Source organism: Chrysemys picta, chromosome 18 (genome assembly GCF_011386835.1).
Source record: "Chrysemys picta bellii isolate R12L10 chromosome 18, ASM1138683v2, whole genome shotgun sequence".
In the NCBI taxonomy this organism is placed as follows: Eukaryota; Metazoa; Chordata; order Testudines; family Emydidae; genus Chrysemys; species Chrysemys picta.
Genome location: NC_088808.1, coordinates 5,293,366 through 5,540,389, shown reverse-complemented (window position 1 = coordinate 5,540,389; position 247,024 = coordinate 5,293,366). Strand labels below are relative to the sequence as shown.

The window sequence follows — 247,024 nt, the reverse complement described above, 5'->3', positions numbered from 1 at the left end:
CACTGCTATTTTTAGCACACAAGCTTAATCCAGGCTAGCGTGGGTATAGCTACCCAAACTGGGATTACACCTCCAGCGCCAAGGTAACGGGCTGATGAATTGATGAACCCACTCTTGCTGGGCCTGGGTCAGAGCTGGCCTGTGAGCTCGTCTTAGTGCATAAAACAGGGACTGCAAGTGACCTACGGTAAGTGCTGTTAAATGTACCGAGTAAATACAGGGAAAGAACTAGAGAAAATACTAACATTCCCCAACGTCTGTCAGTTGCAGTGATCACAGGGATTACTTGTCACAAAAGTGGTTACACCATTGTTGAGAGCAGTGTTATTGTTCCGGCTGATTGTGTCCCTCTGATGGCTCTGTGCATCTATTTCCACACCTACAGTGAGGCTAATCTTAGGTCTGTCAATCAGATAAACCCTGGGCTCCGTTTGCAGGTAAAAAGGTATTTTTCCTGATCCTGCAAACTCAGCCTGGGATCTGAGAGCCAAGCTGGGGGTCTTGACATCTCACGCAGCAACTCCGTAATAGAGGATCTACACATTAGGTTATTCCCTTTGCAACACCTGACACCGAGGTGTCAGTGCATTTTCACAAGTGCAGCTGATTGGGCCTCGGCAAATCCCTGTCTTGGAGCTGTGTTGGCTCTGCAGGGAGAAGAGAAGTAAAAAGGAGCAGTGTAGCAACCTTGCGGGGTGCATTTCCCTTCATCACCCCACAGCGAGGACAATAAACTCCTCTCCCTTCTGGTGTCTCACGGCGCGTCTGACAACACAAGCAAGTGGCAAATTTAGACAATGAGGAAGAATCCTGAAAACCTGGGGGAGTGATGTGAAGATGCAGAGAATGGCAAAGTTCAAAGCTCCAGTGACACCAGATGGTGCAGTCCCTATCGCAATAACAGGCCAACAACGAGGCTGCACGTTTCATCCAGAGGTCTTCAGATGCACTTCAGCATCTCCCCATCCACAGCTTATAGGGGGAAACTGAGTCACAGAGCATTGAAGCCAATTTCCCCAAAGTTAGGCAGTGAGTAAGTGCCAAGAACAGAACCCAGGCATCCTGACACCCATGCCGCTGCTCCACCCACGGGACCACACCACCTCTCTCAAGGTTCCTGATGCTTCAAGTCCAAGAGAAGTGGAGCACTATTAAATACTGAGCAAATCAACGAAACGTTTTGGATACAGATTTGGTTAACTACAAAGTGGAAAGGGGCAGGAGGCAACGGAACTGCAAAGCAACCACCTGCTAACAAAATAATTGAGCGAAGTTCGACAATCCACCAGTAGAGGACAGCAGCTGCCGGAATATATTTGATTCCTCTCTTGCCAAGCCCCTGTAATGTGCCCCAGTCTCTCTCAGTGTGTGCACACAGGACTCTCCCAGATCAGACTGGCTTCTCCGCACGGTTTATCCTGTTTCTGATCACAGGAAATCACCATGTTACAATCGCAGATATGCCAGATACAAACCCGACAAGAGCTACCACAGCACATGGCTGAGTGACGGGTTTCAGCCCCAGGGCCAGAGTCTGGATTGCCTCCGCAGGGAGCGAGAGCAGGAGTCAGCCCCTAACCCACAATATCCCCCTGGAACAAAAGACAAAGCAGCTGAGCTCTGTTCGAAGGAGGAAGCACAGGAGAATTAGACCGGGAGCCCGAAGATTCCAGCGGGATCGGCCCGACAGCAGGATCCCTCTCACTGGCAGATCATGAAGACAGACTGAACACTATAGGACTGGAAGGGATCTCGAGAGCTCATCTAGTCCAGTCCCTGCACTCGTGCGAGGACCATCCCTGACAGGGGTTTGTCCAACTCTTCTTAAAAATCTCCAATGATGGAAATTCTACAACCTCCCTGCGCAATTTATTCCAGTGCTTAACCACCCTGACAGTTAGGTAGTTTTTTCTAATGTCCAACCTACACCTTCCTTCCTGCAATTTAAGCCCATTGCTTCTTGTCCCATTCTCAGAGGTTAAGGAGAACCATTTACCTCCCTCCTCCTTGTAACAACCTTTTATATAGCTATTCGCGTAGCTGAAGTTGCATAGCTTAGGTCAAACCCCCAGCTAGTGTAGACCTGAGCTTAGTTATTCTTGTTTCCATATTGGATGCTGGGTTTACCATAGGGCAGGACCCAGCACCAGTCACTCCACCTTGATTAGTGTGTTTCCACTAATCTGGGGTTCACTAGTCTGGATTTGTGAGTCTGGATCCCTGGCTTGCCAAAGGGAAGAGTGGCACAGAGAGGAAAAGGGAAACTACCTGGCAAGAAATGAATTTACATAGTGATTTTTAAAAAAAATATGCTGATGAAACTTTGAAAAAAGTACCCTCTCCATTCCCTCCTAGAACCAGGACGTCAGCTGAGATAGAAGAATACATTCAAAATGTGAACCAGTCTCTTGTTCTTCTGCACTGACCCACCAGCCTATCAGCCACGCGAGCACACTCCTCGGGGCTCTGCCAGCCCTAACTTTGCCTGGCAGGTTCACAATAGGTGCACCCCCATCCCTGAGTCCCTTTGAAGCATTGCCCTGTGATATCCAGCCCTTCCTCCATTGAGCACTCACAGAAATACCAGCTCTGCTGTCCAGTTTGTATGAGTCAACGCAGGATCAGCACCTTCCTTAATATCGCAACACTGAGATATATTGATAGTGAACGCAAGGATAAGTGAGCATGAGTAAGGAAATTGGAAACAATAGGTTCCTTTTAAAACAAAATCACCACACATTTTCTAGAGACGGAATTTAGCAAGTTAGTCTCTTGTCTAAAGACTCTAATCTCACTCAGAGCCACTTCGGCACTTGGTCTTCAACCAAGGTTGGCTAAGATCCTGTCTTCATGAATGTAAACACACTACCCATGATTTCCTAGGTGCAGACTAAGGGGGGGGAGGGGTTCTTTGCCTCCTGCTTATATCCCTAAAGTTAATTGGCTGTATCCAGAGGCAATATAACCCCTCCCCCCAGCTGGTTTTCCTGTGGGCCGCTGCCATGTTGACTTCACATCTCGTTGATGACTTCATACGTAAATGAGCATCCACATGACCCCCGCTTTCATTTAAGGCCTCACATGACATTCCTTGGTGAACCAGAATGTACCAGACCAAAAATCCAAACACTGTACTCCCCTTGCCCCATGGCATTAAAGGGCTCTTGTGGGAATTTCTGATTGTGACCCTTCAGAGAGGATGCTGTTCCCATCCAAGGTGCAGCCCTGCTCTGCCATTCCACTTATTTCCAACCTGCCAGGATAACTGGGTCTGCCCAGCTCATTAAAGTAAAACACTGCAGGTTTCTTAGGGTGGCTGGAATGATGTTGCCCAGGTTAAAGATGGATTCCAGTTCAGGTGACATGATCACATGTCACTGCAAGACAGCATTACCCACTTGCCAGCACACACAAATAGAGGAAGACTCACAGGTATAAGATTTCAGAGTAGCAGCCATGTTAGTCTGTATCTGCAAAAAGAACAGGAGTACTTGTGGCCCCACGGAGAGACAGCTGGTCAGTCTCGGATCACGTAAGGTTCCCCTTAACACCCTGCGTGCCCCCCTTTTACTCTGGGGCTGCACTGACCAGGGACAGAGACTTTGGGGGTTGTTGAACCCAAGAGACTTTGGGGACTCTGGGAGATTTTTGGGTTGCTGGATTCAAGAACCAAAGGGAAAGGACACAGCCCAATTTGCTGGGGTGGGTCTCTTGCTCATGGTTTGTGTTATGAATCCTGGTTGTGGTGTTTTTTTTCCAATTTAATGCTGATGTCGTTTACCTCATGTTATTAAAGATTTTCTGCTACACTCAGACTCCGTGCTTGCGAGAGGGGAAGTATTGCCCAGGGGGTGGTATGTAATTGTCCCAGGTCACTGGGTGGGGGCTTGAGCCGGTTTTGCATTGCGTTATTGAAACCTGGCCCTTGTTGCTGCCAACTTAGATGGGCAGAAGGGTTACATATGTATTTGTTTTAAAATTGCACAGGTTTTTTAGCACTGATTTGTTACAGAATAAATTCTATTATTCAGAACATAATTCATCTATATTAGTTCACAACTTACGTTTAGCAGTTCTGAAAGCAAGTTGCACGGTGGGGTACCTACCAATGGTGCACTGCACTTCGACACGAGCTGTCTTAGTGAGTACGTGCACTGCCAACACAAGGAGCCAAGCATGCACGTGCACAAGCAATGTACGAACTGCAGCAGCTGCAAGCCAATGTAACTTGATTTGACATGTCTGTTGCAGACCTGAGGAAGAGCTCTGTGTAAGCATGAAAGCTTGTCTCTCTCCCCAACAGAAATTGGTCAATAAAAGATATGACCTCACCCAGCTTGTCTCTCATATCTTGGAACCAACAGGGCTACAAGAACACTAGACCTCCCCCATTGCAACTTGAGACCATTACTCCTTGTTCTGTCATCTGCTACCACTGAGAACAGTCTAGATCCAACCTCTTTGAACTCCCCTTTCAGACAGTTGAAAGCAGCTATCAAACCCCCCTCATTCTTCTCTTCTGGAGACTAAACAATCCCAGTTCCCTCAGCCTCTCCTCATAAATCATGTGCTCCAGACCCCTCATTATTTTTGTTGCCCTCTGCTGGACTCTTTCCAATTTTTCCACATCCTTCTTGTAGTGTGGGGCCCAAAACTGGACACAGTATTCCAGATGAGGCCTCACCAATATCGAATAGAGGGGAATGATCATGTCCCTCGATCTGCTGGCAATGCCCCTACTTATACAGCCCAAAATGCCGTTAGCCTTCTTGGCAACAAGAGCACACTGTTGACTCATATCCAGCCTCTCGTCCACTGTAACTCCTAGGTGCTTTTCTGCAGAACTGCTGCCTAGCCACTCGGTCCCTAGTCTGTAGCAGTGCATGGGATTCTTCCATCCTAAGTGCAGGACTCTGCACTTGTCCTTGTTGAACCTCATCAGATTTCTTTTGGCCCAATCCTCTAATTTGTCTAGGTCCCTCTGTATCCTATCCCTACCCTCCAGAGTATATACCACTCCTCCCAATTTAGTGTCATCTGCAAACTTGCTGAGGGTGCAATCCACGCCATGCTCCAGATCAGGCCTGCACAACATGCGGCCCGCGTGGGTTCACTGTGTGGCTCGCGTGGGTTGAGTAGGTGGGCTCACTGTGTGGCCCGTGGGGGGGTGAGTAGGCAAATGGGCAGGCAGTCGCAGGGAGTGAGTCGGCGAGCCGGGGGAGGGGGGCTGAGGAGGCAAGCGGCAAGTCGGTGGCTGACCTGTTCTACTGATCTGGTCTGGCTCCCATCCCCTTTCCCAGGGCCAGCTCCAGGCACCAGCAAAACAAGCAGGTGCTTGGGGCGGCACATTTCTAGGGGCGGCATTCTGGCGCCGGCCATCATAGGCGCCGACTCTGGGGCATGGGGAAATAGTGCCCCCGCCGCCCCAGCTTGCCTCCGCTCCGCCTGCTCCCCTGAGAGCGCCACCGCCACTCCGCTTCTCCCACCTCCCTCCCAGGCTTGCCGCGTGCGAAACAGCTGTTTCATGCAGCAAGGCTGGGAGGGAGGACAAACCGAGCGGCAGGGCACTCGGGGGAGGCGGCGGTGGTGGAGCGGAGGTGAGCTGGAGCGGGGAGTGGTTCCTCTACCCTCCCCCCCCCGTTACTTCCTGCACCCTCCCACCCTAGCTCACCTCCGCTCCGCCTGCTCCCCTGAACGCACCACTGTTCCACTTCTCCGCCCTCCCTCGCCTGAAGCGGAACAGCAGCACACCAGGGGGAGCAGGCAGAGCGTAGATGAGCTAGGGCGGGAGGTCACGGGGGGCCCGCAGGAAGCAATGGTGGGGGGGAAATGCGGCACACAGGGGGAGGAGGCAGGACTGGGGATTTGGGGAAGGGGTTCAGAAGGGGTGGAGTTGCAGCGGGGCCGGGGGCAGAGGGGCACGAAAAAAAAAGGGGGGAGCGGCCAAAAATTTTTTAGCTTGGGGCGGCAAAAATCCTAGAGCCGGCCCTGCCCTCTCCAAGTGTTGCAGCTGTCTGGAGGTGCTGCCTTCCATACCTTCCTCATTCACACCTCATTCATTCAACAGGGCAATTGATTACAAAGTGGGGGGGGGGGGGGGGGCGGGGGAGATCTTATTCTACTTCTAGCAAAAAGACATTTTTCTTTTACCTTAATTATACTAGCTTTGGGGCCCGCTATAACAAATTACCGAGGTTCAATACTGCTGTTTCGGTGGGGTGACGCTGGGGAAGGAGGGTTTGTTTCCGCGGGGGAGGTGGCGCTGGGGGGTGTGTGTTTCAGCAGCGCTGGGGGCGGTGTTTTTGTGGGGCGGGTGGCGCGGTGTTGTGTTTTGGGTGGCGCTGGGGCAGGGTTGGCAGCTCTCGGGGGGTTTCGGCCCTCAGCTGTTTTCTTTGGAGTAATATGGCCCTCGCCGCTTTATGAGTTGTGCAGGCCTGCTCCAGATCATTGATACCGTCTGGCAACTAGACATGGAGCCATTGATCACTACCCGTTGAGCCCGACGATCTAGCCAGCTTTCTATCCACCTTATAGTCCATTCATCCAGCCCATACTTCTTTAACTTGCTGGCAAGAATACTATGGGAGACCGTATCAAAAGCTTTGCTAAAGTCAAGGAATAACATGTCCACTGCTTTCTCCTCATCCATAGACCCAATTACCTCCTCATAGAAGGCAATTAGGTTAGTCAGGCATGGCTTGCCCTTCGTGAATCCATGCTGGTGGGCCTTGAGTGGGCCTGACTGGTATATAAGGGCAGTCAACAGCGAACCGGCTGAGCGGCGAACAGCAGAGGCTAACAGAGGGAGTTTGCCTGGGGAGAACTCACTGAGGCTTTCATCTGCAGGTTTCTTTGAGTAGTTCCTGCAACAGCTGAGGAAGCTCTTAAGAGGAAGGTGATATGGAAGGTGAGCGATCAGCTGTTGTAACCTGCACAGGTTGTGCCATGTTTGTCTTTCTTCCACAGGACAGAAGCGACTTTGTCTGTAAAAAGTGCAAGCTGGTCTCCATATTGGAAGAGAAGGTTCGAGGGCTGGAGAAACGAGTATCGACTCTGCGTTGCATAAGGGAAAATGAAGATTTCCTGGACAGACGTCAGGAGATGCTTCTACGGCCACAATGTTCTGAAGATTCAGAGCAGGCGCAGCAGGGACAGAAGGATGGTGAAGAAGTTTGGCAGCACGTGACCGCCAGAAGGAGAAAGAGGAGCGTCCATGCACCAGCAATGGAGATACAGGTGAGCAATCGTTTCCATGTTCTCTCTACAGGTACTAATGCGGAGAGTGGACTAGATGACCCATCTGAGGGAAGGGAGCAGAAGGAGACTCCACCGATTGGAAGGCAAAAGATGCACTGTCCTAGGGATGGGGGTTCCACGACCACCACTCCCAAGAGGAGGAGGAGGGTGGTGGTGGTCGGGAACTCCCTCCTCAGGGGGACTGAGTCATTTATCTGCCGCCCTGACCGGGAAAACCGAGAGGTCTGCTGCTTGCCAGGAGCTAGGATACACGATGTGACGGAGAGACTGCCAAGACTCATCAAGCCCTCGGATCGCTACCCCTTCCTGCTTCTCCACGTGGGCACCAATGATACTGCCAAGAATGACCTTGAGCGGGTCACTGCAGACTACACGGCTCTGGGAAGAAGGATAAAGGAGTTTGAGGCGCAAGTGGTGTTCTCGTCCATCCTCCCTGTGCAGGGAAAACACCTGGGTAGAGACCGTCGAATCATGGAAGTCATCGAATGGCTACGCAGGTGATGTCGGAGAGAAGGCTTTGGATTCTTCGACCATGGGATGGTGTTCCAAGAAGGAGGAGTGCTAGGCAGAGACGGGCTCCACCTAACGAAGAGAGGGAAGAGCATCTTCGCAAGCAGGCTGGCTAACCTAGTGAGGAGGGCTTTAAACTAGGTTCACCGGGGGAAAGAGACCAAAGCCCTGAGGTAAGTGGGGAAATGGGATCCTGGGAGGAAGCACAAGCAAGAGAGCGCAAGAGGGGAGGACTCCTGTCTCATACTGAGAAAGAGGGACGATCGATGAGTTATCTTAAGTGCCTATACACAAATGCAAGAAGCCTTGGAAACAAGCAGGGAGAACTGGAAGTCCTGGCACAGTCAGGGAACTATGATGTGATTGGAATAACAGAGACTTGGTGGGATAACTCACATGACTGGAGCACTGTTATGGATGGATATAAACTGTTCAGGAAGGGCAGGCAGGGCAGAAAAGGTGGGGGAGTTGCGTTGTATGTAAGAGAGCAGTATGACTGCTCAGAGCTCCAGTATGAAACTGCAGAAAAACCTGAGAGTCTCTGGATAAAGTTTAGAAGTGTGAGCAACAAGGGTGATGTCGTGGTCAGAGTCTGCTATAGACCACCAGACCAGGGGGATGAGGTGGACGAGGCTTTCTTCTGGCAACTAGCAGAAGTTGCTAGATCGCAGACCCTGGTTCTCATGGGAGACTTTAATCACCCTGATATCTGCTGGGAGAGCAATACAGCGGTGCACAGACAATCCAGGAAGTTTTTCGAAAGTGTAGGGGACAATTTCCTGGTGCAAGTGCTGGAGGAACCAACTAGGGGCAGAGCTTTTCTTGACCTGCTGCTCACAAACAGGGAAGAATTAGTAAGGGAAGCAAAAGTGGATGGGAACCTGGGAGGCAGTGACCATGAGATGGTCGAGTTCAGGATCCTGACACAAGGAAGAAAGGAGAGCAGCAGAATACGGACCCTGGACTTCAGAAAAGCAGACTTTGTCTCCCTCAGGGAACAGATGGGCAGGATCCCCTGGGAGAATAACATGAAGGGCAAAGGGGTCCAGGAGAGCTGGCTGTATTTTAAAGAATCTTTATTGCGGTTGCAGGAACAAACCATCACGATGTGTAGAAAAAATAGTAAATATGGCAGGCGACCAGCTTGGCTAAACAGTGAAATCCTTGCTGATCTTAAACACGAAAAAGAAGCTTACAAGAAGTGGAAGATTGGACAAATGATCAGGGAGGAGTATAAAAATATTGCTCAGGCATGCAGGAGTGAAATCAGGAAGGCCAAATCACACTTGGAGTTGCAGCTAGCAAGAGATGTTAAGAGTAACAAGAAGAGTTTCTTCAGGTATGTTAGCAACGAGAAGAAAGTCAAGGAAAGTGTGGGCCCCTTACTGAATGAGGGAGGCAACCTAGTGACCGAGGATGTGGAAAAAGCTAATGTACTCAATGATTTTTTTGCCTCTGTCTTCACAAACAAGGTCAGCTCCCAGACTGCTGCACTGGGCAGCACAGTATGGGGAGAAGATGACCAGCCCTCTGTGGAGAAAGAAGTGGTTCGGGACTATTTAGAAAAACTGGATGTACACAAATCCATGGGGCCGGATGCGCTGCATCCGAGGGTGCTAAAGGAGTTGGCAGGTGAGATTGCAGAGCCATTAGCCATTATTTTTGAAAACTCATGGCAATCGGGGGAGGTCCCGGATGACTGGAAAAAGGCTAATGTAGTGCCCATCTTTAAAAAAGGGAAGGAGGAGGATCCGGGGAACTACAGGCCAGTCAGCCTCACCTCAGTCCCTGGAAAAATCATGGAGCAGGTCCTCAAGGAATCAATTATGAAACACTTAGAGGAGAGGAAAGTGATCAGGAACAGTCAGCATGGATTCACCAAGGGGAAGTCATGCCTGACTAACCTAATTGCCTTCTATGATGAGATAACTGGCTCTGTGGATGAGGGGAAAACAGTGGATGTGTTATTCCTTGACTTTAGCAAAGCTTTTGATACCGTCTCCCACAGTATTCTTGCCGCCAAGTTAAAGAAGTATGGGCTGGATGAATGGACTGTAAGGTGGATAGAAAGCTGGCTAGATCGTCGGGCTCAACGGGTGGTGATCAATGGCTCCATGTCTAGTTGGCAGCCGGTTTCGAGCAGAGTGCCCCAGGGGTCGGTCTTGTTTAATGTCTTTATTATTGATCTGGAGGATGGTGTGGACTGCACTCTCAGCAAGTTTGCAGATGACACTAAACTAGGAGGTGTGGTAGATACACTAGAGGGTAGGGATCAGATACAGAGGGACCTAGACAAATTAGAGGATTGGGCCAAAAAAAACCTGATGAGGTTCAACAAGGACAAGTGCAGAGTCCTGCACTTAGGACGGAAGAATCCCATGCACTGCTACAGACTAGGGACCGAATGGCTGGGTAGCAGTTCTGCAGAAAAGGACCTAGGGGTCACAGTGGACGAAAAGCTGTATTGCTCTCCCTGCAGATAACAGGGTGATTGAAGTCTCCCATGAGAACCAGGGCCTGTGATCTAGTAACTTCTGTTAGTTGCCAGAAGAAAGCCTTGTCCACCTTGTTGGGATATGTATGGGTTAATGGTCCTGCTATCGTGGGGAACTTTCCTGGCTTCTGCACTACCCCGGTGAAGCGGGCTGGCGAAAGGATCTGAGTCCTTGCTCCCACTTCCTTTACCCAGAGGCCTCCCTGCCCTTGAGGACTCCCCTTCCACTCTCCTGTCTGGCAGAGTCCTCGTAAACCCCGACAAGGCTGGGCCCACCCAGGATTCCTGGGGGGCTCAACCCCCAACCCTGCTGTGGTCACCCAGGACAGGGGCTAGGGTGTCCCCACTCCGGGGTATTCTCTTGCACTGGGCACCTCCCTGACCCACTGATCATTCCATACAATTTAAAGCAAATACAAGTTGTTTAATTAACAATTAAATTAAAAAAAGAATAAGGAAAAATGGGAAAGGTTAAAGGAAACACATCACCCCGCTCTGTGGCCGGGAACATCACAAACTGTCTCTGGAACGTCAGGGCAGGTCACAGTCTGTTCCTTGTAGGTCCCAGGCTCCTTCTCAGGCCCTGTCTGTGCTGCAGAGACGCTGCGGGTCGGACACTTGCTCTGGCGGTGGCCACACGCTCTCAGGCTCTAGGTGGCAGGACCCTTCTTCCCAGCGTCGCCCCGCCCGGTCGGGGTTACGATCCCCCTCCAAGTCTGGCCTGCAGAGCCTCTTGGCTGAGGTGTCTCCCTGCGCTGGGCCCACTGCCCAGGGTCCCCCTCCTCTCCCCAGCTGCTCCCCGCACCCAGCTCCCGACGGCTCCAGCCCCAGCTCCGGCTCCACTCGGCCTCAGCACGGCTGCTGCTGCTCTGCCTCCAGCTCCCTGGGCTGCTTCTCTGGCCCCTCTGGCTCTGGTTGCTGCAGCTCTGCCCCCAGGGCAGCTCTGCTCTCTCTGGGCCGTGCTCTGGCTTTGGGGCTGCAGCTCTGCCCCCAGCTTAGCTCGGGCCCCTGCTCTCTCCTTAGCTCGGCCCCACTCTGTCTGACCCAGGCCATTCCAGTTCACACAGAGGACGGGACCCCCCGGCCTCCTGACTCTCTGATTAGCTGCCCGCCTTGTCAATCAGGCTGATCTGGCGCATTGGCCTCTCCCCATTGTTCCTGGTGACTGTCAGTCTCAGGCTCCTGATTTCCCATCGACCCCTCCCCTTTTAGTGCTGGGAGCTAGCAACCAAAACACCCCCCTGAATGCTAGTTAGGGGGCAACAGTCCCCTTACATTAAGTAAAGCCCTGGGAAGCTGCTAATGTGCTGACATGGCATTAGGGAACACAGGCATAAGAAGGCTGTAGTTCTTTGGTTAATAAATAAGTTGCCGTATTTTGCCCTTCCCTGTTGCTGGTAAGAACTCATAAGTTTTGCAGCTGCATAAGAAATGTGGGGATCTAAAGGATACCTTTTGGGTAAAGCAGTGTTAGCTCCTCCTCCCTTCCTTTCCCAGCTACATAAACAAGCCCTGGCTCATGGCTCCTTCCTCTCTCCCCTGAGAATTGCTGACCAGGGAGATTTGTGGCAACAAATTGTTGCAAAAAAATATATTTTCAAAGTAAAATGCCAGTGTAATGTGTGTAATGCTGTGTACAATAGATAGGGTGGGTTTGCTAACAAAATGGGTGTTTTTATTACTTAATAAGGGGTTTTGGGGTGTTGTAACGGATGTAGGCGTGTACATACTAACCTAAACACAAAGAGTGTGATGTGACTAATTCGGGGCTTACTGGACAATTGGGTCCAGGGGAACAAGTACCGCAATAAATAACCCCATCTACTCAAATCTGCCTCTGGGTCAGCCTGCTTTTTCTTCTAACACACCTCATCCCCCTGGCCTGGTGGTCTATAGCAGACGCCCACCACGACATCCCCCTTGTTGCTCACACTTCTCAACTTAATCCAGAGACTCTCAGGTTTTTCTGCAGTTTCATACTGGAGCTCTGAGCAGTCATACTCCTCTCTTACATACAACGCAACTCCCCCACCTTTTCTGCCCTGCCTGCCCTTCCTGAACAGTTTATATCCATCCATGACAGTACTCCAGTCATGTGAGTTATTCACCAAGTCTCTGTTATTCCAATCACATCATAGTTCATTGACTGTGCCAGGACTTCCAGTTCTCCCTGCTTGTTTCCCAGGCTTCTTGCATTTGTGTATAGGCACTTAAGATAACTCGCTGATCGTCCTCCTCAGGGCCAGCTCTGGCTTTTTTGCCGCCCCAAGCAAAAAATGCCAGGCGGCTGGAGCAGCAAAGGTCGGCAAAGGTCGCGGGGGGGGAGAGAGGGGAGGAGGAAAACAAACCTGCCCCCCCTTCCCCCCCCCGCCCCCCCCCCCCGGCCGGAGCTGCGAAGGGAGGAGGGAAACAAACCTGCCCCCGGCCGGAGCGGCGAAGGGGCGGGAAACAAACTGGCCGGCCAGAGCGGCAAAGGGAAGGAGGATGGGAAACAAACCTGCCCCCGGCCGGAGCGGCGAAGGGGCGGGAAACAAACTGGCCGGCCAGAGTGGTGAAGGACGGAAAAAACAAAAAACCTGCGGGGCGGCGGGAGCGTGGGTGCAGGGGGACTCCCGGCCCTGCAGACCCCGGGCAGCAGAGTGCGCACCCCAGCTAGCAGGGGAGAGAGAGAAGGGGGGCCCCCAGGGTTTCCTTAAGCAGGGCGCTGCCATGCGGCCCCTCCATGCGTGCCGCCTGCCGGGAGGGCTCCACGCCACTCCAGTCGGCAGGCAGGGAAGGACGCGGGCTGCCCTGCTGGACTTGCTGCAGGGCGCTCCCGTCCTCCACGACGCCGCCCCCTACAGGGCAGCGGGAGCAGCAAACCAAAAAGAAAAAATCTGCAGGGGCGGCCAAAGCGGTGAAGCGCAAAAAGAAAAAGAAAAGAATGAGATGATTAGATGGAACGCCGCCCCTTGGAATCTGCCGCCCCAAGCACAAGCTTGCTCCGCTGGTGCCGGGAGCCGGCCCTGGTCCTGCTTTCTCAGTATGAGGCAGGAGTCCTCCCCTCTTGGGCTCTCCTGCTCGTGCTTCCTCCACGTATCCCACTTCCCCACTTACCTCAGGGCTTTGGTCTTCTTCTCCTGGTGAGCCTAGTTTAAAGCCCTCCTCACGACGTTAGCCAGCCTGCTTGTGAAGATGCTCTTCCCTCTCTTCGTTAGGTGGAGCCCGTCTCTGCCTAGCACTCCTCCTTCGTGGAACTCATCCCATGGTCGAAGAATCCAAAGCCTTCTCTCCGACACCACCTGTGTAGCCATTCGTTGACTTCCACGATTCGACGGTCAGAGAACTCGCTGTGGGGCTGACTTGGCCAATAAGAACAGGAGTTCTTGTGGCACCTTAGAGACTAACACATTTATTTGAGCATAAGCTTTCGTGGGCTACAGCCCACTTCTTCGGATGCATCCGAAAGCTCTAATAAATTTGTTAGTCTCTAAGGTGCCACAAGTACTCCTGTTCTTTTTGCAGATACAGACTGACACGGCTGCTACTCTGAAACTTGGCCAATAAGATCTTTCTCACTGAAGGTTGAGTTGTAAAGAGCTCAGCCCAGCTCTCTGATCGCAGCATGAGCTCCCACAGAGCGAGGGTGGGGAGAGGGTGAGACCTGCCAAGGCGGGCTCCAGGGGGCTGTTTGCACAGATCCCAGCCCCCACTCTCAGGGGGACCCCTCTCTAGGAGGACATGGCACAGTGGAGTGACAGCACCTCAAGGAGCTGAATATCTGTCCTCACTCCCTAACAGTGCAATAGAAAGAGGTGGCTTTGCCCCAGGTGAAGTTTTCTATTGGGGTGAACTGGCCTCCCGCATTCCACTGTCTCTACCGGGTGTAATCAAAAAACCCTCAGCTGTGTGTCATAGACCCTGTGCCACCATGGACCAATGGAGATTCTCCTTTAGCAGCTGGGTGTTTGGGGCAGGAGTGGTGTTGAAGTTTAGAGTGCCTGCTGCATGCAGCCCAGTGACACAGGGCCCTAGGCAGCCGCAGGCTTCTTGTGGTCTGGCCTTCACAGCAGGGATGTTCTCACGCACACTGCCCGTGCCCTTGGGCACTCCATGGCCTCCTCCCTTTTCTCTCGGGTGTGGGTTACAGAGTTTGTTCTCAGAAGATCGGCATAGGATGATTAAACCCCAGCGAGGCGGAATTTAGGTTGCAAGCCACCTGGTATCTGGCTTACAATCAGTGAGGGGGGGGCTGTGTGCAGATAACAGGAAATAGGACACACATTTGGGTAGGAAAAAACACCCAACTCAGAGCTGTAGCTGGTCTCAGAGGGTGCCGGGGGCGTTGCCTGAACCACATGGCACTTTCTACTCCTGGCATCAGTGAGACACTGAAACCGTCAGCTGAGGGCAAGTAGCTGCTGGAGCCCCGTGGAGCTCCTCAGGGCTCTTCCCATTGGTTTGCCTAGGGACCCCCAGTCCCCAGAGGGCTGGGGAGGGGATAGAAGGGGGATTAGCCTGCAGCCTTGAGGAAAAACCCCTTGTGTTGGATTTAGCACGGGGGAAGGGACCCAGGGTTACTCATTTGCAGCTGCGGCCCTGACCTGGCAGAATGCCCTCTAGCGGCGACAGGGGAGGTTGGCATTTTGTCTCCGCAAGGAGTCGAGGGTCTAGAGCAGGCCTGCACAACATGCGGCCCGTGGGCAAGCGGCAGCGTGGGGCTGCTGGGTTCGCCCCCCGCCCAGGGGGGGCCCCTCCTCACAGCCGTGCTCCAAGCGCCCCAATGGTCAGAACCACACGTGTCTCCGTCTCCCGCTCCCCCCGCCTGGCGTACAGAGGGGGAGTCACTTCCGGGGCCCACTGAGGCGGGAAGCACTGGGCACGAGGCAGAGCCAGTAAGTGCCGAGCGAGGGGAGGGGCGCCCAGCCTGGGCTCAAGCTGCAGCTGGCGGGGGGGGGAACTGGGCCAAGACCCCCCCAACCCCCTCCTTCGGTTGGGGGTGGGGCGGCTACTGCACTGGTTGGTCCCATGGTGGCCTCTGTAGTGATTCGGGAGGGGGGGGTGTTGAACTGTCTGTGGGCAGCCAGGAAATCCCCAGCCCCCTTCCCTGGTCCAGGGACCTTCCCCCTCCCCAGCCCCTATCACACTGCCCCGCCCCCACCCCCGGGCTCCCTGCGGACCCTGTGTTTGTGTGTTGGACAGTCACATCCAATCCCTTCACACTGCCCCCCTTTCCCCTCCCCTTAGTTCATAGCCCCAGAAAATCCCTTCAAACTGTCCCCCTTTTCCCCTCCCCTTTTTTCATGGGGGGAATCTCTCATTAAATTTGCAAGGTAACTATGAAAAGTACAAATGTTTTCTTTCAACGGAACAGATGTTTTTCATTTTTCCATGATTCATAAAAATAATTTTAAAAATTATTGTTTGCTTTAATTGAAAAATTCTTAATAAGGTATCACCTCCTTCCCCCCCCCTCCAATCTTCCTTTTCGGCCCACAGCTCTTTCGGCGGGGCGGCGCTGGGGAAGGAGAGTTTGTTTCAGCGGGGCAGGCGGTGCTGGGAGGGGTTGTGTTTTGGTGGGCTGGGCGGTGCTGGGAGGGTGGTGTTTCGGTGGGATCGGGTGGTTTCGGCCCACAGCTGTTCGGCGGGGCGGCGCTGGGGAAGGAGAGTTTGTTTCAGCAGGGCTGGGCGGGGAGGGTGGTGTTTCGGTGGGATCGGGTGGTTTCGGCCCACAGCTGTTTTGGCGGGGCGGCGCTGGGGAAGGAGAGTTTGTTTCAGCAGGGCAGGCGGTGCTGGGAGGGGTTGTGGTTTGGTGGGCTGGGCAGGGAGGGTGGTGTTTCGGTGGGATCGGGTGGTTTCGGCCCATAGCTGTTTCGGCGGGGCGGCGCTGGGGAAGGAGAGTTTGTTTCAGCAGGGCTGGGCGGGGAGGGTGGTGTTTCGGTGGGATCGGGTGGTTTCGGCCCTCAGCTGTTTTCTTTGGAGTAATATGGCCCTCGCCGCTTTACGAGTTGTGCAGGCCTGGTCTAGAGGAAGGGAAAGGGCATTGTCCTCTTGTGCCACACAGAAACTAAGGAATCTGGCCAGCAAGGCCTGGGGAATTCTAGGGTCTCCTCTGTTGAAGAGATTTCAACCTACACAGCAGGGCCAGGTCCTGCCTCGGTTGCCCCAAGCAGTGGAGGGAGCTCAATGGCTGGTGACTGGTTTGGGAGGAGGGAGTCCAGTGTTCAGATTTGCCCACCCATGGCACTGTCCCTGGATGACCAGAGCCACGAAGTTCCCAGCAGGCTGTGCCCATGTGGCCGCCAGCAGCCAAGGGCAGCATGGTTCAGGGGCCAGAGCAATGAACCGGGACTCAGGAGACTTGGGTTCTATCTTTGCCTCTGCTGTGTGACCTTGGGGAAGTCACATCCCTGCTCTGTGCCTCAGTTTCCCCTTCCACCCTTTGTCTGTGGAGACTGCCCCTTGCTATGTGTTTGTACAGCATCTAGCACAATGGGGCCCTGATCTACTGTGATACAGATAATGACATGGAGCCTTGATGAGTGGCATGATTGGGAACAGGAACTGGGACCGTCAGGGGGCTGACCGACGGGGGAACAGAGATCCGACCTGCCCCTATATATGGCACACACCTGCTCTCCTTCCCTTTTCTGTGGCAGCAGCATGCCAGTGGGGGCAGCAGGGGCGGGCAGAGTTCAGGGAGAGCAAAAAGGCTGCCAGTACCAATGTGAGCGGGTGGCAGTTTCAGGATGAGTCACTGGGGTCTAGAATGAGCCTGGCATCCTGTTTGCAGTCACATTGTGACAGGACACAGACGGTGGCACCAAGTACCACATTGAGTCAGTGGCCTGCCAGCCTGCACCCGCACAGACCTGTCGGGTCTGGGGCGGGGGCTTTGGGCAAGGACGTAGGGGGCTGGCTGGAGCCCACCGGCTTGCGCCCACACAGAATTGGTGTGGCTGGGCAGGTGCCCTGGGCAAGGCCATGCAGGGGTGGACCCAGATTTCTTATGAATCCCCTTGCAGGGAACCGCTGCTGAAAGCGGCAGAAGGATCTACCATCCCCCGGGAGTAGCCACGGTAATAAGACAGCGTTTAACGTGTGCCCCTCAGCCCCCCGGCTCAGTTTTTACATTTTTTTTGGCTTGGTTTGTGACCCCTTGTGACCCCCACCCCTTAAGCCAGGGGCTCTCAAACTGGGGGTCAGGACAAAGTTCTGACATGGGGGGTCGCGAGCTGTCAGCCTCCACCCTAAACCCCGCTTGCCTCCAGCATTTACAATGGTGGTAAATATATTCAAAGTGTGTTTAATTGAGAAGAAGGCTTGCTGTGTGAAAGGGATTGCCAGTACAAACGTTTGAGACCCACTGCCTTACGCGCTGCAGGAGCCACGTGAATCAGGCAGAAAACCCACATTGCTCGCAACATTTTTATCCCCCCCAAAATCTTCATTCCAGATGAGAAACATCCGCTGCCCTGTGGGACGTTTCACACCTAGTGTATCCCACTGCTAATCTTTAGACCTGACACTTCTACACAACCCCCGCTTCCTGGTTCGCTCACACCCTGTCTCATTCACAACCTCCTTCGCTCTGGGGGTTGTTTTTTGTTGTTGTTTGGACGTTGGAAGTTGAAACAAAATTTGTTTGTGTCATTTGTAAACGTTCTTTTGAAATCTCCTCCAGGATAATTGAAACGTGAGATCAGGGTTGACAGGTCCATGTTTTTAAATTAAGATCAGCTGGTTTTCTAAAAGCTCTGCTCTAGGGATGATTGTGGGGCAGGTCTCTGACCCGTGTTATACAGGGGGGCAGACAAGACGTTCCCAGGCCTAAGCAATCCCCATGACCATCAGGCAATCCCCGTCACTGCCATACAGAGGGCAGGGAGAGATCATGTATCAGCTTTAGCGGCATTGTGGCCTAGTGGACCGAGCACTGGACTGGGAATCAGGAGATCTGGAGTCACCTGTCAGCTCTGCTGGGTGACCTTGGGCAGGTCACTTCCCTTTCCTGGGTCTCAGTTTCCCCATCTGTGAAATGGAGATAAGGATATCACCCTCATTCGTAACGTGCTTTGAGCCCTACAGATGAAAAATACTCTGTAAGTGCTAGGTACCAGCTTTTAGTATTTATCACCACCCCAGAGCCTCCACTACTCCGAGCACAGGACAGCAGAGATCAGACCCAAATATCTCTGGGAACAACACGGCTGCCCAGCACTGCGGGCCAAGGCAGCAACACGAATGTCACACCCTTCTGATGCAGTGACCCGACCTGACAGGATCAAGGCTGACAACATTACAGACATTGCACGAAGGGCACAATGCAGCCGTGGTGCGCGTACCCCGTGGAAACCCGGCCCAACCCACAGAGCACACAGCCCCGTGGGACATGCACCTCCCTGCTAAAGGTCTTTCTCTGATGTGTGCACCCTGCAGATAAAGACAGTGCCTGACTGATAGTCACTGGGAGCTCACAGAGGGTCCTGTGGCACCTTTAAGACTAACAGAAGTATTGGGAGCATAAGCTTTCGTGGGTAAGAACCTCACTTCTTCAGATGCAAGTAATGGAAATCTCCAGAGGCAGGTATAAATCAGTATCGAGATAATGAGGGTGAGGTGAGGTGCTCTGCTAGCAGTTGAGGTGTGAACACCAAGGGAGGAGAAGCTGCTTCTGTAGTTGGATAGCCATTCACAGTCTTTGTTTAATCCTGATCTGATGGTGTCAAATTTGCAAATGAACTGGAGCTCAGCAGTTTCTCTTTGGAGTCTGGTCCTGAAGTTTTTTCTGGACCATGGGAAGGAGACCCTGGAAGAACTCCACCATGATTTCAACAGCTTCCACCCCACCATCAACCTCAGCCTGGACCAATCTACACGGGAGGTCCACTTCCTAGACACCACTGTACAAATAAGCGATGGCCACATTAACACCATCCTATACCAAAAACCCACCGACCGCTACGCCTACCTTCATGCCTCCAGCTTCCACCCCGGTCACACCACACGATCCATCGTCTACAGCTAAGCACTGAGGTACAATCGCATCTGCTCCAACCCCTCAGACAGAGACCAACACCTACAAGATTTTCACCAAGCATTCTAAAAACTACGATACCCACACAAGGAAATAAAGAAACAAATCAACAGAGCCAGACGTGTACCCAGAAGCCTCCTGCTACAAGACAGGCCCAAAAAAGAAACCAACAGAACTCCATTGGCCATCACCTACAGTCCTCAGCTTAAACCTCTCCAACGCATCATCAGTGATCTACAACCCATCCTGGACAATGATCCCTCACTTTCACAGACCTTGGGAGGCAGGCCAGTCCTCGCCCACAGACAACCTGCCAACCTTAAGCATATTCTCACCAGCAACCACGCACCGCACCAAAACAACTCTAACTCAGGAACCAACCCATGCAACAAACCTCGATGCCAACTCTGCCCACATATCTACACCAGCAACACCATCACAGGACCTAACCAGATCAGCTACAACATCACCGGCTCATTCACCTGCACGTCCACCAATGTTATATATGCCATCATATGCCAGCAATGCCCCTCTGCTATGTACATTGGCCAAACTGGACAGTCACTACGCAAGAGGATAAATGGACACAAGTCAGATATCAGGAATGGTAACATACAAAAACCTGTAGGAGAACACTTCAAGCTCCCTGGCCACACAATAGCAGATGTAAAGGTAGCCATCTTACAGCAAAAAAATTTCAGGACCAGACTCCAAAGAGAAACTGCTGAGCTCCAGTTCATTTGCAAATTTGACACCATCAGATCAGGATTAAACAAAGACTATGAATGGCTATCCAACTACAGAAGCAGTTTCTCCTCCCTTGGCGTTCACACCTCAATTGCTAGCAGAGCACCTCACCCTCCCTGATTGAACTAACCTCGTTATCTCGATACTGATTTATACCTGCCTCTGGAGATTTCCATTACTTGCATCTGAAGAAGTGAGGTTCCTACCCACGAAAGCTTATGCTCCCAATACTTCTGTTAGTCTTAAAGGTGCCACAGGACCCTCTGTTGCTTTTTACAGATTCAGACTAACACGGCTACCCCTCTGCTACTGGGAGCTCAGTGGTCTGTAGTCTGCATTCTATTAATGATGGGGCAGGTTAAAATATGCAATGAATCTCCCAGGACTCAGAGAGCGTGGGGGAGCTGGGTGGAGGATCAGAGCTGAAAGGGAAGAGTTTGTTCCCCACAATCTCTCATTGGTTTCCCCACCCAGGATCCCCACGGGTGTCTGCTGTTGTAACTAGCCCACCTGCAGGAGATGCAGTTAACTCTGCCACTGCTGCATAAAGTAACATATTGTGCAGAGCACCGCCGAAGAAGCATGGCAGAGAACACAACCCTCCAAAGCTTGGTTCTTTTGTAGCCCATTTTGTTGCTAGTAGTGTATGTCCCCCCGCCCCCCCCTCGGGCACTTGTATTTTAATGAGCAATCCAGCCTGGCAGACTCTCTGGCTGACCGGAAAACTAGCAGGAGTCTGATACCAAGAAAGAGGAACGTGATTAGCGGAGAGAGGAAGGGATTTTTGGGGGGGGGGGGGGGGGGGTGGTTTTGCGAACTTTCATTTAACTCAAATGCTGGGGAGAAAAACTTCTTTCTTGGCAACACGAACCCCGAATGCCTTGATTAGGGCTGGGAAAGTGGCCAATATCCCCCGCAAGCCAGGGAAGGCAGGAGGTGACAGGCTGGAGAAAACAAATGGGGAAAACCCGGAAAAAAAATAACCACAACTTTTTTTATTGAGCAGGGGTGTGGCCCCAAGGGGAGGGGGGAAGAGAGAGAGCACAAGCAAGCAAGCTCAGGTCATTATGTAAGGAAAGCAAGAAAGGGTTTTCCTTCACAGGCTACCTCATGGAGGGCTGGAGATGGAGGAACATCTGCTGTCCTCTCCAGCCTCACTTGAAAGCCCAGCACTGCTTCTTGGAGCGGGCACCTAAGAGTGAAAGCAGAGCCTGGTGGGGAGCGGCTGGGTACATTGAGAAAACCTTTTCTAGAAACAGCTGAACAAGCAACAGGAAAGGTTGTGGAGGAAGAGGAGATGGTGACACCACAGAAAAGCAGAAGTTATCGAGTGACCACAGCCTGCACGGAGCCCTCAGCTGGATGGATTCCTTCAGCATTGCCCAGCAGACATGAGGGGAGAAGGAAGAACCAGCCAGAACACACTACAATGCTTCTGATACTAACGGAGGGTAAGTCTCTGAGCTCATGCCGCTGCCTGAAATCAATGTTAGCATAGCAGCCAGGAACGCAGCAGTCAGATGGGTAGAAGCTGGTGCATTTTGGACCAGGATGAGCCAATCCTCAATGCTGGGCTTTTTTTAAAATAGGCAGAAAGATTAGTGACTAGAGCTCTGCGACAGCAACGCCTCTAGAAAGTGTCAGGAAAACGCTGTCTGATGCTCCATGAAACAAAATAAAATGAAAATGCAAGAAAACCAAACCTCGCTGTTTCACGGGGGTGACATGACTTCATTCCACTTAAAAACAAAAGTGTTCTTCTGCGAATGTGTTAGTGAGGAACATTTGAAATAGACGTCTCAGCCCCACGCCCATGAGGCGGCTCCAGAATCAAGGGCTAACCTTCCTTCCTCTCAAACCAAGTACAATTTAAATCTCGCTGGGCCAAAATGTGACCCCCAGGTCAGACTCCCAGTTCCTCTCTGCCGGAGTAAGTAGTGTGCTGAGTAAGGGTTTGCTCCGATAACAGAGGGGTGAAAATAGCCGAGCAGTGCGATCCATTCTACTGCGGAATAGTCTCCCACAGGGAATGATGGATGCACCGGTGCTTTTTATTGAAACTGTAACTTAAAACAGCTCTGGAGACTGGACTGTAGGGAACAGTGCTGCACTGAGTGGGGCATGGATTAGTTGTCACCTGACAGTCGCTCTCTGTATATTCCAAAACGAGGATTCAAGGAAGCAGAGCTTTCCCGTCTCGTCAGGTATGTGAGTGTTTCTGTCACTAAATCCCAGCTGCTATATTGTCTAGAGGTAGGAGAGGAAGAAAAGGGGGGACGTGTCAATGAAAAGTGACTCAGAAGCAGCGTTTCTCTGGAGGTCGGGGGAAGAACATGAAACTGACGATAGGATTATTTTTTAAATCCGTGTTTAAGCAGATCAGCTAGGCAACAAAGGTACAAAATTCATAAGCCCCGAAGTGATTTAGGAGCCTAAGTTTCATTGACAGTCAATGAAATTAGGTTTCTAAGTCACCTAGGGACTTTGGAAAATGTTACCCACAGAAGCCAGATTCTCCAAGGCACGCTGCACGTTGGGTGCACATTGGGTGCTGAGCTGTCTTTTTAAAATTGGGCTCTTTGTAAAAACTCAATCCTTCACATGTGCAAAATGTCAAACGATTGAAGAGGCTGGCAGCTGCAGCTGGGGGGGGATTGAAGTATCTTCCGGGCATTGTTACACTAAACGTTGGTACAAACACGGAAACCCACACGGGCACTGCCGACCTGCGGGCAATCGCAGCACGGTCACTGACGGCCGCTGCCTTTACTTCTAGTCCAGCTTTTGTTGCCTTTAGTGCTGTTATTCCAGGAGGCTTGGAGCGTGTGTTTTTCATGGCATGGACCCTGGAGCTCAGGATGGGAGCCCAGAGGGGGCTCTGAAGCTCAATAAATCAAAGCTACGCTTAATTTTCTCAGATTCTGAATTCTAAGGGCTTGTCTACACACAGAAATTGTGTCACTTTAGCTACACCAATGTAGGAAAATGCTCTCCAGGAAGGAGAACATGCTAGACTGTATAAAGACCCCTTTATACCAGTGTCGCGTACCACCACAGTAGCGGCTGTGCTGGTATAATTGTATCAGGACAGCTCAGTGTAGATCAGACCTCGGGCAGTTCTCCGTTGCACTGCTGCGTGTGTTGTCAGTTACACCCGTGCAAAGTGTTCCCATTCTGAGCTGGTAGCATTTGCCACCCACTTTGTATTGATGTACGTGACCACACAAGGTGTGGGGGCAACACAATTGGGCCCTACATGTCTGCGTTCACCTGCCTCTTCCCCTAGGTTTTACCCCTTGTCTATATGCAAAAACGACAGTAAAAGAATGTTACTAAGGTTGCAAAGTCAAGTCCTCTCAAGTTAATAAATGCCTGAATTAAGGTTGTGTGTTCAGCCTTCATTTGTCCCGTCCCCGTGTGCATATGTGTTATGAGACAGTCTTTAATTACATGATCAAATGCTATTTTTTCCACAAGCCCCTGGCCTCTTTCAGTGCACAGGACGTATGGCACTCAATAAACGAGTCTGTATTTTGTTTTCTCCGCATTGTTCAACATGTGGCACAGAGCTTAGTTATTTCACACTATTCAAACCTTGCTCTGAAACCACAATTATTAATTTCCTCCTGGGCTCTCCTATGGCGCTTCTCATGGGAGTCTCTGGCTACTTTACAAACATCTGTCAATTTATTTTCACCACCTCACTGCGAGAGGAGGGGCAGTATTTGCCCCAGGTTATAGATGGGGAGCTAAGACCCAGCGAGATTAAAGGTTAAAAGTAGTCACTACTTTTGGGTGCCTCATTTGAGATGTCGTGCTCCTTATTCTTCAGCGTACTTAGCCCTCTGGAGCACTTTATGTGCAGCTCCCAGTGCTCACCAAGTCTGCAAATCAGCCCTGAGGGTCTCACATTGGACACTCCGCAAATGAGCAAACACATAGTTAGTGACCACCTGGGTCATCCGAAGAAGTGGGCTGTAGTCCACGAAAGCTTATGCTCTAATAAATTTGTTAGTCTCTAAGGTGCCACAAGTCCTCCTGTTCTTCTCTTTTCACCTGGGAAGAGTTCCATGGAAGTGATTTGCCCATCCTCACACAGGAGCTCTGTAGCACAGGGTTGGATAGAATCCAGCTCTCTGGGGCAGCATTCAACTGCCTTAGCCGTCAGACTGTCCTTTCTCTTCCTGCAGTCCCTTGCCTTATCCAGGACCCACCTTCCAACTCCTGCAACGAGCAACGCACAGGGATCCTACAGACAACGTTCTCTATGACACAACACAAATTCAGCCCCGGTGCAGGTTCATTGGAGGCTGGGGTCTGGTGGAAGAAATAGTATGTAATTAAAGACTGTCTCATAACGCACACACACAAAGGGGATGAATTAAGGTTGTACAGGCAATTTCACTCCACAATAGGTCAAAGCGCACTATGGACCTTTTAGTGCGCTGTGGCAGGGTCCACATGGACAATGCGTGGCAAGCTGGTGCACCGTAGCTGTACACCCCAGTTTGCCACATATTAAGCCTCCATACAGACAAGCCCTCAGTGAATTGATCTTGTTGCCTGAAAAGTATTTATTTGTATTTAAAGTAGTGCAGGAATGAGTATTCTTTGGTAATGGCCTCAAAAGGCCGCAGGAGACCCAGGTTCTGTTCCCAGCTCTTCTAATGACTCTCTGCATGACGGTGGAAAAATTGCTTCCTCTGCCTCAGTTTCCCCCTCTATAATACTGGGATAACAGCACTTCCCCCTCCACCCTTTGTAAAGTGCTTAGAGATAGACAGTGGGATCTGCATGCTCCTACGGGACTGTATGTGAATGGGGTAGACAGTATTACTCGCCAATGCAGCCTGGTCAGTGCTGGGGCTGGTGTGTATTGAATGAACCAGAGATGAGGTTAAATAATCAGAATCACAGCTCCAAACACATAAGAACGGCCAGACTGGGTCAGACCAATCATCCATCTAGCCCAGTGTCCTGTCCTCTGACAGTCGCCACTGCCAGATGCTTCAGAGAGAATGAACAGAACAGGACAATTATCGAGTGATCCATCCCGTCGCCCATTCCCAGCTTCCGGCAGTCAGGGTAGGGACACCCAGAGCATTGGGTAGCCAAGCTGGTCAGGGATGCACGTAGCTGTTGCTGGACCTATCCGCCACGAACTTATCTACTTCTTTTTTGAAACCTGTTATATTTTTGGTCTTCACAACATACCCTGGCAACAGGGTGACTGTGCGTTGTATGAAGAAATACTTCCTTTTGTTTGTTTTAAACCGGCTGCCTGTTCATTTCATTGAGTGCCCCTGGTTCTCGTGTTATGTGGAGGGGTAAATAACATTTATCTAGTCCCTTTTTCTACACCGCTCATGACTTTATAGACCTCTCAGAGCCCCCCTTGCGTTTTCACAAGTGTTCTCTGATTTTGGATTTTCATCTTGACACACCATGGCTTGATTTTTAGCGGCGCAGAGTGCCCTCAGCTCCCACTGACAAGCAGCCCTGGCGCTCCGCCTGGGTGAGCCAGGGCTCAAGATGGACTCCCAAGCTCTGGGGCCACTTGTGATAGAGTCATAGATTCAACAGGCAGAAGGGTTGGCTGTGATCATCCAGACTGACCTTCTGTCGAACACCGGCCAGAGAGCCTCCCCAGCACAACTCCTTTGGAACGAACACAGAGCCTTACAAAAACAAATCTAGTCTTGATTAGAGATGGAGAATCCCCCCCAACCCTGAATACATTGTTCCAATGGTTAATTACCCACACTGTTAAAAATGTATACCTCATTTCCCACCTGACTGTGTCTCGCCTTGGCCATTGTGTTTTCTGGCAGGTGGGTGACCAGACGTCCTGTTTTTAAAGGGACAGTCCCATATCTAAGCCCTCCTGCAAATGGCCCGACTTTTTCTTAAAGACTGGCAAATTGTCCCGTATTTTCTGTCTGGCGGGTCCTGCTGCTGGCCGGATCCCTGCTCGCCAGCCGTCTGCCCACCAGCAGTGAGTTGGGGGGGCCAGTGGCTGATGATGGGATGGGTGTGCAAGGCTGGAGGCGGGATAAAGATGCAGTGTGTGGGGCCGGCCACTCCCCTGTGCTGATCTGTCAGTGCAGCCCCCGCTGCAGGCTGGCTCTCGGCCACCAGGGCCCCGTCCCCCGTCCAGATGGCAGTGGCTGGTGCGTGCGGGCAGGTGCCAGGCAGAGGCAGGTTACGTGTCGCCTCTGCTGCCCACCCATTGGTGCTTTACGTGCTCCCCCTCTCACTGTCATCTCCCTGCTTTGCCCCTTCGCCACAACCCCCAGCCCCGCTGTTCCTCCATATCCCTCCAGCTGGGGCGTGTCCCGCTCCCAGGGCCGTGGGGAGAACCGGCCCCTGGTCGGAGCGCTCAGCTCACCACCAGCCTGGCTGGCAGGTTCCTTCCTTCCCCCGCTGTCTCCGGCTTGGCCGGCACCCTGGGAAAGCCCAATAGTCTCCGGCCTCGGGCGCTGTCCAGGAGGAGCCAAGCCCTGCATGTGCCGAAGCCCCACACAGCGCGGGCATGAGGAGCCTCTCTGCCCCTCAGCTACGCTCCTGAGTGGTGGGGGGCAGCGATTTCCAGCCTGTTCATACCCCGAACCTGTAGGCTCCACAGCAGCACCCGCCCCACCCACCCCGGGCAGGGGCTTAGCACCTTCTTCACCTGTCTCTCACCCCCCCACTCCCGCCCTGGGTCCTACCCCCCAGGGATCGTGGGGCTGCTCCGTCCCCTAGGCACCTCTCTGGCTGGGTTCGCTGAGGGCCCTGCAGTCAGGTTCCCTGGGCCCTGGTGTATCCTTCGGGCTTAACCCCTTCCTGCCTGCAGTGTAGCTGGGGGACAGGAAGCGTCCGGTAATGTCTGAGGCCAGCAGCAGCCTGGAGGTGTTAGCTGCCTTTCAACACTGTGTGGGCAGGAAGGGACCAGCTGTTTCCACTTCCAGCCCTGGTGCTGAACGCTGCAAAGACACAGGCCAGGGCATTCCTACCCCTCCCCACTCCCCACGGCTGGAAGCAGCTCCCGGCCCTTCCCTCCCGCACAGTGCCGAAAGGCTGCTGCTGGCCACGTTCTGGTGGGAACCCTGGCAGAAATCTGGGGGGGAGGGCAAGTGACCCTGCATCCCCATCCCCAACCCACACACACGCATGTTGCCTTGGGAAGATGCAGCACCAGGTACCAGGAGCGGTTTGTCTGTCCTGGGGGCCCAGCCAGGCATGGAGGGTGGAGAGCGCCAAGCAGAGAGGGGAGGGGAGGGTTGGTCGGTCACCCCCCATGTGAGAGAGGTATACAGGAGTGTATGTGTGTCACCTCTTCCCATATGGGGGGAGTGGTAGGGGTGTGTGTCACCTCTCTCCCTGTGAACCCTAAAGCCTTAAAGATAAGAAGGGAAATAAGAATCCCACTACCCAGTATTTCTTTTTACTGGGGGCTCAGGCAACTTGACGTTAATTTGAACGTTTGTACTGCACAGTTCTGACCGAGTGCCGTTGAACTCGCTTGAATACGAGTCATTTTACCGGGTGTCCCGTATTCAGTACAGGGAACTCTGGTCCCCCAGGCGGGTCGATCTCTGCAGACTCTGGAATCGGACCAGCTGGTGTGTTTGCGAGCAGCCAGCTGCTAGGGGCTCTCAAGCCAGGGCTGCTGGGGCAGGGCTCTGAGCTTTGCAGCTGGAAATAAACTGCAGAGGCCCCGCTTCTGCAAAAACACACCTCTCAGGGGTATCACGCTTATAACCACCATAAATAAGTACAAACCTTCCAGCATGTGACCACATCCCCTTCAGGCTGTTCAAACCCTTAAGCAGAATGAAAATAGAGCCAGCGATATACACACTGCAGCTCTCCTACGGCTCCAACTTCTCATCCCGGCTGCTAAATAGCAACCCCTCCCCCCCCCGGGCATGGCCCAGGCTCTTCCTAAGGGTCCGAGACTGGCTAGTCGCAACTGCACCAGATTCCGCTCCAGCTAGGAAGTGCTTCCCTCATCCAACCCTGCAGCCCTCCCCAAAACCTCAGACAAGGCATCCCCTCTGGAGAGCACTGGGCTGGGACATCCAAGGGGCAGCAAGAGTCCGGTAACCCCAGTCACACAGCTCCGTGACCACGTTCTGTAAAGAGCACGGACCTGAGCTATGCTAGTGAGATCAGCTCTTCTCCTTTCCTTCCACCTGCTAGTTCCCTGCGTCCCCTTCCATTTCCTCCCAACCCACCAAGATGCTCACACACCTGCGCCCTGAAAAGAGGAGGCTGCAGAAAGTGCATTGTTATATGCTGAAGGCTGATTTTTACCATCTTTCTTCTCCATTCCAGGGGCTGGACTCAACTCTGTTCATGAAGCAGAAATTCTGCCAAGAACCCAACCCACCCAGCAGCTCGGCACTGCAGGTCCAACGTAAGCTACTGCTGAAGATGCAAACTTGCTCCTTGCCTATGCTGAAGGCCTTGGCCAGTGCAATAATATTTGCAGTCATTCTCTGGAACCTGAATTTCTTTGGCTACCAATCTGAGGTCCCTGGCCCAGCCCTGAGGCACAGCGAACCCCTGACAGTCCTGATCTGGCAGTGGCCCTTCCGCCACACCCCGAACCTCAGCACTGATGTTTGCGCAGACCGCTACAAGATCAAGGGCTGCCAGCTGACGGGGGACCGCAGGTTCTTTAACCAGGCAGATGTTGTGGTGTTCCATCACTGGGAGCTGTGGCAGGGCAAGGTAAGACTCCCAACAGAAAGGAGGCCTGGACAAAACTGGGTGTGGGTTACCCTGGAATCCCCCACCAACACTAAGGCACTGAGTGGCTGGAACCGAACCTTCAACTGGGTCATGACATACAGACAAGACTCAGACATCTTCATGCCATATGGGGAGCTTGTGCGCCATCCATCAGCCAGTGTGGACATTCCAACCAAAACCGGCTTGGTGTCCTGGGTCATCAGTAACTACCACCGGACTCAGAAGAGAGCGCAGGTCTACAGAGAGCTGTCCAGGCACCTCCAAGTGAATGTGTATGGGAAATCAAACAAGAAGCCACTGTGCCCAGACTGCCTCTTGCCGACCACTTCCAAGTACAAGTTTTACCTGGCCTTCGAGAACTCCATCCACCAGGACTACATCACCGAGAAGCTGTGGAGGAACGCGCTGCTGGCTGGCACCGTGCCGGTGGTGCTGGGCCCCCCCCGAGCCAACTACGAGAAGTTCATCCCTGCAGATTCATTCATCCACATTGAGGACTTTGGCTCCATGAAGGAGCTGGCCAGCTTCTTGAAGACCATGAACTCCAGCCGCTACAGGGCATTCTTCGAGTGGAGGAAGAGGTATGGGGTGAAGCTCTACACAGACTGGCACGAACGGTTCTGCACCATCTGCGCCAGATACCCCCGCCTGGCCCAGGGGCAAATCTACCCTGACCTGGAGAGCTGGTTCAGTGTTTGAGAAGATGGGGCTGGGCAACGCTGAAGCTTTTCAGAGATGTGTGACTTGTACAGAGAAGCCAGGCTGTCTGCGTTAGTGGAAAAGGACGTCTGCGTGGGCTGGCTCATTTTGAGTCAAGTGGCTGGTGGGGTGACTGAGGGCACTGAGCAGAACCTGGGTCTGGGAGCCAGGAGCTCTGAGTCCCAGCTCTGACACAGACTTGTACTGGGACTCGGCTTCCCCATCTATAAAAGGCTCGTACACTTACCTACCTCACAGGGGTGTTGTGAGGACTAACCGGTGCTACGTGAGGAGCGTTGAGTCTGCAGCTCAGCAGGTGGGCGGGTTCTGCACTGGCTAGGACAGGACAGTGAGCCTTTGCCAGGCTGGGAAGTTTGGCATTTCCTAGACAGGGGCTGGCACATCCTAAGAAATGGCTAGTTGCTCCCCTTAGGAATAAATGGGGCAAAGGAGCGAGGTCGGGGGGGAGGGGAGGGGACCACTGCTCTGCATTACTGTATTTCAGTGCAAGGGTGGGGCAGATGGGGAGGATAGTGAGATCAGTGAACTCTCCCTGGGGTTCAAAACCCCTTCAGATGCCAGCCAGACCTCGAGCTGCAGCAGGAAGGCTGGTCTCTTCCTTGCACTCTCCTCTCTGGGAGGTGCTCAGATGCCCCCCGGTGACAGGCGCCCATGTAAGAAACTGGGTCGATAGAGGAGGGAGGGGCTCCAATTTGTCTGTCCCTGCTGTGTGGTCCGTTTCCTCCCAGCGCCGGAGCCCCTGCCATTCTGGCGGTGGTGAGAGCAGAAGCGCCAGTCCCAAAGAGATTTCCTGTCTTGCTTCTGCTTAGTCAGTCCCGGGTGCACTGCTTGGGGGGCGCCGGCTGAGCTGGTGTGGTGGGCACTGGCAAGGCACAGCGCTTTCTCAAGAACAATCACAGCCTGTTCAGTGCTGGGACAAGTCATAGGGGGATGGCTGTGGTTTCTCACTCCTGTCTTGTATTCTTCATATCTCTGGCAGGAAGCCGTTGAGTCTGGTTTCGCTCTGATGCGAGACTCCCTGCAGCGGGTACGGCCTGCCCAAACCCTGAATGCACCCAGGGAAGGAGTCACTCTATGGGCGGTAACAACAGTGAGGAGTACTTGTGGCACCTTAGAGACTTCATGATGAAGTGGGTTCTAGCCCACGAAAGCTTATGCCCAAAGAAATGTGTTAGTCTCTGAGGTGCCACAAGGACTCCTCGTTGTTTTTGCTGATACAGACTAACACGGTTGCTACTCTGAAACTTTTACGGGAGGTGTCATGCAAAGGAGCTGCAAACAGGAGATACCCCCAGGCAATGAGTAGTGCCCCCCCCCCGCGGGAGTCAGTGTTGGTTAGTTTAGCACAACAGGAAAATAAGGCTGAGATTTTTCAAAGCCGCCTGATTTGAATGCTCAGTTCCCGTTATGTTTCCACATGTCCCCTGCACAGGGCGGATGGTGCTCAGCAAACGAGCAGCTACTCATTTTACCCTCATTCGGCATGTGATACTTTCAATGGAATAAAAAGGCCCAGAGAGGCAAAGGTGTCAACCAGCCCCTGTCACTGCACAACACTAGACCGTTAAACACAGTTTGGGTTTGAGTACACGGACGCATGGCAACAGCCACCACTACAAGCACCTTCTATGAAAGATACCGAAAAAGGAAAAACAGTTAAAGCCTTGGAAACGTAAAGTATTCAGTAAGGTTTTCATTGTAAGAGTAGCCAGAAGGTTCTCAACGTTTTTCTTGCTGTGACCCCTTTGAAAATATTTCAGGCTGTGACAACCCTCCACCCCCAAAAGTGATGCGCCCCCCACCATACCATGCCACCCTTATCTCTGCACTGCTGCCTTCAGAGCTGGGTGTGGGGCCAACTGCTGCCATCTCACGACCCCTCTACAACAGTCTTGCAACCCCCTTTTGGGTCAGGCCCCCCAATTGGAGAAACGCTGCGTGTGGAACGTTTTCATCAGGAAACTCCCTCCCCCCGGCTGACGGTTTTGCAGACTGGATTAAAGATGGTAATTCACGCTCCTTTTTGGGGAAAAAAAGAAGTTAGTGGAGATTGGCCGGCGCTGCTGGTGGTAAAGTTTGATCCTGCCGCCTTTAAGGAGAAACAAAACAAACACACACAGCAAAGGGACAGGGCAGAAAAGAACAGCAAAGATAGAAAACGCAGCTTCTCTGGTGCCAACTTTCACTTGCAAACTCACTGCTGGAGAAACACCGGCCCAGCACTGTCTTTTCTGCCACCCCAACACCCAGCCCGCTGGTACCAGGGGCAGGCTGTTTAGGGCAGTGCTTTCAGCTGCCTCTCAGGTCACAGGCTCACAGCAGTTTGCAAAAGAGACAGCCTCAGCCCATCCAAGTCGGACTTACTAAACAGCAGGCAACCAGGAGAGCGCTAGGAAAGAGAGGCAATAAGGTGGGGAAGGAAAGGGACAGGCTGCTAACAGGAACCCAAGTCTTAACTTTTAGGTGGCATTTGTCAGAACAGCCCTGGGGCTGGCTGGGGCAGTCTGGTGGAACTGGCTGGCAGCTGGGAAGGTACCAATATGGATTAGGAGCCTATACACCTGCTTTGCGGTCACCTGGTTAGGCCCTCGCTTGTGGATTGACTGGGACCTGGTTGATTGGCATGGGTCTATGATAGGACTTGCTGGTAACAGATGATTCACCAGCTCTAGCTCCGGGATGACTCATCACAGAGCCAGAGGAGGTGGTGATGTCGTCGGTCCCGCTCTCTGGCTGGGTCTGCTCAGGATAGCAAAAGCCAAGTGGTGTCACGGTGGATCCTGGGGTCCCAGGGGACCATGCAAGTGGTAGCTGTGATGGTGAAACTTGCTCCTTTCAGTCCACCCATCTCTCAGCCATTTGATCCTTTCCCCAGGGCTGACGAGAGTGGGGGGAGCCAGTACAAATTACTGGGGCTCGGCGATCCAGAAGGGGGCCTGGGGCCCGACTATGGTGCATATGTTTTTGTCTTTCTCGGTAGTATCATTATTTGTCAATTGTTTTTGAGATCCATTGTAAAATCGGTGAACTTCAAAGAAAATAATAATGCTAATACAAAATTCTGTCAGTTATCGGCCAATATAGACTCTAATCAACCAAAGAACTACTAATTACATATTAAGAACAGAATATAATTATATTTTAATGTAATTCTTAACAAAATATATATTTTATGTTCAATGCACGCACAATTCTGAATAACGGCTTGCGAACGTGTGCCGTGAACTGAGCATTTCCGACTCTATACGAACATTCGCTTCTGCGCTTTGACAGTATGACAGTGCAGTCTCACCTTATTATGTGCGGTCGCATTTGTATGTTTTCGTAAGTGTACACCGTGCGAATACAACAAAGTTGTTGTGTGATACACATTGTGTTGTCTTACACCTACAAGTTTAACATTTAAAGTGTATGGTTAGTTCAGCAACGATCATGTGGGTGCTTATATTATTGATATTAGTCATTAGGATCTTAATATTCTCAACAGGTACGAATATTATCATATTTATTATTAACATAAAAATGAGATCAGACATTTATTTTATATTGCAGTACTAGAATACCTTTCATTTGTTTTTTGTAAATCAATACAAATCCCGTGTAAAGATTTGTAGGTGGTCCGCCCTTGCTGGGGGGCCCAAAAAAATTTTTTCACCGGGGCCTGAATTTTTTCTCGGCGGCCCTGCCTTTCCCCTGCCTTTTTTTAAAGCACCTCAAAAGGGGGTGATGGGCAACATGTCCCTTTCCCTCATTATTTTGTCCACCAATTAGGCACCAGCTTTCACCCATTAATTTCTGGTTCAATTCTTACCAGGCATGGCTTCAACACAGTCTGCAAGTGGGATCAGGGGAGCTTTTTGTTTGGATTAAACCACTATTCGTCTTAACTTCTGCTGCCTTTTATATGCGATTTTGTGTAACAGGCTGAGTTGGACTTTTGCTGGCTTAGAGCAGGGTGTGTGTGGGGGGGGGGGGGGCGTGTGGAGGGCTTCACAACAGGCCACAGGCCTTATTTCCTGCACATCTGACCCTGCTCTGAAGGCAGAATTCTTACATTTCCTCAGGGGCTTTTCTAAGGCTCTCATGGCAACAGCCCAGTGCTTCACAAACATTAGTGCGTTTCCCTTCCCAACGCTCCTGGGAGGGGAGGGAGCTGGTACCTGAGCTGAGGCACAATGAGAGATGATGGTCAGAAGTTTCTACTAATTTGGGTGCCCAAGCTGAGACACCTAGGGCCTGGCTTCTCAGCGTATTTAGCACGTCAGATGGCCAAAGCACAGCTCCCGGCGACTTCGGCTGCCGCTGAGCGGGGTCAGGAGCTCGGGGCAGACAACACACAATTAGTCACCACCTGTGAAAAGTTGTGTGGCACTGACTGGCTCAGCATCACACAGAGCCTTTGTGGCAGAGAAAGGGCTGGAATCCAGTTCTCCAGGGCAGCGGGCAGCTGCCTTATGCGTGAGACCGTCCTTTCTCTCCCGGCAATGCCCTGTGAGTCTCTACATGCCATCCAATTTCTGCAACAAATGAGAAAGGGCTCCTAGGTCCAACAGTCTCCTTCACTACACGCCCTGGGTCATCCCCAGAGGAGCACCCATCCTGGGCACTGCAGGAGGCAGAGGAAAAACAGTGTGTGAGGAAGTCATTCGGGACTGTCTCAGAAGGCCTGTGCACAAGGGAAATGAAGGAAGGTTGCACAAGTTAATCTTCACTCTGGCATGTCCTAACTGTCGAGTGCCTGATTTATTTATATTTTTTTAATTGGCAAAGCCATGTATTTTTGTCCTTAATCTCATTCTCAGGCACGGCTGAAACCCTTTTTAGCTGACAGTTTCCAAAAATATTCATGCTGAGCCCGACACCTGGTAAATGTCAGCGCAGTTGGGCAGTTATAAGCAATGAAAACTGGGCCTTAGAATGGAAAGTGGTAGGCACCCTAGAGACGCTAGGCAGTGCTACCAGCTCCTCTTAGACTATTGCAAAATTGTTGAGGGATCCCTCAAACAAATACAGTTCAGTACAGGGACACTGTGATCAAACATGGAGACACACTCCTTGGATTTACTCTTGTCTGGGAGGGAGTGGGATCTAGTGGTTACAGCAAGAGGCTTGGAATCAAAACATGCAGGCTTGACTTCTGGCACAGGCAGGAAATGTGATCCACTTATAGGCTCCGTGCCTCAGTTTCCCTTTGTGTAAAACAGGGACAGCACCAACCCTACGTCCCCAAGTGCTGGGAGGCTGGACTCATTAATGCTTGTAAATGCTCCAAAATGCTCAGATGAAAGTTATATAAACTGGGTAGGTCTATATTACCGTGACTGTGCTGGTGGAGGGTTTGTTCTGTCAGTGGAGTTAGTCCACCCCTCGGAGATGACATCACTGGGTCAATGGAAGAATTCTTCCGTCGACCTAGCCGGGGCTACAGTGGAGGGTAGGTCGCCCTAACAGCGTCATACAGGGCGTGACATTTTTCACAGCCCCGAGCAATGCAGCGAGGTGGATCTAATTTTTAGGTGTAGTCCACACCAGGAATTTGCCCTTTTAAATCATACCTAAGAAAATGGGGCAGGGGCGGGGGTTTTAGGCACCGTCTGAAGCTCCCCCATAGACCAGCAAACAGCATATTCCACTGCGATGTTCCACACCCCCTCACTCTAACCAGCTCATGGGCTGCTCTAGCCCCTTCGAATCCGTCTTCACTGCAGCTGGGAGGTGCAAGTCCCAGTACGAGTGGGCAGACTGGTGAGATTCTGCTCCAGCTAGTGTGCTCAAGATAGCAGGGTGGGTGGCAGCTTGGGCTAGCCCCCCAAGTACAGACGCTGGAGGCCAAGGGGACTTGGATCTGGGCAGCTGACTTGAGTAGCCACCGGTGAAGTCACACTGCTAGTTATAGGACCCTAGTGCAAGCTACAGCGTGTCTGGCCACCTGTGCTGGGAATCACCACGCCCAGCTGCAGTGTGGGGGCTATAACGGCCTCTGAGCCTGAGGGGACATGTCACATCACAGGTAAATATACAGGTGACAAATGTCTCGAGGGAGGCTGTTGTTTTTATCACAGGAGAGGAGTTTTATTTTTTATCGTCTTCTGCTGGGTTTCTCCACTTTCAGGTCACACACAAGACGTCAGGTGAGAATAAATCAGCCGCCTTTCTTATCACAACCGAGACTCACCCAGTCAGGGACAGGAATCGCAGCCTCCACCCCACAGTACCGTTAGGCCGAGCGCTCCCCTCATGGCCCCATCGAATGGCCCTTAGGCTGTCGTTGTCACCACCACCGCTGGGGTTGTCTCACACACCCAGTCAGACTCAGACCCTGGGGTCAGCAGGCAGGCTGTTTTTGCCTTGAAAGGAAATAGTGACTCACGCAGAAGGCATTCTCGGGGAGTGTAAGTCACTGCTATATTCACAACCAACCCCAGCACGCATCAGGAACTGAAACCAACACCACTCACACCCAAGCCAGGTAGACCTAGCCCAACATGGCATGGGGGGGAGACAGGGAATCTGAAACTCTGTCCACATATCTATTCAAGTGACATCATCATAGGACCCAATCACATCAGCCATACCATCAGGGGCTCGTTCACCTGCACATCTACCAATGTGATATATGCCATCATGTGCCAGCAATGCCCCTCTGCCATGTACATTGACCAAACCGGTCAGTCTCTACGCATAAGAATTAATGGACACAAATCTGACATCAGGAATCATAATACTCAAAAACCAGTGGGAGAATACTTTAACCTGTCTGGTCATTCAATGACAGACCGGCGGGTGGCTATATTACAACAGAAAAACTTCAAAAACAGACTCCAACGAGAGACTGCTGAGCTGGAATTGATATGCAAACTAGACACAATCAACTCAGGATTAAATAAGGACTGGGAATGGCTGAGCCATTACAAACATTGAATCTATCTCCCCTTGTAAGTACTCTCACACTTCTTATCAAACTGTCTGTACTGGGCTAGCTTGATTATCACTTCAAAAGTTTTTTTTCTCTTACTTAATTGGCCTCTCAGAGGTGGTAAGACAACTCCCACCTGTTTATGCTCTCTGTATGTGTGTATATATATCTCCTCAATATATGTTCCATTCTATATGCATCCGAAGAAGTGGGCTGTAGTCCACGAAAGCTTATGCTCTAATAAATTTGTTAGTCTCTAAGGTGCCACAAGTACTCCTGTTCTTTTTGCGGATACAGACTAACACGGCTGCTACTCTGGAATCTGAAAGGTATTCAGTCATTGCACCTCCCGGCTTTAGCTCAGAGCATCCATGCTACCATCAGGAACAAGCCATACAAGCGCTTGCTAGGAAGGGAACCCAAGCCAGACCCACAGTGGGGTGATACATCAGGGATTGAATTGGTCTGGGGCCCTCCCGAGCTAAATGTACACGCTACCACAGCTCGATCTAACACTCCCTAGGTATAGCTGTGCCAGCCTCGGTCCTCTGTGCATGAAGCACAGGAGAGCTGTCACGCTCTCCAGCAAGCTATGCACGCGCCAACGTGCCCTTCACAGTCATCCATCTCTGGAAAGGACTTTGTCAATGAGGCACGAAGGGGTCGATTTTCAAACAAGTTCAAAGGACCCTGAGCATTCCCATTAGCCACCAGGGCTCAGGGCCTCTGGAAGGGAATTGGAAGTCACACCCAAGGCACAGAACCTGCAGCTTCCAGCATGCAAAGCCAGGAGCAAACGTCAGGCGAGATCTGGTGCCCTAAGGCGCATTGGATGATGGTCAGTGCATGGCAAGCCCAGCCCTTGTGAGGCAGAATCAGGCCCCCTCGTATTTTACCAGCCCACGGTGGCTTTTCTCTAGCAACACCAGCATCTCTTCTTCAGCTCAGGATGAGGCATATTCCCCCCCACCACCACCACCACTCTGAGCTGCCGCCAGACTGCAGTGGGGCGAATCAACCTTCCTCTGTTAATCTCAGAGCAGCCCAGCTTTGTCCTTCCTGTTTATGCAACGTGAGCTGGCACACGGCAGCCTCTGCCAGCCAGGCCCTGCTGAGTGTCTCCCTGGTGGGGCTGCCAGCTCCCGGGAGAGGCCAGCAGCCCAGCCACCGCCGGGTCATCAGCCCCTACAGCCTCTTCTTCTCCCCGGCGACGGGGTCGGACTGGGGTGACGCTGCTGCGCGCTGGCTAAGGGGACTGAATCCCACCCCAAAGGTGCTACACATAGTTCAGAAGGCAAAGCAGCGCCCTCTGCCCCTGCCAGCTGCAAACACCTACAGGCTGCCAGACCCTGAAGGGCTCCCGGCACCACACACCAGGTGGGATTCACACACACATGCAGCCGATGGGGAGCAGGGGTTTGAGCCACCGTGGCACCCTATTGCCAACCTCAAGCGACCAGAAATCATGACTCTGCCCCCAAAACACCATGAGGGTTTTTTGAAAGGGTTATGTTGCCTTTTGCCGGGGGGAGGCGGTCTTTTGAGTTCTGAACTTCCCCACTCATCCCCAGTGCGTGTGAATATGGGGGGCTTAGTCTACAAAAGCCCCCTCCTCCCAGCCAACAGAGCTCATAGACTCAGAGTCTAAGGTCAGAAGGAACCATTATGATCATCTAGTCTGACCTCCTGCACAACACAGGCCACAGAATCTCACCCACCCACTCCTGTATCAACCCCCTAACCTATGTCTGAGTTATTGAAATCCTCAAATCATGGTTTAAAGACCTCAAGGTGCAGAGAATCCTCCAGCAAGTGACCCGTGCCCCACGCTGCAGAGGAAGATGTAAAACCTCCAGGGCCTCTGCCAATCTGCCCTGGAGGAAAATTCCTTTCCGACCCCAAATATAGCGATCAGCTAAACCCTGAGCATGTGGGCAAGACTCACCAGCCAGACACCCAGGAAAGAATTCTCTGTAGTAACTCAGATCCCACCCCATCTAACATCCCATCACAGACCATTGGGCATAGTTACCTGCTAATAATCAAAGATCAATTAATTGCCAAAATGAGGCTATCCCATCATACCATCCCCTCCATAAACTTATCAAGCTTAGTCTTGAAGCCCGATAGGTCTTTTGCCCCCACTGCTCCCCTTGGAAGGCTGTTCCAGAACTTCACTCCTCTGATTGCTCTCTCTAAATATATCAGAGGGATAAATATCAGGGAGGGAGAGGAATTATTCAAGCTTAGTACCAATGTGGACACAAGAACAAATGGATATAAACTGGACATTAGGAAGTTTAGACTTGAAATTAGACGAAGGTTTCTAACCATTAGAGCTACACCAGCGAAAGCCCTTGTGTAACTGCAGTTGCATCAGCAAGGGGCCTTTTGCCGGCGTACTTTATGGCGTCCAGGAAAGGGGTGTAGCTATTCTGGCAAGAGAACTTGGTTTGTCGGTGTAAGGGGCGTCTCCACTAGGGGGCTCTGCCGGCACAGTGCTAGCAGAGGAGCGTTTGTAGTGTAGACAAGCCCCGTGTCACACTCCCAGCTGGATTGGCTAGGGGGCTGCTGGTTCTCTGCTCCTTTGGCCCCCCTCCCCTCCTGTGAGAATGGGGTCGGCTCCTGAGGCAGGAGAGGGAGAGAGTGCTGGTTGGTTGCTCTGCCCCAGGAGGCGGGTAAGGGGGTCAGCAGCCAGTCAGAGGGGTTTGCCCCGGCCAAGCCCGACGCGGCACAGGCATGGTCACAGCTGGGGGGGGCCTGTCCTTGTGTCTAGGCCTGCCCTGAGCGCCAGGTGGCCCCAGGTTATCGCTAGCCCCGGGGAGCCACGCCGGCGGGGGCTGGGAGATTGCGCCAGAGTAGCCTTGCACAGCATTTCGTTCTGACGAGGGGAGCTGGGGGAGGGGGTGTCCCGTTTCTTCCCATTTCCCCACCCACCTCTTTCACCCCTCCCCCAAGCCCTCGTGCTGGAAAGCTGATCAACATGCTGGGGGGCGGGGGGGTAGGGGCAGCATGAGGGATCCTGCTGAAGCCGCAGCATCAGGCGTCCTAGGATCAGACAGTGACTCACACGGGGGTGGGTATGGAAATTGTATGGCGGGCCATGAATGGCGGGTGGGGGAGGGGGACGCTATGGGGTGTAGCATGGAGGGGCTCTAGAAGGGATGTTACCAAGGTGGGGGGGTCAGGAGGACTCATGGGGTGTGGCACGGATGGGGGGCTCTATAGGGCGGTACCGGGGACTCCTAGGGGCCCTGTCGGCAGTGACACCAAGGCGGCCGTACCAGGCACCACTGTGGGCAGAGGCACCTAGCTGGGACAGGTGCAGCCCCGGGCAGTTTCGAGGCTCTCAAGGGTGGGGCCATAGGAGACCCGGAGGGGATTGGGTGCACTGCCACATGGGGGGCAGGGGCTGCCACGTAGGGGCGGGGTTCCAATCCCGGAAACAGCACGGTGAACTCGCACCTGTGCAGCGTGGCTCTGCATGCCGGAAGATGATGCTCATCAAGGGAATTGTGAGTCAGGGGCTGGGAAGCACCGGAGTGGGGCAAGCCCCAGAACCCGAGGACCAGATAAAAACGCCTGATGGGCTGGAAGCAGCCTGCAGGCCATAGTTTGCCCACCCCAGCTTGTCCCTTCTCTGTGCCTCAGTTTCCCCATCTCTGAAGTGGGGAGAATATTCCCCGGGGGAAGGAATCAAGAGACTGACTGTGAGGCACTTGAATTAAGGTGGTAAGCCCTGTGACAAAGTTCCTCCTCTATCTTGGTGGGTCCTGCGCTTATTGGCGGATTTTCTTGCCTCAGAGATTCACCATGTGGGCTGGGGAACAACCCAGAGACCTTCCCCTCTGGAAGAACCCACAGTCCAGATCAATTGGGAGGTTTGGGGGGCACCCAGGCCCGCCCTCTACTCCGGGTTCCAGCCCAGGGCCCTGTGGACTGCAGCTGTCTATAGTGCCTCCTGTAACAGCTGCATGACAGCTACAACTCCCTGGGCTACTTCCCCATGGCCTCCTCCAAACACCTTCCTTATTCTCACCACAGGACCTTCCTCCTGGTGTCTGATAACACTTGTGCTCCTCAGTCCTCCAGCAGCACACCCTCAGCTCCTTGCGCCTCTTGCTCCCAGCTCCTCACACTCTCACACTACAAACTGAAGTGAGCTCCTTTTTAAAACCCAGGTGCCCTGATTAACCTGCCTTAATTGATTCTAGCAGCTTCTTCTTAATTGGCTCCAGGTGTCCTAATTAGCCTGTCTGCCTTAACTGGTTCTAGCAGGTTCCTGATTACTCTAGTGCAGCCCCTGCTCTGGTCACTCAGGGAACAGAAAACTACTCATCCAGTGACCAGTATATTTACCCTCTACCAGACTCCTGTACCCCACTGGTCTGGGTCTGTCACATATCCCTCCCCCCCTGCTCAACACCAAGGGGTTGGGCAGCTTGGGACGCCAGACAGTGCACACGTGACAAGCCATTGGCGTTGCCATGACGGCTCCCTGCTCTGTGTTGCACATGGAACTGGAAAGGTTGGAGGGATAAGAACCATCTGGTCACCCTTGTGTTCTTCTCCTTGCTCCGCTGCATCCATTGAAGAGGGGCATGGTCGGTCACAAGGACAAATCTGCGCCTGAACAGGTAGTAGCGCAATGTTTCCATGGCCCGTTTTACAGCGAGGCATTCTCTCTCCACCACTGCATATTTTTGTTCCCTTGGAAGGAGTTTCCGACTGAGGTATAGGATTGGGTGTTCCTCCTCCCCGACCATCTGTGATAGAACGGCCCCCAACCCTACTTCCGATGCATCCGTCTGCAGGATAAACTCCTTGGTGAAATCAGGGGCTATCAGTACGGGGTTACTGCAGAGGACAGTCCGTAGGTCTGTGAATGCTTCCTCTGCTGCATCAAACCATCTCACCAGATCAGGTCCACGGGCTTTCACTAAGTCTGTCAGGGGGCTTGCCCTTGTGGCAAAGTGGGGGATAAATCCTAGGTGTGGTGGGGTATTACCGACGAACGCCCGGACTTGTTTCTTGCGACTTGGTCGGGGCCAATTTTGGATGGCCTCTAACTCGTTCACTTGGGGTTTTACCAAACCTTTTCCCACAATGTAGCCAAGTTATTTGGCCTCTGTAAACCCTACAGCGCACTTGGCAGGGTTTGCTATAAGGCCAGCTCGCCTGAAGGTATCGAGGACTGCCTCCACCTTCTCCAGGTGGGTTTCCGAGTCTGGGGTATGAATGACCACATTGTCCAAGTAGGCAGCAGCATAACTGTTATGTGGGCGTAATAGCTTGTCCATGAGGCGCTGGAAGGTAGCTGGGGCCCCATGTAGTCCAAAAGGGAGGACAGTATATTGAAAAAGACCCTCTGGTGTAGAGAACGCAGTCTTTTCCTTTGCGTCTTCCGCAAGGGGAATCTGCCAGTACCCCTTTGTCAAGTCTAGAGTAGTCAAGTACCGGGCATTACCCAGACGGTCCACTAGCTCATCTATGCGAGGTATGGGGATCATCATCGTCAAACTGGGATACTTCGTTTAGTCGCCGGAAGTCGTTGCAAAATCTTGTGGTGCCATCAGGTTTGGGCACCAGCACGATTGGGCTGGACCATTGACTGTGGGATTCTTCGATGATTCCCAACGCCAGCATTTTTTTTTACTTCTGCTTTTATTTCCTCCCTTTTTGCCGCTGGCATCCGATAGGGCCTCATTGTTACTCTGGCCCCAGGGTTCGTGACGATGTGGTGATATGTCTCGGTTGTTCGACCCAGTTTTGTCGAGAACGCATCTTGGTTCCGGAAGATCATCTCAGACACCTCATTCTTCTGGTCTGGTGTTAAATCAGGAGACACTCTCACCTGTTTGGAAGGCTTGTTTTCCTGGGTTAGGTCTTTTTGGACCGTTGTGCATGTATCTTGGGCATGCCAGGGTTTCAGAAGGTTAACGTGATAAATCTGTTCTTGTTTTCTGCATCCTGGCTGCCGCACCTTGTAGGTTACTTCCCCCATGGGTTCAACCACCTCATAGGGCCCCTGCCATTGGGCCAGAAGCTTGCTTTCTGCCGTGGGTACCAACACCATCACCCGATCCCCTCGTTGGAACTGTCGCACTTTTGCCTGGTGATTGTAATGGGTTCGCTAGGCCTCCTGTGCCTTCTCCAAATGTTCCCGTACAACAGGGGTAACCCGGGCTATCTGGTCTCGCATCTGCATTACATGCTCTATTATATTTCTCCCCTCATTGGATTCCTCTTCCCAGATCTCTTTGGTGACATCTAGTATGCCATGGGGGTGACACCCGTATAATAACTCGAAGGGGGAAAACCCAGTTGAGGCCTGAGGTAATTCCCGGATAGCGAACATAAGGTAGGGTAGTAGGGTGTCCCAATCCTTCCCGTCCCGACTTACCACCTTCCTTATCATAGCCTTGAGGGTTCGGTTAAACCTTTCTACCAACCCATCAGTCTGCGGATGGTAGACCGAAGTTCTCAGGGTATGTATATGGAGCAGTGTACAGAGGTCCTTCATTAGCTTCGACATAAATGGGGTTCCTTGGTCGGTTAATATCTCCTTCGGTAGCCCCATTCGGGCAAAGATCCCCACCAGCTCTTTGGCTATAGTTTTAGAGGCCGTGTTCCGCAGGGGGACGGCTTCTGGGTAGCGAGTAGCATAGTCCAAAACAACAAGTATATATTGGTGGCCCCGAGCCATCTTCTCCAGGGGTCCCACTAGGTCCATGGCTATTCGCTCGAAGGGGACCTCTATGATGGGAAGGGGTACTAAAGGTGCCCTCAAGTGGGGACGGGGACTGTGCAGCTGACACTCAGGGCAGGAGGCACAGTACCTCCGCACTTCTTCATGTACTCCGGGCCAGAAGAACCGTCGTAGGACTCATGCCAGGGTCTTCTCTACCCTCAAATGCCCCCCAAAAAGATGACTATGGGCAAGACTTAATACAGCGTTCTTGTGTTTTTGAGGTACTAGGATCTGCTGTACCTTCTGCCCCTGTACTGGTGCAACCTGGTATAAGAGATCCTTCTTCATTATGAAGTACGGTCCTGGTCCCTGGGTTTTCCCTTCCACGGGGACCCCATCTATTTCAGTCACCTCCTTCCTAATGTTGTCATACCTTGGGTCTTCTGCCTGGTCCCGTCCAAAATTTCCTCTCCCAGGGCTAATCTGCCCAAGATCTAGGGGCCCAGTCTCTGTTGCCTCTACTGGTTCAGAAGTGTTAGGGTGGGGGTCAGACTCAGGTGCTTCTCCCTCCTGCGTGGCCTCCTTTTCAGCTGCACGGGTCCGCCTACCTACAAGAGCGACCCTCTGGCTTTTGGTCAGTATTCGGGTTCCCAAGGCCTTAGCTGCCCTTCTTTCTCTTTTTGTCTTTCTACCCTGTCTGGGAGTGGAGAACAAATCTGGGGATATTTCAGAGAAGATTGGGGGTTGACAGTCTGCTGTGGATGCCTCACCAATTTTAGGGTCCCCATCTTTCTCCCATCCCCCTACTGGGAGTAAGTTTCCAAACCCTGGGAAGTCCCTCCCTCTGAGCACCGGGTATGGGAGTTTAGGGACTACACCTGCTGCTACCTCAGTAGTGTTCCCTAGGATCTCGATTTTTACTGGGATGGTGGGGGAGTAACTAACTGTCCCATGGACACACGTTATCCCCGTACATTTAGCCTGCAGCAGCTGACTACGCTTCACGAACTTCCCTGAGATAAGGGTGATAGCCCTCCCCGAATCAACCAGTGCCGTGGTCCCTACCCCATTTAGTTTCACTGGTCTGGTATACATATGTGGGGTTAGTAAGACCCCCACAAGGTGGATTAGGGAGCATGGATCTGCCCAGTTCCCCAGGTTACACTGCATAGGCTCCTCAGCATTGGGACACTGCAGCTATGTGTCCCCACTCCCCGCAGGCATAACATCTGTATGGAGCCCTAGGCGTTCCCCGGTCTCTTGGTTTGGGCAGTCTAACATCATGATCCTCTTCTCCCTCAGTGCTCCGACTCTTTGTGGCCTCTGATGGGCCTTCAGCCTCTCTCTTTTTCCACCTGGGCCCTTCTGGTGGCCCAATCACCCGAACTTGAGGGCTTGGTGCTGCTAGTTTAACCCGGGGTTCCTCTTCCTTAACTGGTCGGGTCAGCTCCCTCGCTGTCCTTTGCCTCTCTACCAGGGCGACAACCTCGTCATAGGTGGAGGGTTCGTTCTGGCTTACCCAGGCACGAAGGTCTGGTGGTAGTCCCCTCATGTATCGGTCGATGACCAGAACCGCTAGTATCTCTTCCGGACTCTGGGACTCTGTTTGCAACCACTTTCGTGCGAGATGGATGAGGTCATACAATTGGGACCGCGGGGTTTTGTCTTCCTGGTACCTCCAACCGTGATACTGCTGGGCCCGCACTGCTGTCATTACCCCAGATCTGGCCAGGATCTCTGCTTTCAGCAAGGGGTAGTCTGCCGCAGCCTCTTCAGGCAGATCATGGTAGGCCTTCTGGGACTCCCCACACAGGAATGGGGCTTTACCTGGCTTACCAGTTCCCGCAACATAGCTCGGTCTTGAGCAGTCTGGTCCATCAGCAGGCGATTAGTCTCTTGCTGCAGCCGCATTGCCTCCTCTTGGGCGGCTGCCTGGACACGGGTAGCCTCCTGCTGGGCCGCTGTAGCTTGTATCAGTGCCCACACTGCGTCATCCATTGTGGTGAAAAAAATAAACCCTCTCCTTTTTTTTTTTTTTTTAAATCACCCTCCTTCCGCCGCGCTGTGCACCCCAAGATCCCACTCCTGACACCAGTGTGACAAAGTTCCTCCTCTATCTTGGTGGGTCCTGCACTTATTGGCGGATTTTCTTGCCTCAGAGATTCACCATGTGGGTTGGGAAACAGCCCAGAGACCCTCCCCTCTGGAAGAACCCACAGTCCAGGTCAATTGGGAGGTTTGGGGGGGCACCCAGGCCCGCCCTCTACTCCGGGTTCCAGCCCAGGGCTCTGTGGACTGCAGCTGTCTATAGTGCCTCCTGTAACAGCTGCATGACAGCTACAACTCCCTGGACTATTTTCCCATGGCCTCCTCCAAACACCTTCCTTATTCTCACCACAGGACCTTCCTCCTGGTGTCTGATAACGCTTGTGCTCCTCAGTCCTCCAGCAGCACACCCACCCTCCCTCCGTCCCTCCCTCTCTCTCTCTCTCTCTCTCTCTGGCTCCAGGTGTCCTAATTAGCCTGTCTGCCTTAACTGGTTCTAGCAGGTTCCTGATTACTCTAGTGCAGCCCCTGCTCTGGTCACTCAGGGAACAGAAAACTACTCATCCAGTGACCAGTATATTTGCCCTCTACCAGACTCCAGTACCCCACTGGTCTGGTCTGTCACAACCCTTAGAAATGCCTACAGGTAAAAAAAATTCCAACCATCCACCCTTATTACTGTTATTAATAAGGGTAATTAACCACTGGACCAACTCACCAAGGAGCATGATGGGTTCTCCATCACTGGCAATTTTTAAATCTAGACTGGATGATCTACAAAAAGCTCTGCTCTGGGAATGACTTCAGGGCAGGTCTCTGCCCTGTTACACGGGGGAAGGGGGGGGGCAGACTAGATGAACACAATGGTCCCTTCTGGCCTTAGCAGCTATGAATTATGATGCTTAGCATACAGCAGGCTTGTTCCCACTCAGCAACGCCGGGGTGCCAGTGTCCAGGATTACGCTCCCGGTGCAGCCCAGCCTCCAGGATAACGGACCAGCAGGAATCAGTCAGTTGCTTGTAAATAGGCCGCACCAGTCTGGAGTATGTGAAAAACCCTGTGATCTGTGGGGTCTGTGCTCCCTTCCCATCACCAAGCGGCGAAGGTAAAATAGCCGGACCCCAGTGCCCTGCTACCAGCTCACTCAGGTGCTGTAGTACAGAACAGTGACACCCAATGGCCGGTTTGCGTAACGCAGCAAGGTTGCTCCTTAGCAGTTCAGCCAGAAAATCAGAGTCCAGCTGAAAGACGGAAGCCAGGTCTGCAAAACCACTTACTTCGATATAACTGACGTTGCTCAAGGGTGTGACTAAGCCACCCCCCCCTCCCCCCGAGTGACGCACGTTGCACTGACCTAAGCGTCGGTGTGGGCAGCGCTAGGTCAGTGGGGGAGTGTCTCTCGCCGACACAGCTACCCCTGCTCAGAGGTGGATGTATTATGCCGACGGGAGAGCACAGACCCCACTACAGTGGCCCAGCTGCGTCGGTGTAGACTAGCCCAGAGAGAGGCAAAGCCCCTGGAATTCGCAGCCTCACACACTGGCTTCAAAGAAAAGCCATTTTCAGACAGTCAAAAATAATGAGCTGAAGAATAGCAGCAAAACAAATATTGGCTGCCCCCACGCCCGGCACACCTCCCCCCAAACATACGCCTTGTAGCTCGGCGGTGGGGCAAAGATTAATTACACCAAGCAGTCGGACTGGGGGTGGGGGGCTGCAGAGCAGTGCAGTCTTTGTATCAAAAGCCAGCGGCCAGGGGGCACTTCAGTCCTACAGTCCTCTGTGCTAATGCCTCCGGCCAGATCCACTTGGACATGGCTTTTTTTTTCTTTTCCTTTTCCCCTGGACAATTGGGCAGTGTTGCTGTGTGCTGTTCAAATGCCTGCCGGGCTGCACCCCAGAGATGAAGCCTACGTGCAAACGTTACATCCTGCTGTAAAGCCCATGCAGATGAGAGTCGCTGCATGCGAATGTGGCGGCCAGCCTGTGGTGAGCCATGGGGGATGCTAGCTGATCTGCTGCACCCGGGGATCTGGAGCGAGGAGGAACTCCAGCTGATCACCCAAGTGTCGGGGAGGCAGAGCAGTCTAGTGGATAGAGCACTGGCACGCTGGGGTTTAATCTTGGCTCTGCCAGTGACTTTCTGGGGGACCTTGGGCAAGTTGCTTCATCCCCCTGTGCCACCGTTTCCCCTCTCACCCTTTATCTGCTGTGGCTATTTTGGCATTAGCTCTTCAGGGCAAGGGCTGTGTTTGTGCAGTGTGCCTGGCACAATGGCGCCCTGATCTCAGTTGGGTCTCTCGGGTCTATCATAATACTGTTCTAGATTAAGTGCTATGAAGTGTCATTGAATCACAGAAATGTAGGAGTGGAAGGGACCTAAGTGGTCATCTAGTCCAGTCCCCTGCACTGAGGGAGGACTAAGAATTATCTAGACCAGGGATAGGCAACCTCTGACACGCATGCCAAAGGCGGCACGTGAGCTAATTTACTGTGGCACGCTGCTGCCGGCCTGGGGTCCCCGCCGCCAGCCCCGCTCAGCCCGCTGCTGGCCTGGGATCCCCGCCACCAGCCCTGCTCAGCCCGCTGCTGGCCTGGGATCCCCGTCACCAGCCCTGCTCAGCCCGCTGCTGGCCTGGGGTTCCAGCCGCCGGCCCCTGTAAATGTAAAATGTATTACTGGCACGTGAAAACTTAAATTACCGCAAATAAATGAAGACTCGGCACACCACTTCTGAAAGGTTGCCGACCCCTGATCTAGACTATCACTGAAAGGTGTTTGCCTAACCTGTTCTTTAAAACCATCAATGACGGAGAATCCACAACCTCCCTCGGTGATTTGTTCCAGGTTAACTACTTTTATAGTTAGGAATTTTTCTAATGACGGTTTTATGGCCTGCAGCATGCAGGGGGTCAGACCAGATGATCATAATGGGCCCTTCTGACCTTAAAGTCTATGAGTCTATGAGTAATGTCTAACCTAAATCTCCCTTACTGCACTTTAATCTCATTACTCCTTGTCCTGTCCTCAGAGGATGAGAACAATTTATCACTCTCCTCTTTAGAACAACCATACTTGAAGACTGTTACGTCCCCTTCAGTCTTCTCTTCTCCAGAAGAAACAAACCCAATTTTTAAAATCTTTCCTTGCAGGTCATATTTTAATCATTTTTATTGCGCTCCTCTGGACTTTCTCCAGTTTGTCCCTGCCTCTCCCAAAGTGTGGGGCCCAGAACTGGACACCGTACTTCAGTTGACACCTGATCAGTTCTGGATAGAGCAGAAGAATTACTTCTTGTGGCTTGTTCACAATGATGTGATCATGACCGAGAAGACAGAGGAGGCTGGGAGCCTGAGCACTTCAATATGCCAAAACATCAATGATGGGAACAGAAACCGTTTCAGAAATAATTTCCCTGATGTCTGGAAACACCAATGACACAATGGGGCTTCCCTGGAAAGTGGAGAGGTAACCACCAACCAGAGGTGCTTGTGGGCTCCTTCACTCAAGGAGCCATTACAGACAAAGGAAACTGCAACAATGTGTTACAATATCTTAGGTGCTACTTCTGCAACACTCAGAGCTTGGCTATACTTGCGAGTTCAGCGCATTAAAAGAGCCCCGGGCGCACTAGCTCACTCCCCGTCCACACTGGCAAGGCACGTAGAGCGCTCTGACTCCACAGCTACAGCGCTGCTGGTTCTCCAACTCGGCAAGAGGAATAACGATTGCTGCGCCCCCGCTGGAGCGCTCCAGCATCAGTGTGGATGAGGTGTTGCATTACTGCGCTCTGATTGGCCTCCGGAAATGTCCCATAATCCTCTTAAATCAAGTGGCCACTCCTGTCATTGTTTTGGATATGCCCTTTGAAAACTCCGTTTCTGACAGCCGGCTGCTTATCTGCTCCGAGACAAAGCAACCATTACTGTGCAATGCTGCGTGCGAGAGAGAGAGAGAGGGGTGGGGGAGGTGGAGGGGATCTGCTGCTGTCTGACCTCACAAGACAGCATGCTGACATGCTCTCAGCTCCCCAAAACCCACTCTCTCCCCCCCCACATACACACAACACACTCCCTGTCACACTCCATCCCACCCCACCCCCATTTGAAAAGCACGTTGCAGCCACTTGCATGCTGGGATAGCTACCACAATGCACTGCTCTCTGTGGCCGTTGCAAGAGCTGCTAATGTGGCCACGCCAGTGCGCTGGCAGGTGTCAGTGTGGACAGACAGCGCTTTCCCTACTGCGCTCTCCGAAGGCGGGTTTAACTCACAGCGCTCGACAACTGCCAGTGTAGCCAGGCCCTGAGTCACATGCAGAGTAGTGTTAACAATCCCCTGTTGGTTTCCAGGGGGCTCGTTGCAGGAGTACTCAACAGGAATACCGCTTCCAAAATCCAGCCCCCGCAGAACCAAACAAACATTTACTAATTAATGGTGATATCCCATCTCCTAAAACTGGAAGGGACCTTGAAAGGTCATCGAGTCCAGTCCCCTGCCTTCGCTAGCAGGACCAAGTACTGATTTTGCCCCAGATCCCCAAGTGGCCCCCTCAAGGATTGAACTCACAACCCTGGGTTTAGCAGGCCAATGCTCAAACCACTGAGTTATCCCTCCCCCCCAGCTCAAAAGGAGTTTCCGAAGCCCGTTTCAGAAAGAGATGCCGTGATTTCCCAACCTCCATTCAGGGCCGGAGCCACGTATCCAGCCTCCCACCTAAGAGCACCGCGCTCGGTTGGTTCCTTCGATTTCCACGGCTCTGCTCAGGAGTCGGGGTTCACAATCTAGCCCCTGGGGAATGGGCTGTTGTCTTGCACAGTTCACGGATACCTCTTAGCAGGAGCCCACTTTGCTGATGACAAGCAGGGCTGAAAGGAAATCAGGGAGTGGCCGAAGTGCAAGTCTGACAAAGGACAAATGGACACCTAGTTTAACTGTAGTCACCTTTCCACTGTGAGAATGACACGCCCAGCACCAACAACAGGAAAATAAAATCTAAAACTAAAACCCCTGACCTTGCTGAGATTTCTAACCCCCAAAAGGGAGACATGTCAGGGACTCCATTGCCATTATATATATACACACAGTATGAGGCCAGAAGGGAGCACTGTGATTGTCTAATCTGGCATCCTGTAAGATACAGGTCACGGGACTTCCCTTGACCTAGAAGCTAGCATGTAGAAAGACATCCAGTCTTGATTTTAAAGTGTCCCATGATGGTGAAGCCACCACAGCCCTTGTAGGTTGTTTCAATGGTTCATTACCCTTGCTGTTAAAAATATGCACCTCATTTCTAGCCCAAGTTTGTCTGGCTTCAATTTCCAGCCACTGAATCTTGTTAGACCTTTGTCTGCTGGGTTTAAGAGGCCTCTATTAACAAATCTGTTCCCTGCGTAGGTACTTAGAGACAGACCAAGTCACCCCTTGACCTTTCCACAACACATCCTGCTTGTGCATCGAACTGGCTCCTCCAGTTTTTATTGGAAGTTTTCTCACGTCCATTTTTCTTTTTTTGTTAACTTTGCTGTTAAACCACATGATAGTCATTTAGAAATGTAGATCCTGGAATCCAGTGTCCTGTACAAACGCCACCGCTGATTTCCTAGGGGAAAGCTGCTCCTTTGAAACCTAGCTTTGCACCGTTGAATTGCTGGGATAGCAGCTTGATGTTTGCTGATCATTGCTCTTGGGGCAGGGACTTTTGGTTTGTCTGTACAGCTCCCAGCACAGTGGGGTCTGCATCCAGGACGCACAATGCACATACATTAACAGAACATTTTATGAGTGGGTTACTCTCCTCTGGCAGGAGAATCTCCTGCTTCACACAGGAGTTTGCCTTGGAGAAACACGAGGGTTTCCAGCCCATTTATCCCCCAAGCTAAAGCCAAGAGGACATTTGCCCATTGCATGGTCCTATGCTGGATTGAAAGGCCCATGTTGCTCGCTACTGGCTGACAGCCCTGGAGACTGAAGTCTTCTGGTATCCCCAGAGCAAAGCCAAGCAGAGAGAGGCAAGCGTCTGGTCTGTCCATCATGCCCATTGTCAGATCAGGGCAGCAGGGGACTGAGACCAAGTCATTCATTTCTATCACGGGGGAACAACTGTCATTCACACCAGCATGGGTGAAACCCTCCTCCTATAACCCACTTCCCCACCAGCTCCTCCGCGTTCCTCGCAGAGCAGGGCGTTTATGACTCTCTGGCTTCCTTCTACAGCAGCCGCACTGCTCTGGGAATGAATATTTCACACATACACACACGGCGGTGGTGCCTAGAGCTCTCAGCCAGTCCAGAGCCTCACTGGGCGAGGTGCTGTGCAGACAGAGTTAGAGACGGTGCCTGCCCCAAAGAGAATCACGTGACTGCTGTAGGGGCTGCACAAGGACACAAGTGATTTTGTGTAGGTCCTACAGAAAATGGCTTGAAATAATCTCGTGCTACAGGGAGCAGGGGCAGGAACAGAAGCCAGGTCTCCCAGGGACTTAGTTTTCTATCCAGCATTTTAATACAAGGTGAGAAGAGGGAGAGGTCAAAGTGAGTGAGGGGATTAAACGGGCACCATCTCCAATGTTCTTCCCGAGGGTGAACAGCAGGAGTCCTCCCCTCTCCCCAGAGGGGACATGCTGACAGAGTAGCCCGGGGAGGGGGTGCGGAGATGGACGCTACTTTGAAATGTTGAGACCTGAGTCCTGCTGCACCCTCAGGTGACAGGCAAGGGCTGGGTATGTCCCACACAGAGGTCTCAATAGAGGTGGTTTTGGAACACAGGTTGATAAATAAGTCACCACTCACCAGGACCAGGTGAGATTCACCCAATTCACCCATCTCTGAAGGAACTCAAATATGAAATTGCAGAACTACTAACTGTGGTATGTAACCTATCACTTAAATCAGCCTCTATGCCAGATGGCTGGAGGATACCTAATAGAACACCAATTTTTAAAAAAGGTTCCAGATCCCAGCAATTACAGGGCCTTTCATGGGTCAGGAACCAGTTAAAAGACAGGAAACAAAGGGTAGGAATAAATCGTCAGTTTTCACAGTGGAAATAAGTAAATAGTGGGGTCCCCCAAGGATCTGCATGGGACCAGTGCTGTTCAACATAAAAAAAAAAAGAGGTAAACAGTGAGATGTCAGTCTGCAGATGATATAAAATTACTCAGTATAGTCCAATCAGACTGCAAAGAATTACAAAAGGATCTCACAAAACTGGGTGACTAGGCAACAAAATGGCAGATGAAATTCACTGTTAATATATGCAAAGTAATGCATATTGGAAAACATAATCCCACCTGTACATACAAAATGATGGGGTCTACATTGCCTGTTACCACTTAAGATCTTGGAGTCATGGTGGATAGTTCTCTGAAAACATCCACTCAATGTGCAGCGGCTGTCAAAAAGCGAACAGAATGTTGGGAATTACTAGGAAAGGGATAGATAAGAAGACAGTAAATATCATATTGCCTGTATCTAAATCCATGGTACATCCACACCTGGAATACTGTGTGGAGTTCTGGTTGCCCCATCACAAAAAAGATATATTAGAAATGGAAAAGGTACAGAGAAGGGCAACAAAAATGATTAAGCACCGTATGGAGCAGCTTCCAGATGAAGAGAGATTAATAAGACAGACTATTCAGTGTGGAAAAGAGACGACTAAGGTGGGATATGATAGAGGTCTATAAAATCATGGTGTGGAGAAAGTGAATAAGGAAGTCACATAACACAAGTACCAGGGGTCACCAGGTTTAAAACAAACAAAAGTATTTCTTCACACAACGCCCAGTCAACCTGTGGACCTCATTGCCGGGGGATGTTGTGAAGCCCAAAACTATAACAGGGTTCAAAAAACAACTAGGTAAGTTGACGGAGGATAGGTCCATCAATGGCTACTAGCCAAGAAAGTCAGAGATGCAACCTTGTGCTCTGGGTGTCTCTAAGCCTCTGACTGCCAGATGTAGGGACTGGATGGTGGGATGGATCACTTCATAATTGCCCTTTTCTATTCATTCCCTTTGAAGCACCTGGTATTGGCCAGTGTCAGAAGCCAGGATACTGGGCTAGATGGACTGTTGGTCTGACCCAGTATGGCCGTTCTTATGTTCTTGACTGCTTATATTTATTGCCAGCCAAGAGGCAATGAAGGCCAAGCTGCCCGGCAAATCATGGGCACCCCAAGGGAGAACCAAGCGGAGGAGCCCAGCAGCGTATTTGAACCCTGTCCAGCCCAGAGAACACACATGGTCATCGCCAGAACATCGGTGCCCCCGTCTGAGCATGGAGCTCCATTCTGGCATGGGACAGGAGTGGAGATTGGTTGGGGGTGGAGCTTGCAGAGTCCCACCCGCTTTCTCTTGCCCGTTTGACCCCAGCACACATTCACGCTGCGCTCCAGGAGCGCTCTATGAAAAGGAGGATCTGTACAGCTCTACAAAACATGCAGTGCCGGGTACAAAATAATAGGCTCTTGAAAATGGTTTGTTCTTGTTACAATGCACAATGTTTTCTAGCTGAGCCACCCGTACCAGGCTGTAGTTCTACCAGGGGGCTCCGACGTGCACGGTATGTCACTCGGCTGGCGTGTGGGTGGAATCACAGCCTTAGAGCTGGGGCTGGGAGACGCACTTCTATCCCTTTCCACCCATTACACCGCTTCTCCAGGGAGTCAACAATGAAAGCTTCCAGGCAGAGTCTCAGAGCCCTGAAGTGCAGAGTTGAGACCTTGGGGGCCATAGGCAGCTATTCTCGCCCACAGTTTGGAAACACTGGGGGTCCTGAGCTAGGCAGGGTAACCCATCCATCAGGGATGCCCGGGGTAGCTGAATAGCCTCCTATGCCCTCTGGAAGCTCATCAGGCCTAGGGCTCCTGGAGGGGATGGTTGGGAGAAGACAAGGCAGCTGAAGCATTTGGGCAGGGAAGGCACATTAAGTACACGTGGGTCTGGAACTGTTCAGTGAAACATTTTCTCCTCAGAAAATGCCGATTGGTTGAGACAGAGCTGGGACCGTGAAAGACATGTCTACGTGCCCAGGGAGCAAGGCTAAGCCCCAGGCTGGCATTTGTCAAGGAGACGTAAGGGCCCAACTCCCACTGGCACACAATGGGCACCCTGACTCTCTTAGGCTCCTTGGAAACTCCCAGGGTTACAGTTGCCTGGGACTAAGAGGCCATGGGAGTGACGGTCCCCAAGGCTCGCCCAGCCCTGCTGCGTGCAACAGAGAGAGACAGAGACTGGATCATTTTAAAACTAGAAATGGCTAAAAAGGGCTTCATTTTTTTCCCTTCTCCAAACTAATAATAGATAAAACGTTGTTTGAAAATGAGTGACGAGGCCCCGGCCCCGGGGGAGGGGCAGGATAGGTAGATCAACTCGAGGGGGGGCGGGGAAAAGCAGGCTCCTCGCAGCAGGAGTGACTCAGATCGATGGGAAGGACGGGGACTCGCTCCAGAGCAGAGGGTGATCCGCTCCCTCTGCCTGCTTTGCTGCCCCTCCCCTCACACAAAAAAGCAAACAAACAAACCCCGCCCCTCCCCGAGTCAGGTGTCTGGGGAGCAGCCGCAGGATCTCTGGGGTGCTTTTCTCTCCGGGGAGCCAGCCAAGCAGCACCCGCCAAGGAGGCACCTCCGTCCAGCTCCCAATAGCCCCCGGCCCCCAGGTTCAGTTGCCGCTGTTCCCCATGGAGACCGCCGGCTGCAAAGCTTGAGGGCAGATCTCACCCTTGTGGAAAGCCGACATGTAGATGGGAGGGGGCGAGGCCAGGGGGGCCGGGGCATAGGCTTGGGAGCTCACTGCAGCGGGCAGGGCTGGGTGCGCCAGGGCCAGGTTCATGTCGTACATGGCTCCCTCGTTCTCATCGCCGAAGGGCAGCAGCAGCCGCTTGCCCTTTTGACGCCGGTTGCAGAACCAGACTCGCACCACCTAGGCGGAGACGGGAGAAGGCACAAATGGGGAGATAGATCAGCCCAGCTGGTGAAAACCTCCCCCTCGGGGCTGTGGGGGGGGGGGGAGCCCCCCCACAGCTCCGCCTCTAGCAAGGAGCAAATCAGCCAGGCAGTTTGGGGGCTTCAAGCTCTTTTCCAGTGGGATGTTTTCTGCCTTCCCTCCACCCCCACAAGGCCCTACATATCCTCTCAGCTCAGCAGTACCAGCTGGGAGCGCTTTGGTCAGCCAGGCAGAGGGACGGACCTCTGTAGACCCCATGGCACCCTGACAGTCCCCACCATGAATGAGGCTGTCCTGCAACAGGGCAACATTCCTTCACCAGCTGCACCCACTAACTGAGGCAGTCTGGGGTCTAATCCCACCTACTGGGACCTCCCTGATTTGGCAGCAATCTGCCTACCAAAGAGGCCCACGTGCACTCTCCTTGCATCCATGAATCAGACCTGCACTGGGGGGGAGTGACGTGGGCTGGCAGTTGGTGCTAACACGCTCCTACCGCTGTATTGTTTTGTGCTAGATCGCACAGCCCTCTGAGTGGGTGTGGCCACCCCTGCACTAGCCGTTCACCTCCAGAGCAAAGGTCTGGATTAGAGATGGACAGTAAAAGGGGGGTGGGGACACTGTGGAAAATTTAAGTGGGGAAAAAAAAAAAAAAAAAAGGTCAAAATTTTAAATGGAAAATTTAATTTTTTTGGCAGAAATTTGAATACCAGAAAATGTCAGCTGCCAGAGTGCCTACCTAATGGGAATTGCAGTTGGGGTGCCAGCAGGGCCGGCTCTGGCTTTTTTGCCGCCCTAGGCAAAAAAGCCACCCGCTGCCAGCGCGGCAGGGGAGGGCGCCGAGCAATCCCCCACCGGCCGGAGCGCCGGGGGGAGGGCGGCAAGCCCGGCCGGGGCTCTCCGCTCTCCCCGGCGGCCAGAGCGCTGGGAGGAGGGCGGAGAGCCCCCGGCAGCAGGAGCGCCGCGGGGAGGGCGGCGAGCCCAGTCGCGGCCCCGCTCTCGGGCCGGAGCGCCCCGCCGCGCCACACCCCTCCAGGCGCCACCCCAAGCACATGCTTGGTGGGCTGGTGCCTGGAGCCGGCCCTGGGTGCCAGATGCCCCCCATTCTCCTCTTTAGGCTGGGCTCCACCACCCACTGTGCACCACAGCCTCCACTCTTGAAGCAGGTGGTGGTGCCTCATGGGCCTCCCTAGCCATGGTGCATCATGGGAGATGTAGTCTGGCTGGGAAACTCAGGTCAGGGAGAACAGGGACATGAGGCAACTGAACTACAGCTCCCATGAGGCACCACAGTAGCATTTCCAAAATGAAATTGTTGGATTTTTGAAGGAAAAAAAAAAATCCTGTGGAAAACAGACTTGTTTTGTGAATAATTTGGTTTAGTCATAAACCCAATTTTCTGCTTAAAAAATAGTTTTGATGGAAAAATTTTCATCAGCCCTAAATTGGCCTTTAGAGGTGCCCCACTAGAGAAGGTGTTAGAGTCATTCCTAAGGACCCGACTTCTGAACCTGCCATTCTCCCCATCGCTGGGGAGCTCCAACTAAACCTACGTCTTTGTCCAGGTTGAGATCCTCGGCGATCTGCGAGATCTGCTGGGGGCTCGGCTTTATGCACTTGCGGAAGAAGCTCTCTAGCGTGCCCTTGACGTTGTTCTCGATGCTGGTCCTGCGCTTCCTCTTCCGGGCCTGGGCCAGCACTTGCTCTGCATTGCACAGCTGGAAAGCAAGAGAAAGACACAAACCCGCAAAAACCATGGCACTTGGTTACAGGTCGTCCCTGTGGAGCAACAGTGTTCCCCAGCTCCTTGGGGCACACATACCTGGCTGGGAGAGGGGTAGGGCCAGGGCTGAGAGATGCCAATCCAATGTGCTGCAAATCAGTGAAAACCACCCTCGCCCAGCTCCTAGAGGCAGGGCTGAATGGAGGAAAAATGCCAGCTGATCTGTGAGTCCTCCCCAAACACCCACCGGGCTGAATGCTGCGTTTGTTTAATGGCTGGACAGGGCAACGTTTGGAGACGTAGAAAGAGCAAAGTAAAGGGGGACACCGATTTGGCATAACTTTTCTTCATTCATTTTGATTTGTTGTGGTTTTCACTGCAGCCCACACAACTGCATCTTTCCACCTGTTTTACAAAATTTAAGGTAGCATGAAGTCACATCATGGACAGCTAGGAACAGAACCCAGGTCCTTAAAGGTACGTCTACACAGCAAAAAAACAAAACAAAAAAACACGGCAGCAAGTCTCAGAGCCTGGGTCTACTGACTCGGGATCACTCTCCAATGCTAATAAATAGCAGTGTGAATGTCCCAGCTCAGGCTCTAAAACCTGTGGAGGAGGCTGTGTGTAAAACCAGGCTCTGAGACTCGCTGTTGCTGGGTTATTTTTGCTGTGTAGACGTACCTTAATACAACAGATCCAAGACTCAGCCGCCCTGCCTTGCAGAAAGAACGTACCCGATCTGTGTGCTTAGCTAGCCTCTCTCCAATCACTGCTTTATCAACCCTCCTAAAGCCATGAAGAGACCCCAGGAAGCTCGACACCCTTTTCTCGTATTCTAACCACAAAACTGCAGGACTAAACTTCAGGCTTCCTGATTTCCACTGTTCTACTGATGCCTAGCAAGTATTGGTGTAACCTACTAGCAGAGTGGGTGCCACATCCCCGTGAGTGGCTGCTGCATTTGATGGCTAACAGATGCTTCTTTAGTTCAAAGGGTAGAAGTCTGTGTTGGGGAACTGGAAGAGCTTGGCTTCAAATGCTGCTGCTGATGACGACATTTCTGTTTCTCCACTTTTCTTTTTGACCAAACTAGTTTATTTCAGTCACACTGGGAGAAAACATCCTCAGAAACCGACTCGATAGCAAAAGCCCATCATAATCCATCAATTATGGCACAACGAAAACCCAGGTGCTGCCCATTTCACCCCTCTGCCACCCATTTTGGTTGCTCCCACTACACACCGTCATGGCCACAAGGAGGGAGTTCCCCAAGGCCTTTGTGGGGGTTTAGCAATGATGGATGGGGAAAAATAAGATGCAGGTACGTCTCAGTTAAAAAACAAAATCAACTTGATAGGACACAATCATGTTAAAGTAATTTAAAAAAAAAAAATCCCCCTGAATCACCCGTTATCCTAGATTAGTGACACACAAATCTTTCTTAACCGGAGTTTGAGGCCCAATCCTGCAAGACCGCCACACCTGGAACACTTCTTTGCTCAGCAGGGCTCACAGGATCAGGCCCTTTCCTCCATTCATGCTGCTTGTTTACTGGATTAGAACATTCCCACGCTAGGCAGTCCTTCCTGCCTATGCAAAGACTGTACAGTGTCGCCAACACTGGTGATTTGATCCTGAGTCCCAGCGGGGTTTAAGCCCCAGCACCTCGAGTTTATATGAATACACTTGAATCTCTGCTCTCTCTTCCCCCCCCCCCCCCAACCCTCCTTTTTAGGAAGTTTCTAGCCCTCCTAGCTGAAGACAAAAAACTAGGGGCAGGGCGGAAGCCCCCTAAAGGCTCAAAAGCCAGAAAGTTAATAAAAAGGACTCCAAAGGTGTTATTTTAAAAGTCTTGTGAATTTTAAGATAGTCCCATGATTTCGGAGTGCCTACCATTTGCACGACTGAAGACAGTCCCCGCCCCAAAGAGCTTACAGAATTTATTTTTTGGTATTTTATGCAGCTCAGACAATTAATCAGTTTCACACACTGTGAGGGTTGCAAACATTTTCAGGGAATGCATACATTCAAACTAAAGTAAATTGTATACTGTAGTGTATGTGAATAGTTTCTAAAAGTTAGTGACTAGTAGATGTCTTAATAAAAGGTCAATCACGTGTCACAGAGAGTAACGATTGCTTCTGACGTCTTCCTCTGAAACGCGTAACTAGAGCTGGTCAACATTTTCAACCAAAAAACTGTTTTTTCGGTACGAATGAATAAATAAATGGAGGGGAGTCATCAAAACCATTTTTTCCTTCTTTTGGGGGGGAGCGGGGAGGGGGTCGCAGGAAAATGGTTTTCAATTTTTTTTTTATGTGATGGGAAATTGCAAAATGAAATGAGACGTTTTGTTTCATTTCAAACTGAACTTCTGATTTTAGTTTTCAAACAAAGTTCCCATTTCAGACTGGGAGTTTTCCGATGTTCTTTTTTTGCCACTGAATGCAATAGGATGGATGGTGTCCCCCACTTTTTCCTCTCTTCCCTTTTCCTATTCTGCAACTTTTGAAATGTCTCTGCCTTTGGAAAAGTTAGAGTGGAAAAAGGAACAAACAAAAAAAACCACAGGAGAAAGTGAAAGAACACCTGTAATACCAATGCTATCAAATCCAGAGGCAAAAAAGTGGGGAGCCACCCTCTCAGAATCTGACATTTAGAAAATTTGGCAGGTTTTCAGAAACAAACATTTCAGTTTGAATTGAAAATTGTATTTCGTTTCAGAATTTTCCCCATGAATATTTTCAAATGAAAATTTTTCATTCTATCTTTACGGGGGGGGGGGGGGGGGGGGGGGGGGGGAGTGGTTTTCCACCAGGTCCCTTTATATAACCATCTGCAACATATAGTATTCATGTCTGTAGCATGCTTAAATCATTTATCAGCCCTTTATAAAGTGTGTATAAATGTACACTAATACAAAGGGTGACCAATTAATTGGGCAACTATTAAAAGGATTTCATTAAAATATTTCTATTAACATTAAGGTTTTATACTTTAAATAGATACAAACCCAAAGTGTTTGGGGATGGAACTCTCTTTGACCCACAAACTGCTGCCCCAACCACATAGCATATGTAGCAACAGCCGCAAAAGTGTGCTGGGAGAGGTGAACAACCGGATTTCACCCATGATCTCCCAATAGTCCACCCCATCCTGCCAACCTCACTGTGCCCCTGGCAACTGCAGAGTATGGGAGAGGCTCCAGGTGCAGGGGACCTTCTGCCAGGTCCCCCCTCCTTCAGTAAGGAACCTTTGCCGTCAGTGAAACGTGTGCGTGGAAAACCCCATTTCCCTGCATTTATATCCCATGTCAGCTGAGCAGTTACATCGGAGCCCCTCGAATAGCTGTCAGTACAAACTCTTCCTAGACAAGGAGCTGAAGAGTGCGACTGCTCAACAAAGAGTTGTTTTCCCCAGATATGCAATATGGTCTTGGATTCAGGCCCTGGCCCTCGTGCCATGGTAATCCAACCAGTCTCACTCCACTGACTATGGCTATAACGTTTAAGACGACAGGAGCCTCTCTCCAGATGCCCCAGGACAGCAGAAAACTACCCGATTGCCTTGTTGGAGGCTATTGTGATGTCTGGCTGCTCCAGGCTCAGAGCCGGTTGAAGAATCTGTTGCAAATTATATTTGTTGGGAATCTTAGTATATTTTCCCATCAAACAATGATCATAAGTTCTTCCCACTCTTCTACCATCACGTGGTTGGACACTCTCCATCATGTGATTGACCAAACTATCAGCTAATTGTTTATTTACAAGTACATCTGCCCCACTATTGGAGCAGCCCCATGCAAGATACTGCTACTCTGGTAATGCAAATGGCAAAGGTCTCTCTGAAGTCAGGCCAATGAGCAGGGTCTGGGAGCACGGGCAGGTTGTGGTTGGGACAGTGATGGAGAGATTCCAGCTGCAAGGGTTATTAGCTGTTGCTAGACACTGGAAGTCAGGGCCGGCTCTAACTTTTTTGCCGCCCCAGGCAAAAATAAATAAAGAATAAAAATAAAAGAGCGCCGTCGCACCGTAACACGCCCCCCCCACCAAGCACCATACCACCGAAACCCCCGCACCGCCCCCGAGCACCACGCCACACCGCTGAAACCCCCACCCCCGAGCCGCCAAAACCCCCACCCCCGAGCGCCGGGCCGCCGAAACCCCCACCCCTCTCCCGAGCGCCACACTGCCCAAACCCCCCAGCGCTGCCCAAACCCCAAGCGCAACCCCCCACCCCTCCCCGAGCGCCGCGCCGTCCAAACCCCATCCCCCGCCCAGCCGCCCAAACCCTGAGAGCCATGCTATGCCAACCTCCCCCCCAGCGCCGCTGAAACAAAAAACAAATGCCAAGCGCCACCCGCCACCCCAAGATTGGCCGCCCCAAGCAAGTGCTTGGTCGGCTGGTGCCTGGAGCCGGCCCTGCTGGAAGTCCTCATTTACCCTGCTCCCTTCCCAAAAGGAACCTTCCCTGCTAAAAGTCAGCTCAAGGCCCCCTTACACTGGTGCAGTCACAGCTTGTTGGGAAGCAGGCTAGCCCACTGGTCTGTTGATAGCCAATGCCTAGGGTTGCAGGTTTGTCACTGAGACCGTCATTTTTCCATGGCTTTCTTTGCATCTGGGATTTCATAGGCTGAGGAGCTGAGGGGACCACCCAGGCCAGGACCCAGCCACTTTTACCACCAAAGCTCTTGGGCAGATGATCTGGCGGTTCCATGGCCAAGAAGGAGGCAAGGCTGGGTGTCACGGGGAGAGGGCCATTCCCACAGGCCAGAGCAAGGAGCCAGGCCAGCCCCACGGGACAGGAGCCACCATTGTGAGGTCAGTGCCGGGTGGGCATGCTCTACAACTGCCCCCCTCCCCCCCCCCCACACACACACACCAGGCCTCCCATCCCCGGGGGCAGGACCTAACCTCCCATGCCACGTCACACCCTCCCACTTCAAGTGGCTTTACAACCACTGCCTCCTGAAGCCGTGACATTTACCAGGACTGCTCAGGGATTGGATCAAAAAAACGCCGTGACAAATCTGCAGCCCTACCAATACCCTAACACCAGGCCCTTCCACACCGGATGGGGCATAGAAGAGATAAGATGGAATTTGATGAGCCATTCTCCAGGCACATCAGAGCAAGACGTCTGCAAGAGAATCCGTGGGTCTGTTGGATTAACCAGGAAGTAAAGGAAGCAATTAAGGAAGATAAGACGGTTGTGGAGAAGTTACAATTTCTTTGCCTCAGAGGAGGTCAAGGAGATCCCGACCCTGAGCTGCCGTCTCAGGTCAAGGACCAAGGTGTTGAAAGAGGAGCTGCTGGAACAAACGGATAAAGAGAAAAATATCAGGAGGCCTCGGCGACATCTCCCAAGAAATTTGAACGCAAGAACAAAGTGACTGAGCTGCTAACAAAACTCTGCAATCTCTCCATGCAATCAGCCGCTATCCTGGGGGCTGCAGCGGGTGCCCAGAACCTCATACAGCCTTGCCCCGGTACCCGCTCCTACACCAGGGCTTGCAACACAGTCCCAGGTCTCCAACAGTGCCTGTGTCAGAGGACTCATCTCCCAGCTAAAACCAGGGCTTTTAGAGCCCCTTTACACAGCCCTGACCTTTTACCTGCAAGATGGGCTGGTCAGGGGTGAGAATCTCATCCTTGGACACTGTTTTAGAAAGAAGGCCAGCAAGAGGAGACATGACAGGGGTAAGCAGAACGACGAATGGAAAAGAGAAGGTAGATCAGGCATTTCTATCCACCCTCCCTCATAACACACGAACAAGGGGCGAGTCAATGCAACTGAAAGACAACACATTTAAAACCAGTAAGAGGAAATACTGACTGTCTCACACACACACACACACACACACACACACACACACAGAGTGCATAACGAACCTATGGAACTCACTGCCCCAAGGTATCAGCAAAGCCAAGGGCGGAGCAGGATTCTCGAGGCGCCTCGGACGTTCTTATTCTCCACAATCACAGCAGAAAGGACAAAACACATTCAGGAGGGATATAAGCCCTCCGGACATGGACCAAGCTCTGACTGACGGGGGTCAGGAAGGAACTTGCCCAGTGATTAGGTTACTTCAGTAGCTGCCCATTAAGGGGTCCCGTGCACCGTGCTCGGAAGCAGCTAGTCCTGGCCATTGGGCTGAGCCAAGCCCTGGTCTAACCCGCCCCATCCCCACTTACCTCTTGCAGGCTGTCGCTGTTCTCCACCTCGTTGAGCCAGCGCTGCAGCAGCGGCTTCAGCTTGCACATGTTCTTGAAGCTCAGCTGGAGGGCTTCGAAGCGGCAGATCGTCGTCTGGCTGAACATCTTCCCTGGGAGGGCGAGAGCAGCACCGTTCACTGCAGGCCTGGGGCTGCCAGACTCCTTATCCTATACCCCCAGCACACCAGCCGGAGAGGAAAGAAACCTGCCCACTACCTGACCCATGCATGGACCATCCACGACCCTGGGCGCTGCATCCACGCATGGGAGAGGACACCCCTCCACCCCCACCCCAACACTGCACAGTCACCTACCCACCTCTGGGGCAGGGACCATGGCTGTCTGCTCCCTTCACCTGCTATCTGGGGGGAGGAGGGGCGTCTTCTGTCCCTTCCCCCCATAAGTGAGGACTCATGGGGCACTGGGGGTGCTGGAGTCCCTCCCCCCGCAGACAGCTGGATCTAGAAGTCCACTCTGCCCCACAGAATTTTGCTTTCCCCCCAGGCTCCCCATCTTTTGTTGTGAGCTCCTCCCTCAAGGCGGCAGCAGGGATAGCAGGGACCCCCAGGTTACAGCTGCATGTTGGGGCTCCCCCTGGAATCCCCCCAGTGTTCACGCTGGGCTCACTGCAACGAGCATCCAAAAACCCTTCCAGCCGCTTCGAACATCCAACTGGGGAAAAAGCTACCCAGCACCAGTGGGGATCCAGGGGCTGCCCCTGCCCCCACCCCATCTCTCACCTTCTGCACCAAGAGACACCCCCAGAGGCACCAGATGGGCTTGGGAGGGGCCGGGGAGAAAAGTGAAACACTCACCATAGAGTGTCCCCAGAGCCATCCCCACGTCAGCCTGCGTGAACCCCAGGGTGATGCGCTTGTGCTTGAGGTCTTTGGCAAACTGCTCCAGCTCCTCCGAGGTGGGAGTGGCGTCCTGGCAAAAGAAGCAAAAACGTTTCTGTGAGGGGACAAAGGAGCCCGTGGGGGGGCTGGCAAAGAGAGAGGTGGATTCACTCAGGCGCTTCAGGGATGGATGCGAATCCAAGCCCTAGAGAGATGGATCCCAGGTCTACCGCTGCAATCAGGCTCCACCGCGGCTTTCATGGCAGGGGAGAGGAGTGTGAACAGGCTCGGTGAAGCCTTCAGTTGTTTGTTTGCAGGGACAAGCCAGCCTCCTGCAGCGCGAGGATGGCAAACAATCCCAGAAGGAATCACTTTCACCTGACACTGAACCAAGAGCTCTGCTGGGCTCCAAGAAACGGGCTTATCCCTCAAGCTGCTCTCTGGCTTTCTGCTTCACGGCGGAACGTCCGCCTAGACTGTCCCTCAGACTCCCCCGGCCTGGCTGCCCACTGCAGCGGGAAACCTCTCACCCACTGGGGTGATGTCTGGCTGGCGAGACTCAGGGCTGGAATAGCATGGGGGAGGGGAGGGGCAGTGCGGGGAGATACAGGTCAGCGCTGAGAGGTATTAGCTGAGCTGGTAAGGGAAGCTTGGAAAGGTCAGTAACTTTTTTTAAATGAAAGCGCTACCCTGTTTCCCCGAAAATAAGACAGTGTCTTATATTAATTTTTGCTCCCAAAGATGCGCTAGGTCTTATTTTCAGGGGATGTCTTATATTTCAATGAAGAAGAATACGGTACACATCGGTGGATGCCTTATTATCGGGGAGGTCTTATTATCGGGGGGATGCCTTATATTACAACGAGAGGCAAAACTGTAAGTAGGCCTTATTTTCGGAGGATGTCTTATTTTCGGGGAAACAGGGTAGTTCTGCAGACCTCACTGTCTTTAGACACCCCCACGCTCACCAGCGAAAGCCTCCCACTCCACCCTGGGGAGCGGACAAGCCAGGTAATCAGTGCGCGGGAAGGCCATCTATTCCTCATCGGGCAGAGACCGAAGCTGGCGTGTTGATGCCCTGCAATATCCCTCCCTCACATCCCCCCAGCCAGGATACGTTTCCTAGGGTCAATTTGTGGCAGGGCTGAGAAATTCTACCCAAGCCCAGAGATGGCCCTAGTCACCACAGTACCTGAGTGCTCGCTGCACAAGAACATGCCCTGCCTTGCAGGGAGGCAGGACAGTACCATCGCCGTTTTCCAAAGGGTCGGCGGAGCGACTGGCCCTGCCCAAGACAGGGTGGGTAAAAATCATGATAAAACAAACAAACACCACAATTTTTTTTTTTTTAATTTAAATCAGATTTCTCATGTATAGCTGTTGTCTCTCTCGTACTGTCTTGCTAGGTCTTTACTCCCTTCTTATTTTAGAGTCTTAAATGGCCAAAGTGGTTGGTTTGTTCTTGTTTAACGAGTTTCCTAATTGTTAGTAGAGTTGCAAATTTTACAAGTTTTTCTTTTCTACTAAGCAAGTTTCAGCCTTGAAACTCTCAGCCAGGCTGTAAAAAAAGAAGTCCAGGGCCTCACTCAGCCTCCCGGCGAGAACACCACAAACTCCCACACACAACTGCAAATAGCAGCCAACCCTACCTGCCGACACCCTGCACTTCCACAAACCAAGAAAGCCACAATGCTTTGACCAGGCTACCCTCCCCCCGCTCAGGTTTGCAGCGTGCAGTCAATAGGACTTGTGCTCCTAAGTCACTTCCATGCTGTTGAAAATCCCACCTTTTGGATTTTATGGACCTAAACATTTTGGCCTGGCTGTCTAAAGTAAGTTCATGGTAACGTTGTTAAATGAACTGGGAAGATGAACTCACTTGGCATTGCTGACACTAACTGGCCACCATCTCTGAAGTGTGTGAGCACCTCATAATATTTATCCTCCCCAAACCACTGGGGAAGTACTATTTTATACATGGGGAACTGAGAGAGAGCCTGAGGCACAGTCTAGATTAACAACTTACCCGAGTGGAACTACGTCACTCAGGGTGCGGATTTGAATGCAGTTACACCAACTGAACTCCTGGTACAGACGGCACTATGTCGAGGAGCGTCCTGTGGACACACAGCTACCGCCTCTCGGGGAGGTGGGAATTCCTACCCCAGTGGGAGAAGCTCTCCCATTGGGTGTAGATAGCATCTTCACTAAGTGGTGCCGTGCACTGCAAGTGTAGACAAGCCCTGATTAACTTCCCCAAGGTCACACAGAGAGTCTTAGGTGGAGCCGGAAGTTGAATCTGGTGTCTACACTAGCACTTTTGTCAGTAAAACTTTTATTGGTCAAGGGTGTGAAGAAAACCACCACCCCTGAGCAATGTGTAGACAGCACTACATTGGCAGAAAAGCGTCTCCAAACAGAGCTATCGCCGCGCACTGGGTGTGGTTTAATTATACCGACAGGAGAGCTCTCTCCCATTGGCATAGAGCAGCGACACAGGAGACCTTACAGCGGCGGTACAGCTGTAAGATCTCTAGTGTAGACACAGCCTTTGCTTCTCAAATTCTAGGCCAGTGCCCTAATTGCTGGGCCACCTTTTCTCTCTGCACTGAAGCAGTTTTGTTTTGAAGGGACAAAGATTCCAGGCCACTAAAAGAATGGTTTGTAATAGAAATACACATTTAGCCCACGGTCTTGCTAACAATTATGCACATGCTTAAACTTGGAGCGCAGGAGTAGTCACATCAAAGTCAATGGGACTTTTCATCTGAGTCAAGTTACGTACCCGCCTCGTGTCTGCTGGACCAGAGCCTTCATTTTCAATAGTTTGGGGTTTGCCTACTGCAGTTTTGCAAAATCCAATTCAGCTCCCGAAGCAGGAGTGGCATTTACCATTTTGTAGGGACCTCTCCCATCATAGTCTGATTGCCTGAATGAGGCAAGACAGAATTTCTCATAACTTCTGTTTGAGCTAGAGTGGATCGTTTGAAAAGCTCATTATACAGTTTAGTTCATTATCAATGCTGGTCTAGAGTGTGTGACAGAGGCAGGAACTGAACCTCCACCTCATGGAGTCACAGGCCAGTACCTTGGCCACTGCACCATCCTTCTCAAGGGCCCCCACCCTCCTGTACTACTTCCTATCCCACCCTACTCCCAGGTAGAGGGGGAGCTGGAGGTCAGATCCCACCTCTGCTGTAGGCAAGTGTCCATCGAGCGATGCCCATGTACACCGGCCACGTACATTCCCTTCCCTTTTGTGACGGTTGGGCGCTAGGTCTTCTCTTCCCCAAGGAAGCCAGCAGCGAGAACACACTGATCTGTGCGCCAAGTCGAAGACCTGCTCCTGCAGAGGGGCTCCAAGCAATACACTCCACCAGCAGCAGGTGCCAGTGTGTGTTATGTCTGAGACCGTCTCACCAGCTGAGGGCCAGTGGCCAGCTGGTCTGGATTCAGCCACTGTCAGCTGTCAACTTCCCCTCAGTGCTAACAAGAAGGCTCAGATCCTCAATGATATTCGGGTTCCTAATTCTAGGGGTATTTAGGAGCCTGAATATCTTTGAAGAACTGGGCCCAACTGCCCAACAAAGCAAAAAAGGATCAACCCCCCTTTTAAAAACAAAACAAAACACAAGGGCTCAACTCATCTAAGCCACTAGGAGTTCACACTGGAAGAGAAATGGGCTGCAACCAACCCAGCACCCAGAGTTTCCGGCACCTTGCCTCATCGTTGCCACCTGTGCAGAGGGTTCCAAAAGCTAGGCGAGCTGAATGATGGCTTGTTACACCCAGTGTTGCCCAGATGCAAGTCTCAACACAAGGTCCAGGGCAGGAGAAGAGGAGACTCGGAGCACCCCAGGTTTGCGCAGAAAGCTGCCATCTAGACACACACAAAATGCCCTCGCACATTTTTGCGCACAGGTTTTCAGAGCCGCCCTTCTCCCCACCTGGAACTGTTGTGGGACAGTTTATGAAACAGGTTTAATTAATTAGTTCATAGCCTTTCTGAGCAGTGGGCGGTTTTGCAAATACAGTCACTCCCGCCAACTGAGGGCCCAATGAGGTACTGGTACTATCAGCAGTTAACAAAAAAACAAAAACCCAGGGCTGTGCCCTTTAAAATTTTTGTCCATCATAAAGAGTCCAGAAAAGAGTTTTTCCTTGGGTTTATTATTTACTTTCTTGTTTTTCCCCTTAGATATCAGGAGTGTCAATTCTGATTTTCCTGGCCGTTCTGCCAAGGCATGGCAGGGCTTCTCCACACACCCCAGTTTGCTCCAGTTTCCACTAAAAGCAGGTGTTTTGATTGATTTAGTTAAAGTGGTGCAAACAGCAGCATGGACACGCTTAAGTCTATTCACACATTTCATTCTGGCTTAAACTAATTTAGCTTAATCTACCTGTGAGTCAGGAATCTGACCAATTTTTAAATGATTATAATCTGGAGGGAGCTGGCCTGCACACTCTAAATATCTGGATTTTTAAAATTCCATTTAAAATAAAATAATAATAATAATAGTCAAGCTGATGAAAATATTTAGAGCAGGCAGCACCAGCATCCGAGGGCCTGCATGCACAGAGGAGCTGAGAGCACAGACGTAACAGAAGCATATGCCCGGCTATCCCGCTGAGGATCATACAGAGAGAAATATTTTTGTTCTGCAACAGCCAGCAGAGGGAGCCCAAGGGAAAGCCGTTGCTCAGACCGGTGCCAGTGTCTGGTGGACAAGAGGGACAAACATGGCAGTAAGAATGGGAGGCCCACCCTGAAAGCATGGAAGAAACTGTGTGGTGCTGGTCTCTGGATCCCAAAGAGCCCAGCACTGGGGCAGCTGGGCAGCACAGCTTAGTCACACGAAGAGAAACCTCTCCAAACTGGGCATGCCCCTGCTGGAAATGTGCACAATGCAGTAAACCGTGTTGGAGAGCAAAAGTCACTCCCCACCACCAATGGGACACAATCAGGGCCCCAGCTGCTGCACAGCTCCAATGTTGCATAAGCAGGAACTCAACCTCCTTCCTGAACCTGGGCAGGATGGGGGGGTGACACAGGTGGGAAATGGGCAAACACCATAACACTGAACTCACTCATGTGCTTCACAGCCTTGGCATCCTTCCGGACTCCTCCCTACTACTAGATTCCCAACTAGTCCGGAAACAGCTTCTTCCCCATCCTGATAGAGGAGGACCCAGCCACCACCTTGAGCCCCATCACCGCACGTGCTGCACTTGACATGGAGAACAGCAGCGCTGAAGAACAGCCCGCTGCCCCAGCAGGTAATGACCCAACTATTAAGCACCATAGGCCACTTTTAACCACCTGCTGCGGTCACAACAGTGGTGCCCCAGAGAAGACACAAGGTCCTCAAAGCCCTCAGCGGGCTGAGCTGAGGGGGAGAGGGAAGGTTGTCTCTCTGGTGGAGAGTGGAAGAAAGAGGGAGGGAAGTCATAACCATGAGGCTAGCAAGGTTAAAGGGGTTAGACTCAAGCCCTGCTGGGCATGTGCCTGCGTGGGTCTGGTAGGCCCGTTCTCCTTGGTGCCCACTGCTGTAACCTCTTCCCCGCAGACATCCCGGGATAAGTTATGCAGGAGGTCAGACTAGGTTATCCTAATGGTCCCCTGAGGGGAGAAGGGGGCGCTGACAACTGGGAGCTCCTGGAGAAGCAGAGGAGGGAAAATAAGAATAAAAAATGGAAAGGAAAATACAGAGAAAAGCAAAAAGAGACAGACTGGTGATATGCAGCAATCGATGGAGCTTCAGAACCACTGGCCCAGGCAGAGGTAGGGAAGCTCTAGCAGGATTTGAGAATGTAGCTAAACCCCCATTTACACTACAAAGTGCAACAGTGTTGTAACTTAACCCCCTTGCAATGCAAAGAGCTTTCATCCCATGGGCTCTGTCATCCTTCCTTTCCCCTGCTGTCCCTGGGCCTCTCAGCTGGTCTTTAAATCCCCCAGTCAAACAACTCTGTACCCCTGCTGGCTCACACCATCCCTCCCTCTGTACTAACTCCCAGCTCTTAAGAGCACTTTTCATCAGATCTCAAAACGCTTCCCACAGGAGCTCGGTTCATTCTCCCCATTTTACAGATGGGGACACCCGAATGGGGATTATTTTGAGTGAGATATAAAGAGAAGTTTAAATCTCTACCCTGGCATTACAGAGCAACGGTCACTTCATTTGGGGGGGAAAGTTAAACTGCAGCTGAGTCTGGATAAAAGAATATCCATCACCATAAAGCACCCCAATGCTTTTTAAAAGCTGATGTATATATAGGTCTACACACAACACACAAAGTCAGATCTGTAACAGGTGTAACTCAGTGGAGCTCTGATTTACCCAACAGACAGGGACCTGGCCTACTGTATTAAAAAGGCATCGGGGTTTGTGGACCCCACCTCCAGGGAACACAAGCCATCAGACACACTCGTCGGTTCAGAGCAGCCTGTCTGGCCCCTCGGAGACAGATCGTTGGAGAAACCTACCTGCCCTTCCCAGCCACCCCCGCTAGGAAGCTGCTCTCCACGGAGGCTGTGGCAGGAGAGATGTGCCGCTGTCAGGGAATGTGGGGGACAAGGTCACCCCAAAAGCATCAGAGGAAGATGAAGGAGGCGCTCCCCTCCCCCTTAGTATAAGCCGGAGAACTGGGGGGGGGGGGGGAAATCCCTTGAGACAATGCAAACGGAAAGGGGGTGAGACGGGGGCGACCCTCCGGCTCGGGGAGCGGGGTCCAGGGGAGCCCCGAGGGGCGCTACCCGCGCGGGTCCGAGCTGAGAAGGGGCTGCAGGGCTGCGATCCTTACCTCGTCCCCACTCTCACTGGACTGGCCTCCCTCGCTAGCCGCCCCACTGGAGCTGCCGCTGCTGCCCAGGCTGGAGAGGCCGCTGGGGGGCTGGTGCGGGTCGCTGGGGTAGATGGCGTGGTGGGCCCCGGGGCAAAGCCCGACCCCTGGGAACGTCTGGCTGGGGAGGGGGCCGCGGGCCGCCGCCGCGCTGTGGCCAGCCAAGGCAGGCCAGAAAGGGCTGCTCCAGGGGTGGGCGTAGTAGGGGCCCGCGGGCAGGAGGGCGCATTTCGCTTCTGGGGAGCCTTGTCTGCGCCCCTTCTCCTGGCCGGGCTCTTCCTTCGGGGCCTGCCCGCTTCCCAGGAGAGGGGGGCCCTGGTGCCCCCCAGCCATGCCCGGCTGGTGGCAGGGCTCTGGGCCCGGGAAAGGGCACCAGGGCTTAGCCTCCCCCGCCTGCAGCTCGGGGGGGTCGTACTCCGCTTTCACCGCTGGGAAGGGGAAGAAAGGCGGCGGCTGGGGGCTGCTGCTGTAGCTGCTTTTGCCGAACTGGCCGCTCGCATCCTGCAGGATCCCGGCCCCCAGGCTGAAGGAGGCGGCGGGCAGCGCCTCCTGGCTAAACATGTTCGCCCCCGGGTGCCCGGCGCTGGCTGGATCTCGGAGCCCCTAAGGCGCCATGGGGGGCGCCGTGTCCCAGCGGCGATCAGACCTCGGCAAGGGCCAGGAGGCCGTCCCCGCTCGGCATGTCGGCAGGCTCAGGGCAGGAGCCGGGCAGCAGCGAGGCCGTGCGGGCCACGGCAAAGCCCGTCCATGCTGCAGGGACCCGACTGATCGCCTAGGCCGGCCAAGGGGCTACCTCCCCTCGCCCCGCCACGGGCCCGGCTTGGGCGGCGATCTTAATTGCCCCTGCTCGGCTATTGGCCCCTTTAAGACAATTGACACCAATAGGTTGTAAATGAACTTGATTCTTTTGTGTGGGGTGGGGGTGGGGAAGAGCCTCTTGCAATCACCTTGATTAGAAATAGCTTCAGACTCCGTGTATCCCTCCCCCCTTGCCCTCTCCACCGCTTTAACTTCCCCATGGTTTTGTGAGGGCATCAATCGAGAAGGGAAATGAAAACGACCAACTGCATAATTTATTGGTGGTGGGAATTATTCTGCTCGGATCCTGTTTAAAAAGGTCGGAGCCCTCCGGGGAATGTTGGCTCCTAGATAGTCAGAGCAATAAACCGTTTGCACGTGGGTTGGACTCCGGTTGGGGAAATTAGAGATTGCAATCGCAAACCCCTTTGGATAGTCAGTTACCCCCAGCCGTTTGGGGCCAGGTTGCAAACCCCTTGCCCTGCCATGCACTGATTTTGCAATGAGTGATATATAGCAAGGGTCGACTGGGAGCCGTGAGTCACCCTCGCTCCAAGCACAGGGACAAGGGCACATTTGATGAAAATGAAAGGCAGCACCTTTACAACTGACCGTCAGACATTTTATTGTGCAGCACAGAGGTCACCTGTGGAACTCAATGCCACAAGATTTCAGCCAGGCTTAGAATCTAGTAGGATTTAAAAAATAAAAGCCAGGGCTTTTACATGGAGGATGAGAACAACCACAGTCACATTCACTGGGACTAAAAATATATGAGGAAATTGAAAGGCACACAGTAACCAACCGCTAACTGACCAGGGTTAGGAAGAACCCAAGGGCCAGTTAGTCCATTACTGACCACCATGGAGTCTTTGGGCCTTCTTCTGAAGCAGCCGGTGCTGGCCACTCTCAGCTGGGTTACAGGGCTAGACGGACTATAAACTGCCAAGCAGAGCACCCCCCTTTGTTCCCATGTGGAAAATGGAATCAGCAATCTGTCTGCCAGGGGCTTCCTCTCCCCTGGCTGCAGCGTGTGAGCGGAGATCAACCACAGGGTGTTGGAGTACTGAGGCAGGCTTTGCAGATGCCCTATCTACCCTGGCCTGCTCTCCCAGAGAATCCAGGATTAAATGATTAGATAAGGATGGGTGCACCCTACACATATTTAATGGCCTCCACCACTTCCTAGCAGCTCCATTGCTTCCCTGATTAATGAATTTCCAAGCTAGGGCTGCAAAATATCAGAGCCCCTTGCAGAGAGCTTTGGTGTCTCCCAGTTGTTTTCTTGGGACGTATTTACAGGCACGGGATCCTCATCTTAACATGGTGAAGGGCCTGGGTCTTCTTTTCTTTTACTGATCTCTGGCCTCTAAACGGGGCTGATCACGAGCATTGCTATCACTCACACTCACCGGCTGCACAATAGGACCAGTCCCTCTCTTCTCGATTTGTGATTGCCACTTGACAATGGTGCTGTTGGGCCCGGGTTTATTACACTTCCCCGAACCCCTCCCCTCTGCTCCAAAGTAACTTTTCGACATATCGATGGCAATGGATAGGATTATCCGTTCAATGCATTATGTAACAAGCATGGCTCGGTGCATACCTCCCATCACCACCAGACAGTCCGGGCAGCGGGGACGGGCGATGCCGGTCTCTAGGCCTGATGAAGGCTGGGGCAACATGGGAGCAGGGCAACTCCAGCACATCCTGCCTGCCTGGACCCACTCTGCTACCAGTGAGTTCCCCTATTGATTAACTTGGCTGGTTGATAACTGCTGTTTCCAGTCTCTCGCTCAGAGATATGCCAAAGAGATAAGTCTGGAAAGCTCCTTTCCTTTGTGTTTGGGACAGAGCCACTGGCAGGCTCTGACTGGAGGGGAAGCTGTCACTGATTTATACAACAATTGCTTTGGATTATTGTGGGGGGCTGCAAACTGCCTGGAGTCGCTATAACGAAGTGCTGTTGAGGTCAATGAGCTCTGCATCTCAGGAAGAAAATGCCCTAAATCTGCCCCTGAATTGCAAACACATCGAACACAGGCTGGGATCCTGGCCCTCCTGCCATCATCCAGTCGACTTCACCCCGTGTTCAGACTGTGAGCGCTTTGGGGCATGGGCTGCCTTTTGGTATAGAATCTGTATAGTGCCTCGTGCTCTAAGCCCCAGTCGAGCTGGTACCATGGCACTAGAAAGGCTGCATTGCATGCAAACTATCAGACATGACCAGAACACTGAAGTTGCAAAGTCAGGCACTGGAGGAGCGTTAAGGAAGGCCAGAATTAAATGCCGGTATCACTTGAGTGCGGCCCCTTTGTGTATTATGATAGTAACTCATTACAGGACTCTTGCCTAAATTACACAGAGTGGGTGAAATGAACACACTGTGGGGATCGTGGGAGGTGCAGAGAGGTTGGGAATGGGGAGTTCTTTTCTTTCTGGGCTCCCTGGCCTAAGCTGCATCAAGCCATTTATATTTAAAGGCCTGTACACCGAGCCCCCGGGAATGCAGTTGCTGGCCTTGGACTGCACTGTTTGGGCTCCTGGAAAATGTCTGAGCCAGGAATGGGCCTGAAAGAAAATCCCGGCATCCCCTCACTCCAACCCCCCAGGAAGGTGCTGCAATGTCTACACAGCATGGCTGAAGCCACAGGCTGAGCTCAATCCCTGGCCCTGCACTCAGGAGTCTGATCTATGAGGAAGTGACACTGCAGGATTCCAACTGCAAGTGATTCTCCTCTGCTCCTCCCAGGCTCCAGCTGGGGACGGGACATTTTTAGAAGATCCTTCAGCTCCACAATCGCCCTCTTGCCTTTGATTTATTGTTCTGTGGCCTGGCCCCCCTCCTCCTTCCCCCAACCTGCTCTTTCACGCCATCCCCCCAGGAAGCACATCAACCCATCCTGCCTGGAAGCTGCTCAAGCACATTCCAGCTCCCCTTTCATATACAGCACCAGGCGGAAGGGGAGCCGTTGACTTTGAACCGGTTCTTTGGAGAAGGGGCGCCCATTGTGGAGAGCAATGTTTTCCCTGGGGGGACGGAGTGGGTCAGTGGGGTTTCTCTCTCCATTTCAATGCAGTGATTCTCTTGGGTCAAGGAAGGTGTTTCCCTCATTGTCATTGTGTGGCTGGATCAGCTGCGTGCAGCTCACTGGAGCTGAGTGACTGGACGCTCTTGGAGAAGATGCTGCTACAAGCCGCAAGTTCCAGTTTAGCCAAGACATTTATTGGGGCTCATAGGAGCACTTCCCCAAAGGCAATGCACACGCCAGCGCTGGGCTCCTGCGGGCGTGCTGCAGCAGGTGGAATTCTGCATTTGGCTGTTAAAAGGGGGATTTATAGGGGGCAGGTTAATACCAGGCCCAGGTCTGAGGTCCTTAAGCAAGCCAAAGACCCACTGACACCCACGGGAGTTTTGCTAGGATAAGCACAGCAGAAATTAGTTTGCAACGATACCCGAAAAGCCTAGCACTGGTAACCCGCTTTGGTAAAATACCATCATCCACCCAACTGCATCTTAAAGCCCTTGCACTTGGGCACTAGGCCAAGATTTTTGGTGTCCACCTTGAGATGAAGGGCAGCTGGAGGAGTACACAAAAGGGGCCAACCAAAGGAATACCTCCATCGAGCCCGACTCAAACAGGGACAACATACATCAGCACAGGAACGTGTGAGACTTAGCAACATAGAATGCAAAGAGCAGCACAAGATAGGGATGGTGGAGCCTTGCTCGTGCCCTAAGCAATGGCTGACTGCCAGGGACGGATTCCGATTCAGCACTTGCGACCCCCTTGCAGGGGCCTGGTTTCAGAGGGTGTGTGCTTGGCCCGCTCTGGAATTCAGGCCTCCGTAAAGGGTCTTGAGTTGGGCACTCGACCCAGGCACCCAGAATCACGAGTCGCTTTTGAAACTCTTGGCCACAAGCCGTGTTCACAGAGGGGGGACTGAAGTTCCCATTGGCTGGACCACTGAGAACCACAACAAAGCCCTGGGTCCCCTAGTGCAATTGGTTTTAAATGCCCGTTGAGCAAAAGCTGCTGAAAGCCAGTCTGATCTAAACAGAGTTATAAATGGGTCCAGCTGCAGGAGCCTTGTCTACACTAAAGCTCCCACTGGTTCTACCACTGGAGCAAGTGGACTGATTGGAATTGTTTGGTAAATTTCACCAGTGTAGACAAGACCTAAAAGAGAACTATAGTCTTTAGATCACTGCGACAGTGTGTAGGCCCTTTAAGGACAAGACCCTGGCTTACTACCCGGTCATTGTTTTTGGCCCAGGACCAATGCATTCTGGGACTTGTAGTTCTCAGAAGGAGCATGGAAACAGTAACCTGAGAGCAAGCTGTGAAGTTGGGGGCTATAACTGGCTCTGTGGATGAGGGGAAAGCAGTGGATGTGTTATTCCTTGACTTTAGCAAAGCTTCTGATACGGTCTCCCACAGTATTCTTGCCGGCAAGTTAAAGAAGTATGGGCTGGATGAATGGACTATAAGGTGGATAGAAAGCTGGCTAGATCGTCGGGCTCAACGGGTAGTGATCAACAGCTCCATGTCTAGTTGGCAGCTGGTATCAAGCAGAGTGCCCCAAAGGTCGGTCCTGGGGCTGTTTTTGTTAAATATCTTCATTAATGATCTGGAGGATGGCGTGGATTGCACCCTCAGCAAGAGGGATCTAGACAAATTAGAGGATTGGGCCAAAAGAAATCTGATGAGGTTCAACAAGGACAAGAATCCCATGCACTGCTACAGACTAGGGACCGAGTGGCTAGGCAGCAGTTCTGCAGAAAAGGACCTAGGGGTTACACTGGACGAGAAGCTGGATATGAGTCAACAGTGTGCTCTTGTTGCCAAGAAGGCTAACGGCATTTTGGGCTGTATAAGTAGAGGCATTGCCAGCAGATCGAGGAACGTGATCGTTCCCCTTTATTCGACATTGGTGAGGCCTCATCTAGAGTACTGTGTCCAGTTTTGGGTCCCACACTATAAGAAGGATGTGCAAAAATTGGAAAGAGTCCAGCGGAGGGCAACAAAAAATGATGAGGGGTCTGGAACACATGACTTATGAGGAGAGGCTGAGGGAACTGGGATTGTTTAGTCTGCAGAAGAGAAGAATGAGGGGGGATGTGACAGCTGCTTTCAACTACCTGAAAGGGGGTTTCAAAGAGGATGGAGCTAGACTGTTCTCAGTGGTAGCAGATGACAGAACTAGGAGTAATGGTCTCAAGTTGCAGTGGGGGAGGTCTAGGTTGGATATTAGGAAACACTATTTCACTAGGAGGGTGGTGAAGCACTGGAATGGGTTACCTAGGGAGGTGGTGGAGTCTCCTTCCTTAGAGGTTTTTAAGGTCAGGCTTGACAAAGCCCTGGCTGGGATGATTTAGTTGGGAATTGGTGCTGCATTGAGCAGGGGGTTGGACTAGATGACCTCCTGAGGTCCCTTCCAACCCTGATAGTCTATAATTCTAAGCCACCCCAGTCCATGGAGGAGGTGGTGGGGCACTAGGTGATTTGGGCATGATCTGTGGTGGTGCTCTCAGCTCACAGGAAGTTGGGCAAGGGGGCCTGGGAGAGACTCTGGAGAAGACCAGAGAGAGGCAGGCAGGCGAGGGAAGTAGCCATGAGTGAAGTGGAAAAGTTGAGGCTGGAGCAGCCGGCTGTGTCATTGTTTAGGGGGCTGGGGGGAGAGGCTGTGGTAAAGGATTCTGCCTCAGTAGTGCCATCTTGTGCTGATATCCCTGCATCAAGGGGTGGACTTTTACCACCCAGGGACAAAGGATTAATTGGTTACTCTGGAATGGGTAAAGCTCCCACGGAGGCTTGTGGCCAAGAGAACAGATCCGGGTAAAGGCTTTACTATACGTTATGGTAGCATCTAGTGGTCATACCTAAGATCAGGACCAGGTGCTGCACAGACACATGCTGAGAGACGGTCCCTGCCCCAGCAAGCTTACAGCCTATAAATGGACAAGAGACAGACAGGGCACCGAGGGGAAACCGACTTCCAGAGAGAGGAGGTGGCTTGACCAGGGTCATGCAACAGGGCAGTGGCAGAGGAATCGAATGCAGTTCTCCAGAGTCCCACCATTGTGCACTGGTCATTAGACCATGTTGGGATTTTAACTGAAATCTTGTTTACTGTGGAAGGGTAGGAGTCCTGGTTTACTAAAGGGCTAAACTCTCCCTGATAGCAAGAAGGGAAACCGAGGCACAGCTGCATTCAGGCACAGGTGGGTAAGTGACTATGTCACAGCCCCTTCCTAGCCACACCATGCACTGTGGATGTGTCAATTGTTTTCTGTCTCTTTACCATACGTCATAAGCTGCTCGGGGAGGGCCATGTCTGCCTCTCTGTTTTGTACAATGCCAAGAAATCGGAACTCTCAAGCAGTAATATAATGTAGGGCCGTCAGCCCTACGGAGTTTGAATGACTGCTGGTGACCAGAGGGAAGGCCTCAGGGAGAGCAGTGTGTGCTTCTCTGCACCAACCTGCATCTAGTTTGAACATAAAATAGCAACTCCCTCCACAAGAAGGGCTAGGGGCTTCACACCACGTGGGCCTGCTTTACTGTAAGCACTCCGGGGCCGGGCCTGAGTGCAAGAGAAGACAACAGGTGAACACAGCTGGATGAGAACATGGAAACAAGGAGATGCTTGCAAAACGGGCCTTCAAAACTCATCCAAATACAAACTGTCCAGTGCATGTACAACAAGCCAGGCTCCTCTCTGGAGTGAAGCATTCCATACACCAGAGCTGAAACCAACCATTAGCAAACTAGAGAGCAGGATGGAGCAAATCCCCGTGTTTTATATAACAGCGCCTAGAGACCACGGTGATGGGCGTGCAGAAATACTGCTGGACAGACAGCAGCTCTGAGAGGCTGTTTGCCTGTGATGGCAGTAGGGGGCTGGAGACATGGTGTTTGAGTCTCTGTGGGAGGGAGGGGTCGAGCTCATCTCTGCACTAGGGCAATTCCCAGGCAGACTGGAGAGCCACGAACATCCCAAATTCCCAGGTGGGGAGCAACAAGCCCTGATGTCTGTGGGGCGCAGCCCTAGACCCCACTGGGATGGTCAACAACAAGGTGAGTGAAGGACCTAGTGCAGGGCTCATGAGGACACCTCACCAATTACAGGCCCAGCCACTTCAATGGTTCCTGTTCACCGAACTCACCTGCCTTGGAGTGGAGAGTTGCTCTTCGGTAACCCGGCCAACCCACGCCCCGTCGGTCTGCTCAGCGCCTAGCACAAGGGGGTCCCGGTCCACGGCTGGTTCCCTAGATGCTACGGTGATACAGACAGTAAACAAGTCTCCTGCCCAATGATTGCATTAGCAGGAAGTTAACAAGGAGTTTACTTAGGAGGAGTGAAGGAGTCTCCTACCCAACCCAGTGGCATGGAGCAGGCCCTGACGTGCACGTCATTTCTCCATTTCTCCATTTCTCCCCTGGCTAAGCAGGTCGAAGGGAACCAAGCTCAGCTGCTGTAAAATCGGGCCCTGCTGAAGCCTCCTCTCCCCAAAGAACTGCACTATTTAGAAAAACAGCCACCTAGATTGAATTTAAATTGAAAAAAGCTGACTTTTATAGACAGATTTTAAGTCAATGAGGTTTTTTTTAATCTACCTTGGCTAGAGCCCTGCTACAGTAGCCGCAATGGGGATTGAGCCAACACAGTCAGGGCCGGGAAATGTAGGTCCTGGGTTTATTGCTCTTGGGAAGCGAGCAGCAGGAATGGACGGCCGTCAGCTCTGTTCTGGCCCACTTCTTCCTTCCACGTGGCTCCCGTGTAAACAGCACCCCACTGAATTCTCCAGGCAACGCTGCCCTCCTGTCTCCGAGGGAAGACGGCAGTTGGAAGGTGCGAGACAGTTCTCTGCCCTGAGCTCTTAACTCCCCTCCAGCAGAGCCGGAGACCAGCAGATGCAGACCAGTGGCAAGAGAGGCACTGCCATCTTCCCGCCGTTTCCCCCGGCCTCGCTGCCGTGGCATTGCTCTGCCTAAGGACTAACCCTTGCCTTAAAGCCGAAAGGGGGAGAATAAATTCTTCCTTTGGCCATCTGAGCGGTGCCCCGGTGCTCCGTTTTCTCTGCCGGCTGGCGAGCGCCTTTTGCTTTGCAGTCTGAGCGCAGCAAAACTTCTCATGCTCTGAAAGGATGAAGTGAGGGGCATAGCTGAGAGGAGGCAGTTTGAGGACACGTGTCGCTTCTGCGCACAAGAGGAGATGAAACACTTCGAGGGTGGCGTGGGCCCTGACCCTCTTTTAAAAGCTTGAGCTTTCGATTAGTCCTGCCTCTACTCAACATTGTAACTGCATCAGCAGAGAATCCGATTCCCCTCAAGCACGAATGGGTTGGAGCCTTGCAGGCGAGTTCTCGTGCAGAGGCGTTGTAGAACCCCCGTGGTGCAGGTGAGGCGCTCAGACACAGGGGTGGCTAAGTGCCTCACCCAAGGTCACAGAGAAAGTCTGGGGCTGAGTTGCTAGTTGAACCCAGCTCTTTTGAGGTCCAGGTCCAGGGGACCTGCTCCAGGGGTCGGCAACCTCTCAGGAGTGCTGTGCCGAGTCTTCATTTATTCACTCTCATTTAAGGTTTCGCGCGCCAGTCATACATTTTAACCTTTTTAGAAGGTCTCTTTCTATAAGTCTATAATATATGACTAAACTATTGTTGTATGTAAAGTAAATAAGGTTTTTAAAATGTTTAAGAAGCTTCATTTAAAATTAAATTAAAATCCCGAGCCCCCCGGACCGGTGGCCAGGACCCAGGCAGTGTGAGTGCCACTGGAAAATCATCTCGCGTGCCTCCTTTGGCACGCATGCCATAGGTTGCCTACCCCTGGGCTAGACCATCTTTCTTACTCCAGCACAGAGCCCTGCTGTCGATGTGCTGGCCGGGTGCACACGGAAGTTTTCAGCACTATAACTGGATTAAAATTGCATTTTAATTTCCATAGTGGAGGCAGGCTAGGGCATTGAGCAGCCCTGAGAGCATCAGGATTTAGTAGGAGTTTAGCCAGACAAACATAAAAGCTCACAGAATCTTCGACACGCTGGGATTAACAGCCTAACGTGTCCCACCATCTTCATCCCGAGAGTCTCAATGTGGCATCACCAGCAAGCAAAAGGAGACAAAGTCAGACTGGAAAGAAGGTGCAATTATTTTATATCATGGAGGCTAAATTAATCATGGGCACAATGTCCCGACTGGTAAAGTTTGCAGAGGACACAAAGTGGAGGAGTGAAATAGTGAGGCCAGGTCACTATGCAGACCAGACTGGATCGGTTGGTGAGGTGGGCTCCTCTGAACAAGATGCACTTTAACACAGCCAAACAAAAAGCGATACACCTAGGAACAAAGAATGCAGGTCACACTTGATAAGCTGGGGAACTGTATCCCGGAAAGCAGCCACTCCAAAAAAGACTTAGATGTGATGGGAGATTATCAACAGACCATGAGCTCCCAGCGGGATGCTGTAGCTAAGGGGCTAATGCAATCATTGGGTGTATACGCAGAATATCTAGCGGTAGTAGGGAGATGGTCTCACCCGTAGGCGGTGGGTATAATAGGCCTCCTCTAGCGCAGCTGGTTGTGGGGTTTGCAGGGAAATTTCTGCTTTTAATTATGCTCCATGAAGTGCAGGGAGATTACCGAGAACCCAGGAAGCTGAGTAACATACTGCCTCCAGACCCTGCATGGTGCAGATCAAAAGCTCAGGTTCTTCGGGAGAGACGAGCTTTTCCCACAGGGCGGCTTGGGCTCTCAGGAGGGGAGGTGCAGCGCGGCTGGGGGTCTCTGGCCAGCCCGGGGCTCCTCCACCATGGGGAGGTAGCCCAGGGTGACATGCGGTGCTGCCTGGCACTTGGGACATTTTGCAGTGCTTTGTGGGATAGTAGTGACTCACCCAGGGATGTCTGGGAGCTAGAGGTCAAGTTCACAGCATGCAACTTTCTCCATCCCATAATGCCATCCATAGCTCTCAGTTTTCACATCATTTTTTGAAAATCCCAGAAACCGGCAGCACTTTTGGTCTCTAGCAGAAGCCGGGAGGCCACAGAGCTCTGCACTATTCTCACGAACATTGCAAATCTAGGACAGATGCTTCGTCTGTATTTGCAGACCAGCAGGAAGTACCGCAAGAACCATGGACACAAGGATTTCTTGGAGGACAGACTGGTGTGGGACATAGTGAGATCACATCGTAATGCAGGTTTGGGATTTTCAGCCATTAAAGGCCACCTTCCTGGATCTGTGTGCCGAGGTTGGCCCAACCCTCCAGCACATGGACACTAGAATGACTGAGAGCGGAGAAGCGAGTGGACATTGCTCTCTGGAAGCATGCAATGCCAGATTGCTACCGGTTGATGGGGAATCACGATGGAGCTGGAAAATCCACAGTGGGGGCCGTTGTCATGCAAATGTCTAGGGCCATTTATGGTCTCCAGCTACGCAGGAGCGAGACTCTTCGCAACGTGCAGGACGCAGTGGACAGCTTTGCAACCCTGAACCGTGCTGGGGCGATAGATGGCACGCGCAGCCCTATTTTGGCACCAGCCCGACTCGCCACAGAGCACATCATCAGAAAGGGCGGCTTTTCGATGGTTACACAAGCACTGGTGGATCCCTGGAGATGCTTCAGCAATATCAGTGTGGGCTGGTCAGCAAAGGTGAATGACGCTCGCATCTTGAAGAACACAGGGCTGATCAGGGAGCTGCACACAGGGCCACTCTCTCCAAGCAGCGGATTATCACTGCACTGGTGATATTGAAATGCCAAGGGGGATTCTGGGGGACCCAGCCTACCCTCTGCACATTACATTGGCCACCTCAATAGCACCAAGGAGAGATTCAACTCCTGGTCAGCGGGTGCAGAATGACAAGTGGTTTGGTAATCTGAAGGGACGCCGGCAGGGTTTACTCATGAGATTGGAACTCAATGAAAAAACCCCATGCCAACGGTTATAGCTGCCCGCTGGGTCCTGCGTTAGATCTGTGAGGCAAAGGAGGAAAAGCTGCCACTGAGGCAGAGCGCCTGCCCGCCTCTGAACAGCCAGACCCCAGGGCTATCACAAGAGCCCAGCGTGGAGTTGAGGGAGGAGTTGAAAGAGCACTTGAGTGGCCAGTCACAGGAGAGTTCTCTGCTGGAATAGTCTCCATGCCTGGAGGTTGGGAGACTGCTAAGCCCTGTGTCATGCTGCTGTACATTTCCCAATATGCCTGGGTATGTTCCTGACACCATGACTGCTGGGGCGCTTGGTGTGCATTTACAAGTACTGTTTGCTTTGACTACTGCTATGCAATTGGCCATATTTGTTATGAACCAATAAAGAGAATGTAATTCTCCAAAATTAACAGGAGTCCTTGTGGCACCTTAGGCTAGGTCTACACTACCCGCCTGAATCGGCGGGTAGAAATCAACCTCTCAGGGATCGATTTATCGCGTCCCAATGGGACGCGACAATCGATCCCCGAATCGGCGCTCTTACTCCACCAGCGGAGGTGGTAGTAAGAGCCGCCGACGGGAAGCCGCAGAGGTCGATTTTGCCGCCGTCCTCACAGCGGGGTAAGTCGGCTGCGATACGTCGAATTCAGCTACGCTATTCACGTAGCTGAATTTGCGTATCTTAAATCGACTCCCCCCTGTAGTGTAGATGTACCCTTAGAGACTAACAAATTTATTAGAGCATAAGCTTTCGTGGACTACAGCCCACTTCTTCGGATGCATATAGAATGGAACATATATTGAGGAGATATATATATATACACACATACAGAGAGCATGAACAGGTGGGAGTTGTCTTACCAACTCTGAGAGGCCAATTAAGTCAGAGAGAAAAAAAAACTTTTGAAGTGATAATGAAGATAGCCCAGTACAGACAGTTTGTGTGTATATATATCTCCTCAATATTTATTCCTCTCTATATGCATCCGAAGAAGTGGGCTGTAGTCCACGAAAGCTTATGCTCTAATAAATTTGTTAGTCTCTAAGGTGCCACAAGTACTCCTGTTCTTTTTGCGGATACAGACTAACACGGCTGCTACTCTGAAACATCTCCAAAATTAGAAGTTGGATTTTCTGCACTGTTTTCCCCCCCCGACTCAAAAAACAACCCCCAGTCAATATTATACAGATTTTCAACATAACTTGAAAGGTAATAATTTAAAACCCAAAAGGTGAGAAACATGTGTGTCCATCCGAGTGCACAAATGTAGCCAGTTGTGGCTATGCGTACACCAGCTCTGGCTCTCCCAGGTCAGTCGATGTGAAGCTGTGCCTGGCATGGAGTGCTAGGGGTAAGGATCTGGCTATGTAGTCTGTTGTGGTGATGTAGGGAGCAGGACTGCAAAGGCTGGAGAGTCCAGGAGTTTGGGACCAATAGGTCAGCCAGGGTCTGCAGCATTTGGGTTTGCTGCCTGAGAAGACCCATTATGTCCTGTGGCATCTCCCTCTCCTTGTCCTGCTGGGAATCCTGGGCCTCTCTCTTCTCCTCTCCTCTCCCTTTCTCCATGCTGTCTATCACATTGGCCTTCCAAGCCCAGCATTCCTGGTCTGATGCAAGGATCTCACGCAATAGATCCTCCCATATCCTCTTTTTTTCTCTTCCTCCTAAGAGTCAAGCATTCTATGGGGGGAGGGGGGTACCCCTCAAGGTTTCCACGACAGAAGCTGCTTATAAAAACAGACAGATGTACCACCTAGCACAGGAACAGGGCCACTCAGGGAAATTAGTAGGCAGCAGGCTTAAATACCCCTAAGGAAGCATTTCTTCACACAACACACAGTCAACTTGTGGAACTTGTTGCCGGGGGACGTTGCAAAGGCCAAAACTATAACTGGGTTTAAAACAGAATTAGAGAAGTTCATGGAGATTAGGTCCATCAATGGCTATTAGCCAAAATGGTCCAGGATGCAACACCATGCTCTCGGTGTCCCTAGCCTCTGTTTGCCAGAAGCTGGGAATGGGCGATAGGGGATGGATCACTTGATGGTTACTGTTCTGTTCATTCCCTCTGGAGCACCTGGCATTGGCCGCTGTCAGAAGACAGGACACTGGGTTAGATGGACCATTGGTCTGACCCAGTCTGGATGTTCTGATGTTGTTATTGAATTTACAGTCACAACAGAAAGGGGAGGGTAAGTTTCAAAACTCCCTTCTTCCCTTAAAAAACTTTTACTAAGAAATGCTTCTGCTGTGGAGCACCTCAGCCCGGCAAGCACGGCCCACCAGGGGCAAGGGGAGGAAGGGTTTTCTCTTGCAGGAAGCTATAAAATGTTGTTCCTGGGTACGAGTACAGGGCAATGGCAGTGAATACTGGCACTGTTTCCCACAGGGGTGGGGATTTTAGCTGATCTCGCACTCTTGGGGAGCACAAAGGTGCGGAGAGCTCAGCTGCTCCTGGCATCCCGTTACTGCCCTGGTGCCAGCCAAACTCATCGCAGAGCGGCATGGGAAAGCGTCCTACCATGCAGGAGGAAACCAGCAGCCCTCCCTAGTAACCTTTGGTAGAGGATTGCAGAGCATCTCCTTGAACGTTTCATCCAGATCTCTCAGGAGGATAAAAGGACCATCCCGTGTGCACATAAACTGCTCTGCAGAATCCGGCCCCCCCGCCCAACCCAACAGGCAAATGCCAACTCAACCTCGGTTGTACTGCTGCTGCTTCTTATTGAAGTCAAACAATGGAAAGTCCTCACCTGTGTCTGGTTAGCCTGGGGATGGGGCTGGCACCAGCTTTCAATTTAAGCATTGTAGTGTAAGGAAAAACTCACCTGAGTTCCCTTCCCTTTCATCGGGCTCATCCGGCGGGACTGGCTAGACTGCGGCAGAGTCTCAGACAGGTCCTGGCGTGCGACATGGCTGGATCCCCCTGCCCAGGCCTCCTCCTCATGGCAGGGGTCTCTGTCTCAGGCTCCTCCAAAGTGTGCACAGAGCATGCAGTTCCTTGCACCCAATCGGTGGTTGGCCTCCCGTCCCTGGCCTTGTGGTGTGCCTGCCACAGCTCCTTTGCTTTTAAACGGCACGGCTGCTGCTCCCTGCCCTACCCCTTGGCCTGCATCACCCGAGCAATCTGCTCGTAGATGTCCACATTTCTATGGCTGGTCAACAGCCTCTTCTCCCCCTTGCCCCAGGAGACGCAATACTTCCTGTCTCCTCTGGGCAGGAGTGTGCCCAGTACCTGTCTGTGTGCATGGACCCAGCATGGTTGGTTGGGTAGTTGCGCACAAGGTGAGCTGCTAGGCATGTACGCCACGGTGGGCAATCCGAAAAAGCATTTCATAAAGGCGGAAGGTTTTAAAGGTGGCCGTTGGTCTCTGTGATCCCTGGGCAATGGAGTATAAAATGGTCATCAGAGTGGTCACTGTCGCAGGGAATGGGGCATTGTGGGACAGCTGCCGGAGGATTGTTAGGGTCACTGCAGGTCATGCAGCATCTAACCTCACACTGGGTTGACCTCAGTAGGTTGACCATGGCTCAACGCTGTGGGAGAGGTGGTTTTCTGTCACTCACAGGGCGACTGTATCATCGGGAGACTAATTTGAGTGTAGACGCATCCACAAATAGATCAATGCAAGGCAACTTACCTCAACCTAACTTTGTAGTGTAGACCAGCCCCCAGTTAAAACACTTCCCCCCCACACACCAGATTTTGCAAAGTGTAGTAAGGTAAGTTACCGAATGACAGAGAGAACAATAACCCACTGTCCTCTACATGCTACAGTAATACAAACCATGATTGCATCAGGGTGAGTTAGTAGGAACTGATCAAAGGGCTGAAGGGATTGAATTAGGGAGAAAAGATTAAAGGGACTAATATGTTTAGCTTGGCTAAACAATGACTCATTAGAGAAGGAAGTGGGACCATAATCACTATCTCCCAGCCTTGGACGGGTATAGACACCCAGGAGGGAAGGAGATCGCATACCAGGCGTAACTAGGAATAAAGAGATTAAACAGAACAGTGGTTCTCAAACTTTTTGTATTGGTGACCCCTTTCGAACACCAAGCCTCCGAGTGCGACCCCCCCCCTTAGAAATGAAAACCACATTTTTATATTTAACACTATGTTAAATACTAAATGTAAACCCTGTTGCTTAAAATGAATTTACCTTTTCTCACTGCTTTAAATTAAGACTAAAACACATTTTTATCAAATTAAATATAAGCGGAAAAGTTATTTTGAAGTAGAATTTTATTTTAATACTGGACAGCAATGACTGACCGGAAGCAGCCAAAAATCAGTGAGATGGATGATGCTGTTTATTTGACACAAGAAGTTTTATTCTTGGTGCTGTTTTAGAAAGGGCGCATCTGATGTCGTCCTTCACATCAAGCCAGTTTCGAGATTTCATTTTTATTGTGAGAAGGCTGGTGAATCCACTCTCGCATTCGTAGGTAGTGGGAAATGGCAGGACGACTCTCCGGGCCATGTCAGACACCAGTGGGTATTCACTTGCAACTGAGCACCGGAATTGCTTTCGAGGCAGCTGTGTGAATTTTGCTTTCACTTCATGATCACTGAACATGTCGACAAACTGTTCCTGTGCGTGAAGTGCTTCTGGTAGCGCTGGGAAGTAGTGTGAGAACTCTTTGTGAAGGGCTCTCAAATGTTCGCTGTTCGCTGACTTGAGAGCACTCAATGTTAACTTCCTCCTCCTTGCTGAACAAGGCAGGTGTCGGAAATGTGCCGTATCTGTGTCCAACTTTGCACCACAGATCCAACTTCATCTGGAAGACTGATTTTATTAGTCAGGTCTATTAATGTTGAACGTTTTCCCTGAAGCGACAGATTGAGATCATTAAGGCTATGAAAGATATCAGCTGGGTATGCCAAGCAGAGAAGCCATTTGTTGTCACTGAACTTTTTTTTCAGCTTGTTTCTCTTTTCGCAGGAAAAACTCTGCCATCTCTTCACGAAGTATAAAAACGCACTTTAATGCGCGGCCCCTAGAAAGACATCCGACTTGAGTGTGGAAAAGCAGAACTTCATATTCACCACGCATTTCATTGCAGAGCTCTCGAAAGAGACGACTATTCAGAGCATGAGCTTTAATGTAGTTCACTGCTCGTATAACAACATCCATCACAGCATTGAGGAATATTGGCAATGTCTTTGCAGCTAGGACTGGACGATGGATTCCACAATGAGTGACAGTCACATTAGGTGAGACACACTGTACCTTCTGCTGAAAGCCAGACAATGCACTGGAGCGCTGTCGGTACAGATACCACAAAGATTTTCCCACTCAATGCCATTGCTTTCAAAAAAGGCATTCACCTTATTGAAAATGGCCTGTGCTGCTGTGGTTGTTTCAAGTTGTTCACAGAATAAGAACTCATCCTTAACCTCCCCGGCATTTACACACCGTACAAATGCTATCAGCGGTGCACAGTGAGTAACATCAGTAGTTTCATCAAGTTGCAGGCTGAACATACTGAAAGCAGAATGTTCAATTTCATGCACAACTTGTTTTTTGATATCTTCAGACATCTCACATATTCTGCGTTTCACAGTATCATTGGACATGGAAAGAGTATTCTGGTTTTTTGGCAGTATCATTGCTAACCACAAGTGCCACACTATCTTTGCATGCTGGCAGAAGAAGCTCCTCACCTACTGTACATGTACATGTTTTGGTACGGGCAATTTGTAGTGACGCTACGTAAGAGGCCTCCACAGCTGAGGACATTTGCGGTCGGAAACTTCCATCAGAATCAAGCCTGGCCTTCTATGTTGCTTCTTCTCTGCGTTTGAAAAAATCCACGTTTCGATTTTTATGCTCAGGATGGCTAGCTTCTAGGAGGGAGGGATAGCTCAGTGGTTTGTGCATTGGCCTGCTAAACCCAGGGTTGTGAGTTCAATCCTTGAGGGGGCCACTTAGGGATCTGGGGCAAAAAATTGGTCCTGCTAGTGAAGGCAGGGGACTGGACTCGATGACCTTTCAAGGTCCCTTCCAGTTCTATGAGATAGGTATATCTCCATATAAAAAATAAAAAGTCACTGCAGTTTGCATGGTTTCATTGATTCAGCAGACAAAACTCCACAACAAATGACCCATTGCGGTTTTTCAATACCAGAGGTGATGATACTGGTAAAACCGAGTTTAATGTAAGACTCAAGATACTTTTGTGTTTTAGCAGTACAGGTGGCCATTATTCTCAGAAGACGGTTTGCGCTCGTGTGTCTGACTGTTAATTAATAAAGTACCTATTCAGCTGCTAAAGAATCAAGCCCTTTAATGTTGTCTCAGTACCAGGACCAGCCATAGGAAAAATGGCACCCTGGGCAAACTTCTATTTGGGGCTCTTTCTTTGGGGGTGGAGCTGGGATGGAGGAGCCTGGGGCTCTGAGGCCCACACATGGTGGTGATGGGGACTGACAACCAAGTGCCTGGCCAGGCTCGGGGCTGACAACCCTGTGTGTGGCAGGGCTGGGGGTTAACAATCTTGTGCCTGGCGGAGCTCCCGGCTGATAACCCTCTGCATGGCTGGGTTCCGCCAGACAACCCCAGTACAGGGGTTGGGGCTCACAGCATCCTGGATGCCCCAGCTCAGGGCTCACAGCCCAGCTCCTGGTTGGGATTGGGGGATCACAATACCATGCCTGGCCGGGGTTGGGGCTCGCAGCCCCGCAGCCCTGTGCCTGACCGGAGATCGCAGCCCCACTCCTGGCCAGGGGTGGGGGGGGTCAGGTCTTGCAGTGCCACAGCCCCACCCAGGGGTTGGGGGTCAGGATTCGCAGCCCCACAAGGTGGTTGGGGTCAGGACTCGCAGCCCCGTGCTGGTGTTGGGGCTCATGGCTCGCCAGGGTCAGGGTTCAAGACCCCCTCACATAACCGGCTTTGAGAACCAATGATCTAGAACAATGTCTAATTGGTGGGTGAGCTAATAGTCACTGGATTTGTCTCCCTGCAGAAGTGGTGGATGCTGCGTTACTTGGGAGGCTTGTAGATCGAGGTTGCCCAAAGCCCTGGAGAAGTGCACTGGCCCCTGGCCTGGGCTTTCAATGGGACTTTAGAACTTGAAAGTGGCTTTAATTTTCATAATAATCGATGCCCTCTTCCATGTTTGTGCAAGATTCCATGTTACCTCCACACACAAGGGGGAAAAAAAATGACCCTGAACCTGAGTGGAACAGGGTAAGTCAAGTCTGCAAAGGAAACAGCTGTATTGTGAATAAACAGAGTAATTTCTGCCAAAACCTTCCTGGGCTTTATTCTTCTTCCCACATACAGTTGGGAGTCAGGGGGAGAAGAGATCACGTCTCAGACTTGATGCTGTTTGTTGGCTGAAGCTGGACCATCAATACAGGCGAAGCTGGTAGCATCACCTTGAGTTAAGGTTACCCAAAAGTTTCCATTATAAGACCCTGTTTTGAGTTGCTTATCACGTTGCAAAATTTAAACCATTTGGGCTGAAGTTTTCCATGCCTGCTGTATGCCTCAAGCTGTACTTCTTCGGAAAGTTTCAGCAGAAACTGTTCAGCTGTTTCAGAGAAAGAGATTAGGGAAAAATGAGAGAGACAAGGTGGATGAGTAATATCTTTTATTGGACTCAGCTTCTGTTGGTGCAAGAGACAAGCTTTTGAGCTACAGAACTGTTCTTATCTGCAGAACTCTGTGTAGCTTGAAAGTCTCTCACTCTCACCAACAGAGTTTGGTCCAGTAAAAGATGTTACATCAGCCACCTCGTGTCTCTAATATCCTAATATTCCAATACGGCTACACCAACACTGCAGCCAGCATGAGGGGAAAATGTCATTTTGCTCATGTTAAAATTCTTACGACCACTTTGAGATGCATCAGTGGCTTTGGAGTAGAAAATCCACCCAAATTTAGGAGTTACAAGCCTCTGAAAATTGCTGGCTACGTATGATCAGTAGAGACTTGTTAGAAGTTGGTACTAGAAGAGTCAGTCTGCACTGAGCATATTCCAGCTCTGCAAGGACTTCATTGCAGATGCTCCTCCCGGTGCACTGTGGACCCGGGTGCAAAACTGAGCATGGAGCACGGGCGGTAGGTGTAATAGGCCCAGGGAGACTAAGCCACCCCTAAGCCGAGCCCTGACCCTGCCCATGCTCTGCCCTCTCCCCCATGCCGGTGCCCAAGCCAGCAGGAACTCAGCTCTGCTGCCGTCTGGAAGCCTGGTGCTAGGGGTGGCTCAGCCTGGTGCTGGTGCTGGCCGGGGGCCCCAGGCAGTTCGGCTGGGACGCCTCTGGCTGTAGAGAGGGAGTGGGTACTCGGGACTCCAGAGGGTAGGGGCAGGGCCTTGGGTGCAAGGGGCAGGGCAGCTTGGCTAGCCTCCCTGAAGGAGGGGCTCACACGCCACCCATGGCATGGAGATGGTCTTCCTTGTGCTCCCAAGTTTCTCCTGCTGGTTCTCAGGTTGCATGGAGGAGTCAGGAGCCGAGGGAGTAGGAACAGAGCACAGGGCCAGAAGGGTCTGTACACTCTCCTCCAGAACCTGGCGTAGGACCCTCAACGTCCCTCTAGTTTGCTGGCCTGCCATCCCCCAAACACGGCAAGAACGACCCTGCAGCGTGTGCCTGCTTCCTGGTGGGGCAGGTAGGGATCCGGTAGGATGGGGACTGTCAGGGTGACGCACACTGCTCACTGCAGACAGAGGGTGTGTTTACAGTCGACAGAACTGGCAATTCTTTAGGCCCAATTTCGGAGAAAAAAAACATTGATCAGTTACACTGTGTCCAAAATAGCGTGCAAGACTCTGCACAATCATCTTGCACGTGCAGGAAGAATGGAAGGGAAACTTCGGTCACTTTGGCCGGTTTTCCTTCCCCTGGAGCCAGTATCAGCTGAAGGGCTATCGGGAAAGGCCCTTTAGTGAGATGCTTCACAAAGCATGAGCCGCATGAGTTCGGCAGGCAGCAGCACCCCCAAACCAACAGGACTGGGGGAGGGGGAGGGGGTGGGTGAATCGATTTCGTTAAACTAAAACCAAGATGCAGCCCCAGAGCTCCCCTCCCACACACCTCACACGGGCCATTGGTTTGAAATATGGTCATTTAATAAAACTTTCTTTTTAAAATAATACAGTCCATACAACAATTACGGTTTTGGGTCAGGAATCGACATGAACACACGACGTACGGTAAAGGATAAGGGATTGTAAAGTGACAACGTAGCCATAAAATCGTGTGATCGAGGCTTTAGTCTACGCACGGCCGTGCCATCGTCACGCAGCTGTTCACACGCACAGTGCCACTGGGGGCTCTGCCATGCACAGTGTATTTCCAGGGGCACCCTGGTGCAGGCCGATTCACTAGTGACGACCCTGCGGGGCTGTGTGCCTGGGCCTCATACACATGCAGAGGTTCCGGCCCCTCTCCGTCCAGTTCACTGAGGGACCGACGGGAGGGGTGAAGGCAGGGAGCTGCACAGTGAACTCAACGTTCCACGCGTGGGATTGGGATGTGGAGCCGCGTGAGTGAAACAACCTGAGATTCAACGTTGGGCCAGATCCTGTATGCACTGGGTGTGTTCAGCCTGGGGTGTCCGTGGGGGCCTCTAGAGCCACACAAGAAAGCCGTGAGGGGAGGGGTTAGCCACAGGGGGTGGGAATGCATTGCACCCCTCCTGCACCCTCCAAAATGGGCGGAGCTTTAAAGGGCCCCGCTTCTCATGCACGGTGATCGGCCTGTTAGTCACACTCACAAGCAGCAGCGACTCGGGTGAGTCAAGAGAGGAGCCGTGGCCCGGGCAGTGTTACAGTGGGGCCCAAGGCTAGCATGGAGGTATTCCAGCATACTCTGCTCCATAGCCCAGCCCAGGCCTTGGCATTAAGACTTGAAGGGAAGAGGAAACGTGCCCCTTTTGGGCAAACGGGGTGTAATCCTTGGGCTCCTGGTTTGCACAGGTGCACTGGCAAATGCTTGTTCAGCAAAAAGGGCTCACGGTGGGAAGGAAAACCTCCAGAAAAGCAATATGCCTCCTGCAGACTGCACAGGGGCTGGGAACAGTTTAAAAGTTACACCTTTGACATTTCTGAACACGTGAACTTTCACTACTTTTCCCATTAGAGAGACGAGGCCGTCTCGTTCCACTGTGGTGGCATTAGAAAGGGCAGTGCGGGGCTTCTCGCTGCTGGGGTTTGGCACTATGGAATTCACTCTTTCCCTAGGGACCATGCAAAGATGTTTGTTTTTCCTTTTGCTCCCAGGGCAGGTAGGCCGGAGGAGAGCACTGGCCCATCAGAGAGCATTTCCAGCCACTAACCCACAGCACTGGTGTCTGGCAGCAGTTGGGCAGTGCACACACGCCATAGCTTTCTGTTCCACAGCAACCAGAGAGGCCAGAGGCTTATTTTAATGAGCAAATCAAAGAGTCTGGCAGGCTGAGAAATCCACCATCAGAAACCTGCATAGCTGGTTTATTGGACAAACTGTTTTATACAACGAAAGAGAGAAGATGGCCAGAAAGGTGTGTGCGCCCTGGCCAAGTTACTCGTTGGAAAATGCTACAAACATGGAATTATAAAACCTGCATCACAGCAGAATTCGGTGATAGGGCAAACTTACTGTATCAGACCCCAACTCCCAGGGACAGCGAGACAAAGGCACCGAGTCTAGAGTCACCCATATGGGAAGCCAGATATCCAGCGTGATTTGGGGTGGGGTATCCCCCCGTTTGCTCACTGGGATGGGCCAAGCCATGGACTGGGCTGACTCCACAGCTCGAGGACAATGTGCTACGGGGAGAGCTGGTTCCCATTCCACTAAGTTCCCACCCACGGCTCCTTTTGCTCCTACTTTTGGCAGGACGACGTAACCTGGGCACCAAGGGCTCTCTAGTCTCTTGGCTGGAGAGGATTTCTGGTGGAGGGGCGCAGTAGGATCCAGCCACGAGGAAGGACCGTGGCTCTTTTCGCCAGGTCTACACTAGACTTTTCTTGGAAAGTTTCCCACCAGTTCGGCTGCAAGCACTCGTGCACCCTGGGCTCCAGTGGGCTGCCAGCGTGGGCCACTGTGCGTCACTTCTGCTCCCGCTAGCAGCACTGGTGTTTGCAAAGGTCAGGTGGGATGTTTGCCAGAGTGCCGGGGAGTGAAGGCAAGGCCCTTGCTTTGCTGTTCACTCCTTGATCCCCTCTAGAGGTCCCTTCCCAGGACCCCTGTGCACCTGCTGTACCACTAGTATCCCCCGACCCCCAAAGTAACAAACAAAACAAACCCAAAACTGCCAGCCCTTGCGCTAGCGCTCAGCCAGCCAGCTGCCCCCTCCCATCTCCAGAGGAACCAGAGCTCCCAGCAGCTGAAAGAATACAGGGAACACAGGGCAGGGAACAAGCGAGATCACAACAGAAAGAACAAGGAGAAGCTGGAACCAGGAGCGACCCCCCAAAGCTGTCGGCAGGTGTGTACTGAGCGGGGTCTAACAGTCTGGCGGTGGATTCTGGGAATCCGCGCACTGAGTGGCAGCCTCGTCCGGAGTCCCTCGGGAGGAGTCGAGGTGCTGGCGGTTTTTGGCATTCTGCATACCGGTCCGTAGCGAGCTCGGGCGGGAGAGAGGTTACTGGTGTGACTTGGGGCCCGGAGGGGGTAAGGTCGAGTCATCAAAGAGGGGGTTCTTCACTTCCATTTCTCCAGTCTGCAGCGGTTGGCAGGGAAAGAAGATTATATAACCAGCAGGTTAGAGGTCACAGAATCTTATGTCAGCCCCCCTCGCTCTGAGAGCCCTCCCACCCCATCCTCCCCAGGCAGCGCAGCTGTGCCACTTTCATTAGCAATTGTATCGCAGAAGGGCCTAGAGCAGGGGCGGGCAAACGATGGCCCGCAGGCCGAATCAGGCGTGGAGCCGGGGCCAGGGCAGGTGTGCAGGGAGCCTGCCCTGGCCCCGGTGTGCGCTGCTGCCACCCTCGAGCCGCTTGACATAAGCAGCGTCGGGCTGGAGCCCGAACCCCTCCTGCACCCCACCCCCCAACTCCCTGCCTTAAGCCCCCTGCCTGCATCTCACACCCCTCCTGCACCCCACCCCCCAACTCCCTGCCTTAAGCCCCCTGCCTGCATCTCACACCCCTCCTGCACCCCAACTCCCTGTCCTGAGCCCATTGGTAGATCCCGCACCCCTCCTGTACCCCAACCCCCTGCCCTGAGCCCCCTCCTGCACGCCGCACCCCTTCTGTACCCCAACCCCCTGCCCTGAGCCTCCGCTGCACCCCGTACACCTCAACCCCCTGCCCTGAGCTCCCTGCTGCACCCCGTGCACCTCAACCCCCTGCCCTGATCCCCCTCCTGCACGCCGCACCCCTTCTGTACCCCAACCCCATGCCCTGAGCCTCCGCTGCACCCCGTACACCTCAACCCCCTGCCCTGAGCTCCCTGCTGCACCCCGTGCACCTCAACCCCCTGCCCTGATCCCCCTCCTGCACGCCGCACCCCTTCTGTACCCCAACCCCCTGCCCTGAGCCTCCGCTGCACCCCGTACACCTCAACCCCCTGCCCTGAGCTCCCTGCTGCACCCCGTGCACCTCAACCCCCTGCCCTGATCCCCCTCCTGCACGCCGCACCCCTTCTGTACCCCAACCCCCTGCCCTGAGCCTCCGCTGCACCCCGTACACCTCAACCCCCTGCCCTGAGCTCCCTGCTGCACCCCGTGCACCTCAACCCCCTGCCCGCATCTCACACCCCTCCTGCACCCCCAACCCCCTTCCCTGAGCCCCTCATACAATCCGCACTCCCTCCCGCACCTCAACCCTCTGCCCCGGCCCTGCATACAATTTCCCCACCCAGATGTTGCCCTCGGCCCAAAATGTTTGCCCACCCCTGGCCTAGAGGCTCCGGCCAAGATCAGGGCCCTGTTGTGCCGGGCGCTGCACAGACAAGCAGTGAGAGACGGTCCTGCCCGGTAGCGTAGATGCAGCCAACTGCAAACATTCTTCCCTTGACCAAGCTCCATTTACACCAGGGGCTAGGCCACATAGCCGCAATGCTCCGGGATGTCACAACCCTGAGCACCGTAGCGACGTCAACCTAAAATGGAAGTACAGGCCATGCCTGTCTCCCCACTAGCAGCGCTTTACCGGGATCGCTGTGCCTCTATACTAGGGTTACCATATTTAAACATTAAAGAAAGAGGACACTTCACGGGTCCCTGGCCCCGCCCCTTCCCCAAAGTCCCTGCCCCCTCCCCTGAGCACCCCACATTCCCCCTCCTCCCTCCCAGCCACACGAAACAGCTGCCCGAGCGCTACCGGCTTCACAGTTTGCCGGGGAGCCCCCAGACCTCCAGACCCTGCGCCCCTGGCCGGGCGCTTCCCCAGTGCAGCCGGAGCCTGGGAGGAGAAGCGCCCGGCCGGGGATGCAGGGTCTGGAGGTCTGGGGTTGCCCGGCAAACCGTGAAGCCGGTAGCGCTCGGGCAGCTCGGCTCTTCAGCTACACAAAGCTGAGATGTCTGGGGGGAGCAGCAGCCGCCGCGGGGGAATCCGCCTGCCGCTCGCAGCCTGCCGGAGCCGCTCTACGGTAAGCAGGGGACTGGGGCAGGGATGCCGGCAAAACAAAGCTGGGAGTATTTTCCCGGACATGTCCGGCTTTTTGGCAATTCCCCCCAGACGGGGATTTGAGGACCAAAAAGCCGGACATGTCCGGGAAAATCCAGACATATGGTAACCCTAGTATAGAGGCACATATGGTAACCCTAGATATATTATGTGACCAAAGCCCTCCTAGCATTGACCCAGCTTGACTGGTAACGCTGTGCTTTGTCCCAGTAAAATAGAGCCACCCCTCAGGAGCGAAACAAACTACACCAGTCAACGTGTCCTTTTGCCATCGCTGCTGCGTCTACACGAGGGACTTCTGCTCACACAGGGGCACTGATCTGGGATCACAGCTCCTCACACCCCTCACAGGCGTCGCTATGCCAGCAGAAGTCTGCAGTGTAGACTGGCCTGAGGCCTGGTCTACACCGAGAGACCCAGAGAACCCTCAATTTCGTAGTTAGGTCAACCTAACCTCTGGCATAGACGCCATTAGGTTGACGGAAGATTTCTTCCATTGCCCTGGCTGCTGCCTCTTGGAGAGGCGGATTATCTCCAGAACGGAACCCCCTTTCCAGCCATGTAGGAAGCATCTACACCGAGGTGCCACAGCGGCACAGCTGCAGCACCGGACCTGTGCCGCTGTAGTGTAGACATAACCTGAGCCCCAGAGCCTGCACCCTGGGCTTTGCGACTCGCTGCTGCGGGCTTGGGTTTTTTGCAGTGTCGATGAGGGAAGTGACATAGCTGAGATGGGGACCCGGGTGTTCCCATCCTGTGCTCTATCCGCTGGCCCATGCGGCCGCTCCAAGAGACGTCACATTTCCATTCTGAAGTGTGGCATTGTAGGACCAGATTAGGGAACTTCCCTGAGGCTGGGTCCCACCTTGGCTTTGTGAGGAGGGGCGGGAGGAGGTGTAGATGGTATAGGCTCCGGTACCCTTGACCTCTGCTGAGGGGACAGTCTGACCTGCCTGGGCTGTGCTGATCACAGGACTTTTGGACCAAGTGACCCAGGAGACGTAAGTGACCAGCTGGGGATGGAGCTGCCAAATAAGATGACTGGTGGGGGAGGAGGGGTGAGAGAGAGAGCACACAGCTGGGAATCTCTCAGATGGACAAATCTGAAGGCGATGCCTCTCAGCGGGGAAGGGGGGGGGGGAGAGGAAACAGCCCCACTGAGGCCCAACTACGGTCCCCTTTGGGGGACGCCGCTGTAGGCCAGCCCATGAGCCAGCGTTTGCAGCTCTGCAGGGACGAGGAGCTGAAAAATCTGACAGGAACCAGCTGTTTATTCCCCAGACTGCCAGTGTACGCCCTTTAATGGGCTGTAAAGATGTAATGATGACCCTTAATCTAGGCCCTGATGGTCGCAGGGACAGTGATTACCATGTGAAAGGCTGCACTAAAGCTCCCTTTCTGAGTCATTGGGCTATTTGCACCATAGCTTGGAACAAGGCGGGTCGGCGCCACCATTGGCGAGGGGGGCCACTGTCGCCAAGCCCAGGAGAAGAATCTGAGGCTCCCTAAAAGCACATCAGCCAGAGAACCCCATCTGGGGGGTTACACTGGTCAGTATCTCCTGGGAGGGAGCAAACCTGGCTTCCTTGCTTGATCTAATCAATATCACCCAGTCGGCCCCTTGCCTGGTCAGCTGACAGATGGGAAGCGCCCCACTCCATTCCTGCACTCAGTGGGGGAGAGATTCAGAACAAGCCGTGACCAGGCACAGCCACTTACTGGGTCTCTGCCCACAGGCTGAGGCCTGGTCTACACTTAAAAACAGGTCAACGTAGCTACGGTGCTCCAGGGTGTGAAAACTCAAAATCCACGGCCGCAGCTCTGCTGTCCCAACCCCTAGCGGAGACGCAGCTAGGTCCCATTGACTTGGCTGCTGTAGTTAATTCACTTTCCTGAGAGGCGGTAGAAGAATTCTTCCCCATCACACTCCTGAGTGACAGTTAAGCCAACCTAACCCCTGGTGAAGAATTCTTCCACCAACCTAGCAGCCACCTCCTAGGGTAGTTAACCCTGGATTAACTTCCTGATGGGAGAACCCCTCCGGGTCCCTGCAGCGCGCGTCTACGATGCAGCGTTTCCCGTGTAGACGAGCCCTCAGTTTTGACTTGATCGTTTGAGATTGATTATAAATAGTCAGCAAATATGTATCGTTCCTAGATCATTCGTATCCAAGTTGGAATGGAACGTTTCGACCTTAGTAAAGCTTTTTGCTCATTTCCCACTGAAGGTTTCGACTAAACCGATACGCGCCCGCGACACGGTTGGGTTTCGTGGAAGCAGCCAGCCAGCTCTACTAAGCAGAAGGGTCTGGGTCCTGAACAAGATCATTGGGAGCTTCTTGGGGGGCCACCTTCAGCTTAGGTTGAATCCCTTCCTGTGTGAGGGGACGTCAGGGGGGGAGGGGTAGGATGGGAATCTCAAGGAGGAGATTTTGCACGAGGGCCATTTTAAAAAGGTCTTGTTACAAAGAACGAGTTGACTGTTCTTTGTAAGGGAGAGGGTTTCGGAACTGCCTGAGAGCAGGGATCCTGTTCCTCCTCCCCGTCTGCCCAGTGCCGGAGGCCCGGCAGGGCCAGGCAGCGCCAGCTCGAGTGGCTCCCGAGGTAGCTCGGAGGCTCTGAGGCACGATGGCCGCAAGGGAGCATTGAGAGGCCCCCCACGGAAAGGGGTGGAGGAAGCGCACACACTGCCAACTTACAGGAGCCAGCCCTGGGCACTCGTACACCGTGAAATCACCGTCTTCGTTCTCCTCGTCGGAGGATGCCGAGTCAGGCAGTTTGGGCTCCTCTTTATGCCTGAAAAGAGAGAGGCACAGAGATGGAGGTGAAATCCACGGGGGCAATTTCCTCTCCAGCTGCAACAGCGCAAACCCAGCACTGTCTAGCAAAGCAGACTCTCCAGCAAGGTTGAAGCAAATGGGGATTCCCAGCACCATCCTTCAGCACCCTCTCTCCCCGCCCGGGCATCTCCTGAACTGCACCGGGAACGTCTCCAGAGAGCTCCCGATCCCGGCTCTAGACCTGGGTGACCCTTGTTAACCGTCGGCGGCTGGCAAGGCCGTTGCTGCTTTCTCCGAGAGCTGGAAGGAGTCACTTACTTTTCCATGGAGAGCATCTGCTGTTTCTGGTGTTGGTAGTGATACATCTGGGCGCTCTGAGCCAGCGTCTGATCCCCAGGCTTTAAAAGGAAAACAGGAGCTGTGAACACAGGTCTCCAGAGAGCGGCTAGCTTTCCATCGCCCACAGACCGGAGCCCAGAGGCCAGGCTGAGAGACCGGTTTTAACAGGACTAGAGAGGTCTTCTCTACGGCACCGCCCCTCCCCCTTTGTGTTTCACTAGCCTCTCCAGAATTCATGCAGGGTTTGCTCACAAAGTGTTAAAAATGGACCATGCTGCCAACGGGTCTGAGAGAAGGTCTGGAGCAGCTTACCGAGACTTTGTCGTATGGCAGGGGGCCGGGTAGCTTCTGAGATGGGTAGTCGGTTTTCTGAGCTAGTCTGATTTCCTTCTGCAGCCTACAGAGGGGACAAGGCAGTGGTTAAGCAGGAATGATTTAAAGGGACAGGCCCCAAATGAAACCTATCCACCTTCTTAGCTTTCTCAAATTCCCTTTTCAACCATTCCCCCCTCAAAACCAAACTACCATGGCTTGGCGCTGCAGCAATGAAAATTCCTACCTGCAATTCCAGAACAAACCTACGGGTTTGGGTTCACCCACCAGGACAGGTACCTACACGCACACTGAGCTAAAAACCATCTGAGCATCTATCCGCTCGCTGGTTCTGACCAGGCAGGAAGCACTGAAACACAATCTTCCCACTCAGAGGTCTGGGGAGAAGCAGCCTTGTACCTTTCAGTGGCCTGCCTGTTCTCCAGGAGCGGAGCAGAGAGGCCAAGCATGGCTCAGGGCCACGGAGGTGTAATGAATAGTGTAGAGAAGGCTGATCAGTAGCTTCTGTTCTGCCTGTCCCACAGCACAAGAACAAGGGACGTTCAACGAAACAGAGCAGGAAATTCAGAACTGATCAAAGGAAACTGTTTCCTGAATGTGGAATTAGCTTGTGGAACTCTCAGTCACAGGCTGTGAGGAGGCCAAGAACGTAGGGATTGGAGGTTTATACGGATAACAAGAACCTCCAGAATTCTCATTGCTCACGCTAACGTGGGTTGGAAGGAATATTAAATCTCATGCTTTAGAGCGTAAGCTCATCTCTCCGAGTGCTGGGGAACAGGAGGGACACATTATTCCACATGTGCCTACTACATGGTTTCTCTTGCTCCTTCCCCTGAAGTATCTGGTGCTGGCCACTATCAAAGACAGGACACTGCGTGAATCCAGTCTAGCAGTGCCAATGTTCTTATGAGTCTTCCTGCTTTCAGGTGGTTACGCTGAATCTTTACGTATCTGGTAAGCTCACTGGAACAGGGACTGTTTGTACAGCGCCTGCCATAACGGGGCTCTCGCCCATGCCGGGGGTTCCTACGTGTCCCCGATAAGTAATCGCAGATAGAAAGGCTCCTTCTGACACTGTCTCCTAGGATCTATTAATTGGCCGTCACAAGTGACGGTCTAGCCAAGCATGCGGCACCTCCCTGCCCTAAAACTCTTCTCACGAGTGGCTCCCACCCATCCAGCCTGGCTCTAGAGCACCCATCACCGCTGCGCCTTACACAACGATTGCTATTAAGTATCGGTCAGGACGCTGGGCCCACTCTCTCTTGCTTTATGCACCTCGTCTCCCCTGCTCGCCTCCTGTGGGTGCAGACGGAGATGCGTTTTGCACCGTGCCAGGTGAAGGCTCAGCCTGAGGTCCCTAGCCCAAGGAGAGCGATTTCTCTATTTTTAAAATCCTTCCCCAATCCCCTCCCAATTGCACAGAAGTCCAGGCACCAATTCCTCAGGACACCAGGCGGAGGCCCAGCCGTTTGCTGGAGGAGGTCCCTGCTGGCTTACCTGCACCAGCAGATCGCAGCCACGATTAAAGCAATGATGCCGGCGACCGAGAACACCACGATCATCCCTGCAGAGGAAGGAACACAGCCCAGAGCTCGTCACTTGGCTGCTACTGACCAAGATAGCCCAAAACGGACAGAGCGGGTTGTTATGGGCTGTGATGGTTTGCTGGTGGGGGCTCCCTCCCTGCCCTTTCAATAACTAACCCCTCCAAGTCCTGTAACGCCTACCCCACTGGGCACTATCGCTCACACGCAGCTTCAGTGACTGTTATTGTACCAGGCACGTATGACAGTAAACCTGGTGACTGCCGGTCTCATAAGCAAACGGAATTCCATCTCTCCCCACTGGGAAACGCAATGAACTTCCAGGAGAGGCCAGCCTGAGCTGCAAAGCTCCGCTTCGGAGCCAAACTGCCTCATGGCCCATCACAGACACAGCGGCAAGCCCTGAGGTGCTAAACCAGCTCCTGCACCCCCGCACAGCCTGGATCGGGCCCATCCCTAGCTCTGAACTCCAAAGAGAAGCTTGCACCTACCGAGTATCAGGAGGTCATTTGAAGTGACATGGAACACCTCCACTGGAGAACTCTTCACTGTCTTGGTGGCAGTGGTGGGATGAGATGTCACAGCCCTGTGGCTCGCTCTGTTCCTCTTGGGGGACTCCCCTCTCGCCCCAGCGGCTTCAGGATGCTTCCCTGACGGGGCCTGGGTGGCTGTGCAAGAAAGCAGAGACCTCAAGCATCAGCAGACGCAGTGGGACCCCCCAACACCCAGCTCTGGGACAGGCAGCGGAGTTATGGACAAAGAAGTGAAAACCATTTGCTACCCCCATTGGTGTTTAATGCGTTACCACTGACCAGGATGCACCGTCTTGCTGTTCATGGGGATGCAATACAGAACCCCAGAACATACGGGCTGGAAAACCCGCAATGTACCCCTTGCTAGATCCTGCAGCCCCTCGGCGAGCTTAACTCCCACTGCAGCCAATGGGTCTTGTGCTACGACCGCAGGATCGGGCCTGGAGCTGGTGGGGGAATCACTTGTGGAATAAATGCGAAGTCCGCAGCTGCTCTCCTCCGTTCGAGCACTTGTGCCCCCCATTATAAAATACAGCCATAAAAGGCAACTTTATTGCCCTGGCATCAGGGGGTTGGGTGCTTCTTATATTAGGAAATGAGGCCACGAAATCTCTCAAGAAATCCCAGCTCATGAGATGGAAGAGGGAGAGAGAGAGAAGACAAAATTTCCAAGGTAGGGAACATCTCTCCCCAAAAGCATGTCCCTTCCCCCCGGTCACAAACACACAGCACTTCTAGAGCATCTTTCATCTAGAATCTCCCAGGAGAGGTCATCCCTCTTTTACAAATGGAGAAACTGAGGCACAGAGGCACAGAGAGGTTAAGGGAGTTCCTCAAGGTCACACAGAGTTGTAGTCGAGCCAGGAATAGACCCCGGTCCCCTGCTCTAACCACGAGCCTACATTGCCGTGACATGCCTCGAGGATGGGAGTCTCAAATTTGTTTCCAAATGAGGGAGTGCACATATTCTCCAGGCCCTTGGCTTTGCTCCTGCTGAATTCAGGAGCCCTGTAATATGGTGTTTACAGAGCAATGAAAACTCCATGGCCGGCTTTCTCCCCAGCTCAGCCAGCCAGGAAATGCCAGAAACACTTCCCTGGAAACCTAGTAATTTAGACCAGGAACTTAAGCACCACTCTATTAAATTGGCAGCAGGGACAGTAAAACGGAACCCTTCATAAGCAGGGCATTTCAGAGGGCTTGTGTTTCCACGGTTTTCAGCCTTTGAGAGGAGAGTCTGAGTTGTTGATCACAGGAGTCTTGTCTGAACACTGGGACCGTTGGCCTCAGAGTCACTGAACGCGGAAAGCAGCACAAACTGCATGAAAGCGGCTGGGAGAACAGACTAAGGAGAGCAGGTGGGTGACTTCTGGACTCACCATCCTGGAGCAGATGGAGGCGAGCGGCATCCTGTCTGGCCAGCACGTCGGCTAAGAAGTCGATTTCTTCCTCTAGGTTGGGAACAGAAGTTCTCCCTGAGGAAAGAGAGACAACGACTGTAATGTTTACTGCTATGGAGCATCAGGGGCTTACGGCTCCCACAGGAACGGTCGGCTGCCCACAGCAACGCGGGCATTATACAGGGCAAGGATCCGGCTCTGCGGCTGGAGAGCAGGTGACAGCTTGGCGCTCCTGCAGGAGCAGTTTCCTCCGTAGGCAGGTCTGAAACACTCTGCTAATAGAGGGCAGGGATTCTGAAACTGGGGGTCCTGAGGTTATGGGGGGATCGCGAGTACACGCACAAAACAGAGCAACTGCAGTAAAATATGTAACTGAAATCTAGTGGTTTAGAAAATGACACACACCTTTCCATCACAATGTAGTGTATTTACCTCACAAAAAGGTAATTTATAATGTAACAGCCAGACACACGGGCAGGTGTGGCACTGTGGGGGTGCTTACGGGGGTTATAGCCACCTCCAAATTTGCCTTAGCCCCCGTGCCTACCCCTCCCAGCGCAAAGGCCAAACATTATGCAGAAGTAAGGGTGACATGGTATGGCATTGCCACCCTTCCTTCTGTGCTGCCTTCAGAGCTGGGCACCCAGCCAGTAGCCACTGCTCTCCGGCTGCCAACCTCTGAAGGCAGCACTGCCGCCAGCAGCAGCGTAGAAGTAAGGGTGGCAACGGGGCGCTAAGTCTGCCGTGAAAATGGATCTTGACAACATTTCTTCACGCCCTCCCAGTATTAAACGGTAACCATTTTTAAAAATAACTTTTCTGCTTAGAATGATAATAATTCGATAACAATGTTTTAGTCTTAATTTAAAAGCAATGGGAAAAGGTAAATTCATTTTAAACAACGGGGTTATAAATTTAGCATTTAAAATAGTGTTCAATATAAAAAAATGTATTTTTAATTGTTAAGGGCGGGGAGGGGGGGGGGTTGCTGTGTGAAAGGGGTCGCCAATACAAAAAGTTTGAGAACCACTGTGCTAAATCCTGCAGCCTGTAGGTGAGTGTAGTCAATGGGTCTTGTGTTAAGACTGCAGGATTGGACCTTTAGCTGGTGAAAACAGCTGAGAAGAAACAGCACCCACCCGCCTCCCTGGCACCCTATACAAGCAGCACTGGCAAATGTCAGGTGACTCTCTCCCAGTCCTGTAATTCAGACTCTGACCCCCCCCCCCCCCCCCCCCGCCTCAAACACACAGATAATAGTTGAGGGGCTGTGGGTATCATCTCTCCCCCCCCCCCGAAAGAGATTTTAAACAGAACTCAGAAAATCCCACTGACGGGCTGGAAATAGTTCACTGCTCCGATGGAATCAGAAGGCGGTGGCGAGCAGAAAGGAAGTCACAGCCAAGACAGACTTCTGTACAGGTTCCTCACACTGTGATCAGAGCCGCTAGTCCAGATAAACCCCATCAGAGCAAATCCAGAACCCTAAAAGGGCCAGGTCTGGCCTACAAGTGTGCATCAGCCATTGAGCTCATTTAAAATGTTTTATTAAAGCGAATGTTAAAATTGTCTAATACACAGGTCTAAAAAAGAGTTTCTATACATCTGGGTATAACGCTTGAATTATCCAAAAGTACAGAGCTTGGTTTGAAAAGCCAGAACATTCATATAGTACATAATCTGCAATATCTCAAATGACGGTTAATAAATGTAATGATCCAGTTTAAATACTAGCATCCAAATATTCCGATACATCACTCGCAAAAAGTTATACTAAGAATAGTTTATGGAAAGCAAATATAGCAATGAGCGTAGATTGTCCCTCAGTAACTAGGAATTTAGGATAGGTTGTTCCTCTGTAAATACAATCCATCAGAGAAGTAGGTCAGTTACTTTCCTGATTTCGCTTTTCAACGGCACTCCAGCTCAAAAAGCCAAGAAAAATATTTGCTGCCATCACAAGGCTAAGAAGAAAAACACGTCTGTTTAGAAGCTATCTGAGAATTGACCCTGTGCATTTGTTAGAGAAAGACAACAAACAAAGGTACAAACCTTTTACATGTTATAGCAGCAATTGTAGGGTCTCTCTTGAAATCAAACAGCAGGTGCCGGTGCCGGAATGGGGCTGGGCATCAGAGGAAAGGTAGAGTAGGGTAGACTATGACCAGCTAGTGTGTTTTAAACACAACTTGCTCTACCTACACTAGGTGCAAAGTCCTGTTAGCTAACACATTTTCTAACATGCCCTTTCCCCCTATTCTAGAGGTGGCCATTGAGTAGATGCTGGGTTCTCTGCTATTGGACACTGGATATTTATCTAGACACCCCCCCCACCCCTTGGAGTTCTGGACACATCTCGGATCATCAAGGCTTGCTATGAACTTGCCCTATGTAATCAGAGCCCCCAGAGGCAGGTCAGAAGCCCCCGGAGCTGGTAGCACTCAACAGAGGAAGAGGCCGTATTATTGAGAAACGGGATTTGAAAATGATTTATTCCCATGGAAGATTATTATTAGGCAGGGTCTCCTGGGAAGGGCAGGGGATGAGAGAGAACACTTTGCCCTTACTCCAGATCCTCAGATGAAAGGACATTTTACGTGAAGGATTGTCAACTCCTTCCCCTTAAGAAGCCAACATCAGCCCTGGTTGGACAAAGCCCAATTTTTCCTGGGTGTTGAGGAGGGTTGAGAGGCACAAGGTGCTTCTGAGGCTGGATGGGGGTTTCCATTCAATCATCCCATTGTTCTCAGCCCAGGCAGGTGTTCCATACAGGAGCCACTGGGTGGGATAGCACAGCCTGTGTCATACGGGACATCAGACTAGACAATCCCAATGGAACGTCCCTTCTGGCCTTGACATCCATGGCTCTATGGCTGACGTGTGTGTGTGTGGGGGGGGGGGGGGGGAGGGGGGCTTCCTGCCAAACATTTTGAAGGTTTCTGAGTACATGCAACTTGCAGGTTGTCTGTTGTGCACAAAGATCTCAAAGAGCTTCACAAACATCCACTTTCTCAGCACCCCTAGGCTTGGCATAACTCCCATCTGTGTGAAATGGGGGGCTGAGGCACACAGCCTGGCCAAGGAGCAAGTCAATGGCAGCACTGGAAAAAAAGAACCCAGGAGTCCTACTCTCCAGCTGGGACAATACTCCATTTGCCCTCCTTCCATTCTATTTACAAACATTCCCATGGCTCCGCAGCCCTGCAAGAAATACCCTCTGTCCTATAAATGAAACCCACACAGACCACTGGGCATCGAGGTGAATGAGAGGCAGATAGAAATTACGCAGAAAGGGAAACCCGGAGGATGTTGTGAAACGGAGCCGGCTGAGGGAGGAAAGGAAAGTGATGAAAGTCTTGGGAACACCATAAACAGGCTCTTCCCTGAAACGGGTACTGCAATAGTGTTTCTCAAGTCAATAACCTGAGTTCATGGCCTGACCAGGCCTCAGCAGAGTGACACCGACCAGTGGGGCTGGAATGGACAGGCTGCCGCGAGCCGCACAACGTCCAGCTAAGCGGGGTTTGGCTATCGGCCACGCGACGCCCGGGACGGCCCTGGCACCGCACAGGGAAGATGATCTGTCCCGGCTCTGAGGTTAGGAACATAAGGGGAAGTGACGACAGATGACGGAGAGGGAGAGAAACTCAGAAGAAGTGAGGAGAAAGGGCAGCAATCCCGTCCTGCCAGCCCCCGCGCCTCAGCTCTCCAGGCGGGATCACCAGCATGCGCATGGCCCCTCCCAGCTTCCCCCAGCCCTCCTGCTCCCTCACACCAGATCACGTATGTTCATCATGGACCTCCTCCTCGGCCCAGAGGGCAGGGCAGTCTCCAAGCTCTAAGCGGGGGAGGAAGGATCATGAACACCGATGTTCTCCGGGGCCAACAGGGGAAAAGGGAGGGGTCTGTCCAATCATGGGTGCAAGATGACATGAAGTACGGGCTAGGGGCCACCGCCCCCTGCTGGCCCTGCCCACATTCACCTTGGGGGGATCTCACTGGCAGAGAGTCACAAACCAGAGTTTGCCACTGACTGAGCTAGACACAGAACCCATCTCCTGCCCCTTGGGAGGAGAGATTTGCCTTAATGATGCCAGCAGCCGATATGAACCACTGAAGCCAGCAGCCGCTGCTGTCAGCACAGTCCCGGGCAGGCTGCGCTCAGGGCCCCCCATCCCCTCAGGGGTGTGGGGTACAAAGGCAGCTGCAGAGCCGCGGAGAGCGCCGTGCTCCTGACGGCTGCGGGGCCGTTGCATGGCACAACAGCGGGCCTCATTGCCCTACTGCAGGAGGAGGTCAGGCCCAACGTGCTGCAGAGCCAGGCGGGTCTCCCTTGGTGACCGAGGGCCAGCAGCTCACGTGAGGCAGGGGCCTGGCTGAGTTACCGGCTCCCACCGGCCCCTCACACAGGAGCAAACACGACTTTGCAAACAACACAGTGGCCAGTGGGAAGCCTGGGGGTGAGCCCCCAGCCCCTGCACACATGCTAATGACCCAGAGGCGCAGGCTCCAAGACGGACGGCTGCTGCGACAGGAAGTCCCCCAGGCAGGGCCTGTTTGCCGCCGCCCCTCGCAGAGAGCGCCCGTCTCCATCTGGGTGGGGAGCTGGGGCAAGGGCTTTCACTGCTGCGTGGGCCTATGCCACATCCTACATCACTCGCCCCAACTCCGGCTCAGTGCCGCGGCCGCCTGTACTGTGCTCCCCTGCCCAGCCAGTGCCCCACGCTTAGTGGCGGTCGGTGCTGCTCTCAGCCACGCGGGCAGGGTGATCCCCGAGGCAGCAGCGCAGCCCTGATCCCCACCTGCCAGAGAGCGCGCTGCTTCCTGACCTGTCCCATCACTGGACTGCCCTGCCCCTCCCAGCCATTACAAACCACAATCAGACAAAGGCACAGCCGTGCTCCCCAGACCTGCACGCAGGTCTCCACCTCGGCCGCCTGCTGCCAGCATCTCAAAGCTCTACCACCCCCTTCCACCACTGGGCTTTGTTTTTAAGTGTCTGTCCATGGCTCCAAGCGTCTTATAGCCATTCGAATACAGCCTGGTTTGAAGCCCCAGATCTTCCCAACACTGCCCGCCCCCCAAACTGCCCTCCCACTACACAGGGAGTGAGGAGCTACAGCACATCTAAGAAGTCAGCAAACCCAGGCACTAACGGGGCAAAGGGGCATTGCAACCCCAAAGATCCTTCAGAAAGATCTCCCTTCTCTACTGTCCCACGAGCCCCTCTACCCCGAGTGCCCCAGCGGACTGCAGCTCCCTGCAGGGGTCACGCAGAGCGGGGGAGGTCTCAGGGAGCCCGGCCCAAAACCAACTGGACCCATTACCTTGAACTGCACACAACAACTGAACATGTAGGAGCCAGCCAGCTCTCTAAGTGTCTCAATTAGTGGATTATTAACAACTATGTTTTTATGTGTCTGCACATGATCTGCCGCCAAACTCCAACAGAGCTGTCTGGAAGACAGGAGAGCTGTACCTGCTTCCCACGGGGAGGACTGGGGTCCTTGGCATCTTTTAGTACGTAGCCCCTTAGATATGTACAGTCCTCCCTGCAGAAGGGGGGGGCACAGACAGGTCCTGCCCAGAGGCTTGCAGACCACGACCCGATGCAGGGAGGGGGGAGCTCGTGCAAGGAGAGGGAGGAGAATCGCTCGTGATAAGGCAACGAGGTTCAGGTTTGCATTGGGTGCACATCACCTTCATGCCAGCCCCTCTTGGGCAAAACGGATTCCCCCAGAGTAGCCTCACAGGGGCTGGGCTCCAACACTCTGTGTGTTAGTGCAAAGGGCATTGGCCAGCTGGGAAGTAGCCAGCCTATATCCAGTCATCTGCGTGTCACAAGTATCCTCCAAGAGACCAGGGCCTGGGGGAAGGGCGGTGCTGCCTTGGGGATACCCTTACAGGTGAGCCATAGCACAACTCCCTCCCCCCACAGACTGCTCCTCTGGGCAGAAGGGAAGTGTGTGTTAAGAGCCCAGCCTACGTGTGACTGGGGGCTGATGGCACTAACCCAGCCCGGCTCTGGGCTGCAAGCCTGGCACACCGTGCAGCCAGCCACACCTCACAGAAGGGCCAAACTTGGTCACCTCCCGTTGATTTTGAATGCACAGAATGTTCTGAAATATCAGGCCCATTCATAGGGCAATTCCCCATCCACTCCCTGCCCCATCATCCCTTGGGAGCAAACCCTGCCTCATTCCTTACTGACACCGCTCCCAAACGGTCCAGAGGTGGCACCATTCTGCCCCGGCAGTTCTGAGCGAGTTAGGTGGGCTGTAGGTGCAACAGCAACGTGCACGTTAAATAGGGAGCATATTAACGGGCAGATACATTTACAGCAAAGTATCCTCCTTGGGGCTTTAAAAACAAGACATTCCGACACTGCACACGCAAGGCACTCGGTTACACAACGGGGAGCCGCTGCTGAAATATAGCGGGCCTGGCCAAACCCCATGATGTGAAATTCATGCTGGGAAGTGCTCTTTTTTGATGCATTGTGCAAAGGCTGCTTTCACTACTCTGTGTGTGTCTCTCTCTCTCACACGTACACACTCACACAGAGAAATCCTGGCATTTGTTACACTGCTTTTGACTCCAGGGAGAGCTTGCCAGACGCATATCAGAGCCTGCTATTCAAGCACCAGGCTTTTAACAGGATTAAACTCAACTTCAAAGCCAGAAGATGTTAAATGCGCTCTCTCTTTTTTTCTACCTCTCAATTGCTTCATTCAGCCAGGGCTGTCCTCAGTGGGGAGCCTTGGAGGATGAATCAAAACACACAAAAGGGGAAGTGGGACAGAGGCGGGCTCAGCATCTGGATAATTCAAGGTTATAGCAATTACAGGCCCCTTTGGAATTTGTTGTCACTTTGAATGTTTGGAAATAAACATCAATTCCCTCCCTGTGTTCTTGTACAATAGAACCCCATCCCCACCCCCAAAACCTAATCCCAGTGACTCAACAATGCTGTTTGTGCCACAGTCCAGCTGATCAGAGACTTTACTTCAGTCTGATTTAAAACAAGAGACATTAGGAGTCACAAACATTTCAAACTGATTTAGTTAAAGCTGTGCAAACCTTTATAGTACATGCACTTAAACCGGGTTTACTCTTGCTTACATCAATCTACTTTGCATCTGTTGCTTTGCCAACAGATTTTATTGTGAGTCTTGATTCATATAATTTAGTCCGATCTCCAGAAAGCTTCCCCAAAGTAACTCCTCTTTGAGCTAGAGCATGTCTCTCACAATATTTAGGGTTTTCCTCGAAGCCCCAGCTCCCAGAGTCATGTGATTAGTTAAGAATTTCATCTTCCATTTTAAAAGTAGGAAATTTCTAGCCCTCAAGTTTGCAGAGAAAAGCCTGAACATCTGATCCAAATGCACCCTAAAGGCTCAGAAACCAGAAGGAAAATGAAAAGAACCCCAAATATATTATTTTTTTATAAAATTGCATGATTTTTAAGCCAGTCTCATGATTTTTAGGGCCCGAATCATGATTTTTGAACACCTGGAGTTGGCAATACTGCATCTGATTTACCAAATTAAGCTACACTAATTTAAGCAAGGGTGAACGTGATTTAAGAGCACCTGCATTAGATGTTTGCACAGGTTTAGCTAGATCAATCTAAAATCAGTTTAAAGAGAAAACCAGTGACACTAGCTCTCTGTGGCCTTTTCTATGTATGAGTTGCACCAGTTTAATTACATTGATTTTAATTTGAGTTTCAATCTAGACAGATTTAAATGAGCGTTTAACATTTAAAGGCATGTGTGTTAGGAGTTTGTACAAGTTAAAATGGATTTTAAAATCTGTTGGGTAATCTGGTGCAACTTTTCTCGTATACACAGAAAGACAGTGTAACTGGAGCTCTCTCTCTAAAAAATATGGTATCATATCATCCATCCTGTATTCTATTTATTTAGATCATATCAGAGGAGGATACTGGTAGAGTATTGGGGATTGGTCCTGCTTTGAGCAGGGGGTTGGACTAGATGACCTCCTGAGGTCCCTTCCAACCCTGATATTCTATGATTCTATGATTCTATGATAGAGCAGCAAGGAGCCTAACCCTTATGTTAGGCTTAGAGTTGACAGAAAGCATGAAATAAACCATTTCTCGGTTTCACACTGGATTCTATCAACACAAGAATAATTATTTATATAGTGATTTTCATCCTTGTAGTGCTTTCGAAAACAGCATGTGCTATTTGGCTGGTAAGACTCTAGCATTCACACCGGCCAGTACCTAATGAGATAACACTGCTATAATGAATTAAGGATCTAGGACACAGTTTTACATTTAAGCATGAAACTTGCTAAAAGCCGAGAATATGAAGTTCAAATGCCTGGAAGGAAAGCAGCCCCTGCATTTATCTTCTATGATACATGACTTTTCTAATTTGGATTTTAAAAGTGACTATAATCCAAAAGGATCCATTTTGCATTGCATTGTGTTTATTAAAACGTTCCCCTTTCAGTGCAGAAGGGCACTCTTATAAGTCTAGATCTGTTGAAACAGGGCATATTCCACAACCTCACCTTACCATGTTGTGCAGCTGTTACTGTAGAGGTTTAGATTTCAAAAGGGATGGAGTTGACATGCACATACATAAATCAACGCGGGGGAGTAAACAACCAGATCAGGGTGCACAACCATAGGATCAGCTCTGGAAAAGGATAGGGCTTCTTTTAAACACAACAAAACTTTAAGCTCTGATCCTGGAAAAGCCTTTAACATACCCTCACGTGCCAGGAACTGCTAACGGCAAAGCTAGAGTTACTGCTCTGGTGAATAGGACTGCCTCTAGCACATTTAGCATTTGTTCTCCGGCAGTGGTGCACCTGGCAAAGGCTGAAATGCTGCGTAAACAGAGCTTGATGATTTCCAGCTCCATATGAAGACGATGTTCTGGGTGCATATACATCAGGAAACACTATAAGCGTTTCTCAACATCAGTGCAATCCTACAGGGTATCTTTCAAAACAGTATGTGCTAACCATGGGCCTGCTCCTGCTGCCTTTGCAGTCAATGAGGATTGTGTCATGGAGGTGGGATATTGAAAGTGAAGTTTTTTAATTCTAGTTAGCGTTTCACTAGGGATGCTGTTGGCTTCTTGCTTCTCTTTCAGGCTTGTCAATAAAAACTGGCCGGTCAGTTCCATGGTATTTCTAGGCAGTTCCAGGTTCCTTTGCACTAGCAAAAGGGAGACAAGACTTGGGTCCCACATATGCTGCAGGGGAAAGTTTGTTAGAGACTCTTTTTCCATTGGAATTTTTAAATAAGCATGGAAAAAAAATATATTGGGTCTAGGTTTTACGAACCTTTAGTTTCGCTAAAACTGAATCGTGGGCCAGATTTCCTCTGGCTGTGTTCCTTTAAGGAAGGGTGTTTACACTCCAGCTACAAGTGTGTGTAGCTGGGAGGTCCAAACTACAAAGTGTTGTATCGTAGCTATGTCAGTCTGGGGTGTGACACACACACACACACACACACACACTTCTAGCAGCATAACCAATGTCATCCCTAGGCAATGTTACACCCCCAAGAGAAAAACTCCTTCTGTCAGCGTATGCTGTGTCTACACTAGGGGGCTCTGTCGGTAGTTATACCAGCATAGCTTTACCTGCAGAACCCGTGTAGTGTAGACTAGCCTTGGTATAGCTAAAACCAAGCCATGTTCTGTCCTAGGCTATAAATAGTTTTCAAAACGAGTTGAACATGGGTGCCTAGGTTCTCACCAGTTAGCCAAGCCCCGTTAGAACCACTGTGGCAGGACCACCACTGAAAGGGTTTAAATTCAGTTCCCAAACTCTGTTTACAACAACAGCCTGGACAGTGCCTTAAAGCCTACGTGCTGACCGTGCACTCAGCTCCGTACCAGGCACAGGACCCGTGATTTACATATTTGTTTATATCCCATGCACAGTACCGCTGGGAGGGTGCTGCCCAGCAGAGGCAGACAGGCTAGCGTGCTAAGGATAGCAGTGTGGCTGCAGAGCACGGGCTAGCCGCCCCAGTTCGAACCTGCCCACCCCCTTGGGTATGTACTTGGGCAGCTAGCCCAAGCTGCAGCCACACTATTTTTAGCGCACTAACTTGAGCGGAGCGAGCATGTGTTTGTCTCCCCCCACACTGGTAAGCACACTCCCCGTCACTAATGAATTCATCTTGACCTGCTAACACATCGGGGGTTAGCTTGGTTTGCCAGGTGGTGAGAGCATGGGACCAAGAGTCAGGATTCCTGGGTGAAATCTCATCTTTGGCAAGTCACTGTCTCCGTGCCTCAGTTTCCCCATCTGTAAAATATGGCTAATGATAATTAACTCATCACTACACTGCATTGGGGAGTCTTGGATGACAAAGCCCATAAGATCCAAGTATTAGTATCTCCACCCTGGCAAGACTTTGGCATGACGAGATCAAGTTATAAGAGCAGAGGCTTGTGTTGCTCTCTACTTGCCTACCATGTGATGGGCTGTGAAAGGATCCTGCCGTGAGGGCTAAGGTCAGGACTGCAGCTCCTTCCCCTCCATTCCTCCTCCCTAGGGGCAGCGAGCCCAGTTCAGCGGGTCAAACAACATGGAGTACTTCCCGGAGCGCTGCCCTGCATGCCGCGCGCCAATGCACGCTCTGAGCTGGCGTGAAGCCTGCTGGGATGCAGCCTGGCTTCTCCTTAGTACAGGAGATTCCATACTGCGAAAGGGTGACACAGATTTCTGAAAAGGCTACACTGGGAGCCCACGAGTGGCTGAATTCAGCCTCGGACTCTGGGCAACCCTCTCATATCTGCAGCAGCTCCTGAACATCCCAGCAGGAGTACAGCTAGGTTAGTGTGAGTGTGTGTGTGCGCGCTCTCTCTCGTGTCCCCCCTCTCTTCTCCATTAGCAGCAGTCTAAGGAGACACTTCCAGCCTCCGGGGCCACCTGTGCGGTCACAGCACTGCTATCTCGCCAGCCCGCAGGCACAAGGTGAAGTTAGGGCAATGCAATTCCATCTTCTCAGACCCTACACACTCATCCTGTCCCTCCAAAGATACAGGAGGGAGAGAGGCCCATCCCTATTTCCTTCCCACTGAACTGCTTCAGCAGTGTTGGTCCTCCTCAAGAACCGCAGCTTTGGCCACACACACACACGCTGGCTCATCTAAACCGAATGCCGAAGTCTACAGAACGATGCCACTTACACCAGCTGAGGATCCAGCCCAGTGTGTGGTTCCTTGAAAACAAAGGGACTCTGCTGTAGATGGGACCTAAATGTTTGTGTACCTGGCCAGGGTTAGCCCTCGGGTCAAACAACGAATAAACACCTGTCCCCTTCCTACCTCATTAGTTTACACTACTGAAGTCCCAGCCTTGTCTACACTAGAAAAGATTTGCTGGCACAGCTATACCGGCCTCGTGTAGACGCAGCTACAAGTGTTTCTGCCAGCACAGTTTAAACCAGTTCCCCAAGAGACATAAGCTACACCAGCAAAAGTGCGTTTATACCAGTGTAGGAGTGCGTCGCACTAGGGCTTACACAGATCTAGCTCTGTTGGGGAAAACAAAGTGTCACATCCCCAACCAACGTAGCTACATCGAGAGAAGTTAAGTGTAGACCAGATCCCAGCATAGCTGAGTCCTGGGAGCAGCTGGGTAATTCCACAGCTGGGAAGAGGGGCTATTTTTAACCTTAGCTCCATAAATTGCCTAAGGAGGCCAGCCACAGTGCATCAGAACCTTCCCGTTTCTCCTGCGGGCTCCACTAAGGAAAGCGGTGCATGCCCAGCCCAGACCACCAGGCCTCTCTGACCAGTGGACATCAACCTCCATCAGCCCGACTCAGGTTCGGCGGATGGCAACCAGCGAGCAAAGGTGTATTCAGCCCTGCAAGCCCTATAATCCAGGTGAGCAACTTGGTCTCCGTTTTGTGGAGGGAGAGCGGTTGACACGTGCGCTAAGTTGGAGAGGGAAACTTTTTAGCTTACACAAGGATACATCTGCTTCTCTCTCAGACGGCTGCAGAGTGACTGCTCTGAAATGTATCGCGTACGCCTCCTTGTTCATTGCTCCAAAGAGCTGTACTGCAGCCATGCTAACCAAACAGCTCAGCCTCCTGGGGGAACCTCCTGGACACCTCTGGGGCTGCTGGATAGGATTGCGGGGGAAGGGACAAACAGATTTTTGCCCCAGGAACGTGGAGGTCAATAGTTTATACTCTAGGTTGGTGTGTACACATACACACACACGGTATCCAACCTTGCCAGCAGCATGTTCTCCAAGACTGTACTTCTACACCCCTTGAAAATAAACCCTTTTCCCCTACAAAGTGGGAACTAAGCCCATGTCTACACATACAAGTTGCATCAGTTTAACCTAAATTGGTTTTTAAACCAATTTAAGTTAAACTGATGCAGACTCTTGTGTGGACACTCTTATTTTGGTTTATGAGTGGGTAATTTTAGCTTACCTTAAACCTGTTCCTAATCACTTTAGTTAGACCACAATAAACCTGGCTTAAACTGAAGTAAGAGCATCTACAGAGCCTGTTGCACCAGTTTAACGAACTAAATTTTACATTCACACCTTGAGTTAAACCGGTGCAACTTTCTCCTGTAGGCAAGCGAGAAGGAGGCCAAGGAACATGAATCAAATTAGCACAAAAACACTCACATCTAAATTAGATTTGCAGCCCCTCTTCAGGGACGCAAATGCTCTCGCCATTGGGCTTAGAGGAGGAAAGCCAGCCCATGTCAGAGAGCACTGAAAGCAGAAGGGGGCCTGGTGTGCCCTGCTGGAGAGCTGGTACTGAGCTAACCGACCCAACAAAGCACAACAGTGAGGCAACCTGAATAGCTCTGCCATCCCTGGCACCCCACGCTCTGCATAGCCTGGTTTGGGGGCATGCACCTTCCTCCCTCTAGTGGCCACAAAGCAACGTTCTGGTTGAGCAGGGACAGTGGATTTCACAGCCCATCTGCCCTGTACAGAGGCCGTACCAGTCAAAGAGGCCGTTCTTACTGTGAAGGCATCTTCCATTGCCCTTCACCAGCCTGGCTAAGGAGGCTCAGTGGGACAGCGTAGGTGGGAAAACATAACCCTGCATCTCTACTGGCATCAGTCACACCTGTAACAGGCCACCAGAGGTAGCAGTGGTGGGGGAGAGGCTGCAGGGGGGTTAAACCTGTGTGGTCTATACATGCTCTACACAAGATTCAACAGCATGATAATAAGGTATCTGCATTCTGTCTACACTGCAGCTATCTCCATTGCTGGCACTGGGGAGAGGGGCCGGTAGGGAATTATGGGCCTCGGTTTTGCCCACATACAGCTTTAGAAAGGCAGGCTCCGGTTATGCTGTGAAGTGACTGAGTTGGGGGGGGCGGGGGAGCGCGATGATCTCATTCGCCTTTGGAAACATTGCTAAAAAGCCCTAGTGCAATTCAATCAGCAATCTCCGCTCAGAGAGGCTCAAGACCAGAGCAGCAGGGGGCGCTACTGACAGAGGTACATCACCAGGGCTGTGTGTAGTAGATTCTTCCATGCCACACTCCTGGAAGCGAGCACTTCCACTGCTTCTCGTCGTGCCAGCCCGCAAGAGACTTGCTTGAGAACTATGTTCTCAGAGCATCCTGCCAAGCTAAACACACGCTGAACGTGAAAGGGCTGCACTGTGCTCTGGTGCCTTCATTTGCCTTGGCACGGCCCGCAGAAAAGTTGCTCTTTGCAAGGTCTGCTTCTGTCTCGGGCATTTTCAAGCAGACTCTGCTACATTCTCTCTCTTCGAGGCAGACTTATTGGGAGAGCCCACGGGCCATATATCCGGCCAACCCGAGAGCCCTCTGAGCTGGGAAGTTCAGGCAGAAGCACCAGTTAGTGCGCCAGAGTTATGCTACAACCAGCACTGTTTTCACTGCAATCTTCGGAAACACCCACATCCCTGTCTGGGGTTTTAGAAATGTCAGCAAAGGAGACAAACAGCATTCACCAATGCAGCAGTGGGTAGAGCAGTAAAGGGCCCACTCCACGGGGTGCTAGCAAAACCACCTGTCTGGCACATCTCTAGCCGCGGTGAGCAGGCGAGTGCAATGGCATGAAGCCAACAGGGAAGTTATGTAATCAGCAGGGCTGCGGAGTAAGGATCTCGCCTGCTACACACACCTGGCCTGAGTCTCAGCTAGTACGAATTGGTGTCAGCTCCACTGAAGCGGAGGACCAGGCCTGCTCTGCTCGGAGAAATCTACATGACCACAGGCTAGAGTTGCAATGGCTGAGAGCAGCCATCACAGGGGTTACTTCTGCACATATTGATGGGTGGAGAGGACAGCAGTATTGTGAGCTATTGGGATAGTGCTGTGCTATGCATGCACAGAAGGGTGGACTCGAGCAATCTGTTTAGTTATATTAATATAAACCATACCACTGTCTGGGGCCTGCGTTACGCACAAAACTGCACTGCTTTACGGGTGTTCTGTTAAACTGATTTCATTAAATGGGTGCCACCTTGGGTGTGGACACTCCAATCAGTCTAAACCTGCTCTGTAGCCATTTAACTCGCACCAGTAAGTTGACAGGCACAAGCTACATCCAATATAACCAAGTTTTAAATCAATATAAGTTCACCCACACAGGAGTTGGCAGCTGTTTAACTAAAGCCGTTTTTAAACAGACTTATGATAAACCAGTGCAACTTCTGTGTCTAGACAAACTCTAAAGGAAGTTTAAATAGGTCAGGACTTTAACTAGGTCCCTTCAGCATCACACACGGAGCTGCATTTACATTACAGGAATCACACTCATGTTGTTTTGCCCCATTGACCCTAAAACAGTTTTGCCCTAGCTGCTCCGCTTTCTTAGCATCGATTTAAACAAAAGAACCCCGAAGTTGAAACAAGAGTTTAAGCAGCATTTAAAACTGGACAAATTTTCAGGAGGCAGCCATAAATCACAACAGAGATTACCCTGCATGTGCACACGATGGGTTAACATTGCACAGATTCTGCATGAGTGAAAAAGCAGCTCGAAGCCCAATGACTAGACTAAGTGCAGCACACAGCTGCAATGGCATTAAAAGTGAAACATATTTAAGTCAAGGGAGACCCCCAGTGGTGAGCTGTCCTGCACGCCTACCGATGGAAAGAATGAAAAGGATGCTGGCAGATAAATCCAAAGTGTCCTTTCCTACGTTACAAATGCCTCTTATTAAAAACTGACAGCTTTAAAGGTATCTAATTTTTGTTTGGTGTATTACTTATTTTCATTGTCCAAGATGAGAAGAACATAGGGTTACCATATTTTAATAAAAAATAAAAAATAAAAAAATAATAATAAAAAAAAGGACACTCCACAAGGCCCCGGCCCCGCCCCAACTCCGCCCCTTCCCCAAAGTCCCCACCTCAACTCCACTCCCTCCCCTGAACACTCTGCCCCCCCTGCTTCTCGCAAATCAAATGTTCGCGGGAAGCTTGAAACAAGCAGGCAGCAGGTAAGCTGGGGCAGGGGCGGGCGTGAGGAGGTGCGGCCCAGTCCAGCCCCCCTGGCCGAGTGGGTCCCTCCGGCGGTTGGCTGGCCCTGGCCAAGAGGCTCTGGCCCCAGCGTCTCCGGCCCGGCTTGGCTCGGGCCCTGGGGCGCCAGCCCTAGTTCCGGCCGAGCGCATCAGCCCCAGCCGAGCACCCCCGGCCCTAGCGACTCCAGCTTGGCTCGGGCCCCTGGCCGAGCACCCCCGGCCACCGGCCGAGCACCCCCAGCCCCAGTGGCTCCGGCCCAGCTCGGCTCGGGCACTGGTTTCGGCCAAGCGGCTCCGGCCCCGGCAGCTCCGGCCTGGACCCACGCCCCAAGACCCCTCCCTATTTTCCCAGGCATGTCCGGCTTTTTGGCAATTCTCCCCGGACGGGGTTTTGAGGACCAAAAAGCCGGACATGTCCGGGAAAATCCAGACGTGTGGTAACCCTAAAGAACAGGATATCAGACCTGCCCGTTTCACTTTCAGAGTCTCGTGGATCAGCACAGGGCTGTGATGTCGGCATTGCAGGAGGAAGATGTGTCTTGTAGCTGTGGCACAGAACTGGGACCCACGAAACAGGGGGTTTATTTCTGACTAAGCCACCATCTCTCTGTACCTAAATTCCCTCCCCTTTAGAATGGGGCTAACGACTCTGGATGGGGGAGAAGGGGTGTTAAGGCTAAACTTATTGTTTGCAGGGCACTTGAATACTACAGACGAGTCTCACAGATGAGATTATAAACAAGCAATATTGAAAACAGTGCCGGGGAACATTCCAAAGGGAAGTTGCTTTGACAAATGAATTAAAAACAGCTTTTGTGGAAACATTGCAATGAGCCTACATCTTAGGATAAATGTGACCCAGCGTGATCTTTGAAATTTCTATTGCTATTGTCACACACACACACACACACACACACACACACACGATGCAGCATTTCTGATGCCACTGGGTTAGTTTCATGCGATATTAAAGTACCTCTGAAATATTACACGAATGCCTGCATTTAGAGCTTAGCGACAAATATTTGACTAACTGGAACTTGGTATGTGTCACCTGCAATTCACCCCTTTCCACCTGTTCAGGTGTAAGAGGACTCGGCTGGACTGAAGTTATGCTTTTTAAAATAGGTCTGTTTTAGGTTTGCTCTTTGCTTGCCTCTTTCCTATGCAGCTTCTACTGGGTGTATTCGCCCACCCAGACAAAAGTCTGATGTGGCCATGTGCTCTTGCTAATAGACCATGAGACTTCCCTGTTCATGGCTGGAAGAAGATGGCCATTATGAATCTAGGACGTTCTGAACAGGGCTGAGCAGAAGAGGAGGTGGATGGTTGCACGGGCTCTTTAAAGGAACAGTGTGGACTTCAGACACATGAGCTGAAGGGAGTTCCAGCTGCTATGCTGTCTCTCAAGCCTCCCCTCTGCTGTTCTTTGTGGTTTTACTGGCAGTGTTTCTCTCTCCCCGTGTTCGTGCACAACAGACCCACACAAAAACAGAGCAACCCGCGTTGAGGAGAAACAGTGACGGCCTATACAGACAGCACTGCCGAGTGCACAGTGCGCTGAATGGGAAATCGCCTCATTGCCAGCCTGCTGGGGACTGCTTGGAGCATTAGCAGGGCAGCAGATTTTAGACACCAGAGGGATGTTCAATTTGAGGAGCCCCTTCTGAGTCTCCCTCTCGGGACTGCCCCCTCCCTGGCTCACTCTGCATGGTTGGGATTTCCAAAGGAGCCAAGGGGAGTTAGGCACTCATCTCAATGAAATGGGATTTGGACACCTAAATCTAGCCTATCCACAGGACAAAGAGGAGTCTCACCTGATTAATATGCCTTTTTTGGGGGGTGGGGGTGGGGGGAGGCGACGGTGAAAGTATCCAAGAAGAGAACAGTATAAAGAGCCAGTCTTCTAGCCAGACCATTGGCTGGTATCATGTCTCTAACACTGGCTGGTGCTTGACATTTCCCAACAATATCAAACTGCCACTTTTAACACGCTGAATTGTGCAATATGGCCTCTGTTGGGAAAACCTCCCTGACCCCACTGGGTAGCTACTGCCTGCCCAGAGAGCAGCCCCTAATCACAGGGCTGGAAGAGACCTTGAGAGGTCATCTCAAGGAGGAAGCTAGTTAAACAGAAAGTAAAATGCCTGCAAGCTGCATGGAAACTTTGAAAAAACACTGTAAGAGGCACAAATTAAATGTATACCCCCCAAACTAAAAAAATATAATAAGAGGACCAAAAAAGTGCCACCGTTGCTAAACAAAGTAAAAAGTGGTTAGAGGCAAAAAGGCATGCTTTAAAAATTGGAAGTTAAATCGTATTGAGGAATATAGAAAGGAGCATAAACTCTGGCAAGTCAAGTGTAAAAGTATAATTAGGCAGGCCAAAAACGAATTTGAAGAGCAACTAGCCAAAGACTCAGAAAGTAACAGCAACTTTTTTTTAAGTACATCAGAAGCAGGCAGCCTGCTAAACAATCAGTGGGGCCACTGGACAATCAAGATGCTAAAGGAGCACTTAAGGATGATAAGGTCATTGCAGAAAAACTAAATGAATGCTTTGCATCAGTCTTCAATGCAGAGGATGTGAGGGAGATTCCCACACCTGAGCCATTCTTTTTAGGTAACAAATTTGAGGAACTGTCCCAGATTGAGGTGTCAATAGAGGAGGTTTTGGAACAAATTGACAAATTAAACAGTAATGAGTCCCCAGGACCAGATGGGATTCACCTAAGAGTTCTGAAGGAACTGACATATGAAACTGCAGAATTACTAACTGTGATATGTAACCAATCATTTAAATCAGCTTCTGCACCAGATGACTGGAGGGCAGCTATGTGATGCCAATTTTTTTTTTTTAAAAGGCTTCAGAGGCAATCCTGGCAATTACAGGCCAGTAAACCTGACTTCAGTACCAGGTAAACTGGTTAAAACTACACTAAAGAACAGAATTATCAGATATCAGAGGGGTAGCCGTGTTAGTCTGAATCTGTAAAAAGCAACAGAGGGTCCTGTGGCACCTTTAAGACTAACAGAAGTATTGGGAGCATAAGCTTTCGTGGGTAAGAACCTCACTTCTTCTGAAGAAGTGAGGTTCTTACCCACGAAAGCTTATGCTCCCAATACTTCTGTTAGTCTTAAAGGTGCCACAAGACCCTCTGTTGCTTTTTACAGAATTATCAGACACATTGATTAACCTGATTTGTTGGTGAAGAGTCAACATGGCCTTTGTAAAGGGAAATCATGCCTCACCAATCTATTAGAGATCTTTTGGGGGGGGGGGGGTCAAAAAACAGGTGGACAAGGGTGATCCAGTGGATATAGCGTACTTAAACTTTCAGATAGCCTTTGACAAAGTCCCACACCAAAGGCTCTTAAGCAAAGTAAGCTGTCATGGGATAAGAGGGAAGGTCCTCTCATGGATCAGTAACGGATTAAAAGATAGGAAACAAAAGATAGGAATAAATGGTCAGTTTTCAGAGAGGTAAACAGTGGTGTCCCCCAGGGGGCTGTACTGGGACCAGCGCTGTTCAACATATTCATAAATGAACTGATAAATGGGGTAAACGGCGAGGTGGCAAAGTTTGCAGACGATACAAAATTACTCCAGATAGTTAAGTCCAAAGCAGATTGCGAAGAGTTACAGAAGGATTTCACAAAACTGGGTGACTGGGCAACAAAATAGCAGATGAAAGTCAACGTTGATAAATGCAAAGAAATGCACATTGGAAAACATAATCCCAACTATATATACAAAATGATGGGATCTAAATTGGCTGTTACCACTCAAGAAATAGATCTTGGAGTCATTGTGGATAGTTCTCTGAAAACATCCACTCGATGTGCAGCAGCAGTCATAAAAGCGAACAGAATGTTAGGAATGATTAGGAAAGGGATAGATAATAAGACAGAAAATATCATATTGCCTCTATATAAATCCATGGCATGGCCACATCTTGAGTACTGCGTGCAGAGCTGGTCACCCCATCTCAAAAAGATATATTGGAATTGGAAAAGATACAAAGAAGGGCAACAAAAATGGATTGAGGGTATGGAACAGCTTCCGTATGAAGAGTGATTAAAAAGACTGGGACTTCTCAGCTTGGAAAAAAGACGACTAAGGGGGGGATATGATAGAGGTCTATAGAATCATGACTGGTGTGGGAAAGTGAATAAGGAAATGTTATTTACTCCTGCACATAACAGAAGAACCAGGGGTCACCCAATGAAATGAATAGGCAGCCAATTTAAAACAAACAAAAGGAAGCATTTTTTCACACAACACACAGTCTATGGAACTCTTTGCCAGAGAATGTTGTGAAGATCAAGACTATAACAGGGTTCAAAAAAGAACTAGATGAGTTCATGGAGGTTAGGTCCATCAATGGCTTTTAGCTAGGATGGGCAGGGATGCAAGACCATGCTCTGAAGTGTCCCTAGCCTCTGTTTGCCAAAAGCTGGGAGTGGACGACAGTGGATACATCTGTGTTCATTCCCTGGCATTGGCCACTGTCGGAAGACAGGATATGGGGCCAGTGGACCTTTGGTCTGACCCAGTATAGCTCTACCCTCACCGGTGGTCATTAGTGACTGAAGTTTTCCAAGCTCTTAATAAAACAGCCACGCAGCGGGAGACAATGGTTGCTTTCAGTTAACAGTCGCACAAACATCAGAACAGTTCAAACCCATGCTGTTTGGACCCCGCTCGGGGTATTGCAAGGGTTAATCTGCAGACATCTCATTCTTTTCACGGAGACACCTGACACAGATGGACAATGCTATTGCCAAAGGTACTCTACTAAATCTCACGTTTTCTTCAGGACAGCAAGCCCTGCTGGCATACCGCTGCGAGTTCCTGCAGGCGGTTCAGACTTCCAATCACACATCAGAAGCCCCCACCGAGTCATTGTTCTTTTTCTTTTCCATAGACTAGCCTGGATTTATGGAAGAACCCAGTGTGAACTTCACAACGCTAACTCCGTGAGCAGGGAACTCTTTTGTTATTTTTCAAATGTTGCAGTAACACCTCGGCGCCCCAGTCACAGACCCGGCCCCCTTTGCACTAGTTGCTGTATAGACACACAACAGAAAGACGGTCTCCTGCCCTAAAGAGCTGACAGTTGTCTGGAACTGGTACCTCGCTTGGCAAATTATTTTAATCCAAGGTGACGGCTGCATCCATTGATTTAGGAAAGAACACAGACTTGCCAGTTGTGTACACACACACACACACACACACACACACACACACACACACAGAGTACCCCTAAAGAGGAGCCCTCTTACCTCTGTGGTGGTAGAATCCAGGCTGCGCGTGCTGCACCGGAGCACTGACGCTCACCGTCACCAGGACGCACAAGCACTCGGGGAGGAAAACTTGACTTAGTTTCATCTTGAGCAGAATCTTTATTTTATTTTCCTTTAATTTTTTTTTCTTTTTTCTTTCTTTCAAATCAGCAGCCCTCGGAGCAGCAGGGCTCTAAGGCAGCAGAGCGAAGGCACCAGCAGCACCTCTGCAGCGCAGGAAGTTGTGTTATTCTCTGAGCTCCTGGCTCTGTGCAGGTGCGTGGGTGGTGGTGGGGGGGGGGGGGGGAACACTTGCTCATTCGCACGCTCTACCACCAGGAGCAGCAGCCAATCGCAGGGAGCGAGGGAGAGCGAGAAGTGACAGCTGGGATTCTAAGATCAGTGTCAAATGAGCAGCACCTAGGCGAAGTTTAACCCTTCGTAACCCTCACCCCGGGGGCTGAAGACTGGGGCTAACGGGGGATATTGGCTATCAGCAGCTTCTTGCTCTCAGGAACTGCCTTGGCCAGGCACTCTGCTCAGGTTATGGAGCCTTGTCTCATTCCCTGGTGGCAGGAGCTAGCGAAGGGATATTGCCGTGTTACATCCAGAGGACACGGCTCTCACGGTTCCCCCAGGGAAAGCCGGAGCGCTACACTTTCTAAAGGATCCAGTCGGCCTTACAGCTGGACTAGGATTGCCAGGGCCACTGTCCCCAGCGCAGGGCTAGGGAGAGCAGCTAGAGACAGGGAAAGGCTGGGATTCTCAAAAGGGCCCTAAAGGGAGCTTGGTGCCCCAAGCCCATAAACTTTCTGTGGGATTTAGAGGCCTAACCCCCTTGTGCCCCTGTAAAGCACCTGCTTGTCTGAGCAGATAGAGCAGAGCTACAGGGGAGGTGATTGTGGAGGGTGGGTGGGAGAGGAAGGGGGACCATTTGTCGTCTCTTCTACCCCACGCGGGAGGCTAGGAGCTGGAGGATGCAAAGAGACCGCTGGAGACAGCTCTGACTGACCCAGTGAAGAATCATGTCAGCAATGCAGACTGTTGCAGGAAGAGGGCAGTTCAGCACAGGTGCATTCTCCTGGCAGGTTGGATCATATAGATACAGCGCAGACACAGCCAGTTCACATGCAGCCCCAGGGAGAGTATGGCAACAGGGCACGGCATCCACCCCCCTTCCCCGTACCAACAAAGCGCTGCATCCACACACCCCCCCCGGACATTGTGCTGCACCTACCCCACACGGCACTGCATCTGCCCCCACCCCACGCCGCTGTATCCACAGACCCCAATGCAGCCCCAGGGAGAGTATGGCAACAGGGCACGGCATCCACCCCCCTTCCCCGTACCGACACGGCGCTGCATCCACACCCCCCCCCGGACACTGTGCTGCACCTACCCCACACGGCACTGCATCTGCCCCCACCCCACGCCGCTGTATCCACAGACCCCCATGCAGCCCCAGGGAGCATATACCAACATGATACTGCATCTTACCTCCCCCCCCACCATGCCCACCCAGGCCTGCATTCCCCCCCGCCATGGCACTGCATCCACCCCACCCCCCACCAACATGGCACTGCATCCCGCCACGCAGCACCAGGGAACATACACGCTGACACAGCTCTGCGTCCTCAACCGCTGCTGACATCACTAACGCGGAGACTGAAGGTCGGGATTCACTTGTTATTTAAACAGCTGCCGGGAGCTCCCAACCCGTGGGCAGCGCAGCCCACCCCAGACCCACTCACTGCTGTTTGCTAACCCGCAGACACAAAGCAGGGTTGCTATGGCGACGGAGATGAACAGGCTGCATCTCTACTGAAAAACATACTCCAAAGACCCTGTCGAAACAAGCCGGGACACTATGGACAATGTGCAAAACTCCCAACGCTGAAACCAGAGCACAGGGCACGAGTCGTCCTGCTGCCTCCCCAGAGACAGCGGGTAGCGGGCTAAGGGTGCCAACATCCCTTTGCATTGCTAGGAGGCAGATGAGCGAAGGAGCCAGAGAGCTGTTACCCCAGTGCAGACCCACTAGCCACAGAGACCACCACTTTCCCGGCTCGTCTCAGGGCAGTTCGAAACCTGCCCGTGAAGGGTCCTGAGGGGGCGATCAAGGCCTGGTGGGGAGCTCTGATGCTGCAGCTGTAACCACCCCTCCCCCCCAGCACCCTTTTCTCCTTTGAAACCCTGATACAAACTCGCTCCTTTCCCAGAATCCCCTTTTTCAACTCACTGAGGGAGCACATTTCAAAGCTCCACGTGGGCTTTCGGATCATCTCCTAAAGGCGCCCGCGACTATGTCCTGGGCCTGTCGCGGCCCCTACATTAGGGGTTGGAAACGTTAACGCCACCTCGACTAGCGGCGGGGCTAGAACCAGCACGTGGCACAGCGAACTCGCCCCCCTCACCCCCTGTCTCCTGCACGCCGCGCCCCAGCTCTTGTTCCCTCCCACAACCACCCCCTGGGACAGCTCTGCCGCCAAACGACAAAGCGTCTGGGGAGAACTCAGCCCTTTCCCGAGGCACGCAAAGCCTTCTGCGCACCAAGAGGCACGGCTGGGGAAAAGGGGACAGCTCAAGCGACTCACATGCTTTGAGGTTGGCGGTTACCCAGCAAAACCTGAACCATCTCAGCACATGACGCCGTTAAACCCGAGGGTCGACGAGACAATCTACAGGGTGGTACAAAGAACAGAATTCTCACTTGATACATTTCCCCCAAAGGTCAGGAATACTAACCCCAAAGGGGAAAAAAAACCTCTTCACTCCGGAATATTTCCCGTGGGATAGGCGAGGGCTAAAAGGCTGGAAAATTTCCTCCTGACCCAAGCAAAGGAATAACCTCTGGCCTGAACCATGAAGATTACCGACTCCGCATTGCCCTTTCGGCTGGTCTGTGACGATCATTCTTCAAGCAAGTGTCTCAGTGCCTCCCTAACCTTGCCCCCCCCCTCCACCCTGCAGCACTGCACAGCAGGGAGCAGCACATGTTAATTATATGGAGCAGAAGAAAAACCTGAGGTTTGTAATTTGTTGCTGTTTAATTCCACTGAGCGTTGCCTATTGCTCTTCTAGCAAGCGAGAACAGACAGCTCGGCTGCCTAATACCACAAGCCGTTTCCTATGCTGAGACGCCCCGTCCCTGCACACGGCAGTCCAGATGCGAGACCAAATGCCAGCAGAGCAGACCACGCAGTAAAAGCCTTTTGCAATCGATTAAACCCACAGCGACTAGGAGAATTCCAGACAACAACAGCCGCTTAACTCCTTCATGCCCGTCACAGATCACGGCAGCTACTGGTCTGCCACGGAAGGGCTCGGAAATATTTTTGCAAGGGCTTGGGGGTGGCCTTGTTGCACTGGCCCCCTCTCACAGGACTTTCCCCGGGCAGTTGGGCAGTGTGTTCTTAGGCTGAGCGTAGCCAAGTAGCATCCAGCCCCTGGCGCTGCACAGACGAGGGGCTAGAGAGATGAGCCAAAAGCCCTTTGGAGTGGGAGCGCTGGGCATGGATCGCAAAGAATGGGCTTTGATGGGTGGGAGCTTTACACATGGGTCTTGCTTACATCTTTCTTCCCTTCCCGTCATAAAGGGGAAGGAGAATCCCAGTTGTTTACAGCCTGCAGTATTTACTTCCCCCAGCAGGGGGCAGCACAGGAGGAGGTGAAGTCTGGCTGCTCACCCATCGCCCCACTTCCTATGTTCTGTCTCCCTCAATGGCCAGGACTCCAGCTCTACAGGGCTGCCCCACACACGCGCCCCCCTCTTAGGTGGGCGGGTGTGCAGGGGATTCTGGCAGGCGATGGAGCATTAAATGCCCTTGATCCATCAGACACTGGTGTTTGCACCTGGTTCCCTCTGTTCCCAACAGCCAGTGATCTGAGCACAGGTAGAATTGCCATCAAAACCACCAGAGCCCGGGGCTCCGCTGATTTGGCAGCTTTGCAATGACAGCCATCCGTCCCAGGAGTCTCAGGCAATTAAGAGCTGGGGTGGTGGGAAACTGCCTGAGACTCCGAAGGATGTCGCCCAGGGCCCGGAACCTCGTTTCTAGCAGGTACGCCCTGGCCTGGGTCAAGTCCAGAACCACCCCTATAAACTATCCGCTGAACAGGGGACAGAGTGGACTTCCCCACGTTCAGGAGAAAGCCCAGTGCGTCCAACGTTGCCATGATGAATTCGACTTGTGCCTCCACTATAGCCCTGGAGCGGCCCTTGATCGGCCAGTCGTCTAGGTCCGGGAACTGACGCCCGTGCAGGAACACGGCCACCACTGCCATGCCCTTGGTAAATACTCGGGGCACCGCTGACAGACCGAACGGGAGGACTGTGAACTGGGAGTGGTTGTTGCTTACCACAAACCTGAGGTATTTTCTGTGGGATGTTATTGCTATATGGAAGTACGCGTCCTTCAAGTTGAGGGTGGCATACAAGTCCCCGGGGATCCAAGGAAGGGATGATGGAGGCCAACGAGACCATGCGGAACTTCAGTTTCTTCATGAACTTGTTGAGTTCACGCAGGTCTAGGATGGGCCTTAGCCCGCCTTTGGCTTTTGGTATTAGGAAATACCGGTAATAAAAGCCCCTGCCCCTGTAGTCCTGAGGAAATTCTTCCACTGCTCCTAGTGGGAGCAGCGAGTGCACCTCCTGTATGAGGAGTTGCTTTTGAGAGGGGCCCCTTAAGAGGGACGGGGAAGGGGGTGGAAGGGCAGGAGGGCCGAGAATTGGAGTGAATATCCCGTTTCTACCATGCAGAGCATCCAACGGTCCAGTGTAACATGGGCCCACGCAGGGTAGAGCGGTGATAGACGGGATGAAAAGGATCCAGTCTCTGATCTGGTGCATCACCCCCGAGCGCACCTTCAAAAGGCCTGCTTCTAGCCTGAGGAAGGGTTAGACTGTCCAGCGCCCTGGCAGGAGGAAGGATGAGGTCTCTTTCTCGAGTTCCTGTTCCTCCTACGTGACCCTTCCTGTCTGCCCGAGGCTGATAATTCCTGAGAGAGGGAGATGCTGCCATTATTTCGTGGGAGGTAGAGGGCATGCAGATCAGCAAAGCGCAAATGAACCAGGCTCTAACGTACACAGAAGTGATGGCAACTCAGCACCCAGCTCACCAAACTCCAGACTGCTGAGCAGAGTGGTGCTATAAAGGTCTAGGGTCAGTTCTTCTAGGGATAGCAAGAGTATCCATGTCAGGAGCAATTAGTGTATCCTGCAAACATACAAACGCTGCTCATGCACCTGCACACAGGTACTACAGTAGCTTATACATATTATTAGTCTTCTGTAAATGGGCAGCTTTTATTGGCAGACCTGCTCTTAAATATCCTACCTGCATCCACCGAATGACGTTCTTCTCCTGGCAGCTGGCCCTCTGCACAGATGCAGCCATGGTAGAATGCCATGTCTTTGCCGGGTTTAAAGCAATGAGAATGGAGGACTGTGCCACACAGACCAGTAGTTACACCAGCCTATTCCCACGCCCTCTTGTACACGGGGTAACAGCTATAGTCGTTGCAATTCCTCAGGCCAGCCCTTTCCCCAGAGCGTGGGGTGCACCTGCCCTGGGAGGTGCAGAATGTTTGTGTATTAAGGTGCGCAGGCCTTTAAAGACCATTTTGAGGCGTGAGAGGGTTCGTTTTCCCGGTAGAGGGGATGGGACTGAGCTGTCAGAAGCTTGGGAAACCACGTCAGCCACACCATCAGGGGCTCGTTCACCTGCACGTCTACCAATGTGATATATGCCATCCTGTGCCAGCAATGCCCCTCTGCCACGTACATTGGCCAAACCGGACAGTCTCTACGCAAAAGAATTAATGGACACAAATCAGACGTCAAGAATTATAACATTCAAAAACTAGTCAGAGAACATTTCAACCTCCCTGGACACTCAATTACAGACCTAAAAGTCGCAATTCTTCAACAAAAAAAACTTCAAAAACAGACTCCAACGAGAAACTGCAGAACTGGAATTAATTTGCAAACTGGACACCATCGAATTAGGCCTGAATAAAGACTGGGAGTGGCTGGGTCACTACAAAAAGTAGTTTTCCCTCTGTTGATATTCACTCCTTCTTGTCAACTGTTGGGAATAGGTCACTTCCACCCTGTTTGAATTGGCCTCGTTAGCACTGACCCCCCCACTTGGTAAGATAACTCCCATCTTTTCATGTGCTCTAATATATATACCTGCTGTAATACCCGAATAGGTTTCACTCCATGCACGAAAGCTTATGCCCAAATAAATTGGTTAGTCTCTAAGGTGCCATAAGGACTCGTTTTTCCTGCTTCACGGGAATCCATTTATGCATTACTCTAATTGGCCACTAGGGGTCACTGCGTGACCATTACAACCCAGCCCTAGGTGTGTTCTCTGGTTGTTACTAGGCTCATCACAGTCACACCCACAGTCTGTACAAAGGGGCTAATCAGACTTTGCGCTGTGGCTCATCTCGACAGCCAGGCTTTTAAACTTAGAACTAACGGAGCCAGCCGGGCTCGTGCTAGGACTGTGGGAATGCACGCTGGGAAAGGCCCAGGCACGAGCTGCTAACTCACATCTCCTTTCACACCCTCGGGAAGTTTCTTTAGCAGTGGCAGCTAATAGGTTCCTTTCTTCTGCACTGGAGGAGACTCCCATAAGATGCCTTTAAAGAGCAGAGCTGAACACTCGCACTGACTAGGGCCAGCTCAAAGCAAGGCCTTTTCTAATCCATCCACCTCTGCAGCACTGCCCTAGGGCACCTTCTCCTCCCCCACCTCCTGATACAGCTGCTGCAAAACTCAACCCTTCCAGAAACAACTTAGCCTGGTCTAAAGACACACACTGTTCCTGAGAGCGGCTCCAACTCAAATTGACCTGGGCAGAAAAATCAAAAAGCTCCCGGCCTGAAAAGCTCTTCTGGTTTTGCTAGCCAGCTTTCAGGCATGGGGTTCCAATCAAAACAAAGCCCAACACAGTGTGTGGAAGGAGAGATGGACCTTCGCCAACCAGCTGTAAACCCAACTCGCCTGGTTCTGACCCCAGCAACACCTGTGCTGCCCCATCGGCTACAACAGCATCGCCCATACCTGGCTTGGTTGATTCTCACCGTAAGCAAGCCTGGCCTGCAGATATCCCAGGCGTTAAGGGGCAGGGCACTACCCTACGTCACGGTAGGCAAGGCAGAGCTTAGGGGAATCCATCCGGAGCACGCCTAGATAGCACATTCTACCAGCTGCCAAATCTGCCAGCGTCCATTGGACAACACCCCCCGACACCTTTCCAGTGGATAATTCTGCAGCACGTGGAGAATTAAGAATTTGTTACTGGATTCCACTGGTCCAGCTCAAACCTTGAACCTATAAGTAAGGGAGGCCGTAGATCCCCTCCCCTCTTCAGCAGACACCGATGCACACTGGCTGGTCACACTTCCATCCGCTTCCCTTCCCAACATCATTAACCTCCCTCACATTCGATCTTTGCTTGTGGGCTTGGCGCTGCATCGCCACCTCCCCTGCTTGCTGTCCATCAGGCTCATTGCCATTCCCCTCCATTGCTCACCTTCCCCGCAGTCCCTTCTCTGCGAGCTCGGCAGTGCCCCAAGCCCGCCAGGTCCCACCATCTAATTACAGCACTGACGTCAATGCTCCTCTCTGCGCCCATGACCCTGACAGTAAACCCAGGCTGGCTGCACGTGGGTCCCCAGAGGCACTGCATTAATGGGCCCTGGAGGCGTTTGCTAAGAGCCCAATAACAATTAGCCAGGATAATATACCGGGCTGGTTTTAAGTGGCACAGACAGATGCCGGGCAAAGACGAAGAGCTCAGGGTCCTCTGTCGTCAGGATATGATGCCATCATTCGGCTTCCCAGAAGGGTCAACAATCAGTGTGCGAAATGAATCAGAGGGATGAGAAAGCAAAGCAGGGAGACAGGGCCAATAACCTTGGGAGCCAACCACTGCAAGAGCTGGGGAACAGCATTGCCCTGTGGGTGAGACATTCAAGGAGGCAGAAGATGGAGATGGATGACAGTACGAACAGTGACTATGCCATGGCCGGGGGCACTAGAACAAGGGGGGCCAGGGGGTCATGGCCCCATCACTTTTTATCGGCCGTAAAGGCGAGCGACAGGGGGAGGCGGCGGAGAGGAGCGAGTGGAAGGCGGGATCTTGGCAGGAAGAGGCGGCACAGGGGTGGGGCCTTGGGGAGGAGGGGCGGGGCCTTGGGGACAGGGGCCTCAGGGGCGGGGCTATGGTTTGGGCACCGGTGGCCCCCCACTTTTATGCAGCTTTCGCCACTCCTGGCCCTGGTGTGCCTACCTACATCGCTCAGGGCTGTGAAAAACGTCCTGCCCTTTGTGACGTAGAACGGTCAGCCAAGCCCCGACTGTAGGCGCCGGTAGGTTGGCGGAAGTATTCTTCTCGAGAGGTGGATTTAGTACAGTGATGGGAAACCCTTCCATTGCTGTAGCAATTGTCGCCGCTCGAGAGATTAAAATCGGGAGGCTTTAGGGCGTAGAAGTGCAGCGTCTGCAGGGCTAGGTGGCCACAGCCTGAAATCGCCCAGAATCCTCCTCTGGGGGAAGCATTAAGGCACCAGGTGACACCTCCAGAAATATATTTTTAAAAGATCACGTCAGTTATAGCTCAGCTTTTAAAACCAATCGAATCCAAAACGGAATGAGACAGCCGTCAAACGCCCATCCCAGAACAATCAGACTGAGCTCTGCAAGGGACAGGTCCCATTTCCAAACAGGAAACCCTGCCTAAGGATCATGCAGGCTGACCGCTTGTGCTGAGCAACGGGGCAAGAGTAAAGCAAATGTACCTCTTGTAACTTTGCTGACGGCTGCAGGGATCGGCAAAGCAGCCTCAGTCCGGGGAGAAGGAGAAAATGCCCCGCTCCCAATAGTCCCTGCTCAAACCTCAAGCTCTGGCAACACAGAGTTCACCACGAAGAGCAGCTCCGTGTGCATGCAACACCTGCCTGCCGCTGAGCTAAGGAGGGCCTCATGCACAATACATAAGTGACAGCTGATGAAGGAAACCTACAAAGGGGAGCAGCAGAACACCCCTCCGGCACTGTTCTGTCATCAATAGGAGTTCGCACCACTCTTGTACCCACCACCTGCTACAGGAAATTGTGCCTTCCGGGTTCTAAAGCTGAGTTCTCCCCGCTGGCTGCGTATGTTGTTCAAACCTGGGGGGGGGGGGAGAGAGAGGGGGGAGTGGGGCGGTGTCCAACCCCTGTGCTCAGGGCTGTGCTCTGAGCTCAGGGCTCAACCACTGTGATCATCTAGTGTGACCTTCTGTGTAACACAGACCAGAGCTCTAGCAAGAGTGACCAGGCTCTGTGATGCTGAAGGCTAATTTCCACTGCCACTAATACATTCCCAGGATTGATGCGTCTAGTTATGATTGGCAGACTACTTCCGTTCCCAGCTACCATGCCCAGAGCAGGGACAAACAGGGCCTTGCCATTTACCGGACACCTCCTGTTCTCTCTCGGCATCCAGCGACACACTGAACTAGGTTTCTGTGCTAAGTAACGTAATGCAGCAAGGGAGGTGGCGATTCAGAGCTGAGCTGCACGGCCCCTGATATTTCAGAGGGGGCAGCTGCACTTTGTAACGGAGAGCAGAATTTAGCCAGCTGTCTACCATGTGTTGGAGCACTAATGCAGCAGGGGAGAGATCCTACATCATTGCCAACGCCTGCAGGGTACGTCTCCTCTGCAATACACTTTAATTCACAGTTAAGCCCATAAAAATCCCTGCTTTCAAGGCAACTTAGAGAATTTTACAGTCGGGGGCGAGAGCGGAGTGCAGACTAAGGGTTTACACGGAGCCAGCAGGAAGGCCCATTGCTGCACACCCACATACCAGTGGAGGACCACTTCCTCTGGACGCATCTTCCGTGTTCATCTTCCACAAACTGCGGGAGGCAGGGGCCACAGGCATGGGAACCAGGGGGGCAGAACGCCCTTCTCTGCAGCGTGCAGTCCAAGCTCCGTGGACAGGACTCCTCTAGGAAAAGGAAGAGAGGAGAGATCCAAGTGAGAATGAGTTTCACAAGAAGCACCGTGGATGGGGTAAAACGGCTGTGTCCATCCTTACCCTGTGGAACAACAACATGGAGATGTTACTGTCCTTGCTAGAAATGAGAAACAGAATCCTAGCTACAGCCAGACTAAGTATCTGCCTATGCAAAACACATCCGAGCCACTGCGGGAGAATCGCTAGCCACAAGTTCAGCCTGCGCTACAACAGAGATGGGGAGGGAGAGCAGCTTGGCTGGTGCTGTCAAGCCGTAACCCACCCATGCCGGCCAAAGTGGAACAATGTTCTGGCTTAGTCCAGAGAGGAACGGCATTAAGGGGCTTTTACTCAGCCAACATGGACCAACGGAACATCTAGCAGTTTTGTGGGTAAGACACAGGACTGGGATCAGGAGATCTGGGTTCTGCAAGATCTGTGGTCAGGGCCAGGTCACCCAGGCTTCCCCATGGGGACAATGACAGAGGTTGTGAGGCTAAGCTCAGAGGCTACACTGATGAGCGCTATAGAAGAGCATACACAATAGGGACTCCATCCTGTTCTGCAGCTCTGCGTTCACCCATAAGCCTGGCAGTGCTCACAGAGACCACTGCTGAGCTCTGGACACATCTCTAGCAGAGCTTTCGGCTGTAGCTCACCACTTACTAGCCGCTGTAGCAAAGAGCTTAGTCGATCTGTGCCGCCTTATGATCCGCTCAGGGCAGTTTAACGGCTAACGAGACGACGAGCCTGGGGCACCTCGCCCCCACGTCTCACCCTGAGCTCTGGCACAGTTCGCCCCAGGTGCAGACAGACTCACCAAGGCCACCAGACCAGCTGTTCCTTGTAAATTACATCATGACTTGAACCGGCCCAGAGAGCGCAGTAAAAGCCTCCTGCCGAGGTGGTTTTTCTCCCTAACCTAACAGCGCTGAGGTCCTCTGATTTCTGCGACTTCCCAGCCCGGCTCAGGGTATATGTGACGTCAGACTTTAACAAACAGCACACTGGTTTGCCCCTTCACTGAGCTCTCTGTAACCGCGCCAGAAAGCCCCCTCTGAAGGAGTCTCCCACCGATTTTACCCTCTCACGACTGCCAGCACCTCAGCTAAATCTCTCTTCTGGGTGAGGTGAGTAGAGGCCAGGGTTGGGGAATAGACTATTGGGTTTTTGGCTCCTGGATACAGCCAGTACCATCCTGGGGATTAAAGCAGGCAACCACCAGGGGGAGCTCTCACCATCCTGGCCCAGAGGGGTAGCATAGCACTGCTTACCCAAGCCATCTTGAGGAGCAAGCGGAGTTCCTCCTCCCCACTCCCATCTTCCCCAGCCCACCTTAATTAATCCATTTCCCCCTCAAGCCCATGTAAGCTGCCCACCTGCCAGTGCACCAGGGAGCTCCTACCAGCTACCCCACCCTGTGCCTGGCAGTGCCCCCTGCTTCCATCCAGGAGGGCATCCACACAGCAAGGGCAGCCGCACAGGAGTGCAGGACTCAGCGGATGGTGACAGGATCACGAGGCACTACAGTCCTCGGGCTGGTGACAAGTGAGGGTCACACGCCAGTCGTGCTCACGGAGCGTGCTGCAGAGGTCGTTAAAGATCAATATTAAGCCAACCTGAGGGCTGCATGCCTCGGTCATTAGTAACGCCCCGTGTTATTGGCCTAAGATAAAGTTGCAAGATCGCATGGCAGCAGCCTGTGGCGTGGGCTTAAATAAAAGCCAAGCACGATGTATGTTCCTCCGGCAGCTGGAGCAATGTCTGCTTTTATTGAGCATCATAAAAAAGCCAAACCCAACACTATGATGCTGCTAAACGTCAGTGACTAACCATCAACTCACCCTCCAGATTCCCGGCTGCTGATCAAACCACCAGAGCTCAGAAATCGCAGTGCTGCTACAGCTCGGAGCTAGCCAGCACCACCTCGGGGGACTGCTCTCCTGGGGCGGGGCTGGGGTGGGCCTTTGGGCTCAAAGTCACAGCAGGGGCATTTTTATTGCCATTGCTTCTGCAACGAGCGTAAAGGAAAAGCAACATCCCCCAAAAGTGAATAAAAAAAAGAAAAGAGAAACTGGCCTTTTTGTGCCATGACACGTAGCTACCCTCTCATCCAATCAGCATCAAGGATGGACCAAATGTGAGGGCTCCCTACTGCGTCGGCCAATAAGAACGTTTCTCCTGGCGTTCCAGTCTTACGAGCAGGTTTCACAATGACAGGGATAATGAGAAGATCCATTAAGGAAAGAAGGGGGGAAATTTTGAAAAAAAGAAACTAAAAGAAAGAGGGTTTAAAATTCTCCTGCTTCAGCCCTAAGCCCACCACTAACTGCTGGGGGAGGGTGGAACTTGATCCATGGGCATGTTAGTCTAGAAAATCCCCCATTACCAGGCTTTCTGCCCCTTCCTTGGAAGCCTCTGACTTCTGCTGGAGACAGGACAGTAGATTAGATGCAGGAGCGCCGCCACCTTTTCTGCCACCCTAGGCGGCGGAAGGTCCCGCCCTGAAATGCCGCCGCGGTCGCCGCCCCCCAAATTGTAGTGCCCTAGGGACCGCCTAGGTCACCTAATGGGTTGTGCCGACCCTGGTTAGATGGCCAGGGGGTCTGACCCAGTCTGGCAGTTCCTATTCTCCTAGGTGGAGCAGGTCAATATTTTTGGATGGAACAGTTTTCCCACTGGAAAATGCTGTTTTGAAATCGAAACGTTTCATGGGAACAGGTTGATTTCAAAGCAACGACAAATTTCAGAACAACGTGCATTGAAATGGAATAGCTCATTGTGACCTTATTTCACTTGGACGATTTTTTTGTAAATGTAATTGTATTCTATTAATATAGCTATTTACCATTCTGTATAGATTGAATATACTGTACTAGGTTAGAATGCCTTGACATTATTGAAACAAAACATTCCAATGAGGATGTTTCAGAAACAAAATATTCCGGAATTTCCATTTCAGAGGCAATATGAAAAGTTTGAATTTTCATCCCAGTTGGGGACAAAGGGGAATTCGGACGTGTCCGAGCCCCCGTGGGATGGAAATGCCGTTCGCTGAGCAGCTCCGCTCGGCGGTGCTGAGCTGGAACAGAGACCCCATGGGACGGTAACCAAGCGAGGAATAGTGCTGCCGCAGAGAAGCTCCTGTCACCAGCCTGCTTTTAGATGCCAGGGCTGGGCGCCCAGATCAGCTGTCCTGCATTACGCAGTCACCACCACGGGGGTGAGACGTTCTAGCATCGGACCTGGACAGTGGACTCAGGTTGTTTTTATTTCACATAAATACAAACTGCTGCGCTGCTTCCTCTCGGACCTCCTGAAGAGCCACTTCTCCCTGCCCCACGGGCACCGACTGATTTCCCATGTAATTATTGGGTGGGACGACAACAGGCCATTCTTCTAGGCTGTGCTTTGCCTGCTCCTTGTGGGGACTAGCACGGCAGACAGACACCTGGAAAGACGCCCCTGGCGGGGTGGGCAGGCAGCTGGAACAAAGCGCCCCTGCACATAGCAGGGAGCTGCTCCAGGTGAGCCGGCTGCTGCAGCAGGGGTGAATGGAAAGGGGGTGCTCGGGGGCTGCCCAGCGGCACAGGCTTGGAAGGACAAACAAGGCCTTTTCCTGTAGCCATATTGTAAGGTCTGAGGCCTTTGTCTGTGGCCATATTGGGAAGGCAGCAGGAGCTAAGAAGCAGAAAGTCACATCCTCACATTCCATCTAAATGACATTAAAACAATGTCATCTCGGGCTGTTAATACCTCCACCACCAGCTAACCAGCTTAAGATCTGTTCCTTTCAAGAAAACGTTGTTTGATGGCGTTCTGTCTGGCGAGAAATCACTTCTCAACAGTTGTGATTGTAAAATCTATACTTCTATTGTTTTGCCTTTAGGATCCCCATTTCTCTATTGTTTATCTGTCTAGTCTCTGGTTTTTTGATTGTTTGTTTGTTGCATAGCTAATTTTGCTAGGTGTAAATCAATGAAGGTGGTGGGCTATGATTGGTTCGAGAATGGTTTTACAATAGGTTAGGAGCGGTTAGAAAATTATTTAGTAATTTAGTAAAATGGTTGGTTAAGGTACAGCTAAGCAGGACTCAAGCTCCACTACATAAACTGGGGGCCAAAAGGAAGTTCTTGAGAACCAACTCCAGGACACAGCCCAAGATCAGAACTCCCAGACCTCAGCACCCTGCCAACCCCACCGCGCAGAAGCTGGAGTCCCTCAGACGACCTGATCCTGACTGGCCACCAGGAAACGTCTGTCTGCCTTATTGGGAGTGGTGAGCTTAGCATGTGCATTCTGTCTGGTGACTGCTAATAAATAGAGGTTAAGGATATTACTGTGCAAGGCTCTTTCACTGGTAAAAAACCCCGCAAACCCGCAGTGTAAGGTTCCGCTTGAGCCCATGGAAGGGTAAGGCCGGGTGCCTGAATTAATAGGGTTACACCTGAGCCCTAGGAATGGGGTAAGGGTGGGTGCCCTAGAGAGTAAGGTTACACCTGAGCCCTAGGAATGGGGTAAGGGTGGGTGCCCCTAGAGTGAGCGAGTAATAGTAAAATGTTGTGCGGGTAACAGGCTCTCCTCTCGTGCCCAGGGCCAGCTCCAGGGTTTTGGCCGCCCCAAGCAGCTTAAAAAATAAATAAATGCCGTGATCGTGATCTGCGGCAGCAATTCGGCGGAAGGTCTTTCGCTCGGAGCGGGAGTGAGGGACCGTCCGCCGAATTGCCGTCGAATAGCTGGACCTGCCGCCCCTCTCCGGAGTGGCCGCCCCACGCACCTGCTTGCCAAGCTGGTACCTGGAGCCGGCCCTGCTCATGCCCACAGTCACTGGCTAGCCCTGCAGTCTGCAGGGGCGATGGATGGGTCCCTTGCAAACCCGGTCACCGCGTCCCTAAGGAAAGCAGGGTGGAGGGCTGCGGGTGACGATACAGCCAGCTCGTGGCTGGGGACAGGGGAGGACATGTCCCTGGACTGTCCAAGCTGGGGAATCAGAGCGGCCCGGCCGCTCAGCTGCTGCGCAGCGCCTGTCCCTGCTCTCTGGCCGCCAGCGACAGACGTGTACCAGCTGGGCACCGTGGTGTGTCCTTTAGTCATAAACAGCACAAAGTCAACAGAAACCAGGCTGTGAACAAACAGCGGCTGCTGTCCCGGGGGCTCTTTCCCATCAGAGCTCTGGTTTCAGTTTCTAGCCAGCGGAGGAGGAAGGTAGAAAAAACCCTCTTCACACACCCCCTCCCCAGCGCCCTTGATGCCAGGCAAGGACAGCCTGGGCCGAGGCTGAGACCTCTCTGGGGATTACCGCTCGCCCACCTTCCCATCCTGTGCCCCTACCCCGGGGCCGGGACGGGCCACCGCTAGGGGTGAGTCCAGGTTCCCGGCCTGTGAGGGGCACTTCCTAAACGGCTTGGGTAGACTGTACAATGGAGACACGTATTCATTGGAAATCAGCCAGCCAGCCACTCGCTGCACTGCCCCGACAGAGTCTCTGGCAACTCCTGGCCCATTGGTCACTCCCGGACAAGTGACCTAATATTTGTGTGTATGGCAGTCGTGCCTAGCAGCCCCAATCCAGACCATAGCCCCACGGTGCTCGGTGCTGTACAAACACAGACAGTCTGTGCCCCAAAGAGCTGACAACCTAGTAATTCCATTACCAACTCCCTCAGCCGTCGCGTCCCTCCCCCGCCCTCGTTTCATTTCTTCTCAATGCACTTACCAACAGCATGGAGCCCTGCCCGGTCCCGCCCGCAGTCAGGTGACTGGGGCTATGGTCATCATCTCCCTTGAAATTCAGTCCTTGTTCTCATGGGCCACGAAGGCCACAGGGTTTAACTGAGCCAGCGCAGAGAGACCCCACCGTGCACGCTGCAAGGGGACCCGGGAGTGGTCCTAGGGCAAAGTGCCAAAGGCCCAGCACACCTCCCTGAGCTCCCAGACACGGAGCAGCTGTCCTGCCGTGAACAGAGCTCGGCCTGGAGCACAGATCAGACCCCCACTCCCAATTCCACTGCAATCACACCCCTATGCACAGGGTCAGCGTCAGTATTTGGGGCAGCATCGAGGATTCAGCACCTCACTCTCATGCATTCAGCCTCTCACCCTTCGTGTGCCAGGTCAGGGTAGTTATCCCCATTGTACAGATGGGAAACTGAGGCACGGAGGAACTAAGGGACATGCCCAAGGCCACCCAGGATGCCTGTGGGTGCAGGGAATTGGATCTCGTCTCTTGAATCCCAGGCTAGTGCCCTAACCCCTGGCTTCAGCAGTGCCTTGATATTCTCCCGGATGATGCCACTCCCTCGCTCCTGTAACTTTGCAGCTCAGGGCAGTTTGACAGGCACAAGCTGATGCTGTTTTCCATTTCTCCTGAAATTAGATGAGGAGTCTCTGCTTTCAGCATCTGCCCGATCTCCCCTCAATGCTGGACTCCTCCATGAGACCTGGAGAGGATCAGAGAGTCAGCCCTGAAAGCCAGCCCAGCGCCTCTCTCCTCCTATGTAGGACGGGTCAGCTCTTCCGTGATATACAGAGCAGCATTGGGCACCAGATAATCCGCTTGAGCAGCATGGGTTGAACATTCAGCCTGAACTTCCAGGGACATCAAACACAAGGGACACAAACAGCCACGAACTCAGAGACAAACGTCCTCCAGGGGCTGGTTGTCCAGGATTTCACTTTTGCGCCTCCTGCTGGAGCACCTGGTGCCAGCCACTGCCAGAGACGGGATACGGGGCTCGAGGGACCTCGGGTGTGATCCACTCTGGCAATTCCTAGATCATTGGATTTGTGGCCCATTTAAACAGCTGCCAATCAGGAGCAAAGGGGCGGGGAATTAAATGAAAACATTAGGGAGAGGATTAGAAAGAAAACCGAAAAGGTGGCAGAAAGGTGGAGAGTGCACGACCAGTGACACGGGTGGTGTTGGACTGCGAAGCCCCCGTGTGGACACTCTCATTCTGGGGCACGAGAGGCCTTTTTGGTTTAGCTTAAACCCCTCCCTGAGCAACATGAGCTAAACTGCTACAAGTCCCTTTTAGCCTAGAAGAGTGTGTCCACACAAGGGTGAAACCTGGGTAACTAGATCGGTTTAAATTCACATCTCTGATTATACCAAAAAACCCCTTTCCTATGTAGGCAAGGCCTAAGTATGGGAAAACACACCTAAGGGCTCGTCTGGACACGCTAGTTATCGTAAACTAAAGCAGAGTGTGAAAATCCAAAGTGGATTAAGGCCCTCTTAATGTGAACTAGGACTGTTCACACAGGGAGCTATTCCAGGCTATTTCCCCTTGGAGGCCAGCCCTTAGCTACTCAGGTTCTCACCTGTACTTAGATCTTGGATGGGGTCCCGCCCATCCCTCCAGCAGCACAGCACCCCTACCCCCTGGTTGGGGCATTGGTTAAATACTGATCCCAAGTGATGACTGCTGTGACGGTCTGTACCTCGGGGGAACACCCTACACCCCCATGTTCATCAGGGCATGTCTGGGATAAACCCAGCCCAGCCTCACAGGATCAAAGGACACTGGCCTAGGCACCAACAAAGGATCTGTTGGACTCTCAAGTGAGTCACCCGCCTTCCCTTGGCCAGTCCCGGACTGCGATGAGGTAATGCTCACCTGACTCTGAAGGGGGCGGGGGGCAAAGCCAAGAGGGAAGAAAGAACATGATAAACCCAGCCCAGCCTCACAGGATCAAAGGACACTGGCCTAGGCACCAACAAAGGATCTGTTGGACTCTCAAGTGAGTCACCCCCCTTCCCTTGGCCAGTCCCGGACTGCGATGAGGTAATGCTCACCTGACTCTGAAGGGGGCGGGGGGCAAAGCCAAGAGGGAAGAAAGAACATGATAAAAGGGAGAGACGTTTGCCAGGCTCTTCCTCTCTCCTCCACCTCCATCTACAGACACCACCACCAAGCGACTGAATCGCTGATCAAAGGGGGGAGCCTGGCTGAAGGCCAACGCGTCAGCCTGTGGTGAGAAGCATCTAAGTCTGTAAGGGCACTGAAAGTGTTAACATCAGCTTAGAATGTGTTTTGCTTTTATTTCATTCGACCAAATCTGACTTGTTGTGCTTTGACTTATAATCACTTAAAATCTTTCTTTGTTGTTAATAAATCTGTTGGTTTATTCTACCTGAAGCAGTGCGCTCGGTTTGAAGCATGTCAGAGACTCCCCTTGGGATAACAAGCCTGGTACATATTAATTTCTTTCTTAAATTGACGAACTCAGATAAGCTTGCAGCGTCCAGCGGGCACAACTGGACACTGCACGACGGAGGTCCCTAGGGTTGTGTCTGGGACCGAGATATTGGCTAGTGTCATTCGCTTGCACAATCCAAGGAGCAGCTTACATGCCAGAGGCTGTGTGTGAACAGCCCAGGAGTGGGGGGTCTCACAGCGGAGCAGGGTCAGGCTGGCTCCCAGAGTCGAGGATTGGAGTGACCGAGCAGATCACCGGTCCGGATAACACCAGGGGAATGTCACAACTGCCCCCTAGTGACTAACCATCATCACCTTGTGCAGCACCCACAGTTTTTTCCTTGGAGGGCAGGAGGGTTCAACCAAGCACGGACCAGCATGACCCGGCTTAGCCTGAGAGAGGACCAGGCTGCCTGGCCTCGAGGCGCCATTCTATAGGCTGGAAAAGTATTTTAGGGTTTTAAAACAGCAGATGGGGGTTGGTGGGGGATGTCACTGCAGATTACAGCTGCTCGTTATTGAGATCTGCATCAGAACAAGGACAGCAATGGTTCCAGGGGCTACAGTCACATGCTCTTAGCACAAGGTGAGCTCCCAGCCCACATCGGTCACAGGAGATGCTCACATGGGTTTGCTTGTTACCACGAAAGCAGCACAAGCCCTTTGGAAACGTTATCCCTCTTGGGAGAGAAGAGACTTGAGGCCTTGAAGAGAATGTTCTAGCCTCAACCCCTGAAACCTACGGGGTTCTACAGCCACTAGAGAACACGGCCAGCCTCAGACAGAGGTTCTCTTCCACACAAGCATTTGGAATATTTTTTCCGGCTTGCTGCTCAGTTTGCCTACACCCAGCCTGGCAGAATTCGTGAACACGGCTGTGGAGAGCTTTTGCAAGTTCAGAACAGCTGCTGCATCGGCACACTCCGGCAGTTCATTGCCATGGTCTCGCTCGTTCCTTTACGGGGCACTGCATGACACGCGCTTTGTGACGCTGAATTCCAGCTTACAAGTCCCAGAGGTGAGATTCCTGGGGCAGGGAGTTCTCAGGGTGGTCCCCAGCCCGTGGAACTCCATGCCACCAGAAACAAGGAGGACCCCAATTCTTGTCTGGTTTTGATCACAAAGTCCCAGGAACCCCACAACCCATAGTGGAGCAGCAGTCCAGTGTCTCCTGGAAGGCAATACCACAAGTGATCCATCTTACAACAGGTGCTATCACCAGAGCTTAACTGTGTATATTAATTAGAAACGGCTTAATTACGTGCGTGGAGCATTATAAACTACAGCGAAGGGTGCCTCCGGAAGGCACACAGATAGGAACTCTGGTCTGTTTTACCAATGACAGTAGCATACAGCCCCACCTCGGACCCGGCCCAGTAACAGCTGTCCAAGTTCTGTGCTGACAGGCCCCAGAGGACTGGTTGGAATATTCCTACTTCACTTTGAGCCTTTCCTCACTTGAGACTGAAGGTCTCTGCATCACAGCGTGACCAGACAGCTCCTGGGGGCAACGAGCCAGCCAGGCTTTCGTTCGTTGGGCCATCGATTTCCAGCACTCCCTGATCCCAGTAGAACATCCAGCCTGCCACAAAGGAAGAGGAAGGGCTTGCAACTCCGAGTCAATTGCCATCCCTCCGAGGCAGCCAGCAGGGGGTGCCAATGAGCACTGAATTTTGGGCCTTGCTCAGAGACATAAAGCAGGGCCACATTTCTTGGAAGCATTTACTCTGCAGGCGTTGTTTTCTCCATGTCTTCCAATTAGGCCCCATTAGAGACACAGCTAGACTCTGCCAGAGCCCCACATAGAGCCTGCAGAAGTAATCTGATGTGATTTGCTCATAATATTCTTCTGCACGCCACAGCTAGAGAAAGGCTGAAGCGCTTAATGCAAAGAGTTTAAGAGCATTAGGAGGGTGAAAACCAAGTCACCGCTGCTTCCGGAGCCTGATAATTTGCTTATTAAAAGAAAGACAGCAACAACAGGCTTAAAATAAAGGGCAGGAAGCAACAGGAGAATACTGTATTTAACATTTAATCCACATGCAGACAAAACATCAGTACTGCAAACGGTGCAGCTTCTTCCGCGTCAGACTCCCACACAGCCAGAGAAAAACTAGTGGCAGAAATAGTCTGCGTCACGCAATGCCTAGTAAGGATGAGACACTGGTTTAGCGTGGAAGGGAACAGGGCTCTTTTACCATTATCTAAAATCAACTCACTGGATACTCCAGGCAGGATCTGAGAGAGAGATTAAGAGCTGGAAACATGGGCTGGTTGAAACTTCTGGCTGGAGGCAGGGGGTGAGGCCCAGTGTCCTCGGCCAAACAAGGTGGGCGATGTTATAGGTGGGACAGAAAAGCTGCTTATCACTGTGACATCTTGGAGCCAACTCCCTGTGAAGCCTCATTTTGATCAAGTTTTATAAGCCGCGGTCATCTGCTGTGAGACTGCGACGGTGCCGTCTTGCAGCCAACAAGTCATTCCTCCAGCGGAGAGTTTTAAGCGCAGACCTGCCCACACTCTGCGTCACCGCAGCTGCGCCACCATAGTGCTAAAGTGAAGATGCTCCAACACGGATGGGAGACATTCGGCGAGAGGCAGCAGCTATGTAGCTCTCCCGCCGACATAACGCTGTCTACACCAGGGGTTAGGTTGGTATAACTATGTTGCTGAGGGGTATAGATTTTTCACACCCTTCAGCAACGTTGTCATACCAATATAAGTCTGTAGTGTAGACCTGACGTGTGTGTTTGGTTAGAGCGCATTACTTACAATGGATTTATATCCAAGAACAACCGGCAAGCAAGACAGACTAACTGTGGCAGCTCCCAGCATTGCTACCCTGCCTATCGATTCCTTATCACAGGGATTCTCCCATCTCTCCATAACCCAGATCGCATCTTGACAGAGATTGTCCCAGAGATGCCGGCCCTCCCATTCACGATCCCATAACGTCCCTGGGCCAGCTACAGCAACAGCTGACACAGAAGAGTAAGAAATGGAGCGAGATGCATTTTAGATTCTTCTGATACGATTTAACAGGTGGAAAAGGAGGAAGAAAGCTCACCCCATGTGACCAGGCCTGGGTCACTAGCAATCCACAGACTACAGAGAACTGCTGCCCTACGTGGTGCAGAAATCAGTGCAACATGCAACAGAAAGGCCGGGCATTGGGGCTGGTGCGCACAGTTTTCACGACAACTCTGTTTTCACAGAAATAGAAGGATGCGGTAGGAGGGAGCAATAAATCCGTCACAAACACACACTCCATCAACTGCCTTCTCATCCAGCACTTGTCACAGAGCAGGAGCTGGATTTCAGCAAATGCTGCTTCTCTTAGGGGAAAAAAAAAACAGCCAGGAAATGCTGGTCGAAATGTTGGCAATTTAAATTAATTTCTCTGGCTTCCCATTAACACCCGCTCCTGAGAGCAGCTTGGAGCCTATTTCCACCTCCAGTGGAGGCGGGTGGCATTAAGAATTTACCAGGAGGTAAACAAGGAGTTGACGAAAACAAACGTGAATGATTTAGCAGGGAAAGTCTACAGACTCGGCGGCTGCGTGCTCGGAGATACAGGAGGCATTAAGGCACATTAAAAGCTTTTTGCCTGTTTCCGAGTGACACGATATTCCGCAGCTCATCTCCAACAGGTGATCGTGTTTAAGAAGGGGGCTGCCAGAAATAGACGGCATAAAAGCTTTTTTTCCAGCAGTAAAATAAAAGGAGATGCTCATGGTTATAAAAAACCTAAACCTTGTTTTGTGCCCCGAATTAGCTCTTTACATCCATTGACGTCAAAGGATTTTACACAAGAGGGCAAGTATCATTAGAGCTAGTCTTCTGGCTCTCTGTTTGTACAGCGCCTAGCGCAATGGGGTCCTGGCCTCTAGCTGGGGCTTTTAGGGGCTACGGAAATACACCTCATACATTATGAACAACAATCTCCCCATTTTACAGATGGGGAAACTGAGCTGTGAGAAGAGCTTTGCTCAAGTAAGTCAGTGATGGAGCCAGGACTATAAACCTGCTGTTCTAACTCCCTGTAGAGCATCCAGAGGGGAAATGACCTCATACTCCCCCCACCCCTAAACTTTCCACCTGTGCCGCACACCTGTTCTGCTAACCCTCAGCACCTGTGTGGTGATGATTCTCCCTAGCTCTTACCTAACACTTTTCATCAAGAGATCTCAAAGAGCTTTACAAAGGAAGTCAGTATTATTGTCCCCATTTTATAGATGGGGAAACTGAGGCGCAAAGAGGGGAGTGACTCACCCAGGGTCGCCCAGCAGAGTGACCAAACTCAGATCTCCCAAGTCCTGATCCAGTGCACTATCCACTCCACCCTGGAGAAGTTGGCTGTGTGAGTCTCAGCCCTGGGAAGCCCTGCACAAGGTGCCAGCGAGACTTTGGGAAACTAAATGGATTATTTAAAGCATTAGCTGGCAGGATATTAAAGGGGGATTGAAACTGCATGAGAATTGGCTGCCAGATTTAATATTTTTTAAAGGATCTGTGCCGTTTCCACACTAGCCTCCTGTGTGTGTTGGGGGCGGGGGGGCACGCGCATAGCTAAGCAGAAAGATTTCCACTAAATCAGGGGCTCTCAACATTTTTCTTTCTGAGATCCCCCCTCTCCCCCCAACATGCTATAAAACTCCACAGCCCACCTGTTCCACAACAGCTGTTTTTCTGCATATAAAAGCCAGGGCCGGTGTTAGGGGGTAGCAAGCAGGACCCCACGCCACAGAGGGCCCAACAAAGCTAAGTTGCTCAGGTTTCGTCTTCAGCCCTGGGTGGCGGGGCTTCAGGTTTCTGCCCTGGGCCCCTGTGAGTCTAATGTTGGCCCTGCTTGGCAGATCCCCTGAAACCTGCTCACGCCCCCCCCCCCGCCCCCGGGCCCCTGGTTGAGAACTGCTGCATTGGAAAAACAACAAGAGGAAGATTGTGCCTATATTGTCTTAATTCTCTACATCTGGCCTGGAGACTTTCAGCATCTAAGTAAATTTCCACTAGAGGGCACCTGTGAGCACAACAAACAACGCAGCTCACCTGCTCTGCAGGTATCAGGCAGCCCTGCTGATCAAGCCGGGCATTTAACTGAGATAGAAGACAACCAATGACCTATGTTAAAGCAGCTAGACAACTGCTGCACGGCTCCATCCAATGAGGATGAACAACGGTGATGGAGAGACTTATTGATCTAATTACATTTTCAATGTTTAATCAATTGTTATTTAAAACCCACATTATCTGATTACATTTGACTTTACAATTCATTAATCGGCCGTTAGCAGGGCAATTAGAATTTGGGGAGTGTCAATCACCACCCGTGAAACTCAAGAAGAGCTAATTGAATATATTTGACTATGTCCAGCAGAGAACGGCTTTATTAAACCGAAAGTCTCAGTGGGAACTCACATTCCATTTTGATTAGCAAGAACGGTGCAGGAATCACCATATTTTTGAGACGGGGGCGGCGGGGGGGAGAGCACAGTCACCACGGGGATCCTGGGAATAAATCCAAATAAAAGGAGGACTACTATTGTGAAGTCGTGTAACACAGTTTGAACAGACCACACAATTTCACCCAGTTCCGGTCCAGTTAGCTTTTGTCTATTTTCCTCATTGTTTCTAGCTAGCTGCATCGCAGCGAGGCGACCTCTTCAGTCTGCGGGTGACGGGAAAGCTCACAGAAGACCCTTACATAATATCGCACCGTCAACGGCAGTGCCCCAGTGTGGGTGGGAGCGCAAATGGATTCGCCCAGCCTTGGAAACCTGGCTGATGAGATGATGCGTGTTCTTAGGCTGTTTGGGTGACACATTACAGGGCAGCGATGGAGAAGCCTGCGGCGTACTGGGGACGGGAGGAGGGAGGGGAAGTCAGAACAAGCTGGAAGCGGAGGCAGATAAGAAGATTCTCACATGAACTGATTCGAGCTGGAGCTGGAGCACTCCCCCTGACAGCCACCGCAGCGTGCGGATACCGGCATAACAGGGTCACATGTCTGTTTGAAAACAGTCATGGCCAGCACCCCTCTACTGTGGATAAAACCTGGTGTCAGCCCCAGGATGATTAAACTGGCAGGGGAAGCAACTATGGACCAACAGAGGCACTTGAGGGCTGTGGTGCTCCTCCCCATGTGAATAGAGCACACACTGAGCTGGTTCCAGAAAATACACTTGCACATTCATGTACACAGGCAGTGTGGGCCAGCAGATAGAGCACCGGTCTGGGCCTTCAGACACCCAGGTTCTATCCCTGGCTCTGCCACTAGCCTGCTGGGTGACCTTGAGCAAATCACTTTGCCTCCCTGTGCCTCAGTTTCCCCATCTGTAAAACACACTCCTTTGTAGGCCACTTTGAGATCTACTGTTGAAAAGTGCTATACCAGATCTAGGTATAATTATATGACATCAGGGCTATATGTTCATTATGGTAGCACCTCCGAACCCCAGTCATGGCTCAGAGCTCCACTGTGCCATGCTCCGTGCACACAGATGAAGAAAACCGTCCCTTCCTCGGGGAGTTTACAATCCTGGGGTTACATGGGATGGGACAGCAGGGCAAAAAGCCAGACAAGGTGAGGGGTGGGAGGGAAGAGATAAAAACTGAAGGGCAGGGAGATTGGAGTTTTGAAGAAACCTGACACGCTGGTGGCTGATTATCTTAAAAATATCCTGGTGTAGAATTGTAGGACTGGAAGGGACCTCGAGAGGTCATCTAGTCCAGTCCCCTGCACTCAGGGCCAGACTAAGTATTATCTAGACCATCCCTGACAGGTGTTTGTCCAACCTGCTCTTAAAAATCCCCAATGATGGAGATTCCACAACCTCCCTAGGCAATTTATTCCAGTGCTTAGCCACCCTGACAGTCAGGAAGTTTTTCCTAATGTCCAACCTAAACTGCCCTTGCTGCAATTTAAGCCCATTGCTTCTTGTCCTAGCCTCAGAGGTTAAGAACAACCATTTTTCTCCCTCCTCTTTGTGACAGCCTTTTATGTACTTGATAACTGTTGACTTGAAAAAGTCACAGGGCTTTAAAAGGTATTACTCGCCTCCCAGTCACTTTTGCCAAGTTCATTTGGGTTTCTGAATCCCAAACACTCCGTTTCAGCTGAACCATTAACCCCAACATGCCGCAACCCCAGGAAGTTTATTTCATCCTTCTGGGGCGTGGGCAATTGCAAGCCTTTCGCAGCGTTTTCTCTCCCGTGCATTTCCTAGTATAATGCATGCCTGTCCTGCTCCCTGCTTGACCCACCTCCCACCTGTGAGGGTTAGGCCTAATCACTCAAAGTGTAACGCCTCCACTTCCGGTTCCAGCGTTCCCTCGTTCAACCCCCATCACGAGCAAGATGGCAGTTGTCTGGCTCCACTACTTCTTGCAGCTTTCTGATGACTGATCACCAGCACAGAGAAGAAAGTGGAGGATAGGCAACCTGCTACCTGTACCTATGACAGGTTTCAGAGTAGCAGCTGTGTTAGTCTGCATCCGCAAAAAGAACAGGAGAACTTGTGGCACCTTAGAGACTAACAAATTTATTTGAGCATAAGCTTTCGTGGGCTACAGCCCACTTCTTCGGATGCATAGAATGGAACATATAGTGAGGACATACAGAGAACATGAAAAGGTGGGAGTTCCCCTACCAACTAAGAGGCTAATTAATTAATTGTTTTTAATTCTGCTCTTTTTACCTGTACCTACCCTGTTTCCCCGAAAATAAGACAGTGTCTTATATTAATTTTTGCTCCCAAAGATGCGCTAGGTCTTATTTTCAGGGGATGTCTTATTTTTCAGAAATGAAAAATGCCTTTTTATCGGTGGATGCCTTATTATCGGGGAGGTCTTATTATCGGGGGGATGCCTTATATTACAACGAGAGGCAAAACTGTAAGTAGGCCTTATTTTCGGAGGATGTCTTATTTTCGGGGAAACAGGGTAGTGTCTTTGGATGGCCACTGGATCACACCCCCTGATCAGGGTATGGGAGGAGGTTTTCTTTTCCCCAGTACAGATTTTGTCCTGGCCTGTTGAGTAGCAGAGGACTGAGCGGGGAACAGCCTTTCTGCCATAGGTTGAGAATAACATCTAAACTAAACCCTTTAAGAGGCATAAAACTATACTGTGCGCATTGGCTGTGCCTATTGTGGGCTCTATGTAATCTGTGCCAACGCTGGTACACGTCTGTTTTATTCCCTTTGTACTCAGCACAGCTGGGAGAGTCTGCAATGCTTTAAAAACAACAAGGAGTCTGGTGGCACCTTAAAGACTAACAGATTTATTTGGCCATAAGCTTTCGTGGGTAAAAACCTCACTTCTTCAGATGCACCCACGAAAGCTTATGCCCAAATAAATCTGTTAGTCTTTAAGGTGCCACCAGACTCCTTGTTGTTTTTGTAGATACAGACTAACACGGCTACCCCCTGATACTTGATGCAATGCGTTAGCTGCCCTAAAATCTCCTCATCTCAAAAAAGATATACTGGCACTAGAAAAGGTTCAGAAAAGGGCAACTAAAATGATTAGGGGTTTGGAACGGGTCCCATATGAGGAGAGATTAAAGAGGCTAGGACTTTTCAGCTTGGAAAAGAGGAGACTAAGGGGGGATATGATAGAGGTCTATAAAATCATGAGTGATGTGGAGAAAGTGGATAAGGAAAAGTTATTTACTTTTTCCCATAATACAAGAACTAGGGGCCACCAAAGGAAATTAATAGGCAGAAGGTTTAAAACAAATACAAGGAAGTTTTTCTTCATGCAGCGCACAGTCAACTTGTGGAACTCCTTGCCTGAGGAGGTTGTGAAGGCTAAGACTATAACAGGGTTTAAAAGAGAACTGGATAAATTCATGGAGGTTAAGTCCATTAATGGCTATTAGCCAGGATGGGTAAGGAATGGTGTCCCTAGCCTCTGTTTGTCAGAGGATGGAGATGGATGGCAGGAGAGAGATCACTTGATCATTGCCTGTTAGGTTCACTCCCTCTGGGGCACCTGACAGTGACCACTGTCGGTAGACAGGATACTGGGCTAGATGGACCTTTGGTCTGACCCGGTACGGCCGTTCTTATGTTCTTAAAATGGAGGTGGAAGGCAGGGACTGAGTAGCGAGATCCCCCTTGTCCGGCCCCGGTCGCTGCCAGGAGGCTAAGCAAGAAGGGTGTAAGGGCTGAACAAGGAGCCGCGTCGGGAAAGAAGGTAATGGGGCGGGGGGTTATCGGAGCCAGCAGGAGGTGCAGAGCAGGTCGTGTTTCCTGGTGGGACATCAGTGGCAGCAGAAGGATGGGGCAATGATTAAGCAGCCTATTCTCCCAATTGCATGTGTCCAGCTCTCTCCTTATGGGAAGTCACAAGGGAATCGCGTGGCGAAACCGGCCCCCAGCGGCGAACAATGAGTGAAAACTGGGTCCCTCCCTCGGACCCGGCCCTGCTTTGCCCGAGGCAGCTTTTCAGAGCTGCCAGGTGACCCTTAGAAAACTCCCGGCAACTCATCAGCCCAGCCGGATTTAGGGCCAGGATGACGACAGGGCCATGATTGCACAGGTGCCTTGGCAACCGGGACGTGGAGTCGTCTTAGTCACGGGGGACAGCTGTGACTCTGCGCAGGATTATTGAAAATCCAGGCACAAGGAGGGAGGCTTTTGCACTGGCACGTATCAAGCTCACCTCTACGGCCACAGGACCATAAAGGGACTTTAAAAAGGGGGAGGCATTTTCAGATGCTGCATCCCAGGGTCATACACGCAGGGCTGCCTGGAGCAGTTCCTTGGGGGGCGGAGGGGAGGTGCATGCACGCCTGCCCCCCGCCCCCCCCAATTCATTGCACTAGCAGTGAGCCTCCAGCCTGCCTGGTTAAATGTGTAATCAGAGATCGCACTCAACTTAATAGCGCCACTAGAAGCCCACGTCCCAGGCAGTGTAAAGACGCTCGCTCCGTTGCCCGGCTCAATGGGGACGTGACGCTCTTACTGCAGAACGTTTCTCGCCACAAAAGCCGGCTGCCGTAATTATTGTTTTCTTGCGGCTGTTTACATGCCGAGGATTTGTACGCCTGGTAAAATGCAGGGGCCATTCCACTGGCTGGCTCCAGCCCACGCGCCCTCCTTCCTTCCCATTTCGGCGCACACATGAGGAGCGGGAAGGAAAACGGAGCCATATGGGTGGGGCGAGGGGGAAGTCTACTCTGGGAGGAGGGTCGGAAGAACCCCCTTGAAAGTGTTCCACTTTGGTGGGAAACGTTTGAGAAGAGGAGGCCCTTCCCCCCCCTTCGCAGGGCGCCAGAACCAGGGGGCCAGGAGGGCCATGGCTGGCTCACTTTGGAAAGGTGGAAGACCTGGCTCATCCACTATTCAGGACAGGCCCCACGCCCCTGCCCCTCCTCTTCTGCCCAAGGCTCTGCCCCTGACCAGGCCGGAAGCCGGAGCCAAGCCTGGGCAGCAGTGGGGAGCCCAGGGGGGCAGGGACGTGGGCCGGGGGCTTCTCTCAGGCACCCCGCCCGGTGCAGGTGATGGGTCTGGGGCACACCACAGCGGCTTGGACGGCTGCTATCCTGGCCAGACTCCAGCTTCCGGCCAGGCCAGGGGGTGGGGCAGGGCCTCGTGCCACCCCCCCCACACACACACTTTTATGAAGGATCCAGCACCCCTGCCCCTTCTCTCTGCTGCTACCTTCAGGGGCTGGTCACTTTAACAAGCATTCCCCACAGAACTAGGGTGACCAGAGGTCCCGTTTTTAAAGGGACAGTCCCGTTTTTTGGGACTTTTTCTTATATAGGCCCCTATTACCCCCCACCCCCCATCCTGTTTTTTCACATTTGCTATCTGGTCACCCTACACAGAACCCTCCTTCAGCTGGACTGCAGATTTGTGTAAGGGGTCGCCTTGCCCTGCCCCCTTAGAGACCGACCTCCAAGCAGGAGGCTCTTTGAAGTCTGAAGCCTTTAAAAAAAAAAAAAAAAAAAACTCTCAATTTTGTTGCACGAGCTGCATTTTCAGTAGGGTTCACACCATCAGTGGCAGCCCCTGGAACTGCTTTCTCACGGGGGAGGTTTCTTTTGGAACTTCCCACCACAGCAGCGTTGATTTAGCATCAGGAAGGCAGTGTTGTCTAGTGGATAAGGCACTAACCTGGGGCTCTGGAGACCTGGGTTCTCTTCTCAGCTCTGCCACTGGCCTGCTGAGTGACTTGGGCAAGACACGTCTCTGCTTGGTGCCTCAGTTTCCCCGTCTATCAAATGGGGCTAATGATCCTGCCCACCTTTGTAAAGCCCTTGGAGGTATTATGGATGAAAAATGCTCAGTGTTATTGCTGTCATCACCAGATTCCAAAATCCAATGCATAAGCATGGGACCCGGGACAGAATGTTGTACCCTGCGAGATGAAATCCTGCTTGAGATCTTCAACTTAACGTTGCATGACCAAACATGCCTGCAGAGTCATGTGTCCCAGATTCAATGGCACAGCAGTGCTGCTACGGTGCAGCCCTGGTCCTAGGACACGTTCTGCTACACCAGAATGCAAACAGGGTTCCCATTTATACACACAGAGACCGGGGCGAGCTGTAAAAACAGCCCAACTGATCGAAAAACAAACCAAACGCACACTTTTGTGCTCAACATCTCCCCCTGCCTGATCAAAACAATCTGTAACAGCACAGAAAAACTCTGTTGGTACAAACACCAGCCTAAACAGCTGGGGTGAAATCCTGGCCTCTAAACTACGATTGACTTCAATAGGCCCAGAATCTCCCCCCACCCCAGTGTGCAGGGTTTGCCTGTACGTTAGAAAAAGTCCAACACAGTAAACCCAGGCCCAAGAGCTCTTTATGTAAAGCCCAAAGCTGCTCAAACACTGCGTTCACATGGCTCCCTCCCCCACATCCGCAAAATCCTCCCGAAGAGCCCCTCAGCCAACGTCGGGTTTGAAAAGTCAGAAAAAGGAGACCCCCATTTTAACATAAGCAGCTGTAACGCCGGAACAGAGCAGACTGGTACTAACGAGCCGCATGCATCCAAACAGCCTCTCGGTGCCACACACAAGATCAACTCATGGAAGAGTCTTTCAAAAGTGCAAATGACGCCATCTGTTCAAACCCTCCCAAGTCCGAAGGGGCAGTGTCAGCCTGAAGTTCTGGTGAATTTCCTTCAAGTGACTGCCTTTCTAATCGCCCTGCCGATTTCTGTAATCATGTGATCTTGTTTTCCTTTTATTCCTCCCTTCTTAAATGTTTCTCTCCCCCATGTCCCTATAGGAGATCCCCACAAAACACAACAGGGAAACTGACTATATACAGGGGACACCCTCAAGACCTGCATACACTGTGCTGTCATATGCACAATGAGAAAAGAGCACGGATCATTGTGACTTAAGTTGACTGTGTCCCTTTTGAAATCCAAGTGCATGAAGGGTAGGGCTCTCTGCTTATGCTAAGGGCATGATCTGGGTTCAGATGGATTGTAAGCTCCTTGGGGTGGGCAGAATGCCTCAGCTATGTTCTCTAAAGAGCCATCTAAGCTTATGGTAGGACATAAATGTTTTACAACAACAATAGACCCTGGATACCGAGATAGCTCGGAGACACCAAGATACACCATGGCAGGAGAAAGGCGGAATGACATCTGGTGAGTTAACAAAAGGGAACACACAACAGTCATTTCAATGCTGTTTCACTGTATCAGATAAAATGGCAATGCTAAGATAACGGGCAAGTTAATTAATGTTGAACTGCAGCGAGAAATCCTATCAAAGTACTTATGTCCTGTCCATTATCAGCACCCAGGTTCACCGGGATTAATGGTAACGTGGTATCTGCTGCCAGGATGATTAGACTATTGCTTTTAAAATAAACCATTAGAACCGGAGAGACAGACAGACCAAGGTTGTTCGCATCACCCCTGCTTACGGGGCTTATTCTGCAGCTTTTCTGCACCAACCAAGGGAAATTGCTTGGTTGAGTGGGGGAGGAGAACACGCACATTTCTGAGTCACTAACAACCTGCTAACTCCCCAAGGCCAGTGTGTCCGGAAATGAGACAGGCGCACGCATCCATCTCAGCCAGGAACTCGGGGAAGGATGGTCAGAGGAAATAAAAACAAGTCGACGGCGCCCAGGGCTGTTCTACAATTCCTTGGGTGTTCAGTTTTCTAACATAATGGCATGGAGCTCAGGAGCGGCAAAGGCACGTGCATGCCCAGAAAGGTGAATCAAGACAGGGAGTTACACAGCCGGTGTTAGACGATTCGGTGACAGCTGATAAATCCACGCTGCGTGCCCTTCTGGAGGGCTTTTCATCTCAGCACTGCACAGGCCGTTCACTAACTCTCGGCCCACCAGCGAGGGAGGCAGGTATTCCCATTGCTACAGATGGAAAACCTGAGCCACAGAAAAGGTTAAGTCACTTGCCTTAGGTCACAAAACTAGCCAGTGGCAGAGGCAAGAACAAAATCCAAACATCTTCACATCCTCTGCAGTGACATCCAGAGCGCCCAATCAGATCGGGGGCGTGCACCTGCCCCAAAGAATGTACAATCTCCGGCTCCAGCCACTAGATACGTTTTGCCCAGCAATATATTTTTAGTTCATTTTTCAAAATCCCTGAGATCTGAAGAGTATATTGGGACTGTCACTTCCCAGAGCAGCAGGCACCTTCACCATCACATTTCTGACGGAGCAGGAAGGATGTGGAACAGGAGCTAAAAAGCAAAGCCTGCCAAGAGTGGGGCTTAGCTAGGCGGGTTTTCCCCTCTGGGATGGCCAAGGGAAGCTCGGTGGGAGACGGACACAGCTAGAACTTTGCGCCAGTTTGATCTTCTTCCCTTTCAGCTCTCACTGCATCTAAGCTGCCGGGGCAGCTTAACGAGGGGATTTGCTGCTTTCTAACTCGGGGCCATGCGGGTCAGTCCTGTTATAAAACAGCTTTAAAAATGCAAGAGGAGCAAAGAGGAAGACTGCCCCTGAATGGAAGGATCCCGCCCGTTCCAGCTACGACCAGACATGTCCAGGTCTCATCACGACTATATGCCACATGGGAAGAGAACTGGGCGCTTCGAAAGTAAAGATCTAGGTCTTAACTCCCCATCTGCTTGAGTTTTAACATCGGAGCATTACGCGGCCTTTCCCCTTCGGCCACGCAGAACCGCAGCAGTCCCTGCTCAGCAAAGCCAGGCACAGAATAACACTTCACTGGACAGTGGCTGGGAAATGCGTCCATATAAATGCAATAAGGGTGGACAGCAGCTGAGTCCCCTCCTGGCCTAAGCCAAACTGATGACTCAAAATACCCATGCAAGCCTGCAGCCAATACACTGGGCAGGTGTCCTGCCCTGATTTTCAAAGGGAACAAGGTGGGTGAGGTGATATCTTCTATTGGACCAGCCTCTGTTGCTGAGAGAGATGCGCTTTCGAGCTACACGGAGCTCTTCTTAGGTCTGGGCAATGTTCTGAGACCGTCACAGCTAAATACAAAGTCAAAAGTTTAGCATAAGTAGTTCTGTAAGAGCAGCCACTTCACATTGAATGGTCCTTTAGAACAGGGATCTCAAACTCAAATGACCACGAGGGCCACATGAGGACGAGTAAATTGGCCCAAGGGCCACATCACTGACAACACCCCTCCCACTGCCCCCCCCGGCCCGCCCCCACTCCACCCCTTCCATGAGGCCCCATCCCTGCCCTGCCTCTTCCCACCCCTTCCCTGCCCCCATTCCAACCCCTTCCCCAAATTCCTGTCCCTGCCCTGCCTCTTCCCCTGAGCGCGTGGCTCCCCTCCCCCCCCCCCCCCCCCCCGGAAAGTGCTAAGCCCGCCAAACAGCTGTTTGGCGGCGGGAAGCACCTGGAAGTAGGCAGAGGAGCAGGGACACGGCACACTGGGGCCGGGGGGGGAGAAGAGGTGGAGGGGGAGAGGAGCTTGGTGGCAGCAGGAAATAACTCGGGGGGGCAGGGGGAGCTTGGCAGGCCACAGCTAATAACTCCATGGGCCATGTGTTTGAGACCCCTGCTAACAACCTTGTATTTCAGTACCTTTCCCAGACTTGAGGAAGGGCCGTGTGTGACTGGACAGCTTGTCTCTCTCACCAACACAAGTTGTTCCAATAAAAGATATTACCTCACCCAGCTTGTCTCTGTAACACTCTGGAACCCACCCAGCTATACCAACTGATTTGCATGGGTCACTTGGCCTAAGACTCAACGACAGCAACAATTGCAGCAGAGTTAGTGCGTGTCTATGCTACAAAGTTAAGTCGACGTAAGGCAGCTAGTTACGCAAGCGTACACACGACAGGGTCCCTCCTGCCGCTGTAACTCGCACGCCGTGCGACCTAGTAAATCCACCTCCACGATAGCCGTAAGACTTAGGTCAACATAGTGCAGGCCAGGAGTTCTCCACCTTTTTCTTTCTGAGGCCCCCCCAACATGCTATAAAACTCCGCGCCCCACCTGTGCCACAACAGCTGTTTTTCTGCATATAAAAGCCAGGGCCAGCATTAGGGGGTAGCCAGCAGGGCAGCTGCCCGGGGCTCCATGCCCCAGAGGGCCCCCCCCGAGCAGGCTTAGTTGCTCAGGCTTCAGCTTCAGCCCTGGGTGGTGGGGCTTTGGCTTTCTGCCCTGGGCCCCGGTGAGTCTAATGTTGGCCCTGCTTGGCAGATCCCTTGAAACCTGCTCATGGCCCCCGGGGGCCTCAGACGCCTAGTGGAGAACTGCGGGTTCAGGCGACACAGTGTCTGTAAAGATATGGGGTTACTTGCCTCACCTGTTGGCGGTCAGCCAGAGCCATGAAATTGACCAGAATGTCAATGTCACTGCTGGTAGGGTCCCTGTTTTGAAATGAAGCAGGGGGTGTGGGAGAGGGGGTGTTTCCGCTGTGAGCCCCAGCATTGCTGGCAGCTGGGGACTCGCTGCCCAGCACTGCAAGCCCGGGCTGTGGGCTCCCCCCAGAGCTCCCAGCTGGGAGCCCAGGTTCCCAGGTCCCCTCCCCCACTCGCGAGTCGGCGCAAGCGCTCCGGGGAGGACACGCTCCACCAACAGAAGGAGGGTAACGTGGACACGAAAAAACGCAGTAATTACTGCAGCGGCTGTAAGCTGACCTAACCTGGGTCGACTTAATCGTGTGGCGTAGACATGGCCTCAGTCCTAGCCGTCTGCTTCAGAACAGGGAGAATTGAGACTGCAGTGACAGTGGCTCCCCCTACAGGTCAGGGGAGGGGGTAACGGAAGGGCCAAGTAAAAGAGGGGCTCCAAGTGAAGTATCCCGACACCAGGGCTGGCCAGTCTGACGGTTCTTTCGGGGTGTCTGCAATGGGGACCACTTCTTTTCTAAATGATTCATTTCCGGTTCTCAACCACTTGTTTCCAGTAGCGCCCCTATTGTGCGAGGCCCACTGCGGACAGAAAGCTGCTGTCCTGGCCCTGAAGAGCTCAGTCGAAAGGGCAAAACAGAAACGAAGGGATACAACCATCAGGGAAAGTGGCCACGGGCATGACCAGTAACATCATAATACAATTCTTCCCCCGACTAGAAATGCAAGAGGCTTTCCTCAACTGTCTCCACTACCCGGGGTTAAGCAGTCAGACGGCCCTTCATTCCAAAGGAGCCCAGGGGGCCAGGCAAACTATGCACGTAAAAGGACACCACTTTTCAGCCGCTTCTTGGGGCCTGGGGGGCACTGTAGCAGCAGGCAGAGAGTACCGAAGTCCACTGGAAGGGGATAGGAAGGAGATATTTTGACTCAAGGACATCTAGGGAAAGGGCTGCTGTGCGATTGGCAGTGCCTACCCTGAGCAAACAGGACAAACCCAGGTGCCTAAAGCGAAGCCGCTAAATCAGTGGCCTGATTTTCAAAGGTGACAAACACCCAGCGCTGCTCCTGGATCCAGTGGGAGCAGCGGCTCAGGCAACGTACGTTAGTGCCCAGATACAGTGGCTAGGTGCCCAACTTTAGCTCCCTATGTTTGAAAACCCTGATTTTGCTTTTTAAAACCTCCTCTGACAGACCCGAGAGAACCACAGTGAAATCCTGCTGGGATTGGATTTGGTGGTTCCAGGGAGTCTTGGCAATTCAAAGCGTCTGCTTAAAGCACTAAGCCGTGGCCTTTGGCTTTTGAAGTAAAATTAAAGACATGAGATAGGATTAGGAAAGACGTCCCCCCCCCTTCACCCCGAACAGCACCCCACCCGGATCCGGCTTGCTTTAGAAGTTCAGCTCCATGCGCACCCTGCCAGAAAAGGAAAGAAAGAGGACAGAATGCACAAGGCACTCAAGCCAGTCTCATATGTCTACCCATGTCACTGAAACCTCTTGCACATGTTGGCTGGCTTCCCACTGGAATGGCCCCTGCAGTAACCCGCTGCTGTCAGTGCTCGGCGATATTACCCACATCACAAGAGTTCAACAATGCCAATGCAGCCCAGAGACTGTGACTTTACCACGTGGCCTGGGAAACGGAGTCCAAGTGTCCACGGCAACGGTGGTGGGGTCTGTAACTGCCCCAGCTGTGTTGCAAGGCTTGAATTATTTGTTCTTCAGCTGCGATTGTTTTAAGCACACACCGTCCCCAGCACCTGGCTGGGGCTTTGTATAATCAGAACAATGAGACCCAGAACAATGCTGAATCATTGATAATTTCTGGAGACGGGACTAGAAATCACAACTGCATGAAAAAGGCAGGAGGAAAAGCAACAGGGCAATCTGCAAAATATCTCTGATACCTGTATACTAATGCAAGGAGTGTCCGGGATAGCTCAGTGCTTTGAGCATTGGCCTGCTAAACCCAGGATTGAGAGTTCAATCCTTGAGAGGGCCACTTAGGGATCTGGGGCAAAAATCAGTACTTGGTCCTGCTAGTGAAGGCAGGGGGCTGGACTCTATGACCTTTCAGGGTCCCTTCCAGTTCTATGAGATAGGTATATCTCCATATATTATTTATATTATTATATTAGGAACAAGTAGGATGAACTGGAAGTCATGGTAGATGAAGACAATTCTGACTTAATTGGCATTACAGAGACTTGGTGGGACAACTCCCATGACTGTAGTACCAGCATTGAGGGCTATAGCTTGTTCCGAAAGGATAGGTATGGGGAAAAAGAAGGAAGCGTTACGCTATACAGCAAGAATGTATTCACTTGCTCCGAGGTCCAAGGGGAAGTGAGAAACAGACCTCCTGAGAGTCTCTGGGTGAGGATAACAGGGGAAAAGAACAGTAGCGATGTTACGGTGGGGGGTCTATTATAGACACCACATCAGGAAGAGGAGGTAGCTGAGTCATTCAATAAGCAGATAACAAGATTAGTTAATACACATGAGCTAGTATTAATGGAGGATTTTAACTTCCCTGATATCTGCTGGCAGACTATTACAGCAAAACAGAATACGTCCTGCAAATTCTTCGTGTGTCTAGGGGACAGTTTTCTGATTTGGAAAGTTGAGGAAACAACTAGAGGGTCATCCATTTAGGATCTGGTTTTCACCAACAGGGATGAATTAGTTGCGAATGTGAAGGTGGTCAGGGACTTGGGAGGAAGTGATCATGATCTGACAGAATTCAAGATCCTAGGGAAAGGAGGACATGAGAACAGCAAAACAGACACTGGACTTCAGAAAGGCAGATTACAACCGACTCAGAGAAATAGCAGGCAAGGTCCTATGGAAAGACCAATTAGGAAGAAGAGGAATCGAGGGGGGCTGGCAGTTCCTAAAAGATTTAATGCTAGAGACTTAACATCAAGCTATTTCAAGGCAGAGGAAAGATACAAAGAGCTACAGAGGCCAACGTGGTTGCACAAGGAGCTTTTTAGCCATCTACAAACCAAAAGGGATGCCTACAAGGAATGGAAGGAGGGGCACGTCACTAAGGAAGTATACATGGGAATAGCATGAGTGTGTAGGGACCTAAAAAAATAAAATTAAAAAAAAAAAAATCAGGAAAGCCAAGGCAAAGAATGAGTTACAGCTGGCAAGAAACATTAGCGACAACAAGAAGGGATTCTTCAAATATGTCAAACAAAAAAGGAAGATCAAGGGTGGTGTGGGTCCACTGCTCAATGGAGAAGGTGAGCAGGTAATGGAAGATGATAGGAAGGCAGAGCCGCTCAGTGAGAAGCCCCAGAGGGAAGCCTGGCTCTCAGCCCCCTACATGGCCCCTCTTCAGTCGCTGGAAGCGCTCCTGGTGAGGACGCACATCACTGACAGAAGGAGGGTAGCGTAGACATCAGCCACCATAGTAATTATTGCGGTGGTTCTAAGTCGACCCAACATAGGTCAATTTAAGATTGTAGTGCAGACATGCCCAATGAGTAGCTATTAATGGGATGATGTCAGGCTGGAGGGAGGTCTCCAGTGGGGTTCCACAGGGATCTGTTCTGTGTCCGGTGTTGTTTAACATCTTTATTAATGACCCGGATGTAGGACTAGAGAGCACACTAGCAGATGACACAAAGCTAGGGGGGTTGTCAACACTTAGGATTAGAAAGCTAAAATTCAGAGGGATCCTGATAAATTGGAGAACTGGGCTATAGACAACAAAATGAAATTCAGCACAGACAAGTGTCAGATTCTACACTTAGGGAAGAAAAACCAAATGCACAAATACAAAATGGGAGAGAACTGGCTTGGCAGCAGCACCGCTGAGAAGGCGCTGGGACCTGTGGCGGATGGTTCAGCAATGTGATGCTGTTGCAAAAAAAGCAAATGCAATTGTAAGGTGCATGAACAGAGGCGTAGCCTGCAAGTCACGGGAGATGACTGCTTTACTCGGCGATGGTTAGGTCTCAGCCGGAGGACTGTGTCCAGGTTTGGTCACCAATGTATACAAAGGATGCAGAGAAACTGGCAAGGATCCAGAGGTGAGCAACAAAGATGATCAGAGGGATGGAACGCAGCCATACGAGCAAAGGCTGAAGGAACTGGGAATGTTTAGTTTGGAAGAGAGAAGATTAAGGGGGGACATGAGAGCGCTCTTCAAATACTTGAAAGGCTGCCATAAAAAAGATGGAGAAAAGTTCTTCTCTTGTACCATAGAGGACAGGACAAGAGGCAGTGGGTTCAAACTACAGCACGGCAGATTTAGATTAAGGCTATGTCTACACTTGCAGAGTTTTTGCACTGTCAGTTTCACCAGTGATAGTGAACTGGTACTCACTCACTTCCACAGGTGTCAGAGTGTTTACATTTGCAGCACTTCCATCCCTGCACACGGAGGGCAGCTGTCCCACAGTGCAGCTCTCTCCATTTTGACGACAGGTCTTGTGGGAAGGGGGGTGGGTGATCACGGGGCATCCTGGGTCCCTGCACAGCCCCCTCTCCCCAAACACTGATCAGCTCCCGTGGCTCAGCATTGCTCCAAGCAGGGGATCGTTTGCTCCCTGGAGCAGGTATTGTCACCTGGCCGGATGATAAGTGAGCACTTGCCAAGAAAACAGGAAGGGGAGTTTCAAAGTTCCCGGCGCGGACGTCTGTTTACCTGGTGTCAGAGCAGCAGAGCTGCTGGCCAGAGTGGTCACCTAGGCACTGTGGGATATCCTGCAGAGGCTAAACACTCTGTAAACAGGAAGAACGTGTCTTCACTTGCACATCACTGCAAAAGCATCACCGGTAAGAGCTGTACGTCTCTTGTGGAGATGGTTTTCTTTCTGTGGTGAAACTTCTGAGTTTCACCGCAAAAAGTCATTGGCAAGTGTAGACGCTCCCACAGTTTTTGCGCAAAAAAGGGACTTTTTCCGCTTTAAATGGCAAGCGTAGACATGCCCTAAATCTCAGGAAAAACTTTCTAGTGTCAGAACAGTAGGACAACGGAACACACTGGCCAGGGAGGTTGTGGAAGCTCCTTCACTGGAGGTTTTCAAAAGGAGGATGGAGCCACCGGTCTTGGATGGTTTAAACACAACAAATCCTGCAGGTTGGCAGGGGGGGTAGACTACATGACCCTTGCGGTCCCTTCTAACCCAGTGGTTCTATGAATCCCTCTCTTTGACAACCTCCTTTCTGTGCCTAACCCTCGCCTCCTCGAGTCTCGTCTATCCTGCTGTCTTCTCCTCCACCTACAACCGTCTCGCTCCACAAGAGCATTGTGGGTAGGAATGCCCTGCCCCTTAGGCCCGTCTCTCCCAATGCACATGCACACTAACCGCAGCTCTGGACTCACTCAGCTGGCAGCTACTGGTGAGTGGGTCTTTAGTTACTCCACCAGGAGCCCTGCCAGCGTAGGCTGCCCTGGAGAAAAGGAAGCTACCTCTCAGGTTTGGAGACGGGCCATGGCTTCTGCTCATCAGAGCCAGGGAGGCTTGAGGAAATAAAAATAAAGCTACAGGGTGCAGTAAAAAGCCGACAGCAGAGCCTCCCATCCTGCAATTGTTGCAAGGGAATTCCGGCAGGCACTGCACGAAAGAGCTCAGGCTCTGGTCCCTATGACCTGGTTTCAAGGCCATTCCTCCCCCTGGGAAGGAGGCTCCGGGCCAGGTAACGAGGCTCCTTGCTGCAGCAACGCTAGATTTTGTTATTTTGTTCTCAGAGGCTGCAGCGGTGCCAGCGCTGGCAATCTTATCGAGTGTCCTCCAGGTACATGAAAACAAACAAAATGCAAACTGCGGGATGGGGCTAATCAGGCAAGCACGTACAGGGAACGGTTCACTACCGCGCAGATGCCAGGGGAAGGAGGAAAGCTCGCTAGCTTTACCTTCTACTGCTTTCCAGGAAAAGGGGGGAAGAGAAGGGGATGGTGGGGGAAGAGCGTTAGATCCAGAACAGACGGTCGGGCACCCAGGACTTGAGGGGCTCCACATGGCCCAGGCATGCTAGCCTCGCCGAAGGCATTCACTTGGGCAACAAAAATCCGGCCTGTGGCAGAGAAGGAGTTTCAGAGGGGTGTCATTTCCCGCAGGGAATAGGGAACAGGGATACATGAGCTAAACGGGGCCAGTTACTGTGGGGACTTTCCTGCTAGTATACGACAGACTACATTAGAGGCCTTTCACATTTGGTTGTAGACCCCTAAGTGGGCTGGTTTTCTGCAGAATTTCACCAAGATGAACTCCATGCGCGAGTCAGAGAGAGAGAGAGAAAGAGCCTATTTAAGCCACTTTGGCTTTCACAGCTACAACAGATTGAATCACAAATCACAAACAAAACGAGATTTCAGAGGGTGAAAACTGCACAAACAGTGACACGTTTTGTCAAGGATGGTGAACTCCTCCAGGCCCTGCTCACGGCTAACAGGCAGCACGCCCACGCCAAGGGCCACGGAGAGGCAGAGTGCATTGTCGTCTAAGGGTGGAACGCACTCGGATTCCGAAAACCAGCATGGTTATTCCAGGGCAAGTCTGTGCACGTGGAGGTTATTTGTAGAATAAAAGTGGTTGAAGTAGATGACAAGTCTACTGTAGTTAGACTGACTTTAGCCCCCTTTTATTCCAAAAAGTCTTCCACACAGACTTGCACTGGAATTCCTACACTGGTTTTAGGAATTGGAGAGGAATGGAAATCACTCTGAGCTACATCGTCAGAGCTGTTGCTGCTGTAAATGGAATCAGAAAGGCACGTGCTGTGCTTGTGATTGACTCTGCGGGCAATCATAACGGAGATCGGTAGGACTGCAAGCAAGTTAAAAGGCACAACACTGCAAGAAGCCCTCGCGAGACATGCTGTTGTGCGTAGGGTTAGTTTACCCAGTGTTCAGAACCTTCCAGCCCGTCACGGAAAACGGCTCCTGGCCCAGCAGCCTTTGCGGCTAATGCCACTCAGTCACGGAACAGAATTTCAGCAAACAGCAGCCTTCAGGCTCAAAGTTGGCATGATCAGAGACCTGCACCAACAGCCCTGGGAGTGCCACGTTGACAGGCTGTGTGGGACAGCACAAGGCGGGTGCTGCCTAAAAGGAACAGGGGAAACAAAAGACTGATCTGCTCCGTGGCTCTGGGGCTTATCACAGCTCCAACACGCAGCGCACAGTTGCAAAAACAGCTTGGCTTTAAATGCGCCATTTCGAGGCAGTTTGCCCCCTTCCCTGTGAGCTGAGCCCGTCGCCCGTAACAAACACTGTCGAACAGTCAAGCCAGTGGGTATGTTTTTAAAGCCTGTGGCACGCTGAATAGTTAATGCTGCAGTGGGTAAAATGATGCAAGAAGTTCTTGGGATGAGGTACTACAGCCCAGGCCGACGCCCCGCCTTCCACTCGGGAAGCTGTCGCCAAAGAGAAACGACATAAACAATTGAGGGGCAGAATGCAGCTGAGCGGGAGGAAGTCTGGGGGTAAATCTGCCAAGCACATCTCAGAATAACCGGACCCGAACCGGAACAGCAGAGAGCACAACGGCTGAGGAGAGACGAACCCAGGCGACACTTGCCCGGGCCACATCCGGCTCCGGAGCCCTTTGGGGTCTTTCTTCACTGCAGTTAGCCCAGGCTGTGACCCGGTGTTTCCCCCGCCCCCTTGCCACACACAAAGCCCTCTCTCCTGAGTGCGGTGGGGGGCTGTCAGCCCAGGCTAACTGGTCGAGCGGAGCCCGGGGTTCTGCTTTCACTCAGGCCGGTGATTCACCCGCTGTGCAGGGAGGGTGCAGGCTAATCCCGCTCCAGCGCTGAGAGCCCTCCAGTGCCTGCCCAAAAATCCCCCCGCGTGCCCAGGACAGATACGTTCTCCCACAATCCACTGAGAGAATCATCGAGCGGCTCAGCTCACGGCAGCACAAAGCGACATGGGATATATCCCCAGGCAGTCCTAGGGGAGTCCAGCACCACGTGGGCAGGGCTTTGCAGTGGGGCTGCTCACACCCGATCTCCTGAGTTCATCTGTAGTGAAGACCTATCTGCAGCTCTGGCGCCTCAAGCCCTTTGCAGTGTGGATATCCCCGCTTACACCCTGGATATGCAGTAAAGACAGAGATCCCTCCAGCACACGAAAACGTGCGGAGGAGCAGACCAAGAACATGTCAGAAACCCAGCTTCTCCCAGTGCAGCCTCAGGCTCTGTTCCTCTAGCCGCCCGTGGAGCAAAGCTTAGAAGCATGTGTTTGGAGTTATGCAGGCGCTGAAGTCCCACCGAAGCCAGTGGATTTTAAGCATGTGCTTAAATGCTTTCCTGCATCCGGGCTGTTGGGTCCACGGCAAAGCCCAGTGATGTTAAATGGAAGCGCTTCATTCCACAGACTGCAACGGGCTTTAGACCGGCCACGCGCACACGGACTCCTCTCGCAGCAGCGAGTTTCTTTTCTGTTTTATAACAGGATTTGTTTTTAAAAAACATTATTTCTTGAGCAACAAACGTAACCCAGGGGAGCGGAGTAAAGTACACACAAAGCTCTCAATTGCTTTTTGCTGATTAGCTCCACAGTCGGTTAATGGTCTGAAGGAAAAACAAACACTGGGCGTTAGAGGTGGAGGGGAAGTTTTGGGCTCCCTTCCTTACTGACCTCACAGAAGACCCAGCGAACACTTGCAATGCTGGCAGTTCCACTGGCTGTCTCTCCAGTCTCTGCTCCACGCACCTGTTTGAAATCACTGCAGCAAAATGATATGCAGCTTCAAGGCAACGCAGAAGTGTGGTGTAAAACCGAGTCAGGAGAATGCACTGCTTCACACTGCCGCTCTCAGCACCAAACTCATCTGTGGTAGCCCGCCTCTGAGCCAGCCTCTCGGCAGGCAGCAAATGGCCCCCACGTGGAATCATTTCAAAGAGGTGCACGCGTCCATTTGGCCATTGCAAGAGAACGGGGTGGTGGGGACAGGCACAAACGTCCCCAGGATTTCTTTGTGGAGGTGGGTGCAGCATTAAAGGGGTTCATCATAAGCTTGCATGGTGGGGCTCTGTTCTAGGATGAAGAACAGAGCAGGCCATGCCAGCCACAAGACGTGGCTGCAAACTAGGGAACAGAAGAGTGCTAATTGCTCCAATATAAAGGTGCAGAGGAGGTGTGATATAAGGACCAAACAGCAACCCATTACAATCTCAGTGCACCACAATTCAGACTGATTCTCTCTCATGGTGAACTGCTACAGGTGCAGTCGGACTCCACCAGGATCTACGACATTAGCATTTCTTCTCCCTTCGGCGTTTGCATGAGACACTCCCTAGTTCCCCTATTGTGTGCTTGAGATTATAAATCTGCTATATTAAAAAAGGCACCTTGATGTCCTTGGCAGCACATTGTCCATTTTCATCCTTGTTTGGCATTTGCTTGAACAAACTTTGATAATCTGTGGGGAACAGCCTGGCAAGTCTCTCTGACCTGAAGAATTGCTCTGTGGAGATCGAAAGCTTGTCTCGGTCACCAACAGAAGTTGGTCCAATAAGAGACATTACCTCACCCACCCTGTCTCCGTACTGTCCTGGGACAAACCCAGCTACAATAACACAGCATTTAAAAGTGTCTTAAGCCAGCAAAGGCCCCAAACCTGCAGCCACGTTCCACTATCCAGTGCCACAAAGTGACTGCAAAAGGCAGTCTGCAGCTGGCTAGGAAGTGTCCTGTTCCCGTTGGCAGCAGATTCCATTTAGTGGGGAATTTGTAAGATTGGTGACGACCTGCTGCTGCGGGGAAGTGAAAACCAAGATCGCAGCGTAGACTCGCTGCAGGGCTGCGTTTCGATTTGCAATCCTGCCAAACGCGACTGCGACATGGACTTCAAAAAAAATTAGACAGTGCAACAGACTCTCTCACACTGGCCTCCCCTCCCCCCCTTTCTGGGCAGCGAAACAAGCAATACTTCAGCCAAAAAACAACTGCAAATCAGGCCATCTATCTATCCAGTCAGGTGGGAGTTCAAATATAAATTCAACTGTAACGCGCACAAAACTACATTAAAAGAACTAGATGAAAGCTACAAAGGCAAGCACTCAAAACTGGGAAATGACAGAATTCAGGATGCCTGCTTCCCCGCGTGCAGGCCCGTTCTGATACGGTCTCCAATTGCGTTATATCGCACAGAACCCCTGCCTCGTTCAGTGCACAGAACGGAGAGCAGCGATTCAATAGTTTGTTCTCCCCTCATTGTTCATCATGCAGCCCTCAGTGCTCTTCGCTGCACACTGCTCCGGCCCGGCTCCGAGGACAGAATTATGCATTTCCTTGCAGCTTTTCCACGGCTGGCACCACTCTACTGACCGAATGCTTCCTGGACACAAATCAATCTAGCCGCACAAAACCCCGGTGAGATGGGGGGTGTTATTATCCACGTCTTACAGATAGGGAGCTGAGGCACAGAGTTCCCCCCAGCCAACTGGCTCCCAGCCCCCACCAGCTCCCAGCCTTATTGCCCAACCAGTCCCAGTCTCATTCCTGCCAACTGCCCGTCACATTCTCTCTGCACTCCAGGCCGATAGGCTCACCAGACAGTGTGTCCCCATAGACTTCTTTCCCCGCCCCTCTAATCTGGCTTTTGTCCCCTCTGCACTTGTATCAGGGAGCTCCTTCCTCCACCACGCCGCCTGGGGGGCCATTGAGAGTACTGGAGAGAGAGGCTCCCTGTAGCAAATTCAAGTGCCCAGCCCTACCCTGACCCAGAGCAGCCATTCCATCAAATCACTACGCACCCCCATAGCCCTTGGCCGGGTCACGCTCCATTGCTCTATGGGGATGGTGCATTCGCAGTCTGGTCTGCGCTAGGAGCTGTGAGGGGGCAGAACATGCTCACCAAGGACAAAAGGAGCAGAGATTGGAGCTGTTAAAATCTCAGAAGTCTCTACTGAGTATGTGCAAACAGATTTTTTTCTCCCAGGTGTACAACTTGGCCAAATTTGATGGATTTTCATGGGGACAGTGAAAGGCACAATCCCTGGCACAAGGCCACCCCCCCGTGCAAAGTTACACATCCCTGCTCCAACGGAGAGGGGAGTGAGAACATTTCAAAGCAAAAGGCCTCAAGTTTTTTTTTTTTTTTTTAAACCTAGACACGTTCTTGGAAATGTCTGAACTGTTTTTCCTGAAAATTTCCAAACCAATTCAGCCTGAGGCAGACCCCCAGCATGGAAAATTTCAGCCCAAAAGGTTGAAGTTGCACAAGGTTATAAGCAACTGAAAACAAAGCCTTATAATGGGAACACGTGGTGCTATCAGCCCTGACTATCCCAAAAGGAAAAAGGCCAGCAGGTTAACTCCCAGCTCCTTTCTAATGTGCCGCGTATTTATTGCACTCTGTTTACAAAAACGCGGATTGGCGTCATCGGACACTGAATTAACTGAACAGCCAAGTTATCATCAGAGGAAGTGGCACCATGAACTTACAAGGACAATCTCTCATTGAGCTAACTTCTAGCTCTGTGCTTTCCACTCCGTACTCGCAAAGGGGGACCAACCACTGCTCCTCTTGTGGAGTTACTTCGAGCTCACGGCCTGGCCAGCACAGCCACTCACAGACTGTCAGGGGCAGACGCCAGCCAAGGGTGAGTGGGTGTGAATGACGGATTGAGAGCCTGCATGTCCCATGTGACCACGTCCCAGAATGTGCCTTCAAGCCTCAGCCCCTGGAATCCTGCAGTCAGTGGAGGTGAAGGCAGGAGGAAGGCGCAACTGTTTTGATGTATAAAACCACCAGAGTCCATAAACAAAGGAGAACCAGCAGCAATGCCACGAAGTGTAACAAAAACAACCACCAGCCAGAACAGATAGACACCAGGGTTCCCCCCATCTGGTCTTCTTTTCAGGGGGGAAATTCCAACAGGCTGAACGGCTGTGATGGGGTCACCCTGGCACGGGGTCAGAGCTGCATTTGCACATAAGTGAGGAGAAACCCAACTGCCAGATGCACGACTATTTAAGAGATTAAAGGCAAGATTAGGCTTTAAGATGGAACATCACGCATGGCACGGATAGGCCAGGGCTTTGAAACCTACGATGAAGAATCAGCTAGGCCTCCTTTTAGAACCCAAGGTCATTGTTTCAATCTGTGCAAAGGGGAGAGAGCTTCCCCAGGCCTATACAAGGTGGGATGGTCAATCCTTGTTGTAAATTGAGACTCTCCAGCAGCAGCATGTCCCCTACACAACCTTCCCCTGCTCCAACCTTCAGACACTGGGTTTTCTGACCGTGGCAATGGGATAGTAACAGTTCTCTCTCTCCCCAGTAAGAGAATAGCCCCCATGTTGGCTTTGCTCTTACAGAGCCTATTACAACCCCTGGCCTATTACACTGCAGGAGTCAGAAGTTGCCAATAGATTTGGATTCCCCTGAAAGATAATGAATTGTCAGCCCCAGAGCGGCCCTGAGGCAGTGCACGATCAACTTCTGAGCCGTTTCCTCTGGTATTGAACACAGCAAACACACACTGCCAAATAGTTCTGACCCAACGTTTAAACCACTCTGGAAATATTAGAGCAGGAAGAAAACCCCCACCAGCGTCTAACTACCCAGTTAATATTTAAAATCCATTCTTGGAGACATTAAAGCAACAGCCACTAGATGTACATTGCTCGAGTTAGCTGGGAAGAACCCAAATTACCTGAACAAACATTTGTTACTAGAATAGCTACCACCACTGAGGAGGGAGTAGATCAATATCACAAGCCAAGGTCGCTGTTTCAAAGGGAAACAAAAAATCTTTGCCAAATGGAAGTGATAAGAAGTTTGAGCCTCACTTTTTTCGAAAAGGGAATGGAACAAACCATGGAAGAAAGAACAGCTGAGAAGTTGTACAAGTGACCCTTCTGTATTTAAAAAACCCACGTTGTTTGCTTTGCCATGCTAATGGACAAGTCCTGGAGAATTTGAGAGAGAATTCTGGCCCTGCTATGGAATTTTACTAGAGCAGGGTTAACATTCCATAGAAAGGATATCGTAGTTCTACAGGCTTTTAGCATCACTTCTAAAGGTACTTGCATTTTTAATGGCAATTTTCTGACCATTTATTTTTCTGTTTTCCAACCTGTTCTAACAATATACATCCCAAGCTCTTATATAGCCTTTTTCACACATAACATCTCAAAGTGCTTTACAAAAGGTCAGTGTCATAAGCCCCATTTTACATATAGGGAAACTGAGGCACAGAGTGTTGATGTGCCCTGCCCACGGTTAGCTTTTTCATTGGTCTGTTGGGTAACAAGTGAATCCAGATCTCATGAGTGTCAGACCAGTGCCCTAACTGCTAGGCCTCCCTGCCTTTAGTAAGTTCAATAATCCTATTAAATACCCCTAGTGCCTTACGGGTTTCATCTCTATTAAAATCTGTAGGACTTTTCCCACCAAGGGAGGGTGGAACAGAGTTCAATGCTTTGCAGTACAATACTTTGGAGAGAAATGTATAATTTTGCACAAGAAAGTTCTTTAGGCTACTTTGTTAATGCCTCAAAAGATTTCCCCCTCTGTGCCCAAATCATCCATTTTAATCTCTCCTTCCCCCACTTTCTAACCATAAAGATCAACTGGCCTGAGTAGTTAGATTGGTGAATCATTTACTGTCAGATTAACTATCAAGTATTCTGTATTTCCCTCTATTCAGAAGAAAGTCTCCCACGCTCAGGGCTGAGATCTCCAGAATTAGGATCTAAGAGCATGTGACACATGAAAAGCCACCCTACCAATTTAATCGAGAGGATGAGCGGCTGTGAGAGGGGTCTCCGGGTGCTGATGGACACACACAGCAAGCAGAGGCCTGCAGGATACTGTGTGCATCAAACCCCAAGAGGGGGCAAAATGTTGGTAAGTTTGAAAAATAAGGCAGTCCCTGTCAACTCAGTCTCCTCATTAGAGACTGCATTGATGTTGACCTATGGGAGATGGAGAGACGCTAAAGCAGCAGCCAGGCTGCCTCCAGCATGGACAGCCTAGGGACTTAGCTCCAGGAGAAAGCTTAGAAGTCAAAGCCCTGGGCTAGTGGAGAATGATCCCAGAGGGAACGATGCAATTTCCAGGCAGAGTTTCAGCTGCAGGAGGATTTGTGCACATTCCCTAGGCCAGGGTGAAGGGTGCCAAGACCTTCGGGCACATGCATGTGGAACAGATTTTCTCTCCATAGGTATATTGCTCAAACTGGCACTCTCATACATACACACAGTGCCCTCTAGACAACGCAGTTACGGAGAAAGCATCAGCTAGCGCAAACCAGCCCAATGCCACAGTTTGCGGGAGATCAAACCCAGTACCAGTCCGCCTGATATTTCACAGGTGTCATCTTCTCCCAGACAGGGTGGGACTTTTCTGGAAAGTCTGAGACAAACCAGGGAGCTAGAAGGGTTAAAATAAATCAAGCCAAGCTCGCTTTTGAATATTTGTTATTTTATTTTATACTGATCTCCTTACCCCAACCGTGCTTGGCACAGAAACGTCACACGTGTTTCAGTCTGTTGATCTGAGAGAGGAATGGCGCCTTGGACTAATTACTGGGGGAGTGAGAAGGGCTACTGGCAAAATTACACACTTCTAAAGTGTGGCTTGCACAGCCATCACAGGCCTGTGGAGAATTTGCCCTCCTTGGGCCCTTGATAGCTGACAGCCATGACAGTGTGGGGGAGGCAGGAAAGCAGGTTTAATCTAATAATAGTACCTAGCTCTGCAGTAGCGCTTTTCATCAGCAGATCTCAAAGCACTTTACAAAGAAGGTCGGTATCACTATCCCCATTCTACAGATGGGGAAACCGAGGCACAGAGGGGAAGTGACTCGCCCAAGGTCACTCAGCTAGTGATCAAGAGGTGGACCCCCATCCCTCATTCCACATGCCACCTTCCAGCCTTACCTTTTAGCTCCCCTTCCCAGGTGGGGGAACAGGGAGCCAGAATGAGGGTGAGGGAGACCCCCTCCTGGGACTCCTGGCACTGAACAATCCCTGTGGGGGTTTGTCTCCTGCAATGGCGTTTCCAGACTAACTATGGTTGGCTTGTTTTAATAGAGGACTGCGGTGTTCTCCTACACACTCCCCCCTGCTTCAGTAGTAGACTGTTATCTGCAACCGGAACTGCATTTTAACCAAGACATTTTCCCTCACCAGCAGATCAGCCTTCACCCCACTTCAGAAGGCAAGAATGACCCTAATGCTAAGTGAACACAGGGGACTGAGAAGATCCTTTTTCAAATGCCTCTAAAGAACCAGGCACTCTTCTTACAGCAGTCAACACGCAAGCCAGGCCTCGGCAGGCAACCCTGCTAGGTCAGATCAAAGAAGTATTTCACATAATTGCCACTAAAACCTTTTATTGGACAGAAAAATTACTATTTGTTGCCTTGGCATTTAGCCTAGGACATTAAGGAAACAGAAGCTCTGCCGGAAGAGAGTAAGTCTCCAGGACAGATGAAAACAGCTCCAGTAAACCACAATTCCAGCGCCTGATGCAGTTACAGAAGTCATAGCCTCCCTATCAGGTGGCCAGATACCTGTTTTTTTTTAACCAGAAAGTTTGGTTGAAAAGGGGACCTGACAATGTACGATCAGATCTACTGACCGGACACCCAAAGTCTGGTTACTGCAGGTGGGGAGGTGCTGGGTCATCAACCGTGCCAGCCCCTACTCAGCCGGCGCTGCCTCCTACCTGCATTGAGCGGCTGCAGCTCCCAGCCCCGGCTCCGCAGGCGAGTCCCCCCGACCTGGGCAGAGGGAGGGGGAAGAGCAGCAAGCAATGGCAGTGGGGGGGAGGGAGTGGGCAGAGGAGCAAATGTGGGGGGGCCCAGGGGCGGTTCCCGCACTCCTGCTGGAGTGTCCGTTTTTTAAATATTACAAAGTTGGCAACCCTACCTCCCACCCCCAGTGATTATTTAGTTTAAGAGACTTTGCTATCAAACCCAGACGGGGCAGAGTTACAGAGACAGAGGACTGCGACCCCTATGCCCATCTCCCCGCGATTCGTAGGACTGCATTTGAAATGCAGGACATATTGTATCAAAAGGCAGGTTTGTGACATTGGCCATTTTACCCTTGTAGAGAGAAGGGGGTAACAGTCCCCCGCTAGCATACAGCTGAAGATGGATTCGTTGCAATTCGCCAAATTCTCTCAAAGCACGCAGAGGTACTTCCAGAAGCTAAAGCACATCCGGTGACCTCTTTGTCCCTTTAGCTGGGCACCTGCAAGATCCCATCTCAACACTGAGAAAAAGCAAGAAAAGGCCACTCCACATTTAAATTCAAAGTGGGCAGAGCCAATGGCTTTTGCCAGCGCTTGTTTCTGGCACCTGAGTCAGAGCTCAGGAACACATGACAGAATCCAGCGCACTGGGTCTCCCCAAGCCAGTCCTTCCAGCTGTATGATCACAGGAGCGAGCGTGTGGACGGCAAGAGAAAACACACAATCATCCACCCTATTCTAGCACCTTCAAGCTGACTCACTGACGACAATGTCCCGAGCAGTGCAAGCTTTCCAGGGCGAAATGGCTGAGAAGATCCCTACTCAGTGGCCCATCATGCTAGCCAGAACCTGCACTTCGATCAGAAGTCATTTTTAAATAATCGGCAATACTTCCTGAAGTATGGACTATGCTGAATTGACTCACCCAAGGACGCAAACTGTCTGGGGCAGAGACTCTTTATACTACATTTGTCCTGCGCCTAGCACGGTGATCCCCCAGTCTCTGATTAGGGCCTCTAAAACGTTTCCATTAGTACGCTGTGGTAGCACTAGGTTATCTGTTTGTTTAATTCCATAGATACAAACTGGAGCTGGTCAGAAAACAGAGACACTCCCTGGAATTTGTGCCCTTTTAAAAAAAAAAAAAAAAAAAATTTCAACGTTTTTCACACAGCCAAATATACTCTAGCTAGCTCTGCCTGTGACCCAGTCGGGATGGTTTGGGTCACACACAGCCCACAATCCAATTCGAGTCTAGCCGATCTAATGATCCTTCCTCATCTCCATTTCCTATCGACTCCATCAGCTTCCAACTCCAGCTCTACCCAATGCATTCGAACATACATTTCCAAGGATTTCCACTGGAGTCCTTCCATAGGTATCTTCCAGGGGCCGTGCCAATTCTGTGCTTTTGGGTGGGTGCGTCACTATTGATTTACCTCCACTTTCAACTATTTTAGCTCTTGGGACACTGGGCAGCGTGAGTTCGGGTAAGGTTACATGTCCTATTCCCACTGCTGCTTCCAGAGACAGGCTCATTACAAAGCACTCCAAAAAGCAAAAAGAAGCAGGTCACTTTCACTCTGTCTGCAGCAAACCAGGAAAAAACAGCTCACAATTGAAAACACTGGGTGCCTGTCACTTTTAAGGGGACTGACACCCAACAGCAAAGAGCGGGTGAGGGGTCATCACACCCATCCAGGCCAGAAAACAGGGGAAAAGTGGGGGAGGAGAGAGACTGACACTTAATAGCAAAGGGAGGAAAAAGGAGATGAGTAAAATGAGGAATAAATTAGATACAGCGTCCCTGCCCCCACTCCTGTCACCACACACAAAACCCATTAGCAGATTGGAAATTCCAGCCTTGTTCCTTCCTTTAATCAGGGAAGTGTGTTTAGCGGATCCCAGGGCAGCAGTAAATGCAAGAACCCAACATCTGTGAGCTTGGCTGATCTCCTGCCATTGCAAACAGGAAAGCAGCAGAAAGAACAGGAACTGCATTGGCTGGGACGAGAAGCGGCGCCCCCGCTCTGGTGCCCAACACCGCCGAACGGGATGGGTCTCCAGCAATTGTATCGTTGGGAAAAGGCTGCATCGAGTTGCACTAGTTCAATGACAGACAACAACAAAGAGACAGCGGCAAAGAAGCCGCTGAGCTTAGAGAGATCAGAGCGAGCCAGCACTCGCCCAGCCTGAGCGCCACACTGCACCAGGAGACAGCAAGTTCACTACTCCCACCCCTACCCAGGGGTGTTTCCATTTGTAAGAGGCAGAAGTGAAGAAGCTCACCCAGGAGAAGGCGCAATGCAGCAATCAACGCCAGCGCGAGACCTCAGCAGCCCTTGCACAGGCACAAAGGAAATCGGTGGGAGTGTGAGGGCTGCTATCTCGGCTGACACACCAGGAACCAAACCGGGGACGAGCTGCTACAGCTTGAGCTAAAGTGTGAGGGTTCCCCGGCTGGGGCTGTACCAGACTTACATCCTCTGTGGATCAGGCACAGAGGGGAGCAGTCACACGTCTCTCACACACACACTGCTGGTGACTACAGCGGGGTGAACATTCGCAGCTGAAATTTTTTGGGGGTGCAAAAGAAATATACAGATTTGGGTCGGCTAAAAAAATTTTTTGAATTCATGTCGATTTGGGCAAATTATTTCAGTCAAAAAAACAAAAAAAATCCCACCCATTTTGTTTTACCATTCAAAATGAAAACTTATTTCAATATTTCCTTTACTTTATCAAAAAAAAATTAAATGTTAAATGCTCAAAATGCATTGCCCAAGAGTCGGAAAACTTTGACGCAACCTGTCATGCATACCGCTCGACTGGTGCCGGAGAACAACAGGGCAGTTGGGTTGCCAGCTTTGGTTGGATGAATTCCTGGAGCGTTGGCAATCCTTCGGGGCAGACTCCTTTGAAAATGGCGCTTTGTGCCAGGAGGGTCAAAGCTGTCTGGAGACTCAGCTATTTGAGATGATTACAGGAAGAAATGCGAGGAGAGCAATCCCATGGCCTTGCTCTGGTGACCCTGTGAATGTAAGGAAATCGCAGAAATGCCTCTTGAAAATGTTTCCCTCTATAGTTGATGGTTCTGTTGTCCCTATCCAGCACCCGAAAAGGTGCAGAGTGCTTTAAGGGGATTGTCCTGCCAAGGGATGAGACCCACTGAGCCCACACTACTTGCTTCCAAAACAAGCCTCGTCCTCAAAGGCGTATTCCGGCCATGCATTCTCCATTAGACTCCTGGCCGCTGCTATCTCTTGTTGCAGCTCATAGGAGGCTCAGCCCATTAAATCCCCAGGTTCCTCCAGCTCCCAGTCCAGCTGCAGGGAACACACGCGTCTTTCCCAGTTCCTCTTCTCACATGAGCTAATCTTCCAGGTTCCAGGCTCATCCCCAAGTGCAGTCCTACTCCGTACAGATAGCGTTGGTGTGTCTCAAGGACTCCAGAGAGGATGTCCCATTCATACGCAACAAAACGTTCTCCCTGGCTGCCAGGCCGGCAAACCCAACCTGGGATCTCAGAGCCAAGCTGGGGTCTTCCTGGTTCATGTTCACCATGTGGGATAAAGATCACAGTCATTGGGGTTACACAGATGGAACTGGGGGGGGGGGGGGCAGAATCAGAAGACAGGCAGGAGGCAGGTCACACAAGAGGCTCAGCGATTCATACTCAATGGTGCTGATGAGGCGAGTGCCAGAGAACAATCCCACTCACTCTCCCAGACCCATGCTGGTTCTGCAGGGCTGGCAGTCATCCTCACACCCTCCTCCCAGGAAGTCAGCAGATCTGATTCTGAATGCTCACCGGGAGCGATTGTGCCTGGTATGCAGGTCACGTCTCAGAGTAGAACCAGAGCGCAAGCCCTGAATGACAAGACCCTTTACTCTCTCCCACAGAAAGTAAAGGAGGATTCTACTCCATCCCTTCCTGTCCATCTCTGACACACAACGTGCAGAGGACTAGCATAGCAGCTTTTAAAGAAGACTAGTTGCAATTTGCCCTTAAAGTGTAAGTGGACACCACCCAAAACCTGACAGCCATGGAAATGGGTGCCCAGGTGCACAAAGAGATGGTCTGGGGGGGACGGATACGTGACTGCAGGATAAGTCACATCATTCTGTTTCAGTGCACAGAGCAGCAAGGGTATGTCTACACAGCAGAGAAAAACTCGCAGCTGGCCCGGGCCAGCCAATTTGGGCTGCAGGGCTGTTTCACTGCTGTGTAGACTTCTGAGCTCAGGCTGAAGTCCGGACTCGAGGACCCTGCAGGGAGGGAGACCTGAGCCTGGGAACAACGGAACAGCCCCAGGAGTCTGAATCCGCTTTTCTTTGCTGTGTAGACGAACCCCAAGGGGCCAAGAGGGCTGCGCGGAGGTAAGGATGGCTGAATCGGAATCATCCACCCTGAAAATGAACCAGAATTGCTATAGTGAAAGGTGCTCCTAAACCTGTGCTTAGCATATTCGAAAGCCTTTGCAACACGGCTCCTGAAACTAGAACAATGACGCTCCACAGGTCAGCAGCAAGAATGGAACAATCCATAATCATCACTGCCTGGACTGTGTACACAAAAAGGAGGCGGCAGAATGCATGGCTGGCTAACGGCTGAGCAATTCTTCGGTGCGTTGCGATACCCTGGCTGGCCCCACAGCTTTCCGGGAACATCAGGACACATTTTTGTTAACGAAAGATACCGGGATTTTGACTGTCCACTTCCCCACCAAATCACACTCCTGAGAATAGAAATCTGAAATGGCAGCAGCTTTGGCTTCCTTTGCAGGTCTTTTGCCCTTTTCAAATCCATAGACTTGTCCTTTATGGGAAGCAAGTGTTTCTCACTCCCTGCACGCACACACACACACACACACACACACACACCCCTCAGCTCCTCCATCCCACACACACACACACACCCCCCCTCAGCTCCTCCATCCCACACACACACACACACACACACACACACACCTCAGCTCCTCCATCCCACACACACACACACACACACACACACACTTGCACAGAGCTGATCTTTACAGGGAGTTCAACAGCAGCTCCCCCAGAAAGCAGGAGCACGGGGGGTGCCGTTTCAGACACTATCCAGGAGCGCTCCCCTCCAGCCCCCAAGCACTCTCGTTGGTTGCTGCAGTTATTGTTTGCAGCATACAATATTGTCTATGTTGTGGCTGTTTTCAAAGCCATAACGGGATGTATTTGAAACACAGGATTGCAGTGCTGGATTGGATCAGTCGTCCGTCTAGCTTAGCACCGTAGCTCAGTCCCAGAGACTTCAGACAAAGGTGCAAGTGTATATGGCCAATTATGGAATAACCTGCCTCCAGGGAAAGTTTCTTAGGCCCCGTCTACACTGGGAAGTTTCTGTGCAGTAAAGCAGCGTTCTGCGCTGTAACTCCCGAGGTGACACACTGCTAAGCCACTCAGTGCTCAGAAACTGCGCAGATGCAGCGCTCTAAAAAACCCACCCCGACGAGAGGCGTACAGCTTTCTGCGCTGAGGCTACAGCGCTGCGGTGCCAGTGTCGACACCCTGGTCGATTACAGCGCTGCGATTGGCCTTCGGGAGGTGTCCTACAATACCTGTTCTCACCGCTCTGGCCATCGGTTTGAACTCTACTGCCCTGCCCTCAGGTGACCAGCCGTGAGCCCCACCCCTTAAATTCCTTGGGAATGTTGAAGGTCCCCTTCCTGTTTGCTCGGTGATGTGAGCAGTGGTCTCAGTGCATCTTTCCAGGTGCCACGCCTGTTCCACGCACCAGGCGATCCCCCGCTTGGAGCAATGCCGAGCTGCTGGACCTCATCAGCATTTGGGGAGAGGAGGCTGTGCAGTCCCAGCTGCGCTCCAACTTTCAGAATTATGATACTTATGGACAGATTTCATGATGCGTGACAGACCGGGACACACAGGGTCAAAGTGAAGGAGCTGTGGAACGCCTACCACAAGATGCGGGAGGCAAACCGCCATTCCGGTGCTGCACCCATGAGCTGCCGGTTCTACAAAGAGCTGGACGTGATACTCGGTGGTGACCCCACCTCCACTGCGGAGAGGGGGAGGGGGACCCAGAAGCAGAAGATGACTTGGAGGCCAAACATGCATGCAGTCAGGAGCTCTTTTCTACCCCGGAGGAGGCTAGCCAGTCACAGCAGTTGGATCTTGGCAAAGCGCAAACAGGAGAGGAGGCCCCGGTAAGTGGATGTGATTTTGGGAATCGCTGAAGCGAGCTGTTGGGGGCAGGAGGGTTGCAGAAAGCAGGCTTGTCTCCCCCATCATGCCTTGTCTGAGCAGCGGAACAGGCTGTTGATTGACACCCTCACTTCACGGGAATCGCCCGCAGATCTCCAGGAAACTCTCATGGAGATACTGGGCAATGCGCTCCCGCAGGTTCCTCGGCAGAGCTGTTTTGTTTCTTGCCCCATTAACAGTAACTTTCCCGTGCTACTGGGCCGTCACGGGGGGGAGGGACCATTGCCGCCTAGGGGCCAGGGCAGAAGCCGCAGGCTTGGACAAGACTCCCCCTTGATTCCCTGCTCACCCTCAGCAGCGAGACATCTTCCATAATAATCACCTCCTCTGGAAAGTGTGGGGACAGGAATGATTATCAGCCCCCCCCCCCCCCCCCCCCCCCAGTGCTGGCTCTCCCCAAGTGCCACGTGCCCAGTGTACAGCAGGGCCCAGTGATTTCCCAGCCCCTGCGGCTACTCACCATTTGGGGAGTCTTGTGGCCCATGTGCGCTTGCCTCGGGTCAGCCAGTTAGTGACAGGTGTGTGAGTACTGGCTGTGTTTTAAAGCACTGAAACAGTGTTGTCTGCGTTGCAAACTGCTTCTGTTATTGCTTCTGAAAAATGTTGCATTTAAACGTCACAGAGATGACCTTGGGAGCCCAGCCTCCCTCTTTGTTATCGGCAGCAGAACGGTGGCGAAGAATTAGGAAGCGGCCAAGAAGAACTAAGGAGGACTTTCTGCGTGAGGTTATGATGCATCCACCGCCGAGAAAAAGGAATTGAAGGAGTGGTGGGACAGCGAGAAGAGGGACCGAAAGGAGAATGCGTCACACCAGAAAGAAGCCACGGAGCGGCTCTTAACAGTTATGGAGCGCCAAGTGGACACGCTCCAGGTCCTACTAGCACTGTAAACTGATCAGCTCCGCGCCCGCCCTCCCCTGCAGTCGCTGTCGCAAAACTCTTTCCCATGCGCCCCACACACACACACACACACACCCGCCAACATACTGCTATCAACCTCCTGGCTCCACTCTCTACCCGCAGCATTCCACTCCTCCCTCCTCACAGTCCAGCAGTGTGGACGCCCACTATTCACTGCATTCAACACCCGTCCCTCTGCGGTTTGGCCCTGCTGAAGTCCAGCACCCGCTGCATCGTACTCCAGAGGAGAAGGTTGGGTATGATCCCTGGACATACACAAATCTGTAGCCATCCCGGGACCCCTCCTCCTCCTGAGACCTTCCATTCCCCCATCCCCCTCCCTGCTGATGACTTTTTTCCGTTTGACTCTCTCCTCTGGTTGTTGTCTTTCAATAAAAGATTTGTGTTTGTTTGAAAGCAATCTTTATTCTAGTAAGTGAAAGCAGAAAGAGCCCTGCAAAGCAACAGACAATTATGTTAAGGCCCCTTCTTGCATCCTGCATGTGCACCAATCTCCTCCTAGCATTACAAGCACTGCAATCCGGAGCATAGCAACAAATATTAGTGGCTTTCAGCTTCAAATTGCTGCCTCAAGGCATCCCTGATCCTTATGGCCCCGCGCTGCGCCCTTCTAATAGCCCTGGTCTCTGGCTGTTCAAACTCAGCCTCCAGACGCTGAGCCGCTGTGGTCCAGCCCTGAGTGAAGCTTTCACCCTTCCCTTCACAAATATTATGGAGCGTACCGCACGCGGCTATAAGCATAGGAATATTGTCATCGGCCATGTCCAGCTTCCCATACAGGCAGCGTCAGTGGGGTTTTAAACGGCCATATGCACAGTCCACAGTCATTCTGTACTTGCTCAGCCTGTTGTTGAACCGCTCCTTGCTGCTGTCAAGTTGCTCCGTGTATGGCTTCATGAGCCATGGCATTAAGGGGTAGGCTGGGTCTCCCAGGATCAAAACGGGCATTTCGACTTCCCCTCTGGTGATCTTCTGGTCTGGGAAGAAAGTCCTGGCTTGCAGCTTCTTGAACAGGCCAGTGTTCCAATAGATGCATGCATCATGCACCTTTCCGGACCAGCCTGCGTTAATGTCTGTGAAACGCCCACAGTGATCCACAAGCGCCTGAAGAACCGCTGAGAAATACCTCTTGCGATTAAGGTACTTAGTGGCTGGGTGGTCTGGTGCCAGAATTGGAATATTTATGCCGTCTATCGCCCCTCTGCTGTTAGGGAAGCCCATTTGTGCAAAGCCATCCACAATGTCACGCACGTTGCCCAGAGTCACGGTCTTTTGGAGCAGGATGCGATTAATGGCCCTGCACGCTTCCATCAACACAACTCCAACGGTCGCCTTTCCCACTCCAAACTGGTTAGGGACCGATCAGTAGCAGTGTGGAATAGCCAGCTTCAACAGTGAAATCGCCACGCGCTTCTCCAGCAACAAGGCAGCTCTCCTTCTCCTGTCCTTGCGCCGCAGGGCTGGGGCGAACTCATCACACAGTCCCATGAATGTGGCTTTCCTCATGAGAAAGTTCTGCAGCCACTGCTCATCATCCCAGACGTGCATGACAATGTGATCCCACCACTCAGTGCTTGTTTCTCAAGCCCAGAAGCGGTGTTCCACTGTGGTCAGCACCTCCGTGAATGCCACAAGCAATCTTGTGTCATAGCTACTACGCGTGGCGAGATCAATGTCACACTCCTCTTGCCTTTGTAGTTTAAGGAATAACTCCACTGCCACTTGTGACATGTTGGTCAGTGCGAGCAGCATTCTGGTCAACAGCTCGGGATCCATTCCTGCACCCAGAAAGAGGCAGGGCAGGGCGCACACTATACAAACCATTGAAAGATGGCGCCACATGCGGACGGAAGCACAGGGATTGCTGGGATGCAAAGCAATGCATCACTGGGCATTGGGACAGGACTCTGGATGCCCCATGACCCCTTCCGCCTTCCCACAAGTCTGAGCAGCAAAAGAGAAAGAGGTGCTCTGTGGGATAGCTGCCCAGAATGCACCGCTCCGAATACAGCCGCAAGTGTGAACACACTATTGTGCGGGCAGCTGTCAGTGTGAACACACAACAGCGTTTTTCCTTCGGCACTCTCTGAATGGCGCTGTAACTGCCGGCACTGTAACTTTGCAAGTGTAGACATGCCCTTACTAATCCCCATCAGTTAGGCCTTGTACACACACACAAATTGCACCAGTGTAGTTAAAGCAGTACAATGCCTCTAGTGTGGATGCAGTTACACCAATAAAAGCACGCTTACACCAGTATAGTTTACTCCCATACAGGAAGGGGAATAAGGGCTTGGCTACACTTGGGAGTTACAGCGCAATAAAGCAGCCCCGGGCGCACTAGCTCACTCCCCGTCCACACTGGCAAGGCACGTAGAGCGCTCTGACTCCACGGCTACAGCGCTGCTGGTTCTCCACCTCGGCGAGAGGAATAACGTTTGCTGCACCCCCGCTGGAGCGCCCCAGCGTCAGTGTGAACGAGGTGTGTTGTGTTACTGCGCTCTGATCAGCCTCTGGAAACGTCCCATAATCCTCTTAAATCAAGTGGCCGCTCCTGTCATTGTTTTGGATATGCCCTTTGAAAGCTCCGTTTGACAGCCGGCTGCTTATCTGCTCCGAGACAAAGCAACCATTAGTGTGGAATGCTGCGTGTGGGGGGGAGAGGGTCTGCTGCTGTCTGAACTTACAAGACGGCAGGCTGACATGCTCTCAGCCCCCCAAAGGTCACACAGGAAGTCAGTGGCTGAGCTGGGAACTGAAAACCCAGGTCTCCCAAGTCACAGCGCAGCACCTACACCCCAAGACCGCCATTCCAGCAAGTGTTCACCAGATTCGCTGGCCTCCTGTTTGAAGTGCTGTTTAATTCTCAGGTTTGCCTGTTTGAGGGCATGTTACACTGGTCATTGCCACTGTCAACAGGGATGCCCGGTCCCCCCTCCAGCTTCTCCTTCGGGGAGGGATTTCCATTCCCAAATCGTGACTAGTAGTACAATTTGATTGTTAAAGGCTATCTTCTCCCCACTGAGCTCTCAGGAGAAGAGCCCCCTTTCCCCACTCTCCCGGATAATGAGGCCACAATGGCTCAGGGCCGGACCCTCTGAGAAATGCATTGGCTGCGTAGGCTTTTGCCATTCCAGAACATACTCCCTTCTAATCACCACCGGTAAGAACCTGCAGGACCAGAACCTGGGACCATGGGGATTCTGGACCACCCATGCTTCCACATCGCCATTGGCCGCTTAGGCCAGGCTTCCCTTTGCGTTTTACCTTTTATTTCTTTGTAACCAATTCTGACGTTTACGCCCCATTACTTGAAATCACTTAATATCGATCTTCCATAGTTAAGAGACTTGCTTTGTTGTTTTATCTAAGCCAGGGTGTGTTTAGACTGAGGGGTTAGGAAACCTCCATTTGAGATAACAAGGTTTGTGCATGTCATTTTCTGGTAACGAAATGACGGACTTTCCATGAGCTTGTATTGTCCAGGAGGGGGCTGGGCAGTACAAGACGCACATTTCTGGGGGCAAGTCTGGGACTGGGAATTTGCTGGTGTCACTCTGCAGTGTAATTCAAGAGGGGCTGGCTACAAGCACTCCTGTAACTCAGCCAGGAGTAATTTGCATGCTAGAGGCTGTGAGAGAGCAAGGCCAAGTGTGGTTGCTCTCACAGCAAAGTAGTATAAAAGGCACCCCAGATTGGAGAATTGAGGGGACACAGCTGTTCGGCATTCCAGATTGTACCCTGGGGAATGTCACAGTCTCAAGCTGGGTCAGGATACTAGCAAGTCTGGGTCAGGTATCAAGTAGCAAGGCAAGGTCAGGAGCAGAAGCAAGCAGGCGGTCTACGTCATCGCTCAGACAGCTCCCCATGATGGCTTCACTGATGTAGTGAATAGGCATGAGAGGTGATTTGGGGCATCTGTTCCTCATTTTTATTTCTTTTCCTCCTCTTTGAGGCTTGTCTCCAGCTGGGGTTCAGGCAACAGCCAGTCTGTTTACACGGGAACCCCAAGCTGTTCCATTGCCAAAACTTAAAATTTCTCACACTTATCCTTCTTCGTGCCAAAGAACCGCCGCTTAACCAGGTGACGGTCCATTTGATTTTGTTGATACCTGGCTGAGGCTGAGGCTATCAGTTTGCCTTTTACCAGTACAATAATGTTCAGCAGATTATGAGTTTTCAAATACCACCTCACAAGGCATACTTTGTACACAATTTATCATAGTTTTGAAAAATAGATTAACATGAGGGTACAAACTGTCACAGACACCAACCCCACTACTCGTTTCACGACTGCAGCTTGGTAACTGACCAGTGCACACTGACCACTGGTGCCTGGCCCAGACGCCACCCACAGCAGAACTGCCATGTCATTTCCATTTCCATAATTTAGAGATCCACTCATCCAGGGAAGAACGAGACAGCAGTTCACAGGATCTCCTCTCAGACACTCCTAAAAGCCACCAGATAGTCACTACCTCCCTACAGGCTGTTCCCAACAGAGAAGCCCTCCAAGGAAGGCATGCTGGTGGAGCTGTGATCAAGCTCATGGAAGGTGTATGGGATGGCAAGGCACTGCCAGCCTGCTAGTAATATATAAACTTAATTTTGTAGGTCTACAGTAGAAAGACATTAGGGAACAGGGGACTGGAGACTGCAGAATGTAAAGCAATATTGTAAATCAGATAGGAATGAAGACTGATTTAAACTCACTAAACAAGGGGTTCCTTGGAGAGCAGTGTTATCCAGTGAAAGCTTCCGTTAACTACTGGCATTTATCATCTGGATGGTTGGTTGTTTCATACATTGGGTATCTGGAGGGTGAAATGTATCACTGAGAGGATATTCAGCACAGCCGGCAGCATTAACCACCACACCAGGGGTCTTTTCAGATAAGCTCACTCCAGCTCAAATTTAGAGGGGAGGGGGGGGGAAAAAAGGTGGCTACTAGAATCACCAGAAAGCAAAATAAGATGACTTTGGTGGGGGGAGGGGGGAGAGAAGAGAGAGAAGAAGGGACAACACCATGCTCTGATACCAGTGTCCCATTCTGACACCAGCATCACCCCTCTGCTGTAGCAAAACTCCAGTGGAGGGGTGTTTGCAGAGGACCAGGGAGTAAGTCTGCTTCAAGAACTGACTGATTAGAGCCCATGGCAGAGGGGACACTCCTGCTACTCATACAGCTCCCCCTCCAGAAGCTGCCTCTACACAGAGCCTTGCATAACAACTAATTCCACAAGCATTTCTTCAAAAACGAAAAACTTGCTCGCATGTTCAGAAAAACAGCTTGGGAGATTACCTGTAACAACAACAAAGAAGCTTCCCCTTTAGGCTTCAGGACAAGAACATCACTACCTTTCCAATATTCCTTTTATGCAGGGGATGGTTCAGAACAGGGGCACAAATCAGAGAATCACATCACTGGTCAACAATAAAATTTCATATTTCTACCTGTTTGGTCCTTTGCTTCTGAAGGGCAGGGGGACTATGGGACTTTGATGAGTCTTGTCTAAAACAAGGATTCCATAAAACCAATTCTATAGTTTACTTCTTGATTTGGCACCAAAACCCCCATGGATTTAGGTTTGCCTTCTTGATGCGACTAAACAGGATTACATCTGCATATGTAAAATCAATGAGAATACACTGCTTGGAGGAAGATGTGGAATTATCTGCATTAATAGCTTTGGACAATGCAATGTTTTTTCCACTCAGAACAGACATGCCAATCCACAGTTCTTGGGAGCTTACATGTAACAGCTGACTTTAACGGATCACAGTACCACACAAGCCTTCATGTGCTAGGGTGCATTAACACAAGAGCACCAGTTAAAAGAGAGGCAGGATTTTCATATTATCCGGTGCACAGACGCACGAACGAAGTGTACTTAGACTGTCAGCTCTTTAGGGACTGTGTTCGTTCTGTGTTCGTACAGCGTCTAGTGCAAAAGGGCGCTCTCCACGCCTGGGACTTGTGTGTGTGCTAACGCAGTGTGACTAACAAACAATAACATAAGGAGTCAGACTACAGGAGGGCAGAGAGTCCTTCCCCAGCCTTCAACGTGCAAAGCACAGGTGCCTACATTCTGCTTTACGGCATGAAATACATTCACAGGGGGCCCAATCCTCAGCTGGTATCAGTCAGTGGAGCTCCGCTGAGATCACAACGCCCATTCACAGCATTTGGCTCAAGCATTTCAAAAGGGCTGGACAAAGCACTCCAGCAGAGGCTTGCAAACTTTTTTCTTGTGCGGACCCCTAAAAAATGTCATATGGAGGTGCAGACTCCTTTGGAAATCTTAGACAGTCTGCAGAGCCCCGAGGTCCATGGACCTCAGGTTGAAAACCACTGCACTACAGCCCAGTCATGCGTTGGCCGGGGGCTGGATTTACTAAATGATGTGAGGGCTTTCCCCATCTGTAACGGCCTCAATTCCACAAAGTCACCTTTGAGCAAAGATTCTTTGCAGCATCCCCTTTGATCCCTACCCTACCCCACCGCACATAGATGCGCTGAGCACCCTGCACCGGGCGTTCCTTCTCACAGCCCAATTCTTTTTCTGCTCAGTGATAAACTGCAAGTATCTGAAAGCAAACTTAGTAAAGCATATTGGTTACACCCATGGATTTGTTCCCCTCTCTCTCCTCCGTCATTGGGAATGGCTTCTATTTGACATGCAGCACTCTCCTTTGTCTCTGGCACAATTGAAAGTAACTCTTGGGCTGCGAGCAGGTAGGATCCCTATGAAGAACCCCACACACGCAACCTCAGCAGGGTGATGCACACAGAACCTTCACCGCTGCCCCTCACTGCGACGCCCTTTCTCTGGTTAACCCTCACTGCCTGCTCATTTACGTTCTACCTTGTGAGCCCACTCGGCTGAATTATTGATGCTGCTCTAAAATACCAGGCAGTCTGTGAAAGAAGCAAGGCTGGTTTTAGTCAGGCTTTGACTCTTTGAGGTAAAGATCCAAGGGCATTTTTCCCCTGCTCTGCAGCTCCGGTACATTTCAAGAATTAATTGGTTTAATAAAGGCAAACTCTCCTTCACGGTTTTCCTCCTGGCACTTTTCTGAGGGAAGCAGTCTGAGAACTGGGTGTGTAACCTTGGCAATAGACCCCCAGAGAGTGTAATAGTTTGTGAGCTGAAGGAGAGCTCTGTGTAGCTCGAAAGCTTCTCTTCCACCACCAGAAGCCCTGCAATAAAAGATAGGACCTCACCCACCGTGTCTCCCTCACTGTTCGCAATGTAATTGAATACAGATGTGCTCAATGGTACTTTTCTCCAATTACACATATAAACCTTAGCTGAAAACCAAGGGTTTTTGGGTGGAAATTCCTTTGTTTTTTGGCAGCCTCTGGCTTGCGATGATGCCGAACTCCTGCCATTCCTATGGAAAGCTCGGTGCCCTCTGCACTGGAACAGCTGACCCCCATACTCCGTCTCTCCCAGAGCTGTTTCCCGAACAGCCACGGCCTGCTCCCCATCCCCCTCACGCTACCTCTGGCCTTAATTCCCCAGTGCATATATGCCTGGCTCCAGCCCCCAGTTAGTCTTTGATCCATGATTTCAGCACCTCTGCTGCATTCAACCCTTCTCTATAGGGCAGAACCAGCTCCAGCTCCAAACAGCCCTTCCCCAAGACCACTCTCCTCCCTCTGCTACGCTTTAGGATGTAGCCCAGTCGGAGAGCCCAGCCCAAACACCAGAAGAGTGAAGGCTCGAGGAATCAGAACTACAACTCCCACAAGGCCCCACTGGCAAATATAACTTGAGGTTGAACAGACTTGCAAAGTTTCTATCCGGGAACATTGAAATGTTTCATTTCAATCCAAGTCGTGGAAATGAACCGTTTCCGTGTTTCCAAACTGAAACTTTTTGGAACACTTTATTCTGTGAACGATTCGATATTTGGCATTTTCATTACGACTGTGGATGGAAGCAAACTTCAAAACGTTCCATGGGATGGAAATTCTGATTCTCTTTCCACGCTTATCGCCCTCCGGAACCGGAGGCCGTGCTGCTGAGCGGGTTAAAACACACAGCGCCAGTTGTCCAAGTGAGGCAGGTGTGTTGGATATTTGGTGAATCCGACACCCTTATATACTGTGCACCCAAGAAGGTCCTGTAGCTCAGGCCTCCACCATTCCTTCGCACAGGCAGCTACGGCTACCGCATGGATAAGCCAGCGTGTGAGACTAGCAACGATCTGACATTTAACATGCTCCATTTCCACTCGTTAGGGCTATTGCCACATAGTGACATTCCTAATTATAGGCCTGTTGCCTCCATTTAGCATTTCTATTGTGTTTGCCGTAAGCACGCCTGCCCTGAAAGCAGGATGGCGTCTCTCGTATTGGTGAATTATCTGGGAGTCAAAGTTCGGGAGAACAGCTTCTGCGGAGAAGCGCCACAGCAAAAACGTTATAGCTGGGGGAAGGGCAGGATGAACCGGGAGTCATCCATGCCCGGGATGAACCGGAGTCAGAAAATCCCATAGATATCATAGAATATCAGGGTTGGAAGGGACCTCAGGAGATCATCTAGTCCAACCCCCTGCTCAAAGCAGGACCAATCTCCAGACAGATTTTTGCCCCAGACCCCTAAGTGGCCCCCTCAAGGATTGAACTCACAACCCTGAGTTTAGCAGGCCAATGCTCAAACCACTGAGCTCTCCCTCCCCCCGGCCTGTTGGAGACCAAGCAGCTCACTCAGTGGAGGAACGGGCTGGTCTCTGATGGGCAAGGGTAGAATCAAGGCTCCTACAGCAGCATGTTCTGAGCCCCAGTCGCTGGGAGGTCACAGGAAGCAAGTGATGCTGTGGGCAAATGGAAGAGGCAAAGGAGTTGGGGAAATTTCTCTGCAAAGCGCCGCATGACCCCAGCACCTAGTAAGCTAAACCAGTAACGGCCTCCATCGCCACCCGGCAGCTGCCCATCGCCGGTGTGTGTCACTCTGGGCCAGGGCATGGCACAGCCAGCACTCGTTGCTCTACCCCCACTTCGGCCCATCAGTGCCAAGCAGCCTGAAAGCCAGTTTAGGATTATCTCCGTGGCATAAAGCTGGCAGGGTCACGCCTACACCTCCCACCATGCCAGCTGCTGGCGTAGGAAGCCTGGCTGAGTGGGAAGGAGTGGGGCAGATCACCAGCTGCAGTATCAGCTGCGTGACGCTAGCCACAGCATGGCATAGAGCAGACTTCAGGCTTCTCTGATCCTCCCCGGGGAATGGGCTTGATGCTCAGCCACTCTAGGACCTCGGGAGCACGAAGGCCACCTTGGCACCACACTTCCAGCCCGGTCCTGAGCTGCACTTGGCAATAGCCAGGAGCCAGCAGCGTTTTGTTCAGACGTCGGAGGTGCCCAGCTGACACCACGAGGCCCTCGGTTATAATGGGTCAGACGGAAAAGCAAAGACATTGACCAGCCCCAGCCTGCTCCTCCCCCAGCTCCGCTCCACAGAAACACTTCCAGAGATGGCAGCAAGGACAGGAAAGATGGCTCACTCCAGAGTCAGACCCCAAACTGAGGTGGGAGTTGGGGTAACTTTAATGAGCTGCTGCCCCCAGAGGCTGATTAGAGCCTGAAGATGACAGAGAATGAGTCCACAAGGCCAAGCGCTGCTCTGCCATCACAGCGTGTCATTTTTCAGAGTACATTTGGTCGGCGTTAGTCATCTCTCTGCAATCAGTACAGTGTGCCCAGATATGATTTCACGTTGGAAGCCGGTTTTGGTCAGTGCCTGCTGCTTCCAGCATCCAAACTGCTCTGAGCTCTTTGCCACAAGCGAAGGGGGCAGCTGGGAGACAGGGCTGGAAGTGCTTTAGGCGTGCATACTTAACCCATAGGTCGGAATGAATCAGAGGCCACCAGTGTCCTAGGCGGGCCCGCTAGGTAGCCAATTACCGGGACCAAATGCAAGTGGAACCACAGTAGAGTAAATCTTTGTACTGCGGCCAAGCTAGCAGCGGAGCTCCCTCTGACTGCCCAAACCAGCAACAAGGAGGAAAAAAGCCCCACTGAAAAGCTAAAATATCAAGGCATGATTTTCAGACGTGACGAGTGATTTTTAGGTGCCCAACTTGGGACGTGTCAAAGAGGCCTGACCTGAAGTGCTGAGCTCCCACTCTCCGGGGGGGAGGGACCACGGGCTCTTTAAGATGCCTCCGCTTGTGCTCCTAAAAATCACCAGTCACCTTTAGAAATCCTATCATTACAGCCCCCAGCCAAGATACTCCATGGTGCTAGCAGCTGTTCACACACCTACTGAGAGGCAGACTAGACTCTGCTACCTCTCCAAGGGGCAGGAGAAGGTACCAAATAAATGAGAACCTCCTCTTTGTTCCTTTGTGCGCACTGGCCAGGGAAAAATCCTGCCCCAATTTCAACCCCTGGGGTTAGAAAGCAAACCCTGCTAACACAGTGATATTTACAAGAGGGGAGAATGAATAGTTCAGTACTGCGCAGTTGTTCTCCGGCTTGGTAATTGATTCCCCATTTATAGCGAGCCCAATGCTTAAATCTCTCTACCCCAAATGCTCCCATCACTAAATAAGCACAAAGGAGACGTATAAGCCGATTAACTCTTCTAATGCTCTCATGACCCAGAAGATGAGCTCTTTTAAGCAAACCTTCCCCACAAACTGGTTTCTGTGCTGGAGCCTGTGGAAGGAGGGAAGGGAAGTTTTTCCAAACCAAATGCATCACAGAGATGCCGGGAAAGGGCCCCTTTTTGGCAAGAGCCAGGCATACAGAAGACTAAATTGCCCTGGGGGAATTATCCAGGAAATACCTGCAGGGCCAGAGCGGGCAGGCAGGGAGCAAAGTGGATTCGTGCAGAGAAGCTGCCACCAGAGGAACTAGCTACTAAGACTGTAAGGAAGAGCAAAACCTCAAATACCACCCAAAAGCAAGAGTCGTCCATTTCTCCCTCATGAGCCACTAACCTGCTTCCACCTAACCCAAGTAGAGTCCACATGCATGACAGGCCCTCTGGGGAGAAAGACAGCATTGTTCTATGATCCATGCTAAGATGAGCTCCATCTCCCAGGGAGGACCTACCCCATTCTCCCAGGCCAGGCAGCGAGCTGAGCAGAACTATCAGCCTCGCACTTGTTTTCTCATTTATTTCCACCTACCCTCCCGCCTTCCAGCAGCTGTTGCTAATTTACTCATTCCACCCACCCATGCTCCCTCTAGCAGCTGCTAACTCATAATTTACCCTGTTCATAGAAAGGTGGGTGCAGAGGAGAGGAGAAACCGAGGCTGCATCATCAGAACAAAGAGGGACGCTCCAGGATGCCAGCTGCCACTTGCATTCTATGTGATAGGCACAGTGGAAGAACTTAGACGGAGTCCTGCAACCAAATGAGATGAAGTGTCCGTTCCACCTCTCAGCCATTCACCCTCCAACAGAGCAGTGAAAGGAGAGGTAGACTAGATGGCCCCCCAGGGGCCAGCACAGGACTGGTCCTTACAGCGGGTTTGTCTAGGGCTTTGTCCAGTCTAGGGCTTTCCCTGCGGAGGCGACTGCATGATCTTCTGGCTCGCACAGTCAGTACGGAGCAGAGGAAATGAAGGAAGCCAGAATCATTCTTCGGCAGCAGAGATCTGCAGTGCAGCTCTGGCAGGAGGCACCTTTCCTGATCACAGCACAAACTTTTTGCAGCTAGAGAGCACCCCCATTTACAGTCAAGGAAGGGCTGCTCTCCCCTGGGCATTGGCACCCTGCTCATCACCACAGTACCTTAATGAGAACACGAGTTATAAACACACAAGGGGAAAACTGGCCTCCTTGCTGGGAACAACAGCTGGTCTCTGCCGTAGGGAATACAAGCTACCAGTGCCTTCACTGAGAATTGCAATCTACAGGGCAGTTCCTTGGCTAAGGCTAATTGTCGTAGCCCTTTGAGTCAACGGAGCTAGGATGATTTCCACAACAGGACCTGGCCACCAGCTGTTGTGAAACACAAACAGAGAAATAAGAATCCATATTACAAATGTGCACTGCAGATAAATCCACTCACCCTCCATCTGTCATTCCCCATCCCATCAGGAAGTATTTCTAACTCAGGGGCAGTCATTGGAGGAACTCCCCACAGGGAAAGCATGCAAAGGCTGAGAAATATCTAGCCAACGTAAGAAAAAAAGTTGTCAACTCACAGCTCACTAAAGGAGTCGTTTATTGCTGAATACACACCATGCCCTGTCCTTTAGCCTTTCGATTCCAATGAGATCCTACTGCTTTGAGAATACTATGCTCTATAAAAATGCCATCATCCTCTGGGTCCAGCAGTATATTTTGAAAGGCTTTTCCCTGCAATAACGATATATACACCTAGCTGCCTTACAAACGAGAGCAGATTCTAATTGCTGCCCTCTTCGTTTTCTGCATCTAAATAGCAAGGAGCGCAGCCACATCAGGAATGAGAATAAGCTCTGTCTGCAGTAACTGGGATGTAGCAGAAATACAGAGCTGTAGGGAGTTTCCATGGAGAGGTGGAGATTTAAAAATACCCATAATACATTAAAAGGAGGGAGAATGCAAGGTTCCCTCTCAGACTAATTCCCTCACTTGGTGCTAGTAGGTATTAGGGATACGGAGCACAATTCAGTGCATAATTTGAAGCTCTGGATAACATGCAAAAAGCATCCCAGAGCACCAAGGAAATGGAAATCAGCTAAATTAAACCCATTTAATACCGCCAGAGCTATAAAGAGTGACAGCCCTTTAAGAGAGATGGTTTTGCAGAGACGAGTCAGCAAACCCTTTCATACAGCACTTGAAGGGGGAGATTAAACAGCGGGGGAAGATGCTGACTATTGCAGTGCAGAGTAAGATTGGAAGTGGATCACAGAGAGCAAAATGCAAGGAGGAGCCTGCAGACGAGGTAGCAGCTGGATCTCAACCCGTTCGTTAGCTCCTTGGTTTTAAAGCAGACATTTCATTCTCTGCAGCACTTTCCTTCCTGTTACAGTGAAACAACAAGTAAAATATTCTAAGGGACAGGGTTTGCTCCCACTGGGTGAAAATGAGGATGATGGGGAAGGAGGGTTGACTTGGGAGCTCCTTTGCTTTCAGATATTTTCCCCATTGATCTTGGGGCGGAGGGAAAGGGGGATAAATGTGCCCCTGATTTTTGATTCCCTTGATATAAAATTATTCTGCTTAACTGCCAGGGGGCAAATTTGTCACGTACACATGGGAGAAAGAAGAAGGGAAAACATCAGCTATGGGTTGTCTTTCCTCTTGAAGGAACTTCCTGAGTTAATGTAGCCAAACTCCAAACCTGGAGACAATGGAACTGTCTGTGCCTGCGTCCTGTAGATACCTAACTGCTTGGTTTGCAAAATAAGCAAGGAGGAGGGGGCAAGTAGATGAACAATAAGGGGTCATAAGAGGGGCAGATACATGTAGCTTGCTAATTATGTATGGTAATGATGGCAAATTTTGGCCAATCATAGAGCGATAGATTATCATAAGCAACTGCATATAATGCTTTGGTGTAAGTGTTTTCTTTGTTCTTGCTGACTTATGAGCTTGAACCCAATTGCAATTGAAATAAACAGATCGCCCCTCCCGGGGCTTCTTGCTTGATTAGCTGTGTCCGTCTCTCCTTATTCCTCAGCTGGAATGGACAGAAATTTCTATGACACCCTTCCTTAATGGTCCAATAAAGGATCTCGATTTTAAACAGAACGACAAATTAATTGTTAGCAGCAAGACGCTGTATTGCATATTACTAGAAAGATGTGACTCTCTCTTCCTATGGAATTGTGGGATAGTAAAATATGGACTGTCCTTGTAAAGGGAAATCTTTCACACCAAGTTCGTACACAAAAGAAGCACCAAAAAAAGGATAGGTATTTAGAAAAGTGGTCAGTGCGCTCAGAGCAGGTGGGCTCCCTTGCCAGGAAACCAGAATCTTTAGGCAGGTTCTTTGAACATTAACTTAACTGGGATCAGATTATGTCCTATGTAGAACGTTAACATTTTATTGCAATTTTGCCTTAATAAGCACAAATAAAATAATTACTTAAAAAATTTAAACAGCAAACCCTGTACAAGTGTATTGTAAGCTCTTTGGGGCAGGGACTTGCTCCTTCTATCTGAACACACTAGACAGACATGGGGTAAGGAGTGAAACCAAGGCACAGAGAGGGGAAATGACCTGGCCAAGGCGCACCAGTGGTCAGAGGCCAAGCAGGAATAGAACCCAGGTCTCTCCTGACTCGCAGGCCAGTGACCTAGTTGCTAGTCCCATAGCCTGTACCATTAGCCTGTTGCGGTTCAGTGTGGTATTAATTTCAAAGTGTCGTGTCTCCAAGGTCACCTATGAGAAGGAATGAAGAGTTAGGTTGTACAGATGTCCACTTACTCCCTTCCTCTGCCAGGGAACTTGCTGGACTGTAGCCAGAATGGCACGAGCAGCACAGGGTTAACCATGAATTATAGCTGGCAATAATTACACCTTGGAGCCTGCCTGTCTGTGTGATCCCTGCAACTCTCTTAAGAGCCACTCTCAAATCACTCTAATTTCACCGTCCTAGCTCCGGATCAGCTTCCCCTGCAGACTAAAAAGCCAATGAAAAGCATGGAGAAACCCAGCTCTTTGACTCCATCCTAACAGAGCTTGACTGGAGTGTCTCCTCTATGCACGGCTTCTTGGATGCAAAGGAGTCGTGGGAAAAGCAGCCCCCTACACACAGGCATGCAGTGCTCAGATCTAGTCTTTCTCACGTTTGCTCAGCTTGCAAGTCACAGTGAGTTATTTTCTGAAAACCTCTTTATTGCCTAGCAGGGTAATTGTGAACGCACCTAGACTGACGAACTGTGGAATGAGCAATGAAGCGCTCCCTATATGGCAAAAAGAGGAGCAATTCATTTCAGCCTTATTTACTACAAGTCTTTTAACCTATTAGGACTCCACAGAGCTACGAACTTGGGCTTTTAACACTTCTGATGTCAGTATTAAGCCAGGACTGCAATTCCCTCCCCTCCTTTTTGCTTGTTTTTTACTTTAAAAAGCCCAGCAATGCCAAGTCTGGTTTTGCTGAATGACTTACGAGATGGCCGGGTATGGATTGCGAACCCCCAACCATGGTAGAAGGGACAGGGCTTCAAATCTTCAGATTCTCTCCTAACTCTTTCTCAGGAGTTTAAGTTCAATAGATGTTACCAACAACAAAGACAGTCTAAAAAAGTCTCTTCCCCATCAATCAAGTTACCCCTGCAGGATGTCTGATGCCATGACCTTACCTGCACTCCATGAATGGTTCCAGGAAAACAGGTCAGGCAACATCTGAATTTGTAACGTAAACAGGATAAAAGCCTCTTTTGAGACATACGTGTCAAACAGCCAAAAAAGGAACACAAACCTTAATTTCTTCCTCCCTTTCTGCTCACCCCAGTAAGTGGCTGGCAGAGTCCAGTGCTGAGGCTACGGTTTCAAATCGCTATGGTTCCTGGGGGTTGGAAGTTCACCACAGTGATCTCCCCTCAGGAGGGAGTCTCGGGTTTTCAATCTCCCCACTCCCACGCACCCACTCTGAGCTCTCGCCCAACAGCCAGGCACAGCCAGGGATCCCATTGTAAGTTCCTGCTGACAACAGCCGGCTTTGCCGAATGCACAACCCTCTCACTGGGGAGGGCCAACAGCCCCAAGGCTCTTCTCACTAGTTACAGGCACTTAGATGGCCCCCAGCACCACAGTATCTGGGCATCTCACAATCTTTAATGTATTTATTCTCAAACCCCCCCATGAGGTGGAGGAGGGGAGAGGAACAGTCCTGGCCTCAAAGTCCTTTCAATCTAAAGGAAGGAATATTATCCCCATTTTACAGATCACTGAGGCACAGAGAAGAGACTTGTCACAGGGAATCAGAGCCAGGAACGTGAGCCCAGATCTCCTGAGTCCCAGCCTGGTCCATTAAACATATGGCCCGTCTTCCCCTCCTCACACACACCACACACCTTCCTCAATGACAGAACCTGACCTTCACCCCCCAAGCATCGGGGAGGGCAGGGGAGACGACGACTGGCATTAGCATCTTTGCCCCTTGCAATTAAGGTACCAAGAAAAGTAAGGCAGAAAAACAGAAACCAGAGTCTAAAAATGGGAAGACATGTTTATTGTAAGACTTTCCTCCTTAAAATGCTCACTTCTCCCCTCCCCCACAGAAGAGTTCACACATCACAGGCTGAATCAGGGTAGCACATCCCAGGAGGCAGAGGGCATGGCTCAGAGCTGCAGTAGGCTGGCTCACCCTCACTATACACACAAGTGACACACCTGATACAAGAGGGCAGATTACACACAATAAAGGCCAGGCCTTTTTCCCCTTTCTCTGGTGCTTTAACATCAGGGAGAGGTTCTTGTAGGTCAGTCAAGGTGTCTTTACAAGAACAGTCCCGCAAACTCTGCAAACGCAATCCTGGGTCTTCCATATTCCCCTGTACCGCAACATGCATTCCACTGAGTAACAGCGATTTCCTGTCAACAGGACCCTCTCTTCCCATGGGATGGACCCTCTCTTCCCATTCTTGGAAAATGGCCCAAACACAGATTGATCTGGCCCCTAAAACATTAACCCCCCCTCTCCATTCACTCTCATGAACGTTGCGTTGAGTGAACCAAATCACGGCGGGCAACCACTCTCTGTCCCAAAACAGGCATGATTTCCCCTCCCCAGCACATCTGGAAGGATTGAGTTCCCATTTAGTTCTGACTGCATCCCCCATCCCCTGCACATTCACATGTTGTACCTATTACAGAACTAATCTGCATACTACAGGCAGCCAGCCAGCCATGCCCTAAAGCAAACATGGGAGGCACCTGTTACCTGAAACCCCGCCCAAGAATGAAATGTCCCATTCAGAGTGCTGCTCCCAGTGGTAGTTTAGAAGTTAGGTTGTTTTAAATCACCTGGGGGGGGGGAGGGGGAACTTATGCAGACGTACCTGAAATTAATCAACCCTACGACACTTGCATTTGTTCGTGGTTTGTGCTAATCAAATCCCTAAAGAACCGTCTCCAAGGAAAGTGAAGGATACCGGAGTACTGTGTTCCTTTGTCATTTGGAAGACAAGTCCCTCCACACATGCTGTGCGCTATTAGAGAGAAGTTCAATGTTTGTTGTTCAGCAGAAGCTCAGTAATTGGCAAAATAACCAGGCCTCAGCAGGAAGTTTCGGAGAAACAGGTTTCTGTTTAATCCTCATTTTCTGCTGCTCAGATCAGGCTGCACACTAACCCTCTGAATTTTACTTTCCGTTGATAATCTATTCGTGAGGTTTTTTGAAAACACTACATCTTAACTTAGAGAGCACCTGAGCAGACCCTTCCCCCTCCCACCAAACACTGGCCAGTTTCAATACTGCTATTCCAAAACCTGAGGGCTAGGGAGAAACAGACTGGAATTACATCTGCTACTGGGAGAAAGCTCTGGATAGCAGCCAAGACACTGGAGATGATGTATCCTCCAGCATTCTCTCTCCCATTCTTCATATCATCCTTTGGCTGGGAGAGTTAGGGCTAGATTTTTAAAAGTATTTAGGCATTGCTGCATTCAAGTGTTGCTACACCTAACTGATTTATTTCATATTTTTTAAGGGATTGATGCACGTAAAAGCCAAAATTCCATTGATAGTTGATGGGATTTAGGCACTTAGGAGCCTAAGTCACTTTTGAAAATGAGACAGGCTCCTCAATCAGTTAGACATTGCAAGCTGTGCACAGCAACACCTAAATAGCTTTAAAAATCGGGGCCTCTGAGTTTTCCAAACTCAGCTGAGAAGGATCGTCCCTGAACATGATGAAAATCTGAAGACCCACTCTATCTTATTCTCTCCTTTACCATCCATCCATCTATCCATCCACCCACACTTAACTATGCCACCGCTGCTTCCCCGCACGTCTCTGCAGGATAGTACCCATCCCTCCAGCACAGAACGACTAGACAGGACAATTATGGGTCACTTAAGACACAGTATTGAAGAACCTACAGGAACGCACTGGCACTGTGAAACGTCAGTGGGCACTCCCTGGATAAGAAGAAAACTTTTTATGTACTTTCTACTGATAATGAGACAAACTGCTTACATTCCGCTCCGGGCCGGCGTTAGACTCGCTGGGGCCCACGGCAGTAACTAAGGAGCGGGCCCCCACCCCGCTGAAGCCAAAGCCCAAGCCCCGCCACGCATAACTTAGCTTTGCAGGGCCCCTGTGGCATGGGGCCAGAGATGACCTGTGCCTGCCGATAGTGGGGAGAGGGCAGAGTGAGGGCATCCGGCTTCAGCAGTATAACTGAGCATCTCAACCCGTGTGAGCGTGCTCAGTACAAGCCAAGCAGCAAATCCGCGGGGGTGGGGGAGGGGGGTGGAAGCACGTGACCCCGCATGTCCCCCCACACGCATTGCCTCTGCATGAGGCTCTGCTTGCTACCCTCGAACGCCAGCCCTGATTCCACTGTAAAAATTCTGTCTCATATAAACCCAGGGCACTGCCTTTGTGTTGACTTTCCGTCGTCAATATTAGCCAGAAATTACAAACATCCTGTACAGGTTTGGCATGTGACTGACCAGCAACCTACCTAAGCCACAGAAATCAGCACTTCCCCAGACAAGCTACATTCACTCTTGGAACTGAAGCAGCTCTCCCAGGGCTGCTGTATGTGCATTAATACACTCTGCAATTCAGAGCCAAGGCGCTGCAACTCCCGATCTATTTTTTATTCTATTCCTATGCACTGTGCCACAGCCTAGAAATCAGCCACTGGGGTTTTGCAAACGAACACAGCACACACCCGAACTTCCAATCCTACCAAACAAGCTCCTTCACCCAACTTGCCACTGCTGAAAGACGACAGCAGAGGTGACGATCTTGGGCAAAAAGTCCACTTCATTTCTTTAAGAGAAAATGGGGGAAACCTTTTAATTGTTGTCGCTGACAATTCTACTCTCTCCAGGTGAGTAATTTCAGGGAGTATTTTTTTTTTGAGTACATAGTTTGTTCTCGATCAGTCGTCATAACACAGGGCGGATGAGCAATTTTTGTGCACAGCTTTAAACAAAGCTACGTTACAGGCGATGCTGTCAGGCTCCTCCCAGCTCCAGGACCTGCCCCAGTGCGGGATCAATACGCTCCCACTAGTCTGAAAATAGATCCATGGGTACAAGCATCTTACAATAGTTCAGCAAACACAACCACCCAAGTGTAAAGATTTACAGCCAATATCACTAATTGCCAGTGACTCCTGCCTACCTGAACACGTTACGAACAGAGAACTCGGCTTCTTATTAAACGCTCAAAGGCATGGCTTACAAAGCCTGTGAGAAATAACTTCGACGTGATTACTGTGTATTTATTCTCCCTCTGCATAAGTCACCTTCTACGCATTCAAAGGTTAGCTGGAGAGCTGCAGGGTCTGAGCCTGCATGCATGGACACTTCCTCCATTGAGGAATCCCAGTTAGGTCACTGGGATTCCAGGAAGGAGTAAGGTCCAGCATGTGAGGATAAATAGAAAGGATCAAACCCATAGGGAAAGTCACTAGCCATTCCATTGCTACATTAGCCCACTTCATAACGACCAGCGCACCGTGAGGCACTGTCCTGGCCTCTGCGCAATAAGAAAACGGTGGGAAAGGAAGAAAGCCGTCTACACTGCAATTCAACAGCCCTACGGCCTGAGCCCTCCGAGCCCGAGTCAGCTGGCACTGGCCAGCCCCAGGGGTCTAACTGCAGGGTAGACATCCCCGAAGTGTACATCTACACCACCACAGCAGCGAGCCTCCCAGCCCAGGCTGACAGACTTGGGCTTGCGCGCTACAAATAGCTGTGTAGACAGGGCTTTAAAGTTGCGGCTAGTCCCTCTCCGTGGGCGTCAAGAGCCCGAGTTCCAGCCTGAGCCACAACTCCAAAGCCCGGTCTACAGAGCTATTTGTAGAGCGCTAGCACAAGCCCCGTTAACCTGAGTCCATAGACCCAGGCTGGGAGGCTCGCTGCCATGGGCTGTGTAGACATATCCCTGGAGGGTCAGATTCTGCCACCCTTCTTCCTGCTGGATAGTACCTTAGTCCACAACTCAGAGTCAGGTCCTAGTCAACTTAAGGATGTCAGAAACCGATCCATATGCAACACTGGCGAGGACAGACACCACTAACACAACAACTTTTGTATAAACCCAGATTCTTCCCCAAACACATTACACACACACAAAGCCCCCTATCTCAGGAATGAGCATACAGTTTTTCCTGTGTAAACTAACCTGATTTTTAAGAAGTCCTACCAGTTTATACTGGTAAATTCACAAGTTTTTAGTTAACCTGCAGAGGAAAATATTGGCCTCCTGTTCCCATGCGAGCCGTGTGGAGGCTAGCAATATTATGTCACTGGTTACATCTGAAATCTTATTACAGATCTGAAGGAGTTTTGCCTTGTCAACAACGCGCTGGATGGTCCTCTCAGGGAGGCTCCTGGACAAACACTGGTCAAACATTCAGAAGCCCTAAACTATTCAGATTAAAATTCACACGGCTTGTGTTTTATATTAACTTAAACATTCTTTATGCTGTCCATTAACAGCCATGTCTTCCTGGTCACACACAGCTATGCAAACATCTGTTTCGCCAGGCGCTTTCCTGGTTCTCTGAATAGATCCACACGTATACAGAGACAGAAGCAGCTAGGTTCACTGGCTACTACGGTCCAACTGTGTAAACACAATCCCCTCTCCTCTACGCTAGGGACTGAACACAAGGCTTGGGAAGGTTTATTTTCAGATTTAGATCGCCGAGGTTTAGCTCATTACTAACCGTGTACTTTAAGATTTTAGGGAAGGAAATAAGCTAACCCCAAGACTTGGTCACCATCCCATTTCTCAGCCATCCTCCTATAGGCAAAGGGGTCACAGATTTTCCAGACACGGGCATTTTTTGACCCGCGCTGGTGCATTACTAGTCAGGAGCCATTGGCGTGGGAGCCATTCCCACGGCTACAAGGAGCTTTACAAATAATACGATCCTGGGAACAACGGAGCGTTAGGTTCCTGGCCCTCGTTCCACCCTTCCCAGGCGTGGGAATCCCTATGGGGAGCGATAGCCCACGGAGAGGGACCCTTCTGTCCCGAACAGATGCAGGCAGCTCTGAGACGCTCTTCAGCCCTCCTCTGCTTCGGGGTAAGGCAGCAGCTCGTGCGGCAGCACAGGGGAGAGGGGAGCGCAGGGACGAGTTAATACAATAGCCCTGTTCCAGCCGGGTTCAATGCAGTCTCCTGCCGAAAAGCACCTCCCTCCTCCGCTGAGGGCAGGCGATGGGGGTAAGTGGCTGAGCCAGCACTGCTCTGATTTGTGTCTACCAGCCAGCCGGTCCTTCCCGGGGATGGGGATGGGAGCCTGCGCCCACGGGGGGGCGAGACAGGGGCTCGCCTCGCGGCCCCCCCCGGCTCTCTTGCACGAAGGGCGCACAAGAGGAAAGCGAGCACAGCCGGTGTCCTGCTGCACCAGGATGCACCCGCCCCGCCCCGCTCCGCTCCCTGCAGCCTCCCCATTGAATCAGCCCAACGCCCCCCGTGCCCTGCAGCCTCGCCCCGCACCGCGCCGCGGACCCCGCACCCTGGCGCAGGGGAGCCGGGCTCTCACCTGGTTTGCCGGCGCCGGGCCGCAGCAGGCAGGCTCCGAGGACGATCCCGGGCAGGAGGAGGGCTCCGAGCCGGGGCACAGGCGCTCTCCTGGCCGCCACCATCCTTCAGCAGCGCCGGGGACTCATCGCAGCGGGGTCCGGGCGGGCGCGGCGGCGGGAGGAGGGCGCGGGAGCTGCAGCCGGAGCGGCGAGGAGTCCGTGTGCCGGGCGGGGGCGGGACAATCCCGGCGCCGCCCGCACAGCGCCGCCCCGGCATGCGCGCCCCGGGCTGGGAGAGCTGGGCCCACCCACCGCGCTGGGCACCGGGGCGCGCCGCAGGGGCGGGACGGGAACAGGTGCCGGGCCCGGGGCGTCCCGGGAACCTCCCCCAGAGCCCCAGCTCGTTCCTGCCCTGCCGACCCCCCCAACTCACTGCTGCCCGGGGTCACCGGGGACCTGCCCCCCAACTCACTGCTGCCCGGGGTCACCCCCTGGAGCTGCTGCCCGAGGACACGGGACCTACCCCCCAACTCACTGCTGCCCGGAGTCACCCCCTGGAGCTGCTGCCCGGGGTCACCGGGGACCTGTCCCCCAACTCACTGCTGCCCGGGGACACCGGGGACCTGCCCCCCAACTCACTGCTGCCCGGGGTCACCCCCTGGAGCTGCTGCCCTGGGACACCAGGGACCTGCCCCCCAATTCATTGCTGCCCGGGGTCACCCCCTGGAGCTGCTGCCCTAGGGCACAGGACCTGCCCCCCAACTCACTACTGCCCGGGGTCACCCCCTGGAGCTGCTGCGCTACGACACGGGACCTGCCCCCCAACTCACTGCTGCCCGGGATCACCCCCAAAGCTGCTGCCCTGGGACACCAGGGACCTGCCCCCAACTCACTACTGCCCGGGGTCACCCGCTGGAGCTGCTGCCCGGGGACACTGGGGACCTGCCCCCCAACTCACTGCTGCTCGGGATCACCCCCTGGAGCTGCTGCCCTAGGACACCGGGTCCTGCCCCCCAACTCACTGCTGCCCGGGGTCACCCCCTAGAGCTGCTGCTCTGGGACACCAGGGACCTGCCCCCAACTCACTACTGCCTGGGGTCACCCCCTAGAGCTGCTGCCCTATGACACCAGGGACCTGCCCCCCAACTCACTGCTGCCCGGAGTCACCCCCTGGAGCTGCTGCCCTGGGACACCAGGGACCTGCCCCCCAATTCATTGCTGTCCGGGGTCACCCCCTGGAGCTGCTGCCCTAGGGCACTGGGGGCTGCCCCCCAACTCACTGCTGCGTTGGGATTTCCTCCCTGGCTCTCTGCTCTCCGGGGACACTGGAGATCCAGCTCCAACTCACTGATGCCCTGGGACCACCCCCTGGATCTGCTGCCCTAGGGCACTGGGGACCTCCCCCCCACACACTCTTCACTGCCCTGGGATCGTCCCCTGGCTCTCTGCTCCACTGGGAACCTGCCCCCTGACTCCTTACTGCCCTGGAAGCCGAAATTGATGGAGTCTGGTATTTTCTATGATACAATCTTGTTTATTTCACAAGCGGTGTACCGAGTCCTGCTCCTCAGAATGCAGGAGGAACCAAGAACTAAAGCAGCAGTTTCTTGGATTACAACCTCAAGCCTCTTTAACCAGCCGACCTAACAGCTCTCTCTAGCTTTTCCCAGGTCACACTGCTCACAAGGGACTGCTTTGCTTTCTCGCTTTTTGTATCTGCCTCTCTCTGCATCCTTGCCCGTTTTCAGTTTCTGTGTGTTCTCTCTCTCGTCATGTGTGCACACGCACACACACGCACACACACACTACTCAGCCAAAAGCTCCTGGGTGGGTTCACACACACCTTCTGTCGGGGCTTTGCTTATAGCTATGTTAACCGAAGAGCGAATTCACACCTATCGGTCTCAATGGGGTTTGAACTCAGAACAAGGTTTCACCCAGCTCATAACATTAATTATTATTATTATTTATTCTTTTATTGTATTATTGCGGTACCGCCTAGGAGCAGCAGTCCTGGGCCTGCACCCCAGTGTGCTCGGTGCTAAGAACATAAGAATGGCCGTACTGGGTCAGACCAAAGGTCCATCTAGCCCAGTATCCTGTCTACTGACAGTGGCCAATGCCAGGTGCCCCAGAGGGAGTGAACCTTACAGGTAATGATCAAGTGATCTCTCTCCTGCCATCCATCTCCACCCTCTGACAAACAGAGGCTAGGGACACCATTCCTTACCCATCCTGGCTAATAGCCATTAATGGACTTAACCTCCATGAATTTATCCAGTTCTCTTTTAAACGCTGTTATAGTCCTAGCCTTCACAACCTCCTCAGGCAAGGAGTTCCACAAGTTGACTATGCACTGTGTGAAGAACTTCCTTTTATTTGTTTTAAACCTGCTGCCTATTAATTTCATTTGGTGACCCCTAGTTCTTGTATTATGGGAATAAGTAAATAACTTTTCCTTATCTACTTTCTCCACATCACTCATGATTTTATAGACCTCTATCATGTCCCCCCTTAGTCTCCTCTTTTCCAAGCTGAAAAGTCCTAGCCTCTTTAATCTCTCCTCATATGGGTCCCTCTCCAAACCCCTACTCATTTTAAAAGAAGAACAGGAGGACTTGTGGCACCTTAGAGACTAACAAATTTATTAGAGCATAAGTTTTCGTGGACTACAGCCCACTTCTTCGGATGCATCCGTTTTATGCTCTAATAAATTTGTTAATCTCTAAGGTGCCACAAGTCCTCCTGTTCTTCTTTTTGCGGATACAGACTAACACGGCTGCTACTCTGAAACTACTCATTTTAGTTCCCCTTCTCTGAACCTTTTCTAATGCCAGTATATCTTTTTTGAGATGAGGAGACCACATCTGTACGCAGTATTCAAGATGTGGGCGTACCATCGATTTATATAAGGGCAATAAGATATTCTCCATCTTATTCTCTATCCCCTTTTTAATGATTCCTGACATCCTGTTTGCTTTTTTGACCCCCACTGCGTGGACATCTTCAGAGAACTATCCACGATGACTCCAAGATCTTTTTCCTGATTTGTTGTAGCTAAATTAGCCCCCATCATATTGTATGTATAGTGCTGTACAAACACAGAACAAAAAGAAAGCCCCTGCCCCAAGGAGCTGACAATCGTATGCATGCTGTACTGGTTCCTTGTGATCCTGGTGCATTGGTTCTCCACTGAGCTGGGCTGGTGGATAGCAGAGGGAGGGAGTGTGTCTGTGCGTGGGCAGGGGCTTACCACCAGGCTCTCTGGCCACTTCAGGAAGGAATCTCAGGGCCTCATTGTCCTCTTGCATACACCGGTGTAACTCTATTATCATGAGGGATGTTGTTCCTGATTTACCCCCTAGATACAAGCAGGATCGGACTCATTGTCCCCCTTGCTGGGATTCAGGGCCCCCTGGCAGAGGTCTCTGGTGTACCTTCCCAGCATTGAGAGCTGGGCTTCTCAAGTTCTTCCTTCTGCCTGGCGCGTGTGCACGCAGGGCCCTCTCTCTTTCATCAGCCCAGGGCAGGAATTAGAAAGGGGAGCTGGTGCGGGTGTGGGGAGAAGCTGTGGGGGGCACGAGTGTGGTTGAAAGGCTGCCTGCCCAAGTAGTGACAGCCTGCTGTGCTTAGCTGCTAATACTAATACTTAGCTCTTATTGTTTTCATATCTAGAGCTCAAAGCACTTTACAAAGGTGGATATCATTACTTCCATTTTACAGGTGGGGAAACTGAGGCACAGAGAGAGGCTGTGAGTTGCCCGAGGAGTCAGTATCAGAACTGGATATTGAACCCAGGCTGCAAATTGAAAACAGACAAGCGGTGCAGGACAATGCACAACAAGCCTGTGGAACTCACTGCAATAAGATAGCATTGAGAGCCTAGCGGGATTCAGCAAAGGATGAGATATTTATACTGATGATGGGAATGTCCAGAGATGCATTAGTGATGACATAAAACAAGGCACGAGTTTGGAAGGTGTAAGCCCTCATTCTTCCTTTTAACCCATCATTGTCCACTTCAGAGTTCCTTGCACCCGCCTCTGAAGCATCTGGTACTGGCCAGTGTCAGAGACAGGGCACCGGACTAGGTATTGGATCCCATATAGCAGTTCCTATGATACTTTGTCTCACAAGCTCCATAGCACATCTGGCAGCAGTTGACCTGAGAATAGGCGGCTATCAGGAGCCTAGAAATGGAAAAACACCTAAATCCAAAGATCAATGTCTGTGCCCATTAGTAAGGGAGAAGAGAGGTGGTTCATTAGCGGTGCTTCTTCCGGGGAGTCATATTCAAATTATGATTCTCTCCAAGCCTTAACTTGTCAATCCACTGCACAATGCAGTAGTGGGCAATCTTTTCAACAGACAGCAGAGAAATTAGGTTTTTGCTGCCACCAAAGTACCCCTATTTTAAACATTTACATATTCTGGGACTCTGATGACGCTGAACAGCGGCCTTAAAAAGCAGTTATATTAATGGCTGTAACACTGCTGCTGTTCTGCATAAAGCCCTCTCCATAAGGGAGGTGAGACATAAAAAGCTCAAATCTATTTACAGAAACAGATACTACGTTTGATAAGGCAAATTGCACCAGGCTTAGGGTGACCATATTTCCCTGTGCTGAATACGGGACACCTGGTAAAATTACTCGTATTCAAGCGAGTTCAACGGCACTCGGTCAGAACTGTGCAGTACAAACGTTCAAATTAACGTCAAGTTGACTGAGTCCCCAGTAAAAAGAAATACTGGGTAGTTGGATTCTTTTTATTTACCTTCTTATCTTGAAGACTTTAGAGCTCACACGGGAGAGGTGACACACACCCCTACCCCGCCCCTGCACGGGGACAGGTGACACACACCCCTACCCCGCCCCTGCACGGGGACAGGTGACACACACCCCTACCCCGCCCCTGCATGGGGACAGGTGACACACACCCCTACCCCGCCCCTGCACGGGGACAGGTGACACACACCCCTACCCCGCCCCTGCATGGGGACAGGTGACACACACCCCTACCACTCCCCCACACAGGGAGAGGTGGCACACACACCCCTACCCCGCCCCTGCACAGGGACAGGTGAGACACACACCCCTACCCCACCCTTGCATGGGGAGAGGTGGCACACACACCCCTACCCTGCCCCTGCATGGGGAGAGGTGACACACACCCCTACAACCTCCCCGCATGGGGAGAGGTGACACACACACACTCTCATATACCTCTCTCTTACACAGGGGGGTGTGACCGACCCTCCCTGCCAGGCACTGTCCGCCCTCCATACCTGGTTAGGCCCCCAGGATGGACCCGCCTCTCCTGGTACCTGGCACCATGTCTTCCCGAGGCAATACATGGGCAGGGGGCATGCAGGGTCACACACCCTCCCTCCCCAGATTTCTGCCAAGGTTCACACCAGAATGTGGCCAGCAGCAGCCTTTCGGCACTGCGTGGGAGGAAGGGGATGGGAGCTGCTTCCAGCCACAGGGGAGAAGCGGGAGGGGAAGGGGTGACCTGGCTCGTGTCTTTGCAGAGCTCATCTCCCCCCCCCCACACACACACACATCCCCGTGGCTGGAAGCAGCTGGTCCCTTCCTGCCCAAACAGTGTTGAAAGGCAGCTAACACCTGCAGGCTGGTGCTGGTCACTGACAACCCAGCCGCCTCCTGTCCCCCGGCTACAGCCAGGGCCGGCTCCAGGCACCAGCGCAGCAAGCAGGTGCTTGGGGCGGCCAAGGGAAAGGGGCGGCACGTCCGGCTCTTCGGCGGCAATTCGGTAACGGGTCCCTCAGTCCCTCTCAGAGGGAAGGACCTGCTGCCGAATTGCCGCCGAAGAATGAAGCGGCAGCGCTAGAGCTGCCACTGAAGTGCCGCCGATCGTGGCTCCCCCCCCCCCACCGCTTGGGGCGGCATAAACGCTGGAGCCGGCCCTGGCTACAGTGCAGGCAGGAAGGGGTTAAGCCCTAAGGATGCATTTGCACCAGGGCCCAGTGAACCTGACTGCAGGGCCCTCAGCGAACCCGGCCAGAGAGGTGCCTGGGGCGGAGCAGCCCCACGATCCCTGGGGGCAGGACCCAAGGCAGAGGGGTGGGGGGTGAAGAGGGTGCTAAGCTGCTGCCCGGGGGGCTGCTGTGGAGCTGGCAGGGTCGGGACGCGAACGGGGCTGGTTCTCCCCACAGCCAGGGCCGGCTCTAGCTTTTTTGCCGCCTCAGGCGAAAAAAAAAAAACAAAGGCGGCCGCAGGGAGCGTGTGGAGGGCTGTCAAGGCGGCTTGCAGGGGGGTGAAGGGTGGCACCCGCCCACTCCCTCCGCCCGTGGGCAGCCAGGCGCTGCAGCCCGCTTGCAGCCGGGTGAGAGGGCCTCCCCGCTCCGGCCTTGGGGTGCCTCTCCCGGCCGGGCAGGCTCCAAGGGGGCCGAGCGGCCGACACAGGCAGCGCTGGCTGGGGTCTGGGACCTCTGCGTGGGGCCGGCATTGCAGTGGGGCTCGGCACAGTGCAAACGGCACCGGGATCAGTGGGGCCCATCCCTCCACTGCCCACCGGGCCACCGCAGAATCCTCCCACCCTCCTCTGCCCGCCGGGCCGCCACAGAACCATCCCTGCCACCGCTGCCCGCCGGGCCGCCGAAGAACCCTCCCTCCTTCCGGTGCCCACCGGGCCGCCGAAGAACCCTCCCTCCCTCCGGTGCCCACCGGGCCACCGCAGAATCCTCCCTCCCTCCTCTGCCCGCCGGGCCGCCACAGAACCGTCCCTGCCACCGCTGCCCGCCGGGCCGCCGAAGAACCCTCCCTCCTTCCGGTGCCCGCCGGGCCGCCACAGAACCGTCCCTGCCACCGCTGCCCGCCGGGCCGCCGCAGAACCCTCCCTCCTTCCGGTGCCCGCCGGGCCACCGCAGAATCCTCCCTCCCTCCTCTGCCCGCCGGGCCGCCACAGAACCGTCCCTGCCACCGCTGCCCACCGGGCCGCCGAAGAACCCTCCCTCCTTCCGGTGCCCGCCGGGCCGCCACAGAACCGTCCCTGCCACCGCTGCCCGCCGGGCCGCCGCAGAACCCTCCCTCCTTCCGGTGCCCGCCGGGCCACTGCAGAATCCTCCCTCCCTCCGGTGCAGCAGATGGGGAGCATGTAACGGGCCAATGGATGGGCAGTAAGGGTGACATGTAACCAGCTGCTGCCTGGCGCCTGCTCGCACTCACAAGCCACTGCAGAGCGCAGCCAGTGCCAGCCGGAAACGGGACGGGGGGCGGGGCCCTGCTGGCCGAGAGCCAGCACACAGCGGGGGCTGCGCTGACAGACCAGCGGGGGAGCGGCCTACCTCGCATGCTGCAGCTTTGCCCCCCCCACCAGCCTTGCACACCCACCCCCATTTTCGGCCACTGGACCCCCCTACTCACTGCTGGAGGGTGGGCGACTGGCGAGCAGGGATCCGGCCACAGCAGGGCCCATCAGTACTGGGGTGGGAGGAGACAGAAAATACAGGACAATTTGCCTATTTTTAAAAAAAGGTCGGGACACATGCAGGAGGGCTTAAATACGGGACTGTCCCTTTAAAAACGGGACATCTGGTCACCCTAACCAGGCTTGAAAGACTAGAAACAAGAGAAGTGACTATAAGGACCTTTCGTACATATGGGACAACACTACAATTCCATTGTAATGTTTATTATAACTAAATTAATGAGCTAGGTTTCTCTTACAGACACTCATCCCCACCCCACCGCAAATCCCTGGTCTGGAGAACTAGAGATGCTCTCCCTGTGTAGCCGCCAAAGTCAACCCCGCAATCTGAGCTGGGAGAGAAACCAGACCGCAGGAGTCTGGCCTCCATTCCTGCCTCTAAACACCGGGCCGGTGACCTATAGGGGCTATTAATGAACTGCAAAGGATCTGGGGAGAATTCCTCCAGTGCAGGGTCCGTGTAAGACCCGTGTAAATAGCCCTACACTGCTCCCCCTTGCAAGCTCTATTGTGGGGCTAACAATGAGGAATAGAGGGGGGGTGCTCGTATCACTTAGTGCTAGGGCACCTGGGCTGCAGAGCAGTCCAGGGAAGGCTGCTGGAAGCTAAAAGCAGCATCCAGGGGCTGCTCCATCTTATACCAGGGGCTGCTTCAGAATTTGGGTGTCACGAAGGTTGTGTGAAGCCACTTCTGCCTCCTCCGAGGCTGCACCTCCCGGAGAGCGCCCACAGCATAGAATCTAGCCCGGAGTCGTCAGACTAAGCATTCATCCAATCTGTCATCTCACTGGACACTTCGGGGATTTTGCTTCCACTCCCAAACCGACTTTCTTTCTTTCTTTCTTTCTTTCTTTCTTTCTTTCTTTCTTTCTTTCTTTCTTTCTCCATCTCTAGGCCCTACCCAGTGTTCTGGGCTCTGAGCCCATAAATTTAGAATCGCAACATAAATGTAGACCAACATTTCAATCCTTGAAAAATTCACCCCCCTGAGCATCGTAGCTATGCCAACCTAGCCCCCGGTGTAGACACAGCTAGGGGGATGGGAGAACACACCCTTTAACCTAGCTACTGCCACCCAGGGAGGGGGATTACCAACAGCAATGGAAAAACCCTTTAGTCGCTGTAGGAAGTGTCTACACAAGGGCACGACAGTGGTGTAGCTGCTACATCACCGTAGCTGTGCCACAGACGGTAGTGCCCACAGCGTATACATAGCCTGAGGCAAGGCCAGAAGAAGCAGGCTGGCTTTGGGAGTTCCAGTGGAAAGCTCTTGTTCAATGCAGCGTCTTTGGTAGAGTCATTAGCTGAAGGCAGCCATTAATCACCAGGCAATGGTTCAAGGCAAGAATCGAGTAAATTATCTAAATCTGGCTGCTCATTTCAAAGGCTTGATTGAAAGGGTTTAGGAGCCACTGGGACAGATCCTGGCCTCAGTTACACTAGCGGAAATCCATTCGAAATCCACTGATTTCAGCGAGACCCGATGCCGGCATTAGTCTCTTTTGTTTGGTGGGTTTGTGTCTGCATGTTTGGAAACGTAAAAATAATCCTCAGGTTTAAATAAAAAACCTACCAAGGTTGGTATTAAAAACTAAAATACATTCTCGCTATCTACGAACGTCCTGGCCTCATCTTTACTCTGTTATACCAGTATAATGCCAGTGAAGTCTATAAAGTTACACCCAGGTAAAACTTATGTAACAGAGTTGCATCTGAAGAAGTGGGTTTTTTACCCACAGAAGCTTATGCCCAAATAAATCTGTTAGTCTTTGTTGTTTTTGTGGATACAGACTAACCCGGCTACCCCTCTGATACTTGAGAGCGGACACACAGACCCTTTTTCTTTTTGCAGTCATATTGTCTTTACATTTTCCTTCTTTCCAATCTGCCTTTTATCACATATGCCCCCCTCAGTGGGTTTCACGATCCTGAATATTCTGAGCATGCTCCGAAATTTCTGGTGCCACTTCATTTACACCTGAACCCATTACTAACATGAGCAGCAGGTCTCCAGCCGGTTCAAAGCTTGGTGACTTCTGTCTAAAGGGGAAAGTCTAAAGGAACATCTCACAAGCAAGGTTGCCTGTTGAGTGTGGTGCCTCCAGTATCCATGAGAAAAGTGACCTGCCACTTTTCTGATTTTCACCAGTGTCCAGTACCACTGTGCTAGGATCTTATATTGCCGAGGCTGTTAAGAGGTTTGTTGAAACAGGACTCGTAAGAAGGACATTGTGGAATCCCATAGCTCTGGCTCAAGGGGATGTGTCAGTGCTCTTATCCATTTAATCATGAACTTTAACAGGCAAGGAAGATGGAGAAATTCCTTTGTACAATCTTTCCCCCCCAGGTCTGAGGTTCCACAAGTACACATAGGATTTGCTCAGAAAGAGGAGGCTCTGTTTGTAGGAGATCGAAAAACACTGACTTTTCCTTCCTGTGGAAATGCACTCAACAGGGCTGGAATCTTACAACTCCAACCAAATCTGTGCAGCTGTGTTAGGAGAAGGTATAATTCTGACCGGCCACGTCTGCAAACTATTGTAACAAAAACCCCAAACTGTGCTTTGGAGTTACCTTTCTTCTCTTCTTTCTTCACCTTTCTTTCCTTGATTTTATTTCTCACCAATCAAAGGCACAAAAGGGGCCAAGGCCCAGATCCTCAAAGGTACTTAGGAGCCTAACTCCCATTGAAATCAAAGATAAACAATGGGAGTTGGGCACCTAAATGTCTTTGAGAATCTGGACCCAAGCCTTAGGAAAAAGACTAAACCTTTATGAGCCATGAAATGGAGAAGCAGGCTGGAGAATCTCACTGGCAGTAGCTCGCTTGGGGAGGGTTCTCCTTGATCCCCTGCCTCTAATCCCATTCCCATGGGAGCTGAAGTCTATTGGCTGTTGTGTAAAGGCTCTCACGTTTGGTGGGATTTCCTGTCAGCCCCCAAGAGCCAGGCTTCATGGGTCAGCTGCAGCAGTGAATCAGAGCTGCCTTTCCATAGAGTAACTGTGCCACCTCCTGGCCAAGCGCTATCACCTCTGGAACAGCTCTAGTTCTTATCCGAAAGGCAGTAACTAGGGGGCTGGGGCAAGTGACTTTGATCCTGGGTGCCCTGGGGTGGGCTATGGCGTCAAGAGGCAGGAGGGCTGGGCGCTGCCACCCCTGGTGCCCTGGGGCTGGCTGGCTGGGAGCGAGCTCCAACACCTGGGTGCCCTGGGGCTAGGTGCGGGTAGAGGGTGCAGGGCGACACCTCGCCAGATGTCCTGTAGCCAGCTGGAGGTGTGGTGGAGGAGGAGGGGGCAGTGGGTTCAGAGCCGGGTGCCACCTTGCTGGCTGTCCTGTGGCTGGCCAGGGCTGTGGGCCAGGAGGAGGGGCGTGCAGGCAGTGCAGGGCTCTGCCTTGCCGGGGTCCTGTGGCTGGGGGGGCCTGGGATCTGCCTGTCAAGGTGATATAGGGCCTGTCCTGGGGGATGGGGGGCGAGAGGAATGGGGGGCCAGGGGCTGCTGCCCATGGTGCCTGCAGGCTGACTGGGTGTTGGTGGTACATAGGTGAGGGGTAGGGGGAGCAGTGTGTGGCCACGTTCTGCCACACTGAGTGCCCTGGGGCCAGATGTGTGTGTGGGGGGGAGATCAGGGGGATAGGCATAACAGCCTCAGGTGCCCTGGGGCCAGATGTGTGTGTGTGGGGAGATCAGGGGGATGGGCATAACAGCCTCGGGTGCCCTGGGGCCAGATGTGTGTGTGGGGGAGATCAGGGGGATGGGCATAACAGCCTCGGGTGCCCTGGGGCCAGATGTGTGTGTGTGGGGGGAGATCAGGGGGATGGGCATAACAGCCTCGGGTGCCCCGGGGCCAGATGTGTGTGTGTGTGGGGGGAGATCAGGGGGATGGGCATAACAGCCTCGCGTGCCCCGGGGCCAGATGTGCGTGTGGGAGATCAGGGGGATGGGCATAACAGCCTTGGGTGCCCTGGGGCCAGATGTGTGTGTGTGTGGGGGGGAATCAGGGGGATGGGCATAACAGCCTCGTGTGCCCTGGGGCTGGCTGTGGGTGTTGCAGGAAGTGGGAAGGCTGGGTGCCACCAGACTGAGTGGCCTGGGGCCAGTCAGTGGGGCAGAGGGAGTCAGGTGCCCTGGGACCAGACAGGGAGCAGGTGCCATAGCCCTGGGGCCCTGAGGTGTGTTGTGGGTGTCGAGGAAGCCGGAAGGGCCAAGCACTGCTGCCCCAGTTGCCCTGGTGCCGGCCAGTGGGGTGGGGAGGGGCGGAATGGGGGGCTGGATGAGTGTAATGAGGGCCAGTCAGGGGGGTGGGAGCAGTTGGGGGGGGAAAGGCTCTGATGCCCCAGCTGATCTGGGGCTGGCCAGCTGTGGCAGTGGAGGATGTGGTGGGCAGTTGGGGGTGATGGGCATCACTGACCCAGAAGTTCTGGGCCCAGGTTGGCAGTTGGGGGGACAGGACCCTCTGCCCTTTGTGTGCGGGGGGTGGGGGGGGCGGGCGGGAGGGGGCTGGATGCTGCCTTCCCAGTTGCCCTGGTGCCTGGAAGATGATCTGGGGGGGCTGCGGGCTGCTGCCCTGGGTGCCATGGGACCAGGGGATAAGCGAAGTGGGGGGGGGCAGGAGGTGGAAGGAGGGCTAAGTGCTGCCATGCCAGGTGCCCTGGTGCCAGCCAGGGGATTGGGGGGAAGGCAGGCACCTCCTCCCCAGGTGCTCTGGATGGGGGACCAGGACCTGGTGCCAGCAGTTAGGGTGGGAGGGTCAGGGGCTGCAGAGGGGGCCAGGCTGCAAGGTGGGTGCTACTGCCCAGACTGACAGGAGAGGGGCAGGTGGAAGGTGGCGGTTGGGTGCCACCACCACAGGTGCCCTGAGGTGTTGGGGGTGGGTAGGAGGATCCAGGCACCAATGTCAAGGGTGCGGAGGGGGAATTGGCACCGTTGTTAGCGCTCAGGGCTGCTGTTCCTGGAGCTCTGAAGGCAGTGGCACTAGCAGGCAGCGCGGCCTGTTAAGTCAGCACCCCTCGATGTTATTCGCAAGGATAGAGCACAGACTCGGTTGGGTGGTGAAGGCTCTCGGTCAGGTTTATTTGTCAGCAAAGCGTGGTACTAGCCCCCTGTGTCACTCACAGGGACACTAACACGTGTATGCCCAGGACAAGGTAAAGGCTCAGTCAAGACAGAGTCAGTCCTGTCCCTTCGGCCGATGCAAAGTTGCCCCTCCGATAACTTCTCCTTTTATACCTCACTACTCCAGATGTTGTCAGTTGCCACCCGTACATCTTGTCCCCGCTAGTGCAAACAAAACATCCTGATCCATGAGCCTGTCACCCCAGCCTTCTCTTCCGAGGTTTCGGGGTGTGCCTGCACGATCTCCTGGGCGTTTGTTCACGTCGTTACTTGAGAACTCGGGGTGTTCCTGTGCCATCCTCTCCGGTCAGGAATGTGCCAATACCTGCTGTGTGGCCTAGCCTGGGTCACAGCCTCTGGTTCACACTGCTAGCTATGCCTAGGCCTCCAGCAAGGCCTACAGGCACCACCCCATGGGTGCCCAGGGCAGGCGGGGGGATGGTGGGTGTCCAGGCAACACCTCCATGTTCACCCTGAGGCCAGCAGGGAGGACTTTAGGGGCGAGAGGCTGAGGTCAGTGGAGGTGTTGGCAGTGGGGTGGGGCTGGTCTTCACTGCCCTGTGTGCCCAGAGGCCAGTGGGGAGGCAGGGAAAGGGGAGGACTGAGACCAGTGGGGTGGTAGTGGGGGATGGGCACCACGGCACTGCCCTGGGTACTTTGAGGCTGGCAGGAGGGACGGGGGGGATGTTGGGTGTCCAGGCACAATGGCCCAGAGGCTCTTCCCTTAAGAACTCTGTGTAGCTTGAAAGCTGGTCTCTGTACTATCATGGGACTGACACGGATACAACTTCCCCTGCAGCTGTCCAACTGACCCGCCCCTCGTCTAGGTGGCCAGAGTAGGAAAGGTCTGCTGGGCTCCAGCCTGGGGCTCTTGGTCCTTCTGTGGTTCCTTGACTATTAAGCCTTGCCCTGTGCGTCCTTCTTTTCAGCATGATGTGGGAAAGAGTAAAAATGGGTAGTAAAATGCAGGGGCAAAGGCATGCATGCAGCAAGTGAAGCAGTGAGAGATGCGGCCATCAGGTCAACCAATAGGACTGCGTGCAACTCTAGCTGTACTGTCCAGTTCTAGGGCCCCAAGCTATTGTGGCCATCTGGTGAAGCCAGCTGGCCCCAATTCCTCCCTCTAGCGGGCACGAGTAACCAGGCAGAAACAAAACACCAACTCCTGTGTGACTGTAGATGGCAGGTAGAGCCGGAGGATTCCGAGCCCTTCCCACCAAACCAATTCAGCGCCGAGACTGGAACTCAGCTCGCAGGATTCACAGCCCTGAGTGCTGATCGCTTCTCCAGGGGATCTTCTAACGGCTTTGTCTCTGGACACCTGTGACTCTCGGCACTCGGATGGCAGAACTGTCCCCTGGCCTCATTGAGTCTCTCCAGTTGGTCTCTCTCGCGTCTCTCAGGATCCTGCAGGGATTCAGTTAGCTCCTGACGTACACCACAAATTAAAAGCCTACCACCTACCCAGGGCCTGAACCTCAGATGAAGAATCTCCTGCTCCACTGATTTAGCTTCTGCTGTGCCCAGAGAGCTATTCCCTTTTTGCTAGCATATCAAAACATGGTACATGCCATGACAAACCAAACACCTGCAGTGCTGTTTATGGGGCAAAATCTCAGGTCACGCTTGGATTTATTAAAGCCAGATCTACATCTACAAGTCAGAAATTGTCCAGTAAGTCAAGCCGTGGCAAGAAGAGCCAGTGTACCTCGTCAGCTACAAGTGAGGCCTGGTTTGGGGTTATTAAGAGTTTGTAGGTGTTGCACATTTTGACTGAAGGTGTTGGGCATTATCATGAACTTGTTTGGGATGTTTAGCAGTTACTAGGAGTTGCTAGATGTTAATTGTCTACTCAGCATTGTTGGGGATTAGTAGGAAATGTTAAGAGTTGTTAGGGGATGTTAGGGATTATTTGGTGGGGTCATTAGGATTTATCTGGGGTTATTGGTGACATGTAAGGGTTATCAGGAGTTCACTGTTAATAAGCATTATTAGGAATTATTATGGCATGTTCAGTGTGCTCATCAGGATTAGCTAGGTTTTGTTAATTGTTAATAAGAGTTGTGAGGTGTTATTGGGATTTTTAGAGTTTGCTGGGTTTTCTTAGGATTTGTCAGATGCTGTCAGTTTTGAGTTATTAAGTATTGTTAGTTGTTATTAGGGATTGTTAGCAATTGTAAGGGTTTGTTTGGGGTTATAAGGAGTTGTTAGGTGTTGGGGTTTTAGGGATTAGTAGCGGATGTTAGGATTTATTAGGGAAAGTTAGGTGCTGTTAAGCATTAATTGGCGTTGTTGAAGTCAGTCGGATTTATTAGGGGTTGATGCAGATGCCCTGATAACCACTAAACCCTAACCCCCAGCAAACACACAACAACAGCCCCTGCTAATCGCTAACAACCCTTTCTGACAATGAATGCCATCTAGCAAATCCTAATAATTCCAACAACACCCCATAAATCCTGATGATGCCTAACACGATCAAATAACCTCTAACATCCTATAATAACTCCTAACAACCCTTAATGACAATTAACAACTCCTCATAACCCCAAATAAACCCTAACAACCACTGGGTGTGCGGGTATGATGGGTGCACGTGAGTGTGATGCCTCGTCACGTCTGATGAGTGTGCATGTGTGTGTGATGGGGGTGCATAGGTATGATGGGTGCAGGTGGGGAACACATGATATGCATGTGAATGATAAAAGCAGTTGTGTAATAGTTTTGTACTAGGTGCACGTGCTATGGCGGTGCAGGTACATGACAAGCGCACGCATGAATAATGAATGCACATGATTGTGATGGGGTGTGTGATGGGTGCAAACACAATGTGTGTGCGTGCATGTGATGTGTATCATGTGATGTGTGGTCACACTTGGGTGCATGCAGCTATGATGGCTGGGCACGTGTATAAAGCACGTGCAATCATAATGATGTGTCTGCACATGCTATGGGTGTGTGCATGTTTGAAGTTTGTACAAGTTTGTGATGGGTGAACACGTGATGGTTGTGCACGTTTGATGGGTTCCCACATGTGGGTGTGTGCGCTTGTGATGGTTGGGCATGTGTGAGAGGTTGTGCATGTGATGCATGCTGGTGCTTGAGGGGTGCATGCGCCCTGTGGATGCCTGCGTGTGATAAGTGTGCACGTGTGTATGTGTGAGAGATGGAAGCACACATGTGGGTGATGGGAGTGTGAGCATGTGATGTATGCACATGAGTCATGGCTATGCAGGCGCCTCAGGGGTCTCTGCATGTGATGGATGTGCACATGAGTGATAGATGTGTGTGCATGTGTGATGGGTGTATATGCCTGTGATGAGTGCATGTGTATAGTGGTTGTGCGCACATGGAGTAGATGCGTGATTGTGTGATGGGTGTCCATGAATATGATGGGCGTACAAATGTGTGATGCTGTGCGTGTGCACCCAGCACATGCACACGCTCAGGTGTGAGCACCCATCACGCGCAGGCATATCCATCACACTCCCATGCACACGGCCGGCTCTGGTTTTTTTGCCGCCCCAGGCAAAAAAGCCTCCCGCTGCCCCCCGCCCCCGGGGGGGAGCGCGGCAGGGGAGGGCGCCGAGCCCGGCCGCGGCTCCGCTCTCCCCGACCGGCCGGAGTGCCGGGGGGAGGGCGGCAAGCCCGGCCGTGACCCCGCTCTCCCCGGCCGGCCGGAGCGCTGGGAGGAGGGCGGCGAGCCCGGCTGGGGCCTCGCTCTCCCCAACCAGCTGGAGTCCCGGGAGGAGGGCGGAAGGCCTGGCTGTGGCCCCGCTCTCCCCGGCCGGCCGGAGCGCTGGGGGAGGGCGGCGAGCCCGGCCGCGGCCGTGGCCCCGCTCTCCCCGGGTGAGCGCCGCCCCCCTCCAGGTGCCGCCCCAAGCACATGCTTGGAGGGCTGGTGCCTGGAGCCGGCCCTGCCCATGCACCCACCCATTACATGCAAACACTCATTACATGCACACACATTATTGAGAACTGATAAAAGTCATGTCTGGTGCATAAGGTTGGACAGTAAGGGTGGCTTTGGCCCAGAGACCCCTGAGCTAAATGTGAAATGTTGCCTAAAGTGACCTTGTGATTGAGCAAACTTGTCTAAAACTATTGACTAGGACAAAGAGGGGTGTTTTTAAACACAGGATGTGCTTAAATGGAAAGATAACATAGCTACAAAATGTGCTGCCAGAAGGCAATTAGGGAAAATCAAGTAGAAGAAGAATGGGAAGTGCCTAAAAGCCTGTATGCAGAGAAGCAGGTCAAAGTGACCTGGCTAAATAGACACTGACTGTGCATTAGCTGTGTAATAAACTACTCAGAAAAGAGAAATGACAACATGAAAATCGCAAGGACAGCAAGTTATGCCAGTTAAAGTTCACACAAGCATATTGTATAAGTCACATACTTAATACTTAATGATCGGAAGAGAACTAGTAAATAATCTGGATGTGTATAATATATGGGAGATTGTAAGGGATAGCCAGAGTTCATAGGAGAAAAGTGGGGTATGGACCCAAAGGCGTTGGTCAGGTCAAGCCATGCTACGGTGCACTGCCTCTTGGACCTCCTGGCCTCCTGGATGGCCGTCTGAAGGAGGAAGTGTGCTCGTAGCATCCCTCGCAGGACATGAAACCCTTCTGCACTGAGCTGACAGCGCCCCCGCACACTGACCAGTCCGTGATCCTTGCCACGAGGCAGCTGGCATACAGCTTGTAGATGGTGGAGCAGAGGGAGATGGGCCTCCAGTTGCCGGGGTTGTCTCGTTCACCTTTTTTGTGGATGAGCACTGTCATGGACTTTTTCCAGGAGCAGGGAATGTGATGGAATTGCTTGCATTTGTTGAAGATGGCAGCGAGCACCAAGCAGCCGGGATCTCGCTTCTTCAGCAGAAGAAGCCTCAGGAGAAGGCAGTTGATCACTGTATTTTACTGTATGTCTGTCATTTCTTACTTTAATAAGAAATGTAACCATAAGGTATGTTTTTGGTTCTAAAAGTCTAGAACTTAATCTAGCAAGTTTTGGTTCAAGATTTTATTTAAGATGGCTTTTCTCACACACAGTCTTCCAACAAGATGGTGACTGAGCCTTGCCTCTGTCAGGATCTCTCCCAGAGGCCCCCGAAGTCCTGGAGCCTTTGTATTCTTAAGTGAAAGAGACAACCTGGATTTTTCAGATCCCTGAGAGACATAGTTATACCACCATAAACTCCCTGTGTAGACAAGACCTAAGAAAATGGTTCATATCATGTAAGACACTTTGTCTAAAGACCCAGAGATCAGCCAAAATTCCTCTCCTCAAGAACAGAAAGGAAAATAGCTAAATGTGAATTACCTAGAAAAGAATCTCTCATAATTTGCATATGGATAAAACCTCTTTCTCCCTCCCGACCTAGCTAAAAGAACTGTAAGTTACCCATTAAGAGTCACACCCTGCCTTCCTATGCAAAATGGCCCATTGCACTTCATGAGGGGATCAAGAGACGAGTGGGGAAGCAGTCATTTTTAGTTTGCTTAATTTACTGTCTGTAAGACGGAAGGTCAAATTGAGCAAACTGCCTGTTACCCCGAGAAATCCAAGCCACAGGTTTTCACCCCAAATTATAAACTATACATTGTTTTCCTTGTGAAACAAGTGTAGAGTGCATAATTTGTCTTTTACCCGAAATTAAAATCTGCACTTTTGTTTGTCTTGTGAGTCAGATCTACGTCCTTCTGTAAGTGAATGCCTCTTGCTCTAAAGTAAATCCTAAAAAATGTGACATGCTCATGTGCAATCAAAAAAGTATGGCGTATGTCCTCCAAATGTAGAAGATTATATGGATTTTGTTGGTTTGCACTGTAAATAATTGCTGCACTCTAGAAGTAACAGGAATTGTTTGTCACAAGGTAGGTTAAAAGATATAAACCAGAGGATAACTTTTAAATATTAACAGAAATTGCTTAACAGGGGGTTGTAGTGGGGTGGTCACCCCGCTCTGGCCCTGAAAGGGTTAAAGCAGCCCTGGAGAGGGCTGCAGCTGGGAAAAGGCAGGCTGATGGGGAAAGCAGCCACAGCTGTGGCCATCTTAATCAGGGCCCAGCCGGCCCTTATAAGAGGGCTGTGGGCCAGAAGCTAAAAGACACTCTTGCTCTAGCTTCTTGCGAGAGAAGGACCTGGCTGTCTGGGAGTTGAGAAGGGTACCTGAAGTGGAGCAGTGCTGGGGAAGGGCAGAGGGAGCTGGGGTGCTCCTGCCAGGAAAACCCCCAGGCTGCAGGCCTTGTTAAAAGGGCCAAATAGGTACTGGAGTTGCAGAGGGGCAGCCCAGAGATGGGCAAAGACAGCAGGTCCTAACCCCCTTGCCGATGATGAGTGGTTTACAGACTGCAGTTGGCCCCAGGGAGCGGGAGCTAGATGATGACTGGCAGTAGCCACTGAGGCAAGGTGGGTTTAGAGGGCTGGGGGTTCCCCTGGGAGGGGAGACCCAAAGTGAGGGGGTACTGTGGTGGGCAGAACCCCTGGGCAAAGGGCACTGGGGTCTGGGAGGGACACAGGGCCAGTGGCAGGCGAGACACCGGCCTGCAGAGGGTGCTCTGGGCTGGAAGAGCTAATTCCTGAGATGGCCAACAGGAGGCGCTGTGCCAGTGAGTCATCGCCCCACAGAGGGGTATATCTCAATTAATAGGAGGGGCTAATAATGAAATACAAACCTTGAAATGAATCCAACTTAAAAAGCCTCCGATAAGAAAAGGATTAAAGTTATACACCGGCGCATTCTATTGCATACCACTGGAAGCAGCAAAGAAACTGAGCTGAAATGTGAGCACCCCCCCTGGCAAGTGGTCAATAGGAATCAGAGGGTGATTCATGAACACCCATCACACAATCATAGGTGATCTTGCTGAATCTACACTTTCTAGTGAGCCCCCAAATAACCATATTTTAGGTTTTTAACTCCTTTATAAGTCCAAGCAAATTGGCCTAAGAGATTGAAAACAGTAACTTTAAGCAATTGCTATTAATATCCGGAGGTAGCCGTGTTAGTCTGTATCCACAAAAACAACTAGGAGTCCGGTGGCACCTTAAAGACTAACAGGTTTATTTGGGCATAAACTTTCGTGGGTAAAAAACCTCACTTCTGCCACGCATCTGAAGAAGTGAGGTGTTTTTTACCCACGAGAGCTTATGCCCAAATAAATCTGTTAGTCTTTAAGGTGCCACCGGATTCCTTGTTGTTTTTGCTATTAATATGTTAAATATGCCACTTTGGACAAATCCAGACAAAGAGTAGTAACTAGGGCTGTTGAATAATCACAGTTAATTCACATGATTAACTCAAATATTAATCATGATTAATTGCACTGTTAAACAATAGAATACCAATTGAAATTTATTAAATATTTTGATGTTTTTCTACATTTTCAAATATATTGATTTCTATTACAACACAGAATCCAAAGTGTACAGTGCTCACTTTATATTATTTTTATTACAAATGTTTGCACTGTAAAAAACAAAAAACAGCATTTTTCAATTCACCTCATACAAGTACCATAATGCAATCTCTTTGTCGTGAAAGTTCAATTTACAAATGTAGTTTTTTTTGTCACATAACTGCACTCAAACAAAACAATGTAAAACTTTAGAGCCGACAAGTCCACTCAGTCCTACTCCTTGTTCAGCCAATCACTACGACAAACAAGTTTGTTTACATTTACAGGAGATAATGCTGCCTGCTTCTTATTTACAATGTCACCTGAAAGTGAGAACAGTTGTTCACATGGCACTTTTGTAGCCGACATTGCAAGGTATTTACGTATCAGATATGCTAAACATTCGTATGCTCCTTCATGCTTCGGCCACCATTCCAGAGGACAGGCTTCCCTGCTGATGCTTGTTAAAAAAATAATGCATGAATTAAATTTGTGACTGAACTCCTTGGGGGAGAATTGTATGTCCCCTGCTCTGTTTTACCCACATTCTGCCATATATTTCATGTTAGAGCAGTCTCGGATGATGATCCAGCAGCTGCATTGAACCAGGAGGTTGCTTCCAGTTCCTGGGAAGCAAGTGTCAAGTGTTAGAACTGAAATGCTGGGAAGCACAGCTCTAGGAGATTGTGGAGACAGTGTTGGTGGACTCTCCAGACCTGAGTCTGGAAACCCAGAATTGAGCTGCATCCACACTGCAAAATGCCTGGGCTCTGACCCACCTCTTTAGCAGGGCATGTGGTAGGGTTGCCAACTTTCTAACTGCACAAAACCAAACACCCTAGCCCCGCAGCCCTGCCCCTTCCCCGAGGACCCACCACCCCTCACTACATTCCCTCTCCCTCAGTGACTGGCTCTCCCCCACCCTCACTCACTTTCACTGGGCTGGGGCAGAGGGTTGGGGTGAGGGAGGGGGTGGGTACAGGCTCTGGGGTGGGGCTGGGGATGAGGGGCTTGAGGCAGGGCCGGCTCTAGGATTTTTGCCGCCCAAAGCAAAAACAATTTTGGCCCCCCCCCGGTTCTTTAATTACCCCACCCCCGGCCCCGCCTCAACTCCGCCCCTTCCCCAAATCCCCAGCCCTGCCTCCTCCCCCCAGGCTCTCAAACCTGGGAGGGAGGGGGAGATCCCGAGCGGCCGTTTCGCGTGCCGCTGCTCCCCTTCCCTCCCAGGCTTGGGAGTCAGGGAGGGAGGGGGAGAAGCGGCGCCCGCGCCGCGGCCACTCGGAGTCTCCCCCCCCAAGGTTTGAGAGCGTGGGAGGGAGGGCGAGTAGCGGCGTGCGAATCAGCTGTTTCGCGCGCCGTGGCAGCAGCAGCGGAGGTGAGCTAGGGCGGCCGGGGCACATTTTTAGGGGCGGGATTCTGGCGCCGGCCATGCCCCCCTAAAAATGTGCTGCCCCAAGCACCAGCTTGTTTTGCTGGTGCCTAGAGCCGGCCCTGGCTTGAGGTGTAGGAGGGGGCTCCAGGCTCAGGAGTGGGGCTGTGACGGGTTGGATCACAGAAACCCCCTTGGGAGCTGCCACCCGATGTGCAAAGACTACCCCTGCTTCTGTTTTCCCTGCCAGCTCAGGACTCCAGCACCCTGTCTTGCTGAGCCAGACACTCCTGTCTGGCTCCAGACACAGACCCAGGGTCTGAATCACTTGTCCCAAAGCTGCAAGTTTACCTGAAAACAGCTCGCAGTAGTGTGCTTGTCTTTAGCACTCAGATGCCCAACTCCCAATGGGGTCTAAACCCAGATAAATCTGTTTTACCCTGCATAAAGCTTATGCAGGGCAAACTCATAAATTGTTCGCCCTCTATAACACTGATAGAGAGATATGCACAGTTGTTTGCTCCCCCAGGTATTAATACATACTCTGAGTGAATTACTAAATAGAAAGTGATTTTATTAAATACAGACAGTAGAATTTAAGTGGTTCAAAGTAGTAACAGACAGAACAAAGTAAGTCACCAAGCAAAATAAAATAAAATGCGCAAATCTATGCCTAATCAAACTGAATACAGATAATCTCACCCTCAGAGATGCTTCAGTAAGTTTTTTCTCAGACTGGACACCTTCCCGGCCTGGGCACAATTCTTTCCCCTGGTACAGCTCTTGTTGCAGCTCAGGTGGTAGCTAGGGGATTCTTCATGATGGCTTCTCTCCCTCTCTGTTCTCTTCCCCCCCTTTATATATCTTTTGCATAAGGCGGGAACTCTTTGTCTCTCTGGGTTTCCACCCCCCCTCACTGGAAAAGCACCAGGTTAAAGATGGATTCCAGTTCAGGTGACATGATCACATGTCACTGCAAGACTTCATTACTCACTTGCCAGCACACACATATACAGGAAGACTCACAGGTAAATACAGCCATCTGCAGACAATGGGAGTCATCAAGATTCCAAACCATCATTAATGGTCCACACTTTACACAATTACAATAGGCCCTCAGAGTTACATTTTATATTTCTAGTTTTAGATACGAGTGGTACATTTCTACAAATCAGATGATCACACTCAGTAGATTATAAGCTTTGTAATGATACCTTACAAGAGACCTTTTGCGTGAGGCATATCCCAGTTACTTACATTCACTTATTACCGTATTTTCTCTAAAACAATCTCAGTTACATTATATTAACTTATTATCAAGTTTTTATAAAACCATATAGACTGCACAACGTCACACCCTCCTCCTGAACTTACTGCCAGAGACTTGGACACTGACCATGGCGGAGGCAGTATACCTAAAATTCATTTTTGGGCTCCCCTATGGGGCAGACACTCCTGTGTCCCCCAAAAGGGAAAGAGACCCTGACCCAGCTGTAGGCTCACAGCTTCCAGCTATGAGGGACCTTTCGCTGGCCAGCAAAATCCCCCCCCTTTCACTCAGGTTGGGTTTGCTTCCAGCTAGAGTCCTTGGGGGTTGTTCCCACCGCAGCAGTCACCAGGACCCCAACTTCCAGCTCCAGGATACATGTCTCTGTGCACCTCTTCCACTCCATTACAGCCAGGTCATGCTTCTGGGTCTTAATTGCTTTGTCTCTTAAGTCCAGGCTGGTGGGCAGCCTTTTCTTTTTCCAGGTCAGGCTTTCCCCAGGCAAATTGTACATCAATTTCCATTTGTCTTCCCTTGAGACCATCACTTGATGAGCTGGGATACCACAGAGAACACCCTCCTGCCAGAACAGGCACCCCTCCACTCCTGTCTTGCTAAATTAGACACCCCAGTCAGCTTCAGCACAGACAGAGGTTGGGCCACACCCATCTGCAGTTCACTGAAACCGAGATGCACTCAGCTCAGGGGCTTCTTAGTTAACAGAGACATTCCCAGCGCCCATTGTTCAGTCTTTCTGGGCAATTTGCAACTTGTGTAGTTTTAACTTCTTTTGATCTTCATTCTTACTTATTTTGCTTCTTTTTCTGTCCCTACTTCCCTTTCCCGAAATAAGCAAACAGAAAATAACAAACCAGTAACCACTTTGTCTGTTCTCCAGCCACCACACTTAAAACTCACTTAAAATCACTACCAGTATCTCAAAGCAATCAGCTGTGCACAGATCCTGCTCGACTACGCCACTGTGACGGGTTGGATCACAGAAACCCCCTTGGAAGCTGCCACCCGATGTGCAAAGACTACCCCTGCTTCTGTTTTCCCTGCCAGCTCAGGACTCCAGCACCCTGTCTTGCTGAGCCAGACACTCCTGTTTGGCTCCAGACACAGATCCAGGGTCTGAATCACTTGTTCCAAAGCTGCAAGTTTACCTGAAAACAGCTCACAGTAGTGCGCTTGTCTTTAGCACTCAGATGCCCAACTCCCAGTGGGGTCTAAACCCAAATAAATCCGTTTTGCCCTGCATAAAGCTTATGCAGGGCAAACTCATAAATTGTTCGCCCTCTATAACACTGATAGAGAGATATGCACAGTTGTTTGCTCCCCCAGGTATTAATACATACTCTGAGTGAATTACTAAATAGAAAGTGATTTTATTAAATACAGACAGTAGAATTTAAGTGGTTCAAAGTAGTAACAGACAGAACAAAGTAAGTCACCAAGCAAAATAAAATAAAATGCGCAAATCTATGCCTAATCAAACTGAATACAGATAATCTCACCCTCAGAGATGCTTCAGTAAGTTTTTTCTCAGACTGGACACCTTCCCGGCCTGGGCACAATTCTTTCCCCTGGTACAGCTCTTGTTGCAGCTCAGGTGGTAGCTAGGGGATTCTTCATGATGGCTTCTCTCCCTCTCTGTTCTCTTCCCCCCCTTTATATATCTTTTGCATAAGGCGGGAACTCTTTGTCTCTCTGGGTTTCCACCCCCCCTCACTGGAAAAGCACCAGGTTAAAGATGGATTCCAGTTCAGATGACATGATCACATGTCACTGCAAGACTTCATTACTCACTTGCCAGCACACACACATACAGGAAGACTCACAGGTAAATACAGCCATCTGCAGACAATGGGAGTCATCAAGATTCCAAACCATCATTAATGGTCCACACTTTACACAATTACAATAGGCCCTCAGAGTTACATTTTATATTTCTAGTTTTAGATACAAGAGTGGTACATTTCTACAAATCAGATGATCACACTCAGTAGATTATAAGCTTTGTAATGATACCTTACAAGAGACCTTTTGCGTGAGGCATATCCCAGTTACTTACATTCACTTATTACCGTATTTTCTCTAAAACAATCTCAGTTACATTATATTAACTTATTATCAAGTTTTTATAAAACCATATAGACTGCACAACGTCACAGTGTAGGAGGGGGCTCCAGGCTCAGGGGTGGGGCTGAGGGATTCGGAGTGTGGAAGGACGCTGCAGGTTGAGGCGGGGGGTTGGGGTGCGGGGGGGAGGGCTCTGGGCTGGGGGTGCAGGCTCTTGGGTGGGGCCAGGGATGAGGGGTTTGGGGTGCGGGAGGGGGCTCTGGGCTGGGGCAGGGGGTTGGGGTGCAGGGGGGGAGGGTCTGGGCTGGGGGTGCAGGCTCTTGGGTGGGGCCAGGGATGAGGGGTTTGGAGTGCAGGAGGGGGCTCTGAGTTTGGGGGGGCTCAGGGCTGGAGCAGGGGGTTGGGGCTCAGAGTTGGGGCGCTGGCTTACCTTGGGCGGCTCCCGGTCAGTGACGCAGCAGGGGGGCTAATGCAGGCTCCCTGCCTCTCGTGGGGCACCGCGCTGCGCCCTAGAAGCGGCCAGCAGGTCCAGGTCCTAGGCGGGGGGGCCAGGAAGCTCTGTGCGCTGTTCTCGCCCACAGGCACTGCCCCCCACAGCTCCCATTGGTCGGTTTCCAGCCAATAGGAGTGCAGAGCCACTGCACGGGGCGGGGGCAGCACGCGGAGCTTCCTGGCCCCCCCACTTAGGACCCGGACTTGCTGTCTGCTTCCAGGACGCAGCGCAGTGCCCCAGGACAGGCAGGGACTAGGATCCCTTAGTCCAGCAGCAACGCCGGCCGGACTTTTAACAGCCCAGTCGGCAGTGCTGACCGGAGCCACCAGGTTCCCTTTTCGACCGGGTGTTCCAGTTGAAAACCGGACACCTGGTCACCCTACCACGTGGGCCTGAGTCCACAGGGGTTCCTGGCCTAAGTCAGATTAACTTCTATGTGGATGGAAGTGGGGCTTGGGCCTAAACCTGAGTCGGGTTTGGTGTGTTGTGTAGACATACTGCTAGAGCCAGTGCTGGCAGCACCCAGGACCACCCCCAGCTGGCCTCCCATAACTACCACCAATGGAAACTGGGACTCACCTACTGCTGGCTTCCCACAGCCAATGGCACCCAGCCCCCGATGGACTCCCAGAGCCATTGCTGGAGACACTCAGGCCCCACCCCCTGCTGGCCTCCCAGCACCCAGGCCCCATCCTTGGCTGGCATCCTATAGCCAGGCCCCAATCCCTGCTGGCCTCTGAGGCCCTCTGCCAGGAGTACCAATGTCCCAACCATGGCGGGACTCCCAGAGGCATGTGCTGATGGCCAATAGTTACCACCCTCCTGCTGGCCACCCAGAGCCTGTGCCAACGGCACTTGGGCCCCACTGTTGTGATTATTGGGCACAAAAAATTACCCCAGTTGTAAGCTCCAATGTAAAAGATACATGCAAGTTCATAAAACGTCACATTAACCTGTAACTTTTTGCGTTCCTAGAAATTAACTAAGGAAAACAGATCGAGTTATGAGCAAGTGCAAGAGAATCAGACAGAGAAACGAGATTCGTCCAAAAGAGAAAGGGTCTGCTGATATGGTTCAAGGACTGTTGAAATTGTGTGTGTTAAAAGCAGATGATTTTAAAAGCAATCAGAAATTAATGAACCTACATTGGTCAACTCCACTGTAAAAAATGCCAATAGTATTGGGAAGAAAATGGATGGAGCCATTAATTAATTAAGAGCCAAAATAAATAAAAAGATTCTTGTCCTGGAGCCCAAAGGACCTGCCCCTTTTTCCATTCCATGCCCCGTCTTTCCTCTTTATCCTGCTCTTTTGGTTCCACCCACAGCAGAACCCAGGACCATTCCAATGCTGCCCAACCAGACTAATTCTGCCCCCCAACCTCGGGTTCCAAGAAAGAAATTACTATCTGAGGGAATAGAGGTACATGAAAAATTTAAGAAAATACCTGGTGATAGAAGAAGATATTTTGATCTAACAGTCCAAGGTGATAACATTGTAAAAATCACTATTAGATTGACGAGCTGAAAAATATTTAATGAGTTCCTTTGTTTTCAATGCTATTGCAAAGTCCTTGCCCCTGATAACTCCAGAAAAGGAAGAGTACACTAGTTATGCAAAATCTTGATGAAAAGCTGAGAGAGAGAGAGAGAGAGAAGGAAGGGGCGGGGGGCAGGGGGGCAGAAAGTAACATAAAAGGCAGGGCCGGCTCTAGGCACCAGCAAAGCAAGTAGGTGCTTGGGGCAGCACATTTGCAGAGGCGGCATTCGGGCCATCCTTTTTGTTTGTTTGTTTGGGGGCCGGCCCTGCGGGCGCTCACCCAGGTAGATGCTGTCCCGGCCCCCAAGCTGATGCCGAAGTCCAGGTGGAAGAGCCGCAGCGGGTAGCCAAAGCTGGCCCCGGGACGGGTCCAGCAGCAGCAGCGTGTCGTGCGCGGGGGGCGCCCTGGGGCCGCTGTGGTTCGTGCCGCCGGGCCCAGGCGGGCCATCCGGTGGGCTCCAACACATGGAGCACAGGACATAGGGTTACCATACGTCCGGTTTTTCCTGGACATGTCCAGCTCTTTGGTAATCAAACCCCGGTCCGGGGGGAACTGTCAAAAAGCTGAACATGTCCGGGAAAAATACCGGCCGGGCACTTCCCCTCCCGTGGCTGCTGTGCTCCCTACCTTGACTCTTCTGCTCTGTTTAAAACCGAGCTGCCCGAGCGCTACCGGCTTCAGGCAGCCCCCTTGCTTCTGGGCACTTCCCCTCCCGGGCTCCGGGGGCGCAGAGTCCAGAGGCATGGGGGCTGCCCGAAGCCCGTAGCGCTGGCTCGGGCAGCTCGGCTCTTAAACAGAGCCGAAGAGTCAGGGGAGGAGCACAGCCGCGGGAGCCCGGGTGGGGAAGTGCCCGGCTGGGGGCGCAGGGTCCGGAGGCAAGGGGGCTGCCCGAAGCCCGAGCGCTACTGGCTTCACGGTTTGCTGAACAGCCCCCAGACCCTGCGCCCCCGGCTGGGCGCTTCCCCTCCCGGGCTCCAGCTGCGCTGGGGAAGCGCCGGCCGGGGGCGCAGGGTCTGGGGGCTGCCCGGCAAACCGTGAAGCCGGTAGCACTTGGGCAGCCCTTTTCGCGTGGCTGGGAGGGAGGAGGGGGAATGCGGGGCGCTCAGGGGAGGGGGCGGAGTTAGGGCGGGGACTTTGGGGAAGGAGTGGAGTTGGGGCGGGGCTGGGGGTGGGAAAGGGGTGGGGCCAGGGCCCCGTGGAGTGTCCTCTTTTTTTATTTTTTAAATATGGTAACCCTAACGGGACACTTGGGCTGGGGGCCGCCCCGTGGGGCGCACGGAGCCGCCTGCAAGTGCCGCAGGGTGGCCGCCCCCAGCCGGGGCTGGGCGAAGCGGCCCGAGCCGCCCAGGGGCTGCAGCAGGGTGGACAGGAGCAGCAGCTGGGCCATAGTGGGACCGGTGCCCGGGGCACTGCCGTGCAGGGCCCACATCCCGCTCTCCGGGACTCCGTTCCCCGCCGGCCGCTCCCTCTGAGTCTGGCCTGCCCCGGCTTCTCAGCCCCCTGCTGGGGCGGTCCCCCGGCTCTGCCCTCCCAATTCCCGGACGGTCCTGGAGGCAGGAGTCCCGGCTGGAGGGACCCTGGGCTGAGGGGCGGCCTGGGAGCCCTGCTGCTTACCGCGACCCTGCCAGCGCCGGACCGGCTGGAGGTGAGGGGGGAGCGGGCGGAGTCAGGGCCCCCCTGGGTGCCGGGAAGGAGTTGGGTGGATGCAGCCTCCGCTCCTGCTAGTGTCATGAGCGGGATGCTGATGACCCACCCTGGGAGCGAGTTACCACCTGGGCTGGGGCGGCAGGACATGCGGGTGCGGGGGGGGGGAAGAGCCCTGGACTGGGGCAGCAGAGGGATGCGGGGGGGAGCCCAGGGCTGGGGGGGGCAGCCAAAATTTTTTTTGCTTGGGGCGACAAAAAACCTAGAGCCGGCCCTGATAAAAGGAAGGGAGACAGAACAGGAGTTTACCTGCCTCTGCAGGACGGGTCATTCGGAATCATGGGCTGAGGACGGGATGTCATTATGAGTTTCAGGACTCACAAGTGAAAAAACAAAGTTTCTTGAATCAGAGCAAGGCCGAATGACTTTCCTCTCAGGAAGAAGTCTCCAGTCTGGTCTGCTCCTTATGTCTCGGGGGCAGGGAAAATGAGAGGAGATGAGACAAGCTGGGATGCAAGATAGAACAGGTGACAAAATTATTTTTTCAGTCCCTATTTAAGTACCCCAAAAAGGGGGAAAAGGGGGCAGCATAGTTCATCCCCTCATTATTTTGTCCCCCAGTTAAGACTAATATCTACCACATCAATTTTGGTTCATCCATTTCCTGCTCCACATCGTCTGTTTTTACCAAGTATGATTTCAACAGTCCTTGAACCATATCAGCAGGACCTTTTTGTTTGGGCTAATCTCGTTTCTCTGTCTGGTTCTCTTGCATTTATTCATAACATTTATTTATTAAAAACTCTATTTTCCATGGTTAATTTCCAAGCAGGCAAAAAGTTATAGCTCACTGTGACGTTTAGGAACCGGCACACACTTTTTACATTTGAGCTTACAATTAGGATCCGATTTTTAGATCCAATAATGACAACGTCACCCGCAGCTGACCTCCCACACCAAGTGCTGGTAGCATTCAAGGCCACCTCCTCTCGGCATCCCATAGCCAGTCCAGGTAGCCGCAGCACCCAGAACCAGTCCACTGCCAAACTCCCAGAAATAGAACGGATAGCATCCGTGCACCACTTGTTGCAGGCTTCCCGGAGCCGGTACTGGGGGCACCCAGGTCCCACCTGCTGCAGCAGGGCTCCCAGGGCCAGCATGGGCAGCAGATGGGCCCCACCCCCTGCTGGCCTCCCACATCCAGCATCAACAGAGCCAGGGTCCACCCACTGCTGGCCTCCTTCTGTAGACTTGGGCTCTGACTGAGACTTGCTGCTGTGGGAGTTCTTTGCTATGTAGACATACACCCAGAGCCTGTGCTGGTAGTACCTGGCTGAGCCCCATTCATCTGGCATCCCACATCAAGGGCTGGCAGCACCTAAGACTGTCCCCTACGATGGGGGAAGGTGTTGGGGGGGGGGCAGGGTTGAGGCAAGGGTCCCAGATCCTATCCTCACACCTCTGTACAAACACCAATCCTCCCTCCTGGGGCGGGGGGTCAGTGTTAACCCCTAGAACAAGCACCACACTCGATAGTACAACAGTTATCTAACCCAGGCAAAGCAGGAGTAGACCTGGGTCTGGATCTGTAGCAGGGGAGGGCACAGTATACAGCAAAATAGCTCTTCCCTAGCCCCACGCCTGGGTAGACACACACAGGCTCTCTGCCCCACGCCATCGTGAGTCAGTCCAACCTGCCCCTGCGCTTTGGGCTGGTGCTGGCATGCAGCGTGAGCTCAGCAGCGTGGGTCGGCTGCTGGTCTCAGTTCCAGGCTAGGCATTTACAAGAGACCCCTTTTGCCAGGAGCCATTTCTCCTTCAAACAACTTCCTCTCTATCTAGCACAGGGCTCCTGCTTCACCTTGGTTTCCTTCTTCAATTTCCCCGGCTTGTCTCTCACCCCCTCCCCAATTCTTTCAAACCCTCCCAAGAGGGAGAGTTAATTCTGTGTTTGACTGGCACTCTCCCCCAGCCAATCAGGTTTGTGCAGAGTAACAGGAACTGGGGAGAAGGGGAAGGAACTCTCCCACCAGCTCCAATGGGACCCTGAGGGTCCAAGGGGTGCAGGGTGAGGGGCAGGGCTATGGGGGGCAGGGCAAGGGGCAAGACTGTAGGGAGCTGTTTGGGTGCAGGGTGAGGAGTTGGCCTGTGGGAGGAGCTGTATTTGGGGGGACAGAGGGCTGTTGGGGTTCAAGGTGAGAGATGGGACTCTGTGGGTCTGTTTAGGGGGCTGGGCTGGGGGAGGGAGCTGTGTCAGGAGAGCAGGCGGCTGGGGAGGGAGAGCAGGCTACAGGGCTTGGCTGTAGGGGCCTCTGGAGGGCGGGGGCTGTAGTGGGGGGAGGGGGCAGGGCTGTGGGTGCCCGGCCGTATGGGGTCTCTGTGTGAGGGGGGGGGGCAGGATGTAAGTGTAAAAGAGACGTAGGGGTCTACGTGGACTGCCACGTGCTGGTTGACAGCAGAGCCGCAGCGGGATGCTCTGCGAGGGGGCGGGTTGGGATCTATCATAGCAGAGGGATAAAGCCCTGTTCCCCTGTGGGAGGCACTGACGCTGCAGCGTGTCTGCTTGCCAAGTGACCGGCCTTCCAGAGGGATCCCAGGCCACCAGCGAGTACGAGACCCTCACCGCCAAGTTCCACTTCGTCGACCTGGCTGGCTCGGAGAGGCTGAAGCGGACGGGAGCTACGGGCGAGAGAGCCAAGGAGGGCATCTCCGTCAACTGCGGCCTGGTAGGCTCTTAGCGGGTGGAGGAGACTGGGACAGGCTGCAGTGGATATAAAGGGGCTGCTGGACGCAGACAGACCCTGCCTGGCTCACTAGCTCCCAGACTGAGCCACCATGGGTCACCACTAGGGGTCGCGCGGTGGACTCGGTGGTGAGGGATGGGACCACTAGCTGCGCTACCCAGCACTGTCCCCAGTAGGGGTAGATTCCAGGATCTGGGGGCTCGGGAATAACGTGGAGGCAGGAGAGGGGCTGCACACTGGCTGGCTGGTATAGCTGCACTGACTGGCTGCTAGTGCATTGGTCCAGAGCCCCCCTGCTCCCTGGAAAGAGGTGGCTCCGATCACCCTGAGCTTTGTTTTCTACAGGGAGGGGCCCTCCCCAGCACGGGGGGAAAACTTAGTCCCTTCCGGTTTTTGTTGGCAGCTGGCGTTGGGAAACGTCATAAGCGCCCTTGGAGACCAGAGCAAGAAAGCGGTGCACGTACCCTACCGAGACTCCAAACTGACCCGGCTCCTCCAGGACTCCCTTGCGGGGAACAGGTAACAGGCCCCCTGAGCCAGGGCGTGGGGTCACCCAGCGGGTGTCAGCTTCAGCTGGGTGTGTGTGACCCAGAATGGAAGAGCTGTGCCCTTGCTGGGTCTGCACCCTGGGAGTGTCGCCTGACGCGGGTGGGGGATTTCTGAGTAACAGGAGGGCCGGTCGGGCTCAGGGATGGACCTGAAGTGCCGTGTGGGTTTCCTGGGGTGGCGCGTTGCTGAGGGTCCGGTGGAGTCTCCATGGTGACTTTTCGAAGGTAATTATCTCCGCTCTCTTGGTCCCGGGCCCCAGACGCAATTAGGCAGCTTTTGTGGAATTAGCTCTTGCAAAATGTGTCTGAGCCCTTCGTGATCTGGGACTTGGCAGCTGAGTTTCCCAGCACGGGATTGCTCTAATCCCTCCCCCTTCCTGTCTCAGTGATGCCCCAAATGCCCTGCCGTGGGCTGCCCGGGGTGGCGACTCCCTGAACACCACTTTGTAATGAGCAGGGGAGGCCACCCAGGGGTCTCTTTGCCAGCGCAAAGCAGGCTGCTGCCTGAGCCACACTCCCAGCCTGTGCCGGCCCAGGGTGCAAGGGGCCCACACCCCGTTTATAAAGTAAATAAAGGCCAAAGGGGGTTGTGGCTGGAGCTGCCAATAGGCACCCATGTGCCAGCGTTGGAAGTGGCTGATCTGACGTGGCCCAGGTGCTGCATTGTTTGATGGCAGCTCCAGCTGACCCCGTTGGCTCTCCGTCCTCCCTAGCCAAACCATCATGATCGCCTGCATCAGCCCCTCTGACCGGGACTTCATGGAGACCTTAAACACGCTCAAGTACGCCAACCGGGCTTGCAACATCAAGAACAAGGTGGTGGTGAACCAGGACAAAACCAGCCAGCAGATCAGCGCCCTGCGGGCCAAGATCACCTGCCTCCAGATGGAGCTCATGGAGTACAAGGCGGTAAGGGGCGGCTGAGCAGGTGAAGCCTCGTGTGTGTACGGCCCACTCGGGTCACCAGCGAGGATTGAACCCAGGACCTTCCACGCCGGCCCCTGCCGCTTGGGCTAATGGAGTAACTCCACTAACTGAGTTTGTGGCAGGCTGTTGTGGTTGCTGGGACTGGCTGCTAGAGGGAGACCTACTTGCATGTACAAAGCCTGGGTATGACCTGGACTCCTCGCTGTCACAGGTTCAAATCCCAGCTGCAGCAACACAGCCTCGAATGGCATGGGGAAAGTATTCCTGCCTACCCTGCACAGATCTGGCCCCATGCTGTGTGTACAGCTACTCCTCTGCTGGCCTTGGTCAGCACCATGCCCTCCTGGGTGCGGTGTATGCTGTGGCACTGGGCTCCACCCCAGAGATGGCTGTGTTTCAGTGGTGCTGTAGTTTGTGGGTAGGATGCAAGGGACTATGGCGAGGTAGGCTGTTAAAGGGCTGTATGTCATGTCTGAACAGGGAGAAGGCTTTAGGGTATCTTTGGGAGCTGGGAAGGCACCTCCTGCTTTATATCCCTGTCCTGTGCGGCATATCAGACATCCTGCTTCATGCTGAGCTTGTCTGGACTGGTTTCCCATGAGCACCAGCCCTTAGGCAGCCAGAGGTTGCTATTGAGCTGAGTCATGTATCTCCCCAGCCCGAGAGGAAGGATGGCCCAGTGGTCATGGCACTGGCCTGGGACTTGGGAGCCCTGCGGTCAAGTCCTTGCTCTGCCACAGACTCCCTGTGTGACCTTGGGCAACTCCCTTAGCCTCAGGGCCTCAATCCCCATCTGCCCAGCTGGGGTCAGAGCACTGCCCTGCCCCCTGGGGGTGCATGAGGGTAAATGCATTAAACGGGGAGGTGCTCAGCTCCTGCCATCATGGGGCTCAGATCAGTACCTTACCTGAGTAAAAGGCACTTACAGCATGTCAGCTGCTCCCTGTTTCTGCCGTCCCCCAAGCACGGCCTTCCCACGGGCACGCCTGCCATTTTTTGAGTCTCTGCCTTTTCCCTGCTCCTCTTGCTGTGACCCATCTTTAAGGTGACCATATTTCCCAAAGGGAAAACAGAACACCCCGTGGGGCTGGCCTGAGCCCCGCCTCCTCCTCCCCCCTCCCCCCCCACACGGGGCTGCCTCGAGCCACTCGCCTGAGTCCCTCCCCCCATGTGGGGCTGGCCTGAGCCGCTCACGCGAGCCCCCCTCCCTGTGCAGAGGGTAGGCAGGGCTGGGGCGAGCAGCAAAGCACATACGGGATAGGCCAACTATTTCCCAAAGGCTGGGGCCAGTGTCGCTGCTCACCCGAGCCCTGCCTGCCCCCCGCTGGATCCCGGCCTCCCCCCCACGTTCCTCTGCACCCCACTTTCTTGACAAAACTGGGTGTTTGTCCCGTTTGCCCTTGGATACAAATGCCCATTTTTGCCAAAAAAAAGTCGGGATGCCCGGGACATGGCTTTAAAAAGGGACTTGTCCCAGCCGAAACGGGACGTAGGGTTACCCTACCCATCTTCCTCAAATGCGGCACCATTGCGCACGTGGCCGGCTGGGTTTGGCCAGGGCTGACCGACGCTGTGGCTTTGCCCTCTCTGCATCTCCCTTTCTCCTCGCCCCGCAGGGCAAGCGTGTGATCGGGGAGGACGGCACCGATGGCTACAGTGACTTGTTCCAGGAGAACACCATGCTCCAGAAGGAGAATGCCACCTTGCGCATGAGGGTGAAGGCCATGCAGGAGGCCACTGATGCCATCAACAGCCAGGTCACCCACCTGATGAGCCAGGAGGCCAAGGCAGGTGAGGATGGGCACCTCCGGAGAACATGTCTGCGAGGTGGGGCATGAGGATCGGTCCCACGAAAATTACAGCCACCTCAGAGCTCAGGTCCAAGGGCAGCTGAGTGGCAGCCCAGCTGCTAGGTGTTTCTGATCTAGTCCGTGATCCTAATTCTGTCCCTCCAGGTGACGGCAACGAGGCCATCGGCGCCCTGATCCCGAACTACATCCAGGAGATCGAGGAGCTCAAGTGGGCGTGGGTCACGTTCTCTCCTTCCGCCCGTCTGGGGGGGCCGCGTATCGCGTGCAGCTTGAGAGGACCTGCAAAGAGGCAGTGCGGGCTAGCGGGGGGGCTGCTGACCTGGGGCTCTGGAGGCCCAGACTCCCTCTCTGGGTCTGCCGCTCCCGGCTGGGTGACTGGTGCCATGAGCACTGGGTTCAAATAGTAGGCTGGCATCGCAGCTCTGCCAATGACCTTGGGCAAGTCACTTCCCCTCTCTCTTGCCTTTGGTCTGATGCGACCATTTAGATTGTCGGCGCTTTGGGACAGCGCCCGTCTCACGGGTGTGTGCAGCACCTGGCACAACAGGGCCTTGATCCCGTCTCTCTCGGTGCTGCTGAAATATAAATAAAAGCCCCGCATTCGAGATGGAAATGTCTCCATCCTGTAGGGCGTCCTGTCCGGCCCTTGTGCTCCCAAGCTTTCTCTGGAGCCTTGGCTGATCCGGACTTAAATGCCTCCCAGGGGTACATTGAAATACAGTCTGATAGCTAGTGCTGCTCATAAATGTGGATGTCGTGCAGGAGAAACAGACAACCCCGGAGACAGGAATCCCCTCGCTCATTCTGGGCCAGATTCTCAGCTGGTGTAAAATCAGCGTTGTCCCACTGGGGTCCCTGGAGCAATGCCGATTTACGCCCCTCCCGCTGAGGATCCGGACCCCGGTCCGTAATGCTGGAAAACAGAGGTGCCCCACCGTGTCTAGCGCAGCCGCTGCTGAAGATTAACCCTTAGGCTGCCATGTCAGCGTATCACCGTGGCTGTTGAGAACTGGCTGTCGGCCATAGGGTTGCTTCTCTCCTGTTAGCGTTCAGACCTGGTGGGAAGCCCTGGGGTCTTTGTGACGTGACCTGGGCGCATTGCCATCTAAGTGAAGGCACTTCCCCTCCCGGGCTCTGGCGGCGCAGGGTCCGGAGGCATGGGGGCTGCCCGAAGTCCAAGCGCTACCGGCTTCACGGTTTGCCGGGCAGCCTCCAGACCCTGCGCCCCCGGCTGGGCGCTTCCCCTCCCGGGCTCCAGCTGCGCTGGGGAAGCGCCGGCCGGGGGCGCAGGGTCTGGGGGCTGCCCGGCAAACCGTGAAGCCGGTAGCGCTCGGGCAGCCCTTTTCGCGTGGCTGGGAGTGGGAGGGAGGAGGGGGCGGAGTTAGGGCGGGGAAGGGGCGGAGTTGGGACGGGGCTGGGGGTGGGAAATGGGCGGGGCCATGGCCCTGTGGAGGGTCCTCTTTTTTTATTTGTTAAATATGGTAACCCTACACTCCCCCCAATGGACTGCAGCAAGATAACTCATGTAAGCTTGTCACGGAGTCCCTGGGCAATGCTCTGGAACTGCTCCCCACAAAGCCAGTCAGGACTTTGGGGAGCCTCCTCTCCCTTGGAGCAGACTGTCTTCAGGGCAAGAAGCTCATACGGCTTCACCATCCTGCGTCTGACCTTGGAGCATTCAGCATGTGCCCCTCCGTGTGCGTCCCACAGCGAGTCCCCCCAGGTGGGGAAGCCAGAGGGTCCTGCACCCCCACTTTGCAGTCAGACGTGACTCTTAGCCAGCCAGTAAAGCAGAGGTTGACAGGATGATAGGAACACGGTCTAAAACAGAGCTTGTAGGTACAGAGAACGGGACTCCTCAGCCGGGTCCATTCTGGGGCCCAGCGAGCCAGACAAACCCGTCTGCACTTACTACTCGTCCCCAGCCAGCCCCAAACTGAAACCCCCTCCAGCCCCTCCTTTCTGGCCTTTGTCTCTTTCCCGGGCCAGGAAGTCACCTGATCTCTTTGTTCACCCTTAGCTATTCCCTTGCAGGGGGGAAGGGCCCTGGCCATTTGTTGCCAGGATACAGAGTGTCGGCCATTTATGCACACTGGAGACTTAAGAAATGCATAGGGGAAACTGAGGCACCCACACAGTATTCAGAGGAACCATTAAGAACAGTCCCGCTTTGTCACAAAGGTTTCATTGGAAAGATTATGGTTTACTGAATATGGTTATCCTATTTGTATGCATGTAACAGCCTTGCACCTGAAGTTAAGAATATTAATTATTTATCTGTATTTCAAACTTTGCTGCCTTGGGTGACACCCTCTGCTAACACTTCAGGTATAACAATGGAGAAGCCAGCCAGTGCTGATGGTCCATCAACAAGGACAATAGCTGGTGAAAAGGTCTAGCCTTCCTGTGGACTTGCCTGGGCTCAGGGACTCTGTGATGCTATAGGGTCAGGTGGTCTGGTCACCTGATACTGGACTCCATCTTGGAATACCAAACTTTTCCACTGGGAGGTGGGGGGAACCAAACAAAGAGTTCCCACTTTATGTCAACTCTATTTAAGGCGGGGAAGAAAAGCAATTAGGGTCTTCAGTTCTTCCTCCCCTGACTCCAGCACAAAGAGACACTGGAAAACACCCGAGAACAGGGCTGCACAGGGTCCGGAGGCATGGGGGCTGCCTGAAGCCCGTAGCGCTCAGCTCTTAAACAGAGCCGAAGAGTCAGGGGAGGAGCAGAGCTGCCGTGGCCGGAGGCTCTGCTCCTCCCCTGACTCTTCGGCTCTGTTTAAGAGCCGAGCTGCCCGAGCGCTACCGGCTTCGGGCAGCCCCCATGCCTCCGGACCCTGCGCCGCCGGAGCCCGGGAGGGGAAGTGCCCGGCCAGCGGCTGGGGTCCAGAGGCAAGGGGGCTGCCTGAAGCCCATAGAGCTCGGGCAGCCCGGCTCTTAAACAGAGCCGAAGAGTCAGGGGAGGAGCAGAGCCGCCGCGGGAGGGGAAGTGCCCGGCCCGCATTTTCCCGGACATGTTCGGCTTTTTGGCAATTCCCCCCGGACGGGGGTTTGATTGCCGAAAAGCCGGACATGTCCGGGAAAAACCGGATGTATGGTAACCCTAGGGGAGTGGCTCCTCCCCCCTGGGTCTGTGGGTGGCCAATCTGCCCCACTACGTCTCCGGGGCCGCCTGACACGGGGAATAAGCGGGGTGACGGGAGACGTGAGCTCGGGCCTGTGATCAGGGCTGAACAACAAACAGTTACGGAGCCCCAGCCCCTGGTTGGGGTGGGGCAGCAAAGAGTCTCTGGCTCAGGCCTGCACTCAGGCTAGGCAGCAAACAGTCGGGCCTCCTAGCTCTGGTGGGGGGCCGACAAGCACAGGCATCTTGCCTAAGGGAGGGGGAGGCTGCCACCCATGGCTTGGGGTGGCGGGGGGACGCAGGCGCACCCACTCCACTGTGTCCCGGCCCAGGGCCCTAGCAGTGGCACAGCAGTCTGCCTGTGGGTCAGCAGGGATCCCGATCGCAACGTGCTGACTCACTCGCTGGCAGCGTTGCAGCCAGACAGGGGTTGGCTACCCCTGGGCCACTTCCCAGGTCCCCCTCAGGGTGTACCTGGCTCTGGAGAGGGTTGTCCTGGTCATTGGGGAAGAAGGCCTCTGTCAGCGCTTGCAGCTCCTCCCTGCTTGGGTCTGTAAATGGCCCTGGCCAGTCCTCGGCTCCCTCAGGGTCTGCAGCAGCCTCCAAGCTCGGAGCTCACAGGAGGCGTCTGGCTCCTCCGGCGCCTGCCTCCCAGCTGAGTTCTCCAGCCCGCCTTTTGTACGTCCGCTCTCCTGTATGTGCCAGCTACAAGGGCTTGCTGCCCACCAAAGGCCTGGCAAGGAGGGGACGCTCTGGATGGGGTAGTCCAGAGCACTCAGCGCCAGCCTAGCTCTGCTCCCGTGGCGGGCGGGAGGGAAGGCACCGTTCTGTTGACCTGAGTGGGAGCAGGAGGCCAGTGCTGAGCACATCTGCATAGGCCACCCAGTGTCTGAGAAATGCCACGAGCCCCCCAGGACCCGTGGCCTGTACCCGTAGAGCTGGGCAGCTCGCCAGCCCTGGAGACTGGAATTCCAGGTACCCGGTCCAGACCACACCCCCCACCGACGTGCCTCATGCGAAGGTGCAAATCCTGGAACAGCCCCAGCTGAAAGCACAATGCTGCTTAATCATGGGAATAAGGGCAGCCTTGTAATGTACAATCAAAGGGGAAGCACATTCCCCTAAACTATATATGCTGCACCCCTTCTGCGGGGCAGTAACTCGTCGCACACCCTCTGGCGTACCCCTGCTATTGTATGTAGCTGGGGGCGTTAGCCTCTTAGAAGAAATGTGGAGTCATATTGGTTTCTTGTCTTCAAAATCTACCTCCTAGTGATTGCATGTGATTGTGCTTTCAGGGGGCAACACAGGCGAAAGGACAGCACAAATCAAGAGGTTCTTTTGGGTGAGGTTACCATGTAAGTTGGGAAGACAGGGAACAAATGCCTCCATGCAGGGGCAGTGAGTGACAGTAACTGTGACACTGGGAGAGTTTAACTGTGTCTGTCTATTGTGGGAAGCAGGTACCAGGGCAGGACAGCGAGGGCACAGGAGACCAATTCACTCCCAAGAGTCTCCTCAGCACTGGCACCAGTGCCGGGGGGAGGCTGTAGCTTAGTAACTCGGGGAGAAATGCAGAGAGGAGCCCAAGGTGGATGTAACCTCTCCCTGACCTCCTCTCTCTCCATCCCCCTTTCTGGCCCTGAAACCATCCAAGACTTGACAGGCCATTGGCTGCCTTCGCCTACCCACTGCACAAGAAGGGGGTTGAATTCAGGGAGCGGCTCCAGGCCCTGGCCTTCCTTGGCAGGGACAGTTCAGTGCAGGTAGCCTTCAGGGCTTTTGCACCAATGGCGCCTCCTGCAAAACGATGGTGAAACTAACCAGTGGGGAGATGATGATGTAAGTTACAAGTCTGAGCTGCCTCCCTGGAAGGGCTGTGGGCACTGCATGTACCCCTAGCGTGGCACTCAGGGGCCCTGTTCCCTTACCTGCTGTCTGTGCAGCCCCTGCTCATGCAGAGCTCTCCTGTGTGGCTGGGCGCAGGGAAATCCGCCCTAACGGACACTGGAGACAATTGAGCTCAGTTGCTGCAGCCCTGTTCCTGCGTAATTCGCGCTACTTTGTCTCTGCCAGGCTCTTTTCTCCCCCACGACCACCCTGGTCCTTTCCCAGCCGTACGGGCCGTGCAGCTCCGTTCGCAGCACTGGCTGTGGTATCCTCCTGGAGTTGGGACTCACTCTGCCCCATCTGCTACCATGTGCACTGCAGGGGCAGGGCTGATTACGTCTAGCACCCCACGGCTCACCCCTTTCAGACCCCCCATTAGCTGTTAGCACCGTAGAGCCAGAGTGCTAGCCCCGTTCCCACTAATCACTGGTGACAGGGCACAGTGTCCAGTTCAGAAGCCGACTCCTTTAGCCCCCAAAGCCTTGGGGGAAGCCTGTGGTTCTGAGCGGTCCCATCCCTCATGCTCCTCAGGACACAGTAGTAACCCCCCTGCTGAGGGCCCTGTTCTGCAGCCCTTATGTTGGGCAGGCCGGGCGCCTGCAGCAGGAGACTTTGCTTGGCAGTGCGCCCCAGCGTAAGGGTTACAGACCTGGGGCCGCACTACTTGGAAGGTGGAGTCTTATGAGCAACGGGGTGTCCCAGCACTGACTCTCTCCCAGGACCCTGTTTCCTTCCTGGTCCTTTACACTCAGCCCTTCCACCTCCCGCTGACCCCCATTTCAGGTACGATCCCCCAAAGAGCACAAGGGTCAGATTTTTCTCTGAGCTGACAGCGTCTCCCATCCCACCACCCCCTTCAGCCCTAACAACAAAGTCACTTGCTTTAAGATTCCAAGGCAAAGTTTCTCTCCGGGGAGAGCTGGGTTGCGGGACCCAGGGGAGTAGGAGAAATGGCCTTCATCGGTGGCCTCTTCAAAGGCAGTGGGCCAATGGCACTGGGACTGACCCAGAGCGGGGCTCGTTCCACCCCTCCCTGCCATACCCCAAAGTTCCACCCGGCGATTCTTCTGGTGCCCAGCCCTGCAACTCTTAGCTGAATTGTCCCATGCTTCACCTGTTCGTCCAGAGGCACCTCCACCTTCCACTACAGCCCTGCTTTACCCTGGGACAATGCCCAGCCTGGGGTGTAGTCTGTCTGCATGATCCCCACCAGGCACTGGCAGGAGCACTGCTTTACATTAAGGTTCTTTTGGTGATGGGCTAACCTTACCCCGTCCTGCATTTCCAGTGTGAACAGCTGTAGATGGAAACCCAGACAGTAGAGATGGAGCAGGACTAATCGTGGTCACTTGGTCTGGCCCTCACCCTGTGTCTATACTGTACAAATGTTGCAAAGAGCAGGTGCATTTTCCTGCCCTGATATGATTTTGGAGATGTTAACGCTTGCTACGGCTTTCTCGCTGTATGGGTTGTGGGATCCATTGGAGCGGTCTGTGTTCTGGGTACAGGACAAGATGTGTAGCTCTTTTATACCTTGTCACGGAGTATTGGGGGACTCAGGGCCCTGCACCCCCGGCTTCCTGCGATTAACCATGACTCTCAGCCAGCCAGTAAAGCAGAAGGTTTATTTGGATGACAGGAATACAGTCCAAGACAGGTCTTGCAGGCACAGACAACAGGACCCCCCCTCAGTTAGGTCCATCTTGGGGTCCAGGGCATCCCAGCCCCCCTTGGGAGGTCAGAGCCATCTCTGCCTCCCAGCCATCTCACCAGCCAGCTTCCCAAGCTCTGTCTTCAGCGACCCCTCCCACAGCCTTTGTTCAGTTTCCCGGGCCAAGGTGTCACCTGGCCTCCAACCCCTTCCTGGGTTCTCATGTTACATGCTCACGTATTCTCCTTCGGGCAGTCTCCCATCCCCCAATGCAGACTATCCTAGCCACACTCCCCTGTCAGCATTCACAGACCACAGTAAGAACAGTCCCAGTTCGTCACATACCTCGATGTATTACTGTAATTACAGTTATTTAATCAATAAAATGAATAAAAGCATTAAAGTACATCAAAAAACATCAAAATGAAACAGAGGATTGCTATGTACAGGGTGGGGGATTGCATGTGAGTGATGTTCGTCCATCGTTATCGATGAAGACCTCAACAACTCATTCTTTCGATGACCGGGCTCTGTACGTCCGAAGATGACTGATCAGTCCGATTCGGGCGTGGAACGTCCTGTCACACGTCGGGCAGACATGTAACGGCACTGTCGATGATGTACAAGCAGCTCTGGACTTGCGCAGCTCACGCTTTTTTTCAGCCTCAGCAATACGCCTCGCCTCAGAGGTATTACTGCCTGTGTGAATGAGGCTGCGCCATGCTGGACGGTTCAGTGTGAAGGTTTCCCATGTGGTGGTGTTGATCTCCAAGGACTTCAAAGAGGTCTTCAGCGTGTCCTTGAACCGCTTCTTTTGTCCTCCATGGGAGCGCTTTCCCTGAGTGAGTTCTCCGTAGAAGAGCTGTTTAGGAATGCGTTCGTCTGACATTCTCACGACATGTCCTGCCCACCTGGTCTGGGCTCTCATCAGCAATGTGTGAGCTGACGGCAGACTGGCTCTAGTAAGGACATCAGTATCAGGCACTTTGTCCTGCCATCGGATTTTTAGAAGCTTTCGCAGACAGGAAATGTGGAAGTGGTTGAGCCTTCGTGCATGACTCCGATAGACAGTCCCCGTCTCGCAGGCGTACAGCAGAGCTGGAAGCACCACTGCTCGGTAGACCTTCAGCTTCGTTGGTAGGCTGATCCCTCGACGTTCCCAAACATTGGAGCGCAATCGGCCAAATGCAGAGCTGGCTTTAGCAATTCTGCAGTTTACTTCATCATCGATTGACACTGCTCGGGAAAGGGTACTGCTCAGGTACATGAAGTGGTCCACAGTCTGAAGTCTCTGTCCATTTACAGTGATGGACGGTTCTGAGTACGGCGCGTGGGGAGCTGGCTGGTGCAATACCTCAGTCTTCTTGATGTTAATGGTGAGACCGAAGTTGTTGCATGCAGTTGAAAACTTGTCCATATTGGCTTGCATTTCTGGCTCTGTACTAGCATTCAGAGCACAATCTTCGGCAAAGAGAACGTCTCGAAGTACAGTTTCCTTCACCTTGGTGATGTCATGCAGTCGCCTCAGATTGAATAGTTTCCCGTCAGCTCTATACTTCATGCCTACTCCTTCAGAGCAGTGTTGAAAGGCATCAGTCAGAGTGGCAGAGAATATCATGCTGAACAAAGTGGGCGCTAAAACACACCCTTGCTTGACGCCGTTGGTGACTGGGAAGGCCTCAGATGTTTCACCGTCATCCAGGACACGAGCCATCATACCGTGATGAAATTGACGTACCATTCGTATAAATCTGTCTGGACAGCCAAATTTCGACATGATCCTCCACAGGCCCTGGCGACTGACAGAGTCAAATGCTTTCGTGAGGTCCACAAAAGTTGTGTAGAGTTCACAATTCTGCTCTTGACATTTCTCCTGTAGCTGACGCACAGCGAAGATCATGTCAATAGTGCCACGTCCCTTGTAGAAGCCACACTGTGATTCTGGCAGTAAGCCCTTCTCCAGGTGAGTGATCAATCGGTTCAACAGAACCCATGCAAGAACTTTCCCCGCTGTAGAAAGCAGCGAGATTCCACGGTGATTGTCGCATACCTGGCGATTGCCCTTCCTCTTAGAGAGGTGCAAGATGGATGCGTCTCTAAATTCTTGTGGAATGGTTCCCTGCTTCCAGAAGGACTGAAATAGCTCAGTGAGTTTCCGCAGCAGCACGGGTCCACCAACTTTGTACACCTCTGCTGGTATGGCATCTGACCGTGGGGCTTTGCCACTTGACAGCTGATTGATAGCTTTCTTCACTTCGTCCTCTTCTGGTGAAGCATCCATTGACTGCAACCTGGGGCATCTTGTCAATGGCCTCATCACTGATGACTGAGGAGCGATTCAGAATTGCTTCAAAGTGTTCAGCCCATCTCTGGAGAATCTGCGTCTTCTCTGTAAGGAGCACAGTACCATCAGAGTTCAGGAGGGGAAAGCTCCCAGAAGACGGTGGACCATAGAGTGTGTTGAGGGCTTCATAAAACTGCTTATAGTCGTTCCTGTCCGCATATGCCTGTATTTCATCTGCTTTGACGCTCAGCCACAAGTCCCGCATTTTGCACAGTTGGTTCTGTACTGTTCTGCGAGCGTTGATAAAGGCGGTCTTCTTTGCCACTGAGGATGGATCGTTTTGATATGCATGATGCAGGCAGTGCTTCTCAGCAAGTAAGGCCTGGATTTCTGCATCATTTTCGTCAAACCAGTCTTGCTGCCTGCATGTGGAGGGCTCCAATATCTTCGATGCAGCTGTATGGAAAGTGTCGCGGAATCGCTCCCAGTCTCTCTCAGCATCATCCTCAATACGAAGATCAGCAAGCTCATTCTCTAGGTCTGTCTGCCATGATGTTGTCCAGTAATGTGTGCACATTCCATGTGCCAATAGTGATCGGTGTCACTCTAAGTTTTGTTTTTGTTAGACCGCTTTTGTGGGATCCCCGCCAGCCGCGGTATGCTGGCCAGCGTAAGGTGAAGCAGGCAAGGTTTAGGGCCCCTTTTCTAGCCCCCTCCTCATTCTACGGAGGTGAGCAGTGCAATCCTGAATAAGGCTGCTCAGGCGCTCAAGAAGATGCCGAGCTCCACTGCTGCTTCGGTCAGAAGTCGAGACGGCTGGAGATAGGGCAGGGCGCTGTGGATGACCAGGACGCCTACGTGTCTTGTCGTGCTCTTAAGCATTCCACAATGCTTGCTGTCATTGCCTTCCTGACCATTGAACGAGGTTGAACCAGGTTGCCTCAGTCAGCCGGATCCAGCCTTTGCATGCAATGGGTAGACAGGCCCTAACTCACCGAGAGTCTCATACTCATCGGCTACCCTCACCTGGTTTAGCCCGCCAGTCGAGACGGTCTCCGGGGTGTGGCCGCTGTCGCATGCTGACAGCTACTTGGAGCCACAGGTGAGAGCTGGGTATTGTCAAGTGGGGACCAAAGTGGATGAGCTACTCCTAGGAGTACGACTGCTCCCCCATCAGAGGTACTACCCCTCCCTGACAACCCCATGTGAGTAGGTAACCGCTCGATAGCTTTCATCACCATATAGTTTTTGACAGGTTTCCACACCCCGTCCCCATTGCCGGCGCCATCCCCATTTTTCTGTGTTTGCCCGGGGGAAGGTTGCGTGCTTGTGTTTTGACATATTTAGAGAAAAAGTATGAAAGACTAGAAAGAGAGGCTGTAAGGGCTTTGAAGCTCCCTCCCCGTCCGTCTGGGCGGGAGACAACGCCCCTCGCTATGATACTTTTGGGATACCTTG

At 52.2% G+C, this 247,024-nt stretch overlaps 4 protein-coding genes across 6 annotated transcripts; 2 read left to right on the top strand and 2 right to left on the bottom strand.

The window, feature by feature from the left end:
* Positions 1 to 20,857: 20,857 nt before the first annotated feature.
* On the top strand, positions 20,858 to 32,633 carry FUT7 (fucosyltransferase 7). 2 transcript variants are annotated; one of them, XM_042859669.2, is made up of 2 exons: positions 20,858 to 21,475; positions 28,344 to 32,633. In XM_042859669.2, exon 2 carries the CDS (start codon positions 28,365 to 28,367, stop codon positions 29,460 to 29,462), a length of 1,098 nt encoding a protein of 365 aa, XP_042715603.2. In that variant the 5' UTR covers positions 20,858 to 21,475; positions 28,344 to 28,364; the 3' UTR covers positions 29,463 to 32,633. The 2 variants fall into 2 exon arrangements, with proteins under 2 accessions (XP_042715603.2, XP_065428205.1); XM_065572133.1 differs by lacking the exon at positions 20,858 to 21,475 and adding an exon at positions 21,518 to 22,228.
* Positions 32,634 to 51,621: 18,988 nt separating this feature from the next.
* LOC101950391 (POU domain, class 5, transcription factor 3-like) lies at positions 51,622 to 71,579 on the bottom strand. Its single transcript, XM_005291444.4, has 5 exons — positions 70,668 to 71,579; positions 63,840 to 63,954; positions 63,004 to 63,134; positions 56,637 to 56,801; positions 51,622 to 55,059 (listed from the first exon to the last, which is right to left on the bottom strand). The coding sequence occupies exons 1-5, from the start codon at positions 71,265 to 71,267 to the stop codon at positions 54,799 to 54,801; spliced, it is 1,272 nt and encodes a 423-aa protein (XP_005291501.2). The 5' UTR covers positions 71,268 to 71,579; the 3' UTR covers positions 51,622 to 54,798.
* Positions 71,580 to 91,505: 19,926 nt separating this feature from the next.
* NPDC1 (neural proliferation, differentiation and control 1) lies at positions 91,506 to 202,467 on the bottom strand. 2 transcript variants are annotated; one of them, XM_065572700.1, is made up of 9 exons: positions 202,239 to 202,467; positions 133,587 to 133,730; positions 102,922 to 103,017; positions 101,501 to 101,677; positions 100,963 to 101,029; positions 99,439 to 99,523; positions 99,106 to 99,185; positions 98,707 to 98,803; positions 91,506 to 94,099 (listed from the first exon to the last, which is right to left on the bottom strand). In XM_065572700.1, the coding sequence occupies exons 1-9, from the start codon at positions 202,339 to 202,341 to the stop codon at positions 94,022 to 94,024; spliced, it is 927 nt and encodes a 308-aa protein (XP_065428772.1). In that variant the 5' UTR covers positions 202,342 to 202,467; the 3' UTR covers positions 91,506 to 94,021. The 2 variants fall into 2 exon arrangements, with proteins under 2 accessions (XP_065428772.1, XP_065428773.1); XM_065572701.1 differs by lacking the exons at positions 133,587 to 133,730; positions 202,239 to 202,467 and adding an exon at positions 123,719 to 123,988.
* A 29,042-nt stretch (positions 202,468 to 231,509) lies between these two features.
* LOC101950963 (kinesin-like protein KIF21B) lies at positions 231,510 to 237,764 on the top strand. The gene is made up of 6 exons (XM_065572644.1): positions 231,510 to 231,691; positions 233,140 to 233,311; positions 233,733 to 233,848; positions 234,591 to 234,786; positions 236,421 to 236,631; positions 236,760 to 237,764. The coding sequence occupies exons 1-6, from the start codon at positions 231,510 to 231,512 to the stop codon at positions 237,017 to 237,019; spliced, it is 1,137 nt and encodes a 378-aa protein (XP_065428716.1). The 3' UTR covers positions 237,020 to 237,764.
* Positions 237,765 to 247,024: the final 9,260 nt, after the last annotated feature.

Coding starts and splice junctions, on each gene's coding strand:
- FUT7 (XM_042859669.2), top strand. CDS start 28,365: ATGAAGCAGAAATTCTGCCAAGAACCCAACCCACCCAGCAGCTCGGCA.
- LOC101950391 (XM_005291444.4), bottom strand. CDS start 71,267: ATGTTTAGCCAGGAGGCGCTGCCCGCCGCCTCCTTCAGCCTGGGGGCC. Junction 63,955..70,667: donor CCAGTGAGAGTGGGGACGAG/GTAAGGATCGCA, acceptor TTCTTTTGCCAG/GACGCCACTCCCACCTCGGA. Junction 55,060..56,636: donor ATCTCAACCTGGACAAAGAC/GTAGGTTTAGTT, acceptor GTCTCCGCCTAG/GTGGTGCGAGTCTGGTTCTG.
- NPDC1 (XM_065572700.1), bottom strand. CDS start 202,341: ATGGTGGCGGCCAGGAGAGCGCCTGTGCCCCGGCTCGGAGCCCTCCTC. Junction 103,018..133,586: donor GAGGAAGTGGTCCTCCACTG/GTATGTGGGTGT, acceptor CTCTTTCCTCAG/GGAGAACTTCTGTTCCCAAC. Junction 99,186..99,438: donor TGCCATACGACAAAGTCTCG/GTAAGCTGCTCC, acceptor TTCCTTTTAAAG/CCTGGGGATCAGACGCTGGC.
- LOC101950963 (XM_065572644.1), top strand. CDS start 231,510: ATGACAACGTCACCCGCAGCTGACCTCCCACACCAAGTGCTGGTAGCA. Junction 233,312..233,732: donor TCTCCGTCAACTGCGGCCTG/GTAGGCTCTTAG, acceptor TTTTGTTGGCAG/CTGGCGTTGGGAAACGTCAT. Junction 234,787..236,420: donor AGCTCATGGAGTACAAGGCG/GTAAGGGGCGGC, acceptor CTCGCCCCGCAG/GGCAAGCGTGTGATCGGGGA.